The sequence below is a fragment of the Mixophyes fleayi genome, chromosome 11, assembly GCF_038048845.1.
Source record: "Mixophyes fleayi isolate aMixFle1 chromosome 11, aMixFle1.hap1, whole genome shotgun sequence".
NCBI classification, from domain to species: Eukaryota; Metazoa; Chordata; class Amphibia; order Anura; family Limnodynastidae; genus Mixophyes; species Mixophyes fleayi.
In genome coordinates this window covers 19,537,303-19,825,660 of record NC_134412.1, presented here as the reverse complement: position 1 = coordinate 19,825,660, position 288,358 = coordinate 19,537,303, and the positions used below count along the sequence as shown (strand labels likewise).

Genomic DNA, 288,358 nt, shown 5'->3' with positions numbered 1-288,358 from the left:
GGGCCGAGTACAGCGCTCTTGCAGGTAGATAATGCAGTATAATTTATACTACAGACACCTTCATTTTTCTCTTTGAAAAGCTTTAATTTGATGAACATGTATCATGAATGAATTTCTCCAAAGAGCATTCTCGAAAACTGATCACAGTCTCAGGGAAAGTAGCTTGAAAGAGACTTAGATGAAACGTCAGTCCTGAAAGTACCCTATTATAAATGCTTGCTTCAGTAAGAACCAAATCTAGGGCCTGATTCATTAAGGGTCTTAACTTAAGAAACTTCTTATTTAAGTCTCCTGGACAAAACCATGTTACAATGCAATGGGTGCAAATTAGTTTAATATTTTGCACATAAGTTGAATACTGTCTGTTTGTTCATGTAGCACACAAATATCAACTTTAAATTTCAGTGTACAAATAAGCCATCAAGTATTTGTGTGCTACATGAAAAAACAGTCAGTATTTAACTTATGTGCAAAACAGAATACTAATTTGCACCCCTTGCAATGTAACATGGTTTTGTCCAGGAGAAGTTTCTTAAGTTAAGATCCACCTATCATGAAGGCTGAGTTAGAAAATCAATTGTCTTTCTACTTAACTGAAAAGAAACACTCTCTAGCTAGACAATGGTAAAGAACAATAGCCCAACTCATGTTGTCTACGTAGGAAAACAATATCTAAAATGCAAGAAGCTCCAGTAGAAATATCATAGTTTCTTGTGTCCAGGATCTAATATATGCTCTTTAACCTGTTGACAATTGTAGGCTCCTGGTGTGCATTAATAACTCATGCTACTGTCAACAAGTAAAATCTTTTGGCCTATTACCAGTAAATGCTCTCTTTAAAATCTGTTCCCTTCCTTCTACACCAAGTTTTCTTTTTTTGACTTGTCCCTTACCTCTATCTCCTTTTTAGTTTATTTAGTGCTCTTTCAATTTGTTTAGTCTTTAGTCTTCCATTTGTTATGGCAACCAGTGCGACATAAACTTATAGAACTAAAGTAGAAGAGGTCTTCACCTTTAGCAGCCGCCTTTCCCGTAGAGACTGGCTATGCTCACAGGTACTCGGATGCCCTCAGGACTTATGCTCAGAGTAGTATAAGTTTATGCTAACACGGCAGTGCACAGGTACAGGAGGTAGTACACGGAGCAGAGGCAGGCCAGAGATCTGCGGACTGGACAGAGCACCGGAGGAGATGTCAGGTACCAGCAGGGTCAGGGTCACAAGCAGAGGTTCGGAGTCCAGGAACAGGCAGAGGTCATACACGGAGGAAGCAATGAAAGGTTAAACACCAATAAAGCACAAGAGCAGGCAGCAGTACTGGCACAGAATGCTGTAACCGGCAAGTGAGGCTCAGTCCTCCCTGCCTTAAATACTGCAAAGGGCCAATCAGGGCAAAGCCCAGCAAGTGCTGCATAATTAATAATTGGCATGCAGCCAATAAAAGAGTAATGGTAGTTTTACCTTAATCAGTCACCATTGGTTGAATCCCAATAGCCCTGCGCGCACACGCGCACCGGCAGTTTGACAGCTGGCCGCGCGCGCCAGCAGGTAAGTTCAGCCATCCCGGTTGTTGCCTAGGCGACCGGGACATGGAGACAGGAAGTGATATCCCGGTCATCATAGTGACGGTCAATCTTCAGGGTCAGTTTTGATCCTGTTGTATCTGTCTGTTTTTTTCATCCAATCTGGTTCCCTAACCCTGCCTTGCCTAACCCAGTGCTTTAGTTTGCCATATCAATAACAGTCCTCTCTCTTGATCCTCTGCCATTGCTTGTCATATTCATGTCATTCTCAACCACTCAGAACATAACACAATACCCCTGTCCTTTTCCTCGTCTCTGCTGTTACTGATCTCTGATTTCAATTCCCATCTTAGAACTGTTCGCCAGTATTTGTCAGCGCTTGACAATAACAAAGCACTTGCCAGTATCTGGAGACTTTTGACAGCTACATCATTATTTTTGATGTTGCTGTGTCCATGTTTGAGTTGAGAATTTAATCTAGCAGTGATTCTACTGGTAGGACCCCATGCTTTAGTTCATCTCATTTACACGTTTGATACAAGGAAATCATGCAAAAATTGTAATTGTGTATTTAGACATTAGGGCCTGGTTCATTAAGGAAGGAAAGTCCACTTACTTGGCGTATTTTTCGGATTTTCATTCTGCGCATGTACAAAAATGAGACTTGCGCCAAAGAAGGCAATTCATGTTCACTTCCGACTGTCTCCAACCTGAAGGGCGGAATAAGTTGGGGAAGGGGAGGAGTAGCGTAGGCAATGTATCCCTGATGAAGTCCGCCCGGACGAAACGCGTTGGATTCAACTACCCCAAAACACCCACCCACACAGAAGTACCTGCCTCACGTCGAAGATCCTCCAAGCATCAAGACCCCAGGAGAAAGTAACTCCATACCGCAAGAAGGAGACTCACGAGCGGAGAACTGATCTCTGCAGTGGAACGCACAGGTGCCTGTGCGTTCCAGAAGAAAACAGGAAGTGAGGCGTCTGGAGCGCTCCTGCGTTCCAAGAGCACGGGGAGGAAGCCGCTGGGCCGCAGCCACCCCGAGCGCTACGATCCAGAATCTGGAGCAGGAGCCAACCCGCCCACCCCAGGTACCCTGTACACAGAACTGCTCTTTTTAGAGCATTTCAGCAAAAACGCTAATACTGTCACCTAAACATTTTCATAGCACCCACCACATAATACTGTCCTGTTAATTGTTAACTCCCCACATACTCCTCCCCTCATCCACCTATACATATTTTAACTTAATACACACACACCGCATCTCCCTTTGAAAAGGGAACACATCCAAATTTCTTTGTAAATAAAAGCTTGCACCACCCCCTCACCCTCCAGCCACACATTATACCATTCCAGAATAAGCAAGCATATGAAATAATTAGCAGATTAACTGCAAAGCTCTCACCCAAGAGGCTTGAATCGGGCACCGTAATCCCACTGCCCCCCCCCCCCCCAAGAGTCTACTACTCTGCATACCCATATAGTCGCCCCAGTATACACGGCACTAGAGCTATAAACTAGGCAAAACAGCTATAAACAATACTGCAAAAGGAGCTATAAACATCTCCCACTCTAGAAGAGCCACCTGACGGCCGATATCGTGTATACTGTCTCGCCTCTCTCTCTTTCCCCCCCCCCCTCTCTCCCTCCCTATCCCCATCTTATCTCCCCACAGGTCGCGCTACGGAAAAAACAAAGAAGCAATGTACACTTAGGGCGTGCCGAGGCTGGTTCAAGCTATGGGCATCTCGCAGGTACGTGTTTTTAGTAGAGATGCTCAGGCTCGGTTCCTCGGGAACCGAACACACCCGAACTTAGGGGATCTGAGTACCGAGCCGAGTCGACTCGGTACTGTCGCGCGCCCTCAGAAACGAAAACGAGGCAAAACATGATCGTGACGTCGCCGGATCTCGGATCTCGTGAGTTTTGAATTTCTTTTTAAGATCCGACAAGCACCTGTTATGGCCTATAAATTGATTTGAGCAGCTTCCACTTTTGTAAAGATCCGACATAGCAAGGGGTGGGAGGGAGGGCGGACCCCCATTTTTCATTTCTGCCACTGCTGTTTGCCAATGTGTCCTAGATGTGCTAGGAACTGCCGTGTGTTTGTGTCATTGCTCTGTTGCTTACCATCCAGCCAGGTCGTGGCAGTATTTGTCCGATAGTGTATGAAAATAATATTGTGGTTTGTGAGTTGGTCAAAATTGACTGCAAATGACTTGAAAGTAGTGTTATTGAGTTTAATAATAATGTAGGAACAAAAAAAGAGCAAAATTATGTGATTTTAGCATATTTTAGGGTTTGTTTGTTTTTTCTAAAAAAATCCAAAACCAAAACACAAAGCTAATCCAGATCCAAAACCAAAACCAGTTCACGGGGGTCAGTGAGCATCTCTAGTTTTTAGTCTTATCACTTTCTCCAGCTACAGGGCAGGTGTAAGTACCGAGTGACAGTGAGGATGGACATGTATGCATGCCACAACATGTGTTTGCAATTGGGAGCAAATGTAAAAATTAATTTTATATACAGTATGCATTGAGACTATCCTAATAAATGTGTTTGAAAAATAAAAAAATTTTTTTTTTTATCAAAGTCTTTTTCTTAATGTTTATATTATTAACAGGTGGCAATAATTGAATAATTTAGTTTGTTTCTGGCAATATGTTGTGTCTGTCTGCATACGACATGGGCCATACATGTAGAGTGTACATACACCTGAATTCAACAAGCGGAGCCTGATTCATTAAGGAAAGTAAGGCAAAAATTTGAGTAAGTTTTCTCCTGGACAAAACCATGTTACAATGCAAGGGGTGCAAATTAGTTTCTTATTTTGCACATAAGTTAAATACTGGCTGTTTTTTCATGTAGCACACAAATACTAGATAGCTTTATTTCTACACTGAAATTTAAAGTTGATCTAGGACATGCCTTATCCAACTATAAATCTGTCCCCACATTTTAAATGTACCTCCCCCTTCAATGCAACATGGTTTTGCCCAGGTGAAAAGTTACTCTTTTTTTTTTGCTTTCCTTTTCTTAATGAATCAGGCCCAAGATGTTTCTTCAGATCTGCTTGAAGTTGAATACAGGCATATGGGTGTTAAAATTGCGTGCGTTTTAAAAAAAAAATAATTTACATTTGTTTTGTGTTCCTTAATGAACCAGACCTTTAATGTGTATGTTCTGTATTCATTAAAATGTATTATTATCAATTCTATAGTAGGCCCTTATAACTGAAATTATTGGTGGAATAACGAACAACCAAATTTGTGCCATTTTTGGTTGGTCAAAAAGGACAAATCCTGATCTCTGGCGATCAGGTCGACAGAACGAATATAGTGGAACCCAGGCACATCAGCCAGCTACTGACCACAGATATATACAGATTGCAGTCATTGGCCAATCAGATTTCAAGTCCATAATCTCAGGCCAATAGATTTGAGCCCACACACCAAACTGGCCAACTAGATTGGTCCATCCTGAGCACCATATTGTTAACTCCCTGTTACTCATGTTTTACAGGCCAAGCTCAATGTCGTATTACAGAGCATCGGTGTTGAACCCACAGTATGTGAAGCATTACCGTTCCTGCACATTGGACAAGGTAGAAAGCATTGAGAACAGACAGCCACAGTAGGGGTCTGACCAGTGTAATGACCATAGAGAAATACATTATATACATACAGGCCTGACAGAAGCAGGTACTCTAGTCTGACATTGGTAGTGTCTATTACTCTGAATTTCTTTTTAAGGCTGTAATCTGTAAAAAAAAATATATATATTGCCGTTCCCTTCCGACTGAGCAAGTTTCTACGGGGAGAGCCTCAATGTCTTCAGTGGCTAATATATTTAGTTCCATTAAAGGTCAACAACTTGGATGTGTTAACATTATCTCGCATAGTCAACTGTGTTTAACACCACAATTTCCTGCTCCATACACCGCCCCCCCCCCCGCCCCCTCCCCAGCAAATACATCTCGTGAAACAATCTGTAAATCTATGAACCTTCAGATTCCGTGATTGGCTTCAGATTGTCCTGTCCTTGCCCATAGGCATATGGATATGCAGAAGATGACAAACGATAACAAAAATATGATCTTACTTTAGTCAAATGACCCTTTGAAAGGTTTACAGATAAATGTGTGGATGTTAAAAATATTCAGTTGTTTAAATTAATAATTACTCACCCTTCCCCTGTTTATGAGATCCTCACTGATCTGCATGGTGGAAAATAGGCAAACTTGCACAACAATATATTACTCTGCATGTCTCTATTTTTCCCACCTATAGCTATATCCTTAGAAAAAGATAATTGGTAATAAAAATAACTTATAAGTAGAGTATAATATGCCCTTTACTAAGATTAGGGGGTACATTTATCAAGCTGTGGGTTTGAAAAAGTGGATATGTTGCCTATAGCAACCAATCAGATTCTAGGGCCTGATTCATTAAGGATCTTAACTTGAGAAACTTCTTATTTCAGTCTCCTGGACAAAACCATGTTACAATGCAAGGGGTGCAAATTAGTATTCTGTTTTGCACATAAGTTAAATACTGACTGTTTTTTCATGTAGCACACAAATAGCAACTTTAAATTTCAGTGTACAAATAAGCTATCAAGTATTTGTGTGCTACATGAATAAACAGTCAGTATTTAACTTATGTGCAAAACAGAATACTAATTTGCACCCCTTGCATTGTGACATGGTTTTGTCCAGGAGACTGAAATAAAAAGTTTCTCAAGTTAAGATCCTTAATGAATCAGGCCCCTAGTTATCATTTATTTAGTACATTCTACAGAATGACAGCTAGAATCTGATTGGTTGCTATAGGCAACATCTCCACATTTTCAAACCCGCTGCTTGATACAATTACTCCCAGGTGTCTACACTTCCCAGCGTTACGTATAGTACGGTGTCTGTTTTATATCTAACAGCATCTGCTAATATAAGTACAGCACCTATTTGTTTCCAATGCTTCAGTGTCGGTTCTGTCTCTTCAAAGTGTAACAGCAGCTGGCCGCTTCTCTCAAGAGCACTCCGCATTGATCGGAGAAGTGCAGCATAGACAAATCATCAGATTCATCACCAAACTGCTGCTGCCATAGGACGTGCAGACGTCTGTGTTGCTGTAGTAACATGATGCCCACCAGCTGCATGGAGAACGCTTACATAGTTAATGCAACTTTGAAGACTAAAGTGTGAAGTGAGCACAACTAATTATTTCCATGAATTGCTTCATTTTCTTTTCTGTAGTATATCCAAGCTTGTGATCCCCGATGGATTCTCTGCTCAGCTGCCTCTACCCACCGTTCACGAAGCCTGGGGTCTCGCTATTTTGTGGCGAATTTTGTTTCTGCTGATGCTTATGAATAACGAGCAAGCTGGAAATCTCTATTATGTGTTCAGTCATTGGTGAACCTATGCCGTTTTATAAATAATCAACATGTTATGAAAATAAGAAGAAGGCCACTATTTACTGTGATAGTAACTTATTATTATAATACATTATTTTTTATTTACTATTTAGTTATTGACATTTGTTAGCCACCTTTTTCTAATGTCATCTGCATTGCATGCACATGATTGGACAGAGACAGGTTGAGCATCCATTGAAGGCAACATTAAAAGAGCTCTATCCTTAAATACTATGGGCCTCAATTAGAGCTTGACACATTTTGCAAACGTACGCGTAAAGTTTCTAATGCAAAAAAGCGTACTTAAAAGCAGCAGGCAAGTAGCCAATCAGAAGTGACTAGATAGGGCCGCAACTGTCATCATCACCCGCTAAAGATACGACTCCTAAGAAACTTATTTGGAGTTACATCCAAGGTCAAAGCTCTTGGATGGTGCTACACGTACTTACGGTACTGAACTAATATTGCCCACCCTCCCTCTGTTCCACTCTCCCCAGGGGGTATATTTACTAAACTGCGGGTTTGAAAAAGTAGAGATGTTGCCTATAGCAACCAATCAGATTCTAGTTATTTGTTTAGTACATTCTAAAAATGACAGCTAGAATCTGATTGGTTGCTATAGGCAACATCTCTACTTTTCAAACCCGCCGTTTAGTAAATATACCCCCAAGTGTAAAGGACCGCAAGTCTCATATAAGTATAAATTTAGATAAAGGCCAAATAATGTATTTTACCTATATAACTGTTCAGTTTATGTGTTTTATTGTCCTTTATGGTAGGGTATATAAATCAAGACATATTCATAAAAAAGTACATGGCTAGTGATTAGACTGTTGCTGATTAATAACTAAGATGAGGAATATATTTAGTTAAATGTTTATGGTTATACGGTCTTCTAAACGTTTCCTTAATCTTTACCCAGGGAGGTCCAGAGCTAGATGAGACAAGGAACGCATGTCTAGAGTCTTTGATAGTTCTACTCACTCGTGTGGGAGTTCTCCATCTGCCCTTTAGTACTGGAAGTCTAATTATTTCCTGTTTTGAGATTAAATCACCAGCTGGAATCATTTCCTAGTAGGACCTGGGTAGATTCCCCTCATGCCCATTTATTAAAGCAAACATAACTATGCTCTGATTTGCAAGTGATAACGAGCTGGGGTATTGCACAGTGACTACTCTTAAAAGTAGTCACTGTGCAATACCCCAGCAGGACAGATCTGATTTCCACTGCCAAAAGGGACGGGGCTTTGTTATTTAGAGACCAAGGGGTAAATTTACTAAACTGCGGTTTTGAAAAGTGGAGATTTTGCCCATAGCAACCAATCAGATTCTAGATGTCAGTTTGTGGAATGTACTAAATAAATGATAACTAGGGGGTCTGATTCATTAAGGATCTTAACTTGAGAAACTTCTTATTTCAGTCTCCTGGACAAAACCATGTTACAATGCAAGGGGTGCAAATTAGTATTCTGTTTTGCACATAAGTTAAATACTGCCTGCTTTTTCATATAGCACACAAATACTTGATAGCTTATTTGTACACTGAAATTTAAAGTTGATATTTGTGTGCTACATGAACAAACAGTCAGTATTTAACTTATGTGCAAAACAGAAAATTCATTTTCACCCCTTGCATTGTAACATGGTTTTGTCCAGGAGACTGAAATAAGAAGTTTTTCAAGTTAAGATCCTTAATGAATCAGAGTTATCATTTATTTAGTACAGTCTACAAAATGAAAGCTAGAATCTGATTGGTTGCTATGGGCTACATCTCCACTTTCTCAAACCAGCAGTTTAGTAAATATAACCTCAATTCTTGGATTGGTTTGGACATAAACTGTCTGGATTGGGGTTGAGGAGGGCATGCCCTAATTCAGTGGTGCTCAATCCCATTCCTCAAGAGCTACCAACATTCCATGTTTTCTGGATTTTCTGTCTGTAGAAACAGGTGGGATAATTACCCAGAAAAATAGATGAAAGAAATCATGAAATCATTAACTGTTAGTAGCTCTTGAGGACTGAATTTCAGCACCTCCGCCCTAAATCATCCTGATTTCCCAAAACAGCTGTAGATGTTGTTGGTTTGATAACAGAGCGGTCTGCAGCCCCGTAAAAAATGTATAATATAAAGTAGAAATGTGACGCACAGCCCAAATCTTACCGCTTTGTGCGGTGGTTGCCCCAGCGTTGCCCCAGCGTTGCACATTGCCTAGGACCCCAATGTTTCTTAATCCAGCTTCTAAAATAAATCAGTGATGTAGAATATTTAGAAGTTTTACAGACTCTGCCAAATAGTTCCCATCAAGAATAGTTATCAATTAAGAAATAGGATACTTACAAGTATTATTGATTGATTTTCATTCCCTGAACTGATGTCAGTCTCATTTTGTGTCTGTTAATATGATCTGTACCAAGATTGGATTTGAAAACATTTCAAATGTTCCCATTAATATAATTGGGGAAATCTGACAAATGCACACAGATGCTTAACAACCCCTTAAAATAAAAGTAAACTTTAAGTGTAATGTATATTTTCACTCTGTCTCTCAAAATGTTGTTTTTAGAAAACATTATTCAAAATGAGACTTTTTGTGCAGTTTTCAAATTGACAAACCACAAAACACAATGCCAGTTTTGTGACCAGGGATTCATCCAATCGGTGTAAACAGCTGGTTTGCAAAACCAAGATTAAGACCACAGCTGTGTCGGCGATATTGGTCACATCACGTGTATTTTGAATATGATGCCTATACAAAGGTTCTTGACTTACAGTTGGTCGCTAAATGCGGCCACACAGTAGCAGCAAAAATACATATATAAATGTGCATATCATATTAATATATATGATATGTACATATAATATTAACACATATTAAATACAAGATACAGACGCATACAGTCATCGCCCTCAAAAAATAAACGGACCCCAGGCTTCTGGGACGGTGGTAATTGTTTTTGCGATTACCACTAATCCGACATCGACAAGCCCTTCAAAGAAAATCCAAATTTCTGAAAAATGTATATCTCCGATTGGATCACCATGCTGACAGCAAGTTATTCCGATTGGACAAGTGTTCGGCACTGCAGCTTGATGTCATCGTCTGTCAATAGAAATTTAAAGCTGCGATGTCGGGGTAAGAGTTTAAACACTTAACCTTAGGGGCTCCCCACATTGGCGCTTTAAATTTCTATTGACAGACGTCGCGATGACGTCAAGCTGCAGTTCCGAACGCTTCTCCAATCGGAATAATTTGCTGTCAGCATGGTCATCCAATCGGAGATATCCAGCGTCGACTTCAAGGTAAATCTGTTTATTTTCCAATCGGTTTTGCAAAAATTCAGATTTTATTTGTAGGGCTTCTCCATGTTGGATTTTTCCTCATTGGTCAAGTGTACCCAACCCCTGTGGGAAGCATGGAGATAAAGGAGTATCTAATAGATACATGTAAGTAAAAATTGCATGCATCACAAAGGGTTAAATGAGGAGTGAACGAATGATGTTTGGTTTTCAAACGAGTGGTTTACTAGTTCTGAGAACCACTAGACATCTGATGAGATTTTACGCAAACCGCAGATGAGCAAATGCTGTGTTTGTAAAGGGCTTCTGATTGATGTAGTTTGAAAATCGCATCAATTTTTTTTTGCCAAGGTGAAATAACTCCCGGGAAACAGTGCCCCCAGTGGTGAATAATTGCAAAATATTTGCCTGGCTTTACAACCCAATATCCTTCGAATGGAGAATGTTAGGCATGGGAGCATACCTGCTTTTAACTTGTTTTGCACAATTTGTTGCTTTTACAGCCTATTGCCCTCCCTCTCATCACAGCAAATCTCCATTCCTCCATCTCCCCCACATCTCATCTGATAAAAGAAGTATTAATGTTGTAAAAATAGTACATTACAAGTAGTATCAATACTTCCAATTTAATATTGTTTTTAATGTGAATGTGTCCCTAAACAAGTAATTATGCACCCAGAGCCATCTTAATGCATGTGCACACTGGGCAGTTGCCCGGTGGCCCCACGAGTATTCGGGCACCATAGGCTTGCCAAGTTTTCAGTATATTATTCTGGGAGATTTATTCAGAACCTTCAAGCCCTCTTTATTAAAATGGTTAGGTGGATTAATGACCTCAGTATAAGCTGTTTTCTAGCCATGTGATCTTGCTGTTGCGAAAACATATCTTGACCTTGATGAAACAACGTACACATACTAATTGTACATAAGTAGGTGAGTGGTTATGTAGGTAGGGCCCCAGTGCACTGCTTTGCCCAGGGGCCTATAATGCTGCTAAGAGGGCCCTTTTTGCACCCCTTAGACTTATGATCATCTATCCATCATCCCTCCTTCAGTAATTTTACCGAACAGCAAAAAATAAGAAAGAAAAAGTAAAAACATAAAAATCTTTACATGCTGCCCCCACCCAACAATATACCCTAGGCATGTGCCAAGGTGGCATATCTGCATAGAAAGGATACTTTAATAAGCACAGTACAAGCTGATCATACCTGTTATTGAAGAAACAAATATACTTCCATGTGCCAAAATAGTCTTTTCTATCCCCAGGAAACATAATTATAATGTAATTGCTATAACATTTTCAAAAGGTCGTCATTTCCATATAGATAAAAATCTAAAGAGGAAAACATGGAGGGGTACACAAATATAAAAATAAGGCAACAGATTTATTTAAAAGATTACGGCATACAAAAACCAACTTAATCATATAAGTGATTTAGACCTCAGTTGTTCAGCGAATGAGGGGAGGGGGTGTTTGTTTTGTGGAGTTTCCTGTCAAGGATTAGGGAAATTACTGGATTGCTCCATAAGACCAATACCCCTTTATCTGCCAATATGCTGTCCCTCTAGCTCGGGCATATGGTGGAAGATAAACTCTCACATAGTGGCTTAGTGTGGGACTTTAAACCTGGTGCTGGATACTACAATTGCTCATTAGCAGTGTTTTCATTCCACTTGTGTAACTAATGATGCGATTGGTGAGCTTAAAGTAATCAAAGGATGACCTTGAGATCCGTTCCTTGTTGGGAGTACGTAGAGCCAAGATACGAGTGGTTTATAGCAAGCGCACAATGCGCTCTGTACACATGCCTTGATGACTCAATGTTCACATTCTATTAACCTTTATTCAAAATATGTTCATCGCCACATTATCAGATTTATTAATAGTTAATGGTTGTATCAGTATCAGAGCAGTATGTGTTACCCCGAACCATTTGACATGGCACAAATTAATTCTAATATCCAGAGCTATTCATGACTAAACTAATCACAGATCTATCACAAGATTGTTCCAACTTAATAATTAGCCATAGTGCCAATTTTACTGCGATAAACTCTACTCTATTTATAATATTAGAAATTAGCAATGGTTCGAAAACTGGCCAAAGACAGTCCAGTTACGGAGGAGGAACATGAGCAAGTTAACATTTTAAGAGACCATAGTGGATTTAAATTTCTTAACATGGGTTCCAGGAACATCTTAATGTTTCATATAGAATAAGGGACCATGTGATCTTTTAAAGCCTCTCTTTGACCTCAGGTAATGGTGAGTCTACTGTGGCATTACCCATAGCCATCGATGAGGTCGCAGGACCTATCTCGGGAAATACGCAAATGCGAAAGCTTCATTACATGTGTGTATAACAATCAACATTTGCCTTCGTGGCTTCATTTTTGCATTGACTTATCCAGGACCGGTGTTATGGAATGTGGACATGTTGCTTTGTTGAGAAGATGTAGTAAAAAAAGGTTGTCCAGCGTGTTAACATTTTGAGATCATTTTTGTCTAGTTCAGTGGATTCCAAACTTTTTTCAGTTCGAGGCACCCTTAGGGTCTCCAATTTTTTTTCAAGGCACCCCTAAGCCAAAATAATTACCAAGTAGTCCCCCGCTTTGCTTGCCACTGGCCCTGGCCGAGGCACCCCTGTGAAATCTCCAAGACACCCCGGGGAGCCTAGGCACAAGGTTTGGGAGCCACTGGTCTAGTTCCATTTTCTCTTTTGCTCTCACAAACCAGATTTAGACAACCATGTGTGAATGCAGCGCTACAACAAAGGCATAAGCTATCGACATAGAACTTTCTTGTATGTCGTTAACATTTAAAGGATTTTGTTACATGGGTGTTTTGGTCCCATTAAGTAAATGAGTCAGAAACATATGTAAATTGCATTATATTTTTAGGATTTTTCAATGCATCACTGCAGATGAATGATCAGCACCATATGGCTAGTCTCTCATTTTCTCCTGTACCTCTCAAATGGGAAAACGGAAGGAAAGCGTTGTGCACTAGAAAAGCTTAGAATAGCATGAAATGCACCAAAGCGGTATTATTGCTACAGTAGTTGCTTGACCAATGACATGGATCCATTGTGTCAGGCGCCGTCTCCGCACTGACACTTGGTGCAGGAGACGGACACCTGCACCTTCCAAGAAACCCCGTCCTGTTGCCTAGCAGCAGGACGCTATCTCTGTTCACCTGTCTGCAGCCAGCATGTGTTACCGCCAAAATCTCCCTAACCCAATCAGGAGGCACCTTAGGGTATATAAAGCAGCCTCTGACACATGTCTAGTGCCAGAGTATAAGGTCTTCAGCCTTGCTCCAGCGTTTGTTCCTGTGTTGCTGTTATTTGGATTCTGACCCCGGCTTGTTCCTGACTTCTCCTTTGGTTCTTGATTCTGGCTTAGACTGATATTTGGTATTGACCCGGCTTCCTGACCATTCTCCTGCTTCTGATTTGACTATATCCGTTCCTCTGGTTTTGACCCGGCTTGCTGACTACTCTTCCATCCTGCATCCTGGTGGGCTCTCACCGCTGCCTCAATTGTTACCTCGCCAGCTGACTAATACTGAGGGCCGCGATCTGCACGTCCCTTGCAGCGAAGTCCATACCTCCTTGCGGGGGTTCCTGGTGAAAATCAGGGGCGCCTCAGTACTCAGTAGCGCCAACTGCTGGCAGATAACATCAATTCCACCGAGTGATTCTGACACATTGTTATGAATCAAGGTAGGAAAAGACACAGGTCTGTAAGCTAAAAATCAAAATTAATAAACCAACCTTAACCCTTTTTTTTTGGCACTTTATGACCAAACTTATTTAGACATTCCTAAACTGGACATTGGAGAACATTTATGGCAGGGATTTTAAGAGGTTCTTACACCTGTTTGACATTAAGGTAGATCTTTAGAATGAACTCTTCCAAGGCAGCTCTGTCATGGAGCCAAGCAGAGAAGAAACACTGGATGTCTGGACACACCTAAAAAACCAAAGCACATATTTTTGCTTCCTGACAGAATTTATTTTGCCAGATCCTCACTGCACCATGGCTCTGGCCAAACAAAATCAATTTATTTCTTTTAAAATGTTAAGTTCTAGTTTTTCTGTGTGGGGCAGTGGCATCTGAATTAATTTTGAAAAAAAAACTGAGTGCTTGCGTGTGAGTGTTGACGCAACTACGCATCCCCCCAAAAAACACTAAATAGTCTAAACTTTTTTCTATTTTTCTATATTTTCAATTTTAAAAGGGTCATTCAGTGAAATCTATATTAAAAGGGTTTTTGCGTATCAGTGTCAACGCTGCTGCACACCTATAAAAAACCTCTATATTCTAAACTTTTTATAAATAAATGTTGATAATGTGGTTGACGAAGGTGTCCTGCACTCATACAGCAAAACTTCAAAGACTATGCACACAAAACATTTTGAATGTTACAGGGCATCTATCTTAGACGGTGAAGCTACAGTAACAGGCAGAGTTCATTTGATAGACAGTGGTATGAATTAATAGAGTTAGACATTTATAAAAGTAAATAGACGAAGGTGGTCTGCACCCATTCCAATAACTTCAAAGACTAGCACAATGCACTTCTCGATTGGCTGAGCATTCATCATTAGCCAAATACTTCTGATGGTTTGCTCAGTATCCTCAGATCTTGACATCACCCCCTTTCTCAAGATAGAATTCAGGCTTCTTTGGACCATGTTTATGAGGATATTGCCAATGAAATTCTGTTAGATGTCTGACCATAGTTCACCCAGATCAGAGCATCAGCAACAGCGTTAACATTACCTTCGTCTATGCAGAACGTCAGTGGTTTTAACCAAACATCTTCCAAGTCCTGATGCTGTGGTGGGTCTGTATTAACACACTGTCAGTTTGTAAACTGGTAACCTTTGGCTGTAACTGATATTCCTAGTGTTTTAGATCCAGTAGAATACTATAGTCTTTATCTCAAGGATGCTCAGTTGTGGAGAACAATTGGTTCTAGACAAATTTACAGTTGTCTTAGATATCTAAAACTAAGTATGTAATTAATCTAAGGAGAACACTGAAAAAATGGGATGGGTACGTTTCAGCGATGCTGACATCACCGACATAGTAAATTCCTCCAAAATAAGTCTGAATCTAATAAACCCGATATATAAAAGTTCAGACTTAACTTAAAAAAGACAGAGTACATCCCCGACATGTTCGCTTTCCGACTGCTATATTTATCGATTGAAGGAAATGCCGGGACTTGGTATCGACGTCAGTAATGTGCGCGACAGTGAGGTCTCCGGAATTAAAGCGGCAATACCATCAGTAGGCGCATTTCCGATTTAATTAGAATGTAGAATTAGAATTTTTAATGCAATGACCCTATTCCTCTTCCTATTCCTATCTGTATCCCTATACCTATCCCTATCCCTAAAGGGACTTCAGCAAACCCGGAATCAGCTATTGTAGAATCCCAGCGAACACTGTTAATTGATTCTAACCTCACCTGCTTGTCTTCAGCTGTCTGCTAACTCTCTCTCTCTCTGTATTGCTGTGGATATCCATTGTATAGGAATTTCAAACAGACACTTGGTATCTAAGGTATTTACATTTACACAATGTAAGACAATTTTTGCTGGGATAAGTACACATTTGTTGGAGAAACATTTCCTACTTGATGAATTGGAATAATTCAAGAGAAACTGTTATTATTTTCTCTTGGCGTTTCCTATTAAATGAATGAATAATAGAAATTTTTATGACTATGTTTTTATTATGTATTGCTTTTCTGTAGAATATATCATAGAATACAATTGCTTTATTTGTATGTATGTTTTATTACTGTTGGATGAATTAAATGTTGGGATTTTATTTATCTACTTTGTATCTCTGTAGATGATTCTATCTCATTTTCTTCTAGATGTATGATTTATTACTTTTGTGGCTAAGTTACAAATTCATTTGTTTTCACTATTTTGTTTGTGGTTGAATTTATCTTTTATTATAAAAGTATCAGTTTTGTATTTCTTTGTTTATTTATGTCAGAGGAATAGAGTTAGTTCTAAAAAAATGACGTTCCTTTAGCATAAATTCACAGTTGTGCCATATTCTCTTCATTTTTCAATGATGGACTTGACAGGACTCCAGGGGATAATACAAAAATGTTGAAATCTTCTTATATCCTTCCTCTGATTGGTACTTTTCAATAACCTTCTCTCAGACTTGCTTTGCATGTTGTTTGATATTCATGATGAAGCTCTTCTTTGGAAATGCAAACCAGGGTTTATGTAGATCTATTATAATTAGTATCAGTATTATTAATGTTTTTATAGAAGGCAATACAAATATTTGCAGAGCAGTACAGTGGGGTAGTAGAGCATACTACAAAGACGTAAAGGTCTAACAAGCGTTATAAAGAACATGTAAGACACATGGTACAAGAATGCACAGGTGGACAAGTTGGAAGCAGACAAGACAGGGGGACAAAGGGCGCTGCTCATGAGAGCTTACAATCTAATGGCTCTAATTTAACAGGTGTATCTTAGCAAAATGAGAAAATGCTCATGTACTCAAATTATTGTCTGCATTGTATTTGTAATTAATAATGAAAAAGTTAAAACAAAATGTATTTGATATTACCGATAATTTTGTGTTGATCATTGGGAATAATTATTGAATAAATCCATTTTTATTCCATGATGTAAGAGAATAAAATGTGAAAATTCTGAAGAGCATGAGTACTTTTTATAGCCACTGTGTATCTGAATGCAACTTACTATCATTGGGCCTGATTCATTAAGGAAAGTAAAGCAAAAAATGAGTAACTTTAAATCGTGGCAAAGCCGTTTTGCAATGCAAGGGGTGCAAATGAATTTATTATTTTGCATATAAATTTAATACTGGCTGTTTTTTTAATGTAGGATGCAAAATCTTGAAAGCTTTATTTTTACACTGACATTAAAAGATGATCTAGGACAAGCTCTACTCAAATTATAATTCTGCCTTCACATTTTAAATTTACCTCCCGCTCCAATACAACATGGTTTTGCTAAGGTTCAAAGTTACTCATTTATTCGCTTCTTCACAGCTTATGTTGCCTGTGAACTAAACTGATATTTGAGCTTCTATGGTTCCCTTTGTTTGGTGTAATACATTTACTGAGTTATTTTGTTTGCCAGGTGTGTGCGTGTCATTTACCTGAGGAAGTGATGGCACCAGGATGCACTATGGGAAGACGGCAAGACGGCAGAGGCAGCGTGATTCTCTGGGCAATGTTCTGTTGGGAAATCTTGGGTCATGACATTCATGTGGATGTTTCTTAGACACGTACAACCTACTTAAAAGCAGAACAAGTACACCCCTTCATGGCAACGGATTTCCCTGATTGTAGTGTCCTCTTTCAGCAGGATAATACACTCTGCCACACTGCAAAAAGTGTTAATTAATTGCTTGAAGAACACGACAAAGTGTTCAAGGTGTTGAATTTGTCTCTTGTTGTACCGGCTGGTCCTGTATAATTGAGGCACCCTTGGTCTCCATATTGGGATTGGAGAGCTACTAGCTGAGTAATAGAAAGTAGTAAGATAACTCTGTCCAGGTTTGAATACACAGGCAGTAGTAGAGGCTCTGGTTTGATTTTGCAGGTAAACTTCTTCCTTTTTGTATATCAGATGTTGCACATGACATTGAGAAGCTAGGCACATTGATGGCATTGAGAAAAGTGTTTGCACTAGCAGAGCAAACAAGCAGGTTTGGTGGACTAGTAGCTCGGTGCTCTACTGATAGCAATGGAAGAGTTCTTGGTTTGAGTCCTAAGGTTGGTTTCATTTTTAGGCATTTGAATGTTGCACCAGGCTGGTTGATAACATTGAGAAAAATATCCAGAAACACTGATGGCAAAAGTAAGCTTACTTGTCCAGAAGCCCAGTACTCACCTGATTATGATAGTGACGTCTAGAAACCAGGTACTCATTTGGCTGTAATGGTGGAGCTTGTTACTTGAATCCCTAAGTGTGTTCTCTCTTTCTGCCATGAATGTTGCACCAGACTGGTTTGTGACATTGAGAAAAATACATGAGCTGGCCCAGCAAGCCACTGCCAGTGATGGTAGAGTCTCAGGTTTGAATCTGCAGGCAGGTATCATTTTAGTACTTAGTATATTGTTCATGCTTGGTGACATTTAGAAAAGTCTTACCTCCTAAATATACTGTGTTGGGTCACTGGGCTAGTACCCATGTGCTCTACTAACAGAGATGTTGAAGTCCTGGTTTATGTTCCCCAGACAGCACTCTGTTCATACCTTGGATGTTGCACCAACTTGTTGGTGACATTGAGCATAATCTCCCTTGATACCTAGCAAACAATGTTGGCTCTGCAGACTTGTGCTAAGGTAATGGTGGAGGCTCTAGTTTGAACCCCAAGACTTTTATCAATGCCATCCAAGGGCCTGGAGCAAAATCAAAGGAGCTGTATATGTTACCTGGTTGGGGATTCAAACAAAGGACTTTATATCAACTGTAAACAGATCACTTACCTAGTGGGCCACCAAGGTAAAACATTTGTTAATGATACAGAGAAACTTTTCTCATGGACTTCATCAAGCCTGTTGCAACATGAAATGTGCCAAAAAGGAAGCCACTTGGAATTCAAACCAAGACCCCTACTATGACTGTCCATGGGCACCTCACTACTAGTCAACTGAACTAACGTATAGTTTTCTCAATGTCTTCAATCAACCTGCTGCAAAATTCAATTTACTAAAATGAAACCAGACAGGGGATTCAAACCAGATCCTCCTCTATCACTGCAAGCAAAGAAGCTGACTACTAGCCTGCTGAGACATTTCTTTATTTAAGCAAGGTGAGAGACTTTTCTCACTGTCTTCAATCAGTAACTTAGCATCAGGAATGGGACATGTTTCTGAACTGCAAGTCCCAGCAAACTCAATAAACCTTTGCTAGAGTCCTCTATTTCTCTGACTGCAAAAGCCTTTGGTATCTGATTGTTATATTTCTACATAGATACCTTTAGAGCTTTGAAACAATGGTGTCAATTCATTCTGCTCTGTGGTGGGGTTTGTAAATGTCAAGGATTATAGGAAGGGGAAGGTGACAAGAGATATGAGGAGTGATGATGATGTTGGTGTGGCTCATCTCTCCAACAGACAAATCGCGGTTGGGGGCAGTTTGTGGTTGTGGTTAAAGAGAGACATTTGGGGCTCCTCACACTTGGGGCAGTTACTGAGAGAGAGAAATATTTAAGTTAGGTACAATAAAGTTATAACTAAGTTAGATACAGAAAGTAAAATACCCTACTGTGTGATGCATTTCAGATATTACTCTATAGGATAGACACAAAGGATTTGATTCATTACATATATGCCGTATTTTGCGTAAAATTGTTCTGCACATGCCCAGAAACAAACCATACGCCAGAGAGTGCAGCTATGTCCAATTCATCTTTGAGTGCAAAGGACCCTACTACAGACTACAATTTTAGGGGCAGATCGTGGAGTGAAATGGGCGTATGCATGTAGTTAATGTACAGTAAGGGCGTGCCAAGCTTGTGCGCAATCAGCAACGTCAGGTTCAAGCTTTGGACATCTCAAAGGTACTTGTTTTTCTGTCACATTGTAACGAGTGCCTAGGAAGACAAGGTCACACAAACCACAATCCCTTTCCCGACATCCCAGGTACTAACCCAATCCTGAGGGACAACTATGAGAGTCACTGTACCCTTGTCGACAGCAATCCAGGAATCACATTTCATGTCTGTTCACCCTAGCACATCCACTTTTACTGGGAGGCATGCCCTTTGGTCCTACAGAGGACGATACTAAAAGAGACAAAGTTTACATACAAAACCTCAAACAGGTCTGTGTGTCACCTGCCAATGATCACCTCTCCAATGGTCACCTTTTACTGCTCCGGGAACAGACCTATCCTGCTACTTACCTACCCTGGGTCACCAATAACAGCCGGTATCTAGCTACACTACAGGCCTTCGTCTGCAGCATGGAACCCCGGGCTCTAAGCCTGTACTTTATGAACTAAGGACTCTGTTGGTACCCTTCCGGACTGAGTTGATAGGCCCTGTATGCCACTCTCAACAACCTCTTACTCTACTCACTCATTTGGGACCAAAGGTCCTGCTACATAAAGGGCCCAGTGCACTCCTAAACTATCAGGACCTAGTGTCCTCTGAACTACATAGAGCATAACACCCACTAACAAGGACTTAGTGCTCGCTAAACCAAGGGCCTGATTCCCTGCTAACAATAAGGGCTTGGCGCCCTGCTAACAATAACGGCCTGGATCCCTATGCTAATACACACGTGCCATTCACACATGCATATTATATTTTCACATATCCCGTGTTGTCACATATCCTCTGTTGTCACATATCCCCCGTTGGGCCTGTTGTCACATATCCCCCATTGGGCCTGTTGTCACATATCCCCTGTTAAAAATAAATTGTTGTGTTGAGCTCCGCTGACTTCCGTCTGGGACTTGGTGGAAGTTGGTACAGCACGAGTCACACACAGCCTCTGTAGGCGCAGCTCCCACCCCACTCAGCAACAGGCAGTCTCGCGATCGGCTGCCTGTTGGTCTCCAACGATGGGAGCACTCCCTGGTAACCAGTGGTCCACATCACCACCCCGCACCGCTCATCACCAGGCAGCCCCATCAGGCCCATTCTTGTTCCGGCCCTGAGAAACTGTCAGTGGCTATAGAGAGAGGATTGGAGAGGAAGACTCTCTGCTTTGCCAAGGATCACCTCTCTTCAACAATAAAACCCTGCACGGAAAGAGCAATTCAGTAAGCTGTTGCCCTATCCTATCTATGGTACAACATTTAAGAGGAGGAGGCAAGAGAGACTTCATCTTCATTTTAATGTGTATATTCATCATCTGTATACAACCTGCTATCAGCACAATTTGTAGATCTTTACTACGGCCTCCATGGAAGCTATTGGTGTACACTCACCTTGTGAACTTTTGGGGAGGTTGACTGATCTTTCATTGAAACCGAGTCCCTCTACTGCCACCTTGTGGATTTTGTGCTGCAGCTCCATCAGTTATGTTACGCTGACCTCTCTAAGGGAACACTTGTTTTTCTACCTAGATACACTGGATTATCTGTGGAGGTTTATTTGCTCTCAATTTTGCACCACACCAGTTTTTAGAAATGGCCCCATTATTTGCAGCTTAGTGGGCTAGTGGGACCCTGCAAACTCTAACTAGGGCGGTACACCTGTCAAACCGTAATGCAGGTCTCCTAAGGTGTGCTCAGGGAGGACAGAAACCTCCCATGGAGCAGAAGGGCAAAAGCCAGTCGTCCTGATCATGTCAAAGTGTTTGACACTTTTTATCTTGTATCTTGTTTGATTAGTCGGTTAGCATCTCTTTGCACATAGGTGCCATTCTCATTAACACCTATATGGTGGTGTGGATATTAAAGCCGTACACGGCATAAGGAGAATACAGAACACCTTGGTAGTCCGCTGATTTTTCTTAAGCAATGTTTGTTTTAAAACCTCAATTCCTGCTAAATCTCGGTTCTAGTTTTCAGTTCGGGATGGATTTATGCTTATCTAAAGCAATTTACAGCCACTTTCTCCATGACATTGACATGCTTTAAACGGTTTCTGAATGGTTAAACTTAAGTGTTCGTCAGCCGTGACAGTGCTATGATCCGTCATCTTTACATTGATGTGTAGAGATCTGGCAAGAAACGTTAACATAATCCTGCAAGAAGACATCAAATTCAGCACAGTTTTTATTGTAGCAGACAGAGAGCAGAATCCCAGGCTCAACCTTCGTATATATTAAATGCCTTTTCAGCCCAATGATAAGACACCTTGTTTTCTCTGTCTCCGAGGCTGCTTTTCAGTCTCATCATGACGCTATGTCAGTTTATGATTTAAACTGTTCATATTGTGCGGGATTGAAAACCTTCCAGGCTGTGGAAGTGCAATTTCTTTATTAGCGCGCAGACCATTCTTGAGAAAACTAGTTGCAAAACTCTGCTCCTCCCCTTTTCTCATTCTTCCTGTTCTAATCTCATGCGATCAATTAGAGCCAATCAGATTTCCTACAGCATGTTGATTTCACAGTACATGTAAATTTTGCCTGAAATGGGTGCAATTGTTTTTCAAATCGTTGAAGTCATCATTCTCGATTCATTTTGTTGTTTTCTGCCACACAATTGATCCTATCGTCCGGCACAAGATCGTTTTGTTATCTTCGCACTTTTATTGATGACCTCACTGTACAGCCATTGTGTGGAGTAAACCAATACAGCCAATCACTGCACTAGAAACTAGTGAAATTATTGTGGCAGCCAATCTGCAGGCTGAACCAATATTTATGACAATATAGACAATCCACCAGCCTGGTTTATCGCCAAATGTCTGTCAAACCCGTGTCGAAAATATGGAAGATTGGTCTTTAGTTCAACCTCCATGGTGTGTACTTTATAAGTCTAAGGGCCTGATTCATTATGGATCTTAACTTAAGAAACGTCTTATTTCAGTCTCCTAGACAAGACCATTTTACAATGCAAGGGGTGCAAATTAGTATTCTGTTTTGCACATAAGTTAAATACTGACTGTTTTTTCATGTAGCACACAAATATCAACTGTAAATTTCAGTGTACAAATAAGCTATCAAGTATTTGTGTGCTACATGAAAAAACAGGCAGTATTTAACTTATGTGCAAAACAGAATACTAATTTGCACCCCTTGCATTGTACCATGGTTTTGTCCAGGAGACTGGAATAAGAAGTTTCTCAAGTTAACATCCTTAGTGAATCAGGCCCTAAGCTCTTAACTCAAATTTGAAGTTTGAGTTCAATGTTTGAAATTGAAGTTTGAGTTCAAAGGTCACAGCTCCTGGTTAAAACATTTTAAACTATAAAATGTCACCCTTTCTACCTGTTTGTGCTTAATTAGCTAGTTATAGTATGTAAAAATAAATATTCAAAATGCATACAGTACTGTATTTGAATTTGTATTTCACATGGAAAAAAACAGAAATACTATACCTAATACTATATATTGTAGCCATTTAAGTTTCAACAAGCCCAAACATAGTCAAACACAGTGCTTTTTTTGTAAGAAAAAAGGTGCTGGAACTCATTTCATGTAGTCAATCACTGTACACACACCAACACACGTCAGTTGTGTAACAAAACATAACGGTCGGCGCCCACAGTAAGCACTCAGCGCGCGACCACACGACCAATCACAAGCTGAGCCAAGCCACAAGCCGAGCAGTGCCATCACAACCAGCGCGGACGAAGTACGCATGCATCGGACTCGACACACAAGCAGCCCGCATGCAGCATTTTAATGACTGTGCAGCCGACCTGCTACGCTCGACAGGGCGATTCAAGTCCACGTGGACCAAACATCAAATATTCAAACGTTACTTTTAAAACTTGGAAAATCCATCGAAAAAAAAGGTGCCGGAACTCAGTTGCAGGGAGTTCTATGACAATAAAAGCACTGGTCAAACCTGTTTGCCTTGCTCAAATTTAGCTAAATTTTTGTAGTCTATTTGCAATTTGAGAAATAATCAAAAATGTTTGTTCTTTAGAACTCGATTGACTCATTGGGCTAGATTTACTAAGCTGCGGGTTTGAAAAAGTGGGGATGTTGCCTATAGCAACCAATCAGATTCTAGCTTTAATTTATTTAGTACCTTCTACAAAATGACAGCTAGAATCTGATTGGTTGCTATAGGCAACATCCCCACTTTTTCAAACCCGCAGCTTAGTAAATCTAGCCCATTGACTCATTCCCAATGACCTAAAGATTGTAAGCTTGCGAGCAGGGCCCTCTTACCTCTCTCTGTTTTATTCAGTATTATTACTGTTTGTCCCCAATTGCAAAGCGTAATGGAATTTGCTGGCGCTATATAAATAAATGATGATGATGATGATGATGGGCGGATCTAGGTTTATCACTGCAGGCCGCCAACTTTTTTTCTGCTTCTGTAAATTTGTTTTAACTAGTTTTTGTTTAGTGTTTCCCCAGAGTGTGGGTTCTAGCCGGCTCGTAACGGGTCAGCCGCATGTTCTCGCTTCGGTCCGTTGTGCATGATGCACAGTGATGTATAACCTTGCGAGAATACACATCACTGTCTATAAGGAGCGACAGTCACGTTTGCTGTCCGCCTCTGGGTGCAAACGTGCATTACCCTGACTGTCACTCTGCAAGAGCACAGAACCTGCTGGGCGAATTGTAAGTTATAAGACATTTGCAACATCTACTTTGTGATGTTTTTTCATTATAGAATCAAACTTGTACATGTTATTTGAAACCTATGTTCCGGGTAAGAACTTCTTTATGGGGGGAGTGGAGCTCTCCTTTAAATAATATATGCTAGAGACAAGGCAGTAGTATTGTAATTTCACTTGGAAATATCTTTTACTTACAAATACAGATAATAGCAATAAAACAGCAGGCTCTTCTGCAAGATACAGTTAATGCACAAAATAAATACATGCAAAACCAGAAAATAATTGACATTACATATCTTCCACTTACAATGCTGCACACTTCTGCCAATGGGGTACGCAGCAATACAGGGATATTTCTGTAGGAGGGTGGCCAAGCGCTTTTCATCTGCTAGGCACGCCCCCAATGACGCACAGCCATGACTCCTAATTGTATGGCCACGCCCCCTTTGACGGTGCATTGCTGCACAGCATAAGTTTTCAACCCAGTCGACAGTAGGGGGGCCCCATGAAGCTGCTGTACCGGTGCCCAAAACTCCTCTTGGCGGCTCTGTGCACACTATGTATGTTCCTCATCACCCCACCTCTGGATCCAACACTGGTTTGATGGACCACTTTGAAACAATTTTGAACAAATCTCATGTGCAGTAATCAAATGTGGTACTACAATAATAAGCAGAACATAATAATAATAATAATAATAATATGGGATGGGCTTGGCTAACCTTAACCTATTGTTGACTCGATTGCAAATCTTTATAATGCAAAACCACAACAGTTAGTGGTTAGTAGTATATGACTCCACAGTTGTGGCACTGAGTTTTTGTTGCCCCTCTGAGTATTTGGTTTTCATCTCTATGTTCCCATTCACAACTAAGTAATTAAAGCTCATTTATGAAAGTTCAAAAGTGCAAAAGCTTTTGATTTGCAACACTACATCCACCTAGGGCATTATTAGGAGCACACCTACATCACGTTTGTCTTTAAGTTGCCCCCGGGAAATCAGTTACTTTTGTGGGGTTGAAAGTCCGCCTGGAAATGCATATGTTGGAAGGAGTGAAAATGTCACTACAAAGTCCATTCTATGGCACTTTAATCATTCATTTCAACGTTTCCATTCTACTGCTTGGTATATTGTTATTTCATAAATTAGTCATTGAGCTAGAAGGAACATTTGGACTGTTTTATTGCATGCATCACTAATGTGTGTTTGTTTTTATTTCATTGATCATAAAGCACCTAGAAATGAACTTTCAAGCAAACGAGCAAATGGAATGTGCAAAAGGCATCTCAGGGAAAGGACAGAGAGTCTCCTAAGTACCCATAACGTTCATTTTGTGGGAGAAAAATTGAATGCAATGGCTTGAAAAGCAGGTAATGTCCCCTTAACGTACATAGTACACCTCTTTATTTAATTTTAAAAAAATACCATCCTGCAAAATATGTGTCTGTGGTATTAAAGTTATTATATCGTTTACCAATAATCATTGTCTATGCGATTTGTGTGGTTCCAACGCACAAAGTGATTTATTAGCAAAAGCAAAAGAATAACAATCAAATAAATAAGTACAGCTGACACATAATCCGCTCTGTGCTGTGCAATGCTGGATCCAGCTATACAGTTATTTAGTTTTGAAGTCTGTGGTCAAAGAAACTGCAAACTGATCCCTGAGAGCAATATATATACATTTGGTGTTACAGTAAATACAATACAGATGACTTGGCATGTTTCCATAGGTTCAGGTTCCAGGGCAGTTCAGTATAGTGTAGTTCATAGGTCCGTTCAAACACCCTCCAAGGGTGGGGGTCAGCTCTCCGATCAGATGCATACTAATCTTCCCGCTGACAGCTAGTTCTAACTGGTCTATTTACATTATACACACAATACCATCCTGATCATTAATTCCCTATATTCCATAACTAGCATACACGAGATGCGATCTTATAGCTGATGGAACCGGATCACTAAGGATAAATAGGGGATTAGAATGACACCTAACATGATATGTTTCATGTAACTTGAACCTTGGATATCACTAAAGTGCATATAACATTATAATATTTAACTATAAACTCAATAACTTCTGTTCATAAACAACTGTAGGTTGGAACTATTATAAAAATGAACTATGTACAAGTGAATGTGTAAGTGTATGGGTGAGTTATTTATTGTGCGATTTCATCACGACACATGGTGTACTGATCGCAATCACATGGTAAAACAATATTAATCAATATACTTTCATCCAATTATTCGACTTTGACAGTGGGTACATAATTTGTCACATTCATGCACCAAGCTTGTAGTAAGCAATTGTCTTCTCCCATCAAAAGATACAGAGATCTTCCTCTTGGTGCAGTAAAACCATGTATTCCATGTAAAATGCATGCATTGCCTAAAAGCAGACACATGACAGGACACATTTGTACTACACTTTTGCACTTTCAAAAATTACCTTTGTTCTCTTCTGTCAAGATGACACCAGGCGACCATTGCTCTATCTAGACGCAGTTCATCTGCCTAGTCACCGGCCAACTAACTAGCATTGGTCACCCCGCCCACAAGAACAGACAGTGCTTTATCCTCCACCCAAGCACTACAGACAATTCACAGAAAATAACATTCCAATTATATCCATGTGGTGCACCTGTGTGTTTGTGTGCTGCAAGAGCAACCCAGAGGACGGACATTAACCCTGTCCACAACCTGTTCAAGCAGACTCTTTGGGTTTTTACCTATCCCTCTGTAGGAGAGGTGTAGCACATAAGCCTCTTTGTCACAATACTTATCAGTTATATTGAGAGGCACATACATGAATCTCCCAACATCCCACCTTTCTCAAAAAGGGTGTGTCTGAGTAAATATGGGAGACTGGTCAATTTTAGGGCACTGTCATGATCCCTCAGGGGTGTGCCTAACCCTTTGGGTGCACTATGCTGCCACCAGCCCTTCCCTTCCCCTGATAACTCCCATGCATCGCCATGGACACCAGTGGCAACCGTGCTCCACTGTGACCATGTAGATAACTCCCAATATTAAAGTCAATTGTGAAAAAAATCCTGGACAGTTGAGAAGCATGCATACATACATACAAAACCTAATGGATGAAAATATCACATATTTGCTTTTCTAACCATGAACAGGAAATGCAGTATTTTCTTTCTACTGCTTTTTATGTTGAAATAAACATAAAATAATCATTAAGATCATAGTTTTAAACATGATGGTGGCAACTAAAGGAAATACAAGTTCAGCTAACTAGCTAATACTATACAAACAGACATATGGATGGCCAACCGTCCCAGAATCCCAGGCGGTACTTTAATGGTGTCAGAGAGACTACACCCCTTCTGGCCTCAAAGCGCATGCTCGCAGAAATGATACCCAGGGCATTTGCAGAAATGACCCGAACAGAGACGTAGATCGAAGGGGGAAGAATCCTGCGGCCCAACATAACTCTTGCGCCATGAATTAGCCGCTGACTGTCCTGCCCTGCAACATCGCAGATTTCCATGTGCACCCCATAGGGTTGCGAAGGGAAATCCGCGTTGTTGCGGTACCGCAATACCACTTTAGACGCGCAACTGTGCGCGTGGACGGAAAAGCTAATTGAATATGCCCCTAAGAGTGATTTGCACAGGCTTCATTACATGCACAGATACAACTACCTGTTACCCCAGCACATTTCAAATTGCACACCCAATTTGGAACTGCCCCGTAAAATCAATTTGCACCTAACTTTGCAGCTTTGTTGATGCAGCTTAAAATCAGTATGGTGGAACTACAAATACATCACTGGCCACAGTCCAACTGCTACCATAAACATACCTCCCATTTGTCCTTATTTAGGCAGGGCAGTCCAAATATAAGGCCTCCGTCCCACGGCTCTGTCTCGGACAGCACTGTTCCGCAGATTGGAATGTTGGGAGGTATGTCCCTGTTCAGTGCTGCTCTGCATAGCAGTATTGAGTGGGTGTGTTGTGCGCAACAATTAAAGGGTCTTTTAAAGGGAGAGGGTAACTGGCTGTCTAGCCTTTGGAAAGCATTAGGCACACCCCCAGGGGAGTGGCCACATCCCCTGCTGCGACGTGGTCACGCCTCCATCGTGATGTGACCACACCCCCTTAGATATGTGTTCCTGCAACAGGAAGTGAAAAATGTGTTCCGGTAAAAGTAGAGCACAGAACTTCTATCATGCGCTTCATTTGGTCAAATAAGAAATCCAGGATCTCTGCTCGTATTCTACAACGCTCTCCCATGGCAGGTGGCCTTGGCATACCTAATCTTCGCAATTATTACTATGCGGCACGCTTAGCTCAATGTGTCTAATGGCACTCCCCGCCTGGGACTAGGGTCTGGGTTGATATAGAATCAGACCTATTAGGAGGCCCACCGATTTGTTCTATCCTCTGGCTCTCAGCCACACAGCGACCAGCCCTTTCTCGAACTCACCCGGTAATAGCCCTCTCCCTTTCAATTTGGTCTTGGTGTAGTAGAATGGCATCTCTAGCTCCCGCCCCCAGATACTTATACCTTTTTGGTTGAACCCAGCTTTTATACCAGGCCTCTCACGTTCTATGTACACAAAATGGGCAGGGGAAGGTAAATTAGTGTTGCTAAACCACATAACAAGGACTCTAACGTTCCCCCAGTTCTTGGAATTGACTGAACGGTGTGGGTTCACGATAGGACAGTTCCACCAATACTTACAAATCAGACATTATCATCAGCAGGTCAGGGCTCAGTTGTCTGGCAGACCCCCCACTGTGTTTGAGAACTTATGCCTATCGGGACCATCCTCAAAAGGCCTGATCTCAACGCTATACAATGCCCTACTCCCCACCTCCACGGAGGCCAAGGACTGTTTTCAGACACAGTGGGAGGCAGATTTAGGAGCATCCCTAGATCCAGAAGAATGGTCGGACATCTATGAGTGGACAGCCCGTTGCTCTATAAATGTCCGTACCAAAGAAAACGCCATTAAATTGCTACATAGATGGTATTATGTTCCCTCTAGGCTTCACCTCAAACAAGTCCAACATGTTGGAGAGACTGTGGCCATACAGGCACCTTCATACACACATGGTGGGACTGTCCCAAACTGAGCCCGTTCTGGACAGAAGTTCTCGCATTGGCAACGGCTGTCCTCGATACTCCTGTGCCCTCCGATCCTAAGCACATATTATTGCCTCTACCTCTCCCAGACCTCCCACCACACACCCATAAGCTTCTTCGGCATATAATCAGCGCAGCTACCTGTCAAATAGCTGCCCACTGGAAGAACTCCATTCCTCCAACGCTCCAAATGGTCTGTGGTCGGATCTGGTACACTTATCAGATAAAACACATCACCAGTGTGCTTAGGGGCTCCTCCGTGTCCTTAAACAAGGTCTGGTCTCCTTGGGCCTCGTATTGCAACCAACCTCTGCTCCAATTTTAGTCAAACCCTATCCATTACTAGAAATACTAGATTGAACTATTATCTCCTGCTGAAAATATAAAGGCGTGAATTCCTCCTTCCTTCCCCTAACCCTCCCAATCTGTTCTCTCTCCTTCTCCCTTTTTGCCTTGTCCCTCCCCCCTACCCCCTTCTTCTTCCTCTTTTCCCCCTTATTTGTATAATTTAAAACAAAATAACATCTTCATGGTACCATGTTCATATGAAGCTGAACTTGTTTTGTAAAAGCTATGTGAAAGAGTGCTATACACACTGTTAAATTTGTATGTGCATTTGTCATCTTACTACTGTACCTTTTCAAGAGTTTTATATTTTGTAATGCTGTTCAAGATAAGATGTTACTAATAAAATGTATTAAAAAAAAAAAGTAGAGCACAGGACACTATCTCCAGCACCACAGAGGTGGTAAAAAAAAATAATTTTACAGTACGATGCGCAATTCTACAAATCAGGCAAAGCCATTGTAAATTTGCCCTCACAGCCCTTATAGTTCATTTAAATAATCTCATCCTACAAAACAAAATCTTGCTAAAGCAAACGTAGGCGCACTTATGCGTCTAATCCGTACGCAGCAAGGAATGTCCCCGTTCTGTCCAAGTCCACCCACATTGTCATTTTGGCAAACAGAACCACCCGCTTCAGCGTAGAAATTAGTGCAATTGCGCAAAAGTATGGACTAATTAGCATATGCACCTGTGGTGTTGGCACGTTTGCGGTTAGTATCTGACCAGAACTGTTGAGTCTCACTTCTTACAGGCAGAAGACCAATATCCAAGTAAAGCTTATGGGGTTAAAGCATCACAAAAGTGACAGTCATGGGAAATCTGTTATTAACAAAAAAAAATGGATTGAAAATGTGATAGCGGCGGCCAGAAATTCTCATCGTACAAATCTGGTGCTTGACAGATCCATTAATGGTATTTCCCTCCAGAGGGCAGTATGAATAGAGATGAGTCAGTCGTTTCCTCCAGAGTGAAAATAAAATTAATATTGCTGATTTCAATAACCCTAAGTTAATTGCAGGTTAAAATAAATGATTCATTTTTTGATTTTTGTTTTGCCAATTTAATCAATCTAAGTATATATTGTAGTATAAAATCAGCAAATTGTAGACCTTTCTGCTGTTGTCTCTCTGTCAAATACCTGTCATTTCCAGACCTCTGAATTACTGGGAATAACTTCTCTGCCATCAATAGCAAATTGTTAAAAGTAAAATGTTCCCTATTAATAATCAAGTTTGATTTATTTGTGTCACTGTTGAATATGACACAAAGGGCTAGATTTACTAAGCTGCGGGTTTGAAAAAGTGGGGATGTTGCCTATAGCAACCAATCAGATTCTAGCTGTCATTTTGTAGAAAGTACTAAATAAATGAAAGCTAGAATCTGATTGGTTGCTATAGGCAACATCCCCACTTTTTCAAACCCGCAGCTTAGTAAATCTAGCCCTAAATGTTTGTGTATTGAATGCACAGAGCTGGTCTGTGCTGTGTTCAAGTACAATGAAAATACAGAGCTCTGGAAAGAAATCACCACCCTAATGTCCGACCACCAGGACATCTAGGCAGTCGAGATAGTAGTTGTTCTTCAAGGTATAAAAAACATGAAAGAAAAATGTAGTATTCCCATGTTAAGGACAATGATACCGCTTTCATACTGCCGCCCCGGCAATATCCCGGGTTTTTCAAGCCGTGTTTTTGCCGGGGCTCGGAGCGTCCCAGCTCAGAAACACCATTCATACTGCACCTCGGACCCGGGAATTTCCCGGGTTGACCCCATTCATACTGCACAAGTCTGTGCCCTGGCAATTTGTGGGAGTCATCACCAGAGCAGTTTTCATTGGCTAAAAACATTTTTTTTTTTTGTAATAGTCTGCTTTTCTGCTGTTTTGTCCATAAAGATGTGTGAGTGTATCTTATAAGATATTTTAATTTTTATTGTTCCATTGTATCATTTGTAAACAATCAGACATTTCTTCAGTGTTTCCACCAATTCCGTTCTGTACTGCTCACCGCTCCGTACTTTACTTTAGTCACCTATGTAAAGTATGTGCGACCTTTCTCTTTCGTTTGTTTCTTATAGTGTGGATGATAGAAGTAGTTGTTTCAGTCCATACTGTTGTTTTCCTCTCGAGTTTTTTTTTCCTGGTTTTATGTATGCAGTTAATGTAAATATTGTGAGCATTACAGGTCAGACAGCCAATCAGCTTGTTTTCTGTGCAACCCGGGTTGAAAAACCCGGGTTTCACCATTCATAGTGCAGGCAACCTGGGTCCGACCCGGGAATTACCCCTCGATAAATCCCGGGTTGAAGACCCGGGTTTTTAGACCCGGGATTTTTGACTTGTACCATTCATACTGCACCAAGACCCGGGTCGTTTGAGCTCGCCCCCGGCAAAAACCCGGGATTTTGGTGCAGTATGAATGGGGTATGAGTCATCCTCAGGTGGGTGCTTAGGGATAAGCGAGTAGGAGAGACAAGGATGATGACAGGTGCAGGCGTGAAAGCCCCCTCCACATCTTCACCCTCAGTAGCACTCATTCATGCCTCTGTTGACAAAAATTGATGTGACCCTTTCAAAAAGCCAAGTGAAGCTAAATTTTGATAACATGTTAACATAATCATTCGTGGGGGCCTGGCGTGGAAGGTGAGGGGGTGCTATGAGTATATTAGCTTAGGGCATCCTGGATCCCTAATCAGGCCCTGGTGGGCAGGCAGCTTCCAGATTGTCTCCAACAGCACCTTGCAGGGCACATCCAGGGTATGTTGCAGATTTCATCCGGCATATCTTCCTGGGCATATTATTTGACAGGTTAGTGTTTATTGTCTCCGTTTTCACAGTTTTTTTGGCATGGTGTGTTGGTTTCTGTTTTAAAACTATATTGAATTTTCACCCCATGCGCCTTAATTGAGTTGTAATCTAAACCCTTCGTACCCATATTTTGCTCCTCCCAATGTTCTTCACAAACTTTGCCATATTAGCGCTTTCTCCTCCGCATTGATCCATGACGCCTGGTTTTGTGGATGTCTGTGTATGCCGCCATGCTATGACTGAACATTGAGACAAAGCACCAGTGTGTGCAAGTACTTAAGGTTGGAGGTAAGCTAAGATAGGGCTAGGGGTGGGCAAACATTTTGGTAAATTGGTTCCAGGTTATCAAAACTGCTCTAAGTTTCAAAATATATAAAAACATGCTAAACTAATTATCTACAGATGTACCACATGGGTACCCCACATAAATACGTAACTACTTAGCTACCGTACTTACAGACTTAATACATGAAACTTTCATATGCCCATTGTAATGCACTACATTGTGAAACCTCAGAATGGGATCCAGCTAAAATGTTGTGCAAGAGACCTTTAGCTGCCTGCTTCCAAATCATCTCCATTACTAATGCTACAGCCATAAGGGCTGTACTGTATATCATTGACATTGGGGCAGCTCTGTATAACATTAGCATGATGGGCTGGTATTGTACACTACTGGCATGGAAGATGTGTGACACATGGTATTTTCTGTTGTCCTTTGTAAATATGTTTGCCCTGTTAGTAGAGGGTTCTCCACATTCAATAAGTGCAGGTCCGAAGGTGTTAATTATTCATTAAGTGATTAGCAGTGTTTAGTTAATTATTACTGTTATTTGCGATATGTTCACTGTGCATATAATTAACAATACGTACAATTGTAAAGCACTACGGAATTTGCTGGCACTATATAAATAAATGTTGATGAATGTTGATGATGACAGTTGCCTACTCTCCAGGAATGACAGGGTGTGTCTGCAGTGAGGCTGATCAAACAGAGCACCTGAAGAGACACCCTTTATAAAGACCAGGTGGGAGTGTCATCTGTCCATCAAGCTAGAGGGGGAGGAGTGTAAATTATTTAAGCCTGAGTTGTCCATGGAAGGTGATAAGGGAGTTGGTCTCTGATAAACTTAGCGTCAGGGTTGCAAGAGAATGGTGTGGAATATTGTATTGTGTATTACTCTGCCATTCTGACAATAAAAGTGCAAAAAGAAAGCAAGAAGTTTTTGTGAGTGAATCATCAGAAGGCTGCTCGTATTACAGTCGTATGAGATCACTCTAGGTATAGGAGGTGTATTCCTTTCTATTGCTGTTTGTACGATGAAACACTTTTAGAAAAAGTCAGAATATATTACCCAAAAATTCATTGTGAGTGCCATGACAATATCAGAGCCTTACCTTGTGACATCTTAAGTGTGTGGTGCTTCATCTTATCCTTTCCAGCCTGTGCATATGTTGGCATCAATTAGGCCTGGCATAACTTTATTGATGGATAATTCTCCCTGAACCTATCACATTCAGACTGGTAATCAGTGTACTGAACCCAGCCCGAACTTTTACACATCAGTGCTGTTCCTTTACTGCCATGCAAGAAAACACATGGGGCTATCTGCAACAAGTCCTGGGATTAAACTACTAGCACAGGTGAGTTGATTTGCCCTTATAAAGTAGAGGCCACTATAGGTGAACACTACCATAACAATGTGGGCGGTCCTTACGGTGGAATATAGAGCATTATTGTATAGCGCAAAGTTGTTTCCATGACAACGGAACACTTTCTTTGCGGCAATGTTTACCAAAACTCCATGTACAAAGTATACCCTAATCTTATGTATTAAACATTTCATAAAGCATGCTGAACCATCTGAAGTTTACAAGTGTACAGCTTCATATGATTATTCTCAACTCTTTTCACAGCCAACATGATCTTAATGTGTGATTTTAAATCCGGCGCCAGTTTACCAAAAACACCACTTACAGCCCAGTTTTTATAGGTAATCCATGAATAGATCAGATTACATTTTATATTAGTAATTCCCCTCTGGGGGAATCTGCTGGGCAGCACGGTGGCTCAGTGGTTAGCACTACTGCCTCACAGCGCTGGGGTCATGACTTTAATTCCCGACCATGGCCTTATCTGTGTGGAGTTTGTATGTTCTCCCCGTGTTTGCGTGGGTTTCCTCCGGGTGCTCCGGTTTCCTCCCACACTCCAAAAACATACTAGTAGGTTAGTTGGTTGCTGTCAAAATTGACCCTAGGCTCTCTCTCTCTCTGTGTGTGTGTTTGTTAGGGAATTTAGACTGTAAGCTCCAATGGGACAGGGACTGATGTGAATGAGTTCTCTGAACAGCGCTGCGGAATTAGTGGCGCTATATAAATAAATGGCGATGATGATGATATAAGGGAAGGTGATGCATTACATTTTACACATTATAATAATATTTCACAAATATATTTTGCCTGAACTTCTCCTTTTAGAGGGTAAATGCTTCATTTTCTACATACCAATGGCTATACCATTGGCATTAATGTACAGACATATATACTTAATAGATTTTAAATATCACTTGATTTTACGAAAAGGAGCTGAGCATTAATCTTTACACCAATTTATTAGGTGCACCTGGAGACCCAAATGAATCTGGAATGGGTGTGATGACCATCTGGATTCATGTTACATTGGAAACAGATGATCATTTAGAGTTATATTTCAGTTGGAAACTACAATTCCAGTTCCACAGAGATTTAAAGTTGGCTGAGTCTGTTTCTGATAATAGTTTAGTTCCAGGTGGTTGCCCTAAATATAGAGACTGGTTCTTGACCGGACACAAGTGGTCTACAAGAATATGGAAGTCCTAATTTAACTGTTGTGTCAGCTTTAACAGATACAATATAAACTATTTGTCAAATCTTCTGCAGTACATCTGGTGTTTAGATAATGAAAAACAAAATCACAGGTTGGAACAGCAAGGTGTGTTGATGAAATCTGACAGAGCAGGTCTGCACATGTTAACATTGTCTGAATTGTTTGTATCATCATTTTGGCACCTCTAAGAATGACACAATTGTTTTCAGGAGCAAGTGGATGATTTGATGTAACTAGTGCAAGATGCCTAGGCTATTAAGCGGCACTGTTACTTAGCTAGCATAAAGAGAAATTCTCTATTGTACTAGCTTCAATGTATAATGTCTGGGTGACAATGGTAGCGGATACTGAGGGACGGTGCTAGCCCTCGAGATGCCGTAGTCGCACCCACTCTTTTGCTTCTTACCCTGGCAGACAGGAGGTAGGGGTGACATCTTTGACTCCTCAGACTGACGACGTGGAGCTTAGCTCCCCCACCTTTCGGCACACATGTTCCAAGCCCCATCTCTACAGGTCCTGCTGAGGTATCCAAAGGATGAGGCCTTCACATCTGCTGCCCCATGGGAGAAGCAACTCTGTGCAGAGCACCGGTGTCTCCCACTGATGATGTCACTGGCGCTCAGCACAGAGCGCCCACACCATAGAGCAGCAGTAAGAACTGGGTAGCGCAGTGCAGCATTCTGACTCCTGCTCTACCGGAAACCACAGCAGGGTAAAATCTGCTGGCAGGGGCAGATTGGGAGAAAAGCAGGAGATACCTCCTAACTGCCCCTACAGTCTGTGAGGAACAGTTACCCAAAATTGGTGTTGTCTGCCCAAAATGAGACAATTGCAGACTCTCCTGCTCTCTCCTAACCGTTCTTGCAACTTTGACTACCAACTGCTGATGTTGGTGTATTAAACTCAGTTGCTGCTTGTTTGGATCACATAACGCTCTCACCATACTCCCACCACACCCCTGTTACTGAGCATTCACACACCTGCCATGTCAAACAATTTGCAGAATACTATTATTATTTACAGGTTTGGATCACCTTGTACTCCTATTTCAGGTGCTCTCTCTAGATAACATTTACTGTAATTCTGTAGCGCTGCGCATTTCTTACCAATTTTCCAAAAACAACTAAAACACAGGTTAACACGTTTTGTTCATGTGACCCATATGAGTGCCGTAACTAGACATTTTAGTGCCCTGGGCGAGACAGGGCACCGGCGCCCCCCATCTAAGTGGGAGTGACATGGGAGTGGGTGTAGCCAACCTAATGTGAGGGTGTGACTAGCACTTTACTGAAAGAATCCTTTTACACATATTTGCAAATGCATGGTATATATATATATATACAAGTTAACCCGTGCATGATACTCATGCATTCTAGTCAAATCAAGCTACTTAAGGTGTTAAAAAGGTTCTTGTCATGCATTTGGTCCATAGCCCAGGCCTCAGCCACCAACCACTCCCCACTGTCACCCCCGGCAACCACCAACCACTCCCCACTGTCACCCCCGGCAACCACCAACCACTCCCCACTGTCACCCCCGGCAACCACCAACCACTCCCAACTGTCACTTCTCCTTCAAGAAATATATATATATATTTTTAAAATCTTTATAAACACTTTTAACAATTAACAAATTAAATTAACAAATTAAAAACATCTTAGTATACCAAATTTCAGCCCTTTCTGAATTTTTTTTTCCACACACACTAAGAATTTAGTAGGTCAGTGTATAACTCCGCCCAGCAGGTGGCGCTGCAGCTTGGTTTTATTTTTTCCACACACACACACACACACACACAGACAGACAGACAGACTAACACACACCACTAGACATTTATATTATATATATATATATATATATATATATATATATATATATATATATATATATATATATATATATATATATATATATATATATATACACTGATATATATATATTACATTACACTGATAATGCTGCCCAATTTGGCTATACATTGATTATGAGTGCAAATTCAGAGCTCGGGGCAATCACACATTTAAAAGTGTTACTATTTTACTATGGAAGATTTTATCCCTGCATAAATAACAAATAATTTGGCTTGATTTATTCAGTCCCATGGATGGCCAGAGGGGACGGGAATATAAATTAGTGTTGAAGCAGAGCAAAGAGTCAGGCTTACAAAAGTAAATTTAATTTGCAATACTGATGGCAGGAGCATGACGTTGGTAGTACATACATATTATTTAACTTTAGGTGGTGATCCCCTTTAATATGTGACCAAATCAGAGCACTATTGTTGCTGTCTTATAAATACATATATTTTTAAAATAAATCTCTAGTTGTGAAACTAGTAGCAGCATCCACAGGTAAAGGGCATTACAATCTGAAACCCATTGGCATAATACTTTTGTGTATAGTAGGAAAAACGTAATAGTTTAAAACATTTTTATTAAGGTTTTTTTTGAAAATATCACAAACTGATAAAAATGTAATTTATAACCTTAGTTGTTTTATCTGGAGGGAGAGGGGGGGAGAGGGAGAGAGAGAGAGAGACTTCCGCCCTTGCCTTCTGCCCTTAACTTCCGCAGACTAACAGGAAGTTCGGCATTTGGAAGCCTTGAAAAAGATTGTAAATCCATCGAAACGCGTTGGTTAACGGGACGGCACATCTGACCATTAGAATGATCCTACCCCATACTTACCATAGAAGCGGAGAAAAGCCAGCTCTCCGTGTGTATATGTTAAAAGCGCTGTTCCATCAATATTAGGGTAAGGGTCCATCTATTTGGTTCAAATGATGCAGAATACCTATACCTTTATTTGTTATATGGTGTTTGTTAGTGTGTCAATAAAAGTTTTATAAAAGGTGACACACTATTAGTACTTTTTATTATTCACATGTTTTCCGAGTGGAGATCGTTTCAAAGGCTCAAGCTCTGGGGGAATAGAAGGAGCTAATTATATATGGACAACATCGGAGTTGGTGTTTCAGCCTCAATCCATTTTCTTTACTACTAACAAGCTGGCAACATCAGAAGGAGTCTAGTATAGAAAGAGTCCATTATATGCCTATATATACCTTCATCAGGCCCGGCGCTCCCATTAGGCAACCTTAGGCAGTTGCCTAGGACGCCGGGACCTACAGGGCGCCGCTGACTAGATTTTCTAATCTAGTCAGCGGCTCAGGAGAGGGTTGCAGCGGCGGCGGGGTGCCGCCACTGTTTTTCAGTATCCGCGGCGCATCACTGACAGACAGTGTGAATAAAGTTCTTTCCCGGCGCCCCCCTCCCCTTCCAGCATGCATCACTCCGCCTTCTGTGTGAAGAAAGCGCGGATCAGCTAGAGAAAAGAAAGAAAAGGTAAGTATAATCTACTTTTTTTTTAGTGTGTTCGCGGCGGGGGGGGGGGGGGGGGGGGGCGGCGAAATTTTGCCTAGGGTGCCGTGAACCCTAGCACCGGCGCTGACCTTCATTCTAGTAAGTGTATACCCCTGAGGGGGACGTGTTTTATTTCAAGCAGTTAATTATACACTGGCTATGGTTTTGGGTGTTGCATGTTAAACAACCCACTTGTATTTTCTTGATTTTATATATTGCACTATGTTGCTGTTTATTTTCTTTTTTTATGAACTTCGGCACTTCTTTTGGAGAAGAACACGCTATCCACTATTCCTGAAAGTTGATATTGGATATTCAAATGCCTGTTGGAATGGAGAAACTATCTGACTGATTCTGATTACAAGCAAAACGTACTGTTATATTTGATAATCCTCCTCTAGACATTCTAAGTGGTGTGTTATATAGAGAGAGTATCAGAAGATATTCTACTGAAACAGATTTTATTCTTAAGACTGAATCCTGATTAAGGCATATTTTCTAAAATATCAATCTTCTGTATGTAAAGCGCCGTTTCTATATCATATTTGTGTATTTGAAATGAAACCCAGAGGGACGAAACAATGAGTTTGCCAGGAGCAAGGAAGTGCTGAAACAATGATGCCAACGCCTGTTACACCACAGAATAGGTACACCACCCAGGTGACAATTTGGAGAGGGTGCAAAGGCCACTGCAAACCATTGCTCATCTTCCAAGTGGAAGTTGTAGCTGTGCCCCGGCTCTCAGCGGAGACCGATCCCTCCAGACCATTCTCCCTCTTCCAAATGGAAAATAATATGCACCGGTTATCCAGTTATCGCATGCAGAGTGAAACTAAAGGCCTAGACTTGGGCTCTCAGTTCCACTTAGTCGATTAAAAAAAACAAAACACATTTGTTACAAATAGATTAAAAATATTAAAAAAGGAAAATGATTTTAAAAACCATTTAACATTGAAAAAATGTTTTATTCAAAGCAGATAGAGACAGTGATAACACAACAGGGATTGTTGAGCTGCTACCTGCTTTAGATGTGGAGGCTAATCCCCGGAGAGTCTTGTCATTTGACCCTTCGAAGTATAGGGTGAAGCTGCGTCACCATCAATAATACCCATTTTTGCCTGCCACAGTGCTTGTCGCTCTATGATAAATATGGCCCATAGACTGCTGCAATGCTCACCTGTTTTGTTAGATAAAACAAAAACAGGCATACCCTGGCCATAGACATTGCTAATATACAAAAACATTTGGAAATTATATATATTCTTAAAGTGTTAAAATCATTCCACATCAGTGCAACGTGCCCAAAGCACTTTTGTAAATATGAATGGACTGTATTGGGGCCAGAAACCAAAATAAACTTCCCTACTGTCCATGGCCCGGTCGTCAGTCTATCTTGGAAATATATGCTTCTATTGATTCACCAATTTCCATGGATGCCAAACAATTGGTCCATCAATGATACCCTATGGTCTTGGGCATACCAGCTACTATGTACCATAGCAACATGCAGACAATTTATTATTCACAATGGGACTCTCCTAACAATGCATTGATATTCCATCACAAACATGCTTCAGCTAACATATATGGATCCTGTTAAAGTAATCCCAACAACCTAACTAATTTTCCAATATTCCAATGAGCCGTTTACAAGTGACATTTGAGTAGACTGTAAATAGTGACTCTCCAATCACAATTACACCTACACCTACATCCTAACGTATTCATTTACACCCAGTGCCGGATTAAGGGAATGGAGGCCCCTGGGCCAAGGGGGCCTCCATTCCCCCGTGAGGGCCCCCCCGTGATCCGAGCTGCAACTTCCCCCCCCCCCCCCTCCCGGCACTTACCTCCTTCCCCGGCACGCTGTACGCTCTTTACTGAGGAGATCTTGTGAGAGTGAGACTCATGAGATCTCCTCAGTAAGGAGACTACAGCGCGCCGGTAAAAGTACTGCAGGGAAAGTGCACACTGCTGCTGAGCACTTTCAAGGGCCCCCTGGATGCCATAGGCCCCTGGGCTGTAGCCCAGTTAGCCCTATGGTTAATCCGGCCCTGTTTACACCCCATTTCAAATGGCGTGGCTTTACCATAACATATCAACATAGCTTACCAGCTTAGCTTCACTTTTTTTTATCTAAACGAATCCTGATTGACACAGTGCTGGTATTTTGTATTCCTGTGCTGTTTACAACTGGACATGGTAGGCTACAATAAATAACTCGCCTATGATTTGTCCAAGATTGATTAGGGCTGAGGTTAACACTGACATTGATTTGTTACCTCTCTCTTGGTAGGACATTGCTATCTGTGTGTTCTCTGCTTGCTTAAATTAGACAGGGCAACTGCAAAGTCTTATCCGGAAAACAGGGATGTAGCAAGGATGACATTCATTTAGTCAGTATTGCTGAGTTTGACATCAAAGCATGCCCTGCTGATACTAGCCGACAGGGCAACAGTGTACATGCTTTTGTATAATTCACTGTCGTTTACTCTATTCTCCTCTTCACCGTACTGGCTCAGTCTGTGACGATTACATTTTCATCTGTAACAAAAATACATAAAATGATTTAAAGAAAAGCTTTACCTTCTTTTTTTTCGTTATCAGTAAAGGAGTATCAGCAGGTAACAGGTAATGGTATCATCGTTTAAAAGGACATTAGAGGCCAGTTGCTTTGAACGTGTCATTTCTGTTAAGGTTGGAGCGGTAATGAAAAACATTAGTGAATACTGGATGTATAAATCAACAATGAATGTGAAATGCACGCCAACATGGAAGGGTTCTTGATAATAATAATAAAAATAAAAAAAAGTACTCTGCTCAAGCTAAATTCTAAATAATATATATATGTATCTATGGTTCCATGAATCAGAGTGCTAAAATTCATGTGTGTGCTATGCTGGTAATGGAGTTAATGTATGACATTCACAAATCACAGTTGTATGGTTGATCACAAATCAATACACTTTAGCACAACATAGTCCTGTTAAGAGACTGAGCATTGTATTGTTTCCTCTCATCCACCGCAAAAATCACACCCAAGACTCAATGCTCACAATCCATACACCTTAACTGATTAACATTCAAACCCATGCCACAAAGTGAATTGTTACTGGTTGAAGCTATGCATCTTTAGCTAACTTCCCATCTTCATGATTGAAGCACAATACGGCTGGAGGTATTTAGCAGTCTGCTTAGCACCTCTCTCAGTGAATTAGCTCCTTTATTATTAAGTCAGGAGTATATAGAGCTGTGTATCCTCTATGCAGTGGAGCTGGGTGATGTCAGCCAAAACTCCCAGATGAATGCACCAGTCACAATGATTGTACAGTGTTACAGTATAGAGGAAGATAGGAAGATTAACCCATTGGTTACGTAGCCCACTGAAGCTTATGGATTGCAGTATATATCCATATACAATAATAATTAGGTCTCCACCCTGGTGCAGGGATAAGCCCAGGACGTTTCTTGTAAGGTGCTCATGGGTTTATCACTCTCTCTTCTCAGGCCAAGGCAGGTCTGTTTGCTGTTGAATGTCTTCTGAGATATTTTGCCTCTACCTTAACACTAGTAAAGAATCCAGGTCAAAACCAAGAGTTGTTAGTGATGCAAAGTCATCAACGGACAGCTTTGGATGCGCTGTTGAAGATCTTTTAATAAATGGCCACGCAATATCATCCATTATCATTGCGGTAAGGGATGATAATTAATGGGAGGCATAAGTGGCCATTCATAAATAGGCCCTCATGTCTACAATTGGTGTCAACTGTGGGATTCTGTCAGCTGCTGAAAACTGACATGGGGATGGTCATGAGTACCTGGAGCAAAGGAAAATACAGGAGTCTCAGCAAGGACAGCTGGAACAGAATAGACAAACCTAACTAACCCTGCTGCAGGAGAAGTCTGAATAAAGGGAAAAGAACACAACTGCTTCAGACCTCATATCAGACTCTACCATTAGTGACATCCTTACTCGATTAAACAAAAGAGTCAAATGACATAGATACATTCCTTATGACAACTGAATTGGTTGTTACAGCCTAGGATTAATTCCATGCTACATGGACAACAGAAAAGGATCCCCTGTTGTGTGGAAAGGCCCAAGAAGCTTATGCCGCACTGAGAGTGGAAGAGTCTGTGGACTATTTTATAGTTAAAGAACCAAGCAGAGTTTAATCTTGATGCCTACTGCTTGAAATTATGGTCACAAGAATTTACTCCTGTCATTCATCTCCAGGAATTAGTGCACTGACAAGGTGGATCTGGCTACCAAATGGGAAAGGTCAAAAACACAGACTTAAGAACAAGTAAAGTTTGGCACTAGAGCAGTTTACACAAGCCCTCCCACCTCCTAAAAATTACTCACCTGGTAGAGAACACTAAGCGCCGAGGAATGTTATCAACTTTTTTGAAAGGTCATCTACTGATATTGGATGTTGCTCCTCTTGATTCTGTTGGATCCTAATGGGAATTGACAGCATGCACAGACAATAGGAGAAGAAAAAGTCACCAAATCTGGACATGTAGAAGAAGAGTGCCCACAGATGGGTTGCACCTTTGTCACCCTGTGCCCATCCTAGTCAGGTATAATCTTTGTTCTCCATGTTTGTGTAATTGTAATAATATTGGGGGAAAAGAGATCCCTGGTATAATAAGACACTGAATCAGAGAAAACTTTCACCCTGGAACCCTTGGTACTCCATGGTAAGAAACTATGCAAGGATATGTTAAATGTCACTTGTATCCATAGGGAAACAAAGTCATGTCCACTTTAAACTTTAGTGACTGGGGATAAGGAATTGACCCTTTTCCTTCTGGGAAATATGTTTCCTTTTAGCCTGTAAATGCATCTTAAAGAATCTCAACGGCAATAAAGGGGACAGGCAGAGGAAGGACAAGGAGCGTCAGAAAGTAGGTCTCCTTGTGTGCTTCTCTTTTGATTTAAGGACTTGATAGAAAAAAGTGCCAACATTATGAAAATGTGTATGATAATCTATGGGCGGTTAAATGAAATATGCAATTTTGCTTGAAACAGTATAATCATACTTGTTTTTTCTTGCAAGATGTTATATTATATAGAAGAGACAAGTCTCGTGAATCAAGGGAGGTGTTTCAACAACTGGTGGTACCAAAGGAGTGAAGGAAGTAGGTACACTCATTGCACACTCTATTGCCTGGAGTGAACATTAAGACCGAGTAAAAAAGCAGCAGTCAAAATTTGACAAGGTGTCTTAGCCTGGGGTATGTGCAGTGATTACCAGATAGGGATAGACTGAGTGAGCCTCCTGGCACCCTCATTGTCAGGATCCTGTGATCTTTCCAGTAGCAGTTACCATATTGTGTTTTCCAGCAGGTCAGGAGTTGAAGCTCTTACAACACCTCTGTGGCTGGTTCTGCTACTCACCGCCGTATCATTCTGTTCAGTCTGCCTGGAGCATGCTTTATCCTGGTTTTTCACTGGACCAGGTTCTGGTTTGTCCTAGACGTTTTTTTCCTGGTCTAGCTTTCCCGTTGCCTCCTGCCCAGGACTGCTTTCAGAAACTATGGGGCCCAGTACTAAATAATCTGGCAGAGCCTCCCTCTTCGCTGTACATTGCCCCCCTTCCATCTTCGCCATATTTGCCCCCTCACTCAATGCCGTACATGCATCTCCTTCCCCTATCACAATACATGTCCCCTTATCCCCCTCCCCTCATCACAGTACATTCTCCACTCCCACTCCTCTCATCACAGTATATATCCCCCTCCCACATCACAGTACATGCCCCCCTTCCCGTATGAGAGTGCATGCCCTGCGCCCCATATCAGAGTACATGCCTCCATCCTCCCTCATAACAGTACATGCCTACCACCCCCCCCTCTCAACACTACACGCTCAGACATGTCCCCCCCCTTCTCCATATAATTGCTCTAGTTTTCTTACCTTGCCTTCATAGTTCTTCGGCTCCCAGACACTGATAGGCTGCAAGTGGGACGCGCAGTCATGACATCACAGTGCCACACGCTCCCAGCCTATCAGAGTCGGACAGAAGACAGGCGGATAAGATTGGGGGCCTGGACAGGTCAGGGAGCCGGACAGACAGAGGAATCTGTCTGGGCCCCTCACCCAGCCGTACCCCCCTGATGGCAGCCCTGCTCCTGCCTAGTGACTTCTGTCAGTTCTGGACTTCTCATGTGATTATTATTTATGACTCACTTTTAGTTGTTCACAGCAAGAAGGTTTTATTTTCTATTATGTTTTGCACATTCATTAGCATTGTGTTTTGCTTTGTGCTCCCTTTTGTGCATTTAGACTATATTTATATTTTGTACTGACACATACAATAAACATCTATTATTCACATCTCCTATCGTGTCAGATCTTACACTCATCACGTGGGCATAAGTTTATATTAATCATGTTTGACTATGCGGCACAACATTACAAGGCTTTTTGATTTCAAAAGCAGAAATTAGACATGAAATTGTCCTTGTCGGAGCTACAAAGGACTTCTTAAAGGCATTTGTTTTTCAATTTAAGGATGTTTTCTGAAAGATTTCTGGTAGAACTAACATAGTAGAATATTTTAATGACATTCCTCCTGGGGTGGTAATCCATTGCAAGCCATATACATTGCCTGGGTGGAAAAATTTAGAGATAAAATAAGAATTTGAGGAAATGTTGCAGTTGGGGATAATTGGGAAAACCTGAAGCAAGCAGTGTAGCTCAATCGTACTTGTTCCAAAAGCAGATAGGAGCTTGAGATTCTGTGTTGACTTTTAGAAAGGTCTCCTGCTTTGACAGGCACCCCATGCAAAGAGAGAATTAGCTGTTGGATAAATCAGCTCACCCAGGTTCATCACCACACTTGATCTAGCAAAGGGGTATTACCAAACTGAGTTTGAGGATTCTTCAAAACCTGAAATGCGTTTTACCACTCTCTTCAGGCTTTTTTTTATATTTTTGACCACTCTTTTGGCCTACAAGGAGTACCAGCTTTCTTTCAAAGCTTCATACCGATGTTCTGAAACCCCATCACAATTATGCTATAGTCAATTTGGATGAGATTTAACTGGAGGTGTAATCTATAAAGACCGATGGCAGCGTTTTTTTTATAGTCGGGTATTATTGCCATTTTATCCCTCATTTCTCAACTCTTGACCTAAAGGCCCTGAGTCATTAAGGAAAGTAAGGCAAAAAAAGGAGTAAATGTTCTCTGGGACAAACCATGTTACAAGGGGTCCAAATTAGTTTATTATTTTGTTCATAAGTTAAATACTGGCTGTTTTTTTCATGCAGCACACAAATACTTGAGAGCTTTATTTTTACGCTGAAATTTGAAGTCGATCTAAGACAGGCCTGTCCAACCTGCGGCCCTCCAGATGTTTTGAAACTACAAGTCCCAGCATGCCCTTCCAGCTATCAACAGGTTGTCTAATAGCAAAGCATGCTGGGGCTTGTAGTTTCACAACACCTGGAGGGCCGCAGGTTGGACAGGCCTGATCTAAGACATGTCCTACCCCAACTGTAAATCTATCACCACATTTTAAGTTTAACCCCCCCTCCGATCAGGGCCGATGCAAGGTCTCTAGGCACTCTAGGCAAAGTTTCAGTCAACCCCCAACCCCCCCCCCCCCTCCCCATACTCTGGCGGTCTAAAAAAACCAATATATAAATAAAAATGTCTGTATTCGGTTCAAGGTGGAGTGTAAAAAAATAGCAACGCTTACCTTATCCTGGCTGGCAAGGCTGCAGCCCAGATGCACTGATGCCTGATGCTTTCAACACTGTCCAAGCACCACTTCTGCCCGATGGCAAGTTACTGCAGTAACAGCTGTAATTTATTTAAAATTACTTGCTGATATAATAATATATATTATAATTTAAGCTATGACTTCTATTTTTAGCCACATCATTCTTTTGTATTGCTGTGTAGCTTGTAGCCTTAAAAATATAGGCGTAACCTATACAAATTTCGGTCACTGTAGGGAAGAAATATAAGAGCCCTTGACTACACCTGTATTTTTTGCACAGCAATAGAAGCTAACTATGTGGAAAAAAATAGAAATCATAGCCTATGAATATGAAAATGACAAATGTTTTATTTCCTGTACATTACACGACATACTGTAACGCTCCGGTCCCACAGATAGTACCTGTCTCGTTACCTGCAGTCCATTCATCTGGAAACTGCCATGTCCCAGTTTCAGACATTCTCCAGTTCATTCATTCAGCTATATTCAGATCTGTGCAGGTGCAGCCTATTGCACTTCAGGACCTCCTCCCTCTTTTTCATTGGCTAAGCACTTCTGGAGCACTATTTAAACCTCCTGGATTCACCTGTCTGATGCCTGTTCTTCAAGCTCACTTCCTGCAGCCTGTGGTTCTGGTTTCTGTTCTCCTTGTGGTTTGCCTGTGTTCCAGTCTGCTCTCAGGTCATGGTCTGTGCTAAACCATCGCTGTTCCAGTACCTCTCTTACAGTGTACTTCCAGTGTACTTCATCGTGACAGCTCCGGTTCTCTCATCGCTACCACTAAGAGCCGCTACTACATCTATGACTCCTCAGCTACTATCACGAGTTACCTCCGCTACTCCAGTCTGCTCTCAGTCTCTGGCCGTGTTGAACTATCGCTGCTCCAGTACCTCTATTACCATCTCTAGTGTACATCATCGTGACAGCTTCAGTTCTCTCATCACTACCACTCAGAGCCGCTACTACATCTGTGGCTCATCAGCTGTTACCACGGGTTACCTCTGTTACTCCAGTTTGCTCTCAGTCTCTGGCCGTGTTGAACTATCGCTGCTCCAGTACCTCTATTACCATCTCTAGTGTACATCATCGTGACAGCTTCAGTTCTCTCATCACTACCACTCAGAGCCGCTACTACATCTGTGGCTCATCAGCTGTTACCACGGGTTACCTCTGTTACTCCAGTTTGCTCTCAGTCTCTGGCCGTGTTGAACTATCGCTGCTCCAATACCTTTATTACCATCTCCAGTGTACATCATCGTGACAGCTCCGGTTCTCTCATCGCTACCACTCAGAGCCGCTACTACATCTGTGACTCATCAGCTGTTACCACGGGTTACCTCCGCTACTCCAGTCTGATCTCAGTCTCTGGCCGTGCTGAACTATCGCTGCTCCAGTACCTCTATTACCATCTCCAGTGTACATCATCGTGACAGCTTCAGTTCTCTCATCACTACCACTCAGAGCTGCTACTACATCTGTGACTCATCAGCTGTTACCACGGGTTACCTCTGTTACTCCAGCCTGCTCTCAGTCTCTGCCCGTGCTGAACTATCGCTGCTCCAGTACCTCTATTACCATCTCCAGTGTACATCATCGTGACAGCTTCAGTTCTCTTATCACTACCACTCAGAGCCGCTACTACAACTGTGACTCATCAACTGTTACCTCTGTTACTCCAGTCTGCTCTCAGTCTCTGGCCGTGTTGAACTATCGCTGCTCCAATACCTCTATTACCATCTCCAGTGTACATCATCGTGACAGACTCTGTCCTCTCGTTGTATACCACAGAGCACCTATTCTCCTAGTGACTCATTGGCTGCTGACCATCAGCCTATATTACTGTTGTGCCTTTATTTATACCACTCTCCTGTGGACTCCATCGTCTCCATGCACTTCACCTGACTCCCCCACATCGTTCTGCTGTACACTCACTAACGGGACCGCGACCTGCAGACTTGGTGCAGCTAAGACCATACCTCCTTGCAGGGGTTCCTGGTGAAAACGACCTGTCTGTTAGACTCCGCGCCCATGGGTGGGCTTAGCCATGTTCAGCAGAGCCTAGGGATCAATTTCCTGTAAGCCAACCATGACACATACACTATATAAATATGGATTTTAAACACATATATACCCAGTGCTGGAAGTGGGCGGCAGGATGACGAGTAAGAGGAATAGGGGGGTAGATAAGAATGTCAGGGGAGAAGATTGCACAGGGAGTGTAGATGAGAGGGACAGGGAAGAAGGTGGCCCAAGGGTAGGGGTAGATGAGAGGGACAGGGGAGAAGGTGGGCAAAGGGGGGGGGGTAGATGAGAGGGACAAGGGAGAAGGTGGCACAAGGGGGGTTAAGGTGGCACAAGGGGTAGGTGAGAGGGACAGTGGAGAGGGTGGCACATGGGGGGGGGTAGATGAGAGGGGCAGGGGAGAATAAATAAATACAAAAAACACACAATACCAAAAAATAATCATTATACATGGTCCCGGCACCCTAGGCAGCTGCCTAATGGAAGCGCCAGGCCTGCCTCCGATGCAACATGGTTTTGCCCAGGTGCAAAGTTACTCATTTTATCATGATTTGCTCTCCTTAATGACTCAGACCCAATATGTTCATGTGATCCACGCTTATTTGTATATGATCTCTAATTTAAAGAGTCCTGATTTTTCATAGTTTTTACAGTCAAAATGTAGTTCAATAGTTGAGTATGTCAAGTGACCTTTATTAGTATAAAATTGTTCACCAGGACAAGTATTCTGCCACTATAAAGGATTGCCTGGCAGGGAAGTGGGCTGTTGATTCCTTGACATATTATTTTGGTTTCAAAAGGTTAAGTTTCATGAAAAATGTTAATGAGAGGTTACATTTCTACCAGAGACACAGAGGCATGGTGCAGGATGCACCCCAAGGACTTTGTGTATGCACATGTGTCTCTCCTAGCTTCCTGCCAAATGGGGGAAGCACTGACCCCATCACCTCCACCTAGAAAGCTTTACAAGGCACTTGTAGATCCTAAGAAAGACTTTATTTCTCTGAGATCACGTGTGTTAACAACACAGCCAAATGACTGACTGAATTTTAATGTGTTTTAAAGGAAACATCATTGCAATATTACATTGCTGCAAAGGTTCTTATTCGCTATCGTATCCTCTAGTATATTAATTCTAATTCTTAGTTTTTTTATGCCTTATTAATTATATTGCTTTTTTATTCATTCAGTTTCTGTTCTTCATTTTTTACAGTTCTAGCTAAGCTCATTTCATTCTCATTTATCTTATCAGTTTTTCATATACTGTGATAGATACACTTAAGATTATATAATTTTTGCATTGATTAATGTAAGGTTTGGACTCCCCTGACTTTGGCAGCCCTTACACCTGTAGTCACATCGATTATACTTTTGCAATTAATTGCATCTCAACCCAAATGGCTAAGAACAAATCTAGTCCTGTCCTAGGTGGGTATAGCAGGGCACTGCAACAATGACTTCACTGGTCCTCTAGGTCAGAAGGGTGGTAGTTTGAAAGCCTGAGACCTAGTGCCTTGTTAGTAGTGACCCTGGGTGCCTGAAACTCACAAGGGAGTGACCTTATTTGACGGATTAAAGTACCCCCACTATTCGCTTTTTTTGCCCTGGTGCTTTGGCTGGGAAGGAGCAAGTTTATACATCCAGCTGAAGGGCTAAGACCTGAATTCATGTTCACTATAAACTTTTTTTATTTTCTCACCTGTTTTCTTACTACACTTTTTATTTTTGTATTTACTCACAAGTTTGGTGAGGTGTGACAGCCCTTATGGATCCCATTCCCCAACGATCTAGGGGAGGTGGTCTAGTCCTAGTGGCTCTTACCTCCCTGGAACCTCTAACATCCTCCATTCCAATTTTGTGCCCTGGGGAATCTTCGGCAGATCCCAGGGCCAAAGAGACCCCCCCCCCCCCCCCCATAGCCCTGTGGTGACCAATGCCTCCTTAGGGACCTTACGGTTGGGGACAGAGGGACCCTTTATCTTTTGAGCAGGCCCTGAAGACCACACCCCATAGCACGTTTTTGTGTGTTTACACTTTTTTTTGCTGCCCTTAGGTGATCGGAAGCAGCACCCCGACCTTTCAATAAAAAAAGGATAACAAGTTGGTAATGGGCTCTCAAGCTTTTTTCTTTTCATGTAATTAGTGTCCCTTCATTTGAATGCATATTTTTTTCTTTAGATGTGACCAGAGCCTCTGCCACAGGTGGTAGGGTTCCCAACCCCTTTACCTGGGGAACAATGTAATATGGTGGTGAGTTAATAAGTAAATAAGTTAAAAAAAAAAAAGTCAAAACTTATTTCTATAAATCTAAACTCACCAACATTAATTAAAACAATAAGTGCACTAGGGCAGAAGTGCTCAAACCTAGGGGCTAGATTTACTAAACTGCGGGTTTGAAAAAGTGGGGATGTTGCCTATAGCAACCAATCAGATTCTAGCTGTCATTTTCTAGAAAGCACTAAATAAATGAAAGCTAGAATCTAATTGGTTGCTAAAGGCAACATCTCCACTTTTTCAAACCCGCAGCTTAGTAAATCTAGCCCATAGTCTTTAAGAGCTACCAACAGGTCATGTTTTTAGGATTTCTGTCTGCAGAAACAGGTGGAATAATTATTCACCCAGCCAAATAGATTAACTCATCTGCGCATGATTAAATAACTCCTGAAAAGTTTGGGCAAAAAATAGTCCTATAATCACTGTCGAATGCTACAAGAGAGATATGAATTTATAACATATGCAGTAAATTACTATTGGTATAGCTTCGTACACCAGCAGCCATGTGTGGTCAGAGAAAGTTCTGGATGCAAACCACATCTGTGGATAATTAGAAAGGATTTCACACTAATGGAATAATAAAGTGTAACTGTGTCTACATGACATATTCAACTTATAACAAAATGTTACTGTTCCTGTGATCAAAAAAAAAACAACACATTGTAAGAAGCTTATCGGGCAGCACGGTGGCATAGTGGTTAGCACTTCTGCCTTGCAGCACTGGGGTCATGAGTTCAATTCCCAACCATGGCCTTATCTGTGAGGAGTTTGTATGTTCTACCCGTGTTTGCGTGGGTTTCCTCCGGGTGCTCCGGTTTCCTCCCACACTCCAAAAACATACTGGTAGGTTAATTGTCTGCTATCTAAAATTGACCCTAGTCTCTGTGTGTCTCTGTCTGTCTGTGTCTGTGTTAGGAAATTTAGACTGTAAGCCCCAATGGGGCAGGGACTGATGTGAGTGAGTTCTCTGTACAACGCTGCGGAATTAGTGGCGCTATATAAATGATGATGATGATGATGGTTTTTGTGTTCTGTGTATCACATTCTAATTCCTCACAGTCAGTCTGCAGATACACTCTTAACACTCTTTGTTTTAGCAAAAGCACTTGGATTTTTGCACAAGTTCAGAGCTGCACTACTTGGTACTTTGGCCAAGAAATTCATTTCTAAGTGCACTCAAAGCAAAGCAATAAAAAGCTTAATTTATTGCTTAAATTAGTCACTTTCATGGCTAATTTAAGCCATAACTGAAGTTAAACCAAAACCAAACAGTATTTTAGGAGAAAGACAGAACTGTTCAATTTAATGAAAGGGCTGGATTTAAAGTAGTAAGAGGTTGGACCTTGATGTGACATCTACACCTTTGCACAGTGCACCTCTGCAGATGTTTCCACCTTTTGCACACCTATAGTAGGTGTCCTCTATTTGTAAGTGATCCTGTTAAAACCAATGGCAGATTATAACAAGTGTGGCTGGACCAATATCCCAAGGCCCATGGCATGGTGAGTTTGATTCCCGACCATGGCCTTATCTGTGTGGAGTTGGTATGTTCTCCCCGTGTATGCGTGGGTTTTCTCCAGGTGCTCCGGTTTCCTCCCACACTCCAAAAACATACTAGTAGGTTAATTGGCTGTTAAAAAAATTGACCCTAGTCTGTGTGTGTGTGTTAGGGAATTTAGACTTTAAGTCCCAATGGGGCAGGGACTGATGTGAGTGAGTTCTCTGTACAGCGCTGCGAAATTAGTGGCACTATATAAATAACTGATGAAGACGAAGACGATCCACACTGAGGACCTGCCTTTTAAAAAATTTTTTTGGGGGGAACGGGTCTCCCTGTGGACCAGCCACTGTGTTTAATGTCCTGCTGCTGATAGCAAGGACACCCTGCTGTTAATGCAATGTGGGGGCTATTAGTGTAATGTGGGGCTGGTGGTGGCTATTTGCAGTAATACAGTACTCCTGATAATTCATTATTTGCGGGTCACTATTGGTATTATTGTGTAGGGATGTGCTGCTGGTCTAACCTTGAGAAGTCACAGCTGATATTCTCCAGTGTGGGGGTGTTGAGGGGTAATGGAATACCTCCTTCATAGGTCAATTATGTTAGAACATTCACATCACAACACTCTGCCTAGAAATATCAATCTACATGTGTGGATACACAAGTCTTATGCTGACATGGTACGATGCATTGACATCACAGTACTTGCATTTTTAAACACTTCCAGGAGCTGCCATTGATAAGAAAAATGGTTCCATCTTTATAAATGAATCATTGACAGATCTCAAGGAACAAATTAATCTCTGCTCACATTGCATAGGTGCTAATTACAATCTATACGTGCATGGCTTTGGGACAGCGTCCAGTTTTAAAGTCATTAACTTTCCTTCCTATTGATTATGGCCATTTTATACTTCAGAATTATGTCACCATTAAATGAGTTCTATCTCTGAGTATAAATTAGATACATTAGTTGCTTTTAGCTTTGAGGCAGTGGAATTTTGATTATAATTCAACATTCCGCTGCCAACGAAGTCCCACTAGACACTTTAACAGATAATGAAATGGTCCATATTGATGGATAATGTACTGATCATAACACAGATTTGGTTCTGAGAGGTGAAGATGTCTACTGGGGAAAGTGCATATTTACAGATATACTGATTTATTTATTTTTAAACCTAGCTATCAAATAGATGTTGCACATTCTGCATTAGCAACATTTATACAAACAGTTTTTGAAAGGAAAGCAGAGGTGGACTTATTTACTCTTTATATAGAATAATCTATGGGAAAATGTATTATGTACTATATATCTTGAGACTATTAAACGTAATGATGATCTAAGCTGCTGTGGAATTTCGCGCAAATTGAATTTCACAGTGGAAAATGCCATTTTGCAGGGGTGCGAAGTTCCAGTGATACAATTTTCGAGTACTAATTTTGGCACATGACATCATTCTTTAGAACTCCCATTTCACACATTATTTATAAATTCACATTTCACAGGACTTTTTAGTTTTTAAATAGAGCTGGGATGATGATAAATGAATTCTGCTCCGTGGTGTGGTCGGTGTAAGGCTAAAGCTTGGATTGACACATCAAAGCATTGTGAAAGTAATAAATACAGCAGGTGTTACATTAGTAATTCACTTTCACAAATGTATAAAGGGGTATCTGTGATTAATTCCACTTGCTGGATACCATTACTCTGACTATATGTACAGTGTGCTGCAATTTATTACTGACCGTGTACTGTAAGATTACTTAGGTATTGCAGCTGCAACACATCACTGCAGCAGTTGAAATTCATACAACTGATCTTGTTCTGGTGTACTCAAGAATTACCAGTAGTAGTTATTAATCTTTACTGACTAGTGGCTAACACACCTATTGATCTGTCCTGTGCTGGTGCAGTCCCTTACTCGCCTTACTGTGCAATTTTCATATGTCCTGAAGGCCTCATGGTTAGGATGAAAGGGTCAACATTTGAGATCACTCCTCTTCTAGAATATGACACGGCTGCTCCCCTGCCACAGCAACAGGATTTTTTATGAAAATGCTGAGAAGGAATCTGGTGCTGGAACTGCCAGCTCTTGCTCAGGCTCAAACAGCCACATTCTGTTATGCCTATACTTTGTATGTGGCTGCAGTACCTCAATTCCACCAGAGGTGCTACTGTTAAGCCCCTCGACTTTATACCTCGCCTGTAGGAGTTAATCTCCTTACCTGATTAGAACTGCACCTGTTTCACAGCTTCATATATCTGCCTCAATTTGTGTTCTGTGCAGTTCGTTTATACCTGGCTGCTGCTTGTCTCTTGTTTATTCCTGTTCCAGTTTTGCTTTAATACTGTCTGATCTTCTGTTGTGACCATCTGCCTGGTTACCGGACCCTGCTTGCTTGCCTGTTGCCCTGCCCACTGCCTGATTACTGGATTATGCTTTTTTTGCTTGTGACCCAGACCTCTGCCTGACTACTGGATTATGCTTGAACTCTTGTTGCCCTGACCTCTGCCTGGTCACTGAACTCAGCTAGTCTGTCTGTGTCCCTAGACTACCTCGTGCCTCTGGCAATCTGGAATCCTGATCCCTGCCTCCTTAGTCTGGAGCCTCATGCCTCCTGGCAATTGAGTAACTCAATATACTTGTTCCTGCATTTAAACTGTATTTGTAATTGCTTGGAACCTGTTTCTTCTGTGGATTATTCCTGCCATTCATCACACCTGTTCATATTTGTGTATTGGAGTATACCTGTTTATTCTGCTACCTGAAATCTACATTTTCCACAAACTGAATCCTTGTTTACATATTTTGCCTAAATAAAGACACTTGGTTTTTTCTACTGTTATTGCCGTGTCCTGAATTCACTACGAATCATAACACATCCTTTGCATGTCATCCATGTAGACCTGCATTAGAGAATGGCCTAATGACTTTCAGCAGGTAATGAGTTGGCAGACCTGAGACTGGTTTCCACAAGTTCAGGCTTATATAAGCAGTTTCCTTTGAACAACATCTGGCCAGTTTATTGAGCTTTGTGTCTGTGAAATAACATTCTTAATCTTGTACATTTCTGGCGGCTTTTCCATGCTTTGACCCCTGGCTTTTGTATGATTACTTCTCTGGCTCTTGACCCCAGGCTCTCTGAAGACTCCTCTCGGACTCTGGCCCCTGGCTATTCCTGGACTTTGTTACACTTGCATTACCCAGGCTCAGATCCTATACTTAAAGGTATAGTGCACCTTTTTCACTATAAACAGTTCCTGCCATTGGAATCCATCAGACCAGTAGCCACCATTCAAATATTATAATCCATGACAGATCCCAGTGAGAATTGCTCTGTCCTGTTTAATTTAGTAATATTCGTCTGCAAACCTATAAAGTGTTGTATGTGGTCAGTTGCAGTTCCTGGTCACCATCACTCAGACTGTGCTTTCAGGGCATTGCAAAGTACTGACAATACAGGACGAAATAGCAATAGAAGCTCATATTCATACAAGTGATCTTACCCGAACAATTGCTGCTGGATATAATTTTTTTGCACAGTGGCTAATGGTTAACCCACTTGCAGATTACAGTGAGAATTCCTCTTACCTGTCCTTCACAAATTTATAAGGGATGTCTGCAGTCAGTCACATTTAATTGTCATTGTCATTCAGACTATGTACAGTATACTACACTTTAGTAACGCCAGTTTGGCACAGTAGAGAAACAACAGCTGGACTTCATCAATTGATCTTGACTGGTACATCAGAAGAATTGCTAGTAATTGTCATTCAAAAATTTATAAAGGGATATCTGTTGTCAATCACACTTGAGGGTCATCATCCCTAGGGCACTGCAAGTTGGTTATGTAGCAGTGAAGAGTGAGACATTTGGCCGCCCTGCATCAAGCTCAACTCACCCACATCCCCTGACTTGCTTGCATTATCAAGCTCTTTGTAACTGTAACTTGTAAGTGTTAAGATGTGCTAAGGGTGTAGTTACTCGCATGCAAGATTTGCTCTCACTTTAGTCCTACACAGCCCAGAATATGTTACATACATATTTGGTTAACAACACATTTCCATTACACAAGTTGACAATGGATGTCCCCACCAAATGGAATAGCACTTTCCCACATGGGCAGGCAGCGAAAGAGGAAAACAGAAGAGTCTACCTCTTCAATGTACAGTGCCGGATGAAAATCAGAAAATCAGTGTGGGTGGAGGAGGAGCTCTTAATGTAATGTGGGTGGGAACATGGGCTATTAATTTAATGGTGGGTGGAAGATCTAAATTTATTGGGTGGTGGAGTAGGCTATTTAATCTCATAGTGGACTCATAGCAGTGCCTAATACTTTAAGGTGGGGTGATAGGATGATTAATTTAATGTTGAGTGGTTTGGGAGCTATTAATTGAGTGTGAGACTGAGTTTGGGGAGAAGGAGGACTATTTATTAAATGTGAATACTATTTATTTCATGTGTCGGCTGCTAGAGGTGAAAGGTTTATTTAGAAAATGTGGATACTATTAATTTAATGTCAGGGCTGTTTGGGGGGGAAATAGGTATATTTATTAAGTTTGAATGTAATTAATTTAATGGTGGGCTGGGTACAGGGAGGGAGGCCTAATTAGTCAACATGGGTGCTATTGATTTAAAGTCGAGGCTGGTTAAGGGGTGGGGGCTTAGAATATTCAGAATGTTGTTAGGCTTTTTATATTTAATGTACTTATCTTTAACAGAGCCCCAATATTCCAGGGTCAGGACAAGCAGCAACTGAGCATAAAACACCAGCAGCAGCAGGAAGTATGTACTGCAAGAATAGGTAGCAGAGAGCATCACAACCACTAACTGTCCTGATTCTAGTGGGGCAGTCGCAGTATTGGGTAATTGTCTCGTTCAGTCAGGACAATGTTCTAGCTGCAGGGATAGTTGGAAAGTAAATCTAGGTTCACTCTGGTACAGAAGAGGGAGCTGCATGCACCTAACAGTAGTGCATTTAAAGTAGAGATGTTCACTGACCCCCCGTGTTCTGGTTTTGGTTTTGGATCTGGATTAACTTCGTGTTTTGGTTTTGGCAAAACCGCCGTGGCGTTTGGTTTTGGTTTGGATCCCGATTTATTTCTAAAATACCTATTTTTTTTTTGCTAAAATCACATATTTTTGCTTTTTTTTTCCTACTACATTATTATTAACCTCAATAACACTAATTTAATAAATCATTTGCAGTCAATTTTGCCCACCTTACAGGACACAATATTATTTTCATACACTTTCAAACAAAGACTGCAGATTTAGAAGACCAAGCCTGTCAGGCCTATTATTTGTATTTCAGCAATGACAATTAGCAATGGAGCTCTCCTCTTTGTATGTTACCTATATAACACAGTACAATGTGACTGCAGATTTAGAAGACCAAGCCTGCCAGACATATTATTTCTATTTCAGCAATGACAATTAGCAATGGAGCAATGGAGCTCTCCTGAATGTCACTGGAGACTTTGAAGAACATTGCTACCCCTCCTCTTTCTTTTCTACCTATGACGCTGCCCAACTGCACTAGAGACTGTCAAGAACTGTGCTACCCCTTCTGTGTCCCTCTGTGAAATGGTGCTGGATCGCCGTGGTAGGCGGTACTTATAGAATCCAAAGATGGCGAGATCCGAGATCCGATTACGTAACAATGACGTTTTGCCTCGTTTTCAATTCCGAGGGCGCGCGAAAGTACCGAGCCGCCTCCGCTCAGTACTCGGATCTGCTAAGTCCGGGTGTGTTCGGTTCTCGAGCCTAAGCATCTTTAATTTAAAGGGGGTGGGAAAGGTTTGGAGTGCAGCCATGACAGCCATGCCCCTTGTATGCTGTTCATGCACACTCTAATTTCTAGAAGTCCTGTGTTTGCACCGACAAGTTCTTAGGAGAAGGCATACAATACTTGTGTCCTGTTACAAATTTGCTGGTATGGGTCAATGAGGTGCTATAATTAATTGTATTGAATCGTATGTGTTTAATAGCCCCATTAAAGAAGGAAGCTTCCCTTCCTCATTCGTGAGAACTTGAATGGCCCACAGGGAAAAAATTGTGCACCTGTTAGCCCTTCCCTGTCTAACACAGATCTACACTGAACTGACAATTTGGTGCATTGCAGCCGCAAAGCCATTGCAGTATGTTGTTAAACAAAACAAAGCTTAATAACCCATAGACAAATAAACTAAAATTAAAGGAAACATTTCGTATAAAATTTGTAGCTATTCTGAGAGAGGACATCTGTTTTAAATTATGCAGACTGATGCATATATATATAAACATGACCAAACAATACAGTTAAATTACCCATTTAAAATTGCTACGTGTGATAAGTAAACACTGCATTTTCAGTGACGTCTTCCTTGGTACTTTACCCTCCATTTCTGTTTGTTTGGAAGTACAATTACAATGTGTAATCCAAGTCATTAAGAAATAGACAATATTCTATTTCCTGAATACATAGAATAGGAAACAATGAGAAATTGTGAGAAAGTGTATATCATATTCATGTATAAAGTTTGATATACAGTGTGTATATATATATATATATATATATATATATATAGATAGATAGATAGATAGATAGATACTAAACATAACCATATTTTACATGATATATGAGAAAATAAATTAAATAAAGAATACAGAAACTTCAAATATTGAACAACGTTAGGGAAGGTCCACATCCCAAAGAGTTTATTCTCTAATTAGTTATTGTGCATGACTTGGTAAGTCCATAAATAATTAGGGAACGCTTGTTATATGTCATGTCTAAATTTTTTCCAACATTTTCCGTACCACTTGTGACCACCTGGAGTACATTGCCTAAGTCAGTACGCCCCTTCTTGCCCCCATTCTGCCTTTTAAGTTGTTGGCAGTCATAAGGGTTGTCACGAGCACCCTAACCTGTCTCTGATACAGCAATCTAAACATCTGGTCATGACCAGTGTTACCTTAGTTAATTAACAATGAATACACCTTTTCTGCCACGACAAAGGATTTATTAGGGTGTTCTTCTGTTCACCAGAACCACTTATTAGTGTTTCGCATTAAAATTACATACACATGTAGCATGAGCCTTCCTGGGCTTCGTAAATTCACAAAGAATCGCGGAGAATACACTAGATTAAATTTATTTAATCTGAAAAATGTTTCCAAGGCTCATTTACAAAAAATAATAACAAGACATACAATATGTTACACCAATGAGTTTCAGAAAATAAAATAGGAAATAAAATCAGAATTAATACTTACTAGTTAAGACCTGATGTGCGAGGGAACACAATTGAAAAGCATGGAACATTTCAGTCTTGAGAGACTACCTCATGAAAATGAACACTGCACTACTGATACAAAGGATTTTTAAACCCTTTCTTGTTGGCTCTTCACCCCCCACCTTAGAAATTTTATTTTCACCTAAGTTAGATGGATGCCCAAAATGACACAGGGCTTTTGAAGTAAATTATGGATGTCCTAAGACCTGGCATTTTCACGTGACCTGAGTTCTTCACCTCTGCTTGTTCGGCCTGACTAAGTCTAACTCCTCTACATACACAAACTACTCAGACACCTTATCTGTCTCTGGGCCTGGCTACTTTCAAAAGACCATTGACACTTGCCTAGGTCAGACTCAGGTCAGTTAGCCAAGTACACTTTGAAAGGTTATATAAAATATTCACAGTGTTATACATAAATCCAGCAGAAACTAACAATCAGTCATTAAATATACTACATTTTGTCACAAGTCTCATTTGCGTTCGGATATAAATTGCTTGCAATTACATTCATTAGTGTAAAGTCCGTTTCTGGGCATGTACAGAGCTATTTTCATGTAAGATACGCTATGCAAATGAACAAACATTACGCAGGTCCTGAGTGTTCAGGTAACAGCTGTTCGCACAATGTAGTAACCTCCACTGTAATACAGAGAGTGTAATCTCTTGCAGTACAGCAGTAAGAAACACCATATTTCGCGGATGTGAAAGAATCTATAGTATACTTGATAGAGACTTTTACGGCTGTGTAAAGTATGAAAAATGGATAAAAGATGTAAATAGTAAAACATTTCAAAAAAACATTACCATTTGTGATCCCTTGACATACCCCATGTTCTCATTATTCTGTTTTCATCATGGATCTCCCAAAATGAGTATGCTGTAGTGTCCCAGCGGACGGGCCTCTTACCAGAAGTGGCTATGAGGAAAAAAAAGGGGAGGAAGGTTTTTGTTTTTACATAATGACCCAGGCAGCCACCAGAAGGCTCCCCTTGTATCAGGACACAAATGCCCCCATCACTATGCCTTTGAAGCTTCATGGTGCATGACTTCTATTCTGTAGGTCAGGTTCTGGTGCAGACATGATGGTGTGCACAAGCTCTGTACATAGGGTCATGACCCTGCGGCTGGAGCTGCCTTTGGTTTTGCAGGAGAACACTGTACAGTCAGCGGGCGAGGTTAGTGGGGCGCACATTACTTCTAGTGAGGAGTTTGGAACCTGTTCCCTTCGAAGAGCCGGATTAGGTTTGGTGCAAGTGCCACCCCTAAGGGCTGGCTTGTGGATGCGTTATGATCAGCCCAGGTTCAGGTTCTGGATTGCCTAGGATTATTGTCCCCATTTAAAGACAAATTACAAGGGTGCGCTCAGGTAAAATGGTTCATAAGTTATGATGTACAGAGGGTAAGTGATCCGCAATGGGACATCCGCATTGGCATTGCACCTTTGCCAATCTGCTTGCAGTGTTCTCCCCCACCATAAAGTGTGTTTATTGGGTTAACTAATTGACTCTTTATTTGCCCACAAGTTCCGAGTAGTATCCATTATTTATAGTATAGTGTTAAGGATAAGCGTAAGGGGTTATATTTATGTCATCAACCGTTAAGAGTTTTATACTCTCTGTACTTATGAATTCCCCCTTTGAATGCCACTGTGCACCATATGTCAATTTGCGCCATGAATCTAAAGGAAACCCGCTCCATCTGTAGTTGGAGAAACACACAGACAAGTAAGTAAAACATGCTGAACAGTTTAAAGTACTTATCACAGTTTAATGGAGTGATGGGCAACGGGTGGCCCTCGGACCCTTCACCTGCGGGACCCCAGCTGCTTCCTGGTTTACTTTCGGATTTGTTTGTTATATCTTGTAACACTTTTTTTAAATGCCTGTTTATATGTTATTACAGTCTGTTTTCTCTTTATGTGATTTAATGGATTGTATGTGTAATGTAATGTGAGGTCCTTTTGAAGGTTCGAGGGCCGTATCATGTGGCCTCCGAATTGTTTCAGGTTGCCCATCCCTGGTTTAATTTCTCTCCTCCTCCTTTATTCATCTCTCCTCCTGTCCTCACCACTCTTAACTCGGCTCTCCAGCTACCTAGCCCTCCTCCTCGAAGGACCCTCTTCCCCCCTGTCCCCTCTCGTTCCTTCCTCTCCCCTCTGGGGGTTTCCCTGTCATCCGGGCCCTTCCTCCCAGGCTCAGCCGTATGCAGGAGCTTCCCCTCTCCTCTCCCCCGCCCCTCTAGCTGTGCTTTGAGCTCACCGAGTTACTGTGCTTATTGTTTACTGTACTGTGCTGTCTCACCTTGTATTGTAACTTTTTTTGTCCCTGTACGGCGCTACGGACACCTAGTGGCGCCCTATAAATAAAAATTAATAATAATAATAATAATAATTTTGCAGTAACGATTGGGCTTTGCAATAGGGTTAATGATCTAGGGTAGGATTTTTGTGTAGAGTTGGAGACATGTGGTGAGAGAGATTGATATAGGTTGGGAGGGTTGAAGTACCAGAGGTAAAGAACAGAAAGAGAGAAAGGTTTAAGGTGTGAGGGAGACGTTGAGGTGGATGGTGCAGGGACAAGCCAGTTCCGAGAAGATTGAAGAAAACACTTCAGGCTATATGAAGATAGGAAAAGCAAATCAAAAGTGACAACATAGTAACTGAGACATTTCTTTACACAGTAAAATGGTTAATTCAGTAGCCTTTAATGGGCACGATATGCACACACCGTCAATCATGTTCTCTGAAATAGAATATCGAAATGAGACAAATGAAAATAGCGATAGTATTGTAATAAAACCAGTGAGCATAGTAATACTTGCAGTGAAATATACATCATTTAAATGGTTCCATTACATTATTAGTGATCACTGCTTTTCAGTCATTTTAGATGGCTGAATTGTGTGATGATTTCCCTTGATGTACAAAGTGCTACATTCAGGGAGATATGTATTATTCAGCAGCCTAGAAGAGAGATATGTTCAATTTGAAGCAAATGGAAGATGGGTCATAGAGATTAGGAATATTTTTAGTATATATAGTTTGTATAATGTCAGCATTGTCTTTTAAAGTAAACTAAAAGTTGTGGGTGCAGTAGTTGGAGGAGAAACGGCATCAATGTGAAAGAACCTTATTGCTGGAACATAAGAAGTTTCATTTCTCCGAAGCTAGTGGGTAATAAGGCTTATGGGGGTACTAATAGTCAGTGTCTGAAGCCATTAGTAGGGCTGTTTTGGCATTCACAGTTGACCCGTAAGAGAGAACTTCATTGTATTTTAATATGGTGGGTTTCCATGAAAGTTGATCTCAACATAAAAGGACTATAAATGAGATCATGCTGAGATGATACGGGCAAAATGCATAAAAAAACAGGACATCTTGGGTAAATATATCAAGCTGAGAGTTTTACGATGGGTTTGAAGAACCAGTCAAATTCTAGCTATCATTTATTTAGTACATTCTACAAAATGATAGCTAGAATCTGATTGGTTGTTATAGGCAACATCTCCTCTTTTAAAACCCACCGGAAAACTCTCAGCTTGATACATTTACCCCCATGTCAGTTATGCTATAGTAATGTCACCTAAAGATCCTTCATTGACTACATCAGACAACCAAACATGGAAAGGTTCAGCTAATTGTACTACGATCCACCTAATTTTAGAGTCATGTTGCTTTACTTGTAAATATATAGCTCTGGTTTCCTGTTTCTGTTCGTGCCTACTTTTGACCAAGGCCTAACTCTTATATATGTTTGACAACTCTTCCTAAAATGAAGACTAGAATATAACGTCAGCCATCCACTGACCATCCATAGGTCCTATTCAGAAATCCACCCCAAGAACTGCACGTTGCACTCCCAATTGATAGAGCTGTAGTGAGGGTGACATACTACAAGTACCACATGCTGGAACAATTAGTGTGATTAGTCGCTGCCAAGGAACAACTTCCTGGAACACATCAAGTAAGAATGAGCACACAAGAATTTAAACAATTAATTCAAATCTCCGTTGAAAAGAAAGTGCAATTAGTTGCAGTCAAGCAACCAACTATTCCTTTTGTAGCACAGTCTTCAGAATTTCAATGACAGCATGTTCTGTTTAGTTATTACTGTTCAAGAGCTGCATCAGGTATAATTTTCTTATTCACAAATAAAGACCCGTCATGGCCCTTACTCGGCGGCTGGGGGGCAGGGGGGAATCTGCCCCCTGCGCCGGTCCCATAGTGGGCTATCTTGGGCTGGGTCACTGGGTCACTTTCATTTTTGTTTCTTTAAAATGTTCCTAATAAGCTGCTGAGTGGAGTCTTGCCATCTGGGCTAAAATTTGCCAACCATATTCTGACTTACTGAGGTTGACCCTATGAGATTCACAATAATCTATTGTTACCTTTAGAATATGTAAATTTGTGCTTCGATGTAGCTCTTTAAATCACTTAGAGGCACTCGCTATTCGCCATATGAGGGATTTTCAAACTATTGCTCTAGAAACTGGCTTGTATTCTGAAACAAAGATTGTTTTCTTCTACATAGTAAAGGTGAGCTTACTTATCGTAAAGCAACCACATAAATATTTTACTCTATGGAAGACAAGCAGAATGATCATAAAATGTTTTTATTACAGCCAGAGAAGTACAAAATTCTACAAGGACAGCAACTAAAACTCTTTCTGCCATTTCTTTCTCTACAGTCCTCTTGCTTTTCAACTTTTACCATTTTGCAACTTTACCCTTATCATGATCGCATGGTTCAGGTCTTGTAGGTCTCAACCATTTAGTGATGTCAATGAGTTTGAGGCAGTTTTAACTTTATAACATAATCTAGGTGTGTTTTATCCCAAGAACTGTCTCATCCGTCTACCCTTTTCCATGCATTGGTATGATCCAACTTTTTAAAGGGGGGCTGTACACAAATGTAACTCAGCAGAATCTACACTGCTGCCAAAGATGTTAAACTGATAATTGGAACCCAGCTCTGGACCTTTTATGAATGGAGCATGTGGGCATTTGTGTCTGGTATCCAATATTACATATTCCATTGGAAAGTACAGTTCAAATATCTAACTTTGGATAAGCTCAACAGATTAGCCTATCCTCCTCACTACTCCGTAGAGTCTGTTGTTAAATGCCTTGAGCATGCAAGCACAAAAATTGTTTGGCTTGGTCAGCAAACCTTCTAAGTTAATCACCCGAACCTGATTCTCAAGAGCGTCTTTTAAAGTTATATCCAAGCTGTTCCCCCAAACTGCAATGTAATAATTTATTCCATCTGAAATTTTATCCAACACAGCACATTGTCTTTCGTAGCTCAAAGACTTTTCTTTTTGAACTTTTTTTTTTTTTTGTACTTGTATTACAATTTTGACTATTACGTGCTTATGTTCCTCTATTGTGTTTGCAAAAATAATAATGGCTCTCAGCTGGAGCTACAGGGAAAGATAATTTGTTTTTTGCATCTCTGTGATAAGCTCTGAACACATCTCAGCAGTGAGGTTGAAGGAATTACATGACAGCAATGTTTTATCTTTGCAATATGTTTATACAGAAAGGAAGCAGCTCAATCTTTTCTTGAACATTATAATGCATGTATATGTCACTGCCTGCATACTAAACGCCATATACAAAGTGCAAAAAAGGCCATCCCGCACTGACTCCTGTTCGTGGAATGGCGCCTATTTGTCCGCCAAGTGAATTTTCAGGTACACACCCACTTCTCAGTCATTGGAACGGCCCACGTAAACCGAATACGCATCTACCTTTGCAAGTTTGCAGGTAATGCTGAAACTGTGCATTTAGGAAACAGTGAATATGTTGATAAATAAATTAGGGTGCCTTAAAATATGATGTAGAAAAAAATTTGGAGTGATCCCCTAAAAGTGTCTTCTCCACAAATTGTATCCCGTTTCAATAATAAATATGGGTGCATGAGTAGGCGCTTTCATGTGTGTACTTAACAGGAATGGTACAGAACCTTTTTAGCATGCTAATGAGGGATGGTGAATAAGTACAGCTCACATTTTGATTTATCTATTAAAACAAAAACCCTTTTCTTGACCAGAACATATATGTTGAGCCAATAGGTGTTTAATTTTTATGCTTATTTTGCTAAAGGGCCTAGATCCGCCTAGCTCATTGAGCGGCAAAGTGAAATAGCCGGAAGGCCGCATGCATGGTCCTCTAGCCTTGAAGGAGGCTGCACATAGGAAACGCACTCCCTCCCCCAGGCATGTAATGTGATCCCCCTGCACTGTGCAAAGAAGGTCATGTGATGTGGAAGTCGGCTGTCCCCATTTAGAATAAGAGGTTGTTTAGTGCATGCTTGCCAATATTTTTGATGGCAAAATGTGGACATTACATAATCCACCCAAACAACACTCTGATCTGTTCAAACAATGCCTATTTCGGATGAGGCCAGACTCATATCTCAGTAGGTCATGTCCTTTCTGCAGCTGTAAAGCAACAGTGTTGGCCGATATGCTAAGGTTTAGAGCTGAACAGAGGCAGCGTGGGTATCTGCCCCCCAGGCCGGTCTCTTAGAGGACTTCTTTGGGCTGGGTCACTGGGCCACCTGCATTTTTTTTCCCTTTAAAATATCGAGTCTTGCCCCCCGGCTAAAATTTGGCAGCTCTCTTCTGGAGCTGAAGCATATCCACATGCTCATTAAAAGTGCATTGATTTGTGAACTCCTCACAGGAGAGAAGTCATTGAACTTTAAGCCCTGCTACCTGGAATCCTAGTCTGGTGGAACATAGCAAGATGTAACAGGACAGCTGCAGATGTGTTCTCCTAGTGAGCATCTATTGGACCTCCAACAGTTTAATGATGTGTGGATCAAAAACAGAGCGCTAGTCACTTTTCAATGCTTTTTTACAATTTATTAGAACTTGCTATGGGGAGGAGTGTAACATTGTCTGGATTATCTCTTGTGTGGTCTTAAATGGGAGCTTCACATGTCTTTCAAAACTCTCTCTGGATAGCAACAGCTGTAACAGAGATGACTAGTCTTTGGAGGGTCAAAGAAGGACCAGGACTCTCACCACTTAGCTATCAAGCTGCACCCCTGGGTGGAAAACTCTGAATCATCTCACATGTCACAGCTCCCTACTGTCAAATTCTCTGACAACTCTACAGAAAATCAACCAATGATAACTAGAATCTGATTGGTTGCTATAGGAAACATCTCCACTTTTGCAAACCCGCAGTTTAGTAAATAAATGCCCATCGTCTTTAAAGTTCACATTGCCCAGACCAAACCTTATGCGTTTAGAATCCAGTTGCATGCATCTATAAGTGAAACCAGTGGAAAACAACTAATAACAGATGTGACATTTCACATGATCCCAGCGTGTCACACACTGATTGTGACCGTGTCATATTTGCACCAATTGACTGCAGATAATCACACAGCAAGCTGAGGTCACATGGAAACGGAATGGGTGAATACAGACTATTAAAAATATAATCTAATTTAATTGGTTCCAAGCACAAGTTGCGATTCTTTAATATCGTCAGCTGCTTCCTCCACAGTGAACTTTAATTAGCTGCTGAAGCAACCAACATTAGTTTTATATTTTTACATATTTATTTTATATTTTTATCATACAGTACATTAAACATTTTTCTATATCATGTGCTTGACAAAGTCGGCTATGCTAGTAATTACTTTATTGCTGTTCACTGTGCTCTGTATGGCAATAGGTATTTGTTATGGATCATAAAATGAAAAATAAATTTAAGTAGGCAGGTCTTCCATTATACTTCATTGGTGACACTTGTACATTTTCATTTCCACCTGGTGAAATCTGTTTTGCAGAAATTGTCCTTTTTCATTATTGATCTTTCAACCCATGTTTTGATTACTGCATAGGCTGGTGGATAGACACGTGCGTCAGTTCTTCGTGTTTAGAGACAGAACAAATCGTTAGTAAAAGGTGATCTGCAAATATTTGAGTAATAAATAAATTTAATTAAATGTCTACATTTTAAAAAATACAGTATATATTTTTTTAACTAATGAAACTGACTTTTTAAATAAAATAACACTATAAAAATGATACCTTTTTACTTTAAAAACATCTTTTTAAACCATGGCAACTACCGTTGTGTTCCCTATCGTTTAGCTGCACGTTTGGTTTTACTACCATTTGTATGCACCATTTTTCTTCACATTAAGCCCTTTAGGAGCTACAGGAAATGTGGACCCACGCTGTTCTTTTTTTTTATCTAATTGTTCCTAATTGTCCATCAAGCGCAATTTAGGGCGCACATCCACTTGCAGGTCTTTGGAAACACCATGGACTAAAAGCGAGATGTCTGTGTTTGTGAATAGACCTGAAAAAGTGTATTGTGGAAAGCCTGAAACATCACTATGACCAATTTTTCCATTCATTTCAACTTCTATGGCTTTCTCCTAAAATATTGCATGACATAACTTTTTTTGTGTCTTAAAGATAACATGAGAGTGAGGAGGATCCTTTGAATTAATATGAAAACAATTTAAATAATTGCATTGTGAAGCTCACAAGCAAACATAGAATTTGACGGCAGATAAGAACCACTTGACCCACCTAGTCTGCCCATTTTTTAACCTATGGTAACCTCAAACCCTAGTTGATCCTCAGTTCTTTATATATATATATATATATATATATTCTATCCCAGGTATGTTTATACTGATCTACTGTATTAGCCTCAACCACCTCTGATGAGAGGCTATTCCATTTATCCACTACCCTTTCTGTGAAGTCGTTTTTCCTCACATTTCCTCTGAACCTGCTTCCCCCCAGTGTCAGTGCATGTCCTTGTGTTCTAATACTTCTCTTCCCCCCAGTGTCAGTACATGTCCTCGTGTTCTAATACTTCTCTTCCCCTCAGTGTCAGTACATGTCCTCGTGTTCTAATACTTCTCTTCCCCCCAGTGTCAGTACATGTCCTCGTGTTCTAATACTTCTCTTCCCCCCCAGTGTCAGTGCATGTCCTCGTGTTCTAATACTTCTCTTCCCCCCAGTGTCAGTACATGTCCTCGTGTTCTAATACTTCTCTTCCCCCCAGTGTCAGTACATGTCCTCGTGTTCTAATACTTCTCTTCCCCCCAGTGTCAGTACATGTCCTCGTGTTCTAATACTTCTCTTCTCCCCAGTGTCAGTACATGTCCTCGTGTTCTAATACTTCTCTTCCCCCCAGTGTCAGTACATGTCCTCGTGTTCTGATACTTCTCTTCCCCCCAGTGTCAGTATATGTCCTCGTGTTCTAATACTTCTCTTCCCCCCAGTGTCAGTACATGTCCTCGTGTTCTAATACTTCTCTTCTCCCCAGTGTCAGTACATGTCCTCGTGTTCTAATACTTCTCTTCCCCCCAGTGTCAGTATATGTCCTCGTGTTCTAATACTTCTCTTCCTCTGAAGAATGTTTCCCTCCTCAACAGGCATAATCACAATCTCCTACCATCTAATAAATAAAAACACAGACAACTTCTGTTTTGGCTAAATAGGTCACAGTTTATTAATGATTATTCATAAACCTGGTGTTGACGAGAGCTGAACAAAACAGTGTACGGCCATAGACCTACCCTTGGTTCTAGGACATAGTCTCTTATCATTGGCCAGTGCTAAATCTGGCATTTGTGAGACTACACCCCTTCTGGGCTCACTAAGAAATGCCGCACAATGCAGGACAAAGGGTCCCCCGCACAGGGTAACCAAGAACCAGGGTGCTTCGAAGGGTGTAGGGACATTAAGCCAATCAGCGATAACACCGTATGCCCTAGTTGGCGACTGCAAGAGCTCTCCCGCCTAACAGTGACTGCTCTGTAACCGGGATTTTTTTTTTAACATATTAACCTTAAGGGAGGATGGGAGGGGATTTCTGTGATGGAAGAGGATCCAGCATCCTTTGCGTGATTCTATATGGGCACACATCCCAACCACTTACACAGGATTCTATTGGCTGGAGAGATATAACAACTTAACCCTTAATAGGCAAGTGCTTGATTCCTGAACATTTGGACAAGTTTAAGGCCGTCCGGCTTAATGTGCCTCACTTTACAGTTTGAACGTTTCTATCATGTCCCCCTTTCACTTCACTGAACCGAACTCTATCTATTAACATCCTTTAGTCTTTCCAGGTAAGTTTTGTGCTGTAGGCCATGCACCATTTTATTTGCCCTTCTATGTACAGACTGTAAATTATTTATATCCTTCTGGAGATATGGCCTCCATTACTCACACTATTGGAATTTAAAAAACAATAATATTAAAATGACAATAATGCTGAAAACGTTATACTCAAAATTATGAAAGCACGCATAGGAGGGCTCCCAACATTTCGGGATCTATGCATCAATTACATGCGGTACAGCTAAATATGCATCGCTGCACATCCCATTGATGTATATTTATACACCACTGCAATACAGCATGCCGGGGCTACTCTGGGAGCCCCGGTGAAGTGACTCCTGTGCTGCAAACTTTTTTTTTCCTATTTACCGGCAGCGCTAAGCTGCCGGTGATAGGAGGAAGTGCTGTGCACAGAGAACCTTCATCACAATCCCATAGGAAAAGACTGCTAATGCCATCCTGAGATGGCGTTACCTGTCTGTGCAATGCAAAGCTTATCAAAGCTTGATGAACATCTCAGTCCCCATATTAATCAATGGGGACTGTAATGCTGCTCGATATTTGCCTAAACCAGTGTTGGCTAACCTGTGACATTCCAGGTGTTGTGAAACTACAAGTCCCAGCATGCTTTGCCAATATATAGCAGCCTATTGCTGGAAGGGCATGCTGGGACTTGTAGTTTCACAACACCTGGAGTGTCACAGGTTAGCCAACACTGGCCTAAACGGAGGAGATTTCACAGAAATCTCCTCCGTTAGGCATGTAATGCATAGCAAACATACATAAAAGATGCCTTCCTGATTGAAATTGGATTTGTTTAGGATGTGTGTAAAGACATGCAGGACAAGAATCATCAAACATAAATATATTTACATTTGGAAATGTAGAACAGTATTTCCATACATTTCCTACTCTGCAATTGCCGCTAGAAAGTTTGTGAATCCTTTGGAATTTTCAGAATTTCTGCATGAATGTGACTTTAAACTTCATCTAAAAGATAAAAATAGTTATTTACTCCTGCCCCCCCCCCCACACACACTCATATTAAAACACAAAATGAGAGGAGGCACCACAGATACTAATGTTACATTGTTTATTATGTTGGATTGTTTTCTTGTTCTCTATGTCCTGTTGGTTCCTCCTTAAATAAAGAGTTTTTTAGAAAAATAATAATAAATAAAAGGATATATTGTTTCATTAATGTATTGATCAATATGATGCAACATTAAGCTTCTTTTTTGTAAAAGTTATGTGAACCTCTATGATATTAGGTCAGTTAAGGGGATAATTAAAGTCAGGAGTGTCAAACAATGGGATGACAAGTGTGAATTTGGTTGGCCCTGTCCTATTTAATAAATCATACACCTGTGTAACTACCAATCTACTGGCCTTCAATGCCAAGTCTCGATCAGAGGAGAATTCTGAGGACCTCTGAAACAGTTGTTGATGCTCATCAGCCTGGAAAAATGTACAAAATGATTTCTAAAGACTTTGGGTTTCACCAATCCACTGTCAGGCAGATAGTGTTCAACTCCAATGTTACTCTTCCTAGTAGTGGTCACCCAACAAAAATCACTCCAAGAGCAAGGCATAAAATATTCCAGGAGATCACAAAGAAGCCCAGGGTAACGTCAAAGTACTGGCTAACATCAGTTTTCATGAGTCTACCAGCAGACAAACACTGAACAAGAAAATGTGTATGAGAGGGTAGCAAGGAGAAAGCTACTGCTCTCCAAAAAGAGCATTGCTGAAGACCATCTGGGTGAACCAAAAGACTATTGAATAATATTCTGTGGGACGGATGAGTCTGACATGGAACTTTTTTGGCTTAAATGAGAAACTTTATGTTTGGAGAAATGCGAACACTGCATTGCAACCGTAAAACATTGAATCAATAATTAGGGAGTAGATTATTTTTGCTGTTATTCCTTTTGTCACCTCTAATCCCTGCATTAATGCTGCGTCTATTTACATTATTCATTACTAATAGATATTTGAACGTAGACATGCGCACTGGGCAATTTTCTTAATATGCAGGACCGGATAAACCCGAGGTCTAACTGGGCTGCAGCCCAGGGGCCTCGGGCATCCAGGGGGCCCTTGACAGTGCTCAGTGGCATTATTGATCGGTGCGGGGGAGCCCCCGGTCCGATCAATGCTGCTGAGCACTGTCACTGTAGTCCTTCCACGGCGCACAGTGATCTCCTTACTGAGGAGATCTCATGAGTCTCACTCTCACGAGATCTCCTCAGTAAGGAGCTTACAGTGCGCCGCGGAAGGACTACAGTGACAGGAGGAGAACAGAAATGGTAAGTGCTTGGGGAAGGGCGCGGGCGGCTCACTGGTTGGGGGGGCAAGAGGGGGGGGGGGGCGGATCTCAAGGGGGGGCTCACGGGGGAATGGTGGCCCCCTTAGCCCAGAGGCCTCCATTCCCTAAATCCAGCCCTGTTAATATGTCATCAATCTGTAGCACCTAATGGAGAGGTTCTCATTGAATTTGCTGTGGCTTGTACTACATGAGGCATGCCCTAGGGTAGAGGCGGAACTAGTGAGCTGTGGGTGCAGAGAGGCAGGGAGGAGGGAACCGCCTGCCCCTGACCCTCTGCATCTGCCAGGCAGTGGGTCCCATTATCTCCATGGGCCCCGATGCACTGCCCCTGCCGCACCAATGGTAGTTCTGACACTGCCTTAGGAGCAGATCTGTAGCTTCGCTCATGGACGAAACTTTAGGCTGTGCGCTCTAGACTTATGCTTTCACCTATGGCAATGTAAGGCAATACAAACCCCCCATTACTAATATAGATGATATACTTGCATTGCTACATGGGTCATTAGTATCTACAAGCTTGTTATCTTTTATAAGGAGCCTTTGGACTACAGTCAGGAGCTCTCCCTAAAACAGCTGCAGTGATTTATGTCCCTTTAACATGGATTTAGACGTGATTGATGATTTAAAGCTCCGATGATGGCTGTTGCAGCGGTGTGTGTGCGTTATTCAAATGTCAGTGCTGTGTTGTTGATACACCCTGATGTCTTTACCATGGGAGGAGTTAGCCAGACGATTTTTTTTTATTAACGTATTTGACCATTCTCATTTTAAACAATAATAGATATACTTTTACAATAATGAATTAGTCCTCATGCTTTACAATAGATATTTATATAGTTTGTATGCTTCTTAAGTTTTTAGATGTGTGATTAATTGGCAACAGGTGTTGTCTGTTCGGCAGTATGCGAATCAGGGATATAAAAAGGTTGTTGTCAAAGATACACTTTGTATCTCCCTAAAATAGGTCTGCTTACAGAACGATAGGTCAGAGTAAGAGACACATATTTTTTATACCTGATATAGAGAGTGTTGTTTGTTATGTTTATTTATTGCTGATCCCAAATGGAGGAATTTAATAAGCACCCTACATACTGATTCTGGAATAGGTGAGTAACAATCGGCTTTTCTATATATAAAAACTGCTTGTACTAATCTTTAATGGCAGGCAGATATAACGGCAATCTGAAACAGCATACATAAGCAGACTTTGTGATTCGGGTACTATAGTGTCAACAGAAAGAGTGTTGTATCCAGTAGCTGAGTCAAAAGCCAAGACAAGGATTGATGAGTCAACATAATAGTTATCCAGAGCCAAAGACAAACACAAGTTAGCCATCTAGGAAGCTTTTCAGTAGCACAGGTCAAATAAGTTGAATCAATAACTGGCAGTTTGTTGGTTCCCAGGAAGCTGTTTATATAGGTCTGAACCTGTGGTAACAAGCCGCAGTTGCTGATGATTTATTAAAAACCTCAAGTTGCTAATTGAGCCTGCTGCTTAGTGCACATAGGCCTTACTGATGCAAACAAGAGTTTTTGCAGTTTGAATCCAATAGAAGTGACAGGTGGCATAAAAATCATGCACCTGTTGCAGTGAGGCTTTTTGGATATCTGAAACCTGTGTCTTAAGCTATTGGGCAATAGCTATGATTCTACACTGTGGGCCCAATGTGAATAGAGAAAAGCTCTGGTGGCAATATAGACTCTTGGAAGGGCAGGTTCTTAGGAGAATCTTGACATAAGGTCTGGGTAACCAAGGGCCCTTGCACGTGTCTTCAGATTTTAGAGGATTGGGCTATCATTTTCCTTTGGTACTTCTAGCATAATCAGTATTAAGAGTTCTAATCTTGTTATTCTCAGCTCTAAAAACTAAAGCTCACAACTGCTGGTATGGATTGAGAGAACTTTATGTTTTTCCTGTTTATCCCGGTTGCTTTTCCTCAAAGACTAGCGCACTAGAGATAATCCAGAAAAGCCATCACTACCATCCATCCCATAAAAGTTAATACAGTATTTGAAAATGGCTGGATCTCTGTCTAGTTTTCCACTTCACGTATGTACTAAGAACTAAAGCAAATTATGAATATAACTTTGAGCATTGTTTTTTGTATATTTTGCTGGGACACACATTTAATAATTTTACAAGAATGAGTACTTACTCCTGGGGAGGCATTGTTTTCTAGTTTACATTACTGATTGAGCTAGCTGTAGTAACACATAGCCTTATTTCTAGCGGAAACCAACCTAGGATTCTACGGGGAGTTTGGTGAACAATCTGGTTTTACAAAACCCCCTATGTGTAGGAGACAGAGTGAAGGACAACTAGCAGTTGTTGTGGTTGGAGTACATGAGGCAACTCTACCAAACAGGAGAAGCATCTGAAGACTGGAAGACAACTCTTGTTAAATTGAGGAATATTACACTGCCTGCTGTGTAGGTTAGGATTACACATTCTTCAACTCATTTTGTAGCATACAGTGTCTACGGTGTACTCTATGGAACATAAATTCTTCAGCCTTTGCTGTAGTCCCCAGTCCATTCCCTGGGGACTGCAGAACTCTAGGTGCTTTGGACTTTGCACTGCAGATTATTGGCATTGAGTCTGGAACTGTTACAAGTGACTGCCAAATCCATTTATGAACTATGCTGCCATTGCAGAGACCCTCCACTGGTAAATCTACATATCTTGTGTGACAAGTCTGTTGATGATGTGATTTTTCAGCTAAATAATACTGTGTACTTTATCAATTTACTTGTCTGCTCAGTGGTAGCCAAAGTCAATCACGATCCGTTCTGTGATAGAGCTGATTACAGTCCACACAGAGAAATTAGCCGATAGGCTGCCACCACACTGGTGTGAGTTAATTGAACCAATGTTTCTTCTGCTGTGAATCAGTCTCTCCTCTCTATCTTGGCTCTGACTGTCAGCCCTGCTATATTGAGTGACATCCAGGGGAGGTAATATATTACTTATGGCATTGTACAGTTTAAGCTATTAGTACCCAACCTATTCTTTCTCACATAGCCCTCTAGGGGGTAAATTTATCAAACTTTCCAAAGGAAAAGTGGAGGTGTTGCCCATAACAACCAATCGGATTCTAGCTAGCATTTTCTTGATTGTACAAATTAAATGATAGTTATTATCTATACTTTTCCTTTTTAGAAGGTAGTCTAGAAAATATACTCCTAAGTCTTAATGGTCGTTTACACAATTTCAAATACCGGTAGTAGTCATTTCTCTAATTGAATTAATTTCAACATGAGATTGATCAACACGAAGACAGCGAATGCTGTTAATAAGGCACCCGGCAGCTGTATAAAGAATTTTAAGATGGGTTGAACATTAGACATCCACCGGGTCCTCATATTGTCCCCTTAACAGCATAAATCTGACTATCGCCCTTTGAAGTGATGGTATTGTCAGAGTCAGTATGTATAATTGCCTGGATTGTTGGCTGTCACCCTTTCATAAAGTCTGTATTTGATGCATTCCATATTAACAGCATTCGCTGTCCTCGTGTCGCTCAATCTCATGTCGGAATTAATTCAATCGTAAACTTCTACCCGACCGTAAAAACAGAGGACTGCACACAATTCTATTTATTGACAAAACACATCTATTTATCAGTAAATCATCCTGTTTTCATGAGTAAGCACATGGATTTGCAGCCAAGATTTAATGTCTGAGGGGGTACAAAAATTTGCATCGTTTGATGGGAGGAAGGAGGTGGGTCTTACTGAGTATTGGCAGGCCTGGATAAAATGCAACTTAGGCCTATGCCTAGGGTAGAAGACTTGCAAGGGTGGCAGGTTGCCCAGTTCTTATGTAAAATTTTTCCCTTAAGTAAGTCTATCAGCATGAAAAAAAAAGACCATGAAAATGATTGGTAGATTAGATTTATTTGTTCAAATGAACATTTGCATGCAAATGTGCTTATTCAAGTACAGTATAGTATGTAGTGCACGGTAAGGTCACTCTACTAGTGCAACAGTGGGGTCTAGTATGAGGAATGCCCCTCAACTATGGCTTGGCCATATCCCTTTTGGCAGCACACTACAGACAACTTGGGTTGTCTCTCCCCAGGCTTTTCATTGTTCTATCATTTTAGTTTCTCTATTATCTTCCTCCACTCTACCTGTGCTATATCTATTTTTTTTTTATTCAATTGAATTTTGTATTATACTTATCTTGTTTCAGTTGCTCCCTCACTTATCCCTAAGCCATGTAGAAAACTTTGTGTGCTAGGCTTAAAAACGCATTGTCTACACCATTAAGCTGAATAGACAGCACATGTTTAAAGCACTACAACCCGAATGGTCCGTATATGCAACTAATGCCCAAGGAAGAAGTATTACACCTCGAAATGCATTGCAGGATGCATACTTGGATACAGGCCACCTTATTTCCCCAACATGGTTAAGGGCTACCATATGCCCCAAAGTGTTCTATTTCTGTTAAAACTCTAAGTACATATATTTGTATTTTTAATCTATAGTAAAGTCTTTTCCCACTTGATACATCACTGGCAGTGGAGATTCTTCCAAGCCATTCTGCATCCAGGACAGGCGGACAAGTTTCCCAAACAGTTGAGGGAGCAAGGTACGCAAACTCTGCTTGATTAAACAAAATGTTCTGTGCATTTTATGATCTTATTCATTCCTTGAGATGACAACCTGAGAATTACAAATACACTGTATTGTTATACCGCTCCAAATAAACACCTATAAACCAAACTATTCCAATTTCAAACGGCAATTAGTCCTATTATTTGTCTTCTGTAGACACCTATGTATGGAGGTGAACAAATATGTATTATAGAGATGTCTAAAAGTTTAGGGACTCCAGTACAATGCATTTTTGGGTTGGGTACGCTTCACCGATGAGCAGTACTCTGACATGAAAAAGCCCTACAAATAAATTCCGAATTTATGAAAAACCGATTGTAAAATAAGCAGACGTACCTTCAAGCCGAAGCTGGAGATCTCCGATGGGAGCACCAAGCTGACAGCAAGTGATTCCAATTGTAGAAGTGTTTAGCACTGCAGGGTGACGTCATTGCAACATCTGTCAATATAAATTTAAAGCCGCAATGTTGGGTTAAGTGTTTAAACACTTAACCTTAGGGGTCCCCACATTGGCGCTTTAAATTTCTATTGACAGACGTCGCGATGACGTCAACCTGCAGTGCCGAACACTTGTTCAATTGGAATCAGTTGCTGTCAGCATGGTGCTCCCATCGGACATCTCCAGCGTCAGGTTGAAGGTAAGTCTGTTTCTTTTCCAATCGTTTTTTCATAAATTTGGAATTTCTTTGTAGGGCTTGTCCATGTCGGAGTAATGGTAATCGTAAAAAAAATCGTAAAAAAAAAAATACCACCGGCATTTTTAAACATTCCATAATCTGTTATTAGCTGTCAAAGGAAACACAAGCAGTGGTCATTACCATGATATTTTTCAGAAGTTGTTTATATAGGCCCCAACCTACAGTAGGGTCACATATTGTGTCTTTCACTAATTCAAATGAAATATTACTATTTTAATTTTTGAATTCCATTCCTATTAAACTCTTTACTTAAAATTTTTTATGAAACTCTTCCTATATTTAATCATTTCTTTCTCTATGCCTTTTTTTTATTTCCTCCAAGCTACACGTATTAAGGTAATTATGCTGGAAATCGGATTTCACTGTACAGAACAGTACATAAACCATGATCGCCCGTGTTTATTATGCAGTATCGTGTCTAAAGCTATAAAGAAGAGCTTTTCTTTTTAATGACAATGAAATGTTCTTCAGATCTACCAAGGAACATACTGGCGGGTATGGAAAAAACATCTTTTCTTTTTTAATAATAGATATTGGTAACTATTATTTTGAACTGCATGAACTGTATATCATTTGTTACATAGTAACATTTGTATGAAAAGTAATGACACATGGGGGCAGATTTAATTATTTTTTTATAAATGTAGTTGTTTTTTGTATTACGATGTGGCTTTGTACAACACTGCCCTCTAGTTTTATTTTGTCTCCTATGCCTGGGTGGACTTTCCACAAAACCAACCATGCATATCAGGGGCAAACGCAGAATTTGTAGAGGGGGGTTTCCACACCACGCCGCCAGTGGGCGTGACCAGCATGCATGGGGGGCGTGGCTATAATTTTAGACAGTGTTTGGCTGCTCTCCAACTCTTCCTATCCCCATAATATACATGGGCAATGCTGCGTGCACTACTGTTAGGAGCACGGAGCTCTCCCTTTTCAAGCAGAGCCGTGTGAAGCGGGGGCAGGGTCCAGCCACCTCAATTTTACAGTGCCCTAGGCTTGCAAGGGGGTTTCCAGGCACTAGAAAACCCCCTCGGTTTGCCTATGCATATGATATTAAACTTATGTTTGATCTGCAAAGCATTCATGAGTGACCACACCTGAGTGATTTATGTACTAAATGGATATTGATAATTATGAGAAATATTCTATACCAGTACCAGCGCGCATGGATAATGGACATTGGGACGATACGTAACTGCAGCCTCCTGGATCATGCTTATAGAATACATGTAAATACAACACGCATGTTATATTGAATGTTAATGAGCAGCAGACATGTCAGATATAAGTCTGATACAACAAAGCACAATACAGTCTGATACACATTGCCTTTAAATAGAAAATAGAAATCTGTTTTGCCGCAATAATACATGAAAACAATGACCTGTGTAAAATGTGGTCTGCTCAACTTGAAGTCAGTGACTGGTTAATTGACAATTGAACTAGTTGTGTAATTCCAATGGGACAAATGTTCTCTCTTTGCCTCCCTCTCCAGATGGCCATTCCTACGTATCATCATGCAGATCACAGTCTCCGAGCACAGGTCTATGTCCTTAGGTACTTAAACCTGTTTTATTTGTCTCTGGATGGTGCCTGCACTAAGCTGTCATTATTCAGCACGTATAATTTCCCAGAATCTGCTAGCCTCCCCTCTACGGTGCATAAGAAGAGATGGAAATAAAATGCTCTCTTATTCCAAGTGCAGCTGATTGCAGATTTTAGGATAGTGGTGTTATTTCTGCCTGTTAAATGCCCGCAGCCCATTCCAGTTGTCATGAGGCTGATATTTGAGCTATGTGAAGGAATAGTGATTCTTAACTAGACAGGATGGGAAGCGGAGAGAGATCTCGTCTGCTGGGTAAGATACGGAATTAGACTGCAGGACAAAAACTCTGATAGATGTTGGCGTTGATTAGGTTAGAGGCAAATGTTTAACAGATGGGACTTGGTAAAAGGATGTGACACCAGCTTCTTTAGCAATTTCACCCCCAGCTACAATTGATTGTTAGACACAGCAAATAAGCTGTGTTATGGAATACTGCAGATACATTTTTTTTTTTGGTCTTTTTTTAAAGCTACAGGGAATAAAATAAACGTTAAATGAAAATACAATCTCTCAGGATTAGCCTACGGGCTAATATCTAGTTGTACAGTGGAACAGATCTGTTAGTTGTAGCTGTGGACCCACTTAGACTCACTAGAGCAGTTTGACTTATTTCAGTCCCTCTGGCTCCAAAACATTCTACTTACTCTTGTACAGTTTGATATTTTCTCCAGCAATTGCCACTTTCCGGCTGCAACAGAACTGCTTTACAACCTGGAAAACAAATCTATTTCTCCCTACAGTATTTATCAGCCACAGACTGAAGGACAATACAGACTATCACTTCAATTATTTGAAATATGATTTTATATATCAACACTGAGATAAAGTTCATTGCTCTGCAGAAATGGCTAAAATGTGTTTTCATAAGATGCTACACATACAGTACCTGGCAACAGTCCTGATTTGTCCAAGACAGTGCTATAAGCAAAGTGAGCTGCTATTTCTACTTCTACATAAAAATGCAGAAATCTCAATTGCACATGTTTGCAAATTTTCGATAAGCCACCCAGCACTTCACGGCGCTTCTGCTAATAGGGTGAGAGTCCTTATATTTGAGCCATACATATATGTGTTTTTAAATTGAGAGCTAACTTACCAAGAGGTCAGGGATGGTGCTAGGGTCCACGGCGCCCTAGGCATTTTTAAAAAAGCGGCGCCCCCCCCGCATCACCACACCCCCCCGCAAAAATCGCCGCCCTCCTCCCTCCTCCCTCCTCTCCTTACCTTGTCTCACCACCGCCGCCTCTCTGCTCCGTCTCCTCCCCTCCACTCACTGACACTAGTAAGTGGAGGGGAGGAGACGGAGCAGAGAGGCGGCGGTGGTGACAAAATACCCTCTTCCCCCCTCCCCGTGCATCTGAATGCTGTGCGGCGGCCGTGACAGGTATGGTCAGCGGTCGCCGCACAGTTTTAAAGTATTTTAGAATTCTGTGGCGCCCTCCAGGCGCCCTCCAGAGCCCGGCGCCCTAGGCAAGTGCCTAACCTTGCCTAATGGGAGCGCCGGGCCTGCAAGAGGTACCCCGGAAGCCTCCAAATGGAAATTCAGCACCAGTACTCCCCATCAGCTACTGATACCAGCAGGCCTCTCAAACAAACAATAGAGAAGTGAATGTTGCTCAATCAATTTATAGGTTCATAGCAGGTGCATGAAAGGGTGGGGTTACCCTGAAAGGAACAAACACAGAGAAAAATCTCCTAGCACACTGCTACAACCAGCAAGGGAGCTGCCAATTCGACTTGTTAAATTTTCTCTGTGTTTGTTCCTTTCAGAATAACTCCACCCTTTCGAGCACCTGCTATGAACCTATAAATTGATTGAGCAACTTCCACTTGTGTATTGTTTGTCCAAGACAGTAACAAGCTTTGGCAACTGAAAAGGATGTGAAGTGTCAGAGAAGTGGCTTGGCCTCATTTAGTGGCATGGCAGGTCTAGATCTGGTTTGGGCAAATTGGGCTTATTAGATCTTGGGGTAAATGTATTAATATGCGAGTTCTTCAACACCCGCGTGTTCAGCCTCTTCCGCGATTAAATTTCAAGCGGCGCTGCATTGTAAAGGGTTAACTTCCCTTTACAATGCAGCGCTGCTTGAAATTTAATCGCGGAAGAGGCTGAACATGCGGGTGTTGAAGAACTCGCATATTGATACATTTACCCCCTTGTCTCAAATCTCTAGTCGGAAATGTTGGCAGTTATGAGCGCAGTCAAAAATGAACTCATTATCTATTTGTTCAAAGCTTTTGACACTTGACACAAGTATGTTTTATTACTTTTCTTTAAGCGTCATCCTGAACTGAACACACAATGCACATACCAGGTACAAATACATAGAATCATAAGAAAACCTTAATGGTGGGTTTGCATACATTTAGGACCATTTCAAATTAGAGATGCTCAGGCTACGATCCTCGAGAACCGAACACACCCGAATTTAGGGGATCCGAGTAATGAGCCAAGCCGGCTTGGTACTGTTGCGCTCCCATCGGACTTGAAAACGAGGCAAAACGTCATTGTGACGTCGTCGGATCTCACAAATTCCTTTTTAAGATCCAACATAACGGTGGGTGGGAGGGAGGTCGGACCCCCATTTTTCTTTTCTGCCACTGCTGTGTGCCAATGTGTCCTAGATGTGCTAGGAACTGCCGTGTGTTTGTGTCATTGCTCTGTCGCTTACCATCCAGCCAGGTTGCTGCAGTATTTGTCCAAAAGTTTATGAAAATAATATTGTGACCTGTGAGGTGGTCTAAATTGACTGCAAATGACTTGAAATTAGTGTTATTGAGGTTAATAATAATGTAAAAAAACAAAAAAAAAAGAGGAAAATTATGTGATTTTAGCATATTTTAGGATTGTTTCCTAACCAAAACCAAAACACACGAGGGTGGTTTTGCCAAAACCAAAACGCAATGCTAATCCAGATCCAAAACCAAAACCAGTTCACGGGGGTCAGTGAGCATCTCTATTTCAGATGCAGTTTGAACAGAACCACATAAATCTAAATTAGTTTCACATCAAAGGCCTTGACAGCATCTCATGACATTATCACTCTATTACCCACATTGAACCTTAGGCTGGGACAACACGGGCAGTTCTGACCTTTCATTGGTTACATGTGACCACTAGTCAAAATGTATTTAAATTGTTCTTTTAATAATGTAACTCATGTCCTGAAACCGAATAAATGAATTGTGGCACCAATGTGCAAAGCTTTTATGCACAAACATGTAGCATGAATAGAACAATTGGTGTAAATATGAATCCAATTAATGGAAAATATCACCTACACTGCAAAGGCCATAGAAGATTGTTTTCTTACAAGTTATTGATGAAACAATTTCTGTGGCTTCTTTCTTCATCATCATTAATTTGCCGGACAATCATCTTACAGACATACATTAATATAATAAACAGAATAACTGAGGCAAGAATACAAAGACAAAATATTACAAACATGAAAAGCCTTGAGCTAGCAATCACAGCTAGCACAGATCTGGGTACGAATTCTAAGCGTGTGAGCGAACAAACAGCCGAAGATTTTATTTTTATTGTCCTTGGAAATAAAGTTGCTCGCTGGCTGCAATTGTAACCAATGCGGCCATCTAGGCCCAATGGTACAAAACCAAGATGTATCGCGGTAAGCATCAACTGCGTTTCGCAAATAAGGTCCAGTCCTAGCCATCCCCTCCTCTCTTCCTGTGACCGCCGCCTCACTACTTCACTGATTGCCTCTTCTCGATCCCGTCTCCAGGACATTGCCCGGGCTGCTCCCCAGCTGTGGCACAATCTTCCACATTCCATCAGGGCAGCATCTACTCTCAATACATATATTACACACGGCCTCCTCTCTCCAGGATTGCCTGTACCACACTCACAGTGTGTTACCTTGGTAGCTTACTGTGTGCTAAGTGACTGTGGCTAAAAACAACGACGTATTAGTGACCTTAGGGCCTTGATATTGACACAAGAGCTCTTGTCCTCTATATTTGAATATTTTAAACCTGACAACCACCGGCCTGAGGTCAACAGTGAGATCCAGTGCTCATTAAGGCCAGATATCTCTAGGTGCAGGGCCTGATCACTTATTCACCCCCCTTAGAGAACCGGGCCTGATGCTGAGTAACATGGGGAGGGAGGTTTTTTTTGGTCCATTCTTTATTTAATTATTTATTTTACCAAATTGTGCCAGACAAGATAACTCATGTGGTTTCAGCTATCCCTCCTGCCACAACCACCACTTTTTTTTACCGCAAAATTTCCTGCGGTTTGGTAAACAGCAGAGTGATATATATCATGCTTTGTATTCTTAATATTTAAAAAAAACAGGGATGGGCACGTGTTGTTAATATGGAGTGATACGCTCCGTCGCCCATCTTGGTATTGGTGTCCCCTGTAGTCTAGCGAAGGCAGGAAGTGGGGCAGCATCCAGCCATCTGCATCGGTTTCTGAGCAAGCAGACAGTGACAGTTGAACTGTAAAGAAGTGATAACTGGAGCTGTATCCCTTTTGTGTAAACTTTTAGATAGACATATAAAGTGAGTGGAGGCACAAAACATATATGAGCAACCTGTTCTCTGTTATTGCCCACAATATAAGCTTACCATCTGTATATATTAATATACTATAATAGTGTTAAGTACATTAACTGCATAAGCTAGCGTTATTGCCTTTCTGTTACAGTCAGTATCAATTGTGAGCAACTGTATATATGTATATATCATCTGTTACAACAAGTTTTGAAAAAAACCCCAACAAATTGGTTAAGTCTAAAAGCTTCTTGCAGTTTAATATCTACCACCAACACAACTGACACCTATTACATATAACAGCACAAGTGCCCTAATAATAGGCTATCTGTCAATGTGTGTTAAGTGGCATTTTGAAAAAAACAGAGGTTTCTGATCGGATTGGCATTTAGTAAAATCGTTGAAAATAAGCCGGTTTAACAAAACCACTCTAGTAAATTGCTTTATCGGCCCACAACACGAACAATGTACTGTTAATATACTTTAGGGTTACAGCTAGAGAGTGAGAATTTGAACCCGGGCAAATTTTATTGTACTGCAAGAGGTGCAATCTGCAACTTCGAACATTTCTTGCATGCTTGGAAAATACTGCAAACAAAAACTGGGCAGCTTTATTTTTACACTGCAATTTATAGTTGGTCAAGTGCCTGCCCCCTCCCAATTATAAATCAAGCCACACATTTTACCTTCAGCTCCCCCCTACCCCCTGTTATGCACGTCTAGTTTCTATCCAATAATGATTGTCGAATCGCGATGTGTGGTTCCAAAGCACAAATTAATTTAATAGCCAAAAGTAGCAGAATAACAAGTCAGAATAAAATAAGTACAGCCATTACTTATCGCAGGTGCTCTAGATCCAGTGTACAGTCATTCAGATCTGAAGACTGTGGTCAAGAAGACTGGTCACTAGGTCCAGAGCCCCTGCTTATATACAGTCAGAGAGTACAGTAAAACAATGCAGATGGTGTGGCTTGTTTCTATTGGTCCAGGCTTCAGGAAGGTCCAGTGTACTGCAGGTCATAGACCAGTTCAAACCAAAATATCCAAAGGTGCGGGTCAGCTCTCCAGGGGATGCACTCCGATTTTCCCACCAAGAATCCAGTTTCAACTAGTCTATTTGCATTATACAGTCAGTATCACTTTAAACATTTATTCCTAACATCGCTAACTAGAGTATGCAATGTGCGATCTATTCGGCGAATGAACCGGACAACTGCTGATGAATGGGGGATTAAAATGATACTAAACATGACATAGTTCCCGCAACCTGAACCTTTGGTTTCACTAACATGTATATAACTTATAATAGTAAACATAAATACTGCTATATTTCGACATAAATAACTATGTGTTGCAACTACAATTAATGTTTACTAATTACAAATGTGTATGTCCGTGTGAATGTGTGTAAAAGTGTAAAACCTGTTATTGCCACGTGTTGCAGCTGGATACGCCCTTATATGCCGTAGCGTGTTCTATGCATAATTTCAGACAAAGACAACCAAGTTTGCTCGATATTAATTGAAATGACTTTATCCAATTTTCTGACTTCGACACCCCCGCTACAACTCTACAAGGTACAGAGGCAGGACCAAGTTCTAAGTCTTACATCTGTGGGTAAACTTGTTACCAGCTCTAAATGAGGCCTTAAGAGAGGGTCAGCAGTACATTTCAATGCGCACACATACTATCACAGTATTAGGAGACTGGAAGCGTATAGAGACACTAAGCATTGCAATGTACTGAGGCATGTTCATTAGGATATTTGGACATGTTCAAGGACTGTAGAGATGCAGTCAAGCATGTTCACTGCAGAGAAGAAACAACTGAATGATAACAACATCTTACCTGTCAGATATAAGTGGATTGGAAAACAAAACTCAATATACACACAAGGGCATACTCCCGCAGAGGTGATCTTCAAAGTTGGCAATGTCTTCGGCAGTTTCCCGTACATTTTGGGACAGTAGGCAACTATGCACAAGGGGAGTTATTTAGAGGTGGAGGCATATGCACCTTTGGCGCACATAGGAAAAAAACGCACACAAGAAAAAGCGTACTTGCACCCGTATGTACAGTAGTATGCATCTCGCAATGTGAACAAAGAATACTACTTATGCCCATACCACTATGTATTATGCCTGACGTAGGATGTGTTATGTGTTTGTGTGTGAAAGTCGCATTACCGTACATGACTAAACTAAATACAGCACCTCCACATCCGTTGTTTCTCCCTTTAACTATTAAACGGGAATTATCTGTTCTGCCGCAGTACGCATTAAAATGAAAATTAAGCATTACGAATAGACGGTTGCTAATTTAATTAATTTAATATAGTCGTGATACAAATAAATTAAATACTATGAGTTGAAGCTCAATCCGCAAACAGCCAATCAGAAGCATCAAAATAGCGCTGATGAGTCATTATCATCAACGGGTATGTTTGTACCATCCCTCCAGGTCCCGCAAGATATCCGCTTCCTGACAGGTGTGCCTGCACTTGCGTCCACCTTCAACTGAGTTTCATGGGCAGTACGGTGGCTTAGTGGTTAGCACTTCTGCTTCACAGCACTGGGGTCATGAGTTCGATTCCTGACCATGACCTGTGAGGATGTTCTCCTGTGTTTGTGTGGGTTTCCTCCGTGTGTTCTGGTTTTCTCCCATACTCCAAAAACATACTGATAGGTTAATTGGCTGTTATCAAAATTGACCCTAGTCTCTCTCTCTCTCTCTGTGCGTATGTTGGGGAATCAATGTATGTTAGTCCCAATGGGGCAGGGACTGATGTGAATGAGTTCTCTGTACAGCGTTGCGGAATTAGTAGCGCTATATAAATAGCTGCTGCTGATGAATTACATAAACACACTTTCTGCCAATGCTTGGAGTCGTAAGTCAAAGTTACACAAAATACCTGATAAGGAATAATGCATGTATTTTTTTTTTGCACAAACGCACAATATGAAATTGCGTGATATTTTGCACCCTATCTCGTAGTGCAAGTTTAATTAATTAAAAATTTAAAAGACAAGATGTTGAGGTAGACGATAAAGCAGAGTATACAAGGCTTCATATCTCCATAAGTAAACCACTGGAATATAACACAAACCTTTAAGGCTTGATCATAACACTCTAACTGGAGCAAGTGGGTTTTTATTTCTTTTATTTTCCATTTAAAGATCTTTAGTATATGTTGCTGCTGCCAGAAATTATGCTGAATAGTAACATCTTGTTTTGCTGTTTCAGCACAAGGTGATGGCATGTCATTATCGATTCCAGCAACATAATACCGAAATGTGTATCTAGACTTGAATGCGTCTAAATATGCAAGTTATACAGGGTGATATTATGCACTTGCTCTATTAAAATGTCACTTTATAGATCCTAAAGAAGGCTGTTAAGTCGTTTCATTTAATAGTTGTCCTTTAATGTGTAAATGGAACAAGATAAAGGACATGATTACTGCTCCAGCAAAAACACAGGAGTATGATGGATAATTGAGATCAGTTCTGTGCTCCCACATACTCATCTCACTTATATAAACCTATAACAAACATTTTGAAGGTAGTCGGAAATAAAAATGTAGTGCAGAAAAGCGCCATCACACAAATAAGAGGGTTGTTTTGAATATCTACTAGAATGTCATCTCGGTTGAGCAAAGCTCAACTGTTATTGCTGTTACTAGCTCTGCTCTTGCTTTGGTCATCTCTGCATCCTCTTCGTCAGTAGCAGCTATCGCCACAGCTTCTGTGGACATGGGAAACAAGTGTCCCACCTTTGTGTCTAGCAATGAGCATGATTTTAAAGGAAAAGAGACAGCATACAAGAGCTAGCAGACAACCAGAAGATTGTCCATGAGGCACAAAAGTGAAAGCCTTGTACAGAACCAAAACAGCAACGAAGATCAGCTAGTATGATAGTAGGATGAGCTAAAGGATGAAGGATGGTCATGAATGGCTAAGTGGTTAGCACTTCTGCCTTACAGCAATGGGGTCATGAGTTCAATTCCCGACCATGGCGTTATCTGTGTGGAGTTTGTATGTTCTCCCTGTGTTTGTGTGGGTTTTTTCTGGGCGCTTTGGTTTCCTCCCACACTCCAAAAACATACTGGAAGGTTAACTGGCTGCTATTAAATTGACCTTAGTCTCTCTCGGTGTGAGTATGTTAGGGAATTTAGACTGTAAGCTCCAATGGTGCAGGGACTGATGTGAGTGAGTTCTCTGTACAGCACTGCGGAATTAGTGGCGCTATATAAATAAATGGTGATGATGATGATGGATGCCAGCAGCTGACCGTCTTAAGATTTCTACAACATCTAGTTCATCTTTCATGTCTCCACCTTCCACACTCTTTTCTCATTCTTAGTGTACCACACCTCCGGTAGCTGCACAGAAATGCCAGTCACCAATGACTGCTTTGCTATTGGTGGCTGATGTTTATTCTTCTTTACAGTAGCTACACACATGTTCCCCACCACCAGCTACAATTGTTATCCTGCTATCTAATGTTCCAATTGTTCCCCACAACTCTTAGATTGTACGCTCATCTGGCAAGGGCCATCTTTACATATGTAAAGATGGTATAAAGATTGTATGTTTTGTTGCTTGTGTCGGGATTTCTTCAAAGTGCAATAATGCGTAATATGTTAACACCTTATAAATACAGGATATAATAATAATAATAATAATAATAATAATAATAATAAGTTGTTAAACAACTCCACACAAACTAAATTTTATCTGGAAAACCATCCACGCAACTAGTGGAAACTAAGGAAGCCCCTCAGTACCGGACATTTGACCCTTCTCCAGAACCTGGACTTCACAGTTTCAGGCATGCGAATGACCCAATGAAAAGAGCATGGGGAAGTAGTAGAAATGTCACAACCAACTAAGTCCAATCTACTTCCACTTTAGGATTAGTCCTTTTTAGAAATTTAAGCTTTTTCAAACAGTCTGGTAGAATGCTTTTCAGTTTTGCCTTATTTACATTTTAAGTTAATCACGAGAGTGAGGGGACCTCAGGGGAGTCTTTATTAAATGTGTCATTTTTGTGTGCTTGAATATCATCATCATATTCACCATTTATTTATATAGAGCCACTGATTCCGCAGCGCTGTACAGAGAACTCATTTACATCAGTCCCTGCCCCATTGGAGCTTACAGTCCAAATTCCCTAACATACACACACACACACACACACACAGAAAGAGAGAGAGACTAGGGTCAATTTTAATAACAGCCAATTAACCTACCAGTATGTTTTTGGAGTGTGGGAGGAAACCGGAGCACCCGGAGGAAACCCACGCAAACATAGGGAGAACATACAAACTCCACACAGATAAGTCCATGGTCGGGAATTGAACTCATGACCCCAGTGCTGTGAGGCAGAAGTGCTTACCACTAAGCCACCATGCTGCCCATGTGATATGTATGTTCGACAGTTACATGATCAACATTTATATATTTAGTCGACCACAATAATATTGACAGTATTGTTAGGATGGTAATTCAAATGTAGGCAGTATTAATAAGTCACGAATAATATCCCTAACCCTATCTCTAATAGTAAACATGGGCCTGATTCATTAAGGATCTTAACTTGAGAAACTTCTTATTTCAGTCTCCTGGACAAAACCATGTTACAATGCAAGGGGTGCAAATTAGTATTCTGTTTTGCACATAAGTTAAATACTGACTGTTTTTTCATGTAGCACACAAATATCAACTTTAAATTTCAGTGTACAAATAAGCTATCAAGTATTTGTGTGCTACATGGAAAAACAGTCAGTATTTAATTTATGTGCAAAACAGAACACTAATTTGCACCCCTTGCATTGTAACATGATTTTGTCCAGGAGACTGAAATAAGAGGTTTCTCAAGTTAAAATCCTTAATGAATCAAACCCCATAACCCTAAACCTATCCTTAACCCTAACCCAGGGGAGGGCTGGCAAATTTTTTGCCCGGGCGCCAATACTTGACTCAGCAGCCAATTAGGAACATTTTAAAGGAAAAAAATACAGGTGGCCCAGTGACCCAGACCAAAGTAGCCCACTATGGGACTGGCCCGAGGGCAGATGTCCTCCGGACCCCCAGCTCAGCCTGCCACTGCCCTAACTCTATCCCTAATCCTAACTCTAACTGTAAACATATAATAATATCTACATTTGAATTGTTGACCTAATAATTCTGTCTACTATGTGAATTGTCGACCTAATAATACTGTTGAATTGTCGACCTAATGTTGTTGACTTTCTGAATGTCGACCAAATAAATGTCTAGCCATCGACTGCATACAAATATGTTTATTACTTTGCTCGGAATGCACTATAGAATGCTCTATTCCTTTAAAGTTTAAAGTTTAGGACAGAGTCTGGTTTATACCTCCTAGACAAGTTAGAAAAATTATTTTGTGAAATCTAGTTTTTCCTCTTCAGTGCAAAACTGGGTGAACATGGGCAACCCTTATCGCTCTGGATATTTTCTGCTGTGGCACTCAGCGGTCGCTGCATTAAATTAACGATAAATTGTGACGATAAATATTTTCATATCGCTGCAATAACCATTATGATTATTTATATTTTGGGTTCATTTCAATATTTGTTAAACCAAATCCCAAATGTTATAATTTCCTTAGTAAATGTACTGGCCTAAAAAAAACATGCCTGTTATGTGCTTTTCATTAGCAGACTGCAGCACAACACCTGATAATGTTTCACTAAATAATAGATTTTAAGCGCGTAGTGAAGCATGTCATTGAATTACGTCATCAATTCACACATGATGACAGTGGAACATTCCTGCGTTGTGAAAAATATCGCTATCCGTGGATAACTGAATAACCCCCGTGGAACGGAAAGCATAGGCAAACTGAGGGGGGTTTCTAGTGCCTGGAAAGCCCCCTCCAAGACTGGGGCACTGTATAATTGAGGTGGCTGGACCCTGCTCCCGCTTCACATAGCTCTGCTTGAAAAGGGAGAGCTGCGTGCACATAACAGTAGTACATGCAGCATTGCCCATGTATATTATGGGGATAGAAAGAGTTGGAGAGCAGCGAAGCCCTGTCTAAAATTATAGCTACGCCCCCATGCATGCTGGTCATGCCCAAAGGCGGCGTGGTGTGGAAACCCCCCCCCCTTCCACAAATCCTGCGTTTGCCCCTGTAAAGGTACCAGTTACTGTAGATGTGCTGGGTCGCATTTTGGAACTGGATCAACAGAGCTTTCAATCAATTTAAAAGCAGAATAGGAAGTGCAAGCATAATGTTTTCCAATTGCTTGTAGTCATAATATCCAGTAACATAATTTAAGGCTAGCATGGGATGTGTGAGCCTTAATTTGTAAAATTGCTTTTCAGTTATTGTATATTTATGGTAATTACAACATAGAATGAGATACCACTTTAACTCATCCAAGGGCATTTAAAGGTTAAATTGAATACTAAAAAGGAACGCTGGTGATGATTGTCGATGCGCTGTAGGATTTATTCGGAAGAATTCTAGGCTTGCAGCAGTTCCCTGGAACATGAAGCTGCTGGATAGGAGAAACTACACTTTTCAAACACGCTATTACATTAATGGGTGAAGGACACGACCACCTTTCAAAACGACCTGACCACTGAATGTTATTATAATACATTTCTATTTTTCTCGCACAGCCACCTTCAATAAAATCCGATAAAGATAAAAAAGTATACAAAAAAGGCTTCTACATCCAGCCCACTCAAGAGACATGACGCAGAACATATAAGGAAAATTACATGCAACATACAAAACAGGAGTAGATGAATTGACTAGTCGTCCATAGACCAGGGTTTCCCAAACCCAGTCCTCAGGGCTCCCTAACAGTGCAGGTTTTCCATATCTCCTTGCTGGAGCACAGGTGTATTCATTACTGACTGACACATTGTAACAGACCCACAGGTGGTCCTAATTATGTCACATGTGATCCGGAAAACCTGCACTGTTAGGGAGCCCTGAGGACTGGGTTTGGGAAACCCTGCCATAGACAATGAATAAGAATAGATATCGAAAAAGTAATTTCCAAAAACATCCCAAACATGCCAATTTAGGAGGGACAGTCCTAATTTGAGGGCTCTGGCCCGACATTGCAATCTGGACAGCTTTGTTCAGTGGGTGGGAAAGTTGAGGAGTATTCTCTTTTTTCCGTATGAATGGCGTGCGCACCAGTGAAGGTGTTTGGAGGGGAGCGGGGGAGAGAAGAGGGTGGTGTAGCATTTCAAAAGCGCTAGGCATGCCCCCCGGGGTGTGGCCATGCCTCCATTGGGATATGACCATGCCGCCATCCCGATGCCGCCTACCCAAATGTTGGTAGGTATGTTTCCGCAGTGCAAGTGACATTGTAAAGTCATGCATCTATTGTATATGCACCAGTTATTACAGGAAGCTCATAGATCTGTGTCACGATTGTAGGGATGCAATATGTAGCGTCTTATCATCGCCATCATCATCACCGCTATAATCATTTATTTGACTTATGATGGTAGAAGCTGGGTATTGCTTGCGCTTATGCACATTTCTGCATCTGGCTGAATACGGGTTTAGATCTGATCTGCTCTAATAGACAACACACTGCAGGACACGTCCGATACATATGTGGAGTATAAAGTTGTTGAAGAATGCACAGAAAAAAAAGCTATTCAATTAATGCCACATGTTAATAATAATTAATGATAAAGCATTAAAAAAAGTTGTTTTTTTTAATACCGCCCCCCCACAAAATGCATTTATTATGATGTTATTAATGTCTACTGTACATAAAATGCATTTTACAGTTCATCCTGATTGCAAACACATGTTGTAGCATGCATATGTGAAATTAGTGTTATTAAGGTTAATAATAATGTAGAGGGGAAAAAAAGCAAAAATATGTGATTTTAGAAAAAAAAAATAGTGATTTTAGAGAAAAAAAATCGGGATCCAAAACCAAAACACCCAAGGGCGATTTTGCCAAAACCAAAACCAAAATACGAAGCTAATCCAGATCCAAAGCCAAAGCAAAAAGTTAATCCAGATCCAAAACCAAAACCAAAACCAGAACACGGGGCTCAGTGACCATCTCTAGTAAATACTATTGTTTAATGTGTGCATGAGCTGTTTGTTAATCATGTTATAATTTAATAAAACGTAATAAAGTAATTGGTTTGATTTATATCAGAGCTACTTACTTTCACAGAAACCCTGCCGCAAATTATTTTAAAAAAACTTTTTTTAAACTTCTAAAATTTTGTTTCCTTTTTTACACTTATCGGTCTTAGAAATTCACTGAACACCGTGCTGTCCCTGCTGTGTATTTGCATGTGACAGTTGGGTTGGAATCTTTCTATATTAACTGACAGGAAGGGCAGTTTGGATTTTATATATAATGCAGATCCCGGTGGATTGCTTACGTATACCTGCCTGTGTTTTCTATAGGTTGTTTAGGTTGGATTCTTGTGCCTGTTTGGAAGTGATGTTTATGGATTTTCAGTGGGAAACTGAAAACGACACACTTTAGAAAAAGGGTGAACAAAAACTTGACTCCTGGGGGTAAATGTATCAAGCTGAGAGTTTTCTGGCGGGTTTGAAAAGTGGAGATGTTGCCTATAACAACCAATCAGATTCTAGCTTTCATTTTGTAGAATGTACTAAATAAATGGCAGCTAGAATCTAATTGGTTTTTCAAACCTGCCAGAAATCTCTCAGCTTGATACATTTACCCCCTGGAGTCGTGGCTGACACCAGAATTAAGTGGGGGGGGGGGGGGGGGTGGGGGGGATTCAGAACCTGCTTTCAAGGATAGACAGGTAGCGACTCCCGATGAGATATGTGTGCTAGGGCTCCGTGGAGGGCCTCATGGGATAGATTAGGTATCAAGGCATGGGGGATATTTTTGGGGCAGTGAGAAAATTAATTACGGGTGAGTGGGAGAGTAGGCAATAAATAGGTGGGTTCGGTGTTGGTTCTCGGCCTCACTCTCCCAAACATCCAGGACTCCCATTACTAGGGAGATTGAAGGTGACTTGAGGAAGACAACACCTTGTTAAGTACTAGCTACGTTCATGTGCATTCCAAACTGTCCATCCCACTTCTAGCACCATATCCCATTAGTGCCGTCCGCTCGGTAGCATGCACATAATTTGGTGTGGTGTAGTATGCATCCACTTCTATCTATGGACAAATTTAGTACCTCTTATATATCAAAAAAAAGTTGTTACTTTTTTCATTTGTCTTTTAAATAATGTTTTTTGACCATAAAAATATATATTGTATTAGAATAACTATATTTTAAGACATTAGAAATGGGTGTTCATGCGTGTGTCCACAATGTAATATCAGTTTACATTACTATTTTTCAAATGTCATCTTTTTTTAGCCAATGTTTTCCCAATTTTCTGTGAGGTTTTAAATTGCTGTTCAGTACCACTAGTTCACATTTCACTATTTGATAAATAGTTGAAGTAATTTTACAATGTTGCAAGTCGAAGCCAATTTGGGGGACATTTGCCGTTTGATAAATAGATCCACGTGTGAAGATGACAGATCTACTAAGAAGTGTATTTCATTAGGGTATTAGTGCAAGCTCTTGCTGAATTTTGCACATTTCCCATCGGCAACAGTAACGTATTGCAGGACTATTATTACCGGCTAAAAGCTGCTTGCTCATTGAAAAAAGTACAATTACCTTCAGTAAGGAGCTGTCCTTTTGATGAGTGCTGAGCTATCTTTGTACTGATTATATGGCCGGGAAACAGGCTCAATGGAACATCTGACAGACAAGATTTTCAGCATAATACGCACTTAAACATTTTGCTTAGTGATAGAGAAGAAAATTAATTGGTTGATACCTGTTAATTACAGAAATCCCTAAACTCTTGTTAGCTGCATTCGAGGACTGAGGAGGGAAATCTTAGTAAGTAAATACGTGTGGCAGAATTGCTTTAATAAGGATTTCTGGTTGTAGTGAAATTACTGGATACAATAGAACATTATTTTAAGCAAATGTTTCTTGTTTGAAACATGCTTCCTACTTTTTGTATTAAATGTTTCGTCTTATTTGCACACTATTTTCTCTTTGATTTTTTTTTTCAACTTTCTCTTTTTAGGTTTTTCTATAGAGTTGCATGTATTCAGGATATATTCTTGATATGTGGTGAGACATAAAAAACATGTAACCAGTGTCGGAGTGGGACATGAATGGTCCACCGGGGAAAAACGCAGTGGTAGGGCCCATGGGATATTGTGTGTATGTCACAGCATAGTAGGGACACAAAGCATGGCCAATCACCAGAGGGGGTGTGTCCAGCCCACAAAATATACTTTCTTTTTTTCTTTTGGTACTTGTTAATTATACAGGCTCCACTGTAGCTTCTCAGTGCTGCATAGCTTTGTCCACTTGAACGGCTTTTTTCAAATTCCCCCTCCGCCGGCCTCAAGTCAATGAAGTCATCACGACAGCCAGGCCGAGAAAGGTGTGAAAACAGCAGCTTAAGCGTAAGTAACAGCACAGCGCTTGCGAGCTACAGTGACGTCCGTATAATTAACAAGTACCAAAAGAAAAAGAAATAAACTGTATACAATTGAAGTTAAAAAAAAGTTTTGTACAAGTTATATTTTATCTATATTCTAGCTATTTCCACCTGAAAGGCTATTTTTAATTCGAAAAATAAAACAGTAAGAGATTTATAATAATTGCAATATATAAAAATACTGTACATGCACTTACCTAATACTGTACATGCACTTACCTATAACAAAGTTACCAAGATCTCTTCCTTCTTTCTCTTCTGACTTCTCTCTTCTGATGTCTCCAGTTTAGCTCTGAAAGTGGTGTAGGGAGATCAGCCTGGAGTCTGTTAGAGAAATATTGTGGCAGGTGAGGTACAGCAACAGGGAATGTCTTGCAGAAGTGATAAACAATGTGTTGGTGGGGCCAGTGGCAGCATGGGGTGACTGGCAGAGAACAGGGAAGGGGAGTGTGGCAGTCGGGGTGTGTGGCAGCAGAAAGGAGATGTGCTATGCAAAAACTGGCTCTCACACAAACGCACACTTCCACTCTCCCTAGGGAAAGGGGATGGGATAGTCAAGCAGTAGGGCCCGGCAGGGATTTCCCCGGTGTCCTGGTGGGCCAATCTGACACTGGCATTGGATACTGCTTGACAGTCTTGTTGTCCTACTCTGTGTGGTTTGGTGGATCTAAACACAGGAGCGTGTCTCATATCCACATAATGCACAGTCTGACTGGAATCTGACTGTAAGGGTTAGCCCCGTCCCCTAGGGAAAGAGTCAGGCAGTGGGGCCCACCGGGAATTACCCTGGTGGGCTAGTCTGACACTGCATGTAAGGAATGGTTAAAACATAATGGGCCTCATTTGGGAGCAAAGAAAAAAATGGAACTCTTCTGACATTGGTGGGAGAGCGTAGGCAGGGATTGGTCAGTAAGGAAGCCAATCACTGTTTGCTTCCCTTGGTCAGTGTGGTGCTTCTCATACAGTGTCTGCCATTTCCTCACATTTTTGAATAGCAGCAGGGAAAAAATATTATTAAGGGTAGCAATGTGAGACTATTAATGGTGATCATGGGGAGGAGTGGGATGCAGTAAGTCACAGTTGGCTTCAAATGGCGAATCGGCCAGATATAGCCCTGAGTCTGTATAGCACAATACTATGTATACTATGGCAAAACTGTACAGAACTAGTTAGAAGAACACAAAGCAAGGTGCAGAAATAAATAAAATAAATAATAAACACTTGGCATACATGGTATGGCAAAAGAATGCATATTGAGCCCATGCCCAACATGATAGCCTTTTGCTCACCAGAGTACAATGCTCACAAAACATTGTGCCTAGCATGAAATCCTTATGTCCATCAGTCCCATGCCACAATATGCAGTCCAGGGTCTGGCACATGGAGAGATGGATTAACAACTTATTAGTCTTGACCAGAATCCAGGCCCATATAAACTGCCTCCTGCAAGTCACTCTTGTTACTGACCCGGATTGCATGACCCTGTTCTTGTCTGCACAGACCCTGGGGTGTTTATCGGTTGTGATCCTAGATTGTCTTACAATCTATTCACTTCCCTACACATGGCACTCTACCTTTATGTGATCCAGTTACAGTGCAGAAAGCTTGGGGGCGCATTCCATCTTTTACCTTTGCTCCCATATTTTCAGGTCCATTGCTGCGTGTAGTTCTCCTGTTACCAACTCCAAATTATGAGTGGACTAACAAAATTAGGCTCAAAACTTGTACTCCAGTCTACTAATAAAGCCTCATGTCACTACAGTCCTGTGGCCAGCGTAACAGCCTCTTATCCTCCAGGACCCTTTTCTAATCTTATCTTTCCCTTGGCCAAGTAGGGTAATGCCACAATACAGCTCAGTACATCACATCAATACCCTGATCACCAAAGTCCCAATATTTACTAAAATGTATTTATTAACAGTTATCTAACACCAACATACTTGGCGGCTCTTTACAACTGTGAATAAACAGTCATAAAACATGACTGATAATTAACTTACAGTAAATACGTTTGAAAGCTTACATCCCCAATATGCTCTGTATCACAGCCCCTTATACCAATATAACAAGCCCTGTTCTTACCTTCACTCCCCTCTCTCAGTGGCGGATAGTGGTCTCCCCACAGTGGCAGGTATGAGAATGTGCTGCTAGTGCGGATTGTCTATGATTGACTGTGATTTCATGCAGTTTCTACTTGTCGAACAGTTATATAATTTTTAAGTAATGTACCTGCTTATCACTGTGTCTTGAGAGAAGGAATCCAAGTGGTCAGTGACAACACTTGACATTACTGCAGGAATATGGCCCTCTGCTATACTGTAGCCAGGATTTGGTCCACGGCCCACAAGTTGATTATAAATGGCTAGATCTGCAAAGTGCACCTGTCTTTTATATACGCTAGAGATTATTGCCAGTGAATGGTGCACCATGACCATATTCAGAGGGATAAACTGTGCTGCATAGTAACAGGGGGGGCTGGGGGTGAGTGTAAGGACCACTAACAAGCTACCATCTAGAGATTGGTCTTCAAATTCTCACCTATCCACTCTGCCACCAAAATTGGCTAAATCTAGCAGTATCCAAGGTTCCAACTAGACACAGCGTAGAAAAGCATTATCCTAGGAGATAGCGCAGCTGTAAGATCCAGGCTGCGTAGTTCTATTTGTGCTAATTGGCAGAACAGAACAGGTTGTGGTCTCTCCTGCTTCTCTCTGAGTGATAATACAATGCCCAGACACTTACTACACTCTACGATTTCTGGGAGAGCACGGGGCAGGGAAGGGGAGTATGGCTGTAGTCAATTGGCAGTGAAGAAGTGCCAAGCTCAAACTAACGCAGCCACTTGCAAATCAAGCCCTACTGCCGTCAAACTTACTTGTTTTTCTACCATATTACTTGCACGAGCTACAGGGCTAGTCTAAGTCCTGAGCCCTAGTGATGACATTCTCGTATGCATGCTATAACATGTGTTTGCAATCAGGAGCAACTGTAAAAGTGTTTGTTATGTAGAGTAGACATTAAGGACAGCCTAATAAATGTTTTTCCAAGGGAAAACCATTTGATATTTTATATTCCACATAGGTATTGAATGTATCCTGCAGTGTCTGGTCTAGTAGAGCAGAATAAACCTACACCCATAGTCAACACCACATGTATTATCTATTTATATAGCGCCATTAATTTCACAGCGCTGTACAGAGAACTCATTCACATCAGTCTCTGCCCCATTGGAGCTTACAGTCTAAATTCCCTAACATACACACAGGCCAAGAGAGACTAAGGCAATTTAATAGCAGCTAATTAACCGACTAGTATGAGTGTGGGAGGAAACCGGAGCACCCGGAGGAAACTCACGTAAACACGGGGAGAACATACAAACTCCACACAGATAAGGCCATAGTCAGGAATTGAACTCATGACCCCAGTGCTGTGAGGCAGAAGTGCTAACCACTGAGACCATGTAGCTCTAGATCCGTTCCATGTTGACTTCAGGAGTATGCAGAGCCGATTTACATGTGGTTTGTAACAAACGCACAATGCACTCAGTATGCGATCCTTAATGACTCAGGCCCTCTGTGTTCATTTTCCTTGATCCCCTTTATTTACAGGTGTCCAGTAATGTAAAAATGCTTGAGAATACATGGCCGTCATGTTTGTAAATATCCATTTAGAGTTGCCCCTCTAGGATGGACATTTATCCTAAATGTGTAAAAGAGTTAAAACATTTTAACTTTGTAGTCCGTCACCGCAGACATCACTGAGACAATTGTACAAAGCCATTCACTGACGTTTCTTCTAATACTGTGACAAGACTCTATTTGCTTATGGTTTGTCAGGCCATGATTACAAATGCAGAAGCTGTGTCACGCTCTTCAAATACCTCTTTACATTAAAATGGATGTTGGATCGCAAATCTCTAAGTAGCAGTATCTGTTTCAGTCGATTCACATGGGGAAAATGAATTTGAATAGTTGAAGTATTCTTCTTTCTGTTCCACAAGCTGATTCATGAAACACATTTTGGGTCTTCTCCATCTGTACGTTGAATACTGTTCTTAGAAATTATTACTTACAATAGTTGATAACAATGTTTAGTGCTGATGGAAGAGAAGGAAAAACTCTTGGCACTTTACATCTCATTATGGATAATGTATGCATAGACACACCATGGCGATGGGTTTTATTCTGTTTCCATATCTGTTTTGATTAATGCCTGTCAATATACATGATAATATTGTATGATTTCCTAGAAAGTTACCCTTACTTTTGCTAATACTATCTACTAAGGCCCTTTTCATGCGGGTATAAAAAACGCAAATATTCACAGACTGTTTAAATTTACATGGTTGCATAATTAAAGCACCTGCATCTCACATTTCATTGCATTGTCCTGATGCACATTTACCATAATATGGGGATATTTACCCGATATTGAGGGTTTATTGCTAATTAACCAGTGCGTCATGGCTGATGATTAATTGGAAAATCTGCTACATGGGGCAGACCTATAGGGACAGATGTATACTGTTCCAATGCACATATCCTTATCAAAAGAAAAAGTGGAGGTGTTGCCCATAGCAACCAATCAGATTATACTAGAGATGCTCAGGCTTGGTTCCCTGAAAACCAAACACACCCGAACCTAGCAGATCCCAGTACCGAGCCGAGCGCCAAGCTGGCTCGGTACTTTCGCGCGCCCTCTGAATTGAAAACGAGGCAAAACATCATTGTTACGTCATCGGAACTCCATTGCTAATTGTCATTGCTGAAATAGAAATACTAGGGCTGGCAGGCTTGGTCTTCTGAATTTTCAGTCAAATTGCACAGTGTTATATAGGTTACACACAAAGAGGAGAGCTCCATTGCTAATTGCAATTGCTGAAATAGAAATACCAGGGCTGGCAGTCTTGGTGTAAAATCTTCAGTCACATTGTACTGTGTTATAAAGGTTACACACAATGAGGAGAGCTCCATTGCTAATTTCCTTTGCTGAAAAAGAAATAATAGGGCTGGCAGGCTTGGTCTAAATCCCCTGTTACATTTTACTGTACCATAGCTCACTCAGAAACAGGAGAGGTGGCAGAGTTCAGCGCTGAAACAGAAATTGTAATAATAGGGCTGTCAGTGTTCTTAAAAGTCTCCAGGGACATTCTACTGTGCCATAGCTCATACAGAAACAGGAGGGGTGGCATTGTTCTTGTCACTCTCCAGTCTCAGTAATGATGATACTAATCCCCCTACCTCATGTGCTAAAGCCTATGTTTAAATGCATAGTGGTTTTAAGTCAGGGAAACAAAAATGTGAATAAAATGCTAGTACCTTTTTAAAGAAAAAAAAGCCTCTCTAATAAAGGTGAAAGTTTTACTGTAGAATAACATAAAATTGCCAAGATGGTATTCTACCTAAAATATTAGCAAGCATACCAGCATCAGGTAGCTACCTTCTCTCAGCTAGATTTCAGCACCTGCAATCTACACGGTCATCATAATCCCCGTCATCAGTGTGTACATCATCCTCAAACAATACCAATTCATCCCCACTGGTATCCACCATCACAGAAGTCTGTGTACTTTTTTGCAATTGCCGGTAATGGCCTTCCTCATGGAATTTGTAGTTCATTTTATGGCAGAGCTGTCACAATTTTTGGGCAATTCTTTTAGACCAGACCAAATGTCAAAATGTTGTGCTGACTCATCTGCAACACCACTGGGTGTCTTGGGAAAGCTTAGATTTTTCCTAGAAGCAGTTGCCAGAAAAACTAAAGGAGGATACGTCGTTGTGTCATGTACCACTTGAGCTGTCAGCCTGCTGACCAGGAGCTCATTGCATCTCTTGAGATCTGGGTCAGTTGGAAAAAAAGAAAAGACATAGCTCTTAAACCTAGGATCAGGCACAGATGCAAAAACGTAATGAACCAGAACATGGGGTCAGTGAACATCTCTAGATTCTACCTATCATTTATCTGGTACACTCTAGAAAATGGTAGCTAAAATCTGATTGGTTGCTACGGAAAACACCTCCACTTTTCTTTTTTAGAAGGTTGGATAAATCTACCTCTAAGTCTAAAAATTACCTTCCACAATTTACTAACTTTATCATGAAATAAAAATCTTTGATTGGCCATAGACACGGGTACATGCTATACTGCACCTATACACATAAAGCAGTACTTATCCCAAATGATTTTAGATTATGCTGAGAAATTTCAATCTTAAATACAGTTGTAATGGAATTTAGCAAACGACCTCCAGAGTTAACAATCCTGGATATGTTGATAAATCAGTTTAGAATACATTGAGATAGCTAAAACTCCATCTGTACCTTTTACTGAAGCTGCACCAACATCAGCTTCAAGGGATGTAAAAATAGCAATATAGCAAACAGTGTCAGTACACAAAGATATTTTCCGAAAGCTTGACGGATCAGAAATAGAATAAGCTGTATAAGTGGTCTGTCAAGCAATTTGAAAGTTGTCACTAAGAAATGACACCGCATTGGCAATAGTTTTCAAAGTGGTTAGCACTTCTGCCTTACAGCACTGGGATCATGAGTTCAATTCCCAACCATGGCCTTATCTGTGTGGAGTTTGTATGTTCCCTCCGTGTTTGCGTGGGTTTCCTCTGGGTGCTCCGGTTTCCTCCAACACTCCAAAAACATACTAGTAGGTTAATTGGCTGCTAACAAAATTGACCCTAGTCTGTGTGTCTGTCTGTGTGTGTGTTAGGGAATTTAGACTGTAAGCTCCAATGGGGCAGGGACTGATGTGAGTGCGTTCTCTGTACAGCGCTGCGGAATCAGTGGCGCTATATAAATAAATGGTGATGATGATGATGAAGATCAAGGGTTCCCCAATTATACAGGACCAACCAGTACAACGAGAGACAAATTCAACACCTTGAACCCTTTGTCATGTTCCTCAAACAATTAATGAACACTGTGTGTGTGTGTGTGTGTCTGTCTCGGTCTCTGTCACTCTGTGTGTGTGTGTTAGGGAATTTAGACTGTAAGCCCCAATGGGGCAGGGACTGATGTGAGTGAGTTCTTTGTACAGCGCTGCGGAATTAGTGGCGTTATATAAAAAAATGGTAATAATAATAACCATTAACACAGCTCAGTCGGTTGGTACAGAACCCTCAGTTATCTGAGTATCTACTACAAGAGACGTCACTGTGTCTTTTATGAAACTTAGGAGAACATCTCCAGAGGAATTTTGAATTAACCTTGAAAGTAGGTAAGCTAACAAATCCCCTGGTGACGAAGTCTAATTTGGACAAGCTGAACTTATAACTAGAGATGCCCAGACTTGGTTCCTCGAGAACCGAGCACACCCGGGGATCCGAGTACCAAGCCGAGCTGGCTCGATACTTTTGTGCGCCCACGGAATCGAAAATAAGGCAAAACATCATTGTTACGTCATCGGATCTCTCGATTTTTGCATTCCTTTTTAAGATCCAAAATAACGGTAGGTGGGAGGGAGGGCAGGCGGGCCCAAGGACAATCCCATCTTGCACCATTTTTCTTTTCTGCCACTGCTGTGTGCCAATGTGTCCTTGTTCTGTCGCTTAGCATCCAGCCAGGTCGCTGCAGTATTTGTCCGAATGTGTATGAAAATAATATTGTGACCTGTGAGGTGGTCAAAATTGACTGCAAATGACTTGAAATTAGTGTTATTGAGGTTAATAATAACGTAGGAACAAAAAAAGAGTAAAAATATGTGATTTTAGCATATTTTAGGTTTTTGGTCCCTAAAATATCCAAAAAGAAAAAAAAAAAAAAAAAAAACACACGAGGGCGGCCAAAACCAAAACACAAAGCAAATTCAGATCCAAAACCAAAACCAGTTCACGGGAGTCAGTGAGCATCTCTAATTATAACCTATATCTGTCATGTTACATTTTAATTTAGTTGTCCATCAGTAGAGTCTTTGATTCTGGAATGACACTTCCTGGTGACAGCTACTGCTCTGTGTACCATATCTACCCCCATTGAGTAGATTGATCGGTAAGTATGTACAGTTTTGTATATGTCTTCTGGAAATCCTCGAAAAGGGGCAAATGAAAGTCAATCACATTGAAAGAAGTTGAGCAAAGAACATAAAAACATTGGGCCTGATTCATTAGTGATCTTATCTTGTGCAAAAGTTAAGATGCTCATTTTAAGAAGAAACAGGGAGATAAGAGTGAAGTTAAGATGGATTTTCATCTTAGATTAAGAAATGATTCACTTACGCAGTGGATTTTGCTTCTTATCTTACTTTTCTGGGCATGCACAAAGTGGATTTGCTTAAGATAAGCAAAAAACGGCAGATAAGAACACTAATGAATCAGGCCCATTGCTTAGAAATAGAAATAAAATATATACCAGGCAGGGAGAAGTATTGCAGACTGGATAAGAGGCAATCGGGAATCTTCTGTCTCCAATCTCTGTTGTCGTGGAAATTTCTTGCTTGCTGTTATTGCATGACAAAGATGATCCAAATATCTCCACTATTCACCTTGTAAGTAAAAACTAAATTAATTTAAAATCCAGCTTGCTTCAGGGTCGCGCCAACCTTTGTCCATCATCGTTGCTTCCCCAAGGTATTGCAAATGGGTAAGGGCCCCGCTAGTTTCTGTAATGTCATAACACCGTCATGGAAATAATGTATTACATATCAAGTTGTCACCTTATTAATTATAATTGATCAAATTATTATAGTTGTCTGCACCAGTAGTTTATAGTTTTCTCCCCCTGAGGATTAATTAGGAAATGGCCTGTATAGGCCATATGTGGTCTTCTAAAGATGATATATAGATGAATTTATATTTATTATGATGGGAATATAGTTTCTATAACTAATTTGGTTAATTGCTTTAATAATACCTCTTTTAATTTAAAAATTATTTCTCAGTATCACAGTTCTCAATTTTTAGGGCTTTATCCTTTTGGTTAGAGAAGTCTGTAGAATTTTTACCAAACCTTCCAAAAATTAACCGATCTCTCTTATATTTCCAAACTTAACCATGCGTCACAAAAGTTACAGAGATTATTTATATTACGGCATATATTTATATTATATTATATATTTATTTTAGTAGAAATGATTGCATCTTGAAATGAGATGCAATAGTTTCTACCATAAAAGCCATTAGTCACCATTAAAAAGGATAGAAACTTAGAAAGATTTTTGGCTTTCTTTTTAAACAAAAATAAATTAAACGGACACTGCATTACAAAGCAATATATCTTGGATATTACCTAGGCCAGTAGATTGCTTTAAATGCCAGAAAAACTCATGAATTACTCCTTTTATACAGCATAATATTTTACATTAGGAGTCACCAGTGAAAACTTTTGCATAAAAAAAAATAATGATCTGTCATATGTTATTATTGAGAACATTCAATATTACAGGGGGGTATTCAATTGCTCGCAAGTTCTTTTTTTTTCCAGTAGCGTTAAAAAAAAAATCACACGCGGGTTTTTAACTGCTCTAGTGACTGTTTTTAGTTAACGCATCGGGAAAATTCGTGCAATTCAATTGAAAAAGATTACATTACACAATCATTCTTGTTGATAATATCTACATTACAGTACTTTCTTTAGCATATTTTTTTATTTAACTAGTTTTTACTATAGAATCATCTATACCATGTCATGTCAAAACACATTAGTACATTCATATTTGTACCAAAAACATACATAAATATATTTAATTAGTGATTTTTATTTATTTTTATTTTTTTATGGGGTATTTTTCCATTATTTTTTCATAACAAAATCAACTTGTGCATGTTAGACACTACTGATAAACATAGTTTATTTTATTTTTTTTAATTATTGCATGATTTCAAATAGCTTTCTTAGGTTTTTTTATTTTTATCACATCCCAAAGAGGTGCGAGATAAAACAGCATATTGGCCTGTTTAACGTGCCGGGTTAAAAAATAATTGAATAGCTTTTAACGCGGCTGCCTTTCGCACACACACCCTATACTTTCAATAGACCTTCTACTGGAGCGCGAGAGGACTGTGAACAAAAACGGAGCGTTAAAAATGGAATTGAATTGCGGGTAAAGTTAACCAGCTCGAAAATTATAAAAAAAAAAACAGCGTTAAAATGACTTAACGCGGTCTAAAAAAAAAATCTTACGGACAATTGAATACACCCCACAGTATATTGAAACATTTTTTTTTAAAGAACACAAAAATAGTTGATGCTAATCTCTTTTCCTCATGTGCTAAAGCCTATGTTCAATTGCATAGTGGTTTTAAGTCAAGGAAACAAAAATGTTAAAAAAGCTTTTACCTCTGTAAAGAAAAAAACCTCTCTAATAAAGGTAAAAGTTTACTGTAGAAAAACATAAAATTGCCCAAGGACAATTCCATCTTGCACCACTTTTCTTTTCGGCCACTACTGTGTGGCAATGTTTACTAGATGTGCTATAAACTGCTGTGTGTTTGTGTTGTTGTTGTGTCGCTTAGCATCCAGCCAGGTCGCTGCAGTATTTGTCCGAAAATGTATGAAAATAATATTGTGACCTGTGAGGTGGTAAAAATTGACTGGAAATTAGTGTTATTGAGGTTAATAGTAATGTAGGAACATAATAAGATTTTCTAAAAAAATACAGATCCACAACCAAAACCAAAACACACAAGGGCGGTGTCACTCACCGTACCGTGAGTGCCTCTTCCCGGACATTTAGGAACCGTGGCCGTCCTCCATCCTGAGGGTCTGCGCATGCGCAGCCCTTTCCTATACTTCAGTGTATGTTCCTTTAACTTAATTGGCAGATCAGGCAACACTCCCTATATTAAGCACCTGTGGTCTACACCACGTTGCCTGATCTTGGAGTCTCATTTCCTATGAGTCTCTGAAGGTGTTCCTGTATTCCTCGTGTTTTCAGCGCTGCTGATTCCTGTGGTTTCCAAACCACTTCTACTACTGTGGTTCCCATACCACTTCTACCATCAACTGTATCATCGTGACTGTTAGCTGATTCCTATCCGCTGCCTCCGTGCACTACAGTCTTCCAAACCACTTCAACGCTACTACTTATCATTGTGACTGTTTGCTGATTCCTATCCGCTGCCTCCGTGCACTACAGTCCTCTAATCCACATCACGCTATTATATTTCACTGTGACTGTTTGCTGGTTTCTACCCGCTGCCTCTGTGCACTCCAACCGTTACTTTACATCCACTCACCTGTTCCTCATTAAGTCCGTGAGCTGATTCCTATCCGCTGCCTCCGTGCACTACAAGCCTCCAGCCTGCAACTCGCCTGTGTTCATTACCGTGACGGTTAGCTGTTGTCTATCCGCTGCTTCCGTGCACTACAGCCTCCAGCCTACAACTCGCCTGTGTTCATCATCGGGATTGTTAGCTGATGTCTATCCGCTGCTCCTGTGCACTGCAGTCTCTTCTCAGCTCTCCTGTGTTTCCTCGAGACTGCTGCTCTCATTGCCATTTGCTACTCTCCGTGATCAACAGCTCCTGGTCTACTCTGCTCTCCCGTGTTCCATCGCTACTGACAACTATTGGTTGCTACTGGTTACCTCCGTGTACCGCAGAGCCCTGCTGCTGCTGACCGCGCTATCACCCATCTACTGCTGATCCGCTCTCCACGCCTCCACGTGTCCCGCAGGTCTACCCTCCTGTCAGCATTGGATTTATATCTCATCACTACTCCTCTGCTGGATCATCTCCACTCTCCTGGGTCCTGCTTGAGTCCAGTTCCACGTGTTACTGATTCCTGTGGATTCGTGTCCCTGTTGGTCTACTTATCTGTGCGCTGCACCTACTGACCGCTGCCTCAGCTATCCTGGGACTTCTCATCCAGCCGGCCTCCTGCCGCTCAGGTATCCCTGCACTCCTCTCTGACTGCCTGCTTCTGAACCACGGTATGCATACTTCTCATTGACTGTGCTGGTGTATTGCATATCTTGCTGGACTGTGTTGGTTCTCCTCTGGAGTCTGCTATCCGCTGAGTCTATTGCCATCATTGACTGTGTTAACTTGTGCTGGACTACTTCAAGAGACTTTCTATATTTGCAGACCTGTTCAGTCATTTATATATATATTGTGCATGTTACTGTGGATCGTATATAAGGTGCCTGTGTATATCCTGTGTTGCAGTCTCTCCCCGTGCACCTCCTCACATATATATTCAGTGGTACAACTTGCTGCTAGCAGACCACTGATCCCTGTTTCCAGTATCACCTGTTCCAGTATCCTTTCACATAGCAGTGGTACAACTTGCTATCGCAGACCACTGACTCCCTGGATACCTCCACTTGGATTCCACTCCTTCACTCAGACAGCGGTACCACTTGCTATCCGCAGACCGCTGACTCTCATCACCTCCTCGTTTCTGTTGGACATTCCTCCTCACTATAGCAGTGGTACAACTTGCTACCGCAGACCACTGACTACCTTCACGTGTCCTTGTCCTACAGTTCCTCGTGTACTATTGCCTCCATATTGCCAGTGCTGCTAGTCATAGACTTTCCTGAGCATCTCATCATCTGCTGCTTCCTGGTCCGTGATCACCCAGCTACCAGAGTACCCTATTACCATCTACATTGCTCTGGTAAGCCTACCACCTGGTGATCCCTGGGTAAAGACTCCTAGTGCCCGTGACAGGCGGTTTTGCCAAAACTAAAGCACGAAGTTAATACAGATCCAAAATGAAAACCAAAACAAGGGGGTCAGTGAACATCTCTAGTTGTAACGTGTATCATGACTTCACCATTAATTCAAGACTTTTATACTGGCTGATTGATACATTGTGGAGGAGCCGTGAATGGTAATTTACTCGTCAAATTGTTGACATGGGGCCCAGATATTTTTGCTCACGCTCTCAATTTGAACACACTCATTTAATATGCAAATGCGTTCCTGGGTAAGGATCTGTTCTGATGTTTAGGGAAATGTAAGAGCATAGATGACCTCCTTTATAGATTATATGTCCGGTGAAGGAGAGTACTGCCACTCACTAGTCAGCTCATATGGGGGTAGGAAACTGTGCCCGTGCCCGTAATTCCCACTGATGACATCACTGGAGCTCTGCACTGACTCCTTCCACTCGTTTGCGGAGCACTGTGGCGCCTTACAAATTAAAGATAATAATAGCAATTATATGGAACTGTGATGTGTGAGATAAAGTGAAGTGCAGCACTGACCCCTTGACCCCTTACTCCACCATCCCCCATAGCAAGAAGTTCCCCGCTCTGCTCTATTGAGAGTAGTTTGGGAGAGGGGCTTCAGGGGGGGTGCGTGTGCTTGAGAGGGTGGGGGCCTTTCAGCATTGCCAATCCTCCCTCACCTCCGAGCCCCTTAGCAGCCAAACCTCCTGCACCCCCTGTACCTCCGGCTATAGCTCTATTTATATATGGTTTACAAATCTACAACTTACATCTAAATTATGCATGACTGTCAATCCTCTTCCTGTTTTCTCTTCAGAGATGAGGAGGGGAGTCCCAATCAATACGAACTGAACAATACAGACGTCCGATTGGCTAGCAGCTTTCTACTTAATTCATTGCTTCCATGCTCAACTCTGTTAGAAATAAGGATATATTTTGCACTGGATACTAATTTCATGTGTTATGCAGATGGAGCACAATTTTTTTAAGATAAGATTGAGCGTAACAGAATTCTAATCAAACTGATTCTTGTTCAGCAACTCCCAATAGCCTTCAAGTTCCAGATATATCCTATCTTGTTAAAGTCTTTTGAGCCACTGGTTGGGTCAGTGTTATTGGCGCCCTGTCAATGGATACACGTTTACTAATGAAGCATATTTTTTGTTTTTTTCAGCTTTCAGTATTTGTTAATGTATTCAGAGGCAAAAGTAATTACAGATCCATAAGCAAAAGAGGAGGAAAGAGGAAGACAGTTTCTTTGCAATAACAAGTTTAATTTAGCAAGTTTTTTTTATTTTATTTTGAGTGTGCATGTTATCTATTTGTCTGGTCGACAATGAATTCATCAATTTGCCTGACTGCTTTGGAATTGTTTCCCTACAATAAGCTGCTCTCTGATTTGCTCTTAGTGTTTCAGTGACAAGCACTTGATCAAAGTCAATTGTTGACTGCACACAATTCAGAGACAAGCTAAAAAGAGAGAAGCCTATTTTGCTTGAATCGAGGGAATATACAGTGATGAAATCAAATAAGCAATTTAGTCACCTGTCAGTATTGGTTCACCACATACGGTGTATTACATCAGACAAGTAGGGGAATTTGTCAGTGACAAATTGTGCTAAGTAAATCACCCAGAATTGCCTATCGCATACAACCTTATGAAATTAAGTGGGTGTTTTTGCTTGCTTTTTTATTTTCTTTTGTATTAAAGGGCCACTTAGCCTAAAATATGAGTTGATGCAATCTGAAAAGGAATTTGGTGACATTTTGTATCTCTCTATAGATATAAATATAGATATATAAATAGATATATAGATATATGTAAAATTCTCATTTTCTGCAAGATAAGATTCTGGCATTCTATAAAGATTTATTTATTAGCTAATTGTCCTTTTTTTATCATACGTGGCTTGCTCTATGGGCTTTTCAAACTTTTCAATGGCAGTACTCACTACCCGAAGAGAGATTTCCTCATCATGCCAAGGTTTAAGGAGATTAAGGTGGTATATTTGCTCCTCCGCTCTCCTACCTAATTAGCGGACCCTGTAATTGACAGGACCGCCGGGCAAAAAGATTGCTTTTCTGGGTAGGAACTAGGAATAGAACCTTGTCCCCAGGCTTGAAAGATCGAACAACAGCACTTTTATCATAACATTTCTTCTGTCGTTCCTGAGCCTCTTTTACATGTTGTTGTACAATGGGCCCTATCTTTCCTAGCCTCTCATACATTTGAGACACAAATTGTACCAGATTTGGCTCCCTGGGAACTTGCTGCTCCCACCCTTCCTTGAACATATCCAAAATATCCCTGGGCTGTCTCCCAAACAATAACTCAAAGGGACTAAACCCTGTTGAAGCTTGAGGTACCTCACAGATGGTAAACATCAAATAGGATGAAGAGCGTCCCTTTAAGACCACCTGAAATAGTGTCGCCTTCACAAATGACATCTTTCAATGTGCTGGACACTGAATATGTACAAATTGTTAGAAGAAAGCCTTTTAAACAGTTGCCAACATCAAAATGTCGCGGATGGCAGTTTCGGAATAACTAGGTCGGGGTAAGTAGTGTCTGTGTGTTACACACCATTATTTAGTACCCCACCCCTCAAAACTTCCACCATGCTAATGTCTGCGCGGGTTGGGTAGTGGAAACTTGCTTCCATGAGGATCCCACTTCTGACACCACTTGTGGCAGGAGCCTGCTACTGCTTAAACACATGCAAACAACGTCTTCCTTTTTATGCAGTTTTAATGTCAGGATGGTAAATGTACTTTACACCATACACCATTTATTGAGACCCTAAATGCTAACTAGACAAAGACCAGCTCTCTAAAGACCAGCCAGCTTCTCCAATGTTGGTCTCCCTGAACAATGAAACAAGCATGGTTTTATACATGACACGCCTCCCACAGCCCTAGCTTGATGGGCAGGTGACACACCCACCTTCCCTTTAAGAGGAAACTCCCATCAGTGGTTCTGTTTTCCCTTACATAGACGCACCCTGTCTGTTTGCTCTGGGTAACGACATTTTAACTATATAAGTCAAACCAAACTTTAAACTATTATTGTTCACACATAAGTCTTTATATTTAAACTAGGTGCATTGCTGCTTGTATCTTGTCTCTGCATTTTGCCAATGAAATGCCTCCCTTTGTTACTATATATATATTTATATATATATATATATATATATATATATATATATATACACATACACACACACATATAAATCCAGTGGTAGAAGTGAGCTGTATATGGTGGTATTACATGCTGCCACTTCTACTGCTTTAATTGTAAAACTATCCCATTCCATTCACCTACATTTTCCACTTCGATCACTGAATGTGTGTGTGTGTATATTTTATATATATATATATATATATATATATATATATATATATATATATATAATTTTTTATTTTTTTGCTGTTCCAGACATATGCTTCCTCTCCAGATCCTTGCCCTGCAGCAGGAACTAAATGGAAGAAATTAATAGAGCAGAGAAGTAGCTGCTTATATATTCATTACTAATCGTATTGTTCTCTTTCCCCGACTCATCCGATAACAGACCCAGTGACATATTGTAATATGTGTGTTAGTGTATTAAGCAGCTTATCCCTGACCCCATTTGCATGATATGCTATGTTACGCTAATATTCTACTCCCTCATTAATATTCGGATGTACAGGTGAAATAGCCAAGGGGCTACTTCCTAGCTTTAAGGGAATCTTCAACCATGTAAAATTGATAGTGGAATTTAGCTAAAAATGTGAAGTTTTCCCGGCCATTATTCTTTTTCATGGGTATTGTTGTGGTCTACTCAAATCAATTATTAAAATAGTTCATTTAAGGCGATGGAGAGAGAATCAATTTTATGGAACTGGAGAATTTCATTTTGTTAAGTGTAAAGTGTTATTTAGAAAGATATTTGTTCACATCGCGAATGGCCTTTGTACAAAACATTACAACAATAAAATACAAATAAGTGAAAACAACAATTTCCTATACCGTTAAAAAAATGTAGTCAATCAGCATAGCTAAACCCTGCAGGCGCACATTGCTTAGCGTAAGTATCAAATGGAAGTATTATTTATGGGTAATTTTAAGCTTTATTTTGTATAACTTAACTGAAAGATCTTCCAAGAACCTCCAAACAGCCGTCCTATGGAAATACATTTATTATACTTGTATATTTGTGGGTAAATCATGGATCAATCGGCAGAGCAAAAAAATGATTTAATACACGTGTATAGTTCATATTAGGCCAATACTTGAAGATGAAGAGAGAGGGGGAAGCTTTAAATTTCACCCCTACCCCCCAAAAAATTGCACACAATTGGGCTGCACAGTGTGAGCATTCACAGTGAAAAAAAAAAAGTGAAGGCGGAGTCTATGCTGCTATGCTAAATGTTGGGAGTGGCTATGCAAATATTAGCTTGCATTGCCTGCAAAAGTCTCAGGCTGATCAGTGTTTATGTTTCTCTCAACCAGTTTTGCATAAAAATTAGTGACTAGCGTAGATTAAACAGCAAAAAAAAAAACCCTGGGGCTCACGCATAGTGAGACATATGCCAAGTTTCATGCTCAGAATGCAAACGAACGAAAAATGTGCACATGTAAACTAACGTTTATTTGTCAATTATGACTGGAGAGGCGGAAGGAGTGAGGGAAAAGGCCTTCCAACTTAGGCCAAGTACAGTAAGGGCATGTTCTGGGTGCACATTTTGATCAAATTGTGAGTGCCCACTACCACGTCAAGGTACCTCATTCTGATGGGTACTACGCTGACATTCATGGGTCAGCGTGGGTGCTTACAGTACCTCTCTGTTGCATCTCCATACCGGTTATAGATCATGCCAGTAGGACCTAGCTGAAAGCCACACTACTTAAAGACACCAATCATTACTGATTACTGATGGGTTACTGTGAAGGCAGTCACAACCCTGAAAGTGCTAAGCGGAAAAAATAAAGGGTGAATTAGTCCGCACACCCACATTATTTCATGTATGTTTGTGTTAGTCACACCCTTTTTGGAGTAAGTGGTGTTACTATGCCATAGGCAAACTGAGGAAGGGGTGTTCCTAGTGACTGGAAACCCCCCTCCCCCCCTAAGCCTGGGGCACTGTATAATTGAGGTGGCTGGACCCTGCTCCCGCATCACCTAACAGTAGTGCTCGCAGCATTGCCCATGTATATTATGGGGATAGGAAGAGTTGGAGAGCAGCCAAGCACTGTCTAAAATTATAGCTGCGCCCCCATGCATGCTGGTCACGCCCACTGGTGGCGTGGTGTGGAAACCCCCCCTCTACAAATCCTGCATTTTCAGTGGGCAGTACAGTTACTTCCTGCAGGAACTAGGCAGCTGATGGTACCCGCTTAATGACCGGGAGCCATAAAGGGAGGTTACTCCTGCATGGCAGGAGTAAAGGGCTCAGTAAAGAGCTTTGCACATAGGACATAGGAAGTAATGTGTCTCCTTTATCCATCGCTGATAAGGTAGGTGACAGATCTAGATCCAGTTGGATGTCTACTCTTTCTAAAGCTGGGTACACACTACACTTTTTTTGTCCAATAATCGGCTCAAACAGCCGACATACGACCGCTCGTTCAAAAGTCGGGTCAGTGTGTGCAGTGACACGATGGTCGAAAGTCTGCCCAAATGGACGATTGTCGCCTCATTTGGTTGGTCATACCGTTTAATATTTTCGTTCCAATCTCGTTTCCGCTGTGTAGTGTGTATAAACTTCCGACCGATCCACGACAATCCTCCGATACTTCCTCGACCTGGGGGGCGTGTGTATGTAAATTTATTGATGTCTGTTCCAGTCCCACATGGTGCGGAATCCGCACATCACTGACTTGTGTTTTGTATCGCTGTATATTAAAGTTATATTAACCTTTATTAACTTATAATTGTGAAGTACCCAGAATAAACCACACAGTGTTCATGCAATATTTTTATTGCAGGAAAAAGGTACAAAAAATTTTACACACACACAGCTGTCTGAAAGATCCGCATGAGAAGTGAGCGCGCCCATAGCAATCAGAGCGCAGAGTACAGCAGAGTATTTTTTTAGTATTTAGTATTTTAAAAGGTGCTACTGGTTTGTGGCAGAACAGGTCTTGATGTCGCTTGGGTTTCTATCCACTTTGATTTCTTTATCTACGAAACAAGGAAATAAAAATATGTTTACCATTTAACTTCTATATCTGTAATTTATATTCAACGACAGAAATACTCTCATTTTCTCACCTTTCACACTGCTCGAGACCAGTTTATATTTTGGTCCCTGTGGCGAAATCGCAATAATAGCTGGCTTAACCTCCATACATTCTGGAAAACAGGCGCCATTTTGGTTATTATAACGGTACAGGTATGTGCCCAAAGCATTTAGTTGTCTACACATGTTCACTGAAATACCTTCGTGTAGAACTTCTTTAGTATATTTTTCTTTTTCAATTTTTTCTTGTTTGCTAACAGGTGTAACATTAGTGGTATCAGTGGTATCTAAACAGGCCTTCTCACCGTTAATTCTTCGTTCTGACGTAGAAAAGTTAGGTTACAAATAAGTTTACATTGCTTTATGTGACACTAGAATGAAATAAAGTCCTTTTAACAGGTACACTACACGTGCTACTGACCTTTTTTTTAATGTCGTTGTCGTCCTGGTCCAGTACTTTGACCATCATCTCCACCTCTCTTGGGCTCATTGGATTTTCTCTTTGCTCTTCTTGAGTATCTCCATCCCCCACCTTAACTTTTCCAACATTTTTTGGCCCTTCCAGCACTATCTCTGACTCTGTCTCCGTCTCCATAGCTGCAACCCCCACTGACACCTTCTCCTCACCCGCAACCCCCACTGACACCTTCTCCTCAACCTTAACACCCACTGACACTTGCTCACTCGCCATCTTCTGATGCTCCTCGGCGCCAAACAGGTTCCTCTGTCATTTTATACACTCAGACATGGGCGTTCGTTTCTGCTGAGGAACAATCAGCGATGATGCACGCCGAGAATGGAGCATTCCATTACATACGAAGGGATTTTATTATTAGGGAATATTCATTGCATTCCACTTTACCACTTAAATGTTTTTCTAAATTTTATGTATGGTAATAAACTTCTATTTTATAGGAGTGAATGAAGAGTCAGTGTTGCCTTCTCTTTTTATGCAGCTTTGGGTGTTAACTATAGTGAAAACTCTGCCCTTTTAGGCTAATGTCTTTGGTATATAGTTACATACCCCGCAAATGATGCTTCAGTGTGTACGAAACTAAAATTATTGCTCACGACAACATGGCTGTAAAAAGTCGCTAAAGGGACGTTCGCTCTTCCCTTTATCGTCTTAAACAAGGCTAGTGTGTATGCACTTTTTATATTCTAATTCTACAGTCTATGCAGGCTGCTTTTTTTCTATTCAACTACAAGTGGAGGGCGGAGGGGGGGGGGGGGGGGAACTATAGAGACAGAAACCAAACTGCCTTTGTCCATTTCTTTAGATATTTAACTAGAAGTGTAGGGTGTAATATACACCCAAAGACGATGGCTGCATTGCCAATAGGCTAAAATGGTGAGAAAGACAATCAGGTTAGTGTGCAGAATTAAGGACGACCTACCAGGGATTAAACTGTTTTCTTCATAATTTATTAGCTTTAGAATTAACTTACTTATCCAAGAAACAGGTGGAGCACTAAATTTGGTTAGTTTATGCCCAAAAACATATATTTTCAACAAAATAGCAAAAGAAAACCAAACAAAACCAAAACCAAAACACGCAATGGCGGTTTGGCAAAACCAAAACCAAACAACAACGATAATCCAGATCCAAAACCAAAAGACGGAGGTCAGTGAGCATCTCTACTTATGATCTGTATTTTAAATCCGACCTTGTCTAGGGGGTATATTTACTAAACTGCGAGTTTGAAAATGTGGAGATGTTGCCTATAGCAACCAATCAGATTTTAGCTGTCATTTTTTAGAATGTACTAAATAAATGACAGCTAGAATCTGATTGGTTTCTATAGGCAACATCTCCACTTTTTCAAACCCCCAGTTTAGTAAATAAACCCCTAGTTATTCACAATTTCGGCTGTACAGGCAATAAATGTTCTGCAGAAAATGGGTTATTTCTAAAATTAGACATATTTATAATATAATTAGGTGACACACACAAGTTAAACATTGACAGCAGGACGGATTTAACAACAATTAAAAACAAAAGAGCATTATCAAATTATTAAAATGTAAGTAAAGAGAATCAAGTATTATACACTTTTCCATCAGGATCCTCCGTGTCAAAAGAATATAAACCCATTATTCTGCCATTGTTTTATGGTACAAGCAAGCTTCTTATCCCTCTAGTAAAGCCAAGCTAGATAATTCATTTATAGGAGGATAAAAAAAACACAAAATAAAACAATGTAACTTCTAAAGCATAAATGTAATACTCCTTCCAAAATATAAAAAAATAAACTTAATAGAAATATAATACAGCTAATAAATAGCTCGCCAGCTCGTGCAACAAACCTAGGATCAATACACCAACACCTGGCTGGTTGTTGAGTTTTTTTTGGTGTATTGATCCTACTTCCAGAACGAGCTGACCATAAGGTATTGCTGACTGCCTTAGGAGGATAGTGACGTATGAGATTTCAGGCCAACACTTTCCCATTTCATATGCCTGTTTTTTATTGTTAATGAATGTGCGTAATCTATTGGAGTCTCTCCTATTCTTTCATGTTGAGAGACTGCCCTTGAAAATTGCTTTTATATCATTATTTGTTGTTGTTCTTGAACTGGGCTAGCCTTTCACAAGCCATTAGCACCCTTAAAAACGAAAATCCTGGACATCGACAAACATTCACCTAGTTAAAAATCTCTCTAAAAACACACAATGATACTATGAATACTGTGTATATCAAACAATTACATACTTTGATGCCTACTGCAAACGTCACATAAACTCCGCAATATGGAATAGGCTCATTCATGTACACTAACAAAACATAATCACCCATGCCATCGAACAAGTGCAACTAGAAAATGATATCAATACAAGTTAACCTGTGCATGATACTCATGCATTTATAGTCCAATCAAGCTACTTAAGGTGTTAAAAAGGTTCTTGTCATGCATTTGGGCCATAGCCCAGGCCTCCTCAGGGGAAGAGCGTTACTTCCCGACGTAAGCGCCCTTTTTTAACGTGGTTTTGTCCACATGTCACCACCTCATCATTCTTCTCCATCACCTCATCCTTCATTTTCATCGCCACATCTATCCAGATGTCTATCCAGACACAGGGATCTCTCTCAGCGGTCCTGAGTATCACACTCCTCTCACTCTGTCACCCCCGGCAACCACCAACCTCTCCCCACTGTCACCCCTGGCAACCACCAACCACTCCCCACTGTCACCCCCGGCAACCACCAACCACTCCCAACTGTCACCCCCGGCAACCACCAACCACTCCCAACTGTCACTTCTCCTTCAAGAAATATATATATATTTTTTTTAAATCTTTATAAACACTTTTAACAATTAACAAATTAAATTAACAAATTAAAAACATCTTAGTATACCAAATTTCAGCCCTTTCTGAATTTTTTTTTCAACACACACTAAGGGCTAGATTTACTAAGCTGCGGGTTTGAAAAAGTGGGGATGTTGCCTATAGCAACCAATCAGATTTTAGCTGTCATTTTGTAGAAGGTACTAAATAAATGAAAGCTAGAATCTGATTGGTTGCTATAGGCAACATCCCCACCTTTTTAAACCCGCAGCTTAGTAAATATAGCCCTAAGAATTTAGTAGGTCAGTGTATAACTCCGCCCAGCAGGTGGCGCTGCAGCTTGGTTTTATTTTTTCCACACACACACACACAGACAGACTAACACACGCCACTAGGCATTTATATTATAGATGGGTTGTAACATCCAAATGGTATCATATACAACAAGTGACAAATCTGTACAACTCATTGGCACTGTTGCACGTACAATTGCATAATGGTTTAGTTGGATGATATAGACGTGCTCTAAGGACTTACAAAATACACTGACTCAGTGCAAAGTAAGATCCCTGTGTTTATCCATAAAATTGGGTCTATTTGCACAGAATGAAGCTCCTTACAAAACAGAGTTTGTATAGCATGTTTACTTTTGTAGTCTGTAAATTCATTAAGGATATTGAATTCCGATACATGCCGCATTTTGCGTAAAATTGTTCTGGGCATATTCAGAGACGGGCTATACACCGATGAATGCGAGTGCATCCAATGAATCTTCAAACGCAAAGGACACTTCTGACTGTCTACGATATCAGGGGAGGGAAAGGGTTTATGCAATGTACAGGGCGTGCCAAGGTTGAGCGCAGCCACATCTGTCCGATTCAAGCTCCGGGCATCTCTCAAATACGTAACCGTATACCTTGTACCAGCTATAGGTCGGGTATAAGTGCTGAGTGATAGTAATGGCAGTCCATAGGCATGCTATAACATGTGTTTGCAATCAAGATCAACTGTAAGAATGAGTTTTATGTGCAGTAGGCATTAATAACATCCTGATAAATGTATTTCATGTAAAAAAAAAAGGAAAAAAAACCTTTTTTAATGCATTTTCATGAATGATTATATTAACATGTATTAATGTATTTAATTTTTTTTATCTGCGTGTTCTGATGGGACTTTATATATATATCTTTCTATATATATATATATATATACATTGTTCTTATCCTGCAGGGTGTTGTGTGTCTGCATACAGCAAGTGCCGTATAGCCAGAACGTGCTTATACCCACATTCAAGTTAAAAATATTTTGAGATCCTATTGTTATTGAATACAGGTTTACCTGTATGCAACTTCCGACTGCTGTAAAAAAACAAACGCAAATTGCGTTTATTTTGCGTTCAAACAAGACCCTCATTGCGCACTTACTACTGTACATCAAATGACAGACAATACCCTACACAACAAAATACCACCACGACACATGACAGCCTTTCTGCTATCGCTATCATTATCGTACCCAACACATGGATTGGGATCGGTTTCAACGAGCAAGGCCAGAGGGCTGTGCATCTCACAGGGAACATTGGGAACTTTGTCAGTAACAATGCTCCTCTTCCCTAAACAACCCGGCTCCAGCTGTTCAAAGCTATTGAACTGTGCTAGAGGTGTGAATATAATTACAATTTTGGAGTCAGAAACGATTAAGTTTCCTGCTTTGAGGCATCTAAATAAAGCTTCAATTGCTTTTCTTTTTGTTTTATTTCTGGATCAACGTTTTATAGAATAGGCCTTGCAGAAAACAAACAAATTAAATGAGTATAGTTGAAGCAAAATATTTGAATGTGTTTTTTTTTTTGCAGCTTAATGACTATGGGCCTGATTCATTAAGGATCTTAAATGAAGAGGTATCTTATTTCAGTCTCCTGGACAAAACCATGTTACAATGCCAGGGGTGCAAATTAGTATTCTGTTTTGCACATAAGTTAAATACTGACTGTTTTTTCATGTAACACACAAATACTTGATAGCTTATTTGTACACTGACATTTAAAGTTGATATTTGTGTGCTACATGAAAAAACAGTCAGTATTTAACTTATGTGCAAAACAGAATACTAATTTGCACCCCTTGCATTGTAACATGGTTTTGTCCAGGAAACTGAAATAAGAAGTTTCTCAAGTTAAGATCCTTAATGAATCAGGCCCCTGATTTGGAGATATTGAAATTTTGGGACCAGCAATATTACAGCTCTCCCCCTCTCTCCTTATCTCCCCCTCTTAACATTTCATATTTGGGTGTCCAGTCAGTGCAATTTCTGTTCTTTATTTGAAGCTGGCAAATCAATACCCTGCTTTCATGTTTCTTATCAAATTGCAGCCATTATAATATACAATGATAAAAAAATATATAGAAATAACTATTTGTCTGCTTAGGGGTGATGTCATAATGTCATACCGTTTCATAGTTTGTCTGACAAAACCTCTTTTTCCTGTTATTAAAGGAATTTTACAGGTCTTTTGTTGCCAAATGCATTTATATCCAATCACAAGACAGACATCTCTCGCCCAAGATTCATTGTGTTATTAAACCTCAAATTTTATAAAGATCAGAAAACCATTAGTCTGAATGTTTCTAAGGAAAAGCCTCTCCGTTCTGTGAAATACCTTAGTTTTTGTCAAAGCAATCTCTGGGATAAAAGCCACTCGGTAAAATTTGCCCAGATGATTAGTTCTATTAATTTTCAGATTACTTGAAATCTGTAATCGCGTCTTGAGCATTGTACAATATTGTGAATAAAACTCAGCTTATGAGTCAGAACTCACTGGACCTCCCAAACCAACGGGTGCATAAAGGTCACTTTATACTGGACAGAAGGCTTAGTATGTTACCGTAGGGTCCTCCTTTAGATACCAAGCCTAAATGGTAATCTATCGAATGTTTTAAGACATGAAAGAAACTATTTATTGCTGTCTGATATTACAACATCTTTAAACAGACATCTGCATAATCTAGAATTTTGTGTAGTTGTGGTATAAAATATTCATACTATACTATTTTTGACCACAGTGGGCCTTGTAACTAGAGATGTTCACTGACCCCCGTGTTTGATTTTGGTCTTGGATCCCAATTTTTTTCTAAAATCCCAATTTTGTTTTGCTAAAATCATTTTTGTTTTTTTTCCCCCTACATTATTATTAACCTCAATAACACTAATTTCAAGTCATTTACAGTCAATTTTGACAAACCTCACAGGTCACAATATTATTTTCATACACTTTCAAAGAAAGACTGCAGATTTAGAAGACCAAGCCTGCCAGACCTATTATTTGTATGACAATTAGCAATGGATCAATGGAGCTCTCCTGAATGTCACTGGAGACTTTGAAGAACACTTCTACCCCTCCTCTTTCATTTCTACCTATGATGCTGCCCAACAGCACTATAGACTGCCAAGAACTGTGCTACCCCTTCTATGTCCCTCTGTGAAATGGCGCTGGATCGCCGTGGATGACGGTACTTATAGAATCCAAAGCTTGCAAGATCCAAGATCCGACTGTGTAACAATGACGTTTTGCCCTGTTTTCAATTCCGAGGGTGCGCACTCGGATCTGCTAAATTCGGATGTGTTCGGTTTTCGAGGAAACTAAGCCTCAGCATATCTACTTGTAACTGGATATACCAATGGGTTCTGTTTCCCCCAGTCTGATACTGTTGTGCAGGACAGGTTACACGCCATTACGGAACACAAGTTAGTGCCCTCAATTCGCTTCTTAATTAAAATATTGATTTAAAATGCAATCCATGGGTTAATTACTTGTTTACAGGGAGTCCAAATCAATCCAGCATGATCAGTTGTACGTTTTACTCACATGAAAATAATGCTTTAAACATCCAAATGCCCCTTGTGGCTCCCAAATAATTACCTAATTATTCAATGGACGCTCGCCGAACCTCTGAACATTACACAAAGACATTGGGGTATATTTACTTAGCTGCGGGTTTGCAAAAGTGGAGATGTTGCCTATAGCAACCAATCAGATTCTAGCTGTCATTTTGTAGAATGTACTAAATAACTTATAACTAGAATCTGATTGGTTGCTATAGGCAACATCTCCACTTTTTTCAAACCCACAGTTTAGTAAACATAACCCTAAGTGGTTTTGGTGAGCTTGAAAGTTGAATGCAAAAGTTTTGAGTGCGGCTTTGGCCATCTATTTCCCCAGCTGTTCTTGCCTAACTATTGTGGGACTACTGCCATCTATTGTGACCAGACATGTTCCAGTATACATCGGCAGGCTTGGGCTGGAAGGGCATAGTGGTGCTTGCTGCACTACAAGCACCAGTATGTCCTTCCAGTCAATCAAAACATGCAGTTCCACAACATAAAAAAAAAAATCCAAAACACACAGACACATATATTAAAATAAAGTTTAAATAAAAAAAAAAACTCTTCCCGAAACTTTGCATTTTGCACTTTAAAATTAAATCTTTCTTCATTCTTTATCGTGCTTTTATGGGAAATTCTTCTGTTTTTATAACCAAATGAGAAATGGTCTTCTCTCTTTGTAGCCCAATGTGAGAAAAAAACAACAACTTAAAAGCTTCCTCAACTGCAGTCTATACTAAACTGTTCATCATTCCTCCCAAACAATTTCCATCAATATAGGTCCTTATCCTAGGTCCACATTCTGGACCTCATTTAGAGTCGGACGCAAAGTCTGTTTAAGAAGTGTAGGAGTGAGAGTGTGCCGCAGCTTGGTAGGGTATAACAAATGGCAAGCAACCCCAGTTGCGTCCCACTCTTAATACCCTACCGAGCTGCGAGCAGTTCCTGCAGCTAGATAACCGCTTGCGCCACCTAATTCCTGCCGCACAGTTTTAGCCCTGTTTTGACGTGTGTTGCGTCTGCGCCTCACTTCGACTAGGATTTATTTACATGGTCACGCCTTCACAATTCCGCGTTCCGCCCATTCTCTCGTAGTGAGCCGCAAGCTGTCGCAAGTGTTAATTGCGTCTACGATGCAGGCGGATATGGTGCTTTCTGCACATGCGCGATAGTGGTTTTTTGTTGGATGCGCCTAAAATGGACTTTGCGTCCGAATCTAAATGAGGTCCTCTGTGTGTATCTAGGAGTCATGATAGATTTTCTATTTCATTTCACAAACACATTCAACCAATAGGAACATGCTACCGATTCGGGTTGGGTACGTTTCAGCGATGCTGACATCACCGACATAGTAAATTCCTACAAAATGAGTCAGAATGTAATAAACCCGATAAATAAAAAATTTAGACTTAACTTAAAAAAGACAGAGTACATCCCCAACATATCCGCTTGACAACTGCTATATTTATCGATTAAAGGCAATGGCGGGACTTGGTATTGACGTCAGTAATGTGCGCGATAGTGAAGTCTCCAGAATTAAAGCGGCAAAACCATCAATCGGTGTAATTCCGATTTAATTAGAATGTAGAATTAGAATTTTCAATGCAATAACCCTATTCCTATTCCTATCCCTATCCCTAACCCTAACCCTAACCCCTAACCTTTAAATTAATGCAGCGAGTGATGGTATTGCCGTTTTAATTCCAGTGGCTATTAGAGCCACTGCCCCAGCTAACCAGTATTGATTAGAGATGCTCAGGCTCGGTTCCTCGAGAACCGAACACACCCGAACTTAGGGGATCTGAGTACCAAGTTACTGTTGCGCACCCTCAGAATCAAAAATGTGGCAAAACGTCAATGTGAAGTCGTCAGATCTCAGATCCCATGTGTTTTGAATTCCTTTTTAATATCCAACATAACAGTGGATGGGAGGGAGGACGGACCCCCATTTTTCTTTTCTGCCACTGCTGTGTGCCAATGTGTCCTAGATGTGCTAGGAACTGCCGTGTGTTTGTGTCATTGCTCTGTCGCTTACCATCCAGCCAGGTCGCTGCAGTATTTGTCCGAAAGTGTATGATAATAATATTGTGATCTGTGAGGTGGTCAAAATTGACTGCAAAGGACTTGAAATTAGTGTTATTGAGGTTAATAATAATGTAGGAACAAAAAAAATGTGATTTTAGCATATTTTAGGATTTTCCCTAAAAAATCCAAAACCAAAACACACGAGGGCGGTTTTGCCAAAAGTCAAAACCAAAAAACATGTGGGGTCTAGGATTGATAAATGTACATGTTTATTAATTTCTTATCATTGCGATAAGAAATGATAATTAACGAGAGCAATGTGAGTTGGGTCATAAATAGACCCCTGTTTGTTCATCGTCCTTCTCTGACTTCACTGTAACATCATAGTTAAACCAAAGGGTGATAAAGTGCCTGAAAAAGAGCCATATTTCTTTATAAACTAAGTAGCAACTTTATGACCTTGTCTTAGAAGCCTTTGCAAAGAGTCATCACCAAGACCCACAGCATATGCGATTTACTGTCTTTCCAATGAGCTGTTACTGTGTAATTGTAATGAGGGTACTAAGCAGCAATAATTGCAAAAATAGTTAAAAAATAGATAAAAGTGGACACACAGTATATAAAATCTAAAAATAGTAACAAGAGATGTGAATAGTTCCCCTGCCTCTTTTCAGGCGCGGGCTGTCAATTTCAAACCAGGGGGTGCAGAGGCGGCCGCATCACATGACACGGGCGCATCCGGTGTCATGTGATGCGGCCACCTGTGCGATGACGCGGCCGCATCTCGTGTTATGAGATGCGGCCGCAGGTAAAATCAGCGATTTTGAATCTGGGGGGGGCGGCCGACCGGCCTACCCACCGGCCCTTACATCAGTGATTCTGAGCCGCCCCTGTCTCTTTTGGAAGTGCTCTTTATTAATTTACAAATATTTCCTCATTATTATAATTTACATATACTGTATTTTTACTTTTAATATTATTATTATTATTATTATTATTATTATTATTATTAATAATAATAATAATATTAATAATAATAATAATAATAATAATAACATTGAAAAAAAACCTGCATCATACTTTTTGTATTATTTATTACCTGTAACTATAACAATGAAACCAGTTACATTACTTTAGGAGTAGGCCTATTTATACAACCTAATATTGGTACGACAACAAACAGAGAGTTGCGCAGGAATTGCCTGATAAAACATTTATTAAATCAGATCATGTGAGAGCAACCAATGTAAAGCTTTCATAGATCATTAAATAGTGATCTTATAACAGTAATAGCATATAGAATATATAAAGATATAGATAAAAATTATGCTTATAAAAAGCAAGACATAAAACAATCATATTACATGGCTTTCAAAAGAGAAAAACATTGCTATCAATATATAATTAACCCTTATTAGACAGTATCCAGTTAGATAAGGGTATCCAACAGCTGAATCAATAACGTTTGCAGGTGCTAGTAACCCTTAGAAGATCCTAAGCAGCCGTGGAGAAAACCAATAGAATGTCAATTCCAATAAATCATCTGTAGAAACAGAAGTTGTCTCTTTTGATAAAGAGGAGTACAGTAACTTTAATATTGCGATGTTGCCTCTTTTAGTGAAGAGGAATACAATAACTTCAATGTCACAAAGGTAATTGTATATTCATATGTCCGTATACAAGTAATATCCGTGCAGCTGGGGTTTAAGAGTAGTAAGGATATGTGGTAGATGAAAGCTTCTTACCATCTGGACGGCTAAACATCGGCAGACATTGCGTCCCTCCACATAAGATATATAGATATATGTGTATTCTTACCCCCAGCGGATAATGTCCTCACATCAAGGAACAATGCTATATTAAGCCACTGTTTAATGGAACAATCCGGAGACAGGTTAAAGGTCCTCTTCGGTGCGCACCAATCCTGATAAGCTTTTCAAGTCACGTGACCAAGGGTTCGGTTTATGATACAAACTAACTTATCCCTTTGTTAGGCTCACGATAACTCAGGTGATATAAGCATAGCAAAAATAGAAACTCAAATAGATAGAAGTTCCATCACAAGCAGAGAACAATTCTTTCCCATCAGTGCACGAACAGTGTCTAATTGACAATTCAGGCAGCAAACACAAGGCGACGCGTTTCGTCTGATATACAGACTTTCTCAAGCAGTAGAACCCTAACTAGGGAGCTGCCTTTTAAAGAGGAAATCTCATCAAGCATAATTAAGAACACATGCCTACTTTAGGAGTAGGCCTATTTATACAACCTAATATTGGTACGTACTGATGAATGTTTGTACAGCCAATTGTATGTTGAACATGAAACATGAATACAGCTTGAATGGAGCTCAGTTGCACCATTATTGTGAAAACACAGCTTTTCCCTTTTACAGGAAATTAAACAACAATTTCAACTTTTTGATGTTTTGCACATTTAAATTAAATCGAGATTTTACGGCTCATATCATTAGAAAAAAAATTGCAAAATTCTTATATTCAGATATGTACACAATGCTCACTAATATTAAATGACTGAGTTAGGCTGATGTCTGCCCAGATGTCACGGCTGCATAATCAACACTAGGAAGGTCATCCCTATTGTTTTATTTTAATGTTTATTTCTGTAATCTTTGCCACTCACTGAGTTAGTCTAGTACAGAGACAGTCAAATCTGGTACATAAAATGGACAAAAGTTATTCACTGAGCCATTCGGAACAATTAACTAACTAGTTTGTTTTTGGAGACCGGAGCAAACCCACGTAAATATGGGGGGAGCATACAATCTCCACACAGATAAGGTCCTGTTTGGGAATCAAACTCATGACCCCTGTGCTCTGAGGCACAAGTGCTAACCACTGAGCCACTGTGCTACCCCCACTCTATGGAGCTCCCTCCCTCATTCAACAAGACTTTCCCATAGCCTCTAAACCTTCAAAAGTTCCCTGAAAACTCACCTAAACCATCTTATTAACCTCCCTAGATTACCTGATTACCATTCCACAAATTTTCATTTAGAGGTAGATTTAATTAAGCTTAGAAACGGAAGAGTGGAGGTGTTGGCCAAAGCAACCAATCAGATTCTAGTTATCATTTTCTATAGTGTACTAGGTAAATGATAGCTAGCATCTGATTGGTTGCTATGGGTAACACCTCCATTTTTCTGTTTAAGAAGCTTTAGTAAGTATACCACTTAGAGGTAAATTTATCAAGCTGCGGGTTTGAAAAAGTGGAGATGTTGCCTATAGCAACCAATCAGATTCTAGCTGTCATTTTGTAGAATGTACTAAATAAATAATAGCTAGAATCTGATTGGTTGCTATAGGCAACATCTCCACTTTTTTAAACTTGCAGCTTGATAAATGTACCCCCTAGTCTCATTCTATAGTCAAATACCCTCTGACCCTGACTGGATGACACAGTCCCATTGCACTTTTTCCAATTGCAATCTGGCTGGACCAATATGCAATAAGTGCCACTTGACCTCATGTATCATACTCCTATTGTTCTATAGATTGCTTGCGAGCAGGGTCTTCCTACCTCTTTATTTAACACCCAGGGGTAAATGTATCAAGGTGAGATTCTAGCTATCATTTATTTAGTACATTCTACAAAATGACAGCTAGAATCTAAATGGTTGCTATAGGCAACATCTCCACTTTTCAAACTCGCCGAAAAACTCTCAGGTTGATACATTTACCCCCCAGTCTTATTTTATTACTGTGTATGACCTCAACTGTAAAACGATAAGGAGCATGCGGATGTTATATAGCTGTTCAGAACTAAATAAACAATATTAAGAGCTCACTTTCGTGTCCATCAAAAGATAAAAAGACGGCAAGCCACATATCTCAAAAAACCTATATTCATGGTGGCTCCTTAGGTCTAATTTTCGATGTATAAACATTTTGCTGTAAAGGTTCACTTTAATATCGTCATCTGAAGAAAAATGAAAGAGGGGAACTCACTACTGCATTTTAGGTTAATAAACAAAGGTCTGATATGAACTGCAAGGAATGTACAGTTAATATTTATTCCTAGATTCTCGTGCCTGCTATATTCCACACATACCAGTGGAATGAAATATGGGATTAGTTAAACGGCAGAGTACAATGTCGAAGCAAGGGTAAGTGATGGAGAGGTAATTATAAGTGAAGTGTATGGCACACAGCAATCAGCTTAAGTGAATATTTAACCCTTTTCTGCAACCGACGACAACCGCGCTCTAAAGTCCACATCAGTTCTGAATAGGTTCATTTCGGTAAGTTCCATTAGTAGTTGAGTTACAGTATGTACTTCATCCTTAAAACAGTTCCCACTGAGTGCAGTCATGCGGATGGCTTGTTCGGATTCCCAGATTGGTATAGGGTGAGCACAATATTTGCTTCTTTTCTTAAAGATCAAGGTTACTGATGTACTGAACAACCACCCAGGGAAAAGATGAAATTAGAATCCTAAAGTTAGAACTCTTCAAACATGCTCAAGATAGAAGACTTTTTGTTCTTTACATTTCCACTGAAATTGCGCGCCTTTGTTTGACTGTTACAAAGGGCTTCCACTAGGGGGGAGAAGATGAGGCTACTCCAAGGGGGAGATTGAATTCGGCGCAAGGGGTCTCCGAAATGTCCACAGAGACACCGCTCGTCTGAGATTTTACAAGAATTTCTGCTCATTTTTTTTCGCGCCCCATAGAGGAGTGAGCAGAGATTCCTACCGCAATGGCCGGCAATATGAGCAGAGGACATCGCGGTGATGTCCATTCACCACATCACCAGCAATTGAAGTTTCACCCAAAGCTGTTGATTGTCTTCCTACAGAACCTCGGGTATGATATCGAAGTCCATATAAGACCAGTCTTACCCTGGCTTCAGTACTAATGTTGGGTTCCAGCACCATTGGACATAATTGCCTTTGACATTGTTTTACTAAAATGGTCTGTTCTTTAACAAATATGCTCAAAAACTCTTAAGTACTCTTAAGAATAGAACTAAAAGATCTGCACATTTAAAGTCAGGTGTCAATGGGGGACTTGCTCCAGGCAAAGACTAATTCGAAAATCCAGTACAGAAAGGAAACAGCTCAGTAGCCATATAGAAGAAGCAGCAAATTTACAAATTCCAATGTTTCAATACCGGAGCAATACTGTATTCAGTAGCATAGGACAGACGACAGACAGCTTGTAGCAATATAAAATAATTGTATTAAGGGTGATATAAATTGCCAGATAATATGAAAAAAAGGAATTCATATGCTAGGATGAAAACGTACAGTATGTAAGAATCAAAACAAGGCATGACCTAAAACTGTCAGTGGCGTTTACACAGGGACGAGATTTAAAGCTTCTCTTCACTTTAGCACAACTGCCTCGTAAAGAATAAAAAAATCATTGGTGATTCATTTTTCTGCCGGAGCAGCAGTATAATGTGCCCTGCTTGGGATCACCTGGCGATGAAGAATTAATGTTAAAAAATAATCTGATCTTAAAGTGAGGGCTCCAATGTGGGGTACCGTAAACAATACTGGTAATGTTGAACACGTGCTCTTTTCCAGCCACCATAATACGTTGTGCGTGGCCATGTCCCCATTCTGCCATGGTCAAACCCCCTGTCCCGCTGCCGGAGGCAGACATGTTGGGAGGTATGAATAATTTTTTTATTATTATTACCATTTATTTATATAGTGCCACTAATTCTGCAGCGCTGTACAGAGAACTCACTCACATCAGTCCCTGCCCCATTGGGGCTTACAGTCTAAATTCCCTAACACACACAGACAGACCCACACACACGGACAGACACAAACAAACAGACAGACTAGGGCCAATTTGGTAGCAGCTAATTAACGTACCAGTATGTTTTTGAAGTGTGGGAGGAAACCGGAGCACACGGAGGAAACCCACGCAAACATGGGGAGAACATACAAACTCCTCACAGATAAGGCCATGGTTGGGAATTGAACTCATGAACCCAGTGCTGTAAGGCAGAAGTGCTAGCCACCAAACCACCAAAAATATTGGGCTCGAAACACTGTTTCAACCTGATAATTGGAATGAGGAGCAGTTCTCTAGATAATATCCCCAAATCGATTCTGTTAATTTGGAAATCTGGTCAAATTTTTAAGTTTCGCTCCCAGCAAATTATTTAAGCATTCCTAATTACCTAATTTGTAAGCTCCAATGGGGCAGGGATTGATGTGAGTGATTTCTCTGTACAGCGCTGCGGAATTAGTGGCGCTATATAAATAGATGATGATGATGAGCTGTATGGAAAGTTATCGATAGTCCTATATTTTCAATATCTTGTTTTAAGCAAACAAACATGCATCATATACAATCCTATCCTAAGTTGATTACTTATACTGCTTTAGTGTTTTTTTCTCCGAGTAACAAGGTAATGTCTGGGTGTTATCAATGGCCTCTGTAATGCAGGAAAATCATTGGGCTTTGCAATCACTCACTCGTTCAGTGTGACAAGCCTGGAGAGCTCACTGCTTTGGGCTGAAGTATCACCTATTGATTTGTTTATTTATTTATGCCAACAGAAGCATCACATTGTTTATTTAACCTGCAAATCGCAATTGTAAGATACAGGGAAAAAAGAACATACAAAATGGAAGCTCTTCGGACAACTAGCAAAGAAAAAAAAAACAACCAGGTTAGTCATTTACAGTTGCCTCTGAACCGGGTTGCATTGAATAGCAGCGTTGTGTTTTGACTAATGGTCATGATAATGGTCCGTGTATTGTATAGAAATCATTAAAAATATTATCTGAATGTATATTGCTTATCAAGATGTTACCTGTATTGAATATAAGTCATTAAAATGCTGTCTGCATTGTATAGCACTCATTAGAATGCTCTCTGCATTTTATTTTGGTCACTAGAATGCTCTCTGTATTGTATAGAGATCACTTTTAATATTCTCTGAATGTATATTGTTTATCAAGATGTTATCTGTATTTGCATATCAGTCATTAAGATGCTGCCTATATTCTATAGAAATCGTTAGAATGCTCTCCGCATTTTATTTGGGTCACTAGAATGCTCTATGTAGTGAATAAAGGTTACTTGAATGTTCTCTCTATTGTTTATTAAGACAATAACAAAACGTTGCCAGCCCTGCCCCGACCATACCTCGGAGCAGAATGAATTGACACAGTCGTCACTTCAACTCAACAACGTGCGGAATGGAGGAGTAACAGAAACAATGAGCAATGTCATTCCATGGAATGTTGAGACAAAAGAACAGAACTTAGTATTGTAGTGCTGGAAATTCAAAATTCTACCGACCATGAAACTTGGTGGGCATGAAATTCAGCTGCAACCTTACTCGTGGCTAATATACTCCTATGCACAAATGATGAACATTGGCATAAACCATAAAATCTTCCTGGATTCCTACACTCCTTACTCTTGTATTAATATTTATCTGATGACCACTCCTAGGCAGAATAATAATGCTGTTGAAGTGTGTCCATTTCTACACTGCCTAATTGACAAGGCTGACATCTTCAGTAATTTGTAATTACTGAAGATTAATTCATTCATTAATTTGTAGTTTGTAATCCCTTTTAGTTTTTTTTGAACATTAACAACTATTTTTTCAGTGGCTGGAATCTCTTAACACACACGCGTTTCACGAACACAAAGCTGTATCCCAAAGAGGGGCTGGGAGTTTTGATATTCAGATTCTCCTAATCTACTATCAAAACCAGTTTCAGGCCTAATTAATACCAATACAGACCGAATTCTAAAGGGTTCACAAACTTTCTGACATCACTGTATAATTGGGCGGACCGAGGCTGAAAGATTTCAGCAAGCAAAATTGCAGGGATCCTTTTTAAACCATACATGTCTTATGCTATTATTAAAGGTTTTTTACAGAGCTGTACAAATGCAAATGTTTGTGATGCCGTGCACGTCTATTCAGGTAAATTAATGGATTAGTGTCAAGATGGGGTTGACTGTGAAGCTAAGAATTATGTTCCATCTCATGGCGGTTTGCATGTTCTTTGCTGAATGCAGCCCCCCCCCCACTACCTGCTTATATAAATTGGAAACCCCCTTTAATATAAGTCTCTAGGCACAGCTCGCAGTAATGATAACAGAACTTTAAAAAAATACAGAGATTTATAACCTGTAAATAATTATTGACACTTTGTAGCCTTTATTTGTATTCTGAATACCAGCTAATTTATCAGATGTTAGTAGATATTCTGTATTAATTGAATGTTCACTTTATTTCCTGGCTTTAGCCAGAGGCAGAGGCCACTGTTGCTAATGTTTGGTCGTTAAGGATAATTACTGCATTTCCGACACTGACCACAGGAGATGAGTTATACAAAATGAGTCGACACATTAGAGGTAAAAACATCATTGTTATTGCATGTGCATGTTATTGCAATTGGTCACAACCTATTCACTGCCACAATCCATTTATTGGGACAACACCTTGGGGGTCATGTAAAGTTGGACGCAAATTGTATTTTTCCCATATAATATGCTAATCGTGCGCACACAAAGCATTCGTTTCGAAATGATTGCTTTGTGCGCACGCGCAGAAGTAGAAAAGCATATTATACAGCAAAAATGGGATTTGCGTCCAACTTTATATGACCACTGCTGTCTTTTGGTCTGAGTCATTAATGAGAGCAAAAGGAGTAACTTTGCACCTGGGCAAAACCATGTTGCATTGAAGGGGGAGGTAAATATAAAATGTGGGGACAGATTTATAGTTGGGGTAGGGCATGTTCTAGATCAACTTTAAATTTCAGTGTAAAAATAAAACTATCAAGATTTCTGTGCTAGATGAAAAACAGTCAGTATTTAACTTATGTGCAAAATAATAAACTAATTTGCACCCCTTGCATTGTAACATGGTTTGTACCAGAGAACATTTACTTGCTTTCCTTAATGACTCTTTAAGGCCCTTTACCTTTGATTCCACAATTCAGTGTAAGGTAAGAAACAAGAGCTTTCAAACAGGCAAGTTGTAATGGTGGCATGCAAAGCAATATCTCTGGTGAAATCAGTAACTTGGGATGAGATCAAAACATGCACATTGGCCAAAAATGAAACCAATTTATATCTGTCAGATCATTTTCAGGCATGCCCATAAGCCCATTTGACTGAGCATACATCACATGCAGGTTTCAGAGCTCTGCACTGCCAAGACTATGCCTTCAGAACCTTCTGGTATGGTGGGTGAGTCTTGAAGTCATGGAAAGTCTCCTCTGTCACCAGCATTCTTGCCAACTATTACAAAGAGGGTTCTGGGAGATCGGGGGGAGGTGGGCGTGTTGGTGTGTCGCATCATCTGGTCTCGCCCCTAAACAGCAATCACCCGTTCTGACTAATTATAGCAGGGGGTGGTGCCACGATGACACTCGATTTGCATCCTAAGCCCTGCCCCACCACATTAATATTTAGATTATTAGGATCCGGGAGGTTGACTTGCTGTCCGGGAGGACTCCCAGAAATTCGGGAGTCTCCCAAACATTTCGGGAGAGTAGGCAACTATGGTCACGAGTTAGAGTTGACTTTCTGATAATCCACCATGGATCTAGTGTAGAGATGAGCGGGTTCGGATATCTGAAATCCGATCCCACCCGAACGTTGCCGATCCGAGCCGGATCCGAGACAGATCCGGGTATTCCCGCCAATTGCAAAACTGAAACCGAGGCTCTGAGTCATAATCCCGCTGTCGGATCTCGCGATACTCGTATTCTATAAATTCCTCGCTAGTCGCCGCCATCTTCACTCGGGCATTGATCAGGGTAGAGGGAGGTTGTGTTAGGTGGTCCTCTGTCCTGCTATATCTCGTGCTGTGCTGTGCTGTGCTATGCTGTTCAGTTCTGTGCTGTGCTGTTCAGTTCTGTGCTGTGCTGTGCTGTGCTGTGCTCAGTCCAGTGGTACTGTGCTGTGCTGTGCTGTGCTGTGCTGTGCTGTGCTGTGCTGTTCAGTTCTGTGCTGTGCTGTTCAGTTCTGTGCTGTGCTCAGTCCAGTGGTGCTGTGTCCTGTGCTCTGTCCTTCTGAGTTCAGTGGTGCTGCTGGGTCCTGTGCTGTGTCCTGTTCAGTCCAGTGGTGCTGTGTCCTGTGCTCTGTCCTTCTAAGGGCATTGTTATTTCCCCATTATTCCCAAGTTAAAAAATTTTTTTAAAAAAGTTATAAAAAAAATAAAATAAAATAATTATAAAAAAAATTAATTAAAAAAAATATCCAAAAACAATCCTGCAGTATAAGTCCATTGGTACTGTAATATTACAAAGTTCACTGATTCTGCAGTATAAGTCCATTGGTACTGCTATATTACAAAGTTCACTGATTCAGCAGTATAAGTCCAGTGGTACTGCAATATTACAAAGTTCACTGATTCTGCAGTATAAGTCCATTGGTACTGCTATATTACAAAGTTCACTGATTCAGCAGTATAAGTCCAGTGGTACTGCAATATTACAAAGTTCACTGATTCAGCAGTATAAGTCCATTGGTACTGCTATATTACAAAGTTCACTGATTCAGCAGTATAAGTCCAGTGGTACTGCAATATTACAAAGTTCACTGATTCTGCAGTATAAGTCCATTGGTACTGCAATATTACAAAGTTTACTGATTCTGCAGTATAAGTCCATTGGTACTGCTATATTACAAAGTTCACTGATTCAGCAGTATAAGTCCAGTGGTACTGCTATATTACAAAGTTCACTGATTCAGCAGTATAAGTCCAGTGGTACTGTAATATTACAAAGTTCACTGATTCAGCAGTATAAGTCCAGTGGTACTCTCCTGTGCCGCATATCATTTTTAAAGGCTTTGCCGAGTGTGTGTGGCTTAGGGGTATGCTCTCTTGTGCTACATATAATGGAAAACAAAAATTTGGAGGATAAAGCTGCGAGGAAAAAAGCTCAGTTTTCCTAAAAGACCCGCTGGCAGGGATGCTGATAACATCTGGTCCGGACTGAAGGACCTGCCAACCATTGCAGACATGTCTACTGTTGCTGCATTGGATGCTGTCACAATAGAAAAAATGGTGGAGGATTATTTTGCTGACACCATCCAAATAGACATGTCAGACAGTCCATATTGTTACTGGCAGGAAAAAAAGGCAGTTTGGAAGCCCCTGTACAAACTGGCTCTATTTTACCTGAGTTGTCCCCCCTCCAGTGTGTACTCGGAAAGAGTTTTTAGTGCAGCGGGGAACCTGGTCAGTGAGCGGAGAAGGAGGTTGCTTCCTCACAACGTTGAAAAAATGATGTTCATGAAAATGAATTATCAATTCCTCAATCAAGTACAGCACTACTCTCCAGATAGTACAGAGGGACGTGTGGTTGTGGAGTCCAGCGGGGACGAATTGATAATGTGTGAGGAGGAGGAAGTACACACTGTAGGGGGAGAGGAATCAGAGGTTGAGGATGAGGACGACATCTTGCCTCAGTAGAGCCTGTTTAGTTTGTACAGGGAGAGATGAATTGTTTTATTGGTGTGGGGGCCCAAACAAACCAATCATTTCAGCCACAGTTGTTTGGTAGACCCTGTCACTGAAATGATTGGTTTGTTAAAGTGTGCATGTCCTATTTCAACAACATAAAGGTGGGTGGGAGGGCCCAAGGACAATTCCATCCTGCAACTCTTTTTTTTGGCATTATGTGACCATTCAATAGTCGTTTGCCATGAGCACAAAGTAAAACAAAATTAAAACAAATTCTACTAATCAAACCAAAAGTAAAATGCCCTGTCATAATCAAAAACAAGAGGTATTGATGTGCTAGAACTACTGTAGTGTTTATAAGTTATAAACACTACACTTGAAAGCTTGAGCCTTTAAATGAAAAAGTCACTCTTCATTGCACGAATATTTGCAACAGGGACAATTTTTTGGTTAACAAAGTCAACAAATAACACTTAGACGCTGTCTGTCTTTCACATACTTGATGGGATCTCAATGATGAATGCTCTGTACCATGGTTGTCTAAAACAAGTGTTATTGACGTGCTATAACTACTGTAGTTTTTATAAATTATAAACACTACACTTGAAAGTTGGAGGAGGTATTGTGGCCCCGGTACTAAATTGGGTAACGGGACCACTGCACTATGCAGTCCAGAAAGCTAACTCGGTGAAACATTTTGGACTAAAAACAATATTGTGAGGTTTTCAGAATAGACTGGGAATTAGTGGAAATGATTGTTATTGAATGTTATTGAGGTTAATAATAGCGTAGGAGTGAAAATAAACAAAAAAACTTGATTTTAACATTTTTTATGTTTTTTTCAAAATAAATCCGAATCCAAAACCTTAAATCCGAACCAAAACCTTTCGTCAGGTGTTTTGCGAAACAAATCCGAACCCAAAACCTCAAGCAAATCCGAATCCAAAACACAAAACACGAGACACCAAAAGTGGCCGGTGCACATCCCTAATCTAGTGTCACATGTCAGTACCTCTGATAATATGCTGTACTCACATAAGGTTTTAAATAAAAGAAACACTATTTCTTGCAACCAGTTTTAGTCTCTTTGGGATAACACATAACTTATTAAAGGTAATCAAAATATTAAAGTAAACTATAATGGAAACATTTGTGTGGGATGGAGCACTACATAGACTTAATTGTTTTGTACAATATTGGAAAAGTTATTTTTTTGAGTTTTGTTGTCCTTCAACCCCTTGAGTGCTAAGGTTGATTGGCACTCATCCTGCATATGCAACTTAAAAGTGTGAAGTCCCACTCATTCTTAGCCCACAAGGGGTTCAAAGTAGCACAAATTATACTTGCCCTTTTCAAGTTCTTCCTTGTGGTTGGGGTTGGGGAAAGGCAGCGCATAATGACATCATCGGTGGATATTACCTTCTTTCAAATGTCGTAGTTATTTTATGGTGATCATCAGAAAATAGCACCCTACACTATAGAAAGCATTTCAAAGACCAGAGATGGATGGGTTTATAATGCCCAGGTCAACCTCATCCTGGCTTCAATAAACTTAGGGGTTGCCTCGCTTGATATGGTAGGTTGTCTATTTTTCAAAAATGGGCTACCCATATTATTCCTACAAATTTTATGCATTGCATTCAAGACCGTGCAAACTAGCAAAAAAAAAAGTATCATTTTAAAGTGCAGATTTCATTCTAAAAAACGATGTGTAGAATATTGCTTTTTTTTTGCTGTTTTGGAAAGGTACATTGATGCCAAAGCAAGATCCACAGTCTATTCCTTGGTTGTGTTTAGAGAAAAAAACACACACACACACACACACACACACACTTGCTTCTAACTGACTTTCTTGCAATTTAAATTCACAACACTTTATTGGCCATTTTAGATAGATTTTCTGTCAAGAGACATAAGCAAACCATTGACATTTTCTGCCAATTCAAAGTCTTCTGGAAAAAAAACAAAACATGGTAAAATGTGTGAGTACCGCATGAAAAAAATTACTGATATTGTTGTTGGAATGTGACCAGCCCAAAAAGTACCATAATATGCTTAGCATGGGGGCGACAAAAGTCTCAGCGGTGAAGGGGTTAAAACATCATAAAGTTATACTAAAGTCATACTGTTTAAAATAGAAAAGAAACCTTATCAAACGTGTATCTCGTTTTCCTCACAGAAGCTACATGGGCGTCAGACATCTTTCTATTTTAAGATATTAGATTGGTTGATGTTTGTCTTCACATTTGCTTAAAATTTATTGTACTGGGATTAAGGAGGGGCTGGGTGAGGAGGTGGATTTGAGGCAAAATAAGTTAATAAAAACCTACAGGTGCAGTGTTTTTCTTTCAGACAGGCAAACAATCCAACCTTTATTGCATTTTAGTAAAAGTCATGGATCGTGTTTGTATGTGAATGCCGCAGAAGTATTCAGCATGATATGACCTTGTCGTGTGTGTGTGTGTATATATTGTAACAAAGGGAGGCATTTAGCTGGCAATACGCAGAGAAAGCATGCAAGCAAAGTAAAACGTTTGTGCAGCAATGCGCCTAGTTTAAAAATAAACAGGTGGAAGACATATGTGTGACAAATAATAGTTTAAAGTTTGGTTTAACTGACATGCCTTGAAAGTGCTGTCTCCCACAGCAAACTGACAGAGTGTGCCCAAAGTCAGCACGAATAGAGCAGCCCAGTGGGAGTTCTCTCTTAAAGAGAAGGTGGGTGTGTCACCTGCCGATCAAGCTAGGGCTGTGGGAGGAGTGTCAGGTATAAATACCTTGTTTGTTTCACTGTTTATTGTGGAAAACACTGTGGAAACTGGCTGGCCTTTGCCTAATTAGTGTTATTAGTATTGGAGTATTTCAAAAGCATTTGTATCTTCGTAAAAAGAGAAATGCTTTTGCCTTGTTGTGATGTAGGCTCTCATTGTTTTAACACTTGGCTCAACTGCGGTAGCTAGGCATTATTTTATTTAGCTGCATAGAATTTTAATATTTATTTTGTAACCATAGATATTAATATATGTACCCAAATAACGCCCAAATCGTTCCCAATGTCACTTATGTGTCATGTAATATCATTTCCCTCATCATAATGTCACAACTTTTTTTCTTTGTTAGCAGGATTCACTGCAGATAGGTATTTGTAATAAATGTATAATTTCCACTTCTCCCTAACACACATACCATATAAATTAAAAGCAATCTATATCAAGAGCCTGGTGCAGTCGTCTTGGTAGAGTACTTTGCACCAAAAGGGCTATAGTAGATTCACTTCATAATGGTCCTATTCTGTCCCACATGATGAAGCAAACTATAGCACGTTATCTGTTTTAAATTCACTGAATCTCCTACAGATTTTAGACATTTCAATATACAAAGAGTGTTTTTTTTTTGTACCAATGCTGGGCTGTAATGCAGTCACAGTCTGTGATGTTACACTATTCTCCGCAGAGCCCGTACAAGTGCTAATAGGTTATTTTCATATAAATTGAATAGTGCAGCTAAACAGGTGCCATCGCCTCCTGGATTATGTCTGAGTGTTTTCCTATTCCTGACAAGTCAGCTTCAGAAGGATCCTGGCTGCCATCTATCTGCTGTACAGCATACAGAAGAGTAAGTGAATTCCAGGACAGGCTTCGCTCCCTCTCAGCATGCAGTAGTAATGAGAGGCAAGGAAGCGAGAAGAGAGAGAGAGAGAGAGAGAGAAAGAGAGAGAGAGGGGGAGAAGGAGAAGGAGAGAGAGAGAGGGAGAGATTTACACAGCCTTTGCACAGCCAAGACTGGGAGCTAGCACATCCATCCAGGAATAGGATCCAGAGGATTGTGACCCAAATGCTACTCTACATCCACAACTAGAGTATGACAGAGAGGGAGGGACAGTCCTCCTGGAAGAACTGTGACTCGGCGAATTGAAACAGGAAGGGGATGAATGATTTTTTTTTTTTTCCCTTCACCCAGATCTGCTAGAGTCCTGCCTCATTGAAAGAATGCAAGCTCAGGCAGGTAAGAATCTACCGCAAACACTGTCAATGTCTGATGTCATGTTATGTTTATCTGTCTCTATAACCAATGCATGGGGGGTATCCACATCCTGGTAGAGGTAGGGTAAGAAGCTCCCACCCCCTTTTCAAGGGAAGATGCTTGTGGGGGGTTTCAGCTAAGGGAGACACTCTGTAATTAGAGAAGCTGGCAGAGTCATGCCCATAGCCCGACAAGCCTATTATTTAGACAAGATCTAAGTAAGGATTTTTTTTTATTATTATTATTGCAGTGGGTTTGGTAACAATAGAACAGCAATTGCATGCTGTGCCAACAGTGGTCTAATTCAATTAGGATGTAAATGAAAGCAGGAGCCCACAGACAATACATGTGTACCAGGAGCTGGCATCCCAGCTGTGTATCCATGCAATCTGCAAATCCTTTCCTACACATACTCCAGGCTGTCTTTCAGGTGCAGGGGCTTGCCTGCTTTATCCCCCCCCCCCCCCCCCCCAGCGTCTGGGAGACCTCTGAGAGGAATAATCCTTACTTGCACTGAAAAAGGTACAACAGCACAAAGGTTATGCTTGGCAGGTCAGGAGGATTTACCTTATCACTGACAGCAAGATGTTTATTTATTTATTTATTGTTCCTTATTGAGGGGCAACACGGGGGGGGGGGGGGGGGGATTCCATGCTGCATCCTATTCAGGCTGATTACCAGACCACCTACAGTATTCCCCCCCATTTAATGATCCATTGCTGCAGGAGAACATGTCTGTGGATGAAGTCATATGTAATGATGTGACCTAAATTTTAAGAGCCTGTTGCCCTAGAATTGTGCTGGAATAGACACGATGCAGAAATATTTTAGACCTTGTTCATTTGATACTGAACTATGACATATAGCACTGTAGCACAGCGTTGTAGATGGTGTCAGAAGTGGGGTGGGGGGTATATGGTTGTAATATGTTCAACAGAGCAGGTAAGGTTATGACACTATTGACTTACTAATCGCTGGCTGGACATATTAAAAAGACTGACGGTTTTACACCCATGTGGCTGTTGCTTTCTGCTTAGAATAAGGAAAATACTTTTTAGTGATGCTTGATAATTGACTTAATTCCAGTTATCTATTAATACTGCGATGCAACATACTCAGGATAATACATCAAATGCAATTGTTGACTTTTTTGTGGGATAATTGTATAAAGTAAAATATAAATGACATTGCAAACAAAGCACAATCTATACAGTAGGAAATAAAGCTTGCACAAGTGCAATAACTATCAGCATAATATTGTACTGCAAATATTTTGCCTGTACTGTTATTTGTTTGCTTTCGGTTTAGTAAACTGTCAGCTCATACCTAAGATTTTGTGTGCCCTCTCCACTCAGTCTTACCAGTTTAAGCATTTGATATTTTGGTGCAGTGATTGCAGTCTTTTTGCCATCTGCTAATATTCCCACCCAACAAAGTACACCGTGAGTTTCAAGAGTACCTTAGTGCTGATTACTTTTATGTCATGTGTGCTGTGTGGGTTGCTTTTGCTAAAATTTGTGCTTATTTGATTACTGTCATAACAGATCGCTGTCCGTGGTGCTGATGTCCTATTTAGTCAATCCAGACTAGGCATGCATTATAGCCCAAATCACTGCAGGCTACCACAGCTGTCATACTGCCTCTACTTGGAATGTTGTGGATCAGGCATAGTTGAAATCACCTGTAGAATTGTGCCATTGAGCATGTTTTCATCTAGTCTACATATAATAACAACTTGTAGCCTGACATAATCCAAGCCTCTTAATACCCTTCCATCCTTATCATTTTTCCGGTTTACTTTATATCCAAAAGCCATTAGGAAAGACCATTTTTGCCTGCTTTATCAGCTCACTTTGCCATATTATCCAAATTGACAAAAATTGTACATGTAGCATCAATTTTGCACAACAGTGATGTTTGCTCTTTCTGAATTTAATGCCAGAGACATGAGCTGCAACCTCTTTAAGTCTATACATTAAATGACTGCTGCTCATAACGTCAATAGATATCAATAATTTACTCCAAATCCAACCAGCAAAATCATATTTTATGTCTTTGTTTGTTTTAAGAATAGTTCATCTCTACTTATCCTATTCTTAAGTCATCAGATATAAATGGTATATACAGTATATTTTTTGTCATGTCAAGAATGTTTAGCTGAATGAGTAAATTATGTTTAGACTTCTGGAATAATTAATGAGCACAGGGAGGAATTGTATCCAGGAAAAAAAAAAATTTGACAGATGTGTTTTTGTTTTAGTCAATGTGAAGTTTGTTGTTTTCTGGATATTTTGTCTGGAGATTGCTCATTGATTTGCTCAGCCTTTGCTTTAGAAATTAAATGACTTTTTTGTTTTCTTTTGAAATTATTCTATTTGATTCTATATTCCATGTTTTAGTTTCAATTCTCTGTGAAACATTTGCAATCATTAAACACTTACCGCAGTAGAAAACACAGCGGCACAAGTAATTAAGAGGGTTTTAATGTGTTTGTTGAGTGTGTGTTTTCGTTGTTTATTTACACTGGGCATGATGGAAAAACAAAGTTTTATATGTGTGTTTATGATTTGTAATACTGAGAAGGAAGAAATGGCTGGTTTGGAGATACTAGGACAGGAGTAGCACTATATCTAGTCAATAACAAATACATTGAATCAATATACTGTAGCTTCAAAAATGAACCACTGAAAGAAGTCATCTAATCTGTATTGTGGGTGACAGTGCTAAATATTATTATTTTGCTTTTGAAGATCCTACTCTATAATTAAAATTAAGTGTTTAACGAGAAGGTCTTAGTTGTGAGGAAATTCTGATTAGGTTACATTTTTATACTATAAAAGGATCAGTCATTTATATAAATAGTTGCATGTTTAGTAGAAAAAAGCTGTATATGGATATTTTTTGTTAGCAACCAGTTTTTAAATAACAGAATAGGTCATTCTCTAAGATAAGAGGAAGGTTAATCAGCAACATCAAAGATTTTAATAATAATAATCTGAAGTGTCATCAAAGGGATAGTACTTTATTGCAGACAGTGAAACCATTAAGAATGATTCTGAACCCACCAGGATACCAAATTACCCTTAGAAAAAGGTTATGAAAAATATATCAAATGCACATGATATTAGACTAAGATTGAGTGTCACATTAATTAATATGTTCTTTATAAAACAGGGCTACAAGGAGTACCCTTATTGGGCTGATAGCATTAAATAATGATCCCATATTTGATAAATAGATAGATATGAGAAAGATAGATAGATAGATAGATAGATAGATATGAGAAAGAGATATTGGATAGATAGATAGATATGAGAAAGAGATATTGGATGGATAGATAGATATGAGAAAGAGAGATATTAGATAGATAGATAGATAGATAGATATGAGAAAGAGAGATATTAGATAGATAGATAGACAGATAGATATTAGAAAGAGATATTGGATAGATAGATAGATAGATATGAGAAAGAGATATTGGATAGATAGATAGATAGATGATAGATAGATAGATAAATTGATATGAGAAAGAGATATTGGATAGATAGATAGATATGAGAAAGAGATATTGGATGGATAGATAGATATGAGAAAGAGAGATATTAGATAGATAGATATGAGAAAGAGAGATATTGGATAGATAGATAGATAGAGAGATATTGGATGGATAGATAGATAGATAGATAGATAGATAGATAGATAGATATGAGAAAGAGATATTGGATAGATAGATAGATATGAGAAAGAGAGATATTAGATAGATAGATAGATAGATAGATATTAGAAAGAGATATTGGATAGATAGATAGATAGATATGAGAAAGAGATATTGGATAGATAGATAGATAGATGATAGATAGATAGATAATGGATAGATAGATAGATAGATATTAGATAGATAGATAGATATGAGAATGATTGATAGATATTAGATAGATATATAGATAGATATGAGAATGATAGATAGATATTAGATAGATAGATAGATATATATGAGAATGATTGATAGATATTAGATAGATATATAGATAGATATGAGAATGATAGATAGATATTAGATAGATAGATAGATAGATAGATATATATGAGAATGATTGATAGATATTAGATAGATATATAGATAGATATGAGAATGATAGATAGATATTAGATAGATATTAGATAGATAGATAGAATCAGTGTTTATTTAGCTAGAGTACAATACTACTTAAATTGTACAGCTAAATATACATTGAAATTGGTGCTTGTAACATTATATAGTTAAGCACCAAGCTCAGTTTTGAGGTTGTTACCACGATTGGTCTTAATAATTATACTGCACAGCAAACATTACGTGGTGCTTATAAATAGGGATCACATATTTTTTAATCTGGAAGTCAGGACATTCATGCTACAATACATTGATTCCGTTATAGCCACTACATTATAACAGTTATAAAATCCCATTTAACTATGATTATTGTACATCAAGAGTCAGAATTCTGGGAATATAAAGATTTCAAGTTGCGAATTACAAGAAACCAAAACCTGAGAGTCCTATTCACACTACATAGCTAAACGTATGTGGACACTCCTTCTAATTAGTGTTGCTAACAGGTGCTTAGAACCAAGCATACAGCCTTGCAATCCACATAGTCAAACATTAGCAGTAGAATGGCTGGTACTGAAGAGCTTAGTGGCTAGTCATAGGATGCCACCTTTCCAATAAGTCAGTTGGTAAATATTCAGCTCTGATAGAACTGCCCTGTTCAACTGTAAATTCTGCTATTGTGAAATGGAGCAACAAGCTCACAGAATGGGACTGCCGAGTGCCGAAGCACAGATCACTCTAAAATCACATGTCCTTAGTTCAAACACTCATTGACGAGTTCAAAACCGCCTCTGAAAGATCAAGTTGGGTTTGGTGGATGCCAGGAAAATGCAAACTACCAACTGTAAAGTTTGATGGAAGAGGAATAATGGTCTGGAGTTGTCTTTCAAGGCTTGACCCAGGCCCCTCACTTCCAGTGACGGGTAGTCTTAGTGCTACAGCATACTATGACATTCTATAGAATTGTGTGCTTCCAACTTGGTGACAACAGTTTGGAGAAGACTATACAAAACTTTGTACACTGTACATCTGCTCAGTACTTTCCAAACGGTGGCCTCGTTCTATTCAACTTTGGCAGAAATCTAGATACATTTGAGTAGATAGAAGCACAACAGTGGGACCAAAGTTGATTTTGCACGGCAACTGGGATGATTTGCACTTAAATTACCTGCACTGTATGCAGCCAATATACAGGCTAAACCAATAGTCATGGGAATAAAGTTTCTCAATTCACCAGATATCAGTGCCTTATGAATGGTGCACTAAATAGCATTAGCTGCTTTAGCTTCACCAACACTTGCAGCAAGAGGCACTTTTGTTTAAACCAATGGCGTGAATGAATGCGCGTCACTTGGCGCCGACTGCGTCAATTGCGCTGCTCACTTCTAACCATGCCACAACTCTATAGTTTAAGTGTTAATATAACGCTAGTAAGTACAGGGCTACCAGATCGTGTCTTATAGGGTAGTTTTGTTTCTGAACTTTTTTAGTTTTAGTTTTTTTGTAGTTATGTTTGATTCACCAGGATTACTGTCACCAATTAAAGTAAATTGCTATATTTTTGAAACCACATATACTGGCTCGTCTCTCTCTCAGTATTACATATGCTTTTCCTTCTTCCAACTGTTCCACATATTACGGACTCCCATAGTTATACCTGCATTAAATTTGCAATCAGTCACAGCATTTGAAATGCAGAGGATGTGATTCATTGTGACACATTGCGCTCTCTGCCTGTACCTCATCCTTACTCAAAGAAGAAGAAGTTGGCGTGGAACAGAAATGCAGAAAAAAATATTTCTTTCTTTCTTTCAACCTTTCAACTAAGGGTTGGAGGAAATACAAGATAAGATATACATAAACAATAAACACTCTGGAGCAAGACTGTAAAATAGATGATGGCTACAGCCAGTGACTTCTTCATTTTCTTTTTTCTTTTGTGGGTGCAAAAGAAAATTGTTTTGCCCACCCTGCTGAAAAGCAACACGTGCAGCACTAAATACCTTAAACTCTCTGTTGTATTAGGCTCATCACAAAAAATGTTCAGATGTTACAGCAACATACAAAGAGAGATTCAGAAATCACTCGGCTAACGCATTTCGCAATCGGGACTTTGATAGGATGGGTGTTTGTTTTGTTGCTATCTGGTTTAGAAATGCTTTATCATTTAGTAGAAACATATTTAGGGTAGGCTGGTAAAGGTTTACCCTGGGGGCAAGCCCAAACTGTGCGCCGCGGCTCCCAGGGGTGCCGCGGCACTGTCACTGGGGTGCCGCGAGCCAGACATAAAAAAAAACAAAGAACACATAAACTTACCAATCCGCCGGGCGCCGGGACCCAGCAGCCTCCTCTCTCCCGCAGTGACAGCGGGGCACAGGAGAGTGACAGCGGGGCACAGGAGAGTGACAGAGGGGCAGACAAAGGGGCACAGGAGAGTGACAGCGGGGCAGACAGAGGGGCACAGGAGAGTGACAGCGGGGCAGACAGAGGGGCACAGGAGAGTGACAGCGGGGCAGACAAAGGGGCACAGGAGAGTGACAGCGGGGCAGACAGAGGGGCACAGGAGAGTGACAGCGGAGCAGAGGAGAGTGACAGCGGGGCAGTGGAGGAGGACACAGCGTGAGAGGGGCAGTGGAGGGGGACACAGCGTGAGAGGGGCAGAGGAGGGGGGGCATCGTGACAGAGGGCAGAGCAGGGAACAGCGTGACAGAGGGCAGAGGAGGCGGACAGCGTGAGAGGGCAGAGGGAGGGGACAGCGTGAGAGAGGGCAGAGGCGGGGGGACATCGTGAGAGAGGGCAAAGGAGGGGGGACATTGTGAGAGAGGGCAGAGGAGGGGGGACATCGTGAGAGAGGGCAGATGAGGGGGACATCGTGAGAGAGGGCAAAGGAGGGGGACATCGTGAGAGAGGGCAGAGGAGGGGGGACAGGGTGACAGGGGGCAGTGTGAGAGAGGGCAGTGTGTCTGGATACAGAGGGGGCAGTGTGTCTGGATGCAGAGGGGGCATTTTTGCATACAACTAAATAAGTATTTCTGTCCTGACCTAAATACTTATTATAATTTTTTGACCCAACTACTTCTAAAACAGGACTGCTCAATAATTATTTTGGAGGGGTGCCTTGAAAAAATTTGGAGACTCTAAGGGTGCCGCGAACTGCAAAAGTTTGGGAACCACTGATCTAGGCTATATTATAGCAGAACCATCATGTACCACATTTATAATTCTCTTTCAAAACCTTGTGGGGATATTTGTTGTGTGTTTGCTGGTAATGAGACCAAGTAAATAACCATATGGGCATATAGGTGCTATATTAGGTGGATGTGGATTTCTGAGTGCACTATTGTGGCTTCAAAAGAAATCCAGACCTGGGGCTTGATTCATTAAGGATCTTAACTTAAGAAACTTCTTATTTAAGTCTCCTGGACAAAACCATGTTACAATGCAAGGGGTGCAAATCAGTATTCTGTTTTGCACATAAGTTAAATACTGCCTGTTTTTTCATGTAGCACACAAATATCAACTTTAAATTTCAGTGTACAAATAAGCTATCAAGCATTTGTGTGCTACATGAAAAAACAGTCAGTATAACTTATGTGCAAAACAGAACACTAATTTGCACCCCTTGTATTGTAACATGGTCTTGTCCAGGAGACTGAAATAAGAAGTTTCTTAAGTAAAGATCCTTAATGAATCAGGCCCCTTATTTTAGAGCCAGACCTCATCTATAACAGCAAGAGTGGCCCCAGACAATTGCCCTGTTGCTCCCTTTTGCTACCCCTCCCGCTCCTCCCTTCACATATATTTTGGGCAGAATTTTGCAATAACTAAACTACACAGAAATATATGAAAAGCAGATAGTGTTTTATCCCAGCATCTAGCTCTGTTAGGTAAGCGCTTTGTACAGACATTTTGCTGCTTTCAAACATGTTTTTATTATATGTACACGCATTTGTCATACGGCTTTATTCTTACTGCAAAATACACAATACTAATGGATATAATACATCAACCCCTTAGTATTCCTACTTGCCAATATAGCACAGGGATAAAGTGTATTATACTAGGAACTTGGGCCAATTGTTTAGCATACAGTTAATAACACGAAGACAGAGCAGACAGCGCGGCTCATACATGTAAGGTACAATAGGTAGCAGTAGGTGGTATCTGCTAACCTTTTCACATTGGTGCACACTGTAAAGCAGACACTGATTTCTTTCTTCTCCCGCTGTGCCTGTGATTTAACAACAGTCTGTAGCTTTTGTAGCATTTGCTCATCATTACATCTGTCTCTCACAGGGCTTCCAGGAGAACAAATTTCCTTTCTTTCTTTTGCGAATAAAGGACAAAAGGGAACTTTTTTTTTGCTTTTTAATTAATTGGCCGTAATTGAAGATGTATTATTGCTCCTTCTGGTGGAAATAAAGAACCTACTCTCGTTTGTGTCCCTTCCCCACCAACACATCTACAGTGTGTGGAGAACATTTTTGTAATATAGTAGTCTGGGTTTTAACTACGTCTCTTCTGCCAATAGAAATTGTCAGGCAGCTGCAGCTACTTTGAGTATTTTGTGTTTTATTTGAAAAATGTTAACCCTAAGTACTAAAAAGAATCTGGCAAGTTTAGATGTTGTTTTCACCATATATCAGCAGCACAAAAATGATTAACAATGATTTGCAAGTTATTTTTTAAATAAGGGAGTGACCTTTTTTTTAATTTGAAGAGACTCATTTTTTTAAAGCAGCAATCCCATGAAAATAATCAGGTGGTTTTTTTTCACATAAATCACTATGGCCAGTTTCCTTTGTTTTGTTTTCTTCAAGCTGCTATTAATGATTTTTGATGCTCGAATACCGTGGCAACCATAGTCACATGGCACTTCATGTAGTGAGCAGAGATGCTTAGAAACACCCCTCTGAGCTCTGTCTGCACAATGACATCCTGCCTCTCCACCCATTGCCATCACATGACATGCTGAGAGCTGTGAGCAGACTAACGAGATAATAATATGTCGGAGGATAGCTAAGATGCATTCTTAAGAGATACTTAAAGAAGAAGAAAAAAATATTCTATGTGGGATTGGTGCTTTCAATTTGAATAGTGTGTATAATCTTTTACTTTAATTTAAATGAACTATTATAATAAGAGACTAGAAGCTATTTTGTTTCAGTGCAAAATTATTCTTTATACATTTATACATTTCCATACATGATGGGACACTTAGGGTACAGTGGCGAAACGCTGAGCCTGTCATGTTTTACCATTGTTCTTTCTTTGGGCCTGATTTAAAGTTGGTCACAAGTGCATTGGCGTGACCTAATTTTGTGTCTAATGCAATGATTTGTCCCGTTACACAGGTGTACAACATGTAGCTGTATTTTCAGCAGCACGTGTCTGATAAATGGCCCATTGCGCTTTGAGAGGTGTGTCAGTGGCATTCAGTCATAGTTGCCTACTCTCCCGGAATGTTCTGGGAGACTCCCGAATGTCTGGGAGTTCCCCAATCCTGTCACTTCCTTAGTGACTTGAGCAGGGGACGGATCTTAATGACGTGATTCACAGAGAATTGTGTCATCATAGCCCCGCCTGCTGCTGCAATAGTCCAAACATTGTGTCATTTTGCAGAAGGGGCAGGGCCTAATGACGTGATTACAGTGACCACGCCCTCAGACCACATCACTGAGATCTCCCGTCCCAGAGGGGGTTCTCAAAAGTACGCAAGTACTAGTACAGTAAGAGCATGGACTATAGCTACACCCTTTGAGATGCATCAGGATTTGGAAGTATAAAATTGAAATGTCAGGTCAAAGTACTCCCTACTCTCCCATTTGCACATCGCCTCCTTAAGTTGATGTCTTCCTAAGAACTATTCAGATCACCTTCATTAAGCTATTACCTAAGGAAATTAAGTTAATAATAGGGCTATCTTTATTTATAAAATGTTGTTTTTAATATATTTACTGTTATGCTGGAGAACTCAGCCAATCTGTATTTAGCTACTGATGGTAACGAGTCTGTGCTCTACAATCTTCCTCCCTGCTGTACTTTGGTTAAACAATGTTCTATACTCTGCTTCACAAATACACAAGAGAGCAGCATAGCATCCACTGTGTTCTGTAGGTGTCACATCGTATTCTGGTGAGTGCAGAGACCCAATGTCATTGTCAGGTTTGCAACCAAATGCAATGCAATCTCAATAACTAATGTCTGGCCACACCCCTATGCAGGGCCGGTGCTAGGGTTTTCGGCACCCTAGGCAAAATTTCAACACCCTCCTTTCCTGCCCCGCCGCCCGCCCCCGACGAACACAATAAATAAATAAACAAATAAATGATTAGATTTTATTTACCAGGTCTGTAGATGCAGGGGGGCTCTTCAAACCTCTTCTCTTTTTCTTTTCTTTTCTTTTCTTCACTTCTCTTCTCTTCTTTTCTTTCTTTCCTATGGCTGCTCCTCGCCTTCCTCATGCGATGCATGCTGGGAGGGAAAGGGGGCGTCTGGAAAGAACTTTATTCACACTGTCTGTCACTGACAGACAGTGTGATAATACAGCAGGCGCCGCTGGGTAAACACCTGTCACCTGATCACTGACGTCAGTGATCAGGTGTGCGATGCGCCGGGCAGCCCGGGCACATCGGAATTAATAGACAGTGGTGGCGGACGTTGAAAAAACAGCGGCGGCACCCCACCGCCGCTGCACCTCTCTCCCAGTTCTCTCCGCTGACTAGATTTTCAAATCTAGTCAGTGGTAGCGTCACCTTGCAGGTCACGGCGCCCTAGGCCACTGCCTAAGGTTGCCTAATGGGAGTGCCGGGCCTGCCTCTATGCAGGTGTCTTGGCCGACCACCCAATGTCTCTGAAAGGTGAAGCAGATGCACTTCCAGTTGTATGTGGGACTGTACCACAAGTAGAGGAGGGGGGTAACACTATAACAACCTGTCTACAGTTTTATAACACATAAAAGTCAAACAAAATAGAAAAGTAATAACTGAAAGCCAAGCTGACCTTTATCAAGTACATATAAAAAGATAATAGCCTGGGCTTCAAATCCTCCCTTCCCTAGGTATCATAATAGATCTTGTGCAAAACTGATGCACCAAGTTCCCAGTCCACCTGCACATCTAATGTATGTAATATGGGCATGCTTTATGGTCAATGATGTATGTTTTGCATGCATGAAAACGTCACCCCCATGCACAGCCAATTATCATACTTTGCCCGCTCCCTCGTTCATTTAAACATTTGTTGTTGTTTTTTTCTTGCTCATTGACTGTAATATAATCTTCATTTAATTCCTGAACAGGGACACGGGGCTGCCATTACGTCATGTGTATATAGTTATATCCACTGTTCATTATTTGCACATAGACGAGCAAGATACTTTGTTGCAAATATTGGAAAAGTGCTGATCTCAACTACATTTAAATGGCTGCAGGTTTCAAATCAATTTGCAGAGATAAAAGGCCTTTGAAAACTCGCCATAAAATCAACAACACCTTTAAGTATGCAAAGTACTCAGCACTTCACAATCATTTAAAAATATCAGCTGGCAGCATGTAATCTTATTTTTGTGAATGGAGTGTATATTTTGTGACATTTCTGTGTCTGTGTGCAGTGGGAGCGACTATCCCCTTCAGCCACCACTTTATACAATGTTACTGACACAAAAACGTCACTCCATAACGCTGGACCGTCTATATACAACCTTATATAAGATAGGTGGAATGGGTCTCATTAGAGTCCGACATAAAGTTGCGCTGAGAACGTGCACACAGAAATGTGTTTGCACATTTGTGTTTTTACATCTGTAACTTGAGTTGAACGTATCTTAAGATGTGTCCATCTTAAAATTTGCTGTATAAAGCAGAGCTACAACAGTATAACATTAGGCTATCAGGGGCAAACGCAGGATTTGCAGAGGGGGGTTTCCACACCACGCCACCAGTGGGCGTGACCAGCATGCATGGGGGCGTGGCTATAATTTTAGACAGTGCTTGGCTGGTCTCCAGCTCCGTACCTCCATAATATACATTGCTCGCGTTCACTACTGTTAGGTGCACGCAGCTCTCTCTTTTCGAGCAGAGCCGTGTGAAGCGGGGGCAGGGTCCAGCCACCTCAATTATACAGTGCCCCAGACTTGTAGGGGGGTTTCCAGGCACTAGGAAACCCCTCCTCAGTTTGCCTATGGCTATCAAAGTGTGAACCAGGGGACTTGTAACCTGTATGGAGCAGCCACAAAATGAAAAGGTGCCTCTCCTCTGAAGAGTACTAGTCCCATGTTAGAAAGTGCTGAAGTTCTTCCCGGTTCCCCCGATCTGTGGGTACCGAGATAATTTGAAAAGAGGGATAACCTGGAGTGGAAACTTTGCCACTCCAGTGGTCCCAGTTTAATGGTAATGGGTTCATAAGACCTGTCCCTCATTCTACTGGTATCATCATCATCATTATCATCAGTTATTTATATAGCGCCACTAATTTCACAGCGCTGTACAGAGAACTCATTCACATCAGTCCCTGCCCCATTGGAGCTTACAGTCTAAATTCCCTAACATACACACACACAGACAGAGAGAGAGAGAGACTAGGGTCAATTTTGATAGCAGCCAAATACCCTACCAGTATGTTTTTGGAGTGTGGGAGGAAACCCGAGCACCCGGAGGAAACCCACACCAACACAGGGAGAACATACAAACTCCACACAGATAAGGCCATGGTTGGGAATTGAATTCATGACCCCAGTGCTGTGAGGCAGAAGTGCTAACCACTAAGCCACTGTGCTGGTATAGAACGTTCTTTAATTTGACCTGGCCGTTGTTGGTCCCAAATATGACAGGAGAACCTCACAGTAGAGTTTAACTTTTACAGTGTCACCGGCCCTGCCTGTGTACCTTTCACATTAGCGTGGGGACCCTACGTTTGTTATTCCAGTGTTTTAGTCATCATTATCAATGCTCAAACATGTACCAGATGTATGAACATGCAAAAATGGGTCTGCTGGAATGCGAATGTTAAGATACTCACAACTCTAAAATAGAAGAATCTTTGAGAATTTTGCTTAAGTATTGTGTGCATGCCCTAACTCTACTCTACTTGCAAATGAACGTACATGATCCTCTCAGAGGGGCTGTGCATTAATGATACGTGTAACTCTAATATGGGTGCAAGTTTTGGCCCACGGGCCGTTGTCCAAATGGACTCATGTCTAACTCTAAATACAATAGCATTTTTATGCCTCTGCTGTGTTACCAGTTTGCAAATGGCCCAATCATACATTGTACTGCTAGGGATGAGAATATAGGCCACAGTGTCACTGAAGAAAATAGATTGGTGGCTCAACTAAACTGCTATATTTCATTGTTAAATCTCTGCCCGTCGCTAAAACTAGCTTTTATCAATAGCAAGATAATTCCAGGGGTTTTACAGACTTCTAGATCCTTGCAGAAAGCTAATAAACTGTATGTAGAGCGCTTACTAAGGAACCACAGAGCGGATAAATATAGAAAATGCAAATGCATGGAGAATTTGTTTCTAAGTATATTTATATATTGGAGAGTTTATGCAAACTTGCAACAATACGAAACAGGAAGATACACTCCATTAATTAAGAATGAAGAAAACAGTCATTCTCCCTTTTCTAATACTTTTTTTATTCTCAAAGAATAAACTGCTGGACCTCTAGTGACATCAGAGCTCCATAGAATGAGATATTATAGACTTGTATTGTTTCGAAAATGCTTTTGTTTAGAAGTGTAACATGTGTAAATTTAGGGTGCAGTAAATTGGATTGTTTTCTGTGTGGAAGTGTTTTTGGAGTTGTCTTTTTTGGGGGGCACACAGAAATAGGGTTATCTTTTTTAGCGGTGCGCATTTCCTGGGTGGGGATTTAATGAGCACTCCCAGAATCTAGTACTGGAGTCTTTAAATTGTCAGATAAGTTTATGGGAATAAAAGCCATTAAATTGATAGGCAAAAGAAAATTAGCCTCTAGTTCAGTTGTTGAAGGGGGCGAAGGGTGGGGGGGGAACAGCTTTCATTTGGTTGTCATTGAGTTTAAACCCCCTCGTACTCCCCAACATGTCAGTCCCTGGCAGCGGAACACGGGGTGTGGCCACATCCTGATGGGGGCGTGGTCAGACCATGATGTGGGCGTCGTCATGACCCCAGGGAACTACATCCAACATTCCCACCCACAAGACGAACATATCCCCAGACGGGACAGAGCCCAAAAATTGGGAATGTCCCCCTGAAATCGGGACATTTGTGAGATATGCTCCCTCGTGCTACCTATTAAAGATCGGCTTCAAGTATTTTTATGCAATAAATAATTAAATTTATGTGCTCTGTGTCTTCATGAGTGCATATACCTCTATTCTTATTTGTCAGACCACTTTTGCTTCTTAAACCGTGTATCATGTAATTATTTGGTCTAGGACTTTCTCTGGGAACTATGACAAGTTACCCAATAGAACATCTGTCATAGTCTGTCTATCACTGCAATATTGCAGCCAATACGTACTGAATAACCTTCACTTGATAAGACTCAGCTATTTATATCAGGATTGTTACATGTGACAATTACATCACTTTCAAAAATGAATATTATTGGTCAGCAATGTGGACGAAGCCTCATATTCTGGATACTGAAACGTTAAACACGGACTCCTATTACAAGTCTCTCTAGATGTGCATCTTAGTGCCGCGTAATGCATTTATAATATACAAGTGGGGGCAGAGTTAGCACACCTTCTAAAAAGGAAAAGTGTAGGTGTTGCCCATAGCAACCAATCAGATTCTAGCTATCACGTATCCAGTACAGCCTAGAAAATGATAGCTAGAATCTGATTGGTTGCTATGGATCTATGGATGATACCTCAATCTACTTCTTGATGTTAATATAATACATATAGTAAACAGTATATATGCAGAATACACAAGTGACGTTAATATACAGTACATTTGTAAACTCTTGTGACTGTATATATATAATTCATCCTACTGCTTTGTGCTACTATATAATTTTATGTAATTTACAGTTGGGTGCTAGATACAAACTTATATAAATAACATCTCTATAAAGAGTGAGTTGTGATGTCATCGATTATAATCATGAGTTCTAATGTTATCACTTCAGTGCTCATTAGGAGAAGTCTTGTTATGATGATATGTAAAACATGTTTTCATTTGATAAGTAGAAATGCTGTGACTTATGTTTGCAATGATGTCACTCAAAAATATCCCCCCTCCTATTCAACCAATTGTGCCTTGTTGCCACCCCCTTTAGTAGGAAGGGGCTGTTCTTTTGGGCTATGCTGTTTTAACCAATCCATGTGAGACTCTTACATATTCTTTCTCCAATTGGAAGTTGGTGTGAAGTTTGATGCCTCACCCTCCCTCCTTATGTAACATAAGGAGTCCAGCTTTGTACGGCACTATATAAACGCCACTTGGATTGGATACCGTGACTAAAGCCTTTAAACGGGAAGTGTTCCGTGATAGAATGTTTACTATTAGTCCAGGCAAAACACACCTGTATAGAGGATCACCTTATACAAGTAACGCGTTTTACTTCAAACAAAAGCTTGTGTATTATAAAAAATAATGTACCGCTTACTGTGAAATAGAAGGATCCTAGAAAGCACCATAGAATTCAGTGGCCATGTATATCATACTTGCCTACACTCTTGGAATTCCCTGGAGGTTCCCGAATTTCAGAGAGTTCTCTCAGACTCCGGGAAGAGTAGGCATGCCCTTGGGTTTTGATAGAGATGAGGCTTAATTACGTGATGAGCGTCATCAAGTCCTCAAGCCCCGCCCCTGGTATGCAATGCGCGGGGAATGTGTTTTTTTCCACAGCAGGGGGCGGGGCCACTGTGACGCGCAATGGCATCACCACGCCCCTCCTGCACTTGTCACAACTATGATGTATTTGGTGGTTACCTGATGTTTTGAATGAAATTTACCTCACAATGGGAGCACCCTGATTTTATTTTTGCTTTCATTGCTTTGTAACCTGTATGCAATCATGAAAAAAATGACATTCTTTTTAATGTATGAGGTAAATTAAAAGCAAAATTCATATGTGTATACATCTTTACTTGTTGACCTGTTGCTGGGCTTTAACCCCTTCATGACCAGGGGTAATTCTTTATCTCATACAGGTCATATTAGACATTATTGTTATATGTTGGTTCACTGATTCCAGGACCAATAGGGCTTTATCTTGTTAACATGGCAAAATAAATACATTTTTACAGGCAAAATTAGAAAAAAAAAATTTTTTCCCATGATTCTTCTTATTGCACCATTTATCCAATTAATGCAAACGCAGAGCATTACACCAAAACTATTTGTCTAGGACAGAGATACAAAATAGGAGTACATCACTGTCAGATATATCCATCAGTGCAGACACATGGCACAAAACAACCGTATATCTAGCAACAGATATAGGGAAGTATTTGATGATGTCACATTGGTGATTTCTTGCACTTAGTGGCAAAGCCCAGGATTTCCCATTGAGTTGTGCACAGCATTCTCTCTAAACGCTTTGTACACCGATCGAGTGTCCAGGAAAACGTAACTGAGAGTTTTTTGCCATTTCACGGCAACCCCAAGAGCTGACTATAAACCGCCCACCTACCACAGAGTTAATATACCATTGGCGGTCGGGAATGAGTTAACAAGAGCTATATGTGTTAGAATCAATTGGGCAATTAGAATCGTGTTGCTGAAAAGGTTCCTAGCAATGATTCACACAGTGGAGGAGGTAAACTCAAATATGTCAAGAAGCTGAACCTTTATATTATCCTATAGACATGGGTATATAAAGGTATTTAGAAATACCTTGGCTGACTCATAGCGCTGTATTTATTCCTGTAAAGAGGAGGCTTTTTATCTTCCCCCAGTTATCTGAAGGAGTATTTTTTCTTCTATCGGTGTATGTGCACCATGAAACGTAACTCCCTGACTATCCAGGATTCATGACATTTTCAGCTTCAAAGATTTATGTAGATGATATATTAAAAAAAAATGTTATTTCATGTCACCTGTGCACAGTGGCAGGAATTGGTGACATAATTGAGGCATGAGGCCTAAAGTGGCTCAGAGAACAAAATGGCTGTCTCAACTTTGTGCGTTTTAACAGTCTTTTGGAATGTACTATATATGATGGCTGAATAGGAATTTGTGCTTATCTGCAATTCACTAAAGGAAATATTTTTTTATGGATCATTAACGTATCTTTAAAACACTTGATTTATTGAGGTGCCTGCTTTTAGTCAATAAGACAACATGGGCCTCGTCTGTACCATAATATTTTTTTTATAGTTAATATCTACTTAATAGCCACCCCTATATAGTGTTTGTAGCCAAAAATCTGTGTCCAAATGTCTGTCCAATTTGAGCCACACAGTAACTTGATGTCTGCATTGCTTTTTTCCCTGCATGTCAAGAAAAAGCAGTAGAAATTCTCCAACTATTTGCAACAACTCATTCACTTGTTCCAGGACTTGTAGCCCCACCCCTCCCGACAAACTACATAAAAGAGGAGGGGAGATGATAACAGACAGGAAGAGAAGGCACCAATTAGTGAGACAACGGAGTTGTGCTATTTACTGTACAGACTTTGCTCACAGTTAATAATAAACTGAAAAAGCAAATCATGAAGCAACTCCAGTAAATGACTTTTTGTTTAAAGTAGCTTAATACGTCAACATTTACGCAGTTATAGTCCGTAGCTTAAAATTCAATTAATGCAGGAACGAAGGAATCCAATGCACACAAATTACACCTTACCACGTAAAAAATTAATTATGAATTAAATCTTCATATTATTTTTTGTGACTCCCACAATCCCTATTCATTATATTTTTATGAATAATATAGTTCACTTAGAGCCAATGGTGAAGTAATTAAAAGGTGCTACATGGTTAATTAAAGTTTGTGTTTCCAATCAGGAAATGGCTGAGAACCTTTGCCTTACATTCTTGCTATCTCTCATCAGTGTCTGTCAGTCACAGTTTCATCAAGGCAGAAATGGCATAATACGCTCCCTCGCAGTGGTGGTTACTCTACACACAATGAACATTACTTAATGGTAAAGGATAATTACCAATTCAATGCATACACTGTGTCTGAATACTGAAAAGCCAGTATATTGAATGCATACATAATACAGATACTGTAACAGCATCAGCTTCCAGTGTGAATGTTAAAGTAGTTACTCCATCAACTGGTCAACAAAATTAAGAGTAGTAAATAGTCTGAAAAACTCCGCCCACCCCTCAAACTCATTCCATGAATATCGGCCAATATTTAGGCCGCTAAATATACGTCAATCAATATGGAACCTTTCATTTTTGTTTCCCTAAATCATAGACTTTGATGCACTAAATTGAGAGAAGTAGCGGAATGGATAATGATTATTCTTAATATCTATAATAACAATGTGCATGATTCCCAAAGGACCAAAGGCCGCTAATTAATTAACGAGATGGTAATCGGGACTGGTGGAAAATGTGGTCAGACGATGACCAACATCTGTTGTGTTATGTGTCCATCTGCTGACCACACTAAATTGGTGGCAAATAGATCCGGCTGTTCTGCCCCAACTGGATCTGTCTAATGTTGCAGCAAAGATATGTGAATAAATTAGAGATAAGGCATCCCACTTATTCTCCTCATCATAAAACTCTTGGCTAATGTTTGTAGGAAAGAGGGTAAAGTAGAGATGTTAACTCACCCCGTGTTCTGGTTTTGGTTTTGGATCTGGATTAACTTCGTGTTTTGGTTTTGGTTTTGGCAAAACTGCCCTTGTGTGTTTTGGTTTTGGATCCTGATTTTTTTTTTCTAAAATCTCTATTTTTTCTTGCTAAAATCACATATTTTTGCTTTTTTTCCCCCAACATTATTATTAACCTCAATAACACTAATTTCAAGTCATTTGCAGTCAATTTTGACCACCTCACAGGTCACAATATTATTTTCATACACTTTCAAACAAAGACTGCAGTGACCTGGCTGGATGGTAAGCGACAGAGCAATGACACAAACACGCGGCAGTTCCTAGCACATCTAGGACACATTGGCACACAGCAGTGGCAGTAAAGAAAAGTGGTGCAATTAGCAATGGAGCAATGGAGCTCTCCTCTTTGTATGTTACCTATATAACACAGTAAAATGTGACTGTATATTTGGAAGACCAATCCTGCCAGACCTATTATTTGTATTTCAGCAATGACCATTAGCAATGGAGCAAATGAGCTCTCCTGAATGTCACTGGAGACTTTGAAGAACACTGCTACCCCTCCTCTTTCTATTCTACCTTTAACGCTGCCCAACTGCACTAGAGACTACCAAGAACTGTGCTACCCCTTCTGTGTCCCTCTGTGAAATGGCGCTGGATAGCCGTGGAGGGGGGTACTTATAGAATCCAAAGCTTGTGAGATCCGATGATGTAACAATGACGTTTTGCCTCGTTTTCAATTCCGAGCTTGCGTGAAAGTACCGAACCAGCTTTGCTCGGTACTCGAATTTGCTAAGTTTGGGTGTGTTCGGTTCTCAGGGAACCGAGTCTGAGCATCTCTAGTATAAAGCTAGTTTGGTTATATAAAGAAACGTACTAAGCTAATACAAATCTGATTTATAAATACAGGGTGGTCCATAAGTGTGGAAACACTCTTTAATTTTTTTAAAAAAAAATCACAGTTGCATGCAAGATGGCCAACTTCAAGATGGCCGCCATACTGACCATATACCCTAAAAAGTTTTCCATTACACCCAGATCATATGTGTAAACACTGGATTAATATTTCCTTACTCATTTCCATTTTAAAAGGATGTTTCCACATTTGCAATCCACCCAAATTTATTTTAACACCAACCACTGGATTAGTTTAAGAATTTCCACATTGTTAAATTTAAAACATGTTTGATTTTTTGAAGGATTACTTTGAGATGGCTGTGTATATAATTTATTTATTTATAGGCTAGTTACTTTGTTAGTCTAATATAGATTAGTATTGTTATAACGTATGTTAAATTAATTACTTGGTAGTTAGCATAGGACATTAGTGTTTAATTATGTCAGATGTAGGTTAGTTAAGATAGAGTATAGTTTTTATAAGGGTTATAAATAGGAGGAGATAGACTGGCAATCAACTGGTTAATGCTCCACTAGGCCAGTGTTCCAAACCGAGATTAATACCACTTTCATACTGCCGCCCCGGCAATATCCCGGGCTGTTAACCCGGGATATTGCCGGGGCACAGAGCAGTATAGATAAGAAGATTCCCGGGTCGGGCGGGTTCATACTGCACCTGCCCGACCCGGGTTTTAGAAAAAAAAAAGTGGAAAAAAATGTTTTAATTAAAAAAAAATACATAACAAATGTTTACTTAACTTATTTTCAGCCAGCGGTGTCTCCGGTGCGTTGCCGGGTGTCAGGGGGACCTCTGGGTACTAAAATGACGTCATTTCTAGTCCATTAGAAATGACGTCATTTTAGTACCCAGAGTTCCCCCTGACACCCGGCAACACACCGGAGACACCACTGGCTGAAAATAAGTTAAGTAAACATTTCTTATGTATTTTTTATTAATTAAAATCTTTTTTTTTTTACTTCCCATTTTTTTTTTTTTACAGTATGAATGGTGAGACCCGGGAATTACACGGGTTGCACCATTCATACTGCAGGCGAGCGGGGTCCAACACGGGAATTACCCCTCGCAAAATCCCGGGTCTAAGTCCCGGGATTTTAGACCCGGGATTTTGTGGTTGGACTATTCATACTGCACCAAGACCCGGGTTTTTCAGCGTGCCTCTGCAAAAACCTGGGTTTTTGGTGCAGTATGAATGGGGTATTAGTCAGTGGCGCACGCAGGATTGTTAGGGGGGTTTCCCCCCACCAAAAAAACCCAAAAAAAACGAGAGCATGCGCAGCAGCTCCATTTCGGCAGCGCTGTCCTATACAGCAGCCGTGGCGCTTTCTAAGAAGCGTCCGTGGCGGTGCTGTCTACGGCACCGCCGCGGACGCTTCTTTGACAGCGCCGCGGCTGCTGTATAGGACAGTGCAGCTATAGTGGCCACTTAGTTAGCGCGCGCGGGGGGGGGGGGTTCTGGAGACTCAGAAACCCCCCCTGCGTGGGCCACTGCTATAGGATGTGCAAACAAACACATTCTAAAAGGTGTATTTTAAGAATACCTGTAAGTCAATATTGGGCGCAACTCTAAGGGGCATTGATGATTTGCCTTTCTTCACCGATACCGTACTGACCTCACATGTCAATGCCCTGACTCAGCTTTCCAAGTGCAACTCAGAATAGAGGTGCAAGTTAAGTGCGTGCTCAGTGTGACAAATTGTATACAAGTTGCATCGTTCCTCTAATGGACTTATGTATAACTCTAATTCAGGCTTTAAATGTGCACACAGGATTTTACATATGACACATGACGAATTTGGATGAGAAAAAGTAGGACTTTCTACAGTAATATATAGACAAGGATGGACAGCAAACACACAGGACACGTGTCTTCTGCAAATCTGGACACTTTATTTTCTGGGCCATTTACAAAATCAGTATTAAAAGTTTGAAAAAGATAAATACTGACCCCCTGAAGTACCCACTGACAACTTTGACCCAATCTGAATAGATTCCATATCGAGCCACCCTCTGTTTTCTATCCTGCAGTCAGTTATATGGTCATCATCATCATCACCATTTATTTATATAGCGTCACTAATTCCGCAGCGCTGTACAGAGAACTCACTCACATCAGTCCCTGCCCCATTGGGGGCTTACAGTCTAACTTCCCAAACATAGACACACATAGAGAGAGAGACTAGCGTCAATTTGATAGCAGTCAATTAACCTACCAGTATGTTTTTGGATTGTGGGAGGAAACCGGAGCACCCGGAGGAAACCCTCGCAAACACAGGAAAAACATACAAACTCCTTACAGATAAGGCCATAGCTGGGAATCAAACTCATGACCCCAGTGCTGTGAGGCAGAAGTGCTAACCACTAGGCCATTTCCTTTAGTTGCTTTTTCTTAATGTTTGTTTTTTTTGGGAAATCAAATACATTATGTTGTTGATAATGGTTACCTGCTAAGTACCAGCAGTGAATCTCCCTAGCAACCGGCATCTAGAGAACGTACGCTGAACGTTGGCAGTCAGAGATGGTAGGGCACAGCTATCGGAACTGCCAGGACTTAGCAGGTAATCTATATCTGCAGAATAATTTCTATTGTGCCTAAAATTGTAAAGAGAAAATAAAGGAAGTAAATTCGAAAAAGGTGGTTTCAATACTGAGAACGTTTGAAAAATGGTTAGCAATAATTGAATACACATCGTCTTTTATCTAACTGATGGAGTCAATGTATTATCTCAATGGGTAACTACCTCCAACGTGAAGAAAAAGCTTTTGAGCTACTGGTATTTCTAGATGTTTCAAAGCGGTAATGATTGTGAACATTGGATGCACAGATAAACCACGGGCCTACTCAGTGTGTGTGTGTGGGGGGGACACCATAGGCAAACCAAGGGGGGTTTCCTAGTGCCTGGAAAGCCTCCTCCAAGCCTAGGGGACTGTATAATTGAGGTGGCTGGACCCTGCCCCCGCTTCACACGGTCTGCTTCAAAAGGGAGAGCTGCACCTAACAGTAGTGCACGCAGCATTGCCCATGTATATTATGGGGATAGGAAGAGTTGGAGAGCAGCCAAGCACGGTCTAAAATTATAGCCACGCCCCCATGCATGCTGGTCACGCCCACTGGTGGCATGGTGTGGAAACCCCCCCCTTCTACAAATCCTGCGTTTGCCCCTGGGCACGTGTATACTTGCTGACCTACAAATGAAGCTGTAATCGTGTATGTATCAATTTACTGTTCTCCTTGCTCTCCATAAATGACCCCCATTCAGCATATATAAATGGGCAAATCAATTGAGCTAATTTGGAAATTCAGCAGAATTTCAGAGCTCTTCCACTGGCAAATTAATTTAAATGAATTAATTAAAAATTCCTCATTCATTCATTCAGAATTCAGTGAATAATTAATCCCCACAGGCAATCAAATTGCTGGAAACAAAGAAGACAATCAGGAAACATCAACAAATTTCATATTTCTCGCCTGGATTGTAGAAGGCAGAGACATCCCTCAATATTCCCTGTGTCTATGACTATTAGTAGTCCAAATTACTGTACATTTACATTTACAACATAGCTGTTTAAATCAGCTCCCTTATTAATCTGTCCCCCTATTTGTTAAACATTTTACATCCTCACTGCACACACTGACCATTGCAATATACAATAATTTATTGTGCTATCACCATTAGGGCGCTAGTGAGAGATCCCGGTGAGGAAGTCAGGTGCCAACAATTGGAGGAGGGGGCGTGGTGATGCCATTGCCGTGGCCCCACCCCCTGCTATTAAATAAGTAAGCTGATTGGTGTGTGGATGAGTAAGTAAAACTTTTATTTTCTTTCTATTTGAGATCAGGGGGGTAAATTTATCAAGCTGCGGGTCTGTAAAAGTGGAGATGTTGCCTATAGCAACCAATCAGATTCTAACTGTCATTTTGTAGAATGTACAAAATAAATTAGAACTAGAATCTGATTGGTTGCTATAGGCAACAGAACCACTTTTTCAAACCCGCAGTTTAGTAAATATACCTCCTGGTGTCTCGTCGCAACCAATCAGTTTCTAGTTATCATTTATCTAGTACAGTCTAGAAAATGACAGCTAGAATCTGATTGGTTGCTATAGGCTCCACTTTATCAAACCCGCAGCTTGATAAATTTACCACCGGGAGTTGTTTCTACTGTATTAGGGAACTTTTAGCAGTTTTAATGATGCCTCATAACAAATGCGTATGTAAAGAAATGGTTAAAAACAAGTGAACCAGTTGCCTATGCTACTGCTGCCAGCACGCAAGTAAGATACTTGCCACCTTGCATATGGTCGCATTAGAGGCTTTTTAAAGGACGCAAACTGCGCCTGCGATTTGGGGCGTAATTGCATCCAACGCTGCATCAGCCCCAATATGCACAAAAAAAACCTTTAAACGCTCAAAAACTTCACATCTAATAAAGATAGTCTCAATGTTCCCTCACGCTGAGGATTAATTTAATGTATAAAATGAGGCACAACTGAGTAGGGATGGCGGTCCAGACAGGCGCACTATGTATGATGTATAAATGTATATACTGTGAGCATAGCAGATAATGTCTTTAATGTCTGAAACAAACTATGGGTGAGGTTGATCATCCATTTTTCATCAAAATGTGTATGAATATCTTTATTTTTGTCTATTTATAATAATAGGAAGACAATAAACATGCATTCTGCGTAACATGACATAAGTCCCATAACCAGCCATTCCACTGCAGCTCTGTTAAAGGGTTAAGTATTGCCTCAACGCTCTATTATATACCGCTGAAGCTCCTCCCACTTCTTGAGGGCAGCGATGGGATCTGAGGGAGGACAAAAAAGCTCAGACTGCATTTGAGTTAGTGTGGCATTGCTGGTCCTACCTGGTGTATGATTTTACCTAACCCCACAGTGCATGTCTGCATAGAAAGCCTGCCATACTGTGGCTTCATTTGTGTCCCCCTCCCTCCTGACAGGGCAAAGTGCTGCAGAAAGAGAGGAGGGTAGACAGGTTTTGGACAAAGAAATGGGCAAATGAAGTACACTAAGCATGCTGAAAGCAAGGGATTCCTAACAGGTGTGGCTTGTTGCCTATTCTCTTGGAATTTCCGGGAGACTCTCAAATTTCTGGGAATCTTCCCGGACTCCCGGGAAAGCAAAGCAACCTCTCGGTTCCCGGCCATTTCTTAAATTAAGCGTCGAGGGCTGGGGCTTATGACACGATTCACGCGTCATTTTGGCCCCTCCTGTAGTTCACAATATGTCATGACGGCCTAGGGGCGGGGCCAAATGGCGTGATTCAGTTAGCCCCACCCCCACACATCCACCTCACCCCCGATCTCCCGGAGGCAATCTTGCCAAAGTTGGCAACTATGAAATAACATTCCAGCATGCTCAGGGTCATGAGTTTAAATTTTAAACTATCTTGTAATTAAGTTAAATACTGGCTGTTTTTTCATGTAACACACAAATACTTGATAGCTTTTATTTTACATTGAAATTTTTAGCTGATCTAGGATATGCCCTACCCCAACTATAAATCTGTCCCCACATTTTAAATTTACCTCCCCCTCCAATGCAACATGGTTTTGCCAAGGTGTAAAGTTACTCATTTTTTTTGCTTTCCTTGATGAATCAGGCCCAATGTGTCCTAGTCAGCTAAGTAACAGACTACCTTTAATATGTGTTACTGCTAAGCAGGGGCTTTACTTGCTCTTTAATATGATTAAAACAAAAGATTACTACATGCAATTTGATTTTAATTACAGAATTAAAATGACTGAATTAGTGTTAAAAAAAAGTAACGTAGTATTAGCGAATTTTATTTTACATTGGCATCATTGCTGTGAGTCATTTATTATTTTCAATTACTTTAATGGTGCCGCAGAGAGAGAGAAATAAGATCTAACACCATCCGGAAAAATCACCCCTTCCAATTTGTTCATGCTTTTGAAAAGATTCTATACAGCCTGAAGCTGTGTATACATGGAGGCGCTTAGATAGCATGTTTGATCATTGTAGACTAAGCTGACCACGAATGGGTACAAAGCAACCGTAACAAACTCTTACCAGGAACGATCAAATGTCTAATGGGAATGCAGGAAAATGTGGTCAACCGATGACCATAAAAAGCCAAAGATTGGATTGCTTTGCCTGTGAAGATGGATTTGCCCATACATGGACAATTTAAATACAATTCTATATTGGTAACTAGCAGCTAAGTCCGTCTTTAATATTGGTTTAATATTAGTTTACGCATTGTAAAGCTGGACATGTCAGAAGACCTTATTTCAAGGGTATAAATACAAATAAAAGTAGTCGGAATTCTCTCCCTTGCACAATAAGACTCTCTTCTGGTCTACAAACTTTCAAGCATTCTCTGAAAACCCACCTCTTCAGACAAGCTTATAATATTCCTCAACCACCCTCTTAACCTCACTATATTACCCTATTACCACTGTTACACAATTTCACACAAGACAACTACTCCATGACCAACATTGTTGTGTGACAGGATCATTTAGCTTATGAGTCACTCTTATCTTTGCAGTCTGGCTGGGCCAAAATTCAAAATGTAGACTTAGCCTCATGTGTCAAACTCTCATTGTCCCATAGATTGTAAGCTTGCGAGCAGGGCCTTCTCACCTCTTTGTCTGTTTTACCCAGTTTGTTTATTAGTTTACTATGTTTGTCCCCAATTGTAAAGCGTTACGGAATATGTTGGCGCTATATAAATAAATGATGATGATGATGATGAAATGTTTAAATGCTGAATTTTGGTCTCCATTTATTTTTATAAGTTAGTGTCCGAGCGGTGAAGTACTTTATTGAAAATGACGTACATCATTTGACGGGCTGCAGCCTAACAACCAGTAAGGTTTCCATCCACCCGTCACGAAAACTGGACAGCAAATTATATATTATTATGCTTACATTGTCATTGGTATTTTTGTGCTGCTGTAAGGTTTTGCATATTGACTTTGTCATACTTTCACTCAGCTTTACTCATGAATAAATTTAACGCGTTGAAAGTCCAGTGCATGCAGGAGAAAAACATTACAGTCTTTCGTTTTCTTCCGGCTCTCTCAACTTATGGTTCTGTGCCATACTGCAAAGGGTTAATGGTCCAATCGACCTCTTGCAGCGCATGGTATGGTGGATTAGTACAGACTACTTTAGCACCTGCCTAGATAGTTCTCTCAGTACAGTCTTTCCTCCGCTCATCCAATGTGTCTAGTCCGGCTCGGCCCTCGGCCCAGGAAAGGGAAAGAACTGCAGTGCAGTGAGGGAAAAGACTGCAGTCTATTGTGTCAGTGGCTGGATGTGTAATGCAGCCCTATTTAATGTAAGCTGGCGTACAGCAGCTTGATGTCAGCCAGTGATGTGGTCCAGTTTGACAGGCTGTCAGCAGAGTGACGAGGGCCCTTGGACACTCCGGGATGCCGATATTTGCTCTAACGCTTGTTTTTACTGTAGCTCACTGTAGACAGGCCCCTAGGAATAACTAGGAACACTGTCGGTAATTATCTTCTTCTTTCCTTTTAATAAACCTTCAGCCAAGTCCTGGCTGAATGGGAAATACTATCGGACCTGACGCTGCCGTTGGAACATTGCGATGAGTTAAATCCCATATGCGGACACTGACATGCAGAATGTCTTCCGTTCACACCAGGCTGTTTGTCCACAGCGGAGCGGAATGTATCCCTGTGACCTTGGACCTGTTCTCTGCTTCATAACCTCATAACGTTAACCCCTTCTCTTCTCCAGGTTACCAGATGGGCTCATAGCTCTGCCCTGAACTGGGGCAAGAGCAGTGCCAAACTGGAATTTGTGACTTTACTGGGACGCATGCAAAACATAACCAGTACTAGCCTTCTGAAGCAGATGTCCCATGTGTGTTCAGCATTCAAGGGGTTAAAGAGCCTTTAAACCAGCGATAAGAAACGCGATAAACTCCAGGGGCCACACCGGCGGCCCTCTAGCCTACGAGAGGGCCGCACATTACCCTTAATCTCAGTAATAAGATAAAAACAATACATTTAATCTAAAAGAAACCTTTCTGTAATAATAACCTTGCAGCATGCAGTCTTTAAGAATGCATTTGTATTTGCCGGCCAGCGGAATGCCACACAATTCCATTTCCAAAAGGCATGTTGCTTATGTCTTTCAATGTCATTCAATACACTTAAAAGACAGGTAGTTTGATGTGAAAAGGAAAATATTATCCTCCACCATGATCACAATGCAAATATTTTCAATTACAATATGCTTTCTGAAACTATTACACTACAAACATTGTACCGAGTTTCACAAGGCCAACAAAATGCTGAATTTATACTTGTTTTAGTGTTTTGCTGTTGATGAAATGGTTTGTAAACGTCATGCTGGAATATTTTAGAATCCTGAAAAAAATTGTATTTTAATAACAAATCAAATATGATTAAGCAGAAAAATTTAAAGTATGTACATTATAAACAGTGGCGCACGCAGGGGGGTTTCTGGGTCTCCAGAACACCCCCTCCGCTGAAAAAGTACCCTGCATATCGGCACTGTAGTGTACAGCAGCCGCGGCGCTGTCTAAGAAGCGTCCGCTGCGCTGCTGTATTGTATAGTGGGGTTTTTTCGGGGGTGGAGGAAACCACCCCTGACAAATCCTCCGTGCGCCCCTGATAAATTATTTATTTTTACGTGTAAAAAACACTTTTTTTTTTCCAACCAGTAGCAAAAAGTTTTGTGATTTGATGAACTGATAATGGTCCTAATGGCCCAATGTTTCGCATTGTTCTACAAACTGATACGCGGGAGATTTACTGATAGGATTTTCATTCTGTAAATTAGATTTTCACCCATAATCAGTTATTTTGCTATAAATGTCACTAAAGTGGATGCAGTTGTCTATATTTTGTTAGGGATCTGCTACACAGAAATTAGTTTTGCAGAGGGAAGACCTGTTTTTGTTGTACATACAAATGTCATAATATTGGTTGTCTCTGGCGTTTTAAGACAAGATACAGTAGCTGTAAGTGACGACCTTTGCAAGCTTCAGTGGACTTTGTGCTTCACAGTGAGCAGTCGCCTCTCCTAGCAGAGCCTTCTTGCTGAGATGCAGTTTAGCATTCAGCAGACATCGCCTACTGAGAATCAAACAGAGAGGTATTTAGCAAATGAAAACTTGATTAGTGCTTTACATAATGAAAAGAGCGACAGGCACTGGCGTCCTGTGCGAGTAACCCTTTCAGGGCACAGATCTGATCTGTATCTAGGCAGTCTTTCAATGCTTTGTTGGAAGTAGAGAAATAATATCACTGGATTTCCTGCTACCATTTTTCCAATGTCTGACTTATAAGGAGAGCTTGTTTTGAGCACCACATAATACAGAGACAGCTGGACTGAAGTAGATATGGAATACAGGGGCAAACGCAGGATTTGTAGAGGGGGGTTTCCACACCAGGCCGCCAGTGGGCGTGACCAGCATGCATGGGGGCGTGGCTATAATTTTAGACAGTGCTTGGCTGCTCTCCAACTCTTCCTATCCCCATAATATACATGGGCAATGCTGTGTGCAATACTGTGAGGTGCACGCAGCTCTCCCTTTTCAGCAGAGCCGTGTAACGTGGGGGCAGGGTCCAGCCACCTCAATTATACAGTGCTCCGGGCTTGGAGGGGGCTTTCCAGGCACTAGAACCCCCCCCCCCCCCCCTTCGGTTTGCCTATGAATTAGAACTAACAATATCTTACTTTTTAAGGGGTTGAGTCATTATAATGATCCCAATTCATCATGCCATAACACGGGGCATGTCAAAAGCAACGGGAATCATTTTGGATATTGCCGGATAGGGTTGGTAGTCTTTCGGCAATTTTTCTTTCTGTTGTTTCGGCTTAACAAAGATTTCCCATAGAGGTCTGCTCTGCAATTTTCCGCCAGTAATTCACACATTGTTTTGCTTGAGATTGCATATCTGCGATCCTCGCTTTACACAATAATGGCTATCAGATGCTAATGTTGACGTAAATCAAACAGTATCAGGCAAAGAAATAAACCATTGTGACTATTGACGCTGGTGCCTTATTCCGGTTTGCAAGTTAACCCTGTTCATTTTCCGGGAAAATTGCCCATGAAAACAGAAAAACATTAGCACAATTTCAGAATACACATACTTGCCAACTCTCCCGGAGAGTCCGGGAGACTCCCGAAATTCGGGTCAGTCTCCCAGGCGAGCTGGCATTTCTCCTGCATCCCGATCTCACCGAGAATCGCGTCATTTGACGCGATTCTCAGTGAATCACGCCATTTTGGAGGGTGGGTGGGGCCAAAATGACTCGATTGGCCTCGTCCCGCCCCGTCCCGCCCTCCAGTCACGCCCCCTCTCCCGGAAACAAGTTTCCGGGAGTTGGTTAGTATGGCCTAACAGTCTCACTTGACAATTCACTGCTCTCTTCCATCTGTGCCAACAAGATGAGCAGTTGTCTATTGGCCTGATCTACGAAGTTCCCACTCAAGTAAATATGATGGGGAATGGAAGCAAGCAGGACGCCAGAGACTGAGAGTTAGATAATGAAAGAAGCCGGGTCCTCTAACAGCACAGAGCAGTGATTGTTCCTTCTGAAATCTGGCAAACATCGCTGATGCAGAGCTGTACCTTAACTGATCCCTAATTTCTAAGAACAGTCCCGGTGGGTAAATGCATTAAAGTGCGATTTCTGCAAATTGCTGATATTCGCCAACTTTGCAGGCAAATTTTAAAACAGCAATGTGTTTAAAGGCAAGTTTTGCTTCCCTCACAGTAGTGTGATGTAGTCTATAGTTGCCTACTCTCCCGTAATTTCCGTGAGACTCCTGAATTTCCCGGACTCCTGGGAGAGCAGAGCAACCTCCCGGGGTTCCCGGCCATTTGATAAGGTGAGCCATGGGGGCGGGGCTTATGACGAGATTCGTGCTTCATTGTGTCCCTGCCCCCCTGCTGTAATAGGCCAGAACATGTTATGTCAACTTAGGAGGCGGGACCAAATTATGCTATTTGGCAAGCCCAGCCCCCACACGCCCACCTCACCCCTGATCTCCCCGTGGCAATCTTTCCAAAGTTGGCAAGTATGATGTAGTCTGTAAAACGTAATGCCCAAAAAGTCCTGTAGAACTGAAACATTGCTGACATGTGAGGCGAGGTGTTATTTGGGTAACCTTTGCATGTTACATACCTGTAAGAGGGATAACAGATAAATGACATGTTAGTATTGAGGCCGTTGTATGTCAGTGATTTGTATAATAGTTTCATTTTATGTACTGTGTTTTCAGTATATTCTTTTTTATCTTTTGTGTATTTATAATAGTCTATTTATATAGCGCTAATCATTTTACTCAGCCCTGTACAGAGCATATGTCATTCTTCACATCAGTCCCTGCCCCATTGGAGCTTACAATCTATATATTCCCTAAGATACACAAAAATCTGTCAGAAGCCCATTAACCTGCCAGTATGTTTTTATACTGTGAAAAGACACACAGGGAGAACATACACACTTTACACAGATAGCGACCTAGTTAGAATTGAACCCATGATCCCAGCTCTGTGATGCAGCGATGCTAACCACTCTGTCACCGTGCTGCATGAGAAAGCAGATGCAGTCTGATGAATAACCAGAGTAACTGAGAGAGAGAATAGAAAGACATTTATAGAAAGCCCAGGAACGCAATGAAAGAGACGGGCTGACATCAAAGTACAAAGGGTTTCACTGCCGGCGAACAGTTTTTGGCGTTGGGGGGAGTCATGGTGCTTTGATCACAAACTGATGTGAGAAAAGAATAAAACAAATTAACAATTCCGGGAGCTCTGTTCATGTGAATGGTCTATTCATTTCAATTGCCTTTTCATTCTATTGTAGTTTCTAAATATAGTGCGCAATTACATTGAAATGAATGAGCCATTGAAATGAATTGGCCATTTCGATGAATGGGAAAATACAACACAAAGCTGATGTGAGAAAAAATAAAACAAATTAACAATTCCGGGAGCTCTGTTCATGTGAATGGTCTATTCATTTCAATTGCTTATTAAACTTGCAGGAAATGCTAAATTTTTTAGCAGCAGCAGAAAATGGTTTAGTCCAATAGGAATGCTTGTAAAGACTCATGCGATAGAACAGTCCTGGCTACCCTGTGGCTCTTCAGGTGCCCTGCCAGCTATCAGCTGGCTATCTACTGGCAAAGCATGTTGGGGCTTGTAGTTTCACAGCAGCTGGAGATCCACAGGTTGGACAGGCCTGTGATAGAGGCATGCAGTTTACAAGAATCTACTCTCACAATGCACCAGTGAGAATATCTATAATTAATACATACAGTGTCATTGAAAGAGCAGCAACGGGAAGACCTGCTCAGCCCTCTCAATGTCGTGCTCCTGGTTTTTTTTTAAGAGACACGTAGATTAAATTTAATAACATGGGGCACTGTGCATAAAAGGTGCTGTAATTCACAACAACCAATCACATTCTAGCTGTCATTTCTATAAAATGAAAGCACATGTCTGAATGGTTGCCAAGAGATACAGTACATGATTATAAGCCCCAAACTATCTCTATTACAAAGAGCAGCAGAGGCAGAAAGACAGATCACGTGAGCGGCAGTTTCGAGGAGACCGTTTCACCAGGATTTAATATGCATTTCAATCCCTTTGCTCCCACTGCATTAAAAAGAAATTAGCTTTTAAATTGTCATCTTATATACACACACACACACACACACACACACACACACACCACACACACAGTAAAAGCAATTCCCAGGGAAAATGCAGCTCAGCCCACATCACATACTCTAAACGGGAAGATATGTGTAAATCTGAAGGAAAGACATGTACGATCCACATGTGACAGACTATACAATAAGGAAGCAGACAGCTGTCATGTGTGAGATGTTCTGCAACCTTACACAATTATCTAGCAGCAAGCTGACAGCATGATAGGTTCACACATAACAATGATGGAGGCTCGTGTTACCACCTGAATATGTGAGGGCATGAAGTACAGTACCACAGAGTATCATTTTGTTGAAGACACTATATTCATTGGAGGCTACAGAGCGTTTATTGCATTCCTGTAGAATGACATATAGAACAAGGTAACTTAATAAACTGATAACTTGGAAGTTTGAGGGGCAAACACACCTATACCTGAATATTTTACATAGCCTATCCTAATCCATACTTGCCAAGGCTCCCTGAATGTCAGGGAGACTCCCTGAAATAGGGGTGATCTCCCTCACTCCCTGAAGAGTCTGGCATTCTCCCTGATGCTGAGCCAGTACAAGACGTGGTTGGCTTCGCCATCTGTGGCATGATGACACAGTTCAGAAATTGTGTCCTATGTCCATATATTGATGGCTATGGAGGTGGCCATTTTCATGGAGACCAAGATTTAATCAAAGACTGACAGGTAAGACAACATGACTTCAGTAATGGAGACAGAAATGTAAAAGACACTTCAGTCTCTAGAGATTCATTAGCTGCTTTTCTTTAACGCATAGTTGGCTACTCTCCAGGAATGTCCGGGAGACTCCTGCATTTCTGGGAGACCTCCCGGGAGAGCAGGGCAACCTCCGGTTCTCACCCCCGTGATAGATAAGTTGGGGGCTGAATGATGCAAATATTGTGTCATCTTAGCTCCACCCCCTGCTGTAATTGGCTAAAATTGTAATAACCGTTTAGGGGCCAAAATGATGTGATTCGTCAAGTCCCGCCCATGGACGCCCACCCCAAACCCCGGGATCTCCCTGAAGCCAACGAGGAAAAGTTGGCAACTATGTCCTAATCAGGTGTGTTCTCTTCTTTTTGGACAGTCATTTGTACTTGAGGTGGACCTATCACTTCCACAGTGGAGGCAGCCATTTTGTAGACTGAGACGACATTCAAGAGCACACAACTTAACTTACTAGGAGCCGGTGACATCATTGAGATATGAGGCACAAAGGCACAAAATAGCCCTCGGTGACATCGCTGAGTCACAAAGTGAGTGCGTCTTTCTCTATTTCGGTGATTATTTTAATAATAGACACAAAAAATACCATGTTCCTGCGCACTTTGCTTCCCCCGTCCTCCCTGTGGAATCACTTTCTGCAAGAAGCCATTTATCCCTGCATAGTACAGTAGGTTTCCTTCTTAAACATACAATTTGTGACACAAATCTCACGCTGTGAAAACTTTCACGCTTGAAAAAAATTATAAATACATAATGAATAAATGGGGAGAGGAACGCCAGCCAAGACTTTGTTTGTAAAATACGCAAAGATGCATTGGCTCAAAGGGTAAAAGCTAGATATAAGACACAGGAAAAATAAAATTAACCTCTCTCCATCAACTAACATTTTGTAATTCGGAAGTTTTAAAACTTCTTTAGCTAGATTCCTAGATTAAAGTAGCAATCCCTCATAGAAGATGCATTTTGTTCTTTAAATAGCAGGTTAAATACTTTTTAAGCACGCATAATGTTTCTTATTTATTATCCTACAGACCATTATCTCCTTTTCAAAAGCTCTCTGGTTGACAAACAAAGGCTGCCAGACAGTCATTCTGCTACATAGACACAGGCCCACAGTTCTTAGCATGTCATGTGATGACAGAGGGGGGAGGGGAGGAGGATGTCACAGTGCAGACACAGCTCACAGGGGCTTCCCAAAGCATCTCTGCTCGCTACGTCATGTGCCCTGTGACTGTGGTCACCATGGTAGCCCAGAATCATAAATCATTAATAGCAGTCGGAAGAAAAACAAACAAGGGAAATTGGTAAATATCAACATTCTTCTTATAGCCTGCCACAGCGATTTATATATATACAAAAAATACTGTGTATCAGCATCCTCCCAACATTTCTGATTTAGAAAATCAGGATACTTTTGGTCATGCCCTTATTGCTAAGTTCACATAACTATATTATTGGTTTAGAGGGATCAATACAGACTGATGGGAGGATATGATGTTATAGTAGCAATAAGCTCTGAAAAACTGTATATTGGCAGAAGGCTTGTTGTACCTGATGGGCCCTCATCATCATTTTGAGGGGCTGATGGGGAGACCCATTGCCAGATGATATTGGCATAGCCATAGAACAGCAGTGGTTAACAGGCGAGCTGTGGCTACCGAGCCTCCATTTGCACCCCCCCCCCAGCCGGCTGCCGCTGATCTGGTTAGAACGAGGGCTGTTGGGTCGGTCTCCCGGACTCCCGGGAGAGCGGACAAGTCTCCCGCATTCAGCAATAACCTGTCCAAAATAACACGATTCGCGGTGAATCACGCCATTATGGCCCCGCCCCCGCATCAAAACAACATTTTCAACACCGGGGGCGGGGCCAAAATGACGCAATTGGCCTCGTCTCGCCTCCTTCCTCCCTCTAGTCACGCCCCCTGTCCGGGATCTCCCGGACTTTAGTGCCTAAAAGTTGGCAAGTATGCAGATATGTCTATGGTGCCTACCGATTACCAAGCGCTTTAGAGAGAATACTGGGCCCTGGTCGGAAATTGAACCCATGACCTCAGCGTTTTGAGGCAGCAATTCTAACCACTGTGCCACCACTGAAAAATTTACAAGACAGATACCACCCACACTGTAAAGCGCTAAAACCGAAATCAGGGTCAATTCTCTGGTTCTTTGCCCACATGTGTGTTTACTTTTATACTCAACCGGTGTGTGGGTATCTTTCATAGAACATGAGATGGTTTGCCTGATTGGCGGGTAATATAATCTAAGCCACAAACCTTATGCTAGTAGCCTAGAAATATAAAAAAAAAACGTATTAAACGGCTGCTTTTTTTTCTGCTGCTAATTCTTCCCACATATCAGATTTTTTGGGGAAAAATAACTTATGATCCATTTTTTAGAAAACGTCCAGGAACTGGAGCACAGTAAACCGTACGGTAACATCTGGGCTTGGATTTGTAATGCCATTGTTCCTTTGTAAAATCCATTTTTCACAGCATCACACAACCTTTGATTTGCTTCCCTTTTTTGCCTGCTTGATTTCACCGATAATAGTGATGGATATTATAATATATTACAGACTGACAGGTTTCCCTTGATCCCTCGCACATCGGGAGCGTATGCCTTTTGGGCAAAGCCGTCTGAGAACCATCAATGGATTATTGAAACCTTTTTTTTTTTTTTTCAATAAAGCTAGAAAAATTGCATTTCCTGAGCGGAGACTGCAGAGGACTATCTTTCTAATGGAAATTTTCTCACTAAGCTTTTCATCGTTTCACATATTTATTTTTACTTATTCACACTTGGGAGACAAGCTTTATTTGTGCTGCTGTAGAGAGCAGATTACTGGATTTTTATAGAGCCAAGATACCAGGAACGTTTAAACAGACTAATTGCAAAGAGATTTCAAGGTTTCATTTTTAAGCTGAGGTACTTCTTATTTCGGCTCATTAAATTCGGTGGTAGGAAACCAATTTCACTAAGGTCTATGTCTTTATAAGGAATAAATGTTATTTTTTTTGCCGGAGTTCTGTACTTTTAGGTTTCAAAAAAGGTAAAAGATTCATCCATTATATACTGGTTAGACAATTTTAACTTTTTTTTTTTCTCTTAGCGGTGGTGCTATTGCTACCTATGAATCATTTTCATGCTTGTGTCTTATACGTCAGCTACACTGCTGTCAATGTATGTCTGCTTGTATATATTCAACTGTATGCATGTATGTATGTATGTTGACATACATATAGGGAAATGTGTCACTCATTACTATATTGGATATATCAATGATGCCATTTTTGGCGATATCACATGGATGTGCTCTATAAGGGACAAAATTTTACTTTACAATCCTTAAAATATTCTTGAAAATGAAGACTGCACTGTTGCTATCACTGTCTATAGAAAATGTTTGTCTCTGAAGATTTAGATCTATTTACAAGATGGCGGCCAACATATGAATATATTTGTGTGGCACAGGAGACATATTTTTTGATCATGATGACTTTAAACTAGAGATGCTCACTGACCCCCGCGAACTGGTTTTGGCTTTGGGTTTGGATCTGGATTAGCTTCGTGTTTTGGTTTTGGTTTTGATTTTTTTTAAAAAAAAGAAAAGAGAAAAAAAGCGAAAATCACATACTTTTGCTCTCTTTTTGTTCCTACATTATTATTAACCTCAATAACACTAATTTCAAGACATTTGCAGTCAATTTTGACCATCTCACAGGTCACAATATTATTTTCATACACTTTCAAACAAAGACTGCAGCAACCTGGCTGGATGGTAAGCGACAGAGCAATGACACAAACACACGGCAGTTCCTAGCACATCTAGGACACATTGGCACACAGCAGTGGCAGAAAAGATAAATGGGGGTCCGCCCTCCCACCCTGCGTGATTTTGGATCTTTAAAAGGAATTAAAAACTCGCGAGATCCGAGATCTCAGGACGTCACAATGACGCTTTTCCTCGTTTTCAATTCCGAGGGCGGGCGACACATGTCCCCTAAGTTCGGGTGTGTTCGGTTCTCGAGGAGCTGAGCCTGAGCATCTCTACTTTAAACATGTTCACTAATGGCCCGTATTCCCTTCTAATAAATATTTTGGGACATCTTTTAATAGAAAATAAAGCCAACTTATGCTTAAACGGGCTATCCTCTTTTGTACCCGTTACATAGTCAGCTGCCTTCTAACCAATCTTATTCCAGGAACATCTTCAGTTACCTGTATTTAGCCGCTGATAACATGAACGGAGGAATACTTTCAAATGCAACGGACTGTACCTGTTCTAGCTATTCAATAAGCAAAGATATAAATATTAATTATATGTGGCAGCTGTTTGGATTGTCCAATGTGGGGATCTTACACCAAAGGACTACATGGGGAAGGAAGCCTGGCTAAGTAACAGAGAATGTCCCTAAATTGGACGACTCGTTTAAGAAGCTGAAATATCTAATGAACCTAACAAGGGTTGAAATTAGAAAATATAGGGGTAGATTTATCCAACGTTCTAAAAAGTAAAAGTGGAGGTGTTGCCCATAGCAACCAATCAGATTCTAACTACCATGTTCTACAATGTATTAGATAAATGATAGCTAGAATCTGATTGGTTGCTATGGGCAACACCTCCATTTTTCATTTTTAGAAAGTTTGACAAATCTACCCCTTAGAGATGACACTTGTAGGGCTGTTGTCAAGGCAAGGGATCTTTTAAATATAATTGGAAGGACAATTTTGAAAAAGCTAAAAATGTGGTAGCTGGACAGAGCATTGCTTTATTTCATAGATACCAACCTTTCCAGGTTGTTCTCCTGGAGTCTCGAGGGGGGGGGAGTGAGCATGAGGGGGTGGGGCTCGGAAAATCGTGCCATTGTGGCCCTACCCCTTGACATAATGACACAAGCGCGCCATTTTAACATGGGCAGGGCTAACACGATGCGGTTCCCATAAAATTGCATCTTGGAGGCTCAAATCTGCTCACTTCATAGAAGTGGGCAGTTGCTGGTGAATCACGAGCTCTCCCGGTAGTCCAGGATACCTACCTGGAATTCAGGAGACTCTCGAACATTCCTGGAGAATTGGCAAGTATGCTTTAATTATAAATGGGAAACATGAGGCAAAGAAACTAATTTTAGTTAAACACTGTTGCGATACAAAATAGAAACTGATTATGCATTTAAGGTGAACAAATAAGTGCAGTAGAGTTCAAAGATGTGATTCTGCCTCTATTTTTATATAATTAAAGCACTGTATACGCACTGTCACTTCAAAGTGTGCTTTAAAAATCTATTCTAATTGAAAGGGAGCCAAATGGGGCGAGAGAGAAAATAACTGATTTTGGGTAATCTAAGGACACGCGGAAAGTAAAGACAGTTTTGTCATTTACAAATGCTGCATTAATGTGTTTATCATCACGGTAAGTAATACAAGTAAGATCACATTACAGCACTGCTATTTTTCCTGCAGATGCACCTAGTAAATGGCTGAGGAACGTGTTTTGGGTTCATTTTAGTTAAACGGCATCTCTCCTTCTTTATAGTAAGTCAGACAAATGAGCACTCATTTATCAAAATCTGGCTAATTTTGTCTCTGAAAAGAATGCTAATTTGTCTTAGCGGTGTGACACCGTGACATGTAATTTGTACAGGATGCAGATGTGTAAACGCTGCAAAAATCAATAGGCATAGTGAGTATCGGTAGAGAAGCATTGGAGAGAGCAGAGAATCACGCTGCGCTAAGCCCAGGGGACGATACCGGATTTTTAAAGGGGAGGGAGTTCTATTATTGCCTCCTGATAACATTTTCACATGCATGCAAATGCAATGCAGAAAATATCTAGCAAATAAACCTATCAAGCTGAGAGTTTTCCGGCGGGTTTGAAAAGTGGAGATATAGCAACCAATCAGATTCTAGCTATCTTTTGTAGAATGTACTAAATAAATGATAGCTAGAATCTGATTGGTTTTTCAAACCCGCCGCGAAACTCTCAGCTTGATACGTTTACCCCCCGGAGTATTTTACCATAGTCCTTGTTCTTTATGTTCTGTGCAATTCTCAGAATGTGATCGTATGCTACATGCATTGACAGCTGCACAGTACCACTTCTGTCGTTACAGGCTGTTTTTAGTATGGGATGTTCTTATAAATGTGGGACCACCCACAGTGGTGGGGACTGGGGGGGGGGGGGGGGGGACTTACCAGGCTACCTACGATCTCGAGGGGCCTGTAGCTACTATTCCAAGAACTTTCAGCATGGAAAAATGTTTGGCAATGGGGGTACATACCAACCCAGCAGCTGTTTGCTTTGCTCACCCCAAAACATAATAAATTATTATTCTAAACCTAATTTTGTTAATGAGACGTTGCAACATTTTTCAAATTCATTTCTCAAGGAGAGTTAGGCCTGGGATAAAACGTTGTCAGGGTCTGAAAATTGCTATGGACAGCCCTGTACGCCTGTATGAACCAACACTAAGCAGAGGCTGGCTTACTGCTACAGCCCATGTGTAAACCGGCAAAGCCAGTTCATACATGTGCATAGCAATCCTGGACTGGTTAGCGAAACCAGCTAGTATTGCCAGGGAGCTGAATATCACTCAGCTGCTCCAGCTAAAATTTCAACGGGAAATTGCAGCGATATTAGGTTTTCTATGAATAATAAATAGACCCACTAATAGGGGAGGTTACTCTGGTCAGACGGGCTACATATGGCCCTTGTTGTTCACCTAGTGCCTTTAAAAAGAGTAGAACATTTTCAGCTTAATAAAGCAATGATGTCATTGGCTGTGTGTACAACATTTCTTTTGAATGAAGTGTTTGTATTTAGCACCGGATCCGCCCTCGACCGGCTCCGGCACACATTAGTAAATCAGGAGGAAAGTGGAAGGAAATTAGAGCTTGACAGAAAAGCTACTCAACCTATAATTGTGCACCGACATAATAATTCAGGTTCAACCAAGCCAAGACGCCAAACAACTGTGAAAACAGAAAAAGAAAAAAAGCATAAATCCTTATCTTGTAAATAACTTCACCTGAGAGCACGCTCTGCACTTAGTCTCTGAGCTGTCTCCTTATTCTTGCAAATACTCTGTAACAGCTTTAATTGGCCTTGGGTGAGGACTACGAACCCAGACTTATAACATTTTTAGTTTTATGTAAAATGAAAACCTTCCAACTTGGAGCTTATTAAAATTCTATCAGTCACTCTGCCGTGCATAATGCATTGCAGAGGTTCCTGTTTAATTAGAAAAATTACATTGTTTATATTAACGATAGACCATGAAAGGAGAGGATTTATATATATTAGAGAAAATATGGTTCATAATACCTAGAATGATAATCTTTATTATGTTTTACAAAAAGAGGGGGAGTACAGACATGAGACAGAGGGGGGATTCAATTCAGTGCGACGAGTCTCCGGAACAGTCCACGGAGACACATCGGCGGGATGTTGAGGATGGAATCTCTGCTCCTTTTTCCTAGCGTCCCATAGAGGTGCGCAGAAAAATGAGCGGAGATTCCATACCGTAATGGGCGTAACTGTGCGCGTCCGAACATTGAGGCGATGAGTGATGTCGCCTCACTCTCAACGGAACCTTCCCCATAGGGTGGATACAAGAAGGGGACCCCGAGGAACACTTAAAGAAGAGTATATCAAACATATTATATGCATGAACATAAGGTTGCTTAGAGATATATATATATTGAGTTTATATATCATGTGCAGTCAGTACATCCGAGCAACTGTGATAAACATCCCCCTGGGCTTCAGTTTTGCTCATTTCCTTATCCTAATCACTATGCGGAATTCCATGGTATTTAGGTTAAGATAACAACTCTCACTTGGCGCGACTGGCAATAAATTCATTGTCACACACAGTCTTGCCAACATCTTTATATGTATGGTCATTAGCAACAGAATATAAATGGAATGGGGCATATTCAATTAGGTTTCCGGTCCGCGGTAATGCGCGTTGCCACGGAAGGTGCGCAGTATTGGCGGTAATACGGTACCGCAATAACGTGGATTTTCCAAAGCAGCCCTATGGGGAGTGCACGAAAATCCATGTTATTGCGGTACCGTGGATTGACCTCGCGTGTGCAAACTAATATTCTGTTTTGCACATAAGTTAAATACTGACTGTTTTTTCATGTAGCACACAAATACTTGATAGCTTATTTGTACACTGAAATTTAAAGTTGATATTTGTGTGCTACATGAAAAAACAGTCAGTATTTAACTTATGTGCAAAACAGAAAACTAATTTGCACCCCTTGCATTGTAACATGGTTTTGTCCAGGAGACTGAAATAAGAAGTTTCTCAAGTTAAGATCCTTAATGAATCAGGCCCAAGGTGATTGAGAACCACTTTGATACGATTTCCAGCAGCTGTACTGTTCCGTTAAGGGACCGATTCAATTCAAGGCGATTTGCTGGCTGGACAGATTTCCTGTGCACCTCTATGAATTGGCCCCTAAGAATAATATAAGTCGCTGAACAGTCCTGTGACCATATAAATGCACAAGGCTGTAGGCCAAATGCTTTTATACATGTCTGTGTTTTCCAAGGTGACCTCCAAGACCCATGATCATTTACATTAAAGGCTTGGTTATTTTGTTTTATTATATAATTACACCAGTATATAGACATACTCAGATGTGACCCCAACCATGTATTTAGGAAAGGGGGGGTTGATCTGCGTCTTAAACTGAAACCAAAACAAACCTCTAAAAAATTATTTGAGAAGAGATAAAGTACTGTACACTAAATATTTTATTACCACAGACTGCAAAGGTATACACACATAAACCGTGAGCATAGGATTCCATTGCCATATTATAAAATGGTCTGTAGCATCTATTATATACAGTGCATTAGGCATTTAAATCATCTGGGAAGAGGGCTGTGACCCGTGTTTATCTTCCTGTAGGCTTCCCGATCGCTGCCTGTTAACAGCCCAACCTCCAGATAAACCATTAAGAGTAAGAGATATAAATATAGAGAAACACACACTAAGTGATTCAGAGGAAGGGTAATTTAACAACAGATTACAGTTTGCGACCAGAGAGTGACATTTCATTCTCCCCGTTGTCCGCCAGAGCTTTATATAGCTTCTATTGCCTTCTTTATTAACTGCTGCCTAATGGAATCCTGTCTGGCAGCGGAGGGGCTTCTAGCAGCGCTCAGTGATAGAAACTCATGTACGGAAGCGTCTCTGAAATATCATAATTGTTATCGCTCTTCCCTCTTAGCTGATGGTGTTAAAAATTGCATTGTCTAAAACGCTTCCTCTGATTGGGCAAGTAACGCTTTCGTGTGGAGCTCTCTTTGGATTCATGGTTTAACCCTTTCCTTTATGGCTTGTTCACTTTAAGGAGAACGTTGATTGTGTTTCTACATTAATGTGTTGAATTAAGATATTGATTGGTATTGAATTAAGGTATTGAATTAAGGTATTGAATGTGTTAAACTTAAATAAGAACTAAGGTGTATTTTAAGCTTAGGGGCTAAATATCCCTGTATTTATTAATGATACTATTGAACTTCAATCTTCTATTTAGTTCATTTTTATTATGACTCTTTTGGCGCTCCTTGACAGGGTAACTCAGTGTCCATCTCACTCGCAAGTGGAGAGGCTAATATCCCATTACTCATTTGTAAAAATAGGAGTTGACGCGTTTGTCAAAAGTCCCTTCACGGCCACCCAGAACAGCAAATATGTATACTTGTTTATTGCTGATTTGCCTGCAAATTTTATGAGATTATAAGTGTTATATAATGTTATTGTTTTTAATGTTATGATATTTTATTTTTATATCATATCTAGCCAATTAGGAGACCCACAAATGAGTCAGGGTATATTAAGAGACGTCATTTGTTATACATCATGGTCCTGTTAAAAATAAATTGGTACACGTTAAACTGTTCCATGGGATGTGCTGTAGTGTATACGGCCAAGCTACGATAAAGGGGTCTCCCAACCTACAATCGCTTGGGGGGGGGGGGGGGGGGGAGTCACAAGCTTGTAGTCTTTAAGCAGGTTTTAATTTCCCTTGTTTTTACATGGTATATGGGTTCATTCATTGGGAGTTAATAACATCACTGAGGCATGAAGCACTCTGTGCCTCATGCCTCACACTATGTGTGAGGCATGAGGCCAAAATGTGCACAAAAGTAGTTTTGTGCCATTAATGTGCACATAAGTAGTAAAATAATAGTAATGTGCAGATTACTAGCAGTAATATACAATAATATGTTCATTATTAGGAATATGCCAATAAAATTCCAGTAATAGGCACCAGAATAGTATTGTCCTGTATTAGGTCTCGTTATTAACATTATTATAATTCCCATCAGTAATAATGACATGTAATATACTTATCGGTGATAATATAAAATCAATGTGCTCATACTGAGCACTTTACATACGATAAATACACAAAAGTGTACATGAAACTATTATAATGACTATGTTACATTACAAGACTACAAAATGACCCAGCAGGGTTTTGTGATACAGACGGAAGATCTTTAGTTTGTGCAAACGGAACATTCAGGTTACAGCGCTTGGGTCAATAATAACAATCTATCAGAACTTTCTACATTAGCCTCTCTCACAGATTCCTGTTTGTGAGTTTGACGCGGCTGCCGCTAGTCCCAATTTTCGTGGGACAGTTACGATTTTCAGGTGACAGAAGGAGCATGATCTGCTGAAAATGGGTCAAGGACGCACAGGAAATGGACAATGTGCAACTCTTTGGTTTATTCGGATCAAGAGTGTTGGTTTTGCAACAGGAAACGTTGTGGGCTGCAAAAGTTTGCACAATAGCAGCAAAATTTTGCTTTATCTGTAATATCTGCCAATGTCTATACACAGCATTTGGCCTATTTAAGTGTTGGGATTCATATAATATATGATACAAGCTGTTCTGAACTGCCATGCTCATACATTTTAATACCATCCCTCCCAGGATTGCCCATGCTCAGGGCCGGATTAACCATAGGGCTAACTGGGCTACAGCCCAGGGGCCTATGGCATCCAGGGGGCCCTTGAAAGTGCTCAGCAGCAGTATTGATCGGTCGGGGGCGGGGGCGCCCCTGGCGCAATCAGTGCTGCTGAGCCCTTTCACTGCAGTCCTTCTCCGGCGCGCTGTAGTCTCCTTACTGAGGAGATCTCGTGAGTCTCACTCTCACGAGATCTCCTCAGTAAAGAGAGTCCAGCGCACCGGGGAAGGAGGTAAGTGCCGGGGGGGACGGAAGGGCAGCTCACATCATCATCAGCTCGGATCACGGGGGGGCGGGCAGCTTGGATCACGGGGGGGGGCCCTCACGGGGGAATAGAGGCCCCCTTAGCCCAGGGGCCTTCATTCCCTTAATCCGGCCCTGCCCATGCTAAGCACCTTCAATCTACAGAAATTCGTTGCTAGATTTAGTTAATCAACTCACTGTGTGCTTGACAAGTCTGAGGTTATCAGGGAGAGATAATCAGCTCAACAGGTCTTGCATTCGAACAGTTCTCTAGTTGGTTGGGGTTTGCTCTTAGGCTGCTAGCTGACCCAGATGTTGGGTACACACCTATGCAGTCATACTTCAGATGCAATTTCTCTAATGATTTCACCTACAATTGAAAGTCCCGATGATCATGTCTATTCATACGTACACACCTACACAATTTACCTTCATATCGGTGGTCTTCATCTCTCATAACCATCTGCGGAAAAGATTGTGACTCTGTAAACTCTACAGGTGTCTGCCTGCGCTGCTGCAAAATGTTGGAGGAACTATTGTCAGAAATGTTGGACAGATGGACGCGAGTGGGAACCCACTTACATATTTGTCCGACATTATTCCATCTTCGATCTTCATGATCTTCGTGATTTTTAGGAGGCTTAGAAAACCAAATCAACAGATGCGATATGATTTGGCATGATTAAGCATGATCGTGGGAGCGTACACACTCTTGCAATATATGAACAAACGGTTATGAATCGTGTGTACCCAGCTATAGTCAATGGCTAAAACTAGGAAAGGCATAAAATACAACTATTCCTTATTTTTTTAAACCTAAATGGCATATAATACAAGATATATATTGTGTGTCTATGAATTTTCTCTAAAACTACTCTTATCACCATTCTACTGTTGAAAATTGATTCTAGGCCGTGATCTCGGCTTCTTGGTACTTACTACAGCCCACGGGTAACTAACATTCAGATTTATAGCATAAAATACTGAACTCCACAGAAGATTGAATTTTCAGTTTTAGGCAGAGTTATTCTTTAAGGCCAAATGTCCTGTATGTTTAAGTGGATTCTTTAGGTCAGGGGCGGGCAACCTTTTTCTATCAGAGTAACGGCCAAAATCTAGTCAAGCCTAGGTGTGCCAGTTGTGTGTATATTATATATGTCTTATTTTATGATGCTAATATAATAATATTAATAGTAATGGGATCAAGAAATAAACATTATGACACACAGTAGTGTCCCAGTTCAAATTATGATACAGTAGTGCTTCCAATTAATACAATGTCACATATTTGTGCCCCCAATTCATACCATGGCTCATAATTGTGCCCCTAATTCATACCATGCCTCATAATTGTGCCCCCAATTCACTGAATGCCAAATAATAGTACCCCCGATTCACTGAATACCCCTTACACGTACCCCCAATAGATAGTATGCCTCATACTTACCCTTGGAGTCTTCCGTTCCACAGCTGTGAGCTGCTGAACTAAAGCAGCCAATGATGTGCGAGACGCGCAGGAGCTCAGTTTCGGCCATCCTCGGCTGTTTTAGCGAAGCGCCGGCGTGCCAGACAAAAGTGGTCTGCGTTCCACGTCTGGTAAGCGTGCCGAGGGTTGCTGTCCCCTGCTTTAGATAATAACCAATTATGTTAACATTTTATGATAAAAACTATTTGGAATTAAAAGGAAATTGTAATCATCACATGTGTTATTACCACGATATAATGAAATGTTGATGTGTAAAATTGTCATCTAGTTAAAAGAGGGATAAAGGACTTGTGTACATTTGATTCTCTCTCTTATTACATTCATCTGGCCAATTTATAATCTAAGTATAGAATTAAGGTGTCTGTTGACTAAGGTTGAGCTCCACACAGTTAATTTGACCACAACATCATCACTGTCGTGGGAAATAATGTCGCGAACCATTAATAACGTGCATATTGTTCAGGAAATTGCGTGGGGTTGGTAACCATGTAATTATTGTATGTGTCAGATTTGGATATTGATTTCAAGCGGAACTGGTATCTGAACCTATTGAAATTTTGTTGTGGGGCCCAGTCAATGTAATTTATAATGGACTCACATAGAATGCAGATAATCTATAGCTGATATACAGTTGTTTATGACCAAATTCTAGAAATAATCAATTTATGATAACTGTCAGCCCTCTCATGTGTTTTACAAAGGCTTTAAACAAGCATTAGGTAACCATTATTTCCCAAACTTCATGTATGTAACATATATCATGGCCATATCTAATCAACCATATGTGATATGCCAGCGTTCTGCATATTAGGAAGATTCGAAAAGCCTCTGTTTCACCTGCTGTCTGCAGATGTCTGTCTGTATTTGAACATTTTTCGATAATATTCTCATTCCTTTGTCACTGACTCACACAAGAATGTAACACAGATATAATGGACTGGCTTACAGTTATTTAAATTCAGACAGACAGGATTCAAGTAAAATTCCTGCTTTCCATATATTGGTAATGAGAAGAAAACTGCCTGACAATCAGAATACAGAGTCCCTTAAAACAGTATTCCCATGAAAAAGAGATGTGTTTTTTAATATAAACCAATGGGGGAGGCTATTTAAAGCTTGGCAATTATTATTATTATTATTATCATTTATTTGTTAGGCGCCACAAGGTTTCCGCAGCGCCGCACATAGTACAAACAGTAGACTATACAGGGTATAACAGTACAGAACAATAAACAAGAGTACCAATACTTCAGAAACTCCAGGCAGGCAGATGCAATAGACACGGAGCAGAAGAACGGGTAAGGAGACAGGAGGGAAGAGGGCCCTGCTCAAGCGAGCTTACATCCTAAGGGAGGGTTAAACAGACCAGGCACAAGAGGAGCCAGTTGAGGGAATGGGAGAGAGGGGAGAATGAGTGGAGGAGATGGGGGTTAAGTGGATGGTTGGTAGGCTTTGAGAAAGAGGTGAGTTTTGAGTGCACGTTTGAAGGAGCACAGAGTAGGAGAGAGGCGGATGGAGCGAGGGAGGTCATTCCAGTGAAGGGGGGCTGCACGGCAATTGCAATTTTTACTTGGTTTGTTTCTTCAGGCTGCTATTATTGATTTATAAATCTGTGTTGTGTGAGTAACATGGCAACCACAGGCACATGACACATGCTGCACTGAGCATAGAGGCTTTATAATATCACTCTGAGCTCTGGTTGCATGTAAAATCCTCCCCTTCCTTCTCAATGCTCTGCCATCACATGACATGCTGAGAACTATGAGTCTGTGTGTGTGTGTGTATGTATGTATGTGTGTGTGTGTGTGTGTGTGTGTGTGTGTGTGTGTGTGTGTGTGACTGGTAGCCATACGTGTACCCTCTAGAGAGAATTTGAAAAGGAAATAATGAGTTGCAGAAGGGCAGCTAACAAAAATTACAAATACATCAGATACGTGCTTAAAGGTGCTTAATTTGGTATTTATAGATTTAAAAAAACATATTTTGCTTTAACAACTATTCTTTCATTTATGCTTTAGAATGTGTATACTATTAGTCTATTCTAGAGATGCTCACTGACCCCCGTGAACTGGTTTTGGTTTTGGATCTGGATTAGCTTCGTATTTTGGTTTTGGTTTTGGCAAAACCGCCCTTGTGTGTTTTGGTTTTGGCTTTGGATTTTTTAGAAAAAATCCTAAAATATGCTAAAATCACATAATTTTGCTCTTTTTTTGTCCTACATTATTATTAACCTCAATAAACCTAATTTCAATTAATTTGCAGTCAATTTTGACCACCTCACAGGTCACAATATTATTTTCATACACTTTAGGACAAATACTGCAGCGACCTGGCTGGATGGTAAGCGACAGAGCAATGGCACAAACACACGGCAGTTCACAGCACATCTAGGACACATTGACACACAGCAGTGGCAGAAAAGAAAACTGGGGGTCCGCCCTCCCTCCCACCCTTCTTAAAAAGGAATCCAAAAATCGAGAGATCCGAGATCCGTCACAATGATGTTTTGCCTCGTTTTCAAATCCGAAAAAGCGCGAAGGTACCGAGCCGGACCGGCTCAGTACTCGGATCTGCTAAGTTCGGGTATTTCCGGTTCTCGAGAAACCGAGCCTGAGCATCTCTAGTCTTTTCTATCAAAACCTTCACTTTTTTAAATCATCCGTGATGCCTGAACCAACCTCTGAGTCCCTAAATACTAGTAGACTTTTCCCGTGCTGCCCCTCTTCACTGGAATGACCTACCTTGTTCCATCCGCCTCTCTCCTACTCTGTGCTCCTTCAAACATGCGCTGAAAACCCACCTCTTCCTCAAAGCCTACCAATCATCCACCTAACCCCTTTCTCTATACTCCACTCGCTCTCCCCTTGCCTTAGCTGGCTCCCCCTGTGCCAGTCTGTTTTCCCTCCCTTAGGATGTAAACTCACATGAGCAGGGCCCTCTTCCCTCCTGTCTCCATACCGTTCTTCTGCTCCTTGTTTACTACATCGGCCAGCCTGGAGTTTCTGAAGCATTGGTATTTTTGTTTATTGGCTTGTACTGTTTTACTCTGTTTAGTCTACTGTTTGTACTCTGTACGGCGCTGCGGAAACCTTGTGGAACCTAACAAATAAAGGATAATAATAATAATAATAGTCAGTCCTGGGCATGTGCCGTGCCTCTTCAGGGAGTTGGGACAGGGATAGCTTGGGACAGAGGAGGAGTAAACTCTTCGTGCCCAGTACGGCATGGAGTAGACCATACTGTGATGAAAGTAAGTTAAGAGAGAATAAGAGAAAATGACTACATTTAAATCTAAAGGGTATATTTCTGAAAGAGCAAAGAGTCTGATTGTGAGCAAAAATGGGAGTTTTCGGCAGTGATAGGTCTTTGCCCTATATGTACCAAGGGAGTACCACCGGCGATAGCTGGCAATAGATTCTCATTGCAAAGTATGGGGAAGCCTACTTAACAACTACCACTGCAATCCTTCTTTGGTTATCTCAGGATGGCAGTAAAGGTAGAAAATTAATGGGAAATTGCTTTATTATTCAATGAAAGCATTTTTGCATTCAGCAATAGTTTATTAAATATATTGTTATTTATTTTCAATATTTTTAATATGTTTTTAAATGTTGTTTTAGTGTAAATGAATGCCCAGATCTGTGTTTTCAGTGTCACTGAGTCTGGCCTGGCTAGCGGTTATTTAAACCTTACCGCTCCTGGTCAGCATTGCCGAGGCAACCGAGTATCGTTCAGCCCCCTTTTCACTCTTTTATTGATAAATAGCGGTGATAACAATTTTTTTTTTTACTGAATTAATGCATTACTTGCATTCGACAGAGGTCTTCATTTACACAACTCTACATTGAGAAACAGCACTAATTTGTCTCCATATATTATGAACCCATACCCCTTTCTACTTCATATTGCTGCTAGTAGCAAATAATATCTTGAAAAGTTCTAAGCATTGTTAAGCATTGCAGCAAGAAGGTGTAAATGCTTCCATATGACAATTGTAGTTCTTACTCTGGGCTCCACTTGCTCTAATACCGGCCACGAGGGCTTAATAACTTGTGACTGTTTCTTAGACGAGTACAGTACTATAACATTGCGGTCATTCTACAAAAGGTGGTGCAGCAAAAGAGTTAAGCTAGGACCAATGTGCATTACAAAACTGTATTGAACTCTATATGAACCTGTTTTTACAATGCAAACTAAGAACAATGTTTATGTGATGATGGGAGAACCTGTTTGTCAGTTCATCTAAAAGCAGCCCTTGCATTCAGGAGTTTTTGAAAACATAATGGAGATCAAACATGTATTTTGTTAGAAAAATGTAAAAGTAGTGGGGTTAGCAGTGGGATTTTCATTCGGAAAAGACATGTACTTTTGAGTTCCATCATTCAGTTGAGCTGATGGATCATGAACATGCTCATAGGGTCCTAAACCTGTACATAAATGAACCAATAAAAAAATGTTCACTAATGCAGCCAGATACCTAGTGGCTAAGAACTTAAAAAAAATCAGATCCCACATCTAGACAACACCTCATTAATCAAATATGTTTCCTGGCATCAATGGAAAAAATTTCGATATACCTAAACAATAAATCCCACAAAACCTCCCAAATCTGGTGCGATTGTTTTATATATAATAGCCCCTCCAGTTCACACGACACCAGCGATCACCCTCAGGATACTTCATCCCTCTTCTTCATACTGTCAAATTTGATGTTATTTGTGCATTCTGTTTTCCTCAAAGAGAGGAATTCTAGTCCCATGTCTTGTCTCAGTGTACCCTCCCCCTTTACCCCACTTATGTCCCTCTCCCTCCCTCATTACACTACAGAAATTAGACCTCACACTCCAATATATCATTCAATGATTTGGTATTTAATATTTTGATACAGTTCAGACCATATAATTGAACGTGTATTTTATTATTTATTTATGTTTGATGTTTTGTTACCTTTTTTGTACGTCCTTCTGTGTAAAGGCTGGGGCTGTCAAATAGCCCCCTCCACATGTATATACTGTCACCTATTTTTGGCCTACTTTGGCCAACAAAGTACCAACACTGTGTAAAGTTATTAAAAAGGAAAAAAAAGTTCACTTGTCCATACAGCCATACAGAGATGGGAATCCATGATGTTGTCTATGTTGATTAGGTTCTCAGACACAAGTCTTCGCTTTAGAGTCAGTGATGAGCTCCAAAGGTCCAGTTTTATAGCTGATTGTTAATGGAGTGGCCAGAAATAAATTGAACATATAATAGTAATATTGGCTGTAATTTAATAATTTCAAGACCAATTATATAATAATATGAAGCACATTCCTTCAGGTTGAAGGCATTGTCTATAGCCCACTACCATCCAATGTGCACGTTGGATCACGCTTTATGCTATGGTAGAGATGTGGCTTTAAGTGCATATGACGTGATGGATGCATCCGGTGTTCTTCTGTGCTGTTTGTCTAAATCAGTGGTCAGGGAACAGGGGTAAATTATCCCAAATGGGGTAAAAATGAAATTCCTGGGGTAATGCTGCGGATTCACATGCTGTCAGTTGGATTGTAGACCCTCTTAAATGTGAAATTGCTGTTGTACCAGAAGAGCCTCCAGGGTTGGCAGAGGCACTTCTTGAGCTTTGATGCAATAATGAAGCACTTATTGCATTTGAAAACAAAGCAGATCTGTCATATTTTTGGATGTCAACAGCTGCAAAGGCATTCAAAATTTGCACATGAGGATGCAGTCAAAAAGTTGCTGCCTTTTACAACAACCTACCTTTGCGAGCAAGGATTTTCCACTCTAACGAATATAAAAATAAAGCAGAGAAATCAATTGGACGCTGAAGACTGTATCCAAATTGCTCTGACATCAAAATGCCCCAATATTATGAAGCAACATAATTTCTCCAAAACCTGAAGTTTTGAAGTTGAAGCTTTCAAAGAAATTTTGAATAGATTAAATAAAATTTTGAATTTCAATAATTAATAATATACGATTTCCTTCCTTTCAAATCAAGGGGGTAAAGTCGGCGTATCTAAATATATTTTGGGTTAAAAGGTAAAAAAGTTTCCTGATACCTGGTCTAAATGATATTTATGGCCCTTATGCCCGTATATCCCTATCAGTTTTGTACTATACTCTTCCACAAAAGAGATATGTTTCTCATAGCTAAATTTTTTCTCCATTTCCCAGGTCCTTTCAAATACGAATGTTTATCCTAATGAATGGATCTTGTATTGTTTACTTGAATTTCTGTGTTCATTTGAGAACAACAATTGCATTTGATCTTTCCTGCAGCTGGAGCCTTCAGGGACCGTTTGCAAGGGAACAGCGGTTTAACTATGTAAATCTTGGCTACCTATCAGTCAATGAACCAACGACGGTCGCTAGCCAAAAGGGTTGGATGTTGAGAGCATCTCATGAGAGGACTACAAAGCCACTGGCAATGTTCTTCAGTTCAAAGGAGCCGCTACGACTGGAAGAAAAAAGCCTGGAAATAATGTGAAAGTTTCTGAAAGGTAAGCGAGAGAATAAGTAGAATGTGATATATTTATCTGCGAACAGTTTCATTTATTTAGAAAATCCTCTGGTGCTCAAATCCACTCTTATTAAATGGAGAAAGTTTATCATGCTGAGAGAATGTTCAAAGAGTGAGAAATCGGCTCTGTAGTAAGAGAATTTAAACAGAGCATAGCAGTAAACAGATTATATTTTACTCGCCAAACCAAAGCTAATTATGTCATAGGAAAAATATAAAGAATATCTTATAAAGCACTCACACACTCATGTATACGCACTACAAATTATATTGCACTTTTTAAATACAAAACATGCCCTTAGCTTAAAATACAAAAGTAGGGTCTTAATAGGGGAATTTAAATAATAGCAAAGTGTGGCCAGAGCCTTGCCTGAAATCTCCACATTAATGATGTGCGAGCAAAAATGAGCAAATACTTAAGTGCCGTATTAAAGTCTGCCCAGGATCACGTCGCTCAAGGATCCCGAGGCACTCTAGGGTTAGTTGAATTCCCGCCCATCTATGCATTATGCAATATACTACCAAGAAAGTGTGGTAGGGTGAAAAGTAACTCACTACAGCTCCAGGCCGGGGCAAGGTGGAGGTAGGATAGACATGTTCCTTAGACATGGGATGATCAGGTTTATAGAGGTCAAACCACTTGAGTCATTATTGTTCTTTCCTAAAGAGTCAACTGTTTCCATAATGAGAAGGAGTGAAACATAGGATGACTAGACTTTATTGGTTTGTACATTATGCATTATTTACTAAATGCATTGCCTTTTCCTTGTAACTTTCTTTTGTGCATTCAGATACTTCTTTAAATGACTGATAACGAGCCAGCAAGGGTGGTAGAAAGGACAGTGAGTCCGATAGCTGCCTGTTAACCCTGGGGGCTAGTGCAGAAGAATGGATACAGTAAAATGTCTGGGGAAGAGCAGAATTCTGTGCTCTGATGGCTGAAGGCAATGTATCTGCACTTGTTATCAAGCTTTAACCACTGCCTTGCCCATGCTCCATGGTAGTTTGGATGTCTGAGTCCCATGGAGGAAATGAAAGATACCAATACCCTCTTCAGTGAGGGAACAGTATTCTTTGGATATCCTGCCAAAATGTTGATCATAGGGTCATGAGCTGGACTCTGACCCCACCTGGGCGTGCTATTTCAGGAAACTCAGTTACCCAGCACGGTGGCTAAGTGGTTAGCACTTCTGCCTCACAGCATTGGGGTCATGAGTTCAATTCCCAACCATGGCCTTATCTGTGTGGAGTTTGTATGTTCTCCCCGTGTGGGTTTCCTCCCACATTTCAAAAACATACTGGTAGGTTAATTGGCTGCCATCAAATTGCCTTTAGTCTCTCTTGGTCTGTGTATGTTAGGGGATTTAGATTGTAAGCTCCAAGGGAGCAGGGACTGATGTGAATGAGTTCTCTGTACAGCGCTGCGGAATCAGTGGCGCTATATAAATAAATGGTGATTATAGTGTGGGGGAGGCTTCCTGCAAATCGGCGCAATTTAACCACCATCTCTGAGTGTGTTTTTTTGAAGATATGAAAACTGTAATTTTGGACTGGGATGTGAATAGCTACAAGATGATAAATAACCAATAATATAAGCTAAAGGGATTTTTTTTTTATATATCAACTCTATGTATTTGAGTGGAAAATAAGCAATAATATATATTGTGATTGCAATGTGACAGATTGCAGAATAAAGCGTGGATAATTATACCATGCATAGTGAGGAAACTGAAAGGAGCATTAATTATTAGAATTTATGCAGTGCCGCCATATTATACAGTGCCTACTGAGGATATGTAATCATTCACATCAGTCCCTGCCCCACGGGAGCTTACAATCTAAATTATCTGCTACACACACACTTGGGTCCATTTAGTCAACAGCCAAATAACTTACCAGTATGTCTGTAGACTGTGGGTGTAAACTGGAGCGCACGTGGTGAGAACACAAACTCTTCCCAGAGAGGGTACTGGTCAGAATCAAGCCCAGGCCCTCAGCGCTGTGGATCAGCAATGGTAACCACAGTGCCACAGTACTATAGGTCAAGAAAATATAATGTTTGCATTGTATTAAGATAAGAACATCATGCAAAACACAAAAGAAAGGGCTCGTCTAACAACACCATGCATTGTTCTTTTACTATAAACGTTATATCGCTACTTACTGAAGTATGTACCCAAAGGCTGGTGTGACAAGTGCATATTAGATAGCCCCGAATAGTAACACACAGCAGTGACTTGGAAATCCAACGCTGTCAGATGAAAAGTGCTTTGTTCCCATGAAACATTTCTGCATACCTGTCTCGGGTTTTCATTGGACAGTCCTGATTTTCAGTGGCTGAAATTACCGTGGTCTACCAGAAAAGGGTCATCACTTTGCCTGAGATCAGTGGGGTTGGGCAAATCATGGTGGTTGCCTTCATCAACCAGATTTTACATTTGGGAATGACAGAATCTGATATATCTTTTATAATGTTGCCTATTGCTGATTTAAATATTCTATATATACTTTCTCTTCCTAGACTCTGAAACAAGCCACCACTCGTGGGACTCACGGCACAGCCCAACTTCTTACCGCGCAGAGGACAGCAGCAACAAGGGGTTTAGTCTCATCATTTGAATGGCGGGAGAAAATCGGCTACTCCCCAGCTTTCTCTAATACAGGTCCATACACATTTAATCTCTGGCCATAATCTAAACAGGGAATATAGCTATCTAATACGTGTAAAGCAGATAGACCTCTGTTCTTGAGAAGTTGTAGAATGGAATGTATGAACGTCTATATTAGGTTATTTGTTCTGTAGCTCTTCATACCATTTCCTTTTCTTTTATGTTGTTTTTATGCTTATTTCACTTGTATTACCAATACTGGTAAATAACCCAGCATATGAGCACCGTTCAACAGTTCCATTCCATTATCGGTATCAATAAACATTTAAAGAGTCACTCTCACTGTCCCTGTCACTTATACACAGTGGAGGCAGCCATTATGTGCGCCAATCTCGAGCACACGCAGCAACATCCGATTTAAGCTGTGGACATCGCAAAAGCACTTGTTTCTCAGCCGTATCTCCTGCTGCAGCTACAGGTCTAGTCTAAGTGCCGATTGCTAGTGATGGCGGCTGTGTATGCATGCTGTCTGCATGCTAGAACATGTGTTTGCAATCAGGAGCAACTACATGCAATTATATGATCACTGTTGATGTATGTGTGTATGCAGTTAGACTGGAGCCTTGAGTGTGCAATGTAAAGCCAACTATAAGCTAACAGTAAGCGGCTTATGCAGAGTTGATAGCAAAGTGGAAGTAAATTACTCTTAAAGAGCATGGAAAAATACTGTATTTCTTCCCTTATGCAGAGCGCTACAAACCTAGAGCAGCATCCACTTCAGTAGTAGATGGGCCTGTATTGTGATGAGTATTTGCACCTGTCTTATAGCAGATGCAAGGTCTACATGACCTGCATTTGTGTAAACACTCCTTTACTGCACCAGGCTATCGTTTGAACTGATGTGACATTGTCAATCGGAGGAAAAGAGCAAAACTTTAAATTAATAATGGGAGTAGTGGAAAGGTCACATAGATTTTAGTACTGTGACGTGAGGTTTTTCCTTTTGCAGACATGCACATTTTAGCCACTGCTCAAAAGTCTGTAAATTTTAGTACAAGGAGTCTGGTTGTACAGATATGTTTGCCATCGTCATATATATCTTATTTTCTGTGTTTTTACCTGACAACAGCAAAACACACTAGTAAGAGCCAATGTTCACACCTGAATGATCCATCATCACATGGTATAGGATATACAATGTGATGTATATATATATTTTTTATATAAACTATTCTGTATTTTCTTTAAACAAGCACTTTCATTGGATTTCTGAAACACTAGACGCAACTCTGAACTTACATAATAAAGTATATTAAATATATTTATATATATATATATATATATATATATATATATATATATAACAACAACAATAACATGTTAAACAATATCAATATTTGAAAAGATTGATGACTACCATAAAGACAAGATAAAGATAAAAATGAATTAACGCTAGCAAATTTACTCATAATATTATCAAACTGTATATGTCAGACACTTAATACTACTCTATACATTTAAGATTTTATTTATATGTGAATATCTCACTGTCTTTTTGGCTTAATAGTAGTAAGATGATGGTAAGGAATTATATCATTATATCTTCTTATAAGACAAGTTCTTCCATGTTTGTTACCTGCTGTTGTCAAATCTTTGATTGGCGCTTTCTATAAAGCATTGTAGTGGTGAAGATTTATATGGTGATTTATCATAGTGCGGATTACTCTTTTGAAATCAATCAAAATCTTTTTAATTTGAGGATACTCTCACCAGGGGGTAAATGTATGAACATGCGGGTTCTTCAACACCCGCGTGTTCAGCGTGTTCGGCGATTAAATTTCAAGCGGCGCTGCATTGTAAAGGAAACTTCCCTTTACAATGCAGCGCCGCTTGAAATTTAATCGCCGAACACGCTGAACACGCGGGTGTTGAAGAACCCGCATGTTCATACATTTACCCCCTGATGTGATATACAGTACCTAAAACATTACCATACTCAAGAGTCATTACTATTAATTTCATTTAATCAGATATAAATGTATAGCCTTCTATAGTGTACAAGATTTGTTCCCAACAAGGAAACAGATTCCTGTTATCTTCATTTTTATTTTTAATTCCTTATCTGCAAAGTGAGGGTTAGAGAGGAAAAAGTAAATAGTAACCCACGATTGCTTCATAGATTTTTAATTAAAATTTCAAATGTTGTGGGTTTAGTTTCTGATAGATGCAGAGAATCGGGTGATTGATTAACAAAATCATTATTTTTAGGAAAACAATACTGTGGATATACATATATATATACTGTGCAAAAGTTTTGAGCAAGCCTAAATCCACAGAAGATCTGTGGATAGTTCTCCAAGATGTTTGGAACAACCTCACTGCCAAGTTCCTTCAAATACTGTGTGCAAGTGTACCTAGAAGAACTGATGCTGTTTTGAAGGCAAAGGGTGGTCACGCCAAAGATAATTTAGAATTCTCTTCTGTTCATTCACTTTGCATTTTGGTAATTGATAAAAATAAACTATTAACACTTCTATTTTGAAAGCGTTCTTACTTTGCAGCATTTTTCTCCACACCTGCCTAAAACTTTTGGACAGTATTGTACATTTTCAGAAACAATGTGGTCAGTTGTTTCAATTATTTGTCTGTTATGCCCCTAGTGCTGAGAGATGGTATTGCGAGATGTCTGGGGACTATGAAGAGGATTTTTGTCGCAACACCATGACGCTGATGAGAGAACTGTGTTATAGAAACGAACAGGATAAAAAATGTCTGGAATTTTTTGAGTTACAGCTAAACCAGGGGCTGACCCGTTATGCAAGAGATGCAGGTAAAGTTTACATTATGTTTTCTAATACTACCTACTTTAATTGGGCGGATTGTATTTATACTCTGTTGTGTTCAATGTAGATATACTCAACACAACGTGGTAAAAGTAAGACTAACACTTAGGCTGCCTAAGACAGAAAATTAAATGGCGCAGATGCCTTGTGTTGCCTGATTATTAGCACACGACTAAGGGGTGGGATGGTAAGTGGTGAAAAAATTTAATTAAAATTGGACCTATTCAATGAATACCAGTTCTCAGCATGTCCACTGCTTAAAATTGGGCGGCCAAGTGGAATATGAGGTTTAACATAGATAAATGTAAGGTTATGCATTTAGGGTTTAAAAACAAGAATGCAATCTATAAATTGAATGGAATTAATTTAGGAGAATCTATAATGGAAAAGGATTTGGGAGTGTTCGTAGACAGTAGACTTAGCAATAGTGCTCAATGTCAAGCAGCAGCTGCAAGGGCAAACAAAGTATTGGCATGCATAAAAAGGGGCATAGATGTAAGGGAAGACAGTGTAATTTTGCCACTGTATAAATCATTGGTAAGACCTCATATTGATTATGCAGTACAGTTCTGGGCACCACTCTATAAAAAAGATAATTTGGCACTAGAAAGGGTTCAGAGAAGGGCGACAAAATTGATAAAGGGCATGGAGTCATTAAGTTATGAGGAAAGATTAGCCAGTTTAGGCGTGTTTACTTTAGAATAGAGGCGTCTAAAAGGAGATATGATTACTATGTACAAATACACTAAGGGTCAATACAGAGAACTTTCATGGGAACTTTTTACCCCAAGGGCTATACACAAGACACGCGGTCACCCCCTAAAGTTAGAGGAGAGGAAATTTCTCAACCAGCAGAGGAAGAGGTTCTTTACAGTAAGGGCAGTCAAGATATGGAATTCACTGCCAAGGAAGGTTACTCTGGATCAATTTCAAATATAAGTGCAGGCTCACAGGAGATCCAAAATAGGTTGAACTTGATGGACTGGTGTCTTTTTTCAACCTCATCAACTATGTTACTATGTTACTATTTTAAAAGCTGCAAGTGGTCCAATTGTTTGCGATGGGGAAAAATATGTTTATCCTGTACTTTTTCATAGATCTGCTGTGGAAAGTCAGGGCAAGAATTAACATTGTGCTTTTCCTACATGATGGATATGCGAAATAAAGGAAATTTGAGGCTTTGTTGTCCGTTATGCTACAATAATTATCCAAACTCTAACTTACAAAGTTGTTTCTCCTTCCCAGTCTTCCTCTAATTTCTCTCTTCATTAATCTCCTTCTTTTTCTTCACATCCTTTAAGGATAATTCCACCCATATCTGAAAGTTTAGCTTTTGGTGAAGTTCAATACGTTATAATATAGAATGCTACTTACCCGAGGTCCAGCTTTCCACACAGATTGGTAAGGCCCCAGTCCCTCAACAGTCCTAGCAGAATAGTTCTCGTTAGCGGCCTTCTTTTAAACAAACGGTGGTGTGGTCAATGTTTATCTCCTGCGGATTTCCCATTCACAGAGAAGATGTTGAGTGTTTGAAACAGACAAATTGTAGTAAGAGGAAGGACTGCATCTTTAGACCATTGAAGGCATTAGTGGGCCATTAGATCTGGGGGAAAGCTGGACCTTAGGTAAATAACATCTGTAGTATAACCTAACTTATCAACTTGCCCCCAAAACGAAATTTGGTGGAATTGGTCCTCAACAAATACAAAAAATCTTACTCTTTTATGGTTATTATTATGTATATTTCTATTTTATTCATAAATCCTATAGCACAAATGGTCCTCTAGCACTGTTAAATACACAACATTAACACAGATCAAGTTCATAATAAATTGCATCTTACTAACAAATAAATTCATGAATCTACATAAACGAGGGAGAGCAAACAATACCAGTCGTTGTTGCTCAAAGACTGCTAATGCCCGTTCTTCCTATCCTTCGTTTATGTATATTCCTGTTTTCACGGTTTGGTGGAATCCATACATAGAGAGTGGGCACCATCCTTTGGAGCGCTTGAGTGGGTACAATTTATTCTGATTATTAAACCCATGAATATGTATAAGACACAGCGTCTGGTCATTGAGTTTTGTAATCTCTTATTGAGAACCTTAGGTACAAAGTCAAAGAAAATAATCAGATATAGTAATTTTATCAGGTCTATAACTTCAGATGGTGACATTTTGGAGTGATTTAGTAAAATATAAAATTAATTTATGGAACCCTGCTACTTGGTTATTGAGGTTTATTTATTCATGCATGTGAGCAAGTTATCATGTAATTGCCGAGACCCTGTGTTATGTCCTCTCCTTGCAGTAGATTTCTTCCCACACACAAATAGCAACACATACAGCAATATGTCAAGAAATGACATATTGACCTAAGTCTAATTTTATATTCTTGCAGCATTTCAGCCCTATTATTTCTCTGCTGACTCATTTAATAATTAGGGTAATTTTCCCAGTTGTTTTTTTTTTTTAATTTATTTTATTTAGTTTTTTTTACTTGCGTTATGCCTTTCAACAGATTGAAAGTGGTGAGAAATATGACGCCCTTGGCATTTAGGGAGGTTAATCGCAGGAAAAGCCTGATAACTATGAAGCACAGATAAAAATGTCAAGACAAGTTCAAAATAGAAAATTGTATACAATTATGATTTAGGTGGCAGATAGCTATCTGACTTGTTCAAGAGGTAAAAAAACCTCCTGCCACATCACTTTGTTTATTGGCGTGGAGCCGGGGGAAGTCTGCTATTCAGAGACACAAGAAAACATGTTACTATAAAGCCAAACGTAGTGTCAAGCCCAACCATAAATTCAAATAAGAACTTGAAATACTGGACCAATCCTAGTGGAGGACGTGTGCGGGGTGGCCAATCAGGAAAAGGGGGTTTACTGCACTGAACCAACCAATCAGGACTAGATTTGACTTGACCAATTGATAAGAACTTTCTGCTCATGTGCAGTTCAATTCTCTCCTGCTTAGTCATGAGGACAGACCTCTTTTCTTGCAAATATCAAAGCTTTCAACACAGCCATATTACATATTAATGGTTGGCATTCGGGTGTAGCTCTGGGCACTATGGGGTGTCCAAAATTGGGATTTAAATACTATTTGTCATATTCTGTGATTCCCTATTAACTGCATATGTCTACACAGGTTTGGCTTACCATTGGGACAATTTGAACTACCAGGGCCTGAGTCATTAAGGAAAGTAAGTCAAGTGAGTTTTCTCGTGGACAAAACCATGTTACCATACAAGGGGTGCATATTAGTTTATTATTTGCCACAGAAGTTAAATACTGCAGTTTTTTCAAGGTAGCCCACAAATACTTGATAGCTTTATTTTTACACTGAAATTCTAAAGTTGATCTAGGACATGCCCTACCCCAACTATAAATCTGTCCCCATATTTTAAATTTAACTCCCCCTCCAGTACAACATGGTTTTGCCCAGGCGCAAAGTTACTCATTTTTTATTGCTTTACTTTCCTTAATGAATCAGGCCCCCAGTCTTTACTGATATAGGATGGCCACATGTGGTTTCATGGCTGCTTCTTCAGCAAATGAATGTGATGGTTAAGGTTACACTATCCCTCTACAGGGACTCAGACCTGGTACTCAATTAACATGCCACATCCTGTGTCATAATCTGCATTTACAGTGATATACACAATGCGTACTGCGCCAGTAGTAGAGATACATTTTTACAATAAGTTATTTCTACCCATTTTGGTGTTGGAAAAAGTGGATCTAAACACATAAGCAAACATCTTCATAATCATCATCTATTTATTTATATAGCGCCACTAATTCCGCAGCGCTCCGCAGAGAACTCATTCACATCAGTCGCTGCCCCATTGAAGTTTACAATCTAAATTCCCTAACATACACACGCACAGACCAAGAGAGACTAAGTGCAATTTAATAGCAGCCAATCAACCTACCAGTATGATTTTGGAGTGTGGGAGGAAACCAGAGCATCCGAAGGAAACCCACGCAAACACGGGGAGAACATACAAACTCCACACAGATAAGGCCATGGTCAGGAATCAAACTCAAAACCCCAGTGCTGTGAGGCAGAAGTGCTAACCAGTGAGCCACTGTGCTGCTCACGGTTAAAGCACCACCTTTGCCATTCAATGTAAATATGAGTAATTATCAGAATTTTGGGACATCCAGATCCTACTGTTTATGTAATAATTGAGCAGGTTTTGTTCCTGTTTTCTAAGGGAATGGCTGTTCTGTCACTCTTTCCTGTACAGCCTGTGATTTCCCAATATCAACCTAAATTAGTTTGCCGAGTTGCAGTACATATCAGTCAACTCTGTTCTTCTGTTCTCAAGCAATGTCCCAGTGGCACAAAATAGAACAACCTAGTAAATGAAGATTAAGTGAGAACTGCTCTTGAGATCAGAGGGTGGATCATAACACTTGTTATTATCAGGGAAAGCAAAACCGGCTCTAATTCAGAAAACCTTATCTTGCTAACTCCTCCTGAGTGCCCATAATGAATATTAAATCAACTCCATAAAGTTAATATAACATCTAACAACTATGTTTATCACTTCAATTGTAACTGATTTTAAAACCAAAACTGTGTCAAAGCCATAATTTATATTCATTCATTTTATTTCATAATTATTGTTTCAAGTTCTGCGCACTAAAGCGAAAAACATTACGAACTTGAAAATATGCTTTTTATTTTCCGATAAATAGGTACAAAGCCAATAGAATATTGTGTGCAAATATCATGACTCATTTGACTATCTGTCAAATGAGTCATGTCCACAAACTTTCAAGCATTCTCTGAAAACCCACCTCTTCAGACAAGCTTATAATATTCCTCAACCACCCTCTTAACCTCACTAAATTACTCTATTACCACCCGTTACACAATTTCACACAAGACAACTACCCCTTGACCAACATTCTTGTGTGACGGGATCATTTAGCTTATGAATCAATTTTACCTTTGCAGTCTGGCTGGACCGAAATGCAAAATGTAGATTTAACCTCCCATTGTCCCATAGATTGTAAGCTTGCGAGCAGGGCCTTCTCACCCCTTTGTCTGTTTTACCCAGTTTGTTTATTAGTTTACTGTGTTTGTCCCCAATTGTAAAGCGCTACGAAATATGTTGGCGCTATATAAATAAATGATGATGATGATGTATCAAAATAAGCACATGGTGCCAGCTTGCTTGCATTCTTAAAGGATAACTCTACTCACAACTTTACTTTATTTTTTTAAAGAAGTTTATTTACATATAAAGAAGTCCCCAGATCTGGCAGGTCCAAATAAATTATCCAACGCTGCTTTGTTTTCTCCTACCAAAGTGGGACTAATTCAAACACCAAATGACATTGTTAATACCTCCCCCTCCCCCTCCATAAACTTTCCCACTAGTGGGAAGTTCTCGGGGTCTGAGCTTGAAAGAAACCATTGCCTGTCTGAAATATGTAGGCAGTAGTAAAATTGTACTATTGGAGCATGGGAAAGAGGATTGTGAAAAGAACTATGTCAACTATATGCTACGCGTTGGAATTTGATATGTTAAAATGAAATCTGGGAGTAAATGTATCAAGCTGAGAGTGTTCCGGCTGGTTTTAAAAGTGGAGTTGTTGCCTATAGCAACCAATCAGATTCTAGCTGTCATTTTGTAGAATGTACTAAAAAATGATAGCTAGAATCTGATTGGTTTTTCAAACCCGCCGGAAAACTCTCAGCTTGATACATTTAACCCCTGGTGTCTTACCTGTGATGTTCTATTTCTTGATCCTCCAGGTCCCTGAAGTCTAGTCCCTGACTAACGTTTGGTTTATTTTTCCTTTTCCTGCATTAAAGAGGCAGAGTTCTTGTTGATCCCCATAAAAATTATGAACCATTTATAAGCACTGGGGAGAGCTATACCACAGCTGTTCTAAACAGTGTAGGAAGTATACAGGACTAAACTGTGGTACCTTTGGAGGCTACAAAGATCCTGTGGATTAGGCAAATGGTATGTAGTAAGTAAGTAAAGCACCAGATTCAATATTATGAGTAAGTACTTGTACCTTGATAGCTGCTGGGTTAACCTTTGAGATGCAGTGGGGCAAAGCCAAGGAATTCTGTGGTGCACTTCAAGGGCATTTTGTAAGTGACCATGACTGTATTTTCTCATGCATAATTGTGCTTGTTTATCCACACAATGAATATCAGGGTGTACATCCCCATTCTGTGTATTGATTTCCATTTGAGAAGACACTTTGCATAATATATTATGGATTTCGGTCCGTGAATTTAATGCATTTCTCTGCAAAAGTAAAAAATAAATAAATAACCTAAAGTATTATCACATTTCAGCCTGTCACTTGTTTCATTTGAACTTTTAATTTTTATTTCCTAAAATAATATACAGTACTGCGCTCTTTGGGCCTGTGTCATTAATGAACATATCTGCCGATTTTGTCTGCAAAATTACTCTGCGCATGATGAGAACCGGGTAATAAGCAACACAATTCAGCCACGTCCGAGTCGCCTCTGAGCGCAAACGAGTCTTTCTACAGCCTACAATTTAGGGGAGTGAACGGGGTGGGGAATGGGTGGATGCGCAGGCAATTTGCAGGAAGGGCCTTCCTGTGCAGTCACGTCCAAGTCAAGCTCAGGCGGACACAGAAGTACCCTGATTTTCTGCCGTATCTCTTGTTTCAGCCACAGGACTAGTCTAAGACGCGAATACTAGTTATAACGGCTTAGTTTGCATGCTATAACATGTGTTTGCAATCAGGAGTAACTGTGAAAATGTTTATGTACAGTAGACATAAAAAAAAAATTTTTTCCATGTGTAATCATAAATGACCATATTATTGACACGTAACATTTATTGAATATATATTTTTTTTCTGTGCGTTCTTTGGAGATTTTATATTCCATATAGATGTTGCACATATTCTGCAGTGTCTGGTCTAGTACAGCAAAGTGCACCTACATCTGTAGTCATCACCACACGTATTTTTAGATCCGTTCCTTGTTGACTTCAGGTGTACGCAGAGCGGATTTATGAGCGATTTAAAACAAACACACGATGCGCTCAGTATTCATGCTTTAATGACTCAGGCCCTTTGACCTCCTTTTTGACGATTAGGAAGTTAATCCATCTATCCACTACCCTTTTCGGGAAGGAAATCTTCCTCATATTCCCCCTAAAACTACAAAGCATTTTTTTTGGTGGGTTATCAATTACCCCCATTATAACTCCTAAATTGTATTGAAAATATTAAGCAACTGTTCAGACTGAATCCAAACCTCAGTTAAATCTACAGTTCCTTCTTCATTCTGCAAAGATGTGTCTGGCAACATTTGGTTAGCAGAGGCCTTTGACCTTAGAACAAGCGCCCGCAGATCCTCTGTGTGCCGTGGTGTATTTCTCTGAAACTGATGACATTTGCACAGAGATTGTAGTTGTAGAATCTGGCAGAAGGTAGAGACGAGCGGCCCGAGAAGAGAAATCAATAGAGCGTGCATGTAACCTGTTTGTTACAAATAGAGTGCAGAAAAGTTACTGTCTGAAGATGCTGAATTATTTACCAGGTACAAAGTCAAAGAGCTGCTGACAGTAGGTGAGTGGCACAAATAATAAAATAATCACAGAAACACAGACAGGTAATGGGAGGCAGCCCGCTCTGCATTTTATACTCCATTGCTGAAGACGGCAAAGTGCTGGGACTTGTAGTTCCACATCAGCTGGAGAACTGCAACTTGCTCTAGCGCTTCGTTCAAGCTCGCAAGCCTTCGGCATTTTCCAAAAGGCAAATCTATCCACCGATTCGGGGTCACGGCCAGCGATAAGCAGCGCTAAGCCTGAGACAGACATATTTATCAAATATCGCGGAGGTGATTGTTCATTAGGATGGGGTTTACCGCTGAAAAATAAAAATATTAATTAAATATTTATTTGTTAATGCAGATCTCTATAACATATAACTTATATAAAATTAACTGTGGGACAGGAGCTTTATAAAAATAAAAAAAAGAGATACAAGTAATAATAATAATAATTATAATTTTTAATAATAATAAAAATGATAATAGTTATATAAAAAAAAAAAAATAAGATTAATGATACTACTACTACTACTACTACTAATAATAACTACTATTATATATTTGTTTATTTAGTGCATTCCTACCTATAGGACTCAAAGCACTTTACATGTTTACTTTTTTTTCAATAACTGTGGCAGCCAGGGCAATAACTCTCAGTCTGAATATAGCTCATGTTACGCACGTTTTGTCGCTATCCAATAGCGATTGTCGAATCACGATTTGTGTTTCCAACGCACAAATATTTATTCTCAAAAAGTAGCAGAATAATTCAAGCTAAATAATAATAAGTACAGCCGTTACTTATCGCAGGCGCTCTGGATCCAGTGAACAGTCATTCAGGTCTGAAGTCTGTGGTCAAGATGACTGAACACTAGATGAAAAGCTACTGCTTATATGCAAACAGAAATACAGTAAAACAATGCAGATGATGTGGCTTGCTTCTATTGGTCCAGGCTTCAGGAAGGTCCAGAGTGCTGCAGATCATAGGCTAGTTCAAACTAAAGAATCCAAAGGTGGTGGTCATCTCTCCAGGGGATGTGCTTCGTTCTTCCCGCCAAGACTCCAGATTCAACTAGTCCATTAGCATTTTATAGTCAGCATCATATTAAAGGTTTATTCCCTAGCATCAATAACTAGAGTATGCAATGTGCAATCGCTTCGCCGAATGAAGCGGACAGCTGCTGATGTAAAGGGGATTAATATGATACCAGACATGACACATTTCCTTTAACCTGTACCATATGTATTACTAATATGCATATAAATTATAATATTACACATAAACACTACTATATTTCGACATAAATAACTATGTGTTGCAACTACAATTAATGTGTACTATTCACAAATGTGTGTGTTTCTGCGAATATATACAAAAGTGTGAAAACTGTTATTGCCACGTGTTGCGGCTGGACACGCCCTTCCACGCCGTAGCGTGCTCTATGTATATTTTCAGACAAAGACAACCAAGTTTGCTCGATATTAATTGAAATGACTTTATCCAATTTGCTGACTTCGACACTCAGGTGACCCTAGAATGAAATATTGTTAAATAATGCTGATAAATATAATTATTACAGTCTTGGTAGGTAGTGATAAAGAGGGCCCCTAACCACTATCATTTCTTTAATTGACTGTTTTACTTTTATTTAAGTTAAAATGTTCTTTTGTATCCACACCCTGATTGTGACCTCACCACCAAATCCAGTTTTGGATGGAGTAGCTCCATAGTTTACTTACTTTAATTGTGTTCACATCGGACATCCGGCCTCTTGAATGTTGAACCCCGGATAAATAAACTGTGTGATATTTTACTCCGATTGTATACATTTTTGGGTAAAATAATCCTTTTATACTTTAGTCTAGAAGGACTTGGTGATAGGCAAGATCAAAGATAAATAGGAATAATAAAGTGACCCTACACGTTTGCTATAGAGAATGGACATAAACCATATTTCTAAAATACACCTATTCATCTAAATTGTGCAGCCTACGTTATTGTTGATTTACACGATAGGGAATACTGGACTGAGCTTGTGAAGACAATCTTCTATCTTCAAGTACACAATTTGCTAAATGTCTTTCTTTACGTGTCCAGATTGACCTGTTTCTAAAGTACATTTTAAAGATAAATACAGAGGAGAACATTTATTCCCTAGGAGAAAAAATATCAATCAATGGGATGGTATTGTGTTTCTAATAGACTTTTGGTAAAGGTTAGTAAGACTAATGTCTACTTATCAAGCTTCACATATTTCGTGACAATCCTAGAGCCTCAAATAAGATTGACTTGATAAGATATATATTTGTATGACTATACATCATATTTTCTTTTTTTCACTGCAATGAATTCTATATGTTCTTTATATCTATCTATAAGTCAGTACACTAGGGAGAAAGCAATTGTAGAGTATTATGGTCCCACAAAGTAGTGTGCTCTCTGAGGTGGCATGGTCAACAAATGGTTGGGGCCTGTGAAGGGTGCAACTAGTCCTTAATCAGGCCACTCTCTAGCTGCATCCCCCACTCTGTTATACCTGTGTTTGCCACATGGACCATTGATTGCTTAGGCTCAGCTGACTAGGTTCAAATCAAAGCAGAAGAGGAGGGTTGGAGAAGTTGGGTTGTAGGATACAGGGCAAGGTCCTATGGCAGTGGCTCCTATTGGGATTTTCCTGGTATCCCGGTGGATTATTATTATTATTATTATTATTATTATTATTAATTTTTATTTATAAGGCGCCACAAGGTGTCCGCAGCGCCGTACAGGGACAAACAAATTACAATACAATGGGAGACAGCACAGTACAGTAAACAGTAAGCACAGTAGCTCAGTAAGCTCAATGCACAGCTAGAGAGGGCGGGGAAGGGGAAGGGAGGATCCGCAAACGACGGGGCCCAAAAAGGAGGGCGCGGAAGACAGGTAGACCCCCAGTGGGGAGGAGGGAGCGAAAGTTAAAAAGTTAAAGTGGATCACTTTAACACTGCACAAAGTCACTAGAGTTCAGCTTAGGTTAATTTGTGAATGAAGATCTTCAATTCATTTTTAATACTATTTTATTACAAGTGTTTTCATGCTTTTTTTATTAACTATTTCAGAAATAGTTCTGTTATACCCTTTAAATATGAAAGCTAGTAGAGTGAACAAAAAAGTAGATTAGGCAATGAAGATTTATATAAGGTAAAGAGCCCATATAGTATCTTCAATGGCAATAAGGTAGAAAGATTAAAAGATAAATACACAAAGTGAATTAATGATAGATGACGGGTATAATTCGCATTTGATGCACAGTACTACTACTAGTATTAACTATTAACAAGAACGTACAAGCCAAAATTAGAATCCAAGCTCTTCTAAGAGTTTATAAAATAAAAAATATTCACATTGCTGAGATGTTCTGATATGTTGTCCTATACCTATTTACTTAGGCATAAATTATTGCTAACAACAATTTTAAAAAAACGAAGTATTATTTATTAACAGTTATTTATAAAGTACATACCTACATATTACACAGTGCTTTATAGAGAATATTTAATCATTTCCACCAGTCCCTGCCCCAGTGGACTGATGGCAGTCTATAATGCCTACCACACAGAAATACAGAATAGGGTTAATTTCATCAGAAGCCAATTAACCTAGCAGTATGTCTTTGGCGTGTTGGAGACCACCCGCTCAACCGCTAGTAAGACATGCAAACTTGCTTTGTTAGTTTATCCATGTTGTTGTTTTTTTAAGTCTACATATATGGTACATTTCTTATACTTAGAAATATACTGTGCATTTATCAATGTGTATACCAAAACCTTGTACTCCTGGTAAGGGAGAGGATCTAACTGGCATGATGTCGAGCAGCTGAAAAAGTAAAGATGGGGCTGGAGCGATAGGGATCATTGAGGAATAAAGCAAACAAAGGAAGAGACATTACCATACAAAACATAGAATGATGATGACAGTAAGCTGCTGTTATGAGTTTTGTATGGGAGAAAAAGTTACAATCCAGCATGTATTCACAGTTGGTATTGCCATAGGCATAGTGTGTAAATATGCCCTAAATTGTCAAGGTGGCACCCCGTATGCTTATACCCCACTATTGAACATCGGCCTTTTTATTATAATTACCTCGAAAATGGGTGGTTGGTAATGACTATAAAAACATAAAGCTATTATAAACTCTTTGGCCTTTGTCTACTTTGCCAATATAACCCTTATCACAGTTTTTTTTCCTAGAAAACAACTCATACTAATATAATTTATAGAGTTTTAATATCCCTTAAAGTACTATTGAATAAAACAATGTTAATTCATAGCAATAGACGTAACTTAAATACTGTTCCTGCAGGATAAACTGGTCAGATCATGGCTCGGTTTCTGAAAGATAAATAGAGTTACATGTTATTGAAGCACTGATAATCCCTTGGTTTGCATCAATAATCCCTTGATTTGTATTGATAATCCCTTTTATGTGAAGTATACCTTGTGAGGCCACGTTTTTAAATCCCCTTGTACAAAACTGGGGAAACCTCCTGTGAAAGAAACAGGGCCATTTTATTCACTGAATACATTTGCCATAGTTCCCTATAACAAGTTTAGTAAATGATACCCTTCTGCTGCTGATATCGGAGACTGTCAGACACGTACCTGTGCTAATCTGTCACACAGTCTCTGGGGACCAGACCTACATCAGAATTCTGGAATGTTACGGTTGTGCAACACAAAATACTCTGCGTTGTCCAATAAAAACAAACTCCAAAGCTTTTTCTTAATTACAAATAAAAAAAACAGAAAAATAATTATTTACATAAGAATTCACCCCTCCTTGTTTAAATAACTGGTAGAAACACTTTACCTACAATTACAGCTGTGAGTCTGTTTGGTTAAGGGTCTACCAGACTTGCACATCTGGTAGACATTCTACTTTGTAATGTTTTCATCAGGTTGGATAGGGATTGTTGGGAAACAGCTATTTTCAAATCATTCCACAATTCTTGATAACATTGAGGTCTGTGGTTTCAATTGGTCACACAAGGGCATTAATCTTTAAGCCACTCCAATGTGTCTTTTGCTGTATGATTGGGTCATTGTCCTGGTGGAATATAAATCTTAACCCGTAATGTTGATGCTCTTCTCTTCTGCACAGTAAACCTCCTATACCCACATCAAACTTATAACTTTAAACTTGAAAATAAGACACAGATACAGTTTTAAGTCTGGCAAAATAAGGTCACAGTTTAATTATAATTATAACTGAAAAAGGGGAAAGCAAAATGCGAGTTCAGCGAAATCAGACTAATACTAAACAAAACCAAAACGATTGGATGGTCAACTGTCCAGGAATCCCCAAATAAACAAGGATAACATTCCTTAACTGTGAATGTTCAACACCTAACTTGGTGTCAGAGAAAAACATGACCCCTCTGTGATGTGCCCACACAAACAGGTCAAGGGGTCCAACACACAAAGGACCACAAGCCAATGTACCTAGAAGGGAGAAGTGACCTGTGGATAATTAACCAAAGCGCCTTGTATTAGTAGATCACAATGCTTTCCTGACAAGTGTAGAGAAAAAGCAAGCCCATGCTTGGTATATCCTATATTATATATGGTACCAGCTGCTTGACAATATAAATGCCCATATATGTATACAAAACAAAAAGACAGTTGTCAGCGCTTATAATTTACACTGCATATCTGTGTGTGTATCTAGAAAAATGAAAACATAAGGTATTAGTTCATATTTTGATCAAAACATTTAAGCCTGCATCTCATTATATGCAGGTCGTACACTGACCTATATGCTTTAAACACCATTAAAATGCAGTTAAAATCAGATGCACTCGCCTACCAGGTATAGGGGTTTACATCTAGCAAGGGCTGGCTTGTGAGCCACACCCAAATGTGCCTTAAATAGGCTTGATGGACAGCTGCTATGACAATAAGGCAATATTTTGAAACAAAACCACCTGGCAAGTGTGCCTCCTCTGTATAGGAGGAGAACATTTTAGTAACATAGATTCATTATCCTCACAATTTCAGCTTAAACAGGAAGGAAGCAAAAGAGACCGGATTTTCAAAGGGTGTTACCTATATAGAGAATCTGAAGTATCTCCCCTCCAATTATCATTGCCTACAGGATAAATGGCCTGACACACCTTTAACACTTAGGGCCTGATGTAGAGTTTGAATTAATATAAACTGAAATCATAAGTGCAAACTGCATTCTGTAATTTACACAGGATTTGCACAAACAAACCTCTTAATCTGTCTTATGGGCCGGTGTGCATGATACACTCAAGTGAGAGAGGTGCAAGTGGGAGATCCGTCTCAGTTGGGGTGCAAACTGAGACGGATCCTTGGCCAAAAGTGCTTTTTTGCGCTGATCAGTTGGACTTGTGTCCAGCTCTACATCAGTCCCTTAGACGTGAATCGCACAACATGCTGCGTTTACAGCGACTCCCTATAGGAGCCTCAGTTGCCGTTTTCCAAATCCTAGGTCTCTTGCTGAAGGCAGAAAGTTTTCTTCCAAGATCTATCACTATCTTGCTGTTTTAAGTTTTCCCAGTCCCAGAAGTGGAGAAGAAACCCCATCAATATTTTGCACCCACCACCACCTTTTACAGTATGGATAGTATTCATGGGAGGATATGAAGCTCTAGATTTGAACCAAGCCTACTGTAGAGGTCAACATGTTCTGACTACTTACCTCCCAACTGTTCCGATTTTAGGGCTCTGTCCCGTGGGTGGATATGTTGGGGGAAGGGAGGTATGTAATGGGCAGCCCTCTGACCACACCCCTTTAATGACATGAGCACGCACCCTTTCCAGCGTTCGGAAACACACATGTTGGGAGGTAGGAGACTTGTTCTCATTATACCTCAGAATCTTGGTCCACTAAAGATGAGGGACTCCCATATGATGTCTGGAAAACTTAAGTTGTACATTTGTGAAGTACCCAATTTGTTGTTGTTCCAAGGACAGTTTCACTCATCTCTGCCATGAAAAACTGTAACTCTGTTATTGCTGTTGCGGACCCATTGTTGGTTTCTCTATCACGTGCTCTTCTTGCACCGATTCTATTTTACTTAGTGGCCTATAATAGGCAAATTTAGTTTGGCCATTTTCTCACCTTTTCTTTGTGATTGAATTGACAGTGGTCTGAGGGATATGAAATTATTTGAAATCTTCTTATATCCTTCCCTTAATTGCTTTTCAATAACCTTTTCTTGGCTTTGTTTTGGCTGTTCTTTGATCTTCATGATGAAGTTGCCATTTGTAGACACACTAATCAACTGTGGATGCATTTTTAAATCATTTAGAACATTTTAATTGTTCACATGTGGACCCCAGACAATGAAATGTGACCTATGACAGTCCATTACTGCAAGGCTTATTAAAGTGTATCTTAGCATATTGGGTAAATGCTTCTATAATAAATTGTTTGTTTTGTGTTTGTATTCTATTAAGATTCATCCATAGAGTTATTTCATTTGATGTTAAAAACAGTTTTGTGTTCAGCAGTAACAATTCATAATTAAATCCATTTTGTTTCCATGATTTAAAAATAATAATAGGAAATTTGCCAAAGGCAGGGAACCTTTTTTGTAGCTACTCTAGATACACTGAAGCCAGATCAACTGCAATGATTAAACACCTTCTAATTATGGAACTAGTGTCTTGCCACAGACACTGGCCTAGATGGCCTTGAGGATATCCAAGCCTTGCGCTGTGCTGAATGCATGAGCGGGGAATGTGACTGGGTCAAGGTTCATATATCCGTCATCTGCGTTCTCTCCTCGTTTCAACCGTGCTGCACCACCGCTAGCTGCACAGAAATGCCGGTCACCAATGATTGCTCTAGTATTTGTGTCTAAGAAACGCTGCTGCATTACAGTAGCTACATGTACTATCCCCACCAACAGCTACAGTCGTTATTATGAACCATATTGCTATTATATCCTGGCTGCTTCCAGTTGTCTCAAACCCAAGTAGTGCTAATCTAACAAATGCAGCAGGTATAAATAACAAAAGACATATGTACAGTACCTGCAAGAGTAGTAGTTATTTCCTGGTGTGAAATGTTTTATGACCACTGCATCAACATCTGTGTTTAAATGAGACATAATAATGATGTAACAGTTCCTTCGTATGCAGAAAAAAAAGTAATTTGTTCCATAACTCTCACATGCAGTTATACAACAGGATGATGCACTGGTTCACTTTGTATTTTTTAATATAACTTTTAGAGAGATTGACCAAATCTGTTAGGCAAGTACATTACACCCCTGACTCATCCAGGGAATGTGCACCTTAGAAGTATGGTGTTAGACATTTAGGGCCTATTTATTAAAAATGGACTTTTCACTGCGATAACTGTAAGTTTTTATCGGCATTAATCACTGCATTTCACATAAATATCACTGAATCGGTTGAGCATGACTCAGCTGTCTCAGCGATATTGGCCTAGAGGGAAAAGAGCTAATTACTGATTCACCGGGCCAAACTCCATCGTTGTGCTCATGCAGGAGCCAACTTAACACCTCACGCATGTATAATGGAACTGAAAGCCTGGATTGGGGTTTCAATCCCACTAGTGAAAAAAGACTTACAAACCCCCCCAAAAACAGTAACCAAAGTATAACAAAAACATATAAACCCCCCCAAAAAACAGTAATCAAAGTATAACAAAAACATACAAACCCCTCAAAAAACAGTAATCAAAGTATAACAAAAACATACACACACATAAAAACATTATATTTAATATATAACATATGTAATGCAATGTTTTGTGTTTAACTTTATACATTAGTGCAATCAAAATATTTTATTCTAGGATTGCTTCCTCACACGGTGTTACCAAAACAGGTATCATATTGGTACAAGTACTTCTGCAAAATTTGGTAATTAGGCTTTTGCATGAGAGATATCGCAGGCAGTAACACCATAAATATATTGGGCAAAGTGAAACCAAGTCATTCGCTGGCAAAAACAACTGCCTGTTAATAAATCACCCCATAGTCTGATAAATTCACTGATTTACATCCCTGCATGAAGTTAATCATGTTATTGGCAGGTGTAATATTTATGAGTGTTAATGAGAGAATAAACATCTTACGTACTGGCAAAGGCATGCTCTTTGTGTTCCTGAGAAACATTCTGTAATGTCAGCAAACTATAGGAAGTCTGACAGCTTTCAGAGGCTGCGGAATGATCACATAAGCATCTTCCAACCACAGAACCATCCGCACCAAGTTCTAATTTAAACAGGGCCTAAATAATTATAGCAGAGATAGATGAGGAGGTTTTATAGCTGATTTTCAGAAAACTGGATTGTGTGTTCATAACTATACATTGCAATTAGGCATATGACATCCTGTGTGATCCTGAATTTCGGGTAGATATCCTTGATCCCTGCGAGAGAAGGCTTTTCTCCTAGATCCCACCGCTACACTTGGGGGACTCAATGACACGTTTCCGTCACGAATCGTATAATTTGGGCGGTGCAGTAGGTGAAAAATTATGCAATGTGTGATGCCATGCCCGTCCCACAGCGGCACTTGTCACGTGATCTGCCATCTGGGACCTCCCAGAGGGGAGATTTTAAAAGTTTTGAAGTATGGTTTGATGGAAGAAAATAGTTCAAGCAATTAATCTGCACCTGGGTTTGCGGATACACCTGATAATGTGGATGGAGGCATAAGTGAGGCGCCACTTAGAAATCCAATCATCACTTTATTAATTTCAATTTTGGAATGTCGATCTCTGGCCCTTTCAAAGTGCAGGACAATGCCTTGTTGCAGGTAGAAAAAAGGCTGTGCTTCATCATGAATAGCAGAGATCTTTGAGCTTTCTCCACCATCATTTTTGAATATTGGTGCAAAAGCAGATGCACTCATGCCTAATCCATACTTAGTAAGGTACGGACCGATCCACCCAAATTCTGCCATTTGCCATCTTGGCCCACATTGTATTTCCTTACCACAAAAGTAACGCTGGCACATTCATTATCCGACTTTATAAATGGTTTGGATGCCTTTTGTACAAGAAATGGTGTAGTTAGCTATTATCTGGATATTCCTGGGGTGTCTATACAGGGAATCATTTGATATTTATGGGGTCAGAAACCATCTCTCCCTGCTCTGAGGATGAATTGGCAACTGCATCACTAAAGATTTTGTCTTCCACAGGATCAAAACAATAGGCATTCATAGAAGGACGAACTAGTTGGACCTGTGTCTTTGTTCAATTTATATCGCTGTGTAGCAACTAATATAGTAATTTATATTTTAACATTATGTTGTACCTAATTTCCTAACAGGTACCTTACTTGAACAATATAATTAAATTGTAGCCTGTTATGGGAAATTTTGGAATAATTAAAATATGCTCAGTTTATTTTGTATGCGCAATACAGACTGTTCAATTCAACCTAACAATGGCATTTATTAATTAATTCTGCATACATTTTATAGCTTAAAACCACAAAGGTATATGTAGATAAGTGCATCATTTAAGACTGCTAGCCAATAATATCATCCCATTTGACAGGACTACTCAATTACAGGCCTACGACCAAGTAGACCTTACCATAGCATATCTGGAATAAACAAGTTTTCCACAACTTCACTTTTTCCCATCATTGGGGACATATTTCGTTAGATAAGTTGCAAGATAAAATACTATATTTCTTCATAAAACTTCAGTACTATTGGAATAAATTAAAAGCAACTTAATTTGTCAATATATACTGTAAGCTATGATTAAGAATGTATTAGTAAATCAAACTAGAATCAAGGGCCCTGTCCCGGAGTTGCTATAAAAAAATCACCATCTTATGACTCCCACATGCTATGCCTTAAGGTTCCTGCTTCTGCACTTCTGAAATTGGGCTGTCAGTGACAACTAATCACCCATTACATATTTCAACTAATACACTCAGCAGTAGATTTATCAAACCTTCTAAAAAATGAAAAGTGGAGGTGTTGCCAAAGTAACCAATCAGATTCTAGCTCTCATTCTAAATAAATGATAGTTATAGTCTCTTGATTGCTATTGGGCAAAGTAAAACCAATCCATTCGCTGGCAAAAAAAACACCTATTTGCCCGTTAATAAATCACTTGTTAATAAATCAACACTTTTCCTTTTTAGAAGTCTTGCTAAATGTACCCCTTAGTGTAATAATGAAAACAAAGCTAGTAATTTAGGAACTGGACGAGATTAATTTTACTCGTTATGGTCCAGTACTCCCCAAAAAATATTTTGGATACATTTTGCACTATTTAATATATTTTGCTGAAAGATTAAATAAACCCTAATTATTCATGTTAACTGAATATTTAATACCTAAAGACTTGATGCTACATAAAACAAACTTCCTGGATACAAGCACTTATTCTAGCTCCTATGACGTTCACTCCGATATGAATGTAGGCATGAATTATTTATTTAAAGTTTTGCATTCTATTAGGGAGAGAGAGAATATACGCAGGATAGTGATGAGATGTTTGGAAATGACAGTAAATTTCTATAAGCTATCACCAGGATCTGTACGCTGTTTGCTTTGCCTTCTCTCTGCAATTTGTTGTGTTCGGTAGTATCTGATTTAAGATATTGTCACTGTGTTTCCAGCTCATATGCAATATCTGTCATTTATTTATTTTTGTGTTCCATAATAAGATATTTATAAAGACAGAGAAACACTTGGTATAAAGTCGCAATGTAAAAATAGCAGAGAATTTAGTAAACGAGCTGACGCCAAGATATGAAGCGATCAATAGCCATATCATATTGATTTTAAGAGAGAGATTACTTTCTTGAACTATTAGGTCTAAAATAAGAAAGCATACTAATATAAAGCATTAAATTAAGCAATACTTCTGGGCTGTACCTAAAAGTCACCCCAATGTAAAAATAAGCTGGGGGTCCTGGTGATGTATATCTGCTCATAGATCCAGAGGTTCTGCTCTTGCCAACATGCATGGAGGGCTTGTCCATGCACTCCACTGTGTATGGACAGATGGGCCGGTCCCATGGTGGGCTACATTGGGCTGGGTCAACTTCCTTTTTTTCCTTTAAAATGTTCCAAATAGACTGCTGATGACCCGAGTCTCACCCCCAAGGCTATAATTTGCCAGCCAGTCCCCGTAGGCGCAGCTCTAGAGCCTGCATCAGTGTCTTGGCGGAAGTGTGGGCATGGGGAGGGATGAAGAGGAGAAGAAGGAGCCATCAGAGAACGGCCCCCATGCGATAGAGGTAAATAAGTGGCAGAAGCTTAGGTAGCCTGTGGCTCTCCAGTTTACATTGAACTTTTAAGTCAGACAAGTTGCAGAGAAAACACTTTTCCATGGGATGCACAGTTCACCCTGCCCCATCGCAGAGTCCCCAAAACAAAGTCCACCCTCCCACAATCATGAAATATCCAAAACACAGTCCATCCATCACATCACCATAACCTCAAAATACAGTGCATAATGCTGTGCACCCACCACCACCACTACAGGCATTATCAATCCCCAAAATACTGTACACTCCTCTCCTACCACCACCAAATCCACCTGAAACAATTACAATCAGTGGCTGGAGGGTGCTTGGGTCCGCTCTGCACATTCATCAAGTCTGAGGGCTGAGCTTCTGTTTGCCCAGACAGCAATGCAAGCTTGTGGTCAGCATTCAACCACTCTGTTTACGTTCAGAGTGGGACAAACCACACGGCTCGGAGGCAGCACATGGTATCCCCAGTATGCCCACACCTCCAACCCTAAAAGTAGAGCTGTCAGCTGTTTAATTATGAGCAATGCTTTGCCCCAATTGCTCCCCGGATCTGCACAGCGACCTTCTGGTTTTGGGGTATAAAGGACTCTGGGTTGGATAACGCTGAAACCTTTAGCCATAAATGCTGAGTGTTTAGACCATGCAGCGTTCCTACAAATCAAAAGTTTTAGAACTTGAGAGTGTCAGCTATAGTGATAGAATTGTTTCAGAAAACAATTCTAAAAAACAGAAGCAATTCTTATTTACGTATATGTTTAGACTAGTGTTCAGTATTGTAGAATTAATACAAAAGGAATTTTTTCCTCAATCCTATTGGTATTAATAACAATAAATGTCTCCTGTTTAGCCTTCTAGCTGTCATCATAATCTCGATTCAGAAAGAGATTAAACAAAACTAGACAACTGGTGTCATAGTGAAATGTACTAGACAGTGTTTTAATTTAAAATATTCTTTTGACTGCTTTAAAACATAACACATGTCCTTTTTTGCTAATGTTTATTCTGTATTTATAGTTTTGTATTTTTACTTTTTACATTTTTTTATACTTGTTTTGAAAACAAAAGAATCAGTCTGATCACTACAAATATCTCGCTGAGTGTTTTTCCTCCGCACAGACAATTGACAAACATTTGCACAAAAAAATAAGAATGCCTGCTGCATCGGCACACCGTACAATACGTTAGAAAGCAATGTCCCTTAGCATGAAAAGAGGATACAATACTCGTAGTTTATACAAGACAAACTAAAACGTTTAAGGGGCCTATTTAATAACGGACGCATTTCCCACCGTTAATTATATAAAGTGGCCATTTATTAAAAACTTATCCTGGGACAATGCGTCTGATAAGAGGCTGTCCCGGGGATATCTTTACTTGGGGATCTGAGCTGAAGTCTGTAATGCGCATGTAATGCAATGCGAGGCAACATGGTGTCTAAGTGGTTAGCACTTCTGCCTCACAGCACTGGGGTCATGAGTCCAGTTGCCGACCATGGCCTTATCCTAATGGAGTTTGAATGTTCTCCCCGTGTTTGCATGGGTTTCCTCCTGGTGCTCTGGTTTTCTCCCACATTCCAAAAACATACTAGCAGGTTAATTGGCTGCTATCAAAATTGAGCCTAGTCTCTCTCTCTCTCTCTCTCTCTCTCTCTGTATGTTGGGGAATTTAGACTATAAGCTCCAATGTGGCAGGGACTGTTGTGAATGAGTTCTCTGTACAGCGCTGCGGAATCAGTGGCGCTATATAAATAAATGATGATGATGATGCTTGGTCATAAGGCCACGCATGCTCAGAGTCATGTTTGGTATTTAACGGAGGGGAGAGCATGAAGCTTGCCGGAGAGTGACCCAAAGCTCCCCCTTTCTGCGATGCTGTCCCCATAGGGCAGAACAGCTAACGTCATCTTCAGATGGCATAGTCGCCAGGGCCAGGCTCAGACAGCTAGGCTTTCGGAGCTTAACAAATTGGCCCAGACTGCAGTCCCCATTGATAATTATGGGGGACTGCAATATAATGTGATACCTAGCCTAATGCGGGAGATATTTGGGGCGGTACACCTGTCAAACCGTAATGCAGGTGTCCTAAGGCGAGCTCAGGGAGGACAGAAACCTCCCATGGAGCAAAAGGACTCCTGCATTAGGCTTTTGTTAAATAGCTATTATACTCAAAAATGCCTAAACCATGCAGAAAAAGCCGTTTCCACATGGTTTAAGGATTAATAGATAGACCCGTTAATGATTGTACTGGCTCTTACTCACCCATACTGACCGCCCAAAAGAGAAGCTGGTGCCTCTGCATGCATTATGCTTGTTATGAGAGAGCCATCATAGCAGCTTGCTGAAATATTTGCATTTGACCTGCTGCCCCTTTTGAAATAACACCTTCTGGCATTGAAAGCCGCTAGCAGCATGCAAAGACACTGGTTTTCACCATAATGTAGTGCAGCAAAGGAATAAGTAATTACATAGTTAGTTTTGCTAAAGGTGGAGAACCCCTTTAATAATTTTGCTATAATTAAAACATGTCTCTATAGTTAAATATGTTTTTAATAAGACATTATTATTTTTTCATCCATAGCATTAAAACAGCTAGTAGTTTCTCCAGCCTTTGTTGTTTGTACTGTGCTGTTGCGTTTGCATTTTTAAGTAAATGCTAAAGAGAGTTCCATTTGTTCAAATGACTTCGCTGGGATGAGCTCCTTCCCTGTGATGTTTCCTCAAGAGAGCAATAAATCACTGATTCTTTTATGGTGAAATTGTTTGTAAAATTGTATGTTCTTGGGGTATGAATTATATCTCTTTGAAGATGTCTGTGCTTAATGATGCACTAGGAATAGGCAGTAAACAGCACGCAACCAGTGTATCATCCCTCCCATGTACTTTGGCTATGTTGCTGTAAACATCTAATGAGAGACGTCTTCAGGAATAGGACAGAATATAGCCAGATATGCAGAACCATATATCAGCTTGCATACCATGCAGAACCTTGCACTAGTGAGATCTAATAAGACAGAAACAGTTGTTTCTGTCTTATTTGATCTCACTAGTGCAAGACATGGAACAATGGCTTCTAAGTTGTAAGAATGTTGTAGAAGACGTGACCAAAATGAGAGCTACTATAAAGGCTAACATGAATTGGCTAAAAATATCTTCCATTGTATGGTTTATGAATCGCACTGTGCCAAAGCAGGGTGCATTGGGGTGCAGTTTGAACTACAATCATACTTACCAACTTTTCCTCATTCGCTTCAGGGAGATCCCGGGGGAGGTTGACGTGCATCATTTTGGCGAGGCTAAGATGACACGATACTTGCATCATTAAGCCCCCCCCCCCCGCCACTTATCTATTGCAGGGGTGAGAACCGGGAGGCTGCCCTGCTCTCCTGGGAGGTCTCCCAGAAATGTGAGAGTCTCCTGGACATTCCGGGAGAGTAGGCAACTATGCGTTAAAGAAAAGCAGCTAATGAATCTCTAGAGACTGAAGTGTCTTTTACATTTCTGTCTCCATTGCTGAAGTCATGTTGTCTTGCCTGTCAGTCTTTCATTAAATCTGGGTCTCCATGAAAATGGCCACCTCCATAGGCATCAATACATAGACATGGGACACAATTTCTGAATTGTGTCATCATGCCACAGATGACGAAGCCAACCACGTCTTGTACTGGCTCAGCATCAGGGAGAATGCCAGACTCTTCAGGGAGTGAGGGAGATCACCCCTATTTCAGAGAGTCTCCCTGACATTCAGGTAGAGTTGGCAAGTATAGCTACAATTCATTGGTCTTCCCCTCTATACATGATGTGGAGAACAATTCGGTCTATGGAAAAAAAAACCCTCCCTGTATGTAATGTATGTGTCCCTCTTACAAAGGCAATGTAAAATAATGACATTTTATAAAATGCTGAATAATAATAATAAAAAAGATGCAAGATTAAAAAGGGACAACATCTTGCCCGATCATTCACTTGGGAGCATTCAGGGCTGCTCTGGGACGACCTGTCTCCTCATTAGGTCTTATTACTCTTCATCAGCAACCTAATGCTGCCAGCGAAGTTAGGAAGTGTTATGCACATGTACAGCTAATGTTGGCACATGCGCTTAGTGATCTGACACGTGAGGGTTCCGGCTAAGCCGAAGAGGCTTCAGTTGCAGGGGCAAACGCAGGATTTGTAGAGGGGTGTTTCCACACCACGCCGCCAGTGGGCGTGACCAGCATGCATGTGGGTGTAGCTATAATATTAGACAGTGATTGGCTGCTCTCCAACTCTTCCTACCCCCATCATATACATGGGCAATGCTGCGTGCACTACTGTTAGGTGCACGCAGCTCTCCCTTTTCAAGCAGAGCTGTGTGAAGCGGGAGCAAGGTCCAGCCACCTCAATAATACAGTGCCACAGGCTTGGATGGGGTTTCCAGGCACTAGTAAACCCCCCCCTCGGTTTGCCTTAGTTGGATCCTATTATAGAAGACTAGTAACACCTTGTCTATGTGGACCACAGTAAGCACAGCTAATTAGGTTATTGCTGGAGGAATCTATGATATATCCAGTGTTAAACCTTTGTTAAATATGGAAAATCAGTGAAAGAGCCTTTTGCCAGCGTTTACACCAGTATTTTGACTCTTCGCCCCTTGTTAAATAGATCCCGAAATTGCAAAACAAAAAAAATTTTTTTGGGGTGGATCCATTCTTTGAGATTTGAGAGGAAACAATGCACAGAATATAGTGCATTGCTTTTAAGGAAACATCTATGTTCACAGTACAATTGGTTCAATGTGCCGACTGTTGTGAAATGTTAATAATATAGATAATGACTTTACAGACACAACATTCCTGCTGGAGGCGTTAATCTCCAGCTGGGAAGACATTCCGTAAATATTTTGCAATTACATAAAAACCCAGGTTACCTCTCAGTAATGCAATATACAGAAAGGTATGTACCAGTGGGGAGCCAACAATGAGAACAGCTCCTCTCAGTCTTACACCCAAGATATTAATTACATTGTATGCATTGATTAATAATGTAATATCTGTGTGTCACTCAGTGTTGTACTGCATTTTAGATCCAGCATCAGTAATGGGCTCCATCTTCGAGAACATGTACTGTAAAAAATAAAAAAAAACATGTATACTCATGAAAAGACATCTGGGAAATTAGGTCTGTGAGTGAGTGTTAGCTCTTGAACCAGGCATGTGGACTATCTGGTGCCCATTCATGGTGGCATCTTTGAAGGGAACTGTGCCATCACACGTATGTCCTCTTCGTGGTGGGGCAAATGAGTCGAGTTCACATCCCATTTAGACATGCCACTGGGTATTATTAGTGCTTATGAAGATCAGAGGGTAAACTTATCAAGCTGCGAGTTTCTGGCGGGTTTGAAAAGTGTAGATGTTGCCAATAGCAACCAATCAGATTCTAGCTGTTATTTTGTAGAATGTACTAAATAAATGATAGCTAGAATCTGATTGGTTGCTATAGGCAACATCTTCACTTTTCAAACCTGCCTGAAACGCTCAGCTTTATAAATTTACCCTTAGGCTGCTCCCATATACCCAAGAGGCAGGAGTGTGTGGCACCTTCCACATCAATCAATCAATCAATTAGTCAGGAAAATGGTCCTGACTGTTGGGACAATATCCTCAAATTTGTACTGTCCCTCCCATATCTGAACAAATTGTTTGTAATTGAATGTGGAGTTAATTATTAATATTCTTAATACAACTGCAGTGGAGTGCACTGAAAAATATATTTTTTACCTTCATGCCTGAATATTTCAAATCATTGTCCTTGACCATCTCTTGAAGCATCTTAAACAAATTACTAATCATGTTATAATCATGTCATACTTGCCCACTCTCCTGGAATCTCCGGGACGCTCCCGAACTCCCGGAAGAGTAGAAAACCCTCCCAGATCCTAAAAAAATGTCGAAATTCACGGCATTGAATATCGGGGGGTGGCGTGGGGCTTAATCGTGTCATTAAGCCCCACCCCCACTATTCAATGCATTTTATAGTGAGGGCGTGGCTATGGTGACGCAAAGACGTCACCACGCCCCCTCCCACCCCTGTCCCGTGACTTGTCCTCCCTGAGGACAGAGTCACAAAGTTGGCAACTAGGAATCATCATGTTCTAGGGCTACTTTCAGGTGTAACATTCTATGTTTGTATATTTTAATAGCACTCTATTTCGGAAATTAGCCAAATGCTAGTTAAGATGGAAGGGTAAATAATAGAATAATAGTCCAGTCTTAAATGCAAAAGCAGAGAGGGGTCGTGACCTCTCGTTACTGATCTCAGACATGACTGCAGGCCTCAAGGATCCCTCAGAGATAATGTTATACTCTCCTTCCCTGCCTCACTCACTGATTCTGCACATCAAACTGCTAAACATAGGGCATAAAATAGTCTATTTATCAAAGGGTGGAAAGCTCGATAGCTAGAAAAAAATGTTATTACGAGGGGTATCAAGGGGTTAGGATAGCATCACCAGAGCAGGTAACCCCTGCTGGCAATAAGATTTGACGGCTTTCTCCAGGTTTCGCCGCGACAGCTTCCCCGTGCAATGATAGAAAACCTCTTATCACCATGATTTACCATCGCCATGCTGGTTCACGCGTGCGCAGTGGAATAGAATTCCCTGACTCGGGCTTTCAGTTCCACTTCTTCTAAAATATTTTGAAATCTTAAAAAATATATAAAAATAATTATTTTAATATTAGTCATTGCTGAAACAATGCTTTGTTTGTCTTTTGTTACTGAAAATTTCCTGCTATAGCCATCGTGAGAAGGCGATAGCAGAAGAGGAATTGCAACGGTAGTTAAGCAAGAAAATCCTATCGCCGACAGAGCTGATAGTAGTGGTAGTAGTGGGGGAGAGGGCATGTCCAAACTTAACTTTAAATAACAGTGAAAAAATAAAGCTGCCAAATATTTCTACGCTACATGCAATAGCAGACAATATTGTACCCCCCCTGTAAAAAATAAATTTGCATTATTTGCACCACTTACAGTTGCAACAGAATTTCTGGGCACACCCCTGTTGGTAACATGGCACCAGAAAATGACTTTGATCTATTCCAGGGTGGAGTTCTCTTCATTTAGCTCAGGTTAGAGGTAATCGTTGACAGTCAGTCTTTGAAATTTATGTGCGTGATGGTGCATAGTGCTAGTAAGCTGAAGGCATAATCTTTTTAAACTCCTATTGTATTGGTTCAGCTCAAGCCCAAATGAGACCAGAGGGTAAATGTTTGAAGGTGCGATTTTGCAAATCCAGCGATATTTTTCGGGAGAGTTGAAACTCGCAGATGTATGAAGCTGAGATTTCATGTAAAATCGCCAGAGTTGTGCTTTTGTCAAAATCGCTATTTGCAAAATCGCTAGACAGCTCGCTGCTACAACACAGGAGAGTTTGCTAACACAGGAGTGTTTTACATTGCAGCAAAGCGCCAGAGAGGACCAGCGATTTTAAAGATCAGGGTAAAAATCGTAGCTCGATACATTTGAGAAATTTTTGACTACGATTTTAACATGCTGACAAAATCGGACCTTGATACATTTACCCCCAGCAGTTAGTTTACACTATTATAAAATTAAGACCGACCAATCAGGGATACCAGGGGCGGAAAATAGCAAAGTTTGGGTAGACATCTGGATCCCCCCACTCTGCTCTGAAAAGAGAAAAGGGGGGGGCTATTCTGAGCCTGCGCAGCCGACACTGCCAATGCAGTGTTTAGAAGTGGGCTCTGCACTGCACCGTTGGATGCCTCGGGGGTGCGCAGAGTCTCCCACAGGAGTCTCAGAGGCACTGTGGGGGCCCCTCACCTCTGGGCCCCGTAGCTGCCGTTTCACCCCACACCCACAATAGTTCTGCCACTTAGTGATACATTCTCACAGTATAGCTGGTGCTTCCATTCATAGTTGTTAAGATCGACAGTATTTTTAGACAGTGAGAAAAAGTACTTTATGTAATTGTTTTAACTATCACTTGAACAGTCTCAGGAGACACAAAATGTGTGTTCCTTGTGCACATTCAATGGTGATTATTTTACTTCCAGATGTCCACTTATGAGTGTCCCCTGGGCTAGGCTAAGTGTGCATTGTGTTCCTGTGTGCAATTTGTTGGTAATCAATAGGTTATCACTCACAGTAAACACTTCCTGTTATCCTCACATTGATTTGTCACCTATGTACCTTGCTGTACAGATCAGAAGTCACATCTCATACAGGCTACAAAATTCTGCCGCAACTTAGCTCTTCTCTACCCTGGGTAATCATGTTTCCTTTCACAGCCCAAAAACATGGGGTGGTTCCTTGAATAGCAGATTTTGTTGTTACTCAGCAGTACCAGACCGCTATGTCATTTATTTGTATTAGGGATGTTCACTGACCCCCGTGTTTTGCTTTCTGTTTTGGATCTGTTTTAACTTCGTGTTTTTGGTTTGGTTTTGGCAAAACCACCCTCACGTGTTTTGGTTTTGGATGTGTTTATTTATTTATTTTTTTTTAAATTGCTAAAAAAATGCTATAACCACATAATTTTGCTCTTTTTTTCTTCCTGTGTTGGTATTAACCTCAATAACATTAATTTCCAGTCATTTTTTGTCAAGTGACAAGAACACTGCTACCCCTGTTTCTGTGTGAGCAATGGCCCTGAGCAATGTCACTAGATCTCCTGGGGAGGGAGGAACTTATGGAATCCAAACCCATGAGATTAGATGACACAACAATGATGTTTTGCCTCGATTCAGATCTGAGGAAGCGGGAAAGTACTGAGCCAGCTCGGATTGGCGATGTTAATGGGGTGGTTCGGATTTCGGAAAATCGAGCCTGAGCCTCTCTAATTTTTATTCACTACAAATATTTTGTGTCACATATGCCATGTATACTAATATCCCCAGACTTCCAGTAATCTTGAAAAATTGCCTCTCTGGAATGTTTTGGTTCATGTTTTTTAATATTAATCAATTGCGCGGTAGCACTTCCCTTGTTTTTTTTTACCATATATTTCCTTTACATTGGAAGCTCTCACAAGCTGTTTGCATAAGTGATGAATATTAATAACAATATTAATAATGCATGGCTCAGAATCTATTGATTTCAATCCTTTTAGATGAATGTGTTAGAAGCATCTGAGCACTAAAATGTGGCACATTCAGTGGTGGATTAGGATAATCTGAGGCCCTGGTCTATATGTACACAACTACATGCCGAAAGTATATTGACGGCAGCACGGTGGCTCAGTGGTTAGCACTTCTGCCTCACAGTACTGGGGTCATGAGTTCGATTCCCGACCATGGCCTTATCTGTGTGGAGTTTGTATGTTCTCCCTGTGTTTGTGTGGGTTTCCTCCGGGTGCTCCGGTTTCCTCCCACACTCCAAAAACATACTGGTAGGTTAATTGGCTACTATCAAAATTGACTCTAGTCTCTCCCTCTCTGTGTGTGAGTGTGTGTCTATAGTAGGGAATTTAGACTGTAAGCTCCAATGGGGCGGAATTAGTGGCGCTATATAAATAAATGATGATGATGATGATGTATGTGGTCCACTGCATAATAACAAAACATGTAATTCACTTTCTACCAGGTACACCTCTCCTTTGGTCCTGGGTGATGTTATGCCCCCACATCCCCTTGTCGCACTTACTGCTCCAAACCCTCCCTACCATTGCACACATGCCCCTCGGCACATATGATCTCCATCTTGCCTTCCACTGTCATATTTGACCCCCACCCTGAGGGTTTTATGTGACAAGGCTAAAGTAATGGGAGAGCATATGTGACAAGGTGGGAAGAGGGAAGGGTATATATCCATGGGCAGGCTGGGCTGGGGGGCATCTGCCAACCGGGCCGGTCCCATTGGGTTGGGTCACTGGGCCATCTGCATTTTTTTTCCCTTTAAAAATGTTCCTAATAGGCTACTAAGTCAAGTCTTGCCACCAAGATATAATTTTCCAGCCCTCCCCTTGATATTTGACACATGCCCTCCCCTCTCTTCCCTCGTCATATATGTCCCCACTTCCCAGATAAAAAGGGGGATAAAATAAAGTATATTATATGTCTGTCATTTCAGCTGTATAATATGCTGATGGGTTTATGTAGGTGAATCAGTGTGGACTTAGATTTTGTACTAGAGCCTGCTGTTCGTTACAATACACTCTACTCCATCTGTACTTCAAGGCTGTTAGTCAGTAAGCATACACTTACAGTGGCTACCTGTATATGATACGTGATACCAGTATATCATACTTACCTACTTTCTGGACTGCTCCAGAGACTTGCAAGTTTCATAGAGTTGTCGCGACCTGCTAGAAGAGTAGGCGGTCTGTCTCTGGATCCTGTCCGATCCTCGTGCAAAGTGGGCGGGGTGGTGGTGAAGCAATTTGCGCTGTCACAATGTCCCAAAATGCCACTACCGACAACAGAAGTATATTTTAAAATGTGATACAAACCTTTTAAGAATAAACAAAGCACAGTATTTGCGTTGATTTTGCTGAAATACCATACATGAGACAGCCATAAAATGTCCTGGAAATTGTACCTATACATTGGTAAGCGCGAACATGTTTTTCATCAAATATGATGTATTCTGCTGGTCCATGTCATGAGCTCCTGGTAACAAGACAGGGTTTAATATTCCATTCATATGAAAACAACAGCTTTCTGCTAGGAGCTGCAGTTCTCTGTCTGAAGAGTGACTTTTAAATGAAACACAAGTAATGAAAGATTTTTATGAGCTGTATAAATGGTAATATTTTTTGTTCCTTTATATTATTTATAGAGTATTTTTTTTATTTCAGTGGACAGCATTTGAATGTGCAATCAGGAAAGCAGTAGGGATCGTCTAAAAATCTGTACGTTTTTGTGAACATTATTTGCTAGGGATGATCATCAATGCAACAGTCATTCAGGAATGCACTATAACGTGTAGGCATTGGAGGACTGGCGAGGGCGTCTTAGTTAATGAACCAAGAAGCGCATCATCATCAATTATTTACATAACGCCAGCAAATTCCGTAGCGCTTTACAATTGGGAACAAACAGTAATAAAACAATACTGGGTAGTACAGACATACATAGAGATAAGAGTGCCCTGCACGCAAGCTTACAATCTATGGGACAATGGGAGTTTGATATACAAGCGTAAGTGTTACATCATATTGCACATTGCTCCAGCTAGAATGCAAAGGTAAAAAGTGTTGAATGGGCTGTATGATCAGTCACACGGCAATGTTGGTCAGAGGGTTGTTGTCTTTTCTGTTTTTTGTTGTGTTAGTTGTGTAGAGGGTGGTAATAGGGTAACCTAGGGAGATTAAGAGGGTGGTTGAGGAATATTATAAGCTTGTCTGAATAGGTGGGTTTTCAGAGAACGCTTGAAGGATTGAAGACTAGAGAAAAGTCTTATTGTGCGAGGGAGGGAATTCCACAAAGTGGGTGCAGCCCAAAAAAAAGTCCTGTAACGGGGAACAATTTGCAAGGAGAATCAAATAAATTTTTAAATTATAAATTATAAATTAGCGCATAAGGCCGACAAGTCAACAATTAGTGCTGTTGTCCTCTTTTAGAGGTTGCACATCAAAATGCGCACCAAGATCTTGTATTTTCTAGAACAGAGGTCGAAGTGAAAATTTAGATGTGTCTGTATGGAAAATGTAAGTGAATGAATTGATAGTGTTACAATGAAGACAGTAGTAGAAGTAACGGTATGGCATTCCACCGTATACCAGCCCACTTCCACCACTGTTCTAGAATGAGCAAATATTTACTCATTAAGATAACAGAGGGCAGAAATTGGCCCGACGGAATATAAGCTCCCAGGTTGTAAAAGATAAAGACAAATTGAGCTTGGCAAGGGTTAATATTATATGGGTTTTTGTTAAGATTTAACAGCCAATCAGTAAAGAAGTCTGAGGATGATCTGAGCTGGGGAAGGCTTCTAAGGATGGGATTAATTTAGTTTAATTCTCTTGCCACTGGAAAATTCCCCACCTGCTCTGACCCTGATTTCATTGTGTTGATTGCATTGTTGTTTGCTCTGCATTTGTCTTCCTGAAGGGTCTTGGTGGCAGAAAAGCATTCCAATCAGCAGCCATAATGACACATTCAGGTGGAGGCTGGACACTCTTCCGTAACAGGGAGGTTCATATAGTAACACTACCCCTTGGAGAGTTATGAGCCAAAGACTGTCCGGGTGAGACCCAGCTATTGAGCCAAAATGGGGTAGAGTCGGACTCCACCGCCTAAACGTGTCCGAATACGTTGGGTTGCCAAATTCTAGGTTTTTGGAGCTGCTTTTTTGTTTCCACCACTTCAATTTATTTTCAATAAAATTTGTGACCTTTCATTCGCCAAACAAGTGTCATATGTCTTTATCTACTAGGTAAGTGATACTTACCTAGTTATCTACTTGGTAAGTGAGCTCAGGTAAAAGTTAAAAGTGTAAATCAACCAATAGTGTAAATCAACCAATAGACGACTTATGGTGTGAGGACTAGGAAGCATTAGGACTTCCTTATGAAATGCAGACCATGGTATTAAAATGTAAAGCAAGGGGTGAATATTGTGCCTATAGGGAATCATCACAGCTTGCTAGGTGCACACATTGGACAGAAATGTTCATGGCCTGTTACATAAACAAAGGCTGTGACAGTAGGCAGTACCGTGTGGTGGTGATTTGGTTTATTTGTGTGGCTATTGTGACAATGCATTTTATTCACATTGCAAATATCATGCACAGATGGATCACAAGAATGATGATTGGGTACATACACCTATGCGTGCTCAGGTCAGTAAAAATGAGCATGGTGGCTTAGTGGTTAGCACTTCTGCTTCACAGCACTGGGGTCATGAGTTCGATTCCTGACCATGGCCTTATCTGTGTGGAGTTTGATATGTTCTCCCTGTGTTTGCGTGGGTTTCCTCCAGGTGCTCCGATTTCTTCCCACACTCCAAAAACATACTGCTAGGTTAATTGGCTGCTGTCAAAATTGACCCTAGTCTTTATCGGTCTGTGTGTGTATATGTTAGGAAATTTAGACTGTAATCTCCAATGGGGCAGGGACTGATGTAAGTGTGTTCTCTGTACAGCTCTGAGGAATCAGTGGCGCTATATAATGTAGAGCTGGCGGACATGATGGCCCACACATATGCAATAATGTTAGGGATTAATAAAGTTTTTCTCACAGTGATAGCACTGAGACCAAGGGAGCGAGAAAAAAGTGAGAGTTATATGAGAGGAAGGACTGGATACTGGCAGTTGATGTGTAGCAGTTGGAAGGAGTATGGAGGAGAGGAAACAGTACTTTACAAGGGATACAGCGGTGATGAGAGAGAGCAGCGCTGTATAGAAAGAGAGAGTGCTATAACAGGAGACATTGTAAGTTGGACTGCTGTGAGAAATATGCAAAGAAAGAAAGAGAGAGGCTGATAAGTTCCCATGTTTCTGATATTATTCAAGTGATTGGACTGAGCAGTGGCGGATTCAGGGGGGGGGCGATCGGGGCGATCGCCCCCCCTAGCAGAGACTTGCTGCCGACAGCTGCACACTGTGCAGGTCCGTTCGGCAGTGACAATGTGCTGCCCGGCTGCTCTGATTGTGTTTTAAACACAATCAGCGCAGCCGGGCAGTACATTGTCACTGCCTAACGGACCTGCACATACTGTGCAGCCGCCGGCAGCCTTGGAAAGCAGAAAGGGGGTGGGGCCTAAATCGCCACCCCCATAAGATCGCCCCGGGTAGGGCAAATGTCTAGATCCTCCCCTGGGACTGAGCCATATTCGTTAGCTAGATAGGGATAGTTAGTTAGAGTGACTGGACTCCCATCAAAACAAGAGAAAGCAACAGAAGTGTTCTGTTATACAAGGAATATTTACAGAGAGGACATTGTCTTGCACTCCAAGCTGCCAATTGGTTTATATTGGAACTGAAAGAAGAAGCCTATATTCCAATAAAGCTGCATATCTATATATATATATATATATATATATATATATATATATATATATATATATATATGTATATGCATTTGCTTAATGAGGACTGTATTGCTATTTTAAATTTTTTTAGAGGTTTCAAGTCATTTAGATAGATATCATTTATAGATTTAGTATAAGAAGTATTATGTAAGTGGTAATATAGGTTCCTTAAGTTTATAATATACTAGAGAGATCTGTTTTAGGTACTATGCACAAAATGCTGTAGTGTGTTTTTTTTATGTTATGCTATTATATTGTTCACACTATAGTAGTATTATTTTATTTAAAATTTGAAAGACCAATTTGGTGTGGGAATATTTTCTTTTATATGTGCCTGTGGTCTAGTGTAGGGGGGCAGAGGGTTCCTTGGTCTCTCTCTGGTGTTTATAACTCCAGAAGACTACCCCACCAAGAGCCTACAGTACTTAGACCAAGGTGGAAGCACTGCACAAAACTGAACACAAGCAGCACGGTGCGGAATCAGTGGCGCTATATAAATAAATGGTTATGATGGTGATGATTTGCAGACAAGACACACAAAGATTAGTACACACACCCTAGCCGAGGAAAGGGGGTGTTACGATAAAATAGCTGATGATGATGATAGTTAGATGTGTTTTGTCTAGAAAGATTTTTACTTCTGAAATTAACCCCAATGTATATAGCACCTTTGGACGTGGGTGTTTAAGGCTTCAGAAGAACATATAGGTACAGCTATAATTATCCTACATAAGAGCATTGATGTAGGCTTCATATCCATTATTATCTTCTCTATTCCTTCTTTTACAAATATGCTAATATAAACTGTTGTAACACAGGTCACTAATTTGCCTTAACCACCAAATCTGCTCTTCCAAAACTCTTGAATATAATACATTTCCTGCTATTATCTATATTTTTATATTTCCCTTCCAGATATCTGTGTAAGCCTGCTGTCCGTCATCGTCACCTTCTGCGGAATTGTTCTCCTGGGAGTTTTACTCTTTGTCTCCTGGAAGCTGTGTTGGATTCCATGGAGGGACAAAGGTTCTTCCCAAACTCAGCGAAAAGATCATGGACACCATGGACTTCTCCACCATTCCCACTATGGGGACCTGTTGGTGGATCGCGTGGAGCTCGGAACCGAGATGCCTGAACGTTCTTATTTAGATATGGACTCTTACCCTGAAGTCAACATTAAAGTTAGTCAGACGTCTCCTGATATACCAGTAGACAGCCAGGGTGTGGCCAAGGAATCTCAGATACCTTATGCACAGTCGCATCAACAAGTGGCAAATATTGCTCCAACCACAAGGTAAGATTCGAGCCGCTACTAAAAAGTTACAGCTGTTTGATCTTTGTGCTTCTTAAGACATATAGCAGTTGTGTAGCATCCATGTTCAATATAATATAATGGTATGTAATTGAAATTGAAATTTTTACAGCCCTCTTTCATATTTCTATGTCTAACACAATCATTTTTATGCATAATCATCTTCCCTATTTTCAATACGTGCAAAAAGAAACATTCAATTTTGCCGATCTGCATTTCTAAATAAAAAATTGCAGCCAGACACATAAATGTTGTTCTCCACCTTCAGACGTATTTGTTGGCTTGTAGACGTCATTCTACAACCTTCACTTGATGCATGGTTTTATTTTTCTGCCTTTCTTCTATGCGTTAAAGTATTTGCTGGATACAATTCAAATTTGCTCCTTGGATGCATTAGTCCCAATATAAAATGCTCCTGAACATGCCATTTTCCTATTGCAGTCAATTGAGCTAAATTAATTAACTAATCAGATCCCTTTTTGTTTGTTTGTTTTAACATCTCTTATATAAATCAGCCTTAGATTGATGGGGAAATCAGGGAAGAACATGTTGTACAGGGAAAATTAGGCATTTCTCTCCAATGCATAGTGCACTGCAGATCTATGACATAACTAAGGCAACAAAAATTAACACCTGACTATAAAATGACATGACACATATGCAAGGAAGATGCCAGAGGATTAAACAATGTATTGAGTAAAAGTAGGTGAAGAACATGTACAACTCAATAAATGAATCTAGATGGTGGGAATCCTTTCTGAATATTTTACATCCAATAGCTATTATTACTAGTAATATTTAAACTTACAACTGGTGGATAAAACCATCTCTGAAACACCAGCATGAAGTTCCTAAATCTTCTGCAAAATAATCCCTCTTAAAAGTCACCTAGGTCCTCTGGGTATGAGAATCATTCTGTTATCAATTCTCACATCCTTCTAATCTGTGTGTTCCCAATTTTAAAGAGCGGTAGAACAATCTGTAGCCAATCGCAGCTGTAGAGATGACGGCACTGATCTTTTGGGAGGCAGTGACCTGTCCATATGTGTTTATGTTAGTGAAGACAGGGCAGCACGTGGCAAGGGAAGTCTCATTAGCTGAAGAGGGGAATGGAGGCCAATGGAAACTCACAGAATGAAAGTTAGATAGTGGAAGGAGCAGGGTCTCCCCAACAGCACTGAGTAGTGATATTACCCTCTTGTCAAACTGGCCTAGTAAGATTGTAGCATCAAATGCATTTCTTCTGAAGTCCATACATCAGATGTCTTATTATGGCCAAGAGGTAAGGCGTCGGTCTCGTAAACATGGGTTCGATCCCCGTCTGTGCCTGAGGTTTTATACTCAAAAAATGATGGTCTTAAGCTGGCTATGATGGTGCCCACCTCTCAACATTCTTGATTTAAAAAGCAGGACAAGCCGTTGATCCACCTAAACTGCCTTCACATCCTACACGCTTGCTGCCCAAATAGATAGACCATACCCTGCAGATGGTCTGCCATATTGTTTTTTGCAGAGGTAATGCATTTAGTGGACATGTTTTTAGCACTCAACTCAAAGATGGCATACTGCGCCCCTCCCCCTATGTCTTCACACATTGAGATATAGCCTAATCCCAAATATGCTGAGTATTTATACTGTGTTTCCCGATTCAGAATCTGCTCTGCTAGTGACTGTAACAACAAGAGAACTCTAAAGTTCTCTTGTGTTCTTTCCTGTATCTGCTTCCCTTAACCTTGTTTTAACATCACCCAAAGCAGCTTCCTCTTCTGCCTGTTTTACCCCTGCACTGGGAAAATTAGAAATGATCTGCCCAAACGCGGGGCTGCTGAGACGTTATAATGATAATCGCACTAACAGAACTAAATACGCATGTGATCATTCAATAGGTCTCGCCTACCTTTATTGTCACTTACCCGACCCTTAGCATCATTCACTGATCTTTGCACTATAGTCAATTTAGAGTAACAATTCGCTGGCATGTACAGATCATCGGTCGCTCATGTATGTGGCTGTGGATGAACAGTTTACTAAAATGAAATACGGAAAGAGTTAGCAATAAAATCTGGACTGGCATAGTTATATTATTACAAGCTGGCACCTAGTAAAATTGCACATATTATAACACATAGTTTGCTCCACACACAGTATCAGAGCTGGGTTATGAGTGGGGCAACTGAGGCTGTCGCATCAGGGCCCTCATACATCAGGAGCCACCCCACACAAACTTTTCCCATTGCCGCCCGCTTCCCCCCTCTGGTGCGGCAATGCAGCATTCAATGTATTAAGATATTCGTGATATCGCTGCTCTCACTCTGGCTCTGCAACTCTGCCCTAAATCCCCTATAAAGGATAACATTTATGGAGCCCTTCTACTGTAGATATGTAGCACTCAGGGAGTGTAAACATATACTGTATTCCTGGTAGATTATCAAACCTTCTAAAATAGACAAGTGGAGGTGTTGCTCATAGCAACCAATCAGAATCAAGCTATGATATCTAGAATGTACTAAATAAATGATAGCTAGAATCTGATTGGTTGTGGGCAACATCTTCACTATTCCCTTTCAGAAAGTTTACTAAATCTATCCCTAAGCGGGTAGGTCACTGAACGCGTCAGCGCTGTTGCAATCAGATCATAGGTCACCCTCCGGCCAGCACCCATTCGGACATGATTTGATTTGACCGAAGGCAATTTTTATGGCAGGGGCCCACACAAGTTAGTTGCCCTGGGGCCCTCACAAAACTTAACCTGACCCTGTACAGTATGTTTATGAGTAGTCATTGGCTACTGTAATAAACATACTTCCTCTCATTTATCCAAATGGTTTAATTTATTTGTCAACCACGGCATATCTCTTCCTATTACACGTAGTAATATTTATGATTCAGCTCCCAGTAGAGCAGTCTATCCTTGCTCTGCATACTGCAGCACTTGCTTTCTCATTCAGCTGCTTAGACCCTTGGCTGCTCCTTCACTTTGGCACCGTTTAAAGTTTACCGCACACATATAAAATTAAATATACAACACTTTCATTACTATACCTCTGGGAGACGTCTGAAAGTCTCTCTTAATTTGAAGAGTTTCATTGACTCCTCTTGTATTAAACGTTAGATGTAATTCCGTGCTGCGTAATTATCTGTCCTCTGACTGCATCTTATTAATTTTCATTAGCGTTATCCGTCTTCCGAATATAATGTTAACTTTCGTTGCATAGTGTGTTTTCATAACATATTAACTTGTTCAAAGGAAGTATATATATTATATAATTATACACATAAGTGTACTTATCCGGAGGCAGAGAGTATTGTTATTACAAGTGTCTAGCTTGCTGATAGACGTTAACTATTCAGCCATTGCTCGTTAGGCCCTGTTAAATAAACCACTCTCTTCCCATGCTATAATTTCATTCAGCTTAGGTACATTTTACTCAGCGATGTATAACGTCTTTTATTTAGAAAGGAAAAAAATGAACCATCATTCACTGTTAATTAAATGTAATAATTATTTTTGCAGTTATAATGGATTATTACTTCTATCGTACAAACTTAATAAAAAGTTAGTCTTCAATAGTTTCACTTTATTGTGTGGGCAGCACGGTGCCTTAGGGGTTAGCACTTCTGCCTTACAGCATGGCCTTATCTGTGTGGAGTTTGTATGTTCTCCCTGTGTTTGCGTGGGTTTCCTCCCACACTCCAAAAACATACTGGTAGGTTAATTGGCTGCTAACAAACTGACCCGTGTGTGTTAGGGAATTTAGACTGTAAGCCCTAATGGGGCAGGGACTGATGTGAGTGAGTTCTCTGTACAGCGCTGCGGAATTAGTGGTGCTATATAAATAAATGGTAATAATAATAATTTAAATAGGAAGGTTGTTTTCCATTAGCATTGAGTTTTCTTTACTTATGGGTGTGCTTGTAATTAGGCAGCTGGGGGCTGCTAACTCAGGTACCACATTTCGGTGAGGATCATCGTGAAGGAATTCCCTTAAACATTTTTTATTTTTCTTGATACAAAATGAGTGGCATTTACGTACGGTAGAGCTAAGAATGCTCAGAAATTACAATATTTGTTGTTTACAGGGCACAATTCAACTTGGGCCTGATTCATAGTGGAATGCGATGAGAACGCAACCTGTATTTAAGTAAATCAGACGTAACTTGCACGTACATCAACCGGATTCAAGTACTAGCGGATCTCAAGAAACGTTCTACTTGAATATGAGTATAAGTTAGAGATGCTCACTGACCTCCGTGAACTGGTTTTGGTTTTGGATCTGGATTAGCTTCGTGTTTTGGTTTTGGCAAAACTGCCCTCGTGTGTTTTGGTTTTGGTTTTGGATGTGTTAGAAAAAAATCCTAAAATATAGTAAAATCACATATTTTTGCTCTTTTTTTGTTACTACATTATTATTAACCTCAATAACACCAGTTTCAAGTCATTTGCAATCGATTTTGACCACCTCACAGATCACAATATTATTTTCATATACTTTCGGACAAGTACTGCAGCGACCTGGCTGGATGGTAAGTGACAGAGCAATGACACAAACACACAGCAGTTCCTAGCACATCTAGGACACATTGGCACACAGCAGTGGCAGAAAAGATAAAAGGTACAAGATGGAATTGTACTTGGGATTTCCCACCCACCGTTATGTTGGATCTTAAAAAGGAATCCTAAAATCGCGAGATCCGAGATCCGACCATGTCACAATGATGTTTTGCCTCATTTTCGATTCCGAGGGCACGCAAAAGGGACCCCCTTATTTTGGTTGTGTTTGGTTCTCGAGGAACCGAGCCTGAGCATCTCTACTATAACTATGCTCTAGCTATACTTAACTTGCCATATGCAAACAGAACAGTTGCAAGATAAGCACATGCATATGAGCAATATAAATTTTCAAAAGAACGCATGCCAAAAAAAATGTATTAACTAAATTAACAACTCATAATACTATAATCATTAATAAAAATGCATTAAAAAATACATTTTCATTTTTTAACATGAGATACATAAATCAGGATGTTCTTAAGGTGTACTGTACATAAAATGCACTTTTCTAGTTTCTTTTACTGGCATACACATGTTCTGGCATTCTGGCATGCATATGTGTCAGTCATCGCTATCAACCGGCACTTACACCTGCCCTGTAGCTGGTGCAAGCGATACCATTAAAAACACCTACCTCAGAGCTGCCCAGAGCTTGAATCGAACGTGAATGCACTCGTCCTTTGCACCCACTTACTGTACAGCGCCTATGTCCGCCCCCTTCCCTGCCCCGTTCCGCCCTACAAGCAGTAGGCAATCAGACGTGACATTTGCGTTCAGACTTAAATGGCATGCAATTGCCTTCACTGGCGTAAGGTCCGTTTGTGAGCATGTGCAGAGCGTTTTCATTCAGTATACAGCTCGGAACGGGACTTATGTCAATCAGGCCCGAAATGTCTGTAGCAGTTTGTACATGTGAGGGAAAGGATAACTTTTCAGTTACCACTTCAAGATGCAAAATCGCTAAACATACCCCAGTCACAGGGCAGGAAACCATGTCAAACTGTTAGCAAGGAAAGGGGTAATAGAACAGTCAGTTAACAGGTCTGCCCTTATGTGAGGAAACCGAGTGCTACTGGACTGAGAACTTTGTATTCATCACCCGTTTCTCACAGTTTAATGTACTCTTTAATCCTTGGCCCAGTCTAAGTATATACACCAGAGCATCGGTGTATTATGTTTATTATTAGTTCAAGTTATTATGTACATTTTGCCCTTGCTATTACCTGCAATATTGTATGCATTAGAAATAGAACGAATATTGCCATATTGTGTGAAAATAACAGGACAGCAGAAGTCATTTTGCTAGTGTTAGCCAAGGTAATTACCATTTATCTCAAATGTCCATTGTTATAAGGTATGGCTTAGATTTGGTTTGTAATCAGAACACTGTCTCAATATAAAGCTTATTGTATAGAAAGGTAACGTTTCCATGGAAAAGCACTTCAGAGCTTACATTCCACCTCCACAAGGAACCCTCAGGAGTTGAGCAGCAGGGGTCACCTGAGGGAGGACACCTGTGGAGGTAGGGGAGGGGGCTGGATGGTGTGAGAAGACCACCAATCAAGACCTTTTGCAACTCCCATGGGCAGGCAGATCCCAAGTTGGTATTAGGAGGTGATAAAAGAGGCTACCCTGAGAGCTGGACATGTGTGTGACTGACTTTGGCCAAGAGGTGATGCTCTGTCAGAGATTCACTATGGAACATATCCCACTGGATTTATATGTACTAAGTTCCTCACTTGTTATGGGGGCCGTACTGTACATATCTCTCTGGATTTATTGGGACTGATTTTCCTCACTTGTTGGACCTGCTATCGTTACAGGGCCGTTCTGTATTTAATCCTGTTCTGCAGAATATATCATCCTTCTGTTTTTTTCTCTAATAACGTGTCTGAGTGGTTTGGGAACCACGTATCTTCTCACCTTATTACATTAAGAATATGAAAACAGCCAACATATAAGTCACTTTTAATAATAATAAAGCCAAGGGTCTATGGTAGCAATACAACTTAGACCCTTTAATCCCAGCTCTCATATCCGGTAAATGATTCCTCGCACTTGGTGGATAGTTCTGGATATTTAACAATCAGAGTGCAGGGACTTACATGTAGTAGACAGAAGGTCACATGCAGGAGACTCCTAAAACATTTGGTAGACTTGCCAGGCTTGCATTAGTTTAACAGAAACCTCACATTACTGAGCTGCTGGGGAACCCCACTCATCCCACTATCAAACTTCCAGCCTGTGGCTTTCCTATTGCCTCTATTCCCCTCATCACATAATGATACTGCTCCTGTCATAGACAGCCTTGCCCTCACTTACTCACTCACATAGTAGACTGGTTACTGCTTCCTGCAAGACCAACACTCTCCCCTGGAATTGTGCTCCTGTGAGCATTCTTATGATCTCATCTGGTTGGCTAAAGTTTGTTCTAGGAGAAAGTGGTTGATTGTCATTTTTAAAAGTCTAACTGGAGTAGTAGAAAGTGGCCATGGCTCTGTTCACCAGGGAGATAGCATTTAATCCAGCTTGCTCTTCATACTGAATGCTCTCTGCCAGGCTGACTGCACACCGGGAGAGCTATGAGGGCTACCATTAGGGGCGGTAGAAGTAGTACAGAGTATGGGACCCAACAGCACTATGGGGCCCCACCAGCCCTGCGACCAAACAGATTTATTATGGGAGGGTGGCGAATAAATGGATGTAGCAAGCTCCATTTCTAGAAAGGAGTTGCTCCTGAGATGTGAGGGGTGGGGAGAGGCCTCTGCGCTGTATTAAAGAATATGGCAGGGTTCCCTCTTGTAGGCAGCATGTCCACCTCCACTCCCAAGATGTGGTGGCCCCACGGCTACCACCAATTGCTCCAGTCTCAGCCCCCCAGGTGCACATCTTTCAGAGAGAGAGGCACCCTGCTCCTGGGCGTCACAAAGCTGTCAATGGAGAGGAGCCAAAATAAGTCAGCAAGAAGAATCAGAGAGGTAAGTAAACTACTCCAGGGGTTAGATAGGACCAAGGGGAGTGGTGGGAGGGGTTGACTGGAGAAAAGAGAGTGGAGGCAAATGTTGGGTAAAGGATATCTTAGAGATGGGGGTGGGGAAGGAGAAGGAATGAGGGGGGCCCTTGGCCCCACAATTTCTGGTGGCAGCCCTGGTGAGGTATAAAGTAAGTTGGCCTGAGTGCCAGCATGGTACAGTCTAACTGCTTAGGTTAGAAGGTGAGTTGTCTTCACAGAGATTACTTACAAGCATGTTTCCTCTATGTCACACAACTCTTCTATTGTGCAGTCTGTAGGGAGGTAGCCTGGAAGTGACATCCTAGTGCATAAAGAGCACAGGGGGTTCAATGCACAATGGATTATCTCCTTTTACCGACAATAACTATATATATTCTTTGTTTAATAAACTCTCCTGACTTCTAAACTTTCTGGATTTATTTGTCCAGGAAATGCTTAAGGATTGAGTAATGCATCATGCATCAGTTGCTCTTAATTATTACAATCCACGACAGAGCTATGATTTAGACATCACCAGAACGGCGGCTCTAGAGATGTAATTTGCTTTGAGCCCCAGTGCACTGATAGCCTAAATGTTAGGATTGAAATGTGCCCCTTGAGTACTAAAAGGGTTTAAATATGCAAATCTCAAATATCATACACAATTAGTTTCATGCCAGTGAAATGAACACATACAAATAGGAATCCACTTGAGGTTTTATCTGGCTGCAGAATAGCCTCATTCACTATGACAGTATTGATGAAACTACAGGACCTGTGTTTGTTCGGGTGGATGGCTGAAGTTTAGGATGACATGAGGTTAAAGGGTCGCACCAGAAATAAAGGATAATAGACACTGTAATTTTATGTCCTCGGTCTAGTGGACATTAATGCACAATATGTTATTATTTAATCATTGAACCTTATCTATTCTTTGGAATTGATTCAGAAAGATGGAAAATGCAATGCCTACAGCAGAGAGTGTAAAATAATTGTAACCATATGATTTAGAGTTCCTGGTTAGTGTTAGACAATGTAAATGTGGTGCGGCTATGCAGGCTGCGCAGTCAGATCCCTGGGCTAAAAAGACCTAGCTTTCTTTCTGTGTGTATTTATAATAATGTATAAAAAAAAATCCCTGTCTCCCTTGCGCTCTATTATGGTTGATATGGATATAAATAGTATATATATTGTCATAAAAGTTGTTGGGGAGAACTTCGACAGACCTTGTCACCAGGGAGACCGCGAGTTTTTAAATGAATTCTAGAAAGATTCTTCTTGTCGTCATTTGTCCCTGGGAGAGGATGTTGTAACTGGTGTGACTTGTATGCTAATCATCTCAACTAATATGCTAATTTCTCATCTGGTCTAGCAGCGGGAAGACAGAGTACTGCCCTGCTGTACAATACTGGGCGGGCTCGCTACACACCAGTCCCTGTCTTTAGTGATCAAGAAACCTTTCAGACAGTCTCTTAAACAAATACCCTGGTTTCCCTTGTGAATGAAGGCTTTAAGCTCCAGTTTAATATTGCCCGTTGTGGTGGTGGAGGAGGGAGATGGTCGTGGGATGAACACAGTACCACTCTGCTTCATCCTGCGCTGCGCTGTATATCAGGTCCTCCGTTGTGGAGGCTCAATTTCTTCCAGGAGATGCACCCACACTATGCTGGTACACAGTGTAGAGAATACAAATTTTAAAGAACAAGTTAAGAATAAAAACTGAGGGCTGAAATAAGGCTGAAGGCAATTTAAAAGCTGAGGCTTTATCTTCAAACTGGATTATTCTCTGGGGTTAATAGTTGACTATGGATTACGCCCGTCTGTTGTCATAGGGAAGGGGGAGACAGGTTTTATAAGTTGGATGGGCGGAGAATTAAGCAGTCTCTGCAGTTTGGAACGTTGCCCACCCTTCCTGGTTGGCCGTTCTTGGTAGCACGGATACAGGGCTGGATGCATATCGTGTTTGTGCTCAGTTATTGGCATGCTGGCACGGCTGGTGCCAGCATGCCAGTACAGTCGACGCCTAGTGGATGGGGCGCACATTATGGCAGTGTTTTGTAAGATTGATTGTCCCCCAGTTGATGAGGTCCCATGGTTAATTGCTGGGATAGTTGGGTTTTGCCTGGCAGACGTCGGACTGACTGCTCTCTTCTCTACCACCATATTTAAATAAACTATCTAGATTTGCCACACTCTGGTCTCATGTCAGTTATTTAAGGTTATAGTTAAATAACAATAAGAGGGTAAAGGAAGTCAGGATATCAGCTGTTAAGTCTTTTACTGGACCTAGCCTTTAATTTGTTCTAGCAATGACCAGGGCAGGTTCTCCACTATGTACAGTGAAAGGGGAAAGCAATTTTTAAAGGACTAACAGTGGAAATGCCCCTGAGAGTCATATACTTCATATATGTTATATACTAGAAATTAAATAAAGCAAATTCTGAGTTTCCCCACAGCAGTTATAGGGTTTTGCTGCTCCAACTTCACCCCTTCCTGATATGGAGCCGAGAGAAGAGACGCATTCGTTTTATTACATTTCTCTGATGAAAAACAAATCCAAGCATCTCTTGCTGCCGGGAAACATAATAAACTGCAACATTAATAGTCATTGTGGGACAAATACATCCATCCTGGGACAGGAACAAATAGGCTCCATAAAAGTTGGATTATTTAAATGCCATGGGAGATATGTCTCAGGTTAAAGCGGTTAGAATATAATTCCATTCAATTAGTGCAATGACAGCGCGCTATAAATATTATTGTGAGTGGCAGGAAGCCACCCACATCTGAGCACCTCGCTGCACAGCGCCCAGCGTCAGCTGTCTGGCTGTGTCTGTAACACTTCACTGGCAGCGAGGACCTTACCCCAAGACAGACACTTGTGACAGTTGTTTTAATATGTTTCCTTTTTTTTTATTTTATCTTGTTCGCCGTCAGGGACAGACTAGACAGCAGCCCCTTGCAGAACAATGTCTGGATTTTTTTTTCCCCTGAAATCCACAGTGATTCCTCTGGCTACATGAACATGTGACATTTGCTACTTTCTTGTACTTGTCAAAAATCTCTTAGATGAAATGATGTTGGTGGTTTTTTCACTTATTTTTTTTTTAATGTGTATTTTAACTATGTTAAAAGCACATTTTATGTTCATTGGACGAGTCATTATAATATTAAAACTTTAAAATACCACCATTCTTAATCTGTTGCATATACCCTAATACCCAAAATAAGCTTTCATGGATTGCTCAACCCTCCCAATGTATAACGTTGTTATATAGATTTCTCTGGCCCAAGTTGGGGTTGGGGTCGTGCCGTGGTCCTGGGATTGGAAGTTATTTCTCTTTTGTTGGCTGTAGGTTGTTGGAATAGTCTTGAGTGGGTCCTCCCTCTGTTAAAGTGAATCCACTAACGAACTCATGACCAACAGAGGAAGACACCACGTTAGACGATCTAAAGAAGATTGGTGCAGAGTGCACTAGCCAGTTCATGGATGAAGGAAGTAAGACAGACAGCACTAGGTAGGAAAAACCTATTAATATTTAATTTCCAGTTCACTGATTCCTTATTCACAGTGATGGCTTGGTCATCAGACTCCAGAGTACTTGTATAAACAGGTTAAAAAAAACTTTAAACATAGTGATTGACTGTAACAGCATTGCAAATTACTTCAGCTCGACTAATTCCTGTGAGCCCATGTGTAGGCAAATGTAAAGTTTAAGTGATATGTGTCAAGCTGAGGCAGGAAGTTGATGGTGTCAAACATACTTCTATCATATATATATTAAGATTTCAGAAACTTATTGACGTAGGACATTGCAAAACATTCATAACTTGGGAGAAATAATCAGAAAGCAAATAGTAATAATCCGCTCACTAGCGGGTAAACACAATGCCAAATATTTTACATGTTTAAATCATACAGCAAATATTACATGTGAAATCCTGGGTCTTCGGGGATCTAGTAAACTCTACCATTATTCAATGCACCAGACTACCGATTAGTTGTGGAGGATTCTACCGTAGAAGGGCTAAATGTGACATAACAAAGTGCTAGGTGCAGAGAACAAGTAAAGTTTGTCCACACAATAATATCTTGACTTTAATTACTGCAACATATGTTTGATGAACAATCTAAGAGCCTGATTCAATAAATAAGTAAATATGGGACAGCATATTCCACCCAAATCCTCAACCAGTCCTAATGGCAGTCAGCTGATTTCCCCTAAAACAGGAAAATCATGAGAGTGGGGTACCCCTGTCATAGTGTAAACTAGCCCCAGGCTGGTCAACCCCAAAAAGCACAGGGCTGTTGCCTATATGGGTGGGGAAGGGGAAGGGGCACAAAAACAGTGGGGCTTTTAGAGACAACTAGCATTACATCGAAAAATAATGAGGATCTTCCTGACCCCCCTAGTTTGGGGGGCCAGGGTATTGAAGAAAACTGGAACCCCTGGGGGTATATTTACTAAACTGCAGGTTTGAAAAAAGTAGAGATGTTGTCTATAGCAATAAATCAGATTCTAGTTATCATTTTGTAGACTGTATTAAATAAATGACAGCTAGAAGCTGATTGGTTGCTATAGGCAACATCTCCACTTTTTCAAACCTGCAGTTTAGTAAATATACCCCCTGGTGTTGGCAACAAGTGGTCAATTGTTCCTGATGATATTGTAGTCCAATCGGAAATAAAACATACTTGCTCACTCTGCTGGAATGTCCGGGAGATTCCCGAACCAGAGAGCTGCCAATTCTCCTTCATCCTACCCTCTTCATAGTGAAATGGGTGGGGTGGGGGCCTTGATGAATCGATTTGCGGCACCCCTCCCCTCTACATACTTTTAATTTACCTATAAAATTAAAGGTTGGTAAGTATGAAATCAAACCTCTTTTTCCTATTTCTCCATCTTTGATTGAAAAAAAACAATTGGCTGACGGTGACGGGGAATCCCTGGGACTCCCTGCTTTTATCGTTTACAGCGGGCCACCAGTTAACAAAAATACAGAAAGTGCCTGGCGAGATGGCAACTTAATTTAATGGGTGCTGTGATGGATCTTCCCTGCTTTGGGGTTGACCTCCAAGAGGACACTGGAGCAGAAGTGCAGAAAACAATTGCAAACTCAAAGGTTGATCCCTTCTGCTGTAGTATTTGTCTATTTTAATCAAATAGACAATTTGTTCTACATATAGATAAATGTATAGTGTAAACAGTATATAGGTATATTTATGTGTGATTCAATCACATTTGTGCTTGAATTCAACTTCCCTGAATCTTCTTATCCGCATCAGTATGGAGCAGATTCATGAGGTAAAAATTCACTGCACACCTGACAAAGTTACGCATGCAATGAACTGGCCTTTTCACATCTGTTGTATACTTTGTATAGGGGAATAACATGACTGGAAAAGTCAATTTTTCCTGGTGTAATGGAGTAACCCTAATTGCCCAATGGGCCCTAGACAGAAGCCTAGTTTGCCTAATGAATAATCCAGCTTTGTATCATGCCCACCCAAAGAAGTCAGACACAATATTGTTACCTATAATTTAGATTCCTAATTTAAGGGAATTTCAGTAATATTTGCGGTTCCTAATGACATATGTTGTTTCCTTACAAATGTTTGTTCAGCCCAACAAAATGACTACCCCCCCCACTGTATCAAGGCAATGATGCACTTTAAACCTGAAATCCTAGGCCACTCTCCTAAAAACTAGTAGTCATTTTATTCTCACACCTGCATAACCTTTTTTTTTTCATGTATTACATTGGCTAAAAAAAAAATTACTGTTCATTAATCATTATGATTCTAGAAGGGAACCGCTTTTTGCTAAACAGAACATTTCACACTGTGCATATAAAACATGCAATTAAATCTGCCCTTTAGTAAATCAAGCCCTTGTTAACTATTACAAAAACGCAATTAATCAATTTTTTTTGACCACTGGTAAATTTTCGGTACATAAAATTAGTGTGACTGAAAACAGGCCGGTAAATCTCAGCAAATTACCTCGAAAATATTCCATAATTATTGCCGCTAAGGCGGGAATTGACGATCATTAAATAATTAAGCATTTTTGTCTTGTTTGTTTGTAAGCTGATGTAAGGGTTCGTGGGCTCAGGCCGGTAAAACATTTAACTTGCAGAGGCAGCAAACCGATGCTGAGCTTTTATCTGTTAGTCTTATTGAGCCTGTGAGTTCTCTCAGTGAGATTTTCCCACTTATCTGTCAGTGTGAGGGGAGATGCTGTCAGGAAGGATTACCTCAGATCGCAGCTGTCACTTGTGCTTATCGGCCAAGCCGCCTGCTTCAGCCATCTTGTCTTAGGATTCAGCGGAGGTGCAGCCACCAGAAGCCCCGTGCTAAAAATATCATTGCTTTATATTGACTTTTTTGTTCTACCTGAAAAAAAGTAATGTCTGTGCTTATAGTGGTTTCCTTGTAATGGTCTGGATAATGAGTTTATTCCATGAGAAAAAAGTGGATTTTCATGGATTTTGCAAATAAAAAAACTGAGGTATTTTTTCACATGAAAGTAAATTTTGTCTACTTGTACATTTGTCTATTTCTATTTTATTTTCATTCAGTTACAAAAAAAAAAAGGTATATACATCAGGATAATTCGAACTGGTGACAAAGCACAAGAGTGCTGTTGTGATATCATAAAATCTAGAGTGGCTACCCACTAGCATTGAGAATGCCAATGACTCCGCCTGTTAATTGTGTATTGCATGGTATGTATACCAAATTAAAGGTCTTGGTTGGTAGATTGCAGAAAAATATTGGCGTTGTAATCAGTCGTTTTGGAGTTATGTCGCCATTTGCATCAATACATTACCATTGTCCTCTGGAAAATGTGACAGTTGGCAATACAACTGTGCACCTGCTGGTTGCTCTGGAAACAGTGACAGTTTTTTTGCAGCCCTGCTGGCTGACCTGGTGCATGTGACCTGCTGGGTGGTCTGGAAACTGTGACAGTTATTTGCAGTCCTGCTGGGTGACCTAGAACATGTGACCTACTGTGTGGTGTAGAAAATGTAACAGTTATTTACAGCCACATATATCAGCGCATCTTGCGGGACCATGGCCAGCAATGCAAGGTAAGAAAAGTAGCATAGGTGAGGGAAGAGGAATAATACAGGGGAATGTAAGAGGTAGAGAAGAAAGGAAGTATAGGGGGAAGGTGAGGGAATGAGCAAGAGGGGATCCAAGTGGACCATCATGGGGCATGCCCTGCCCTGTTTGTCGGCAGGTAAGTTGAATAAGTTCCATTCCCATACTCAGTTACATGCTTTATTATCCTTAAAAAACTGCAGTAATCCCTCTGCCACCTCTATCCTCCACAAATCCAATATCACAATCATTATGTCACTGCATATCCTCATTGCCACTAGGGTGGCAATAACCCAAAATTGGGAGTCCCCTACACTCTCGTCTCTTTCTAAAATTGATCCTAAGACCCAAAATAGCTTTGTAATGGAGATCATTGGCTTTAAATACTCAACTTCTGTCTCCTTCCCCTTTGTCAAAAGTCACCCCTGGTTCGAGTACTATATGGAACGGCAAACCCCACAGACCCAAACGACCCTGGCTTGATATCCCTGGGTCCCACTAGACTAGTGTACTTGTGAATATATCTCTGATACGTTATTTCATTTATCACATGTCTCCTCCCCCCTTCTTCCCTTTCCCACCTGCCCTACTTAGTGTTAGACTTTATACTTTTTTTGTAAGGTTTTAGTTTTTTTTTTTATTTTTCTTTAACCCTTGTGAACCTTATCGCTTCTGATGTGCACAATTCTATTTTATTTTTCTCATTTTGTTATGTACAAATTTTGATAAAAATTTACCAAGTTAAAAAAAAAAAGTAGTAAAAGTCTGAATATTTTTTTATGCTAGTGGGAAACTGGTCTTATTGACGGACTTAAGGACACCAGCCTTTGGATGCCCTGTCCTCCTATTTCTATACATTACATTTAAAACAGTACATCTGAACAACAAGAGGCATTACCAGAAGTTTGCCTTTCCTGTTGGTATTGTTTAGTAGGGAATGAAGAGTAGCAGTAAAGCCTAAAAGATATAAAAAAAAAATACATAAATGACAATAAACTAAAATTAATATTTTCTTTTATTTTGTCTTCCAGATACAACACACTGCCCCGACCCATGACACAGCAGTTGTCCAGTCCCGATTTTTCAGGTCATGTGGATGAAAAACCAGAGCAGGCCACTAGCATCGGTCAAATTAAGCCGGAGCTGTATAAGCAACGCTCAGCTGATGCAGAGATGAAGAAGCAGGAAGCCACTAGCTGTGGGCGAATTAGCTTCATCCTGCGCTATGCCTACAACACAGAGCAACTGGTGGTAAAGATCCTGAAAGCTCTAGACCTACCAGCAAAGGATGCGAACGGGTTCTCAGATCCGTACGTGAAGATGTATCTTCTGCCTGACCGCAAGAAAAAGTTCCAAACTAAAGTACACCGCAAGACTCTTAACCCAATCTTTAATGAGACATTCCATTTTAATGTGCCCTTTAACGAGCTTCAGAACCGCAAATTACACTTCAGCATCTATGACTTTGACCGATTTACCCGACATGACCTCATTGGGCAGGTGGTGTTGGATAACTTGCTGGAGTTCTCAAATCCTACGGAAGAGAGTCCCATCTGGAGAGACATCTTGGAAGCTAGCTCTGTAAGTGTCAAACAGTATTATTTTGGGAATATGGTATTCATATGTATATTATATGTATATTTCATTACTTTGCTCTCTTTTTATTATACAGTTTTAATGTTTATTATTTCCATTGTCCTTATTTAGCCTTTCTGTTTTTTCTTTTTGTCATGCATTTTTATCTCATGATTCTTAACTTGTAAAATGAATAGGATGAACTGTACATTAGCCAAACATGCTGTTTGTTGTCAACAAAATGAAGGAAAGGTGGAATGGAGAGCAGGCGTGCACCTTGATGGGCGCTGGGCGGATTTTAAGGCAAAACTGATGTATTTTAAGGGGTGTCTTTGTAAGTGACCGACAGCTTTTCTATCTAGCATCCCTGTAGATCAGCAGGCACATTGTTGTATAGAGAGGGATTGTAGACAAGGAAGGTAAGTGACAACACAGCTGGAAATAATTTAGAAATCTGCACAAGTGTTTGTCTACATAAATAATTTACTTTTGGTTGCACTTCTTTGAAATATTGAGGCTTGCCATTGGCTTTCCCGCTGACCCCCTTCCCTCCAGTGTTTGGTAGGAATTAACGAGGGACGGAGAAGTCCCCAAACTCTGGCTACAAGAAGGGACATAGTTTTTGTGGTAGTGCAATTTTAATTAGAGATGCTCGGGCTCGGTTTTCTGAAAACTGAGCCCACCCGAACTTAGGGGATCCAAGTAGGCTCGCGAGCCGGATCGGTGTTTTCATGCGTCCACGGATCTGAATCAAGGTAAAAACATCATTGTTGCGTTGTCGGATCTCGCGGGTTTTGGATTCCATAAGTACCTCCCTCCCCAGGAGATCCAGCGCCATTACTCACACAGAAACAGGAGGGGTAGCAGTGTTCTTGTCACTCTCCAGTGACATTGCTCAGTGCCATTGCTCACACAGAAACAGGGGTAGCAGTGTTCTTGTCACTCTCCAGTCTCCAGTGACATTACTCAGTGCCATTGCTCACACAGAAACAGGGGTAGCAGTGTTCTTGTCACTCTCCAGTCTCCAGTGACATTGCTCAGTGCCATTGCTCACACAGAAACAGGAGGGGTAGCAGTATTCTTGTCACTTGACAGAAATTGACTGGAAATGACTGGAAATTAATGTTATTGAAGTTAATAATAATGTAGGAACAAAAAAAAGAGCCAAATTATGTAATTAAAAAAAATAGGGATCCAAAACCAAAACACGCGAGGGCAGTTTTGCCAAAACCAAAACACAAAGTTAATCCAGATCCAAAATCAAAACCAAAACACGGGGGTCAGTGAACATCTCTCTTTTTAATACATTGCCCCCAGATGTCTATTATGATGCTTCTGATATGGTCAGTTCTTGTATTTTTTCAGTTCACTGATCAAACTGCAGCATAGATCCTGGAAGCTCCGCTTCTCAGTTTATCCTGAGTGTCTTTGTTTAGCAGATAATCTGTTTACTTCTAATCTAATACATAAATGAGTCTAGCTGGCTTCAGTGGTCACCCGTTCCCAAGGTATTCCTTTGTTTTCTTGCTGCTTTTTTTTTCTATTCATTTCATCTTCTTGAGCGGCTGCAGTTCAATCAATTCTCTAATCAAAATAGCTTTTATTGGAAGCCAGAGTGATCAGTTATGCTAGCTTCTGTGTAAACCCATTCTGTGATCAAGCTTTACCGCTGCTGAGCTGCAATTGAGTATATAATAATAATAATAATAATTAATTAAAGTCTTAAGCTAGACACAAAAGGATACCAGTCAGGAGAAATAAGCAGGGAGTCTATTATATAAAGCCAGAAGTATTATTGTAGAGGAAAAAGTTGTACGGTCCAGAACTCCCTTTGTATTATACAGGAACCAGGTTTGCTAATCCCTTTTACTATATTATCATCATCACCATCACCATTTATTTATATAGTGCCACTAATTCCGCAGCGCTACAAAGAACTCACTCACATCAGTCCCTGCCCCATTGAAGCTTACAGTCTAAATGCCCTAACACACACACACACACACACATACACTTGGGTCAATTTTTTGTTAGCAGCCAATTAACCTACCAGTATGTTTTTGGAGTGTGGGAGGAAACCGGAGCACCTGGAGGAAACCCACGCAAACACAGGGAGAACATACAAACTCCTCACAGATAAGGCCATGGTCAGGAATTGAACTCATGACCCCAGCGCTATGAGGCAGAAGTGCTAACCACTACGACACCGTGCTGCCCCATTATATATATATTTGCTGACAATTTTATAAAAGATTTACTGATTGCTCAAAATCACATCAAAACCATGTATGTTATTGGAGTATCAGGAGGTGTGCTGATTTGAAATAACACTACTTTTTTTTTTCTTACGGACGGGTAAAAATTATACTACTTTTTTATTGATTGTCAGTAAATTTACTGACTGTTGGTAACCATTGGCAAGTTAAATAGCGGTGACACTTCATTATGTGTCGCTGGAATTTACATAATGATTGCTACCAAAACCCAATCATTATAGACCCCTTTGTGAAAAGGGAGAGCTGTGAGCACCTAATAGTAGTGCACGCAGCATTGCCCATGTATATTATGGGGATAGGAAGAGTTGGAGAGCAGCCAAGCACTGTCTAAAATTATAGCCACGCCCCCATGCGTGCTGGTCATGCCCACTGGTGGTGTGGTGTGGGCCCAGGCTTGGAGGGGGGTTTCCAGGCACTATAACCCCCCCCCCCCCTCAGTTTGTCTATGCTCCTGGAAATACCAGGACAGTGGGCAAGGAAGCTTACACATGAATGCTTTGTTGAAAATGGAGGTGAAAGTGAGCTATACAATATATAGCATATACTCAACAATGATGTAAGGAGATTTATTGATTGTCTAGTCCTTCAATAAAAAGACCTCTACCACTTATATTTCCTCTGTGGCGTTTGCATTCCCCCCTCTTCTTCCCTATGCAGATGGATTTTTTTCCATTACAAATTGTTAAAAACTCCAAGGGTGTAGGGTAATGTTACATCATTTAAGACACTATAGAATGTCTCTATTCTGATGGTAATCTGTCAGTTAGAGACAGACAGCCCAGCAGGAATAATCCTGTAACTGTGGATTTAATGATGTTTCTATCACAGAATATTTTCGTATCACCCCCTGCTAGAGTTTGTGAATTTATTATGTTTTCTAATTGTGTAGTATTAGTAAATTAAACCAGACTGTGGCTTTATTTTAATAATATCAAAAGGCGCATGTTACATCACATAGGACATTATCATAGGATAATATGGAGAGTTATAAAATGGATCTTCTTGATATGCCAACTGCACATCATCATATGAACTGAATTAAAATGGATAATATGTATATAGATATATCATACTTGCCTACTTTTGAGGAGGGGAGCAGAGGTTCAGCTGTGGAAGGGAGCAAGAGGCAGCAAACGCTGACATTTTGGCTCAGCCCCTCAATACGAAATGATGCTATTGCTTTATTTCTTCATGGGGGGCGGGGCCAAAATGACGCTATTCATCTTAAATCGAGTCTTGGGGGCCCCCATGCCCACTCCACCAGGTTTCAACTGAGAACCAAACATTATTAGGTGATGCTACAATAAATCACGTTTGTATTTTTCAAGTCCCGTGAGTGTCAGTCCTCGGGGTAGACGTATCAGACCTTCTAGAAAGAAAAAGTGGTGGTGTTAGCCATAGCAACCAATCAGATTCTAGCTAGCATTTATATAATACATTCTCAAAGATGATAGCTAGAATCTGATTGGTTGCTATGGGCAATACCTCCACTTTTTCTTTCTCGAAGGTCTGACCCCTTATTTCCTTTATATAGACACAGAATATATAGATAAAGTATATGTAAAGATATATTGCTTCATCCCATAAAGACTTCAGGACACCTTGCTCTTATATTTGCACTGCTGAATGAAGTAATATGTCTGCACACTTGTCTGTAGCACTTGCACATTAAGTTTACAATCTCAGTCAATTCTCAGGGCAAGTGTAAGTCTAAGCAATAGGAGAAAATCATTACACTGTTAAGCAGGCTCATACATTGTGATCTATACAGTAGACTTGTGACTAATTACATTTTTAGTTACAACGATCAGAAGCGATCATTATTACATCCATGATAATTAATATGCACTCCAACGTGTCACACAGTATTATCAACAAACAACCAGATTTGTGGATAGAATGGCCACATTCATTCAGGGACAGATTGCACAGATATGGTTGTTTGGGTATCAGGCTGAACAACTATATGGCAAGATGAGGAGCTCCTGCTACTTCCAGGGTGGACGATAACCTGCCCAAAGTCATTGACTGATTTTCAGCGATCAAATCCTTAGTTGGCTGGATTTTAACCATTTCAAACAACCAGTGCCAAGAGCATACTTGCCAACTCTCCCAGAATATCCGGGAGACTCCCGCATTTCAGGTGAGTCTCACGGACATGGCAATCTCGCGCATCTGCCCACTTCCTAGTGAAGTGGGCAGAATTAGGGCTAAAATACAGCGATTCTCCAGGAATCGCGGCATTTGGACCCCCCCACTGTAAAACTACGCGTTTCGTCATTACCTCACGGGGGCGGGTCCAAAATGATGCGATTTCGGAGCCCTGCCTATTGCTTCAATATATATATATATATATATATATATATATATATATATATATATAACAATATATCTAAGTCTAAGATATGGCCTTTTCTCACCGTGGATGTCAACAATACTCACTCCCTTGTAATATCTTGCCTTGATTATTGTAACCTCATTCTCTCTGGCCTACCCTACTCTCGCCTTGCCTGTCTTAAATCTACCCTCAATGTTGCTGCCCGTCTTATTTTTCTCTCCCACCTCTCTCTCTGCTGTCCCTCTCTGCCAGGCGTTACATTGGCTCCTCATTGCCTACAGAATTACATTTAAACTCCTCACAGTCACCTACCAACCCTTCCCTTACACCTAATCTCTGCCCATACTCCTCCTCACCCCCACTGCTCTGCCAACAACCTCTGCCTCACTACCACACTGATTCCCTCTTCCCTCTACCACCACCAGGACATCACCTGGGCTACTCCCCACCTGTTGTATGATCTTCCATCACACCCTAGGGTTAGATTCTACTTTGCAAGGCTTCAAACATATCCTTAAAATTAGTTTCTTTATTCAAGCCCATCTGCTCTCTTTCTAAGTCCATTGCCTCAGCTATCACCTCACTCTCCCACCCTATTTGTGTCTTCCCCTTCCCGTTTGGATGTAAGCTCTCAGGAGCAGGGCCCTCTTTACTCATGTTCTCCTACTGCTATTCCATCACCCTCTGTACCTCTAGGCTCACTGTCCCATAAAAAACCTGATCTCTGTTATTTGTGAATAATTTGTTAATTAGTAGATGTCTGCTCTTTGTATTATTTTGTTTCTTTATGTATTATGTAATGTGTTATGGACCATTGCCATTACCATTGCATTGTATACTACTGTAAATGTCATGCATGGCACTGCGGATCTAATGAATAAAGCATAATAATAATAATAATAATAATAATAATAACAATAAAAATAATAAAAGCCAGGGCCGATGGGGTACTCCGTGCCATATTACAAACCAGTCTTAGGCCGGTCAGCATGGGGCCGAATTTCCTTGGGCGATTGGGTCCACAAAAAACATGCCGAGCACCCCCCTAGGAAGAATCAGCCACGTGGTCAGGGGTGGCCAACCGGTAAGAGACCAAGAGCAAGAAATAGCCACATGTGGCTCTAGAGTCACTGGTTGGCCACTGCTGCACTAGGGCATAATCTCACACCCCTGGTGCAGTGATTGTGGGTTAATATTTACATTTAAAATTAAAACTTACCATTTTTACATGGCGAACTACTGACCTCAGCATGCCATGGCTGCCTTAAACTGGTTGAGTTTGTAATACTGCAAGTGCCAGTATGCCCTGGCATCAAGGGCACAATGGGACCTGGAGTGCATTTTAGAAAATGGTTAAACAAGGAAAGACACACGCATTATGCAAACAAAACAAAACATTTATTGTACATAAAGAGACCCCCACCCAACTCTCTTTAACCTTTTTATTTCTTCACGTAATTCTAGGGTGGCAGGCTGGCAACTTCTTGTACTCTGGCTGGCATTCCTGGGGTTAAGAACATTAAAAAATCCTTATTGCACAGGGGAAAACTTACACAGACAAGAGCAGCGACTATCTTGAGGAATAACCAGTGTTGCATTCATATTTATGAGCTAAGGTCAGCGCGTGGGACTTTACCAACTTTCCATTTTTTTTCAGCATCATGCGATTACCATGGAAACCACAGTCATATGATAGTAGTAAGCGGAGAGGCTTAGGAACACCCCTCTTGTCCTCTGCAGTTATGTGGCAATCGAGTAAGTCAGCTTACACTCTCTTTGGAAAAAGCAGAAACCAATGTTTCCATGGGGGATACGGATTTTTATTTTCGCTACCCGGATGAATTTTACAGCTGAGTTGTGAACACTCTGAAAAAATGAGCTTCTTTTTACAATAGTACTAAACTATGTAAACAAGCAAAAAAAAAAACTTCTACATGGAATTGCACCTTTAACTTTTGGATTTTATACTTTGTTTTTGGGGGTGGGGGGATGTTAGAAGGTTAATAGAGCTTTACATTGCTTCTAGGCTTTTCTAAGCACCCGCTATCTCAGTGGGAATACTTGTTTCTGTGGAAAACAGCCTGGTTACTCTGTAACTAATTAGTATGCTGCAATATTCAGCAAAGGAAGAAAACTTTTATCTCCGCAACTGCCGAGGGAGTCTCGGTATTGGTACATGTCTGCGTTATCGCGCTCAAGGAGATTTGCTGCTTCCATAGCATCAGCCCACAGACAAAAGCGGAGCAAAATAAACATCTCTTGCAATTATAAAGAAGAGATGATGTCTGCTGGTGAGTCTGCTTATGTTACTGCAGCGCGTTGCGGCTCTGTTTTGTTAGGGAAGCGTTTAATATTTTAACACGCGGCCTGTATTTGATGTCTTTGATTTTAACATGAGATATATAGTGATGATTTCCCACAAGGCTGCGGATATACTTCTGAAATGGGAGTTGAGTTGGCTCTCTCGTTAAGCATAAAGATGAGATTGAAAGAACAGGAACAAAAGTTCTATCTAATCATTACAGCGAAGCAACAAAAGATATAATGCTAAAGACGGCAAACGATCAATATGAACTCATGTACATTGCTCGGGAACCAGTCACATGTCCAGGGATGTGCAACGCGTTTTACCGCTCATTTGTCTTGTGTTCTATATTTTAACTTCATTATTTTCATCTGTCGAAGGTTAGCGAGTGTTGAAATATTTATAGTGTAGTCATGTATAATGAATCACTTAAACTGGGTCTCTAGTTTGTTAGTCTCTGTTGAAACACGTCTGTTAAGAGTACAGAGTTGTAACAGAAATAGAAAAAATAGAAAATGGCACAGAATTCAATACATTTAAAGATTTACAAAATTTAACAGGAAACTGTTGCTTTATCTTTAATTTAGCAGCATTTACTTTCCGTGTGATATGAACGTGCCTCCTATACACAGCTGCATATTACAGGGTCTCGTCTTAACATTTTTTCGAAGGTCTGATCTAGAAAACGGTGGCTCAGTGGTTAGCACTTCTGCCTCACAGCACTGGGGTCATGAGTTCGATTCTTGACCATGGCCTTATCTGTGAGGAGTTTGTATGTTCTCCACGTGTTTGCGTGGGTTTCCTCCGGGTGCTCTGCTTTCCTCCCACACTCCAAAAAAATACTAGTAGGTTAATTGGCTGCTATTAAACTGCCCTTAGTCTCTCTCTGTCTATGTGTGTGTATTTTAGAGGATTTAGACTGTAAGCTCCAATGGGACAGCGGCTGATGTGAGTGTGTTCTCTGTACAGTGCTGCGGAATAAGTGGCGCTATATAAATAAATAGATGATGATGACGACGATGATGAAAAGCATGGATTACAGTTGTGGTGCTTCATACAGTGGCATTACTGCAGGGGGTTTGGCTGCTTGCTATGGGGCCCTGAAGTGAGGGTCACCCACACCCCTGTTTGGCCCCTCTGGGGACCTCCAATTTCCCTGCTTAGAAATTAAAACAGCAGTGAATTAGAAACAACTGACAGGGAAGAGAAGATCCTGACTGCTTGGGCCTGTTTGAGACCCAGCTCCAGATCATGTGACCAGAGTGAGTCCTCTGCCGCTCCTCTGCTTTCCACCAATGAGGAGAGTTCAATCTCGCTACTGATGTTCAATAAGAGCCAGGACACAAAAAAGAGGAGCTGCAGAGATGTGAGAGGGACAAGAAAGAGAGGAAGAAATGGGAGCCAGCAAAGGTTTAAATAAGTGGGCTAGAGAAAACGGGATGTATAGAGGAGGAGGCATTAGAGAGTTAACAGAGAGGGCCCTAAAGGTCGAGAGTGGCTTCCTTTCTGTACAACTTTCTTTAATGTAAATATATTTCTTTTAACTCTATTAGATAAATCATATAAGAGAGCTTTAAATGGGTTTAGGCTATTATTAAACAGATAGTTGAACAGAAAACATATAAATAAACGTGTTTCATTACCATGAGTTATAGTTGGCCATCAGGCAGGTATTATTGAGGTGTATAAATTGAGCATCCCATAGACTGGCCAGATCATACTCACTGTGCTTCTGAGAAACTTTGTGACATACTTATACTGTAGGCTGTCTACCATCATTCAGGAAACTCAGTGATCACATGCGCTTGGTGTCACAGAATCTTCACCCCCTCCGTAATAAGTTTATATAACAAATCTAGAAAAAATAATAATGGAATAAGACCTTTATAAACTGTGGATATTTGCCGTATTATTAAGTGTATGTAATATAACATGTATATGTTACAAACTTTTCATACTATTGATGAGATTCTCAGGTCGCCCTTAGGGGGTCTGGTTACTAGGCCATCAATTGGAGATTCCATTGTACACGACGATACAAAACCATGCTTCTTATTTTAATGCTCAACAAATCTAAAATAAGAAATTTGTAATGTAATAAAATTAGGGTGCTAATCCACTTGTAGTTAAAGATTTTCCAAACCTAAGTCCACCTGCCGTTCTTTTTGTCTCATAATCCATTATTTCTTGCCAGAGCCATCCTGTCAATCTTATTGATTTATGCTAATCTTCTTAAAACACAAATATATATAAAAAGCTTGGGGTGCCATTGTCAGAGTGAGCAACTATCACATCACTGGGGGTATGATCAGGTCCTGGAACCCTGATAAAGGACAGACAAATGGGGAGACAATACTCTTTCTCATAGTCCATACAGAGGGATAAGATAAACCTATGTCTAACATATACATTCTCATGTATTAGGCACATTTAAGCAAAGCAAATTTTTGATGTTGATGTGGCTTTAAGAAACCCCTAACATCTCAAATAGTCTATTTAACTCAGTCCAGTCTCTTTTTGTGAGAAGAAATTCAATATAATTTAATGTACACACACAACACTTGATTAGTTGTGTCTTTTGCTATAAACATCAGTCAATAGGGCAGCACGGAGGCTAAGTGGTTAGCACTTCTGCTTGACAGCACTGGGGTCATAAGTTCAATTTCCAACCATGGCCTTATCTGTGTGTAGTTTGTATGTTCTCCCCGTGTTTGCGTGGGTTTCCTCTGGGTGCTCCGGTTTGCTCCCACACTCCAAAAACATACTGGTAAGTTAATTGGCTGCTATCAAAATTCAAAATTGCCCCTAGTCTCTGTCTCTCTGTCTGTGTCTGTGTGTATGTTAGGGAATTTAGACTGTAAGCTCCAATGGGGCAGGGACTGATGTGAATGAGTTCTCTGTACAGCGCTGCGGAATAAGTGGCGCTATATAAATAAATTATTATGATAGACAAACACAGAACATTTGTTTCAGTTTCCAAACCGTTGCTTTGGTATCAAAAGAATCAAAGAGAAGACGCTGTCTGTATATGATTGTGCTATAGATTTTACTGTGGGAGTTTATAGCGTAATTACCTAGGTTTCGCATAGTAGTAAATTAGTTGGCTATTGTGCAATTATATGTTTTGACCTTAACCTCTTTCAATTTGAGTTCTCCTCCTCCCAATGTTGTAAAGTAAAATTGATAGGCTCTTTCCTTAGAAGAAAATGTGCCTGAAAGATTGGTGTTTGTGTGTAACCTCAGTTATTTTTTGTGGTTTAGTTAGTGTTGCTTTTCCTGTGTTTTAAGTTTTGTTGCAAGCTTGTGCCTAGTGAGACTAGACTGTTCTGCGGCTTTTGTTTCTCATTACAAATGGATTTGTAGCTCCACAGATCACTGGCTCTGACAAGCCATACATATTTATCAGGTTAGAATTGGAACACGGCTGAACGCAGACAAAAACACTGGCTACAGAAACGGAAAACAGACAGGGAAAACAAAAAGGTCCAATGTATTTTCTTCTGCAACAGTGACAACAGTGCGTCTTCCATGCCAAGGAATGACTAGCTGGTTTGCTAAACTGACGTAGCCTAGCAGTGTAGGCAGCCTTAAAGTCATCTGTTCCTTTGACAAATATTTTTTTTTACTGTTTGCCCAAGATATGGTTCAGCCAGTAGAATGATTTGCACGCTAACCATTCACTGGGCAAGCACTCCCCCCTCCTCTTCCTGATCTACGTCAGCATTCTCTAAAACAGGCCTGGTCCACCTGTGGCTCTCCAGGTGTTGTGAAACTGCCAGTCCCAGAATGTCCTGCCAGGTTTCAGGTCGGGGCGGACCTAGACTTTATGTTTAGGGGGGGCGATTTTGCATATTCACGCCCCTCCTTTACTCTGATTGACTGGCCCGCATTTAGCCCCTCCTTCCGCTTGCAATTGGCCCTGCCCCCTCCCGGTTTGATCGGCGGCTGGGACCACTCTAATTGGCTGGCCCATGTTTAGCCCCGCCTTCAGCTCATTATTGGCCCCACCCCCTCCCGTTTTGATGGGCAGCAGGGACCTATTTTAAAGGTAGGCCCGCCTTCCGCTCGTGATTGGCCCCGTCCCCTCCCATTTTGATTGGCAGCTGGGACCTGTTTTAAAGGTAGGCTTTCTGCTGCTAGGGGGGGCGAATGCCCCGATCGCCCCCCCCCCCTGGATCCACCACTGTTTCAGGTAGCTATCTACTGGTAAAGCATGCTGGGGCTTGTAGTTTCACAACACCTGGAGAGTCACAGGTTGGCTAGGCCTGATCTAGACCAACTAAGACCACTGATCTTGAGCAACAGGACTGGCAGTGGAGGGAAAAATTACTGTCCATTATATTGGACCCACTTCCAGGCAAACCAAGGCTGTAGTTGATTTAGTGTCTAAATATTGAAAAACATGGAGATGTCCTTTTTAAGCTAGTCATGTTCCCATCAACCAGCACAAGATAAAGAAACAGCTTTTAAAAATTATTAAACAATGAATGTTAAAAAGGAATGTTAAACAGAGGAGGTCTGGCAAAGGGATCTGCAGGGCAATTTCCAATCAGGTTGCCGGTGATTTTATGTTGACCGGCACTGATACGAGGTCAGAGCTTCCTTTGGTAATTCAATTACGCTGCTATTTACTTGGTCTCACTCACCCATACATTGGACTTTCCAACAACGTCTTATGAGATGGAATTGAGATGGTAAATCTATGATTATCTTGCAGGTAGACACAGACTCTAAGTTATATCTACAATAGCATGTTCTCTAGTGATGGTTATTCTCTTATCAGAAGTTTTTGCCTCACAGTTATCTCATGTAAGAGCTTGAAAAACATAATCTACAACCAAATAGTTTTACCCTTTAAAAATGTCTTTGTTTATTAATGGATCAAGGTGTATCTGTTAGTGATATTGGGCCTATTTTCCTTAAAAACCCATGTAATTTCCTCCCTTTGGTATATGATCAAAGCATTGTCGCTCTACGGCATCAAACATCAAGAAAGACCCACTTAGTGTTGAAGTCTTGATTGAGCATCGAAAACATCTGGTGAAGTGTCTTCACCTTCTGTACCGGTTCTCCCTTTAATTGGTTTAATTGCAGAATCTTAGCACCTAATTGCCTCACTACTGACGGTATTATTGCTGTAAAAACAGGAAACACTCAAAAAACTCTTTTGCATTTTAAGGAGAAAGCCGACTTGGGTGAAATAAACTTCTCGCTGTGTTACCTCCCGACTGCTGGGCGCCTTACCGTCACCATCATCAAAGCCACCAATCTGAAGGCCATGGATCTGACGGGCTTCTCGGGTGAGTTAATCATTGCTATTTCTCAAACTAGATAAATTGGCAGCATTATTATGTATTTATGTTTCTGCTTCCTAATGATTGAAAAACAAAATGTCAAACTCAGTTTGTCTGTAGCGTTAAGGGTTAACTGTCTTGTAGGGAGATGTAACATTGTAGCAACAAAGTTAGAAAAGAAAAAGTAGTCCTAATTACCTGTCAGCTTCTGCTGCAGTGACCAGGTGAAGGGGGTTTCTGAGAAAGTGAGTGAGGAACTGTTGTCCTTAGGTAATATTTATAAAATCCCCCTATCTTTTTTTTTACCTTATTAACTACCTTAATATACCCCAATTACACCACAGAGCAGAATGAACTGACATCATCACCGTCCCATATGTAGATTATAAAGATTATAATGTCAGTGAAACATAGAATTTACAAATGCATAGCGGAATTATCGAATCAAGACAGGAACTCAAAAGTTGTAAATCTACTTTAAAATGTCCGTCTTGTTATATATATATATTAATAGTAATGCGACCAATAAATAAGCGTTTATGTTATGCCTAACAGCAGTGCCCCCATAGTTGTGCCCCTGAAATCATATTATGCCTCATGGTTGTGCCCCCAAATCATGTTATGCCACATAGTGGTGCCCACAAATCATATTATGTCACATAGTTGTGCCCCCAAATCATATTATGCCACATAGTTGTGCCCCAAAATCCTATTATGCCACATAGTTGTGCCCCCAAATCATATTATGCCTCATAGTTGTGCCCCCAAATCATATTATGTCACATAGTTGTGCTCCCAATTCATATTATGTCACATAGTTGTGCTCCCAATTCATATTATGTCACATAGTTGTGCCCCCAAATCATATTATGTCACATAGTTGTGCCCACAAATCATATTATGTCACATAGTTGTGCCCCCAAATCATATTATGTCACATAGTGGTGCCCCCAAATCATATTATGCCTCATAGTTGTGCTCCCAATTCATATTATGTCACATAGTTGTGCCCCCAAATCATATTATGTCACATAGTTGTGCTCCCAATTCATATTATGTCACATAGTTGTGCTCCCAATTCATATTATGTCACATAGTTGTGCCCCCAAATCATATTATGTCACATAGTTGTGCCCACAAATCATATTATGTCACATAGTGGTGCCCCCAAATCATATTATGCCTCATAGTTGTGCTCCCAATTCATATCATGTCACATAGTTGTGCCCCCAAATCATATTATGCCTCTTAGTGGTGCCCCCAAATCATATTATGCCACATAGTGGTGCCCCCAAATCATATTATGTCACATAGTTGTGCCCCCAAATCATATTATGCCTCACAGTTGTGCCCCCAAATCATATTATGTCACATAGTTGTGCCCCCAATTCAGCTTCTACATATAGCTGCTTTCGTATGTGCTACTTCCCTCTGGAGTCAGCACACACGTCTTCCGTTCCACAACGGAACCTGGGAGCTGTTTTACTAAAGCAGCTGAAGAGGCCGAAACTGAGCTGCTGCTTATGCACTTCTTTGTCTGCTTTCGTGGTGTAGCTGCGGAGCTCTGGCGAGGCAGATAACACTGGTCCACCTGCCACGTCTGGCAGGCATGCTGGGGGTTGCCGACCCAGTGCTATAGTCACAGTGGGTAAATTGCAGAGTTCTTCATTGCTTGCCATAACTGGTCCTGGTAGGTGTTTGTACACCACAGTGTGTGCTCTTTATCATTTGCCATAAAACAACCAGCCACTAGGGGGAGCAGTGACATCTCAAGTGGGCATAACGCTAGCCTACGCTTCACATTTAAATGCACTGTGACTGAAATTTCCAGGCACACAAATTTTATCAAACATGACTAAAATAAACCAAAAAAAAATTCATTTGTTTTACAAGCTTATTGCATTATATGTGGGCTGAGAATGTTTTAGCTCAGTGAAATGCATAATTTATCATTTCAATCACTAACTGCTCATCATTCCTTTTTTACTGCTGTCCTTTCAAAACTCTATCAGCCTGTGATAGTGTAATTGCTGGTTAGAGAGCAAATTATGAATAACATTAATGTGCAAATATAATAGTAGTAATGAAAATGTTGGTTCTTGTAGCGTTCTCCCTGCAAAATGAAACAGCGAAACCTGATTATTATTCTGTCATGTTTGCCTGCTGGTCAACATGCAGGAATGTACACAAACCCAGGTTGTGGAGGATTTGCAACCTAGCTATGGTTTTTAGTTAGTCTTGAATCTTATATAGGCTTGACTAGGAAAGCCTTGGATATATAAAGTATATATTAGGGAACTTATGAAGGCAGCCATTTTGAGGAACCAATATTATTGACCATTTCGCTGGGATCCAGTGACATCACTGAGGCAGCCATTTTGTATGCTGGACAGCACCAGGCATCCTTAGTAATATCTCTCGTCATATGGTAGCCGGCATCAGTTCAGGGAGCGGATCCACGGCATGATGGGGGTGTGGTCAGAGCCCCTGGGCAAACCTATCACTTTTGAAGTGCTCGACTGTCCTGTACTCTCCTCCCCTACAAACACCTCAGCTGGTGTGAGCCGCACCCGTTCACTGCTGTAGTGAATGAGACATACCTCTCACATTTCACACCCACGGGACCAAGATGTCCCAATTAGGATGGCGGGACAGTCCCCTCTCTAATAAAAACGAAACAAAAACATTACAAACTAACAATAACATTAAGGCAATTGGATTCTTCTGCTTGTTTTTAGAGGAAAATTGATCTTTTGAACGTATGTAGACTATCACTATAATGCCCCATACTTGCCTACTCTCCCAGAATTCCCAGGAGGCTCCAAAATTTTGGGGAATCCTCCCGGACTCCCGGAAGAGTAGGCAAAGCTCTCGCATTCGCCGAAATTCACAGCAGTGAACAGAGGGGGCGGTGCTTAATCGTGTCATTAATTCCCGCCCCTCTATTCAATGCCGTGAATTTCGCCATTTTATAGTGGGGTTGGGGCTATGGTGACGCGACAATGTCACCACGCCCCCCTCCTACCTTGTCACGTGACTTCTCCCCCGGATCTTAAAAGTTGCCATGTATGTGATACCTCTTTCATACTGCAGTCTCTACCATGCAGTATGAAAGGGGTATTATAGTGATGTCTCCTCTTGTGATGTTGCCATGGAGACCCGGGTAGACCCGTGTTCAGTATGAACAGGGTCTACCCAGGAATTTGAAGGTAAGAGCCTCTGTTGCCCCTGCAATATCCTGGGTTCAGATACCCGGGATATTGCCGGGGCGGCAGTATGAAAGCGGTATAATTGTTCTATGTTAAGATGCAAATCAGAATGGGACTGTATCTGTTTACCATGTTATATGACTGTTGTACACATTTGTTTCCTTTATAAATAAAGAATTTCGAAAATAAAAGAGAACAAAAAGAGCAGAATGGGACTTATGATGTAGATTATTTTTACTGATCCATCCTTAATATTTAATGTCCTAAATAATCAGGGCTAGGGGGGGCCATGGAGGGGGATCAGGAAGAACATTTGTGCACTATGCCATAGGTATAAGCTCTGCTGTGATAAATAATTCATTTCCCCTCACTGAGGAAAGATATTACTTCGGCTATCACAACAGATCTGGAGATGGATATTTTGCATATTTTCTCTCTGATTTGCCAGCGTTCCATATTTTCACTGTTTATGAATGTGCTGTTCCTAAGTTATTCTGGCCAATATTTCATTTGCAATAACTTGTCTGTCTACAGTAGGTTAAGTGTTTTTTAAAAGGTATTTTTTAATAGCTGTAACCAAATTCTTCCTGGTTATAAGTCAGATCATAGGCAAACCGAGGGGGGGGGGGGGGTTTCCTAATCCTTGGAAACCCCCCTCCAAGCCTGGGTCACTGTATAATTGAGGTGGCTGGACCCTGCCCCCACTTCACCTGATAAGGGAGAGCTGCCTGCACCTAAGAGTAGTACATGTATATTCCCATAATATACATATAGGAAGAGTTTGAGAGCAGCCAAGCACTGTCTAAAATTATAGCCACGCCCCCATGCATGCTGGTCACGCCCACTGGCGGAGTGGTGTGGAAACCCCCCTCTACAATTCCTGCGTTTGCCCCTGTAGGTATATAGGAGCAGAGCATTACTAAATAAATAGATTACCATGGCAGGTCTGCCTCTCACCCTGATACCCGTCTTACAGTTCTGGGGAAGCTGGTTTTGCATTGTACATTTAATATTTATTCCCTGTTTCAGATTCCTGTACATTCCACACACAGCTAATGTTTTACATGAAGTAGCTCCCATCTAGTGTCTGAAAAGATTGCTCTCAATTAAAGATAAGCCAACTATGTGCATTCAAAGGCAAGTCTAGAAAGCGATGTGTTTTTAACTGATATAGACAGTGGAACAGAAGGGACGGGGAGTTGATAATGATTGCAATGGAGAGAGGTAGGAATGATGCGAGCGGATTGTGGGCTGTTTCTGGCCCCTTTCCAAGACTCCAAAGAATCATTTGCCAGTTTAAAAGCTTCACAATTAGAGTGAAACCATTTTGTTAAACACATATACTACAATGAAGAGGCAGATTTTATATTTTCATTGAGATCATGGAAAAGAGTGATCTTTTAGGATAGGTTTGAAAGTAATAAGTATCCCTTCAATGTCATCCTCTTGTTAGAGACAAATAAAGATCTGGAGCTCGCTCAACTACATCTTCTGTGCTTCTCGTGGAGAGCGCTTATCTGTGTAATGCTGAAGGCATCTTCACATTAGCAATTCCCGAGCTGTAGAAGACTGGCATCTCTCTATTGCAGGCCTGGCCAACCTGTGGCTCTCCAGGTGTTGTGAAACTACAAATCCCAGCATGCTTTGCCAGCTATCAGCTGGCTTTCAACTAGCAAAGCATGCTGGGTCTTCGGAACCAAAAACCTGCTGTGGGAATGACACTATACACATGTTAAACAACCCATGGTTTTATGGGACGAGGTTAATGACACATATAAATATATATATATATATATATATATATATATATATATATAAATATATTAGAGATGCTCAGGCTCGTTTTCCAGAGAACCGAACATACCCAACTTAGCCGAACCAAGTACCAAGTCGGCTCAGTACTTTCGCGCGCCTTCGGATATGAAAACGAGGCAAAACGTCATGGTTACGTCTTCGGATCTCGCGAGTTTTGAATTCCTTTTTAAGATCCAAGATAGCGGGGGGTGGGAGTTGACGTGGATCCTCATTTTTCTTTTCTGCCACTGCTGTGTGCCAATGTGTCCTAGATGTGCTAGGAACTGCCGTGTGTTTGTGTCATTGCTCTGTCGCTTACCATCCAGCCAGGTCGCTGCAGTCTTTGTTTGAAAGTGTATGAAAATAATATTGTGATCTGTGAGGTGGTCAAAACTGACTGCAAATGACTTGAAATTAGTGTTATTGAGGTTAATAATAATGTAGGAACAAAAAAAAGAGCAAAATTATGTAATTTTAGCATATTTTAGATTTTTTCTAAAAAATACAAAACCAAAACACACAAGGGTAGTTTTGCCTAAACCAAAACCAAAACATGAAGCTAATCCAGATCCAAAATCAAAACCAAAACCGGTTCACGGGGGTCAGTGAGCAGGGACGTCCGTCAGCCCGCGCCTGTCAGTGAGCATCTCTAACATATATATTCTGATCTATGAAATCTAATTTCTTACTCTTCACATACTTGATATAATTCAACATAATGTGTCTCCTACTCCAACAAAAAAAACGGATCCCTTATACATGGTTCACTCTCATTTTATTAACTTATGAGATAGATAAATGATTATGCTATTTATTTTAGCTCTGCTACCAGCTTCTTATAAATTCAGAATTTCAGAAATCAATGGGCTCATACATAAATGGTCAATAATTCTTGGCTCCGTTTGTTCCTTACAATAAAACATAGTGGTTCTGTTGACTCTAGACGAGATATTCTTGATATCATTGACCTTCAATTCTAGTTCTGTATTCATTTCTTTGTTTGTTTTCTCTCTCTGTCAGATCCATATGTGAAAGCGTCTCTCATCTGCGAGGGGCGGAGGCTGAAAAAGCGGAAAACGTCTATAAAAAAGAATACACTCAACCCCACCTATAACGAGGCACTTGTGTTTGACATACCTAATGAAAATATCGACCACGTCAGCCTCACGATTGCTGTTATGGATTATGATTGGTAAGTATCCAGATGTTTCTCCTTATACATTTTTGTGCAGTCAGACAGAAGCTGAATTAATACTCTCTTGTCATGACTTGCTGGGAGTTGCAGTTCATCACCGACTGGACAATGATAACTTGCTGGAGCATAGACTTTCAAGCTGTCAGTTTGGCTCTCTTGTGCAGTGTGCAAAGTGTATGTTGGTTCTACTTGCAGTATAGAGATTACACCAGTGGTTCCCAAATTTTCTCAGTTCAAGGCACCCTTAGGGTCACCATAATTTTGGCAAGGCACCCCTAAGCCAAAATAATTACCGGGTAGTCCCGTGTTTTAAGTAGTTGGGTCATAATGACATAAGATGTATTTAGACCCCTTCACCATCACATTGTGCCCCTTCACCATATCACTCTGTATCCTCTTGGCCATCTCACACTCTGTGTCCCCCTCTTTGCCATCTCACACACTGTGTCCCCCTCTTTGCCAGCTCACTCTGTGTCCGCCCCTATTTGCCAGCTCACTCTGTGTCCCCCTCCTCTCCTTCAGCGTCTCTCTCTCTGTGCCCCCCTTCACTGCTGTCTTCTTTCCTGATGCAGTGGTATGGGAATGGAACACAGCGGCTTTGTTACTTGTTTTTTTGTAGCGATTTTCCCAAAAATTGCAATATTATCAAGTGCTTCACTGACCATGTACTCTCTATTCCACCCAAGAAGGTTTATGGACTAATAGTCTTAAAGCAAAAAAAGCTGCAAAAAATAATCAATAAGCTTAATTTAGTAACAATAAGAAATGTGAACGAATGCTTTTTAATCTCTAGTGACATCATATACTGATTTTTGCTGTTTGAATGTTTTGATAGAGGTCAGTGCATACAAAAAACAGTGTAAATGAACCATTACACTATTCTCTCTCTACACCACCATTCTTGGTGGAATTATCCAATCATTTGGCCTTCAATACCACCTCTACGCTGATGACACGCAAATCTATCTTTCCTCCCCTGACCATTCTCCCTCCTTCCTATATCAAGTATTTAGAAGTCATTATCTGAATGTCATTATCTGAGCTCATCTTCTTTCCTCCTGTCAATGTTCCTATTCCTCCCAATATCTCCATGTTGGTTGACAACATAACTCTAATTCCTGTCACCCAAGCCAGCTGCCTTGGAGTCACCCTTGACTCTGCCCTCAGCTTAACCCCTCATATTCAGTCCCTCAACAAATCCTGCCACTTCCTCCTCCGTAATATTACTAATATCCGTCCCTTCCTCTCTCAGGAAGCAACCAAAATCTTGGTCCATTCACTAATCGTTTCTCGTCCCATCTATTTCAACCTCCTTCTCACTGGCCTTTCTGTCTCTCACCTTTTTGACCTTCAATTCATTCAGAATACTGTGGCTAGTCTCATCTTCCTCTCCCGTCACACCTCTTCCGCTTCACCTCTCCGTAAATCGTTTCATTGTCTCCCGATCCATTTCAGAATTCCATTCAAGCTCCTTACCCTCACTTACAAAGCTCTTACCAACACTTCTATCCCATAGATCTCTGACCTTATCTTGAGGTGCATACGCACCTGGCCACTCTGATCTGCCTCTGTCCTCCGCCTTAATTCACCTCTAATTACCTCCTCCCATGCTGACCTCCAACACTTTTGCCGTGCTTCCCCCAAGCTTTGGAGCTCCCTACCCCGCCTAACTCGACTCTCCCCCAACCTACAATCCTTCATGCACTCACTCAAGATTCACCTTTTCAAGCTCGCCTAGCCTACCACCAACTGACCATCTTATCCATCACCTCCTCTTCCTTTGTCCACAATCTCTATTTCATCCCCATTGGCCCTACTGTCTCTCACCACCCCTCGATCAAGAATGTAAGCTCTCACGAGCAGGGTCCACTCTACCTTTTGTCCATGTTGGTCTACTGTCTGACTCCCTTGTACATCATATCATGTATTTTTGTCTTCTTACTTTAATGACTTTAAGACATAAATAATTATAAAGTCTACAACAGGGCAATTTTTTTTATGAAAAAATGTAATTAATAAAGGGGGTCGTCCAAATGTGAGAGTAGGCAGGACTTTGAGGTTTCATTTTAATATTCTCCACAACCACATTCATCGAAATGCCTGCGTTAGCGCTCTCTACATTTTGGAATGCCGGTATGTACCTCTGTATGGCCACAGAGGACCAATAGGCGAAGTTGTACCTCAAAGTGCTAAGTTTTACTCAAAATTGAAGAGTCTATTAAGAACACGTGTTAGAATGTTGCAGTAATGTGATTGAGATGGATAATCTGCATGTTTTATTGTGTCTTTATAGTATAGGTCACAATGAAGTCATTGGAATGTGCCGAGTGGGCAGTGACGCGGACATGCCGGGCAGAGAACACTGGAATGAAATGCTGGCAAATCCTAGAAAACCAATCGAACATTGGCATCAGTTGGTTGAGGTAACATGATTACAATAGGCCGCCCTGCCCTAACATATGCTATTGGCCACTGGCTTCAATCAGTGTTGTCTACTATGGGGGACCTTTAAAGACATATATTATGAGATAGCCTTAGACTATTAATAGAATTTGATGTAATGAAGTTTGTAACAGTCTCTGCAAGTTACTACATTGGGAAATTTGCATAATATTAATATGTCACTTTATTACCCCTGTAAGTCTTTCACTTACAACAAAAGTCATGTATTGAGCCTGGTTTATAGCCGTCAAATAATTGACCCTCTTTGATCTTTGCAGGAGAAGGCTCTGACCAGTTTTGTGACAAAATCTTCCCCACCTCGGGAAAAGCCGAGCATAATAGTGGACAATACACAGTCTGACTAGTTGCTTCCACTACCTAGGAAAAGAGAAGCAGATCAGGAGAGCTGTAAGTATCACATGTCTTATGTTAGAGTTGTCCCTTCCCTGACAATCCACCAGTACCACCATCTTTCAAGAACAATATATCAGGACTCGTCTAAAGAGAGAACGAAAAAGGCATGTTGACCGTTGTATGCAGGACTGTTTTAGATCTCCTGATATCTTGATATAGAGCTCATAGACATATAAGAGGAAGAAAACATTTTTTGTCGCGGTTGTGGGGCAGATCAGGTACGAAACTCTGGAGAAAACCATTGCTGTTGAGGATTTAGCAGAAACTTTGCATAGCCTGTGCATGTATGGGATGAAATGTAGGAAGACAACCTTAGATGCAGGTCTGTACATAGTCTTGGATGGAGTAGAGGAAGATACTTACATGTAATCTTCTATATGTAAGGTCTTGAAGGAAGCACAGAAGATGATTAGCTAAACATATTCTGGGAGAAGGCGTGAATAGCTACTGTATATCTCCAGTCTGGCAATTAGTTTATAGCAGACTCCAGTATGAGGACTATCATATAACAAATCCAAGTTTGAGAGCTAATTGGAGGTCAGACCTCCTATTTGAGGCACAGTATATAATAGACCTCAAATCTTGTGGCTGGTGTATATCAGAGATACAAATAGCTACTGGGTTGGGGCACACATACCTGTCAGCATGGAAAAATCCATAATAATTTTTAATTATTGGCAGAATCTACTTTAAAATGCTCAGTGTTAATACCTTTATTATTACACTTATAACTTATAGTTAAAACTTGATAACGTTCTTATCTAAAATAACGACACGGACACCAGATATAAGTTTGTCAAAAAGGGCGTATTTTATTTAGTGGGAAATTAATTTAAAACTCTGATGGCGATGAGAGCAAAGCAGTCAGCTAACAACCAATCTTTAAACCAATACAGCATAAGGTGAATCTCAATACCGCAATCCCAAGTCTTTACGATTGGCCGGTACTAAACTTGGCGTCATTGCGACTGCCCCCTTCTGGACTCACATTGCCGCGTACGACAGGGTATCCTCCGCCCCAGAGGACCAAGAGTCAGGTTACTGCAAAAGGGGCAGTGACGTGCGGCCAATTCAACGGTAGCACCTTCGATTAGTCACTGACTGCATCGCTCTCCTACCTACTGCGCCTTGTCATGAGACAAGAAGTTAAATCGTAGTATGACCAACCTATGCCGTGCGGGAGAGAGGTATCTGGAATCCAGAACTAAGAGAGAGCCAGCCCACCAGTTCAAGTTAATTTATAACCTCCTGCAAAACCACTCCCCCCAGAGTGATAGGCTGGCTGCCAAAATTGTTTAACCCCTAATGGCCAGGGCTGATGAAGTATAACACAATATTTTAATTGCCCTCAGCTTAGGGCTTCACTTAAACATGTCTTCTATATAGGTGGGACATTCAGACTATGGACCTCAGGTGTGATAGGTGAAAGGAGGAGGCATAGGAAAAGTCGACTAGAGAAGCAATCATTTAAATCTGGGTCTTGATGTCACACAGGTTGAAGTGCCTACAAATGCGTTTTGCCACAAATGGGCAAATGAAAGGGGCAAAGCTCTTCCCATTACAAATATAGGGATGAGACCCAATCTCTGGCATCTCTCAGGTGGTCTAGAATTCAAGGCCCTTTTGAGGGGAGAAAAAAACAAGGCATACAATTTAGGAGCATAACATCACAAAAAAAAAACACTTGCTCTGTGGTGTTACATTTTTGTGAGTTGTAAATTACCGTTGATTACCTCCATTTATAGATGGAGTGAATCTGAAAAGCAGTATTAACTTCCAATGTATACAAACACTTCACAAATTTCTCAAAACTTCTCAAATATAAACCCACTTATAGTCATTTAGGGTATTCCCCCCCTACCTCCGGAAAGTGAACAGAGAGCCAGCTCTGATGCAGAGCTATGCATGGAGTGTTATACATTGATGTGTGGGGGAAACAAGCAGGATGAAATGCTAGCCGACTCCTGACTTCAGGTAATGAGAGGTTGCTGGTGGATGGCACATTCGTTTAAGGAGGATTTGTCCAAAAGATGTTAATAATACAGGGGCGCACGCAGGGGGGTTTCTGGGTCTCCAGAAACCCCTCCCCTCCGCTAACTAAGTGCCCCACATAGCGGCACTGTACTATACAGCAGCTGCGGCGCTGTCAAAGAAGCGTCCGCGGCGGTGCTGTATTGTATACAGTGCTGCCGAAACGGGGGGAAGGGTTTTTGTGTGGGGGGAACCCCCCCTAACAATCCTGCGTGCGCCCCTGTAATAATAATAATAATAATAATAATAATAATAATAATAATAATAATAACAACCGCTTTAAGCAGAATGCATTACATTCTAAATGTCATCAGTACTCATATCTGCAAAACACAAAGTTAACACTTATTTTTTATAGCAATGTACAACTGTACAACATAGCTGTAGCTATATAACATAGAGCTGTATAACAATGTTATAGGTACGTGAGATACAAGTCTTTTTTTTACAGTCTATTCTGAATGAAATCCCAACGGATCTCTAGTTAATTCATTTATCCTAAGGGAAAGAGCCTGCAGGACAGACAGGTTTCCTGCTAAGTAAATATTAAAAAACACTCTTAGCCTGAGTCAACAAGGAAAGTAAGGCAAAAAAAAATTGAGTAAATGTTCTCCAGGATAAACCATGTTACGAGTCAAGGGGTGCAAATTAGTTTATTATTTTACACATAATTAAAATACTGGCTGTTTTATGATCTAGCACACAAATGCTTGATAGCGTTATTTTTCCACTTAAATTTAAAGTTTATCTAGGACATGCCCTATCCCAGCAATAAATTTGTCCCCACATTTTAAATTTACCTCCCCCTCCAATGTAACATGGTTTTGCCCAGGTGCACAGTTAACCCTTAATGACTCAGACCCTCTGACTTTATACAGTGAGATGCAATTATGATAACATATAACCCACATGTGTCGAACACGACGTCTACAGTACATAAGTATCACATATATCCTTACCAGGGCCAGGATCAGCTGAGTAGTGGTTATGTTAGAGGACTGTAACGCATATTTGTCTTTCCACACCTTGATTATACAGCCTTTGATCTATTGCTGTGATTGAATGCACTGTAAACTAATTTCAAGCTGTGGAAATTGTCCGTTATACATTTACAGAGAATTCATTATGGTGAGAGGTAAGGTGCAATGCTTAGGGAATTCATGTTACCGGTGACAGAAATTTCTGTATATTCCTTGTAGGTAAACCATGACGTCTTGTTATCTGATAGTAGAGCCTTGTTCGGAAATATCAGACTTGGGGATAAATTAAAGCGTAATAAATTGTACTGAAGTTATTAATATTGTATCACTGGTAGCCCTGGTGGCCTCTGAATCTGTGATGCCAGACATATCTCTGGGCATCAAGGTACCAGTCTGTGGGTGTAAACAGGGTCCTTGGTTCTGCTATCAGGGGCGCATGCAGGGGGGGTTTCTGGTTCTCCAGAAACCCCTCCCCACCGAGAACGAAAGGGCACTAAACATTGCCCCTACACAGCAGCACTGTACTGTACAGCAGCCTCGGCGCTGTCACAGAAGCGTCCGCGGCGGTGCTGTATTGTACTACTTTGACAGTATCGCGGCTGCTGTACAGTACGGCATCGCCAAAATGGAGCTGCTGCGCATGCGCGGACGCATGCGCAGCAGCTCTCTCTCTCTCTATATTTTTTTGTAGGGAGGGGGGGGGGGAATCCTTAAAAATCCTGAGTTTGCCCCTGGCTATGGTAGTGTATATAGGTTGTACACTAACTTTTAGCAAGTGAAGGCTATCAAGCCCATCAGAGCCATCTGTTGCTGATATTTTGATTTAAATGGTCAACATAGTTGTAGTTTGCTAGGAGGTGCCTTGGCTCAGAAGTGTAATAAAACTGAAGGTAGTTTGCTGGAATTATCTTCTTCATAGCAGCTCAAACGATCAGCACCTGAAAGCCAGGAAGACTTGTAATGCCTTCATCAACCTTATTAGAGAGGACTATCATTGAATGAGTGACATAAACCGTAACAGGGCCCATTATGCTATTTGCACATAACATGCCAACCCTTATCTGTTGGTCTTCAGAATCCACAGTGATAGACAGGTACTGATACATGCATCCAGATGGATTATGGTCCTGTAGCTATTGGACCAAGACAGCAACAATTTCTTTTGTCTGTCATTGTCCTTTTTGCTATATTATAATACAGCGACATATTGCCACACAAACCTAACAAAGCATTTTATAAGCATTCAGAAGACTGAGGTTCCCTGTTACAGATCATAGCAGAATGGGAGTCATAAACAAATTTAGTGTTCAGTGACACTTGTACAATGTGTATAATGGCTAATGCCGCTTTTTCCATCTTCCCTAACATACTGACGCTTTCAAAAATCTGCTCAATGCGTTATTAATGGCCCTGTCTGTCGACTCTAATGAGCATTACTAATTACGAATTCTGCTGCTGCAAATGCCTTGATTAGTTTTCATGTATGAATACACACATCTACATTCACAACCAGCCTTGTAGTGGGGAGCTTGTAATTCTTGAATTTTCATACATTATTTACTATTCATGTGTCATCTGCCTTTATTTAGCATTATACACTAATACAGCTACAGCGGGGGCTTTTCTAGAGGAGGGTTTCCAAATGCTTGGTTTCAGAAAAAAAGAAACAAAATAAAAATTCCCAAAAACACTTGCCACAATAATAATAAAAAAAGAAAAATACAATGAATACAAATGTAATAATGTATGTTAAAAAATGAGTCATAAAATAGGCTGTACATTAAAAACCCACATTATTATTAATCATAATAAAATGTAAAACCTTGTAAAAAAAAAAATACAACAAAATGAATACTAATCTCCCACTCATATCCAATTAAATAAAAAAAAAAATACAATTAATGTTATAGTTACTCACCTAGAACTTCACATCTCTCTCAACAGCCAAGAAACTGCAGAATATAACAAGTAACTTAATTTTACTGCATTTTCCTTTCCTCTAAAGTGACAGAAACAAAAGTTTGAACAATCACAGCGGCCATTTTGTTGAAGCCAAAGTTCATTAAAATATAGACAGATACTCACTAAAATGGTTGTAAGACTGCAGACGGTTGTAGTATATTTTAATTCAAACAGCAGGAGGAGGTTCCTAGAAGAGGCTCCCTCCTTCTAAATCACACTGTGGACTGTTGTGAATCAAGGGCAAGGGGAAGGGGTCCTTGGCAACTGGAAACAACCCCCCACGTCACAATGTGGCCCCGCCCCCCTGCTATGAAATGATGGTATTCACGGCATTGCATAGTGGGGGTCAGGGGATGATTGTGCCAATTGCACCAGCCATTATGCCCCACCTCCTGGGAATTCCCTGGAGAGTAGGCAAGTATGGAAAAGCAGAGCTCTGTAGGTCTAGCAAGCCAAGCTCCGCTTCCATAAACGCACTTTATCCACCACTTGGATCTCATACTTCTGCAATTTCCAAAGGAAAATTGCCCAAAAACTGCTAAGAAAATTAAACAGAAAAAACAAACAAATACAGTGCCACTTATGACCAGGAGGTGGTGATGCATAGCCCTTCCATTTATGATATATATTTATTGTACAATATTATAAAAATATAAACTATACAATGGCATACTGTATATTAAGTACAATATGCATATTTAAAGAAATGCGAAATGTCATTTAAAAAAACCAGAAGAAAAAAGAGGGATGCTGTAATAGAGTCCCACGAGAGCACCTCTCTGCCATATCATTTAAATTCACCCCACCCCCACCCAAAACCCTACACTTAACCCTCGCAGCCTATGCGTGTGTGCGGGAATCAGACTTCTGGTAGCTGTAGATTGACAATTACAGTACTAGTGGTATTCCATAAATATTTTATTGCATGCTACAGAAGTAAATGGCTTTAAAGAATGAGCAAACACTATGTCACATACTGTAGATATTCCTATTTTCCGCTCTAAAACTAAAAAGCCTCCTAAGTAAAGCTCGCCCTGTGTGGGGTAACACGGTTGTGCCTTTATGTTTATTTTTCTGGGGTAGATCACGCTACCACCACAGGATCTACTGCTCTATGACAATGATTCATTGATATTTGCTGTATAATTAAATTCAAGCTAATTTGCTGCAGAGTCAGATCTATGCTCTATGAGCTGTACTAGGCATTGTGTGGTGCAGGCTGATCCGGACGTGAGTTAAGTGGGAAATAACAGAGCGTACACTGCTGTGAAGATGTGTGTGTGTGTGTGTGTGTGTGTATGCATTGAGCATTGCTCTCCATGCTGTAGTGAAAGGAAAGAAGAATAGAGCAGGAGGGTTCTGAGGAACAGGAAGGTGGAGTGAGGCCAGACACGGATACCGTTCATCAGTCAGAAACTAGGCGGCCTTAAGGGACACTTCCATCCTTAAATAATGTATGTAACAAGCTAATATTTGCTCAAGAAGTGTTGTGCTTTTGTTTTGTAATTGTGACCCCAGAAATATGTTTTGTAGACACGTCTGTGAATCCCAGGAACAGTTTTAGGGGTTTTTGTTTTTTTCGAAGTGCGGTTCTAGTGTGGGGAATGGAGCTTACAGCGATACCACAGCTCTGTATATAATGACTGCGGCGATAAATTAAAACTCCTATCGGTCATTAGATTAATTCATCAAATAGCAGCACTTGGCGTTATAGAGGTAATCTATGATGTTATAAAGGTCATCTATGGCGTTATAGAAGTCATCTATGACGTTATAGAGGTCATCTATGGCGTTATAGAGGTCATCTGTGGCTTCATAGAGGTCATGTGTGGCGTTATAGAGGTCATCTATTGCGTTATAGAGGTCATCTTTGCAGCGCATAACAGTCTAGGCTTGGTGCAGAATCCTCTTTTTTGACATTGCGTTCCTCAATTGGCGCTGGTGGGCCTAAATTTTCACCAAAGTGCATGGATGAAGCCGATGTTTGCGTCGACAGGTGAGAGGTGTCAGGCGCAGCCTGGATGTTCCTTGCTAAGTATGAAGTAGGCGCAGAGGTTTGTTTAGTTTAGTCAGAGACGCGCAAAAACAAGATTTCATTTTGCGGAGGAAGATTATTAAAATAAAATAAAGGGGTTAATAGAAAATATTATTAGGCATGTTGCTAGCCTTGTGGAAAGGTGCACAGCTATTTATGTTCCGACTCATACCTAGCAGATATTAGGGAGTATGCACATAGTCAATGTACAGTAAGAGCGTGCCAAGTTCGAGCGCACAAAGCGGCATCTAATTCAAGCTTTGGGCATCTCAAAGGTATGTGTTATTCTGTCATATCACTTGCACCAGCTACAAGTCGGATGTAAGTGCCAGGTGATAATGATGACGATCGCGTATACATGCTAGAACATGTGTTTGAAATCTGAAGCAACTGTAAAAATACATTTTATGTACAGTAGACACTAATAACATCTTAATAAAGTTTAATTTTAAATTAAAAAAATATATTTTTTAAATGTTTTGTCATTAATGATTATATTATTAACAGGTGACATTAATTAAATTTTTACTGTGCGTTCTTTTGTGACTTTATATTAAACGTATATATTGGATGTATAATGCAGTGTGTATTGTCTGTCAGAGCAGAGGGCACCTACACCCATATCCGTCAACAGACGTATATATACAACCACTCCTACGGATGTACGTACGTTTGATGTACGTATGTTTTTTTTAAAAAGTGCACAATACATTTGTTTTTCGTGCCTTAATGAATCAGACACATAATGAGCAGTATTTTGGGACAAAAATCAAATGTTTTAATTTTATGAAATACATGGTGCTAGGTGTTAGTAGGCTGACCATTAATATGACTTTTATACTTTTGCACAGTGCACATCTTGAGGTTTTTCCACCTCCACGCAAACCTAGTTTGCAGAGGAATCTCCAAGTGCCAAGAAGTAGGTGAACATTTTGAGTTGCACTTTGGCAAACTATTTGAGGTCCTACCTGTCTCTCCCCTGTAGCATTGCGACCAAGCAGTCAGGATGCAGTTTTGTAGGCTTGTGATAAGCTCTGGTTTGTGAATTTGAGGTCATCTGCAGGATATAAGAATCTGACAGGATGTCCTGAAATAAAATTATCCTCTACAAAATGAGACCCCCTATGGTATGAGCAAGAGTTTAACATATTTGGAGCCATTAGGCACAATATTTGGCACATTAAGCCCCACCTTTTCAACTAGCCACACCTCTTTTCTGCAGAGCATTGCGTGCCATTTCTGGCCCTGTCGCTGAATCTACATAGCTCATCTCATCCTCAGAGAAATCATTGTACTGTAACATATTCCGATCTTAATAAAAACTTTTCTCAATCCTTAACTTAATTTGTTTAAGATGCATCATAGCCCCTGACACCAGTAGGCATAAGCCTACTGTGCCTAATTCTGATACTTGCCCTAAATGTTACTTTATATGGTCAGGTCGGGTTGGTACTAAAGATGCTCACTGACCCCCGTGAACTGGTTTTGGATCTGGATTAGTTTCGTGTTTTGGTTTTGGTTTTGGCAAAATCGCCCTCATGTGTTTTGGTTTTGGATTTTTTAGAAAAAATCCTAAAATATGCTAAAATCACATAATTTTGCACTTTTTTTGTTCCTACATTATTATTAACCTCAATAACACTAATTTCAAGTCATCTGCAGTCAATTTTGACCACCTCACAGGTCACAATATTATTTTCATACACTTTCGGACAAATACTGCAGCGACCTGGCTGGATGGTAAGCGACAGAGCAATGACACAAACACAAGGCAGTTCCTAGCACATCTAGGACACATTGGCACACAGCAGTGGCAGAAAAGAAAAGTGGTGCAAGATGGAATTGTCCTTGGGATTATGTTGGATCTTAAAAAGGAATCCAAAAATCGCGAAATCCGAGAGCCGACGATGTAACATATGACGTTTTGCCTCGTTTTCAATCCGAAAAAGCGTGAAAGTACCGAACCGGCTCGGCTCGGTACTCGGATCTGCTAAGTTCGGGTATGTTCTTTTCTTGTGGAACCGAGCCTGAGCATCTCTAGTTGGTACTCTCTTTGGACCACTGGAAAGGCCATAATAGAAGGAAAATGGTCATGGTGCATTTGTAGCGGGAATAGGTCAATAGGCACCCTCTAATATTCCTTTTTTGCATGATTATCTTTTGTTATTTCTATTCGTACAAAATCATGCACAGAGAGAGTGTAGAGCTTTGATGATTCATACTAACAGGTCTGCCAAGAGGAATTTTAGGCCCCAATACAGCAACTTCATGGGGACCCTTCCATAGCTGCCAAGGAGGTGTGAACACACAAGGTCGGTGGCTCTTCCCACTAACAGGCAGGACTGAGCCCCTACCCCCTCTCAGTGCCCCCTCTCAGTGCCCCTGCACACTAATGATCGGAAGGATGAAGCTGCATAATTAAGTAGTACGATTGACCACATTATATATTAACTGTCCCAGAAAAATACTCTGTATTGCCAAAATATGAAGAATGTAACCCTTCCCCCCAATGTATGTACAATTAGTTAAGTACACAACTCTTGGTACCCAAGTACTCATGTTCCAGTTGTAGACTCAATGCATTGTCAAGGAAAATGAATGACCATTGTTGGGGCTGTTATAGTGATGAGACCTCAATCATTTATTATTAAAAGCACTGAAAGTAGGAGAATTACTTTAAACAGTTACAAAAGTTATTATAGAAAATCAACATTTTAATTTGCAGGCCTTTTGCAAAAGTATGGATTTCCTTTCCCCAATAATTAAAAGTCAGCCAGTCGATCAGCTACGGATTGATTTGCCTTTATACATACTTTGAATGATAGGTCCTCAGCACTCAATCCGCATTCAGTGCATTGAGTGATTTCCACTGGGGGTTTAATCTATGTAAAGTAATTGTATTTTATTTTGTTTTTTTAAATAACGTTTATTCTTGGATATATACAAATCAAAGTGAAATCTTTACCCGACTACAGTTAGACATCATCGAAGATATAGATGTCTTCGGTCCACCAAAGCAGTGATCTAGGCATTTAAATCTTTTTCCACCATCCACCAATCAAGGAGAAAATATTGCTCAATCTTGGAATTTTGGAAAAGGATTAGTTTTCCTTTTATTTATCTTAAAAGAGAACCCAACCCAACAGGCGCATGTTGAGAAGAAGCCTCCACTGTCATCTCAGGACCATGGCAGGGGCCAGGGGACAGCGGGTCTTGGAGGTGGAGGTGACCTGGCATAGATTGGTCACACTCGCCTCCAGACCCTATAACCAATGCTCAACTTCACCCCCTGATTGCTAACCAATCAATGGTTCATCTTATCAGCTTCTCCAACAACCTTACAATGGCAGGGGCCAGGAGACAGCGGGTCTTGGAGGTGGAGGTGACATGACATAGACTGGTCATGCTCATCTCCAGGCCCTTTAACCACTGCTCAACTTCACCCCCTGATTACTAACCAATCGATGGCTCATCTTCTCAGCTTCACCAACAATCTTACAATGCAGCCAGATTCTTAAAAATGTTTCCTGTCTGTGAGACTTATAGAAGCCTCAGCACTGTATCTCTGAAGCCTATAACTAAGTACAACCTCCCTAGAGGTAGCAGAGAATGGGCCTTGGCCTATACTATCATTGAGACCATACGTGAATTTCGGGTGACCACCCCGTATCTTGATAGGACAGTTGGGAGCTGTTTCACGCTCACCAGCCTCTGGCGAGATCAGGAATATGGAGGAAGATTTTAGGGTAGTAAAGTTAGGAGGCAATCTAGTCGTTCAGGAGGTCTAGGCACTTCCCCGGTGTGACCTAACCATGATTCTTTTACGGCAGACATTCTGTCCCAAGCAGTGTTTCCATCTAAAGTTTTTTCCCCCTATTTTTCTTGGTTTTCCTCAGTGTTTCCATCATTTCCCCCCTGTTTTTCCCGGTTTTTCCGGGAAAGAACAGGTCAAGACCAGGAAATCTGGAATTTTTGGAGGCACTGGTCCAGAGTAACAGAGTTAAAACATTGAGAGGGATAACTGACAAGCCCTTTCCACCTTTCCGGTGCACTTTGTACAAGAAAGCATATTTTGAGGCATATTTCTATCACTATAACAAAAACATTAACATGTACAACAGTTACCACTTACAATAAAGACTGTCCCAGCAATTGGCAAATTAGTAATCAATAGATCACTAATTTGCATGCCAGGTACAACTATTGATTGGACATGAGTCAATAAGCTGCTCCCGGTAGACGTAGCATCGGTGGTCAACACTGTACCCACCAGTACGTACCCTATATTTGTGAATTGCGACAGAAGATTGACTTTATTTGAAGAAATATGGCAGCGTCTATTGAGCAGAAATTAATTGAAAAAGAACTTGTCTGATAATTGAAAAAAAGTGATACAGTACAGATCAGCCTGTGCTACAACATAACAGAAATATTGTCCAGTCTAGCGCAGCTCTCTATACGTAGCGTGATGATAAATACATGCATAAACAAGTGACACAGTTTAAATGAGAAAAGGTAAATATTCTCAGAATTGCAAATGACAGTCTGAGTCTGTACAATAAATACTACATTCGTGGGAGATGTTGAGTGACATGGAGAAATCCATTAGGTTTTTTTTTCTTAACAAAAAAATATACACGATCTAATACACAAAATAACAATGCACATGTAATGCGGTACTTAAGGAATAAATACTTTGCCATTACCCTGGTTGTTATGGCAACCATAGCAGAAAATGCCTGCTTATATATAGTAGAATTCCATTACATTAGGAAATAAAAAGAGGGGAAGTTGCTATGTGGCAGAAAATTGCTGTTCGGTGTTTTGAAACATATCACTGGCAATTATGTATTTGTGCTTTTACGGGTAGGAGGTTTAGGTTTAGAATTATATCTGCTACCTAACCGGTTGTATAGGCAACAATGGCGTAACTATCGACATAGCAGCCTATGTAGCTGTTAAGGGGGACGGGGTACTTAATGACGTGATTCTCCACAAACCACTTCATTTTGGCCTTGCTGTACGCTGACGTGAAAGCGGCATTTTGCTGTGAGGGGCCAAATTACTTGATTTAGCATGGTGACTTGGTGGTTAGCACTTCTGCCTTACAGCACTGGGGTCATGAGCTCAATTCCCAACCGTGGTCTTATCTGTGTAGAGTTTGTATGTTCTCCCTGTGGTTGCGTGGGTTATCTCCGGGTGCTCCGGTTTCCTCCCACACTCCAAAAGCATACTGGTAGGTTAATTGGCTGCTAACAAATTGACCCTAGTCTGTGTGTGTGTCTGTTTGTCTGTGTGTGTTACGGAATTTAGGCTATAAGCCCCAATGGGGCAGGGATTGATGTGAGTGAGTTCTCTGTACAGCGCTGCGGAATTAGTGGCGCTATATAAATAAATGGTAATACTAATAATAATAATGTTACACACCACTTACCCTCCTTTTTTAAATAAAGCCACCTCCAAGACATGGGTTTTACAATTTTATGTATTTTTTTATTTTTTTTTATCTTTATTTATTTAATTTTTATTTATTTTTTTTAGCTCGTGAAACTAAAAGCCAAGATATTGACTTGCAGTTCCACTGTGCTATGACTGGCTGTCACGTGTATGCGCGGATCTGATTTTTTAAATAAATTGTGACGATAAGGGACAAATATGCCTAGCCCCCGGATAAAGAGACCTGTTGATAAATAGACCCCTGAATAGTGTTTCTTCAAACTACTGTTATGTTTTTTTTTTTTTTTTTGTTTTGTTGCAAAAAAAAGTGATAAACTGTGATTTTAATGTTACACGCAAATCTTTAACATTTCAGATATTGGTTTATATTAAAACAACTGGCAATCGTTATTGTTCAGATTAGTTTTTTGGTGCATTGAGCCAGGGTCGGAGTGACTTTTGTATTCATTTTTCCTACATGCCTGTGTGTAACCAGCCGAGCAGGTCATCACAATGGTCAGAGCAGCACCTAGTGTTTAAGAAGCTACGTGTGATGATCTTGTGGATTACAGTGACATGCCCAGTGATTGTGTGAAGGTGTCTTCCTTGACGCAACCCCTGGGCAGGTCATTGTCTCTCTGTCTTGGGTTGCATGTGAAAATGGTGAGGGAAATTGGGGCAACCTGGAAACCACAGATGCAGGGTATTGTGGGACTCATGTCAAAATCGAGGGGGGAGATTTTGGTGTCAAATGCACTGTCTTCAGTCAGTGGGGGTTAAATGTATAAAGCTGAGAGTTTTCCGACGGGTTTGAAAAACCAATCAGATTATAGTTTTTATTTATTTAGTACATTCTATAAAATGACAGCTAGAATCTGATTGGTTGCTATAGTCAACATCTCCACTTTTCAAACCCACCGGAAAACTCTCAACTTGATAAATTTACTTTCTGGATGTTCGGTTTAATGTTGGCCGTGTCCTCCTTCATTACTGGGATTGGGGGTACAGATCCTCAGATGTCCATAGTCAACTAGTACTAGTCAGGAGTCAAAAGAAAAGAAGTAAAGAAGGGGCAACTAAATACTGCAGATTTGCTGGTCATAAGGGAAAGTCACAAATAGAGGTGCTTTCATACAGTTATATATTGACTTATTGAAAAGGGTGTTCAATGACCTTTCCCTAGAACAACAAAACAAGCTCAAAAGTCATGACCACCTGTTGGGTTGGGGATAGATCCAAGGGTAGAGCTTGAGATTACAATAGTTACAAACAGTCTTATTGTCGAAACAGCAGTAACATAAACATACATGGTCACTTCATCAATTACTTGGGTTTGAAGACATTACAATTAAGCTGGTGTCGTTGCGCTATTGTTCTAAATATTGGCCTTTGAATAACTGCCTTAAAAGGTGAATATACAACCATATGATAACACACAGATTAGTGACATCTCCAACATACACATTAAAGGCAGATTGGAGTATGGATAATTGTGGTGGAACTACCATTGGTGAAGCAGGTGCAGGGCACCTGAGCCCATGGAGATAATAGGGCCCGCTGCACGTAGAACTAGCGAGCTGTGGGCCCTACATCCCTCCTCCCTGCTTCCCAGCACCGGTCATTAGTTCCACCTCTGTAATTACCTATCAGATCATTTCTTCTAAAGCTGTGGTGGTATTTTCTTTTTAAACTGCTAGATTGCTATTGAACCTCCTCCATGCCATTTATTTGGCTACAATGATGTAGCCATTAGGCTGAGCTGACAACAAATTAGAGGGATAAGGCAACCGGGAGGCAAAAAAAACCTCCAAAAAATAATATTACTGGAATGTTGGGCTTAAGTATGTTTTATTTAGTATTATTATAGAATCGCTGATAGTTGCAGCAGCATACTAGATTGTACAGCTGGGTACACATTTATGCAACTATCGTGTAGATCACACAATTCACAACTGTTTGGTCAGATATTGCAAGAGTGCGCACGCTCCCACGATTATGTTTTATCATGCCAATACACATCGCATCTGTTGATTTGGTTTTCTAAACATCCTAAAGATCATGATCCACTATGGATCAATGTATTTCAGGAGATGGTTATGAGAGATAAAGATCACAGAGCTGGAGGTAAATTGTGTATGTGTGTACGCATGAATCAGCCTGCTCATTAGGACTTTCAATCATTGGTGAAATCGTTACAGAAGATTTATTATTATTATTATAAATTTTTATTTACAGAATCACAGTACAGGGTGAGACAGCACGGTACAGTTAACAAAAAGCACAATAACTCGGAAGCTCAAAGTACAGCTAGATGACAGGTGAGAGCCCCAGCGGGGTAGAGAGAGTAGAAAGAGGGGTTAGAAGGGCAGAAGGACCTCACGGAAGAGGCTGAGTAGCTGGAGAGCAGAGTTATAAGTGGTGGAGAGGTGGCCCTGCTGAAGGAGCGTACAATCCACGGGGGGCGCTGGACGGACAGAGACACAAGGGTTGGAGGAGGAAAGAGGGAGAACAGAGGCTGAGACGGGGAAGGGGGAAGGGGGAAGAAGAGGAGGGGAGAGGAGAATGACAAGGAGGGAGGTAAGTGGGAGACTGGAAGGCTTTTAAGAAAAGGTGGGTTTTTAAAGTCCGTTTGAAGCTGGACAAATTGGGGGAGGTTCTGATGGAGCGGGGAGCTGGTTCCAGCAGAGGGGGGCAGCACGGGAGAAGTCTTGGATACGATCGTGGGTGGAGGTAACCAGGGGGTAGAGAGGTGAGGGTCATTGGCAGAGGGCGGGATGGAGCCTGAATGGAGATGAGGTTGGAGATGTAGAGAGAAGATGCACCTGAAGTAAGATTGCATAGCTGTGTACCCAGATTAAGATCTTTTTCCTTAAGTCATGTTCATGTACTGTTCCCAATGTTCTTTTATCTTCCTACAGTGCAGCGCTGCAGAAAACTTTAATGCTTAATAATAAAGCACAATATAATGAATAAATGATACCTAATTTTGGGTAATACTGGATCAGTTTAAAATGACAGAGCGCTACATTATAAGACATAATCGTTAGACCCGCTATAATACTTTGGAGGCGTTTCGGGGTACCCTTTGGTAAGTTAGCGTTCAATTTTAAAACATATATATGTATGACTCAAAAATAGGGACATTGTTTATAGTTAGGACCAGACTATTAGCAGCAGCGCCTTGACGTGGTTGGTGGCTTATCATGCATTTGTAAGTGTGTGTAACTGAGAATTCTACATTTTTATGTACAAGTAGAAGTAGCGGCTCTTTTACTGGTTGAAACAATGTGTTGAAGGATTGTTCTCTGTATTTGTGCCTTTCTGGATATACTCATCCTTAAAAGCTCCTACTATGAACATATAAATTGATTGAGCAATTTCCATTTCTGTACCGTTCTAAAGCTGTAATGTTGCAACTTTCATATAACAGGCATACTGACATGAATTTATTGTTCCACAGGTATCTGAGCCACAGGCTTCGCTCTGTCTGTTTCCTCTTCATCACACCCGTTTAAATGAGGAGGGTACAAGACTCCTGAGAAGGACAAAAAAAGAAGACAAGGCTGTAAAACATGCACCAGAAAATTACAGAACAAAAAAAAATGTAGATTTCCTTAAAGCCATAGAGTAATCATTTTGGTTGAACATACACCGAGCCATGGTGGACTTCTAAAGGCCTTTCTGACATCGAGGTCAGGAGGACGGGGAGAGAGGACACTGCCTGACTTATTACTCCCCATTTCAAACTCCAGCAATGCACTAAATCCCGCATGGGTGATAATGAAGGAAACACAGAACAGTGCTAAATCTTTTACATCAAGCAACATTCAGTAGCATTAAGTCAGAGTGATCTGCATGTAAAGGAAAAGCCTCTCCTCTCGGCCTCATTTTGCCTCCCCGAGTGGAGGGTACAGCGCTTGACTTCCAAAGCAATGCCGCTATGGTCTTTTGACTCGTTTCCTGGTTTCAAAGCTACCGTCTTGGTTACAACGCTTGCCTCATCCCTTGAGTATCTCTCACGTGGACACCACAAAACTTCTGGAACATCTGACGAGAACTGAAAGAAAGGTTTCTGAAGATCGTTGTGTACCACACTCATTCACTTCACCATCACTGCGGTTGTTTTGGTGAAGAGTTCTTACTTAGTAACGGTGGTGACCACGAGGCATCAGGAGAACTTGTTAGACTCTTGTTGTGAGATGTAAGCACTTTTCTGTTGACTGTCTTTATATTGATACATGTAATAATGTGCATTATGTGTGTGTGAGACTGATAACAATGTCAAGTTGAGTGGTAATTGGTGGCTTTTTCCTTTCTATAAAAAAAAAAAAAGAGGTAACTTTACCATTGTTATTACGGTGAGCGAGATTTCTGATTTTGGACGACTGTTCTATGTTTGTGGTGGTGATCACAATTTTCCGAAGGGTTTGTCTTCCAGCCCTGACATGGAGTAAAGGGGTGGGTTATACTCTTCTTTACAGTGTATGGTTACAGTTTGGACAAACATATACGGTACACTGGCCAATGTATTTCAGCAAAAAAACCTTATGCTATAAGGAAAGAACCGAATTGCCAGCTGAATGCCACAAGGCCTTTTCATTAACTTGGTGGCCTAATAATAAACGTTGTGCCTAATGGCTTTTGTGATAGAAGCGGATATATTAATTCCCATTTCTTGGTAGAAACAGATTATTGTTGTTATAAAACGACAATGCCAAGATATACGTATTCCCAAAACTATATACGTGTATATTCAAGAAGAAGGATACGCATAGCCGTTCAAGACCTACGTTGAATCAATTTTTGGATAGGCAAAGTCCACAAATGTGTGTAAAGATGACCAGTGTTTAGTAATCATTCACCAGTTCTGTGTAGACACATCCAAAGTCCTACAAGGTATATTTCCTACTAACGTGTTTACGTGTCCATTGCTTAAGGGGGGGTGTGCAATATCCATATGTCAATTAAAGTCATCTTGATGTCTTCATCATTTGCAACCTGTTGAGTGCTTCCAGATGTTTGAATTTGGAGTTACTTCCACCCATCGTCTCACTTAAAAATGACCGATATCCTTTGTCTATCCACAAGCTTCTGAAAGTAAATATTGAGGAATAGATTAGATGCCCAAATCTTTAATAAACTGAGCTCAAAAGCCGTGGGGGAGCTCCAAGGGTTGGGTGTACATGTCATATCATCTTGATATGAACAAATAAAGATGTGAAATTTTAAATTTCATTATGAGATTCTCTTTGTATGAGCTATAGGCCATGATTTTGTGCTTTCAATTTTGGCTACTTGCAGGGGGAATAAAAAAGCTTGACCTATATTATGAATTCCTCTTGGGTGGTGGTCCTGCTTCCGGTGCTGGCACTCTTCCTCCAAACTCCTGTATTTCAATTGGACTCACTGAGGATTGCATGGACTTCATAGCATGCTCAAATTTTTTTCTTTTTAACAATTATAAGAGGAATAGAGCCGCTACTGGAGAGGCCCACCCGTTTTCTTTTTGTTTTAAAGAGGAAAAAAAATATATAAACAGGAGAAAATAAAGTTGACTCATACAAAATGAAGCATTGACTAAAAAAAAATTAAACCAAATGCACGTGTGTATTTTGTTGGAAAAAAAAAATAACATTTGTCTGTTTATAGTGTGTGAGAAAATGTTCATTTCTGAGCAGTCGTTGACTGTAAAGCCATACCAAACAGTATAAAAATACAAAAAAAGGAATAAAAAGAATATGTGAAATAAAGTGTAATAGTCTTTATTATATGCACTGTTCAGTCCTGTTCTGCCCAGTAACACCGAATTGGTTGATGTTATGCTGAACCAATCCCATAATTCCGAGTTGTGGGGGTGTGGTGATGGGTAAAGTGTTCTAAATATCTGTGCGTTTAACCGAACAATTGGAAGAGGAGTAAAAAATAGGTGAAATAATAATGAACTTTATTATGTTCAACACACATGATGGCAGGTTAGCGGAACACTTAATGGCTGAAGAATAATAATAAAAAAAATAAAAAACTTACCCATCTAGCGCCGGATCCTCCTCACTGTTCTCACTGACTGCCAGGCGTGACGTCATCACGTCCGACAGCGTCAGTGAGGAGCAGCAGCAGCAGCAGAGAGGACAGAAGACAGCGGAACATAAAGCAAGAAGGTAAGTAAAGGAACGGAGAGTGAAGGGAAACAGAGAGACGCTGAAGGAGGGGGACAGAGAGACACGCTGAAGAGGGGGACAGAGAGACATGCTGAAGGGGGGGACAGATAGAGACGCTGAAGAGGGGGATAGAGACACGCTGAAGGAAGGGGACAGAGAGAGACTCTGAAGGAGGGGGACAGAGACAGAAACTGAAGGAGCAGGACAGAGACACGCTGAAGGAAGGGGACAGAGAGAGACTCTGAAGGGGGGGACAGATAGAGACGCTGAAGAGGGGGACAGAGACACGCTGAAGGAAGGGGACAGAGAGAGACTCTGAAGGAGGGGGACAGAGAGAGACGCTGAAGGAGGGGGACAGAGAGAGACGCTGAAGGGAGGGACAGAGAGAGATGCTGAAGGGGGGGACAGAGTGAGAGATGGCGAAGAGGAGGACAGAGTGTGAGAGGGCGAAGAAGGGGACAGGGTTTCAGATAGTGAAGAGGGGGAAACAGGGTATAAGATGGCGAAGGGGATACAGAGTGATATGATGAAGGGGCACAAT

General features: G+C 40.5%; 1 protein-coding gene and 1 long non-coding RNA gene across 2 annotated transcripts; one reads left to right on the top strand and one right to left on the bottom strand.

Annotated features, from left to right (window-relative positions):
* Positions 1 to 76,162: 76,162 nt before the first annotated feature.
* Positions 76,163 to 103,664, bottom strand: LOC142107353 (uncharacterized). Its single transcript, XR_012679948.1, has 3 exons — positions 103,547 to 103,664; positions 95,406 to 95,510; positions 76,163 to 76,881 (listed from the first exon to the last, which is right to left on the bottom strand). It is a non-coding gene; the product is annotated as an uncharacterized LOC142107353 (long non-coding RNA).
* Positions 103,665 to 138,303: 34,639 nt separating this feature from the next.
* Positions 138,304 to 287,191, top strand: SYT3 (synaptotagmin 3). Its single transcript, XM_075191713.1, has 11 exons — positions 138,304 to 138,662; positions 190,898 to 191,118; positions 193,660 to 193,801; positions 196,408 to 196,577; positions 231,325 to 231,703; positions 247,405 to 247,954; positions 260,047 to 260,167; positions 266,185 to 266,356; positions 268,653 to 268,782; positions 269,080 to 269,209; positions 285,120 to 287,191. Exons 4-10 carry the CDS (start codon positions 196,430 to 196,432, stop codon positions 269,164 to 269,166), a joined length of 1,587 nt encoding a protein of 528 aa, XP_075047814.1. The 5' UTR covers positions 138,304 to 138,662; positions 190,898 to 191,118; positions 193,660 to 193,801; positions 196,408 to 196,429; the 3' UTR covers positions 269,167 to 269,209; positions 285,120 to 287,191.
* Positions 287,192 to 288,358: the final 1,167 nt, after the last annotated feature.

Excerpts from the sequence above, each read along its gene's own strand:
- SYT3 (XM_075191713.1), top strand. The coding sequence starts at position 196,430 with ATGTCTGGGGACTATGAAGAGGATTTTTGTCGCAACACCATGACGCTG. Across the intron at positions 196,578-231,324 it reads CCGTTATGCAAGAGATGCAG|ATATCTGTGTAAGCCTGCTG; the intron begins GTAAAGTTTACA and ends TTTCCCTTCCAG. Across the intron at positions 260,168-266,184 it reads GGATCTGACGGGCTTCTCGG|ATCCATATGTGAAAGCGTCT; the intron begins GTGAGTTAATCA and ends TCTCTCTGTCAG.